Source organism: Mya arenaria, chromosome 5 (genome assembly GCF_026914265.1).
Source record: "Mya arenaria isolate MELC-2E11 chromosome 5, ASM2691426v1".
In the NCBI taxonomy this organism is placed as follows: Eukaryota; Metazoa; Mollusca; class Bivalvia; order Myida; family Myidae; genus Mya; species Mya arenaria.
This window is the reverse complement of record NC_069126.1, coordinates 36,121,307-36,399,345: the sequence shown is the minus strand read 5'-3', so window position 1 is coordinate 36,399,345 and position 278,039 is coordinate 36,121,307. Positions and strand designations below refer to the sequence as shown.

Below are 278,039 nucleotides of genomic sequence, written 5' to 3'. Positions count from 1 at the left end.
AAAAAAGTTTTTTTTCTGTAACGAATCTCAGGACAATTTATATTTAATAAAAAAATAATACCAAAATGTAAATGAAAATCGAATTCTACTAAGTATACATGCCTAGTAATCGTTTTTAATGGAAAAATACGAAAAAAACTGCGAAAAATAAATTAAATGTAAACTATGTTGTACTAGTTAGTTTCAATGCATTGTACACATCGATACAAAGTTTATGTCAGATTTCGACAAAATATTTTGGCTATTTCATCACACGATGTATGTATTTAAGAATCCTCGTAATTCGTAATGTATTCGCCATACAATTAAAGGCATGACGATTATTTACGATTTATCTACGAAAGAACGATAACATCTCTCCTTAGGTGGTGCTAAAACACGGTATCCGGTATTGCCCGGTACCCGGCGGTATCACTTTTCGATGCCAGATTATGTTGGTACCGGGCTAGGTGATATCGGGATATAATCAGATCATAAATCACATGGCCCGGTGATTATTGCCTATTGAAAGTATGGTTATCGGATGACGTTCGCTGGTTTTGTAGGCTTATTTGTTTTACTTTTGGCAAATATTGTACCTCGGAGTAGGATTTGCTATTGGTCCCATTTTGTAACTGTTTTGTTTACGTATTCTAGTGATAAAGTTATAACTTTTATTGCGAAGTGCAAAGTAATTCAAACAGCTGATTTACGTCAACCTTCGAATGGCTTTTTACAAAATATTCATGTTTTTAAATTATTCACATTTATGGCAAACACTGATCCCAAACTGTCTACTAAATATACGATATCATTGTCAATCATGTTGAAAGCTTGTAATTCAACAGCAATATCCATCAAAATGAAATTTGTACTTAAACCTCAAAGAGATGGCACATAGTCCATATTTTTGTCTTAATTCCAAATTCTTGAAACTCGAAACTTGTTTATTTGCTTAAACGCCTATTTCTACACATAAATACATATTCAATGGCGTTGTACAAAAATGAATTAGAAGATAATAAAAGCAATACAGACACAAGCATTAAATTACCAGTAATCAATGAACAAATCATGAATATTTGCACACAGTTCATTACATACATAGTTAAATGCATAGTATATAAATGATGTTATTTTTGTACAACATTTATATACATAGTGGGTGTTCACCAACGTATAAACAGACAACAGCACATCAATATATTGGAAAATAGGTATTCGTTTATACAAAATAGTTCAACATGGCAGTTTTGTTTTTTCTTTTAATATGTTCATTGAAATTTAGTGTGGCATCTAGAAAAGCGCCAAAATATCTGATATAATTCTGCAGTTCGATGTTATCACCGCATATTTCAATTTCTTTGGTGTTACACTTTTTCAACTGCGGGCCACTTCCAAACATGATAAATTCTGTTTTGGATGCATTCATTTCTAGTTTGTTAGTGTTCATCCAGTCGTTTATGACATTTAAAAGCACAAACTTGCAGTTCTTGAATTGGAGTGTCTTCTGCCATTGTTGTTGGTTGGAAACGTACGTTCGCTGTATGGTAGTCTGCAAACCCAAACAAGGAAATGGACGGGGGCACAATGTCAAATATAGTCCCAGCATAGGTCAAATATAGCCAAGCCATACAACTTCCTTGTGGGACACTACATGTAAGATGGCGATGCGATGAAGATATTTGATTCATCTTCACGCGACAACCACGTGGCCGCAAGTACGAATCCACCCATTCCAGAGCTGACCCACAAATACCATACTGATTGGTCAATACGTCGACGAGGATGTCGTGGTCGACCGTGTCGAAAGCCCACTAAGGTCTAAAGCTATTAGGGCCGTAACCTCCTGATGTCTCATCCTATCAAGCACATCATTCACAAGCCGGAGTAAAGCGGACTCGCACGAGTGAAACTGTCTATAAGCAGATTGGTTCATTAGAAGGGGGTTATGCTCATCCATATGCTGATTTAGTCTATAAAATACCGCTTTTTCAATTAATTTGGACACAAATGACAAATTGTTAACAGGGCGATAATTGGAAAATTTATGCTCAATACTTTTTCAAAAGGTGGCTGACAATTGCCTTTTCCCATTTTGCTGGAAACTTGTCTTGTCGACATAAACGGATGTTGCTCTACTTAATTGTAAACCATTCATGTTCTTAAATTAATTAGACAAATGGAAACGCCGGAATAACAGTTTATTACACCGAATTATATTTATACCGGGATCTTCGTCACAGTATATACACGAACCAAGTTACTGAAGCTGAAATTTGTAGCCCTCTGATTCCTCCTGGTCATTGTTTAGGAATTTATTACAAACAATTATTTAAACTTTTTACCATTATAAAGCTGCCTCTGAAGGTTATGGTAACTTTCAGTGTCAAAAGGAAGAAATATACATTTTGTCCCCCTAATGCTACAAGAATATGGATGGTATCTTTAATGCACCCAAAAAAATATGATGTATATACACTGGTCTCCATAAACCCTTTGACATATATACCTGTCCCCTTAATACCTGCAACATACTTACAAATTACTAAGGTGACCACAAATTACGTTTATTTTTATTTTATTAAATTTAGACGCCTAAAGCTTGAACACATAATAAATGATGATTTCAGTACCTATATATATATATATATATATATATATATATATATATATATATATATATATATATATATATATATATATATATTTCGGTTGCATTGTCGTAACAATAACCAACCTTCTCACCACAGCAAACAAAACCGAACAGACTAGAATTGATGCCACAATTTAGACAATCTGAAAACGAGTTCTTTTTATCATGAATGCATTTACAAGTGTTTCTATAGTAATTATATAACTAATCAAAGATTCATAGCTCTGCGTCTTTACGTCAAAATATCAAGCACCACGGTTGAGACATACATTACGTTTATGACGTCAACAATATTAAACTGCAACAATGTATAAGCTTATGTTAATTTCTTTTAAATAGTGCATTTGTTTTTAAAGATCAAATCAGAAAATTAACAGATAGCAGTATCTAGGTACTACGGATTCGTAACACTGGTAACAACAATAGTTGGTAACAAAATGCATATCAATACTATTTACAAATTAGTCTCTTCATTATCAATAGTATATACATTCTGACGTTCGTCATCTGCTACAGCACATTCATTGTTTCCCCGGTCAATGTTGCTTTCGTCTTGCTCGTTCGCCATCAGCTGTACAATTCCTCGACAAATTGTTTCTACGTCGGGCTTGGGTATTGCGTCTTGATTACTCCACGTAACACGCGTGGTGGCAAGGAAATGCTTTCTCATCACCGTTGGCATCAATGATGGTTCTACTTCCTCTAGGAAAATGAGTATCACAGGCCTATGTTCGTGGATAGCGGTAAGCACTTCAGTTTTACACCAGGCTTTTTTACAGAAGGATTTGGAAACACAGGCCACAAAGACCGAGCAAGTCTCGATACACGTGACAATTCCCTCAATCACATGGATGCCAGGCTGAAAGTCGAGGTCTCCAGTAGCAATACACCTTTTATTAGTTTTAAGAATCTTCTGTAGAGAAGTGTTCAAGGACGGATATATAACATTTGAAACAAAATCCTCATTTTCACTGCAATATGATAGAAATATCGGAGTTTGTTTATCATCTTTGTTCTCATTTCGTTTAGCAATATAGAGTGCAAGTTTTCTTTCTCGTTTTCTTGCACGCTGCCGTCTACACATAATTAAGACAAAGATGCATAACATGATGACAACTATTGCTGACGATGCCAAACTTACACCAATGATCATTGTGAGTTTACATTCAAACTCTGCCTTTGCCAAAGCATTTTCGCCAATTATCACGGAAGTCTGAGATTCGCTTTCAATGCAATCAAAAGTTTGAGGTTGTATGAAATTTGAAAAGCCTGGATCAAGTATCCATTTCATGAATTCTTTAGTTTCACAAGAGCATACGAAAGGATTTCCATCAAACTTTATTGTAAATTCTTCACGAAACGTTAAAACTGACTCTCGTAAATTGTATATCTTGGATATCACACTGTCTTCAATGTAATGAATTTCATTAAAACTGATGTCCAATACTTTCAATATTGTAAGATGAGAAAATTGAAAACTTAAAGTAGAAAGCTTATTGTGTGATAAATCTATATATTCCAAATTAGTATTTGTACTAAATATTTCCACAGGAAGTTTAAATAAAAGATTATTTGAAATATTAATTCTGTACGCATTTGAAGAGCCCTTAAAAATATATTTGAATTTTATACTTTCCATCAGATATAGTCTGTTGTTTGAAATATCAAAATCCTTCACGTGCTTTAAAATTGACACTGCAGTAAATGACATGTTTATAGATTTAATTCTATTTTGTGAAATATCCAGAACTTGCAAGGGTATAGCACCAGTATTATCTACTGTCATGGTAACCATTGGCCGTGTGATGTTTAGATCTGGATAGCTCCAACCCAGCTCTGCTCTACTTCCGAAATTAAAGAGATATGGCACAGATTCTAGTTCGCCCAGCACAATTTTCCTGGCCCACAAATGTGTGAGATTTAGTTGAGGCGTCTGCGATTCACCAATTTCTCCAGGAATTAGTAAATCCCAGTCCTTCGCTGCGTTAGGGAAGAATGCGTTGTTGACATTAAGTTTTTTAAGATATTTGAATGACGTGCCATTAGGTTTGGAATAGAAAGCCGTCAAAAAATTAGAAAAGAGGTTGCCACTGTCTTCGATATTAAGACTTTGAAGAAACGGCAAGGCGTCGTGGAAAACGTCATCATCCAATACACTGCTTACTTTACTCAAGTCTAGCTCCTCAATTTGGCTGTTGTGGAAGCAGTCGAAAAACTCGCGTCCAAACGTTCTTACATCTTTTGTCCGGGCGGATATCTTTGATAAGTTAAGTCTCTTTAAATTTGTCATGTTGTTTCCCAGTAATGCTGCTGTGAAATTTGTGAACACTAAACCAACGTTCCCAGCGAAGTCAAGAACCTTAAGCTTCGTCAGTTTATGAAACGCCCCTTTATGAAGTCCGATAAAGTTTTTACTTGTCACTGATAGTCCAACTAAATTGTACAAATGGTCGGAAAATGTTGAGGGCAGTACAAACGATGGTCGAGTTTCAACATTTAAAGAGCTACCCCCACTGCTGGCAACATCGGGCTTAAGTACGAGGTGTTCTACCTTTCTCCACGACTCATGTTGAAATATACCTTTCTGAAGGTAAACGCTTAAATCCAGGTTAAAGATCTTAACAGTAGTAACTCCAATCTGAACCTTATTTGGCATGCTGTCTTCGCAGCACATGGAATCATTTTTTTGCCAACACTTTCCAGCACACACAATTGTTATCAGACACCCGACCAATGAAATTGTTAAGATCATTTTAAAACCGGTTTGTCGCTCAAATATTCTAACAAACCCTAAGGTCACATGTTTGAAACATCCATGGTAGGAATCTCAACGACAGGACTGATGAAGCATCTTTTAAACCCAGTAAGTACGATTTAATCCAAATGTACATTAGCGCCAGTTCATGCGATTTTGTGTCTTGTTGACAACATGGTCTGTTAGGCATCGATACATAAACTCGAAGACAAATATTTCGTTTATGCGTGTGTGCTTTTAAATAATGTCCTTTTAAACAGATTAAATTAGATATTTGAAGTAGTAATAATTTATTTCGTGTGAAGTTTCAAGTGTTATTGTCATCACGGCACATAATCATGGAGGGCGGTCAACATTATTCATCACCAGAAATGATTCATATGCACGAATTGATATGCACTGCCATGCAACCTATTAAAATGCGGACATGTTAAAGAATATATCACCGAAATAACATTTTCTAAATGATGACAAACGCATTAACATTTCGTTTTGCGTTGCATTAGTTTTTATTGGCTGTTGGCGGCAATCGGTAAGAGTCACATGAATATTATGTGCCTTGTTACATCTAAATTTAAAACTTTTTTCGATTATTTACATACATGGTGGTGGTGATCAATGCCGTTCCAATATTTGCCATATATGGCGATGTTCTGGGAGCTTTTATAACTAGGCGGCTAGTATAAAAGCCGCTTGTACACGTGCATTCTTATTCGGGGATATACCGGGCATTACACAAAAGAAAACTGGTCGCCCTGTCTCACACCATTTTAGATTTTGTACGTGTCTATACATGTTTGAATGTCTATAATGTTGAAAGTTGAACATAAACGGTTTTGTGTCGTTCTGAAAGTTGGAGAAGATGACCTTGTAGTACTGAGTGAATGTGGCGGTTTCATGAACATTTACATCAATTGCTTTTGCGATGATTTTGTTGTTGTTGTTGTTATTGTCGTTGTTGTTGTTGTTGTCGTTGTTGTTGTTGATGATGTTGGTGGTGGTGGTGGTGGTGGTGGTGGTGGCGATGTTTTTGTTTATTACTCTCAATACCATGTATAAGTGCATGGACACAATTCGCCATATTAAGTAATCAATTTTTGATGTTATGTTTAAAAATAATAAAACCATTGAGAGTAATATTGTATTCAACACGATTAAAATATACTTGCCCGGTATAAACAAGGCATATACAGTCGTTGTTTTATTTTTATAAGGTGAGTAAATAAAGATTTTATCTCAAACAACAACAACAACAACAGCAACAGATCTACAGAGGTTATTTCAAATAAGAGATGTAAAAATTACAGAGATTGCACAGAATAAAGAATAAGGTCAAAAGTTAGACTTACTTTCCACGGAACGCAACAAAGAAAAAGAAACCAGCAACAAACTTTAACCAAAAAACAACAACATCTACTAACTGTTTTACAATAGAAATTTCAATTAAGTAATGTGATAGTTTAGATACCTTGAATAAAGATTAATATCCTACTGTTTAAAAACATTTTTCAATGATGTTCAGTTATTATGTTACTTATTAAGTGGAATTCGCAAACCATAACTAGTTAACCTGTTAGTGTTGTATTGCTAAAAAGGGTAATAGGTGGCATGTCTGGGCACTTTCAGGCCTGTTTTTCGTCTTGTGATATTTATCTTACCAAAAAAAGTATACGAATATTAACTAGATAGCTAGATAATTATCGCGAAAATTAAGTGGCTAACACGATACAGTTCGTGAACGTTATCAGGTTATGTTACGGCAGTAATATTTCACCATACACATTCTCATTCGACGTTTATACATAGCATAGTTAATGTATTGTGTTTGCATGGGTTAATGAGGTAGCAGCCTGGAAAAATTTAATGTGTAGTACTGATAAAAATACATTGATAAAGCTAGCACTCTTTGCAAAAATAATAATGCTGAATTTTATTTGAATCATATTCCTTAATTTTATTCTAAAAAACTTTTCATGATATGCTGATATGTTGTTTTGTTTGTTTTTTGCTGTTCATCTTCATATTTTTATTTTTCTTGCTGTTTTATGTATTGATACATGTTTTGTTACCTCTCATGCCCATGTTGGCCAAGAGTATGAATAAAACTTGGAATATGTGTGGTTGGGTGACGGCAGGCAGGGAATGACTAAACACTCCAACAGCAACATCTATGCACTTAACTGTACAATAACCCAACACTACAAGTACTTGTTGTGGACATCAAATTAATCATATAACACTTATATTTTCCGATTGTTTATCAAGTTCTATAGCCAGATTAATTATAAATTAAATCTTATCATTGTTTTCTTTGCTATCATAAACATGTTTACGAAATATATGATCATGACTTAATGCATGCATTTATCTTTGTACATTATGCATCTCAAGATTTGTTTGTATTGTTGTATATATAGTACATGTATATGATAATTTACATTTACTTTGGATGGAAATAAAGAGTATATAATTATATATATATATATATATATATATATATATATATATATATATATATATATAATTGAAGGTATAATACAAACGGCCACTGGTCCAGTAACCAAATCTGAGGTTAAATGAACGTCATTTAGATGAACATTACTAAATCAACACTCTAGTCAATTAGTTAGGACACTTGTACCAGAGTCTTCTCAGAAAAAGGCAAATTATTTCCTAAAATAAGAAATTGATGATATCTCTTGGTATTTCGAAAGGAGTAGGTGGGTATGCATTAACCTTTACTTGGGTTATGTGACCTTAACAATTACATTGTTATCCATGCAAGTGTGGTTTTGGCCTCAAAGTGTTCAGCCCTGTCAGTTTGGCCTCAGTGTTCAGAACTGTGGGTTTGGCCTCAAAGTGGTTAGACCTATGGTTTTGACCTCCAAGTGGTATGCCCTGTGGGTTTGGCCTCAAAGTGATCTCAAAGTGGTCAGACCTGTGGGTTTGACCTCAAAGTGGTAAGACCTTTGGGTTTGGCATCAAAGTGGTCAGAACTGTGGGTTTGACCTCAAAGTGGAAAGACCTGTGGGTTTGGCCTCAAAGTGGTAAGATCTGTGGGTTTGACCTCAAAGTGGTAAGACCTGTGGGTTTGGCCTCAAAGTGGTCAGACCTGTGGGTTTGACCTCAAAGTGGAAAGACCTGTGGGTTTGGCCTCAAAGTGGTCAGACCTGTGGGTTTGACCTCAAAGTGGTAAGACCTGTGGGTTTGGCCTCAAAGTGGTAAGACCTGTGGGTTTGGCCTCAAAGTGGTTAGACCTGTGGGTTTGACCTCAAAGTGGTAAGACCTGTGGGTTTGACCTCAAAGTGGTAAGACCTGTGGGTTTGGCCTCAAAGTGGTAAGACCTGTGGGTATGGCCTCAAAGTGGAAAGACCTGTGGGTTGACTTCAAAGTGGTTATACCTGTGGGTTTGGCATCAAAGTGGCAAGACCTGTGGGTTTGACCTCAAAGTGGTAAGACCTGTGGGTTTGACCTCAAAGTGGTAAGACCTGTGGGTTTGGCCTCAAAGTGGTAAGACCTGTGGGTTTGACCTCAAAGTGGTAAAACCTTTGTGTTGGCCTCAAAGTGGTAAGACCTGTGGGTTTGACCTCAAAGTGGTAAAACCTTTGTGTTGGCCTCAAAGTGGTAAGACCTGTGGGTTTGACCTCAAAGTGGTAAAACCTTTGTGTTGGCCTCAAAGTGGTTAGACCTGTGGGTTGGCCTTAAAGTGGTAAGACCTGTGGATTTGGCCTTAAAGTGGTAAGACCTGTGGGTTTTGGCCTCGAAGTGGTAGGGTCTGTGGGTTTGGCCTCATCACATTGTTGCCGCTTCCTTTTTATGATTCGGCACTCAGAAATGAGGCGACCAGTTATCTTTCAATAATGATAAGTGGCTTGAGATAAGGTTTTTTTTACCAAATGGTTTCACCAAATGAGATTTGTCTAGGTTCATTTGATTGACTTAGCTCGCCAAATAAATGTCCAGATGTATGTTAGAATTGCTTACGCTGAATGATTTATTATGACACGTTTTGGTTCAAGGGTTAGCAAACGGCCAGCCAAACAAATTCTTTCGAAGCCTGAACTTGCTTCTCATCCAAACTTGACAAAACATATGAATGGATGCCGCGTTGGAACTTTTCAACAAACATAAGCTGTCGGAGCTTTTCAAAGCATATGTAAATTTTCTTAGACACATGTCTCTCTCCACGTTCTTTTTCCACATGTCTTTCTTCACGTTCTTTTTCCACATGTTCGTTTTTCACATGTCTTCCTTCACGTTCGTTTTCCACATGCCTTCCTTCACGTTCCTTTTCCACATGTCTTTCACGTTCTTTTTCCACATGTCTTCATATACGTTCGTTTTCCGCCTGTCTCTCTTCACGTTCCTTTTCCACATGTCTCTCTTCACGTTCCTTTTCCACATGTTTTTTTTTCACGCTCCTTTTCCACATGTCTTCCTTTGCGTTCTTCTACCACATGTCTTCCTTCACGCTCCTTTTCCACGTGTCTCTCTTCACGTTCTTTTCCAACATGTCTTCCTTCACGTTCTTTTTCCACGTGTCTCTCTTCACGTTCATTTTCCACATGTCTTCCTTCACTTTCATTTTCCACATGTCTTCCCTCACGTTCATTTTCCGCCTGTCTCTCTTCACGTTCATTTTCCACATGTCTTCCTTCACTTTCATTTTCCACATGTCTTCCCTCACGTTCATTTTCCGCCTGTCTCTCTTCACGTTCGTTTTCCGCCTGTCTCACTTCACGTTCTTTTCCCACATGTCTTCCTTTACGTTCTTTTTCCACGTGTCTCTCTTCACGTTCATTTTCCACATGTCTTCCTTCACTTTCATTTTCCACATGTCTTCCCTCACGTTCGTTTTCCGCCTGTCTCCCTTCACGTTCCTTTTCCACATGTCTCTCTTCACGTTCCTTTTCCACATGTCTTCCTTCACGTTCGTTTTCCGCCTGTCTCCCTTCACGTTCCTTTTCCACATGTCTCTCTTCACGTTCCTTTTCCACATGTCTTTCTTCTCGTTCGTCTTCCAGTCTCTCTTCACGTTCCTTTTCCACAAGTCTCTTTTCACGTTCCTTTTCCACATATCTTCCTCCTCGTTCGTCTTCCACATGTCTCTCTTCACGTTCCTTTTCCACATGTCTTCCTTCACGTTTCTTTTCCACATGTCTTCCTTCTCGTTCGTCTTCCACATGTCTCTCTTCACGTTCCTTTTCCACATGTCTTTCTTCACGTTCCTTTTTCACATATCTTATTTCACGTTCTTTTTCCATTAGTCTCTCTTCACGTTCCTTTCCATTAGTCTCTCTTCACGTTCGTTTTTACATGTCCACATTAACGTTCTTTTTCACATATCTTGCTTCACGTCCTGTTTCCACAAGTCTCTCTTTACGTTCTTTTTCTTATGTCCCCATTTACGTTCTTTTCCACATGTCTGTATTCACGTTCTTTTCCACATGAGTTTATTTACAACAATTTCCACATGTCTTCCTTCACGTTCTTTTTCCACAGGTCTTCATTCACGTTTCTTTTCCACAAGTCTCTCTTCACATTATTTTTCCACATGTCTTAATTCACGTTCTTTTCCACATGTCTTCATTCACGTTCTTTTCCACATGTCTCTTTTCACGTTCTTTTTCCACAAGTATCTCTTCACGTTCCTTTTCCACAAGTCTCTCTTCACGTTCTTTTTCCACATGTCTTAATTCACGTTCTTTTCCACATGTCTTCCTTCACGTTCTTTTCCACATGTCTCTTTTCACGTTCTTTTTCCACAAGTCGCTCTTCACGTTGTTTTTTCACATGTCTTTTTGCACGTTCTTTTCCCACAAGTCTCTCTTCACGTCCTTTTTCACATGTCTCTCTTCACTTTCTTTTTCCACAAGTCTCTCTTCACGTTCTTTTTCCACATGTCTTTTTTCACGTTCTTTTTCCACAAGTCTCTCTTCACGTTGTTTTTTCACATGTCTTTTTGCACGTTCTTTTCCCACAAGTCTCTCTTCACGTCCTTTTTCACATGTCTCTCTTCACTTTCTTTTTCCACAAGTCTCTCTTCACGTTCTTTTTCCACATGTCTTTTTTCACGTTCTTTTTCCACAAGTCTCTCTTCACGTTCTTTTTCCACATGTCTCTTTTCACGTTCTTTTTCCACAAGTCTCTTTTCGCGTTCTTTTTCCACATGTCTTTTTGCACGTTCTTTTCCCACAAGTCTCTCTTCACGTTCTTTTTCCACATGTCGATTTCACCATCTTTTTCCATAATTACCTCTTCACGTTCTTTTTTCACATGTCTCTTTCACAATCTTTTTCCACAAGTCTCTATTCACGTTCTTTCCCACAAGTCTCTCTTCACGGTTTTTTTCACATGTCTCTCTTCACTTTTCGTTTCCATCACAGACTCTGTATAATGTTTTGCGATCTTACTATGAAACAAACACTAACCCTCTATATATTCTAAACTTTTAAATATGTGCACATTGTGTCATGCAAATATGTATGTTCAATGATTGGCGTGCGTATTGTAAATCGCTTGTTTATGTTTCGTCTTCGGTGTATATGTGATGTAACTGCACCCACTACCCAAGTTATTCAAATTATTTGCGAGTGCATAACGTGGGTAGTGGGTGATTTAACTGATTTGTAGCATGTTGCCAAGGTCAATTTTTAAAAATTTGCGAGCGTTTAAGTGCATATTGTTGTAATTCATCCGCACGATACTTATAGCACAGTTAAGCTCCGCCTACTCATGTTACCGTTCCGATATGCCAGTGAAGACGAAAACAAAGACAATAAACACACATGATATATAGGTCTCAAAATGCGCATGAACTTACACCAGGTGAACATAAAGGTGGTTAAACTAATATGTTTTACCAAAATCGGCAAAAACAGCGTTAGAATTCTTTTTATAGAAAAATATAACACTCAAATTAAAAACTTAATGATTTGTTCTTTAAAATGATTACATCAAAGGTGCTTGTCACATTGCTTGGATACAGTTTTTTATAAAAAATAAAAAAAAAAATAATTTTAATTATTATTTATTTTGGTCAAAATAGTGAATATATGTCATTTAAAAAAATATTCCACAATTTTTCATGAAAGAAAATTAGTATTATATATAAATAAATATAAGGTAAACATGTGCAAAAAATCATCAATTCCAAACGGACCTAATCAATAGAGCATAGTTCCTAAAATAACTGAGATAATCTAATAATTTTTACTTTTCTGATAAGGTAAGATTCCCATCTACAAGAAAAATATAACTTTTATGCTAGTAAGATTGACCTTTACGGCATATTCCAACAAAATGCACCGACCAGAAACTGAAATTCGCCATTACGTTTTTTTTGTTGCAGTATTTCTACTCCTCCTAAAAGTATGGAGATGGCTAAGGCTGTTTTTTGCCATTTGATATTTCCGTAAAACATTTTGCCTAACAGACATAACAAAGAATATTTAAAGTATATATTTGGATGTCCAATTTACGAATAAAGTTCTTAATTTTTAACAATTTTCTTATCCTTTAACACAATTGTAAATCAAAATAAACCATTCAGATGAAATTGTGGCTGAGGTCCCCATTCATCTGTGCTCAAGAAACGCTGTAATAATTAGGGCTTATAAATATATCTTGCTTTGTAGCGTGTTTACTTTTATTTGGTAGAAATAAAAAAAAAAAAACTGTAAAAAGATCGAAATAAAAAGAATCACAATGTCTTTGTTAATTTGACAACAGAAATGGGACAAAAAAGGTTACGCCCCGACTGTTTCGTTCAAAGGGCTCCTTTTGTTTGACCAGGTCCCGTTATGGTCTACTTTAACATCTGGTCACGTGCACAGGACATAATCTTATAATCGATTTTGTTACATTTGACCAAGGGCTAAACATACTTACACGCAATATATTCATTTATGAAGGATTTATGTTGTCCGTCTGTTGGCATTCAAGAAAGTGTTTGCATTTCGGATATACTAGAATTTGGACAGGATGAACGAGAAGGTACATGCCTGGCTGGAGGCAGTTGATCTGCACACTTCCGGTGAGTTCCAGGCCGCCCTCAACACATACGCAGCCGGCGGGGAACAGTGCGCACGGACGCTCTATAACATGGCGTGTGCACACATCCGGTTGTTTCAGTACGAACAGGCAATTCAGGTAGATACAGAATCAATCAGTAATGTGTTTATTTAAGTATTAGATAAAATTTCAAACCAAAGCATATAAGATCAGTGTATGATATACTAGCGCATGTATGGGGCTGGTGCAAACGGAGCTCGCCCCATCAACTTGTCCAAGTCAACTTTTTAATAGCAATATTAGAGAAACAATATGCATAGAATACACAAGAATGCACCAGTTGAGACTATGATTGGGAAGTTTCCTTTTACCAACCCGTCTTCCCCCCTTACCACATGTAAATCCTATTTATAAATATATTGGTACCGGGGCGAAGAGATGCTAGTCCCCCTTTTTGCACCCTTTAACTTCAAATCCTTGTTACGCCTCTGTTTTAAACGATCGAAACGAAATTCTTCATTATTGAATGACTGAAGGGGTTAAGTGAGCGAGCCCTTCTTTGTCTTAAATACATTGATTAATCTGTTTTATACACTACAACCTATAAGGTAAAAGAGCGCGGGATGCAGGCCTCGAATCTACGTCCAATGAGAACTCGCCAACAACGTACTCCATTACCTAAGTTCCGGCTACCATGACACACAACACTTTTTAGTAATAGTATTAATCTTTTCCAATGTTTTATTAAATCCGAGGCATGTATGGCATTTAAGTTGTTTAAAGCATTTTCTGGAGAGTACACAAAGGTACTTGGTGTTTTCAGTGTCTGGCAGAGGCTGTCGACAAGGACAACAATCTGGCGATAGCTTTCTTCCAAAGGGGAACACTGCAGTATAAGCTGGGCAGGTAAGGCAACAGTAGAGCTGATTCTAAAGATTATTCATATCTACGGTAAAATTCACGCAGTTAAAAGGCGCGCCTATGGTATGGTACTCGGGTTAAAATACATGTTTGATTTATGTTCCTTGATAATCTGGAAAAACAATCAGAGGTGTGTGGTGCCCGTTTCAGGTAGTCATGCTTTTTTCACTCCTAACTAAGAGAATGATGTTATTGTTTTTAAATCGGTTAAATACGTATTAAACATAAGATTTGGCTGTCGTCTAAGCACAGTAGTAAGCGCTCTTGATTCAGACCTAGGCGACCCAGGTTCATTCCCGGCCTGGGCGCATGTGAGTGTATTTTATGGTAACCAAGCCCGACAAGTGGGTTTCGTCCTGGTACCCCGGTTTCCCCCACAACACAAGACCACGCTGTAAGATTGTGCCATCAAGAGTGATTAATATAATGTTGTTGAAACTCGTTTTACAATCCTTGTAAAATAAGTGTGTTTAAACTAAACATTAGATTAATTAAGCCGAGTTTTTACGGAAATGTTGCAGGTATTCCGAGTCCCTGTGCGACTGGGAGCGGGCACTGGGGCTGCTCCGGGGCAACAGCCTCATTAACTACACCCCATTAGGTATGGTCTGCAGGCTACATATTTCACAGGTGAGTAGGGATTTTGTTCGGTTCCTTGAGCCCTGTATGCTTAAAGCTGCACTCTCACAGATTTACCGTTTTTACAACTTTTATTTTTTTTGTCTTGGAATTAGCACTTATTTTGCATAACTATCTGCAAACCAGTGACAAAAGATCAGGTCGCAGATTTTCATATTCCCGTTCGAAAATTAATGTTTGAATGCTAGAAGCGTTACTTTTAAACTTCAATATAAAAATATGCTCTCTATTTTTGTCAGCAGTCTTATATGACTGGTTTCCACGCATTTTCGCATAAATTGGCTCGTTCCAAGACAAAAAATAAAAAAGTTGTCAAATCGTTGAATCTGTGAGAGTGCAGCTTTAACATGACAAGGAGAAGCAAGTTTGAATCCCGATCGTATAGCTTTTTGACATACACGCGATAGCAAACAAAAGCCACTATACCTGCTAATTAAAGATGGCAATCTTCATTAGTGATACTCCTCAACTGAATATATATATGAACTAATGTTGTTTAAAAAATATAAGAAAGTTAATTGCCTTTATAGTTTTTAAACCTTGAATATTAATGAGGTGTGCGTGGCTTGCTGCCATTTTGTTTTAAATAGTACATTCTAGCTCAAATAAAAATGGTATTTTTAAGGGATTGTTATCACAGGGAAAGCAATTGCTTAAACAGAAATGTTAATACACATGATTTGTCAGTTTTTAAATTTCAAAATATTTGACGATGTATATAGAAAGCCAAATTGAAATTACAGAATATGGCATATCGTTTCTTTAGCATAAATCACACTTTTAGGCGTATTTCCACCAAATGAGTTTTTACCACAGAAGTTTCGTTTATTTCATGAAAAATGACAGATTCATCCCAACCCGCGAAAGGTTGCGGAAACGAGGTTTGTAAACCGACGTTCCGCAGAACACACTGCGCGAGGGTAAGAGTGACCCTATCGTACATAAGCTGCCATGGGAGATGGGTTTTTTTTCTCCCACCTCAGTTAAACAAAATATAGTAAAAGTGAATTTTTCGCTGGAACTCTTTTGTGCGAAGTGAAAAAAGTAGTTCCATATGGGTACTTTTTTGTCTTTGCCTGGGCAAATATTTGGATCTACTTGTGGGGAAAAAATGTTTTGCATTCATGTACAAAATAGTATATTATCAAAACACATATTAATATTATTATCTTTCCAAAACACAGGAGTTTGAACAAAACAAAGCTTCAATGTATCTAAATGTAAAATTACCTCCCTTTCAATAACAAAACAATATCATCCGTGAATGTCAGCTCAATGAAACTTTCCATACGATATCTGTTGACCAATTTTGTTTTTGTTATTCAGATATATTTGAAAATTGTTACGTTTAAACACAAAGGAAGCTAATGAATTTATCATGCCATTTGTATTGATTATATGAGTCTGTTAAAATCTCAAAAACAAAGATGTTTCGATTAACAAGCACCTTCAACTAAGGAATCAATTGCAAAACTTCCATACGTATAAAGAGATGTTCATCATCCGTCTACTCAATTTGTAAACATGCTGTTCTTTTTTTTTTTAAATCAGTTCTAATTTGGTAGTGAAATTTATTCAAATTCTGTTATGCTCAAAATGATGTTTGGTTAAGTTGGCTATCATTTTTAAGTTACCATATCTCCTCTGATTTAAATGATATTATCATGACATTTCGGCAAAAATGTTGCACAGAAACTACTAATGTAAACAAGAATGATTGCACGATTTTGTGTTGGCTAATAAAGATGAATTTAATTTATGCATATCAACTAGAAAGGCTATGACTCGCAACCACATCTAAATTGCCGCCTCCTTCATTAGATATTAACATTGCCATACCCCGCCAATTTCTTACTTCCTTAATTAATAAATTTCAGATAGTAAATTAACATTTTCATTTTAAAGGTTATAACTAATGTTGCCATCTGCTTTAAAATAAGTAATAGAAAGGAGATATATGAAAAATCGTAATGATTACGAAGGACTCGAGCCTTTCATAGTCACTAAGAGTTAAATAAATAACTGACTAAGATTATTATATTCCATCAGGGCCGTTTCAATAAGGGGTTTTTAAAGCCTTAAAGCTGCACTCTCACAGATTTACCGTTTTTACAACTTTTATTTTTTTTGTCTTGAAATGAGCAATTTTTTGCGCAAATATCTGCAAACCAGTGATAAAAGACTGGCTGACAAAGGTCAGATCGCAGAGTTTCATATTTCCGTTCCAAAATTAATGTTTTAAGGCTAAAACCGTTACTAACGGTTTAAGAAAAGTGCATTAAACATCAGTTTTGAACTTAAATATAAAAATCTGCAATCTAGTGTTTTGCCAGCAGTCTTATATCTTGTTTACATGAATTTCCGCATAAATTGGCTCGTTCCAAGGCAAAAAATAAAAAGTCAAAATGGTAAATCTGTGAGAGTGCAGCTTTCAACCTGTATTAACGCAAAAACGGCGACGCATTGATATTTTTTTTATTTCCTCAATTGTGTTTATTTGATACTACATGTAGCTAATAAACGCAAATATCTAGAAAAAAAAAATGACACCTTCAAGATAATTTCAATGTACTGTACGTTTAAAATCGACTGAGTTCCTTTTTGAAATGGCCCCATGGCGGAGGGTGGGGAGGGGCAAATTATGACGCCATGCCTGTGTAGTTGTGAACCTACAATTCAGTAAGCCGTTAGGCGAGTACATTGTTTGGAAAAGTAGGTTATAGTCGCAACTCATGATCAGTTGGAACTTGGCGTTGGACTGGGCCCCTATTCACTAACACCCTACGTCATGTATGTCTGAGATTGAGACCTAGTCTCAGAAAAGCTTAAGGTGCAAAGATGATAAAAAGTTTTTATGTGTTGCAAATAATCGGTTCTACAATCAGTTTGTCAAAATTAGTCATATCATAGATATTTTGAAACATTTCAGAATTCAGTTTTCTGAGCCTTAGTTTGAACCTCAGACTTAATTCTAGTTACATCATACCAGCATGCAATAAAAAACACGATTCAATTATTTTTATCGCACACAATTTTTTTAGATACTGTACAACCTGGGGCTTGCGATGTTCCGCCACACGGACGGGGAGGAGGCGGAGACCATGAGCTACTTCCAGGATGCCCTTCATGACGTCACCGATGGCCATAGGAACCAGATCAAGTCTGCTATATTGGCACTAAAGGTTCATTAAATCAAGAGACTTGTAAATGTTGAATTTTGCAGGACCATAAAACCTATTATTGTTGTTGTTGTTGTTGTTGTTGTTTTGAAATCTAAACATACTGCAAAAAGAAATCAGTTGAAGCACTTTTGCGTTTCGAAGCCAAAAAGTGGCGGTATTTCCATTTATGGCATTTCTTTCGTCATTGTAGTTGTCGATGTCGTCGTTGGGTGGCTGGTTTGCTCAATATTTCGGACACATGTGTACGCCTGTTTACAATGGCTTTTAATACATGATTGTGTTTTAAAAATATTAAGCAAATAGGTCCGTTATTCTCCTCGATTAATTAAACTGAGCCCAACAGACAAGAAAATGCACCAGCTCGTGTTGTTGTTGTATATGTGAAGAAATGTTTCAACTTCCAATTGCTAAGATTGAATACGATAATACTTAGATCATGCTTAGGTTGTATGATGCACATAATTATAATATAGGATTTTAATGTATACTTTGTGTAACCATTTCAGGCGGGTAAGATGTCGGAGCTAGAGCTGATGACCATCTGCCCGGACCGCGTCTTCCGGCCTCCGAAGCACGTAACCTCGAACTTGGAGAAGCGTGTTAAGACGCTGTTTAATTCTTCTACCACAATTTTTGCCGAGGACGAAAACAGCCCATCTAGTAACATGGATAGAACAGTGAGTCTAGACTTATTTGTATATTCGGCTTAATAAAACGGTTTAAAATTACGTTTTACGTAAGAGTTTATTAACTTTCAAATGGTTTCCAAATGACAAAAAATGTAAACCAAGATTTGGATTCGTCAATTTAACAATGATTGTATTTAAAACATATTTTTTTAACTTTTGCTCATGAAATGTCGTCGTCGATCAACAACGTTGGCTAAAACTCACACACGCTATGAAAACACTTTAACCCAGGTTCGTTATCTCGGCATATATTATTACTGAGTTATGTCCCTTGATATTCAAACACGTCGTGCCAAAACCTAACCTTTCGCCGTAAATAAGTATTACTTAAAACCACGTGTTAACAGTGACAATATACACAAGGGTAACTTGCCCGTTACTCCGGCTTTAAGCTGACTGTACGTCTTTTGGCATCCATTTCGATAAGAACAGGACTGGTATTCAATATTTGTCTCAATTGGATCTAAGAATGATGTAGCTAATAGGATTGCTTGTTATAAGTACGATCAACGGAGTAAATGAAGTCAATGATGCATGATCCTAAGGTTAACTTAAGTTGCATATTTAATACCACCCTATGAATATAGAATTGCAGCTAGGGTCTTCGGGAGTGCTATTCAGTAGTACAACATTAAAGACAACAAATCTTAATTTCATATGCGCTTTTCGTAAAACAAGTTAACCACTAGTAAATGAGAGAGAAAATTCAAGCCCCGCCTCTAGAAAGTTCACGTACTCTTTACAGATAAATTTTGGAGGCACATTTTCTATGCAAATGACCTTTATCAAAACAGCCTCACAGCTAGGCAAAACACAAATATAGCAACGGGGGATGGGTGCCATTGCATATAATTTATTCATATCTAGTACAGCTCTCGAGAGCTTACAGCTTAAACAAATACCCCCGTCATCAATTCGCATTATTATTTAAGCAATTAATCGTGGGTTAAAATTCTCCTTGTTAACAGTTTCAGTAATATGATTTGGTTATGTGACACATTCATAGTTTTATGAAGTGAAAGCATACCGGACGGTCTTTGTTTTAGGTACAAAGATTGAGGGAGCAAAGCAGAAGTCCAGACCGGAAATTAAACTTCTCGAGGTCACGTTCTCTAAACGAGGCTGAGATGCGCCGGAAGTTGCAAAAGCTTCAAGAAATGGGGCAGGACAATTTTAAATGTCGTCTGAAATCCATGAGCCACTCGTGTGGAAACCTTGCGAATGAAGAAGATACGGTTCGGAAGATAAAAAAGAACGCTAGTTCCAGAAAGTCGTTCAAGCATATCAGAAATTTGACACGAATGAATAAAACTCGAAGTGACTCGACGTTTACTCGCAGCAGATCTTTAAAAAGCAATTGGAAAGCTACAAAATCATGGGGAGGTTTGGAAAAGGCAAGCAGGGGAGCAAACACGGTCCAGGAAGTTGACAAGTTAATACCAGAAACTGAGGAAAATATAAGTTTTTACAGAACACCCTGCAGGGCAACTAATGCAGACTCGCTCAAAGAAACAGACAGTGTCCATAGTGTTAAATCAATCTTAAGTAAATCTTCCGGCATGTTCTCAAAACAACGGAACCAAAGAGATGATTTAAGTATAAAGAGTTTGTCATTAAGTACTCTAGCCTTAGGCATCACCCCACACAAATCTCTCAAACGAGATAGAAGATCTACCGGTGATCTAAATCTATCGGTATTACCCCTAGAACCAAAACAGATACCAGAAAGGTCTTCATTTACAAAGACATTGAAATCGACATTGATATCGAAGAAGCAAGATCAACATTCCAAGCATGATTTCCCCCAACTAATGATGCAAGGATTTGAGTCTGTAAATACTTCTGCCATGATAGTTCCTTTGCAAGATGAAGATAACGAATCATCTAATGGTTCAAACAAAATCAAAGAGTCAAACCAATCCGTTGAACAGAGACCCGGAGAAAACAACAACTATGTCGATAAAAGTAGTGCAAGTCTTGGTAAAGTGTGCGGAGACCGGACCACAGTTGTGAAATACGCGCTCTCAGAATATCTTGATGTTGGAACAGCCGTTGTTACTCCCATTGTTGACCCAAATGCTCCGAATAAAGCAACTGGAAAGCCAACGAAAGGCAGGAACCGAAAACACAAGCACCAGTATCCAGTAAGAGCCTTACAAGCTGTTATGGACAATCATCACAAACCGAAGAGTAAGAAAAAGCGAAAAGCCCCGCAACCGCCTCGACTTGCGGACAGCCTGAAAGGTACTTGCGATTTCTTTACAGCATTTGTAAAAGCGGACTTTGATGCGCCTAATGCTGGACGCAAAGCAACTTCTGAGAACGAAGTCTATGAAACATTTACTGACAACACATGTGAAGAAGAAATAGATACAGCAACGAAATACAGTCATGAAGATTTTAATGGGGATGAAATAAGGCTAAAAAGTAACTGTAGTATCAAAAACAAAGTAGACCTTAGCGACAAAGATGAGTTCGGTGAAATAAAACAAAAGAGGGATAGTTGTCATCACCTGCCTGAGACTGATTCTTTTCCAATAGAACGAAATAATGGAACGGTAGCATTTCTCAAATTACCGCCACCCTGTCGCTCGCCTCCGCAACTACCGAAGCATTTTGTGGACTCTGTACAAATGAATAAAAGCTTTGGTGACAACAATGATAATGATCCAAAGGAAAATGATAACTTTGTTGATGAAACGGACAACGCTGGAACGGAAAGACAAGACAAGATACCTATGAAAGATGCTTACAAGAACGTTAAGATTGACAAAGAAGTAAAGAAGAAAGACAAGAAGAACACAAAGGGCAGTAACCGAAGGAACCCCCCTTCCTACCCACCGCCCCCTCTAGTATTGACACAAATGTTAGGACAAGCTCTGAACATTGTCTCTGTTGCTGTTGACTGTCATGATGTTGCCCAGATTGCTTTGAAAAAAGTAAAACAAAGTGCGGACAGTCTTCCAGACACTGAAACAGCAGACACTAGAACAGTAGACACTGGAACAGAGCATTTTGATTACGACATTGAAACTTACGAGGACGAACATGGTTATATGAACGTTCCCTCGTCGTTCAGAACAGAAGACACGAGAATAGAAGCACATGCAAGTTTACGTACAGGTAAAACTGATTATCTTGGATTTGAAATTCATCAAGATGCGAGCAAGGAAGACACGGATCCGAACAATAACACACGTGACAATGCCGTTCCACAATATACACGGAGGTTTCATATACCACAAGGTTTGATTGATATTTAAGGCGTATGCGTTTGTATGCACAGTGTATGGATAAATGGAGACTTGTTAAATGCAATTTTGATAAACAGTGGCACATGCATTACTCTTTAGTGTGATTTGTGTAGTTTTACTGACGTTTGTTTCAGTATCTCGACAACGATTGCTCAAGTCTCCTCTCCTGTGTGTTCATATTGTAAGATAATTTCACAAGGGCATTATTTTCATTAGACCGTTTTCGATTACAAAGAAGTTATTTATGCATTATTCAAGTTTACATATTTATTGTAGTAATGTTATTTCCAAGGGCATTAACAAGTATTTATCGTGTTCAATGTAATTAGTTCCAATAAAACAAATCGAAAAGAATGTATGTTTTTCTTGCTCAAATATTTATTATGCTTTTATCGTTGGGGAAAAAAATTCTGCCAGCAGAATATATGTGGGGTTTTTTAAATAATTTAACAATACATGGAAACTGAAAACTACCGGAACAATACTAGAAATCTACAAAATGCTGGCCATGTTTTTTTTATTCGATTCAGTTTATAAAAAGGGCATAAACGATTCGTCTAACACACGTGTAGTTTAAAGGTTGCATGCCACTAAAAGATGCAAATATTAGTTTCAAATTAAGAGTGTTCATTTACATATATCTTGGATATGAACAATTTTAACTCCTTATAATTCATCTAAAATGCTCCAGTATGATAGAAAAAGTTTTTATTCTGACAATAAAGCTGAAGAAAAGATAATGATTTCTGATTATAGCTTATAAACAATATTTTTCTAGTTTTACGCTGCTGAATGTCGGCGCATGTTTTTAGTGCGCGTTGATCTTATTATTATCAAGTCTAACTTGTCTTTCAATAATCATGGCAGTCGGCTACATAAAACATAAAAGGGTTTAGTTCTTACTGCGTGAAATAATAATTTAACAATTTGCAAATGTATATTCAAAAGTAGTGTGTAGCTTTATCTAGCGTATGACGTCATATACGTCTTTAAGGACACGTGTCTGACTTTATGCCGCAGCGCTTGAGGTTGTCATCCCACTTTTGCATCTTGGGACAGGGTCGGTTGCCATACATGCTCCACCACACGCACGTGATGTACACGTCACATCTGTTACAAGACTGGTAGTCCCCGTTCGCAAGACCCTTGCATGAGCTGATGCACTTCCCGCCTGGAATATTAACATGGATGTAAAATACCCGTCTCTTCGGTCTCATTAGCGGGTTGGTCGTGAAAAGGGGTGGTCGCATATAGGGAGTTTACTGTAATAGCTTTAACAAATTTTCTGAGTTGTTTGCTAAATACAAAGTCATTGAGCACCGCTTGTCAGTTGTGGTATGTTTTGATGGTGTTTAAAAAAAGATTCGCATTGACCTTATATTTTACCTCACTGAACCAAACGAAAACAATAGGGGCATATTCGGTTCGCTCTTGTTTTGACTTATTATACCATTTAAAAGCATAAATTGTTTCAATATAGTTTAAATTCAAAAGGTTACACTTAACTTACAATCTTTTCAGCAATTTCAAACGGTTTCTGAAATACTGCCTCAGACCTTTGACCTGCTGATCCAAAAGCAGCCGTTATGGGTCATTGACTAATCAAGTGCATACTACCAAGTTCCATGGTCTTAGGTCAACCCCTTTTTTTGATTTGATATGCGGAAGATTTTCGAATCAACATTGGCTGCGAAATTGACCTTTTACAACAGACACCAGAAGAATCATCTTATTAAGGAAAATCTATCGGTGAATTTCCATTGTCCTAAGACAAACCGACCTCATATTATCGCGCCCTGACCGACATTAAAAGTGGCATTGACTAGGAAACTTGATATGATGGAGTTAAACACCATTTGTTCAATATGTATCCCATAGAAATAGTGATTATCTCAGAAAAAATGAACGTTCTTTGAAAGTGACATAACTTCATAGACAATCCAGACGCGAGCTAAATTACTAACCTGTCTTTTGCAGACTGGACGCTGTGGTCGAGGGTGTGACTACATCTACAAATGAATGAAACACGTCAAACATATGTTTTGAGTTATTTTTGGTTAAAGTTAACATTTTCTTTTACGGCTCACAAAATGCTTCCAAAATATTACTATACGTGACACTCTTATTCAAAATCAATTCATACACATGTATAACAAACATAAACGTGATAAACCTTTAAATACTTCCTAAATAATGCATATATGGAAAATATCAATTACTGATAACAAGATTGTTAATCGCGATCTAGTATCGTTTCATAAGATAGAAATACCGTGTTTTTACACATTTCTTTCAAATTAAATACGGTATCCTTCTTTGATTTTAATATTTTTTCATACTTTTTGTATATTAGAACAACAGAATTAATTTTGGTAAATCTAATCTGGGAGCAAGAGTGCATCTTTAATTATTTAATTAAGAGTAACTTATAATCAGACATAAAGAAACTGACCGATTGTGGGTGGAATTCCTTAAATCCATTACTTTAAATTTAATTGATATCGTTGTTTTCACTAAAAATTTGCTATAGCAGCAACATTGACAGTAAATAGCAGAATCCTGCTGAATATGTCATATTTTGACTGATTCAAGCCATACTCACTGGCAGTAGTTATGGGGGCCTTTGTTGTCTGTGCTTTTGTTGTCATCATTTTAGGTGTCGTTGTGGTGGTGGTAGTGCTTGTAGTAGTCGTAGGCGTCGTTGTTGTGCTGGTCGTTGTTGGTGTCGTTGTTGTGGTTGGCGTCGTTGTTGGTGCTGGCGTAGTGGTGGTGGTAGTCGGCTGTGTTGTCATCATTGCGGCGACAGATCCTGCAAATGAAGTCTCGACATTTTAATTTATATAGATTGCACTTTTCACACACATTGTATGTATACTCGGTGCTTGTCATCAGCATATAATGCATAAGTACAGTGCGATACGTTGACTTTTCCGGTTAGCGCAGTGGTTAGCGCCCTTGTTCTCACCAAGTCGACCCGGGTTCGATTGTGCCGAACAAGCAGGTTTTCTCTGGATACTCCGATTTAGAAAAAAAACCACAAGACCTCTGTCTCGCGCAACATCGTGCCAACGATAGTCACTGAGTGTAAGTTATAATAACTTTCTTCACAATCGTTGTAAAATGTGTAATGTTTAAACGTATTAAGCGCGAAAAACATATATTTGTACAAATTACGTATTTGGAATCAGATACATTTGTTCTACTCTAAGAATGGAACCGATTACTTATTGTAAACCCCCGCGAGGCTCTTTACCAAGAGGACATCCGACGAGCCCGACCCTGAGGGCGATGTCTTTATTCCACCCCAGGGGCTGGACCCGTATACATTTGGCAATCGCCGGGCAGTGGAACATATTCCTCACCGTAGACTTGTCGTCACTGTTTCCCGTAAAAAACTGGAAACGCAAAAATGACATGATGTGTACATTAATGAGGCTGAAACCCCTAGTTTTGGTTTCCGTCATTTACGGGCTTTTAAACAAAATTCTGGACCCAGGATGTTGAAACGCATACAATTTAGCATGCTGGATCGCTTAACATTACAGTCAAAACTCAAGCGTCGAAGTCGTTGGGACATGGGGTAAAATTTCGAGATAACGAAAAATCGATAAAAACGACATACTACAATGTTCCAAATATCCCAATATTCGACATAACCGGTATATCGAAATAAGAACGTTGGTAAAGCAATGTCACGGACCTATAAACCAGGTCCGTGGCAATGTGAAATTACCTGATAATTATACTTATTGTTTGATGGTGTACGAATACATCCTCGACGTATTTTGTTAGCATGTCCTTTTGTTTCAACAAAAAAAACCCATATCAACTGCAATAAAACTGACATTGAATCCATCGGCGGTGTGAGAGCTTTGTGCAGGCCAACTGTGCGTGACCGGTACTTGCCCTCCAATTGCTCCTCCTCCCAGCGCTGCGTCCCAGATAAAACACCTACCAAATCAGTGACTTTGAAGCCCCCAACGGTGTGCCATAGTTTTCTTTTTCCATTGTACATGAAACGTATCTTGCCCTCGCTCCCTCAACCCCCTCCCCTCGGCCCTGCGTCCCATACCGAAACACCTTCCATATCAGTGACATTTAAGCCCCCGACGGTGTGCCAATGCTTAACCGACCTCACTGTACAGGACCCGATACTTGCCCTCCCTGCCCTCTCCCGGCCCTGCGTCCCAGACTGAAACACCTAGCGTAGCAGTGACATTGAAGCCCCCGACGGTGTGCCTATGCTTACCGACCGCACTGTACAGGACCCGATACTTGCCCTCCCTGTCCCCTCCCGGCCCTGCGTCCCAGACCGAAACACCTACCATATCAGTGACATTGAAGCCCCCGACGGTGTGCCAATGCTTACAGTCCGCACTGTACAGAACCCGGTATTTGTCCACCCATTGTCCCTCACCATCCCGACCCTGCGTCTCCAGCCCCCGAATTAACGCCGGCTCCTTCAGCTGGATCTGGAGAAATATATGCTTGTTGGCGACGAGGTATATTTTATGAATATCAAAATGAAATAACGGAGTCAGTACATATATTGTTTTCATTCCAATTAAATCTTAAAATAATGTTTGCCTCCCCATCTGGTATTAGACTACCTTTTCTGGAAACATTTTAGAAATTAGCAAGTCATAAACATTGTCATTGTCCGTGTGTCACGGTGTACTAATTTCCATTTCATTCAAACAAAAAACGTGACAATGTGGAAAATAAGGGAATTAATGATACTTTTCTAAAGCTACTAACTTGAAGCCACTGGTTTAAATTGCTTTTCTCTGGGATCCAGGCCCCCATCTGTGTGATTCCATGAGCGTCCTTGACCTGCGTTGCGTTGATGACCCCGCGACCTGCACCGTAATTGGTTGTTTTGTCACTGACATCATTAACGCTCGATGACGTCATCGAATCCAATACAGCTGGTATTAAATTTTCTTCACATTGCGCTAGTAAGAAAAGAAAAGAAAAATGTTTATGGGTTAGAACAGCTCTTGATAAGGCGTTTTACATATTGTGAGCACGAGCTATTGACTTTGACACATCCGCGTCGACTTTGACACACCCGCGTCGACTTTGACAGGCATATCCGTGTCGACTTTGACAGACATATCCGCGTCGACTATGACATATCCGCGTGGACTTTGACAGGCATATCCGCGTCTACCTTAGCACATCTCTTGGGGGACATTTTTAAAATACGCCAGCGCATGTTTCTGAGACGGACAGCGATGAACATTTTGGTACAATCAATTTTTACTCCGTTTAGCATCTCTTTGCCACATGTGGCTGGGATGTTTAAAAACATAGATATTTTGTTCAAATATCAGCGTTGTCTTTCACCATCACTGACCGAAATTGAACCAATGACATTATCTTAAAAAAACACACAAATATTGCTTTGCCAGAATTTTGGAATAAGTTTTCCGAAAGATATGGAGGATGTGCCAGACGCGACGGGATGTTAGTTTAAACTTATCAATTGTACAACGTTCGTGAAAAAAAGTTATTACAACATTAACATTAATGCCTGATGTCACGCGAGACTGTAGTCTTGTGTTGTGGGGTAAATTCGAATACCCGGACAAAACCCACATTTCCAAGAACAATTTCTCTGCTTCAGGGGTGGGACTAAGACAACAGTGTTTACAGTTTGTCCGAATACCATGGGAGTTCATATTTAGATTCCTATAAATGTTATAAATATTTTGCCAAAATTGTGTCCGAATCCCCGGGGAGTTCATATCTAGATTCCTATAAATGTTATGAATAGTTTGCCAAAAGTTTGCGCAAATCCCCGGATAGATCATATTTAGATTCCTCTAAATGTTATAAATATTTTGCCAAAATTGTGTCCGAATCCCCTGGGAGTTCATATTTAGATTCCTATAAATGTTATAAATATTTTGCCAAAAGTTTGCGCAAATCCCCGGATAGATCATATTTAGATTCCTCTAAATGTTATAAATATTTTGCCAAAATTGTGTCCGAATCCCCTGGGAGTTCATATTTAGATTCCTATAAATGTTATAAATATTTTGCCAAAAGTTTGCCCGAATCCCCTGGGAGTTCATATTTAGATTTCTATATATCTTGTATATAGTTTTCTCAAAACATTAAACAAAATAGTATACTACCAGGATCTACAATTGATTGTTTAAAACACAACCTTTCGCTCGTCAAACGCCATATTTAAAATATAATATCTTAAATAACCCCTAGGGAGATCTTTGTCTTTAAAGAAAAAGTTTGTGTTAAAAAAAATGGCATAGTTCTTATAATAGTTTCTATTCTGTTTTTGGCAACATTTGTTTTCATTTATTTTAGAATTCAAATTAAATTGAGTTATTATATATATATATATATACATATTTTTAAGGACAAACTCAAACAGCAATCGCCAGGTACTCATTTGAAAACGGAAGTGTGTTAATAGGTTCAAGTCTCAAGTCATTTAATTTTCAAAGCGTTTTTTCGGCTAAATAAGACATTCTCTATCATATTTAGTAGAAAAGTGTCAACAGCTTGTGTTTCATCATTTCTACAATCATCATATTGGATGACAGACCCCATAAAACCCTTTAAAGTAGTTTTTGTTATGTTTAAAAGTCTGATAGTGGATATACTTTTTACGTTGCTAAGACAACTACCAGTAATTAAAGGATTTTGTCAACAGACAGCTTCTTATCGTGATTTGTGTCAAAGTCAATGCTTTTGTTGAAAAAATAAACTTTGAAGTGTCTAATGTAGTGTTGACATGACATAGGAAAATTTTGAAATACAGCCTTAAACACGGGATCAAACAACACGATCGGTAACTCAAATATTTACAAACAAATTAGCGCAAAAATCTTCCGACCGATAAAATAAGAAGGGTTATCTTTAGATGCTCAATATGGCTAAACCCTTTAGACTGCATGTATTTGCATAACGTATTGAGATTAAATTAAATAATATACGAATATATATTTCGAATAGGTGCCAACACTCTTTAAGTCAAGAATAATTAAGCCAGAGTTATGGGAGTTGCGTCGCATAGACATGTGCACACTATCTTTGCAAGCACCTAAACATATGCTCAATTGTTCATGGAGGTTGTCCGGTTTGCGTAGTGGTTAGCGCACTGTCTTCCCACCAAGGCGATCTGGGTTTGTTTCCCGCCCTGAGCGCATGTGAGTTTGGTTAGTGGTTACCAAGCCGGGCAAGTGGGCCTTCTCCGGGTACTCCGGTTTCCCGAACAACACAAGACCACACTCTCGCGCAACATCGTGCCAACGAGAGTGACTTAGTATAAGTTGCAATAACTTGTTTCCCAATCGTTGTAAAATTAAATAAGTCTAAACTAATTGTTCATGATAAAACCTTTGACTGTGTTTAAGCTTTGGTCAACATGAGCATTTTTTGTATAACATCGCCGACGCCGAGTATACGCGCATCAAGTAAGCAAAAGGCTTAAGAAACGTTATTCAAAATGTATGGCAAAATGCAACGCAACAATGTTGATGTATGTTTTGGTGCAAAAAAATATTTTAATCTCAAAACAAAAGGATGGGAAAACGCCAGCAGACATAGACAATTTTTATTTGCCCTATTTACTGCATTTTCACCGTCCCACCTTTTAGCGGAATTGATATCTGAACTGACGTCACAAGCGTCGAACGAATCATTAATCGAATCCCTGCAATGGCTGTAGGAACATTATTCCGAAAACATTAATGCCAGACGAAAACTCTTCCACAGCATATGTTGTTGTTTCAACACAACTTTTGCTATATCATTGGTTTAGCGAATCATGACACTTTGTACATACTTCAATAAATTTGCTTTAAATGTATAGATGAAATTTTATTAATGTAGCAGCCGATATCCCATGAATTTGCCTTGTAAGATGAAATCCAATACAGTATCAAATCTTTTTCCTCAAAATGACGTTAAATGCTGGCTCCACAGGAAATCTCCTACGCCTCTTTCACTGGCCGTTGTTCACGTTATAAATATTGCATACTGTTATTTAAAATTAGTTGGTTGTCCAGTTAGCGCAGTGGTTAGCGCACTCGCACCTCACATAAGGCGACCCGGTTTCGATTCCAGTCTTGGGCGTATGTGAGTTTGGTTGGTGGCCACCAAGCCGGACAAGGTCGCCGGGTTCTCCGGTTCCTCACACCATACCACACTTTCGCGTAAAATCGTGCCAACGAGAGTGATCAATATAATATTGTAATAACTTGTATGACAATATGTTTAACGTGAGTTCTTTTAAATTAATACTAGGCGCGGTTAATATTTATAACGAAATGAAAACCTCGAAATTTTAATTTGAAACACGGATGAGCTAAGCAGAAAAAAAAATACTCGTAACTAACATGGCTTGTTAATTTAATATATACAGTTACCTTTATTTGTTAAATAAAAATACACCCGTATTACCATTAGATTATTTTAGATATTATTATAATAACAAAAGCGCCGACAAACCGAAAAAAGGCATAACCCATGAATTCTTAAAGCACGAGTAATGGGCCTTGCAGATACACTTGTGGCCATTGATTCTAGCAACATGTGTGCTAAGTATCGTGTGGTGTTGTTGTTGAGTTTATAATGATCTGCCCGCGCCCTATAATGGCTGCATTACGGCTGGACCCCATCACAACCTAATTGTGACTTATACAACTTTTAGAAGCCAAAGAGGAGTTTTACTCCCACCAGTTGATGGGATATTCGACAAAGGAATACTTTTTTAACCCGAAATGCCGCGAGACCTACGATGAATGAAATCTAGAGTGGTCCCACGGCTTACAAGTGTCATGTGAATACCGACTTATGAATGGCCGAGGTGTAAGTTTGTTTTTGTACTACGCTGGCAACACTAAGACGAAATTGACAATGCTAAATATTTGTCGAAATGTTCAATTTTTCACTTGTAAGTGTTATTCTTTTATGTCACAAAATAATAACTTACCATATGAAAGTTGAACGTGAACCCCAGCTATAAGTGCTGTAAACATAAACAAAAAACAAAGTCAGTTTTAAAACATTCACATATTCATAATTTTAAATTGTGTATTTTATTTGATCCTTACTAATAAAATGAATAAATAAAGTCAGTTAAGAATTCATAATTTTAAATTGTTTATTTTATCGTATCCTTACTAAAAAATAAAGTCGGTTAATTATTCACATGTTCATAATTTTATTTTATTGTATCCTTACTAAATACTATTTTTGTCTTTATGTATTATCGGTCAGTATATTTATCTGCATAATTCCAAGTAAGTACTCACACAATATTGCAACGTTGAGTATATAGTCCATCTTGTAAAACATTCCAAATATTCTTTTAAATAAAAAGTGAAGTGCCGGCTTTAAACTGTCCGCTTTTCTTCAACGTCTTTCTTTTAACTGTTCTCCAATTGAATAAAGACTGAGTGCACACCAATTAAGTCTTGTATTTTCCCGGCAAAATACAGATCACCTTTCCGCCACGGAAATAGTCCGCCAGTGTTTTAATACCGTCACTATTTACATTAAAGCCACACATCCGCCATGGCGTCGAGGTGAATTTGTCACATGGAGGGCAACCTAACTTTCCCTGTCCAATAATACAGGAGTTAATCAAATGGCGAGGTAGACTCCTTTGACGAAAGTCTCCGTGCTATAATATATACAAACAATTGGCTTAAGGTTTCACTTGAATAGATAAAAGATGCTTTCGCTGATGAGTTCTTATGGGATGTTAAGCTTCTTTATGGTTTTGATAGGCGTATATTACGCAAAACATACCAACCAGAGGTACAAACAAACAGTGGTTATATAATATCAAAGACTATTTTTGAGGTCCAGCATGAGAACTGTTATAAGGATTAATGTTTGTCTTGCCGTGTTTGAGACTAGAATGATACATCTGTCTTTTCTGGAAATGAAATGCGCCAATTCCTGAACATACTTTACTGTTACCCGACTGCTCAATGCTCGAGGTTTAAATTCAAAATTGAACATCAAAAATATGCTATCAACTAATATTTCATTGGCAATCTTATGCTCAATGCCTGAGAATTAAACCCATCATGCATACCTAGTCAATGCTTTACTTGCAACCGAATGCTAAATACCCGAGGGCATATGTAGTCAATGCCTTAACTGAATGAAGTGAAGGTTTTCTGGCAATCTGGCGCTCATTATTCGAGAATGAAACCCAACATGCATATAAAGTCAATGCGTAACATGCATATACTATTTTATTGGCAATTTATTGCTCAATGCCCGTCGACTAAACTTATCATGCATACCTAGTCAATGTGTTACATGCTCATAAATATTACTTGCAACCGAATGTTCAATGCCCGAGGTATAAACCCACTATGTCTATGTAGTCAATGCTTTACATGCACATACTATTTTATTGGCATCAAATTCTCATTGCCCGAGGATTAAACTCATCATGCACATGTAGTCAATGTTTTAAACAAATATAACTTGCAATCGAATGCTCAATGCCCGAGGATTAAACTCACCATGCACATAGGTCAATGCTTCAACGGTACATACTATTTTATTGGCATCGAATGCTCAATGCCTGAGGATTAAACTCATCATACATATGTTGTCAATGTTTCAATTGCACAAACTATTGTATTGGCAATCGAATGCTCAATGCCCGAGGATTAAACTCATCATGCACATGTAGTCAATGTTTTACATAAATATAACTTGCAATCGAGTGCTCAATGCCCGAGGATTAAACTCACCATGCACATCTAGTCAACGCTTCAACGGTACATACTATTTTATTGGTAATAGAATGCTCATTGCCTTAGGATTAAACTAATCATACATATGTAGTCAATGTTTTACATGCACATAAATATTACTTGTAATCGAACGCTCATTGCCCGAGGATAAACTCACCATGCATATGTAGTCAATGTTTTACATGCTCATAAATATTACTTGCAATCGAATGCTCAAATGCTCGAGGATAACACTCACCTAGAATATGCTGTCAATGTTTCAACTGCACAAACTATTTTATTGGCAATCGATTGCTCATTGCCCGAGGATTTACCTCATCATGCATATGGGTCAATGTTTCAACTGCAAAAACTTTTTTATTGGCAATCGAATGCTCAATGCCCAAGGACTAAACTCATTATGCATATGGGTCAATGTTTCAACTGCACAAACTATTTTATTGGCAATCGAATGCTCAATGCCCGAGGATTAAACACACCATGCAATAACAATTTTTATAAATTGTTGTGTTTTATTGAGTCGGCGTGTACATGATGTATATTGAAATAATTGTTATGCTAATTAAACATAATTTGTATAGACTAATTATATTCAAAACGTTCTTGTATAGGAATGTACATGTATAAGTGCGTGTATACCTTCTCTAAATAAATATATTATTATTATTATTATTATTATTATTATTATTATTATTATTATTATTAGTATTGGAAATCGAATGCTCATTGTCCGAGGATTAAACTCATCATGCATATGTTGTCAAATTTTTAACTGCACAAACTATTTTATTGACAATCGAATGCTGAATGCCCGAGGATTAAACACACCATGCATATGTTGTCAATGTTTCAACTGCATAAAGTATTGTATTGGCAATCGAATGCTCATTGCCCGAGGATTAAACTCATCATGCATATATGGTCAATGTTTCAACTGCACAAACTATTTTATTGGCAATCGAATGCTCAATGCCCGAGGATTAAACACACCATGCATATGTTGTCAATGTTTCAACTGCATAAAGTATTGTATTGGCAATCGAATGCTCATCGCCCGAGGATTAAACTCATCATGCATATATGGTCAATGTTTCAACTGCGCAAACTATTTTATTTGCAATCGAATGCTCAATGCCCGAGGATTAAACACACCATGCATATGTTGTCAATGTTTCAACTGCACAAAGTATTGTATTGGCAATCGAATGCTCATTGCCCGAGGATTAAACTCATCATGCATATATGGTCAATGTTTCAACAGCAAAAACTATTTTATTGGCAATCGAATGCTCAATGCCCGAGAATTAAACTCACCCATGAATCGAATGCTCAATGCCCGAGGATTAAACTCATTATGCATATGTAGGCACTGCTTTAACTGCACATAGTTTTTTACTGGTGCTCAAGGATTAAACCCTTCATGCATATGTTATCAGCCCTTTAACTGCACAATTTTTTTTTCTGGCGACCGAACGTCCAATGCCCGAGGAAGGAATTAACTCATCTTATATTTGTGTAGCCTTGATGAGAAGTGCAAAAACCAGAATACCTTTTCTTTTGAGTAAAATACAATGTTTTTCCTGGGTTTTGCACTGGGAATTAAAATGTTTCCTGAAAAAGGAAATACCTTGTTTTTTCTTAGGGACTTTAAACATTATTTCTTCTTTGATGATTCAAACTCAATACATTTTCTTGTAAAACACCATGTTTGTCTGCGAATTCAAGTACAGTGTATTTTCTGCTGATTTAAGCACCACAATATTTCATGAGGATTATCTTTCTAAGAGATCCAATTACTGGGTCTTTACTGATGAATACAATGTATTTCTTCGGCATTAAAACATGTCTTTGATGGAGTCCTTCATTCAATGTTTTTACTTCGGCATTAAAACCATGTCTTTGATGGAGTCCTTCATTCAATGTATCTCTTCGGCATTAAAAACATGTCTTTGATGGAATCCTTCATTCAAAGTATTTCTTCGGCATTAAAAACAAGTCCTTGATGGAGTCCTTCATTCAATATATTTCTTCGGCATTAAAAACATGTCTTTGATGGATCCGGGTCCTTCATCAAATGTATATCTAAGGCGGTATTTAAACATGTCTTTGTTGGGGTCCTTCATTCAATGTATTTCTTAGGGATTAAAAAACAGGTATTTGATGGGGTCCTTCACGCAGGGTATTTTTGGCGATTAAAACACCATGTCCTTAATGGGCTCCTTCATGCAAAGTATTTATAGGGAATTAAAACACCATGTCTTTGATGGGATGTTTCTTGAAATGAATACATTGGGGATTAAACCATTATGTCTTTGATGGGGTTCTTCACGCAATATATTTATAGGGGATTAGATCGCCCTGTCTTTGATGGGATATTTCTTGCAATGTATATCTTGGGGATTAAAACACCATGTCTTTGATGGTGCCCTTCACGCAATGTATTTCCTAGGGATTAAAACACTATGTTTCGATGGGATCCTTCATGCAATGTATTTCTTGAGAATTAAAACTCCATGTCTTTGATGGGGTGTTCTACGCAATGTATTTCTTGGGAATTAAAGCAACATGTCTTTGATTGGGTGTTTCACGCAATGTACTTCTTGGGGATTAAAACTCCATGACTTTGATGGAGTGGTTCATGCAATGTAATAATTGCGGATTAAAACACCATGTCTTTGACGGAGTGTTCCATGCAATGTAATAATTGCGGATTAAAACACCATGTCTTTGACGGGGTGTTCCATGCAATGTAATAATTGCGGATTAAAACACCATGTCTTTGACGGGGTGTTTCATGCAATGTATTTATTGAGGATTAAAACACCATGTCTTTGACGGGGTGTTCCATGCAATGTAATAATTGCGGATTAAAACACCATGTCTTTGACGGGGTGTTTCATGCAATGTATTTATTGAGGATTAAAACAACATGTTTTTGACAGGGTTTTTCATGCAATGGATTAATTGCGGATTAAAACACCATGTTTTTGACGGGGTGTTTTATGCAATTCATTTATTGAGGATTAAAACACCATGTCTTTGACGGGGTGTTTCATGCAAAACATAAATTTGGATTAAAATACGATGTTGTGGTTGGGTATCTACATTCTTTCATTCGGGTTGAATTGCGGAGTTTCAACAACATAGAACTGGCCCGATGTTTTCCCTTGGTTCGGCCCTGTACAATATCATATCAATAACTGTCGCACCCATGCCTGTATTTGAGTACCCACTTCGATGGGTTTGGACTACACCTTGTATGACGCAACTCAATATGAAATATTGTTTTCATGAGAAATTCCTCAAATGCATTTGTCGAAGATAGGGAGTAGTTGTACTTAAACCACAACTGATTGATAATGGTGACGTGTTGCTTGATTAATGGAAAACTAGTGAGCACATTCATTGATATGAAATGAACATAATCTACAATGATACTACCCAACGACCACCGACGGCATACGCTTTGAAAAGTAAACTTTTATAAATTAATAAATTAGACTTCTTCATCCAAACTTTTAGTCGATAGAGGAGACACCACTGCCGATCTCGACAAATAGCAACTTTTCGAAAAACAATTAACTAAAAAAACATTTTTTTAAACTCATCCCTATCTTGACAACATATCCGCACAGTTATATCAAAATAAGGCAAACTGTTTCTTCATTTGCACAATGTCAAATAGACTAAAAAAGCAGACATAGGGTCGGACATGGAAAATTTAAATGTTGCGTTTAATGTAATAAACCTATTCTTTTGCAAGACTCCGTTGGAAGACTAATTAGATTAATTCGGCCATTTTCTTTATATATATTTGAAAGTATGACAGAAATTTTCTAATATTTCTGTTCAAATAAGTATCTCACCTTTTGTAACTCAACCCAACAAAAATACTCAATTTAAACACTTTAAAAAAGGTTGCTTACGGGAAATATCTGAGAAAGAATAGAAGATTGTCCCACCAGATGATTGTACTGTGCTTAATAAAAAAGCCTAGTACTTATATGTCAAGTTCGGATCGTGCAGTGGAACGTTATTTGATAGTTTTGAAGAAAATATTATTTCAGCATCATTATGTTCGTCACCACCGATGATGATGATGATGATGATGATTGTCGGGTTGTTGATATTGTTGTTATCGTTGTTGTTGGTGGTGGTGTAGTTTGTGTTTTTAAATCATACCCTTGTCATGACTACTTTGAGCAGTGTGTCAATATCAAAGGAGTTTTGGTACCAAAATTCGTTGGGTGTTGCGAGATTGGGTAATCACTACCAAAACTCGTCGTAACTGAACTACGGCGTAACCAGACAATTTTATTAGTCGTGTCGTGTCTGATTTCAGGTCAGACCCAGCATAGGCTATTAAAATGGAGCCGAGTAGCAAAGGCAGCTGTAGGGGCAATCTCCGACATTCGAGCTTCTGTGAGAGAGTCCATTTAAAGGGGCATACTATGACTTGATGCAGTTTTAATGCATGATTATGTTTAACTCATTTGTCTTTATTGATGAAAACAAAAAGAAGCATATGATATGTGGACAGTTAAAACAATACTAGCCTTTATATAAAGTGTTGCTGTTGTTGGGTTTTTTTCAACTAATAGCTACGTGGCCAAACCTTCCACAGTTAAAAAATCGCCTTAAGATATGTTTTTTTAATTGCTCCGTGACCACAAAATCCTCAGTTAAAAGGGAGTCAAAGTATTGCTAATATTGTTTTATCTGTAGAGAAATCAAGGTGTTTTTTTTTCAATTAATAGCTACGTGGCTAAAATTTTACAGTTAAAAGAGCGCCTTTAGATATATTTTCTTTTAAATAATAGCTAAGGGACCACAAAATCCAGTTAAAAGAGCGCCAAAAAATCGCTAATAGTTTTTTTGGTCTGTACACAAATCAAGTTTTTGTTTTTATCATTTAAGTCAAATGAGTTTAACATGATGATGCATTAAAATAAAGAAGAACTTTTTTGGCATCAACCTTTATCGTGCGCCTTTAAGGAAAACTGAATTCTCGTGCTGATTAGATCCGAGGAAATGGCATTTCTTCTGTTTGTATTTTAATCTTGGCACAGGATGAGATCCAAAAGACGTAATACATAAGTATACTTTTAAGGTGGGTCATAACTGTTTTAATTATACCTAATTAGTGCGCTTCCTATAAAGCGTACCTTGTGTATTAAAAAAGTGTAACTTTAAGTAGGTTTATGTAATCCTTTCCTGTATTCTCAAGATATGTAATGTTTGATTTGACTTAAGACCACGACGGGTCAGTTTTTTAAAAGGCATCTTAAAACTTCAAAGGCTTTTGGGCAATGGGGGCCACAGTTACTTGGTATTTGGACTGCATTTTTGGCCAGTCGAGCGATTGGTCCCTATGGTGATCTCTTGGACTGAGAATCATAAAAAATGTGTTTTAGTAATCTACGATACACATAATAAACAAATAATCAACTTTTTGTCGTTTATTTTTACATATTAAATATTTTACAATTTCATACAATCTTAATCATTCATTAAGATTGTATGAAATTGTAAAAATGCAGTCCAAATACCAAGTAACTGTGATGGGGGCAACACTATTTTACAAGACCTTTATGGTGTCAGTGCATTGTAACTAACGTAGTAATATTTTCACACCAACTTCCATTCCTTCCATGAACGGCCTTTTGGCAATTACGAATATGAAACAATTATCCTCTTAGTATGTGTTTGATATATATTGCCAGTCAAAAATAAAATAACGACGATAACATGGTGTTTTTGTTGACTGCCAGTATACTTTCAAAGCAGGCGTTTAAGTTGCTCTTTCGAAATTTAAAGACGAAACTCCCAAAATGACCAACACAAACATTTATTTTCAGTAGGAATATTCATTTCTATTTCAAAATAAAAAAATATATTTTCGTATTTTTGACGTATATTTCATTATCACGGAATCATATTTCGCCATAACGGCATGATTATTTCTTACAAACGGTATAATATTCCGTTGCAACGAAATACAAATAAATATATCTATATGATTATTTACTTGTCTAATACCGTTATTATAAATGTTTCATATCTCGAAATGTTTCATAACAAGGGAAATAAGTTTAATCCGTTATGACGAAATAATATTCCGTTTTAACGAAATCCTTTTACTCGAGTAAATAAAATAATATCTCGTTATGACGAAATAAAAATAAGTATTTCTTCCGAAAATAAATGTGAGTTTTTGTCGTTTTTGTAAAGTTGTTGTTGGTAGATAACGTACATAGTATTGTAGGCCATTGGCGGAATAGTCAAGTCAGTTGCCAGAGGCCCCATCCATTGCCGTAAACGGCCTGGTTTCAAATTTATGAAAACTACTAAGAAAACTATCAGAAAACAATGATTCTATTGATAGTAAATATAAGTTTGTAGTGGCAATAATAATTGATGGGCAATCAACTGGATTTTCCTTATAGATTAATCGGACAAACAGACGGACTTATTTATCTGATATGTCTTGTTTTGTTAGTGTTGCTATTTTTAAAGAAGTGAAATATGTATGTAGTTTGTAACTTTTTCAAACAACCAACGAGCATTTTTTGTCAAATTGTAAACAAAACAACAAACACAAACAATATTCGAACAATCGATAACGGTCCGATCATCGCCGATCGTTGACTTTCGGCCCGCAGCGAAGATTAATCGACTACGGCCGATATCCGGCCCACCATTAAGTGAAAGGGGTCAGTCTTCACTAACGTCCTCCGTCTCAATTAAAGATCCAGTTTTAGAAATGTGATATTTTTACTAACAAAAAAGCCATTGATATCATCCAGTTTGGTAAGGGTTATTATATACTAATTAAACTTGTTAAAAAAGAGATAAAACAACTCAGGATTTGAAGGTTTCAGTCTTTGGTCATAGCCTTAGTGCATATGAACCTTAGGCCCGTGTTTCTTTCACGTATTGAGTCTGAGTCTTGCGACTTAAGACTCGGAGAAACAAAAATCTAAAATGTCATATATAAGCTACTATTTAGTATGTTTTTTCACAGAAAATATTTAAATAATTGTTATACATGGCATTTGCAACAAAAATAACCATTTTTTCTATCATTGCGGTTATTTTAACATCTGAACGATCAAATAAAAATTAACATTTTTAAGTCTTTAATCTCAAACTCCATCTCAAAACGTAAGTGAGTTAATTCATGCCAAAACATCGTTTGAATTGCATAAAAGACGTAACGGCCGTCTTCCACGCGCGAAGATCACGAAACGAGTTTAAACCCGTGCCCATTAAAACTCGCCATATATACGTACAACAAATGAAAAAGTCATCCATTACCGGTGTTTTTGTAAATATTGGACCCGGTTTTGCCATGTTTCTGCATTAAAAGCATGTTTGTTGTACACTCCAAATTGAATTCGCATTTTCAAATTCTGAACTAAGTTCTAGCCTTAAATAATTGTACAAAAGCAGGAAATGATGAAGACAAAGTTTGAAATCACTCCATTCCGTGCTTATAATGAAATTAAAGCTGAGAGATTAGGCTGGGACACTTAAGCTTTCAACAGTCTTAAGAATCACATAGTTGGTGAAGATGTTTAATTTGATTGTTTTGACGTAACAGACGGTAAATATTTAGTTACTTTCACGCATTTTTCAACTTCACAAAGTTACAACATTATACCATTTACCTTACTAAACACAACTGCGATAACCAGCGTGGCTACCCCGACCACCAAGGAACGCATTGGATATTAAACAACCATTTGGCGGCTGCGCCCCTCGTAAGAAAATTATCAAACAAATAGCCGTATCATAATGTTGACAATATTTCGGATGAGGTCATGATTTCTGTCATGAAACAGGATGAGATCATTTTATAAATTATATGTTGATTTGTTCGAACATAGCAAAGGCGTAAATCAGACCTGCTGCATGTTTTGACGGGCTGTCCTTTGATTCACAAGGTCATTATTCACTCGAAGATGTAAAAACGCGCTTAATCAATTGAGAATTTATTGCATACGGATGATATGGAATTCGCATTCAATAGTTTGCACAAATTCCGGCCATCCTGTCGTTGTGCATGTTGACGCTAAAATATTTTAATCGCGAATGAACACAATAGCTATACGCATGTATCTATCGGATGAAAGCATTCGTCTATCGCATGGCAATGAAGCTACACAGTTTGTGGAAACTTTCCGCATTCATGATGCAAATGAACTCATATAGCGTTTTCGGTACATTTTCCATCAAAGGGGTCATTTACATTTGAATGGCATCTAATCCAAGGTCAATCATTTCAATTATGGCAACTATGACTTTGACCCTTTGTACACAGTCATTTTAATCCTATTAGACACATGTACACGTAGGAGACAGATCAGTATTAGTCTACAATTGGAACATAGGTCGGAAAACATCTGGCTGTTTTCAGAAAGCACTGTGACCTTGACCTACAAATTCTTCAATAGCCTAAATTGGGTCATAAAGTATTAAATCAGCAAGGGCAAAAGAAAAAAAGTAGCTTCCACAGTGTTAACTCTTTGTTCTAATATTTACCTGGACATATTTTTGACCTGACGTTATCCATTTTTCTAGATCTTATTAAAAACTAACAAACATTCTGCAAAAAAGTCGTGAAAATTTGATAAAAATGTGGCCACAAATGTTAACAAGGAAAATATGAAGTTGACCTACTGACCTATTTTTGACTAGAATTGCCAATATAATAACCTAGAATTATTGTGGACAAGTTTTTAAACTAAGATACCCTTGAAGAAACTGTTGCCACTAGAATGATAACAAGGGTTTTTAACCTTTGACATGACCTACTTTTTGACCAGGCATGAGCCATAATAAATTAAGCCCAAGATTTCAGCATGGCATCAATTCGGCCCAATTTAACAGGATAGATTTCGGATATAAATTTCCGACTTCTATATTTGTGAACAAGTTTTCCCTTTAAACTGAGACAGTAATCTGACCCAAAATTTGACCTTATTTCAAGTTCATGAAGTCATGACGGCAAATTAAGCCTCTTTAACCTTTAAATGGTCATACTTATTCTTTAAAGTGAGTGTAAACTATGTTTAAAAGTATATAAAGGTCACTTGATAAAGAATCTTTATCAAGTGACCTTTATATACTTTTAAACATAGTTTACACTCACTTTACCTAAAACACATCAAACGAAATATTTTCACTATGTAACTTTTACACCAGCCTCAAAATATGGCTCTAGATTGTTAAGTTCGCACACTATTTGAAATAGTGACCCACTTTTGTTTACCCAACATGAACCATAATCAAACTTTACCTACATGTAGGACTTATAAACATTCAAATTCAGATAAAAATTGATGAAAATTGGGTCAAAAATGTGACTGCTAGGATGTTGACATGTAGAAAGAAGTTGGACAATTTACTTTGTGAGCGAAAAATCAGGGCTAATGTTATTCTTCATGCCTAACAATCACACTGCCATGTTATTCCTTTATTTTATTTTTTCTTAAAACTTGACCAGCCATGATATAATGAAATAACAGTACTAAAATAAATAACATACACATGTACATGCACCAAAATTTATTTACAAAACCTGTCTAATCATGTCATATTTTCAATTTCTTGTAACACAAATTCGTTTGAAGACCTTAAAAAAATGTCAAAACAAGCTCCAAAATCTAAAGTCAATTACTACCTGTAGGTATGCAATACATTGTCAACATGGGATTGGTAAACTGAAACAAAGCTCTCGATATTCAATTTTTGTTTTGATCTTCCCATTTCTCACGATAAACAAAGCAATCCATATTTCACATTCTGGATAACATTCATCTTTCTCAAAGTCTTTGATAATGAGTGGTTTATGTTCATAGCACTTGAAAATAGCATAGACATGCCAAACACAATAATATTCAAAAAAATATACAAGAGTTGACTAATCAATTAGTCATGCAAAGACAATATAGACCACTTTATTGAGCCCTTAAGACCCGGGCCTATTTGCGCCCAATGAGGCCACCGACACACTGCCTGGATGTGGAGCTGAAGTACCCAGTGGGGCACAGCTCGGACCTCACAGTGCGCCCAAGGTCACAGACAAGGTACTGGGCGGAGACTGAGACCCCAGGGTATGGGTTGGGCCCGTCTGGGAGCCCCTTGCAGCTAGTGAACCGCTGCTCACAGGGTGTACAATTGGGCACTGACAGGGTACATTGATTCTTCATGTATTCACCTGAAACATACAAAGTATGCATGCAACAATTGAAGAATACATAGATTAAACACAGCCATGATTCTAGCAATAAAGATTTAACAGAAGTGATCATACAATATAGTTTCCTCAAAATAGTCCTGGTTTGCCCATAATTTATGACTCAGTTTACATGTAATACCATTTTTGTTTAATAGTTAATAACAATTGTTCAGCTCTTAAAAGTTGTTCCATTGGTTGGTTGGTTAACTAGACCATCATCTAGTATTATTTAAAAGGTGATGAGCAAGCACTGCCGAGGTAATGCAAATGCTGAGCTGCTTGTCTGTGTGATGTTATAAGAACAAGCTGATGCAAATGCTTATATGTTGTTGCTTTTTTACCCAAATCTAACACCTATTAAAACCAAAGTTACAGGCTTCACTTCACATGGGCATTTTCTCTGGCAACATATTTACCACATTTAATTCGAATAACTTCATTGTTTTAGAGTTATTGGCAACATTATGAAAAACAAACTGTCCATGACAATTCGATTTCCTTTTAAAAACAGACAAGCTACAGATGGTATCACTTTTAAAATTCACTCAAAACTTATCACAACTAAAGTTTCAGTACTCACAAGGAGAAACCGGCTCCACCCTCTGTCCACACTGTACAAGCGTGTAGGATTTACAAGAGTTGTCAATCGTGGAGAACAGCTGTGGGTAGCCACATTCACCCAGGGTGTTCTGGTAACCATTGGTTACGGAGCCACATTGGTAGTACTGGGCACAGTTGGAAACACTTGGGATCAGCTCACCCGGGTTCTTCTGGCAGTAAGCTCCTATCACATCTGGATGTGGGTAAAGAGAAGGATAAATTATGTAATGTTAAAGAAGTGTGAAACACAAGTACACTTACTGAGCACATCAGCTGTAAATAGCAGAACAAGATTTTACAGGGACAATCATCTTCACCAAGTTTCTAATTTTGGGACAAAATTTTGGCCTCTAGAATTTAACAAGGTTTTACTCTGATATGCCTAGTGACCTTGTTGTTTACATTGTTTTTGATTGCACATGTAATGACCCAGTATCAAAAGTTATCTTGATTTAATGGGAGGAAAACATTCTGAGTAAGTTTCATTGAATTTGGACCAAAATTTTGGCCCCTCGGGTTTTTACAATACATTTATTTGAACTGATCTGGGTATATGATTTTTTTTAAGCTATTTTCCTCCTTTCGAAAGCATTTGACAAGTATTGAACTTGACCTTGATTGTAGCAGACAAAAATTCTGAAAAAAATCATTGAACTTGGACCAATATTGTGTCCTCTTCAGTCTTTATTCTTTCCTTCATTGACCTATAGTGACTTAATCAATCTTGACAAAATTGATAAAGACAAACATTCAGATTAAGTTTCATTAACTTTGGCCAAAATTAAGGCTTCAAAGGATTTAACAGCATTTTCCTTTGTTTCAACATGGTGCCTTAGTTTTTCACTCGAAACAATTATCAAATTTGAACTTATCTGCTAAAGCAGTTTAATATCCCTGTAATATTACTTCTACCTTACCAGGATCTGCTGGGTAGGAGCACCTCCTCCTGACTGGGTCCAATATCTTATCAATAATACATATCCCCGTCTCAATCAGTCTGTTCTGATCACACACAATGTAGTAACCAGTCAGCTCACGCCCGGGGTATGGGTTGAGCCCATCCGGCTTGCCCACACAGTTCGGGCCTGCAGCTCGTGTAGTGTGGGTGATGGGAGGATGTGTTGTGGGGGCTTGGGTTATAGGGTTCCCGCCCATACACCGTAGACAGTCAATGCCGATACACTGGTACAGCTTGTAGTCACCTGAATTACACAAGATATGTCCTTGTAGCCACCGGAATTATACAAAGATATGTGTACAATGAAAGGCATTATGCTTATATCATATGTGTACAATGAAAGTCATTATGCTTATATCATATGTGTACAATGAAAGTCATTATGCTTATACCATATGTGTACAATGAAAGACATTATGCTTATACCATATGTGTACAATGAAAGACATTATGCTTATACCATATGTGTACAATGAAAGACATTATGCTTATACCATATGTGTACAATGAAAGTCATTATGCTTATACGATATGTGTACAATGAAAGTCATTATGCTTATACGATATGTGTACAATGAAAGTCATTATGCTTATACCATATGTGAACAATGAAAGTCATTATGCTTATACCATATGTGTACAATGAAAAGACATTATGCTTATACCATATGTGTACAATGAAAGACATTATGCTTATACCATATGTATACAATGAAGGCATTCAAATTTAATCATGTGTGTACTCTGAAAGTCATTTAAAGTCTTTCAAATGTGTACTATTTAAGTGTTTTGATTATAGAATATATTATTTATGTACAATGAAAGTCATTTTGATTATAGCATATGTGAACACTTAAAGTCATTTTGATCATAGCATATGTGAACACTGAAAGTCATTTTGATTATAGCATATGTGAACACTGAAAGTTATTTTGATCATAGCATATGTGAACACTAAAAGTCATTTTGATTATAGCATATGTGAACACTGAAAGTCATTTTGATCATAGCATATGTGAACACTGAAAGTCATTTTGATCATAGCATATGTGTACAATGAAAGTCATTTTGATTATAGCATATGTGAACACTGAAAGTCATTTTGATCATAGCATATGTGAACACTGAAAGTCATTTTGATTATAGCATATGTGAACACTGAAAGGCATTTTGATCATATGTGAACACTGAAAGTCATTTTGATTATAGCATATGTGAACACTGAAAGTCATTTTGATCATAGCATATGTGAACACTGAAAGGCATTTTGATTATAGCATATGTGAACACTGAAAGTCATTTTGATTATAGCATATGTGAACACTGAAAGTCATTTTGATTATAGCATATGTGAACACTGAAAGTCATTTTGATCATAGCATATGTGTACAATGAAAGTCATTTACTCAATAAATATTTAAGCCAGAGTTACATGCCTTGCTAAACATTTATCTTGGAAGTTTTCTTGAGTTATGGCCAAGGCTGAAGTCTTTGCACTATGATAAATGTCTATCCTGCCAAACACACTGGTTTGAGGATAGGTGAGTTAGGGCCTTTATGATACTCTTGGTACAAAAAATCATATTCTTAATACTCTGACACATAAATCCAAACTAGTTATGATTAACCATGCAAATAAATTGAGCTCCAACCCTCAGTTCTCCTGAACGTGTAATATGTGTAGGCGCGTAGCTAGGGCCAATTTTTGATTACGCAGAATGATGCCTTGGGGGTAGGTGTGGGAGGGGGTATTTCAAATTTGGGGTTTTGGGTACAACAAAAACAGCTACACGCCTGATGTGTCAATCAATTTACATGTTTTGTCAATAGTTATGCATTTCTAGCCCTGATTTATATGTGAGGTATATAAAACATGATTTTATGTTTTTCCAAGAGAACCATGAAGGCCCTAAATCGCTCACCTATCCTTAAACCACTGTATTGCCAACTACACCAAGGCTATCATAATACCTTGAGTTTCTCTTAGATAAACAGGTAAGTTTAAAACTTAAGTCACTGATGACTATATGGATGTTTGCATAGCCAAACAAACGAGTCATGATCCTAATATAAACTATATAAATCGGGATCACTTCACAGAGATCTGGGACTGCAAAGCTTAGTGGCGACCAATTTCGAATTTATAACAGCGATATCACAAATTAATAACGATCCATCATTCCTTAATTGCAGACTAATGACTTTTACACGAGGTCACGAAAAGGTATCACAATTGCGTCAAAAGTCTTCAAGTAAAAGTACCCAAACCTGTTTGTACATAGAAACAAGTGCCCAGTGTTTATTTAGGCATTATAAGTCAACATATTTATCTAATCTTTACATTAATAAAGAATCATAATTATTAAATTGAAACAAATTGGCCACCTACCCATTCTCTTTACACACATTAAAAGTTTACGATCATAAATTCCTTAAATAATTGCCTTTAAAACGTTCAGTGATTGTCTTTGGTTGAAAGGTTACAACAGAGTTATTTAAACTTGACGATGATTACAAGATTACAACTAACATCAAACCCTTGCTCAGTTGTTGTTGTTTTTTTCCATAGATTTTATTAAAGGGACTAGACACCAGCTGATACAATTGCAAGAATGAAAATTGTCAAAAACTTACATTAAATTGATAACATTGTGTACACATTGAATCTCACTAACTGATGTATCACCTCCTGAGATAATGACCTGCGTCTTGCATCCAACATGTAGCCTTTATGTACCTTTATGTGCCATGTAATTTCAAAATCCCTCCTTGCATGACAAAGTTACAGACACAACAATCTATACTCTATGTACATATACCAAGCATTCCATAAGGATTAACTGGTAAATGTAGCCTTGACCTGCAGGGTAGGGACGTGGATCTTGTGCGCAAAATGTCGAATTTATGTGTGGAACATCTGTGCCACTTTATTTTAAAATTCTACCAAAATGTGACCAACTACACTGTATGTGCATATATGGAGCATTCCATAATGAATAAGTGTGACCTTGAACTTAAGGCAGGGACATTGGTCATCTTTATGTGCTAATCATATGTGCCAGATTATTTCAAAATACGCCCTTGCATAACAGAGTTACAGCCTGGACACAGGTAGTGAAGCGGGTCTTGTGTGCAACACATAAACTTTGAAATGTTATTTCAAAATCCCCCTTTGCCTGACAAAGTTAAAGTGCAGACACAATCTATTCTCTATGTGCATAGATACAGCTTTCCATACTAATTTATCTCTAAGTGTGACCTTGACCTGTGGAGTAGGGAAGTTAGTATTGCACATGACAACATGGCATTTGTGTTCATCACATCTGTGAAAGGTTATTACAAAATCACACTATACATGACAAAGTTACAGCCAAGACATGAAAAACACAGACAGAGGTATGCACGGACAAACAGTACCATTATAATATGCCCACCTCTTGTGACATCAAAACCCTATAAAATGGCCCCTCTACCTGCCTGTTTAAGATCTCCTTAATAAATTTTGAAAAGTCTGAACACAACTAACTCCTTGACAAAAATCATTAAGTGTAAACTTAATATTTTTCTCATATATATTCTAATGAACACAATTATAATACTTGATCAGGATAGACAAGATTTGCAATAATAAGTTTTGTATCAAAAGTTAATTTCATCTAACATTGAAAGTTTGGAATGGGTCTGGCTTAATATTGGCATTTCTAGTAAGACGTTTTCTGTTTTTATTACACTGAGAGTGGGGTTGTGGTCTGGTCCCACAGCTGACGTAGGCTTGATTCCTGCACATTGTCCATGTGGCGTCAAACACCTGAGGGTACGGACACTCCATGAGGTACGCCCCCAGGGGTGTGGTGTACGTGCTGCACTGGTAGTACCGATGACAGTTGGTAGGGTCGGGGATCACGTTTCGTGGATGGGACGGGCAGTAACTCAGCGGATTACCTTTGTTGAAATAGATTATCATTGGTGATAAAAATAGAACAGCACAAAAAAGATTTGATCAAACAATAAACATTTGAACATGACATTATTTGGTTTGATGAAAGAAAATACTAATAAAAAGCATGCATAAATAATGATGATGATGATGAATACATGAGACAAAAACTTTTCAGTGGCAAAAAGAGACAATGGCAACATAAAATAAGTCACTTTGCTGAAAATATTCAGCAAACATTCAATCTTCAATTAAATATAGATCTCTTTATTAATCTTAAAAGTCGCTCGGCTATCCAATTATCAAAGCCAGAGCAATAGGCTATAATATGCACATAGTCTCTGGCAACATGACATGTACCAAGTTTCATAATTATACATGGAATATCTTAAGTTATTGCAATGGTTAAGTTTGAGCAAGATGTGCAAGATGATGACACCAAGGTTAAAGAAAAGATGAACTTAAAAGCATCATTGTTCTAAGAAAAGAAACACTTTATTACTGGGATCCACTGTGGTAGCCAGGGTGGTTGTGGTGGTGGTGGGTGTGATACAGCTGCCCCGGTAGCGGTCAAACACACCACTCGGACACTGGCCAATGAATGTGGTGCGCCCGGTGTCACATGTGATGTAGCTGGCTGTCCCTTCCCGCCCAGGGAAGGGGTGGTTCCCGTCAGACACCCCAACACATGAAGGCTTCCTTTGGGGACAGGGTAAGCAGGACATGGAGCCAATGTGACACTCATTCTGGGTATAGTCGCCTGCAAGAGATGATCAATGTTTCCCTAAGTTTCCCCTATTGATAACAGATACGAGAATAAATTTTCTTAGTTCAAATCAATTTACTACAGGCTGCAGTGTTCAGGCTGCAGTGTTCGGAATTTTCACTGGTATCATCATTACACAGGGAAAGTATATTTTTTTTTTACATGACATTAATCGTAAAGGGCAGTAACTATCTCAGTTATTATGAATGTGACACAGAAATTGTCTCCCTTAACTGAGTAATGTAATCCAAACATAAACAATACATTTTTTTAAAGGTGTAAAGACAGACTTTTATAAGCATGAATTCAAACTTAAAATATGAACACAGCTTTATTCTCTCATAAAATTTAACTTGCATCTTAAAGCTGCACTCTCACAGATAAACCATTTTTACAACTTTTTATTTTTTGTCTTAGAAAGAGCAAGTTTTTGCTTTACTTAAATATAAAAATCTGTGATCTAATTTTTTGTCAGCAGTCTTATATAACTGGTTTCCATGTATTTTCACAAAAAATGGCCCGTTCATAAACCAAAAAATTAAAAAAGTTGTCAAAACTTTCAATCTGTGAGAATGCAGCTTTAAAATAACTATGCATTTGAAATAATAAAATGTAAAATTTATTAAAATCTTTGAAACAAAACTTACAAGGAGCCTTGTACTCTGTCCTTCCGTTACATGAGACTGTCTTGAAGTTTTCACAATGGTGTGTGATGTCAGAGAATTCCTGCGGATACTGGCACTCAAACAAGTATGGCGGGAACAGACGCGTACAGTTGTAGTACTGGCCACAATGGGCAGGATTTCCTACCACTTGACCTCGGTGGATGTCACAAACACCTGTTGGGATTTTAAAACTCTTCTTCAGGTTCGATTGACATGGATCATACGGAGAGGATAATGTGTTATAACAATGTTCAGGTGAACAGGCACATACAGTAGTAATTCTGTCCACAGCGGGTGGTTTCCTACCACTTGACCAAAGTGGATGTCATGTACACCTGGTTATGTGGGGATTATGTGTTCTAACAATGTACAGGTACAACAAAAAAATAACATAAAACAAAAAATACGTGGAATTTTTATTTTATGCCAAAAATCCTACCTTGCGGCTGTGTTGGCCTAGGAGTGGTCGTCCTGGGCTGGGTGGTAAGTATAGGACTACGAGTGGTCAGTGCTGGTTTACCCGCACACAGGAGTGAACCTGGGGTACACAGCTGGGAGGAGAGGGTGCGGCTTGTGTCACACTGCACAAGGTATTGCTCATGATTGTAGAGGTTAGCGACAACCTGTTGTCCGTCTGGAAGGCTCTTGCAACTGGGAAGTCGGTTCGGGCAGGGGATGCAACTCGCCTCTGAAGGGTCACAGCGATTCTTAAAATATTCACCTGTAATACATCAATGGAAAACCATGAAATCAATGTGAGGCGTATGTCAAGTTCAAAACTTCTTGGTAATAATTGAGCATTTACATGGACAAGAATATGTGTTCCTTAATAAAGATGCCCTTTTTTTGTTTTTATTCAATATTGTTTTTGAACATGAGTCAAAGCTCATTTCTTGAAAGCAATCACCATAATAGCTACATTAGTTTGTATGTAAAATCTCCATTAAAGTTTTTATTAAATAAAAGCATAAAAAACTCCTAACATAGTCATTTATATACTTACACGGAGCCTGAGGTTCAAAGTGCCCCCTGCAGGAGACACTCTTGAAATTTTCACATTTCATGGTGGCTGCCGAAAACAGATCCGGGTATGGACACTCCTATAATATACATTTTATACTTATGTTGTTAGTTAATATGTTTGTGCTGTAGCTCTATCATTTCTTAAAGTTCATCCCTTCAAGCAAGCCAATCAGAGCCAAGTATTTCATGCACTCTATCTTGGTTATTGGTGTATGTGACTGAGTCAATTCATATATGGGAGCATGACATTATACTTAAGGATCTATTTAACTGACTTTCATAATAAGTCTGACTATAAGTCAGTTGTAGTTGATGTAATTTAATCCATGGGAGCGACTATACTTACAGCCTATATAGAGTAGATCCAGGTATGGAAACTCCTGTAATTATCCTCCATTCTTATATTTAAAGATATCATTTGAATCTTGAAACTCTTACTCTTCATGGTGAAATAGATAATACCAAAAGGACCCCTAAGGTTGAGCTCATTCAAAGTATGATGTGTTTTTTTCTTAATTTTTTATACCTATAAAACTTAACTAGTTTCAAAAGATACAAAGTCATTCGACATGTACTTGTAGGCTATAATTATGTAGTTAAGTCCCTTTTGATAAATACTGACAAGCAATATGTAGTTATCTCCCTTTTGTTATAACCGACATGCTAAATGTAGTTATGTCCCTTAGTAATGGAATGACATGCTTTCTGTATTTATGTCCCTTCTAATATAGAGATTTGATAAACACATGTCCAAGAAGAAGAACTTGACATTAACAGTTCTGGCAAATAAACTATTCTTAATTAAATAACTCTAGTTTTTACTAAGTTACTTCAGCAAATGGTTGTGAGGAAAGCTATTATGCTAAGGCTAATATGAACAACACTCAAGTTTGCTTCCTCGGTAGGAAACATAACCATTGTTTATTGGAGACAACAAGATATTGGGTGCGTTAACTGTGCTTTATGACAAAATCACATGTACAAAACACTCCTTCATATTGTCTCCTGGATGATAACTTCCTGCCTTGCTAAGACCCGGCCATTGTAAAGAAAATCTGCATCTAAAACAAACTGTGAAAATGAGGTGGTTTTTCAAAGACAAGAATTAACTTATTAAGTTCTTTTTCTGATTGTTACTTTTTTCTAGGAAAATGGTGTAAATGATATTCACTGACCTGAACATACTCAATGTCGAAGGGGTAGACACTCTGTCTGGTAATGCCATTGATGGAGCAGTCATAGTACCACGCACAGTTTGTGGGGTGGGGTAGAACAGCTTTGGGGTTACGCTGGCAGTAGGGGCCAATGTTACCTTGAATAAAAAAGCATTTGAAATAATCAATCAAACATATAACCTGTCACTGTACAGTTGTAGTGCCAAACATTCAAAATAGGGGTTCAGTAGAACAACCTTTGTGTTATGCTGGCAGTAGGGGTAAATCAAACTAGGAAAAATGGACAATTGAAATAATGTTTTGTTTCAGGCTGATGGCCAGGTTGTTGAACTGGGCACAGCGACTGTTTGGTAGGGGAGTGGGGAAGAAAAACCTGGGAGTTACAATGTCAGTAGAGGCCCAATATTCCCTGGAAAAGCAAGAAAGCTACATACGGTATTTGTGAAGCATTGGATGTAACTCCTAACATATTAAAGATGGAGTGTTGAGACCTACACTTAAAGATACTACACTTTGTCAGTGCATTCCTATCAATATAAGCACAGCTTATTAGCTATGACCCTTTTTCAAGATTTTTTGGCGTGCAAATGCTGCTGAAGACGACTCGAATACTTCAACAATACATGAAAAGCATGCAAGCTACATGCTGCTTATCTCTTACCAGAGTTAATTTCGGTGACACAAATCTTCACGCCTGGGTCAAAAAATCCCTGCTGGCACTTTTTGACGTCCATTGTCCGGTTCAGGAGACAGTTGACATATCTGGGTGTGTATTCCTGACCCGGGATGCCCACATTTCCGTCAGGGAGCCCCACACAGCTGGGCAGGCGTGATGGGCATGCTACACAGGAGGGATCACCTGACTGGCACTTGTTCTGTTCATATTCACCTGATGTGGGATCAAAAGATTATACAGTAGATGCATTGTGATACGTTATAGTTAGATGGCATGAAGTAAATTTGTATCATTAAGAATAGGCGGAGTTCGCTTAGAGAACGAGTTAATAACGATTGTTAATACAAAACCTCCTACAGGGAGTGTGTATTGGATGAGTGGCTGAAGGCAGACCTTTAAACACCCTCGAAAGTCATAATTCTTTATAATTAAGCCTAGTTCATAATGATTGCCTATACTCAATTTCATTGGCTGAAATTGTAGGTTGTACTCGAAGATTATCAAAATAGGAAGATATTCACCAAAGAACTGAAGTGAGTCCAATTTAACACATGCTATTCAAAGACAAACTATATTTCCTGCTGTAAGGTAAGGGTTAGTCATTATTTTACTTTTATCAGGATGACACTACAATAATTAATCAAAACATTGTTTGATGAATACGAATTTAACATGACCTACATGGTGCCTGAGGTTCCGGTCTCTTGTCACAGTTGACCTTGGTAAAGGTCTCACACCGTTGTGTGATTGTGGAGAATAGGTCTGGGTAATGACACTCCTGTCTGATGTACTTGCTTGCAGCTGGAACTGGGATACCAATTCTGCGATACAACAAGGTTTAGTGGTTCAACACCTTGGCAATGAAAGGTACATGTATATAAACTAAAGGTGCGCAAATTTGTGACAGCTTCACGGTACTACAAGTGGTGGAAACTAGTTCCGGGTAGTGATATTGCCGTTTAACGTATTTGCTAACAGCAGGAACTGGGATACCAATTCTGCAATACAACAAAGTTCAGTCGTTCATGACCTTGGCAGTGACAGGCGCCCAGCTTTGTGAAGGTTTTACATTACTTTGAAATAGTGGAGACTAGGTTCAGGGTAGTGATATTGCCGTCTGGCGTATTTGCTAGCAGCAGAAACTGGGATACCAATTCTGCAATACAACAAAGCTAAGGCATTTATGACCCTGGTAGTGACAGGCACCCAGCTTTGTGAAGTTTTCACACCATTTTAAAATTTGCTAGCAGCAGGAACTGGGATAAAATTCTGAAATACAACAACATTTAGTGGTTCATAACGTTGGCAGTGAAAGATATATGACCTACAGACGCCCGACTGAAGGTTCAGGGTAGTGATACTGCAGTCTAACGTCAGCAGTGGAAACTGGGATACCAATCCTGAAAAACACTGGATAAAAGTGCTTAATGGTCCATGACCAACACTGCTGTGTAGAGGATAGGTCTGCATAGTGACACTTTTGTCTTATGTACTTGCATGCAGCAGGAACTCCAATACCAGGTCTGAAACGGAAAGGTTTAGTGGACCATGACCTACTTGCTGAAGATCTCACACCTCTGTGATGTCCTTGAGAGTTGTGACACTGTTGTCTGCAGTGATTGCTTGCAACAAATTCTAAAACATTACTAGAGGTTAAGTGTTACATGACCTACATGGCACCCAACTTGGTATAAATATCAAACCTCTGTGTAGTGTTCAAGAACATGCTAAGTGTTAATTACTTTTAAAACTTGTATCACAGGAGTTGTGTGTCTGCCCCTGCCCCCTCTACACTTGTAGCCATAACCCTTTACTTCTTTTATTTGTAACAAGCTTTGGGAATTTCCGACACCCAACACCTACTACACCATTTCTTATATTGGAAAACATTCCTATAAAGTTTCATAAATCTCTGTTCAGTGCTTATTTAGGATTAGATTCATAGCTATTTTGAACGCAGTTTTTCAGTTGATGACAAATAATTCAGTCCTACTGTGTGAAATCCATAACATCCCATGCTAAACAATATCATTAAAATTGAATATGAAAATGAAAATGCATACATAAAAAAAATGGCAAATACTAGACTACAAAATGCGTCAGAGGCATAGCTAGGCCAATTTGAGGTTAACTCCAGCTGCTATGAAGGTCAAGGACATTTCTGCCTCAAATTTTTTGCCGGTGTTCCTACCACAATGTTTGTCTGTATCACTAGGTTTGTCCATGGCAGTTGCAAACTCACCTGAATGTGGACACAGCACAGTCGTAGAACTGGGCACAGTTGTCAGTGTTGGCCACCTTTGCTGTAGGGTGCTGTTTGCAGTAGTCATCAAGGTTACCTAGGCAACAGAAAGAGTCAGTAATTGGAGGATATTTTTGTAAATAAACATAAATGAAGAAATGTTTGACAAATGGTGATATAAGGAGGATTCTATATGTTTTTATACATGTGTGCACATGGGTGTGTGGTGATTATTTGGGCCCTTGCCCTGTGCTTCTAAACAGGGCTTATATTTGAACTTTTGACTATTGGGCTTGTCCCCGTAGTTTTCATTGCATTATTGTCACTGCGCTCAATAGTGTATAAATCATAAAAAATAATGCTGTAATTCAAACACTATGAAGTTTTAATAGGATTTCACAAGTTCTTTAATTTGCAGAAAATGTGTGAAATCATGGCTTAGTCTAATATTGTTATTTAAGTTATGATATCCTTTAGTTTTGTCTGATATACAAGTACCATGACACTTATATTCAAACAATTGCAAAATATTATGGTTGACATACCATCGGAAATAATTATGCAATCATATAAATATTGTCTATGTGGTTTTTATCATCATTTGAAATTTCATTGATAAAACTCCCTTGAGTCACCCATCTTTGAAGATAACATTTCTGATAGTTACAAACACTTACCTGAATATTTAAAGCTGAACTCTCACAGATTGAACGTTTTCACAACATTTTAATTTTTCATCTTGGAACGAGTGAATTTTTGTGAAAATGCATGCAAACCAGTTATATAAGACTGCTGACAAAAAAATAGAACACAAATTTTTATATTTAAGTTCAAAAAATGATGTTTTATGCATTTTTCTAAACCGTTAGTAACGGTTTAAGCCACAAAACTAATTCGAACGGAGATATGAAAATCTACAATCTTATTTTTTGTCAGCAGTCTTTTATCATTGGTTTGCAGATATTTACGCAAGAATTTGCTTTTTCCAAGACAAAAAATAAAAAAGTTGTCAAAACGTTCAATCTGTGAAAGTGCAGCTTTAAAATGCATCAGCAGATGAAATGCTACTTTCTAATAATGTAGGTACTTTTTTATACTAGTAACATTGTTGACATACCACTAGAGATATCGTTGCTACACCGCCGTGTGTTAGGGTTGAAGTAACTGCCCTGACAGCGATCCGTCCCAAGGGTGCGGTTCTTGAAGCAGTGCACATACTCCTCCGTCCAGAACCGCCCAGGCACAGGGTTGTTTCCATCAGGGAGCCCAATACAGCTGGGTAGCCTCTCTGGGCATGGTTTGCAGGTGGCATCGTTGCCCGTGCACTGGTTTTGGAGATACTGGCCTGAAAATATATATCAGGAAAAGTAACATATGGTTGTGCAATATTGGTTTCATTGCCATAGTTTCAAAAATAACATATAGCGAATAATTGTTTGTTTCAGTGTAAGATCGTAATATATTTCACCAAGTTAGCACCAAAAGATATATTACACAAGTGGCATAAATATATTGCTATCTTACAATAAAACAAACAATTTTTCTTTCTACTATATGCCTAAAATTGGATTAAAAGGTCATTTAATTACACTATTTTAGAAAAACCTGCAATTTTGTACGCGCATGTAAAGTCATTTCTAAAAAGGACATCGTTGAAATTGTGTGCCAGCCCTGTGCGTGCTAACGTCTGATATGGAACTGAGAGGAGGCTTAAATTTCAAAACAGTGAAAAATATCAATTTGATATTTTCACTGTTTGAAACAGTGAATTATCAATTTTATTTTAAACCACCGGAGAGCATATATTAAATATATCTACCTATCAACTTCAGAAATCCTATTTCAGTAGTTTCCAACATAATTTTTGAAACAATGGGCCGATTGTTCAGAACTTTGTTTAAGTTAACAACATGATTAACAACATTGTTGTTAACTTTTGAATATCAAACAGTTGATGATGTGCTTACATTTCAGCATTGTTGTCTTTAACAACGTTCTGAACAATAGACCTATTAAGTTGGTATTAGATTATTATCTTTTTTGAACACTCTGTTCAAATTTTATATGTTAAGAACCATGTCAAGGTTTTATCAAATTAATGATTGAATTGATCTCAATTGGATCATTTATTTATCATTGCTTAAAATATCTCACAAAAGTTAATATATCAAGCCAAAAAAGACATGCCAGGATTCATAATAGTTTTTTTAATACATTTTGTGGGCTACGTGCAAGACAGTTGTACATTTAAATGTAATCAATATTGAAATTGAGGGTTGTTACATGTTATCTTCCTTTAAGCCCATGACTTGTTCTTATAAACCAATAAAATTTTTATCAAATGCTGGAAAACCATACAGGCCGGAGTAATGTTGAAAGGACCCACCCTATTTGCCATGAAAACCACACAGGCGGCATAAACGTTGAAGGACCCATCTATTTGCCATGCCTACCCCCCTCTCCAATTTTTAAAAAAAAAAAATCCATTTTTTTTTTTCAAAACCAAAATGATAAGAACATGATCTATAATCTCAAAATCCTACATATCAACCAAAATTTCCAAAAAATTCCCAATATATTCTATTATAAATTATCATAACTGATTATAATCTGGTCCTAGGGTGGGTCTTGTCAATGTAACTGCCATCTGTGGAGAAGCAGAGAAATGCTATTCCATTTTCACTGTTTGAGATGTAGTTTACAATAAACCTACTACATTGATCGGCAAATAATTAGAACATTAAAAATAAAACAACCAATGCAAACCAAAATTTAGACAAGTGAACTTAAAAATATCAAGTGGGCCAGAAAAGTAAATCGGAATCAAAATAAACCTTGACACTGTTTATTTGCTTGATATATTGCCAAACTGCCACTGCTCAAAAAACACTCATTGAAAAGGTTTAATAAACTGGTTGAAAAACATACCTACGTGAAGCTATTGAAATTGTTTTCCTTCTGAATAAAACGTCCTAGTTGGTTTGAATAAAGATTGAAATTCATTCCAATAAATAAATGAGGCACATATTTTGACTGAACATTCAGATTACTGATTGGTTCAATTATAAACTGGATAAGAAGTGTTATTTTCCTGTAGAGCAAATGCTACCAATAATAAAAGTGCAAAAGAGTGGATTTTTTTGCTAACAGACATAAAGCCGATAACAGGATAAGAGACACACATGTAATTCCAATACTGTTCAGGACTGGAGATAAATATTTGTGATACAGCAAACCACTACTGGTACGCACTAAGCTGGAGTTTGCACTGAGCTAGATTTTGAAATAACTAAGGTGAACTGACACACAATCGATGGGTTTCAAAATACTGACTATGCTATATTTCTGACATAAAAATTTCCATTCACAGTGTTTGACTGAGATCAGCCGGGATTTTGTTATACAGCTATTACGTAAATTATAAAGGGTGTTTTGACAGATCAGTCGGGATATTGTTACACAGATATCACGTAAAGAAGAGTGTTTACAAACATATAGAACCCTCGTGATTCACATCGTGAGCATACTTGAGTCAAGGTAAGGCTATTTAATTACATTTCTTTTTTATTAATTATCTTCTTTATACATTCTTTTTTTAAATATTCTACCCATAAAACATAAAACGAAATTATTGCGGAAAAATCATTGTGTTATTATATTTTAGATCAATAAATTGAATGTCTGCATACATCTCTAACTGAAGCTTATATAGCACTGAATGAAATTTCTCATTTCTCATAGTCACTATAAACACAATTTGAAGTGCAATTAAGTATTTACTTGAAAAATATAATTGCCAGACATTCATGATTTGGACAAGCTTTTAAACATGTTGTATACTGTATATCTGAACATTATAAATTAACAATATTTAAAGTTTTAAGTTTAATCAGGTAAGTGGCTTAAAAGGGTGGCTATTTTGTAAACTTGTCGAATTAGTTATGATTAAAATGACTCATTGAAATTGTACCCTGTAAACTAAAAAGTTAAGTGGTAAATGCAATGTGACCGCAACCACCTCTCTATCTGATGGTGAACTTTAGGTGACATTGAATCTGAATCTGAAAACTTTTTATATGTGTGTATTGAAATGTCTTTTGTTTTTGCTTTCATGCCTTTTTTATTTATCTTTTTCTACTTTGAAAGAATTTTTTGCAATTTGGAACTGCGTGTTGGGATGTGTGATTGAAATGTCTTTTGTTTTTGCTTTCATGCCTTTTTTATTTATCTTTTTCTACTTTGAAAGAATTTTTTGCAATTTGGAACTGCGTGTTGGGATGTGTGATTGAAATGTCTTTTGTTTTTGCTTTCATGCCTTTTTTATTTATCTTTTTCTACTTTGAAAGAATTTTTTGCAATTTGGAACTGCGGGTTGGAACCCTAAGAAGCACGTTATAGTCAAGGTTGATGTTAAATAGCATTTAAATGATAGCTCCAGTATGAAGACAATAAACTTGGTACTTATTAAAATAATATGAAAACAATTGCAATTGTATACAATTAAACCATTATGAAAACCATCAAAGGAGCAAATGTTTTGAGTATTTCTTCCGGTATTGTAAGATAAGAATCACCAGATCTTATAATCATTGTTTCCTATGGTTTAAAACAAGAATATTTTACATAAATATTTAAGAAATTGCATTGCTGCATCTTTCCTACATAATATTTGGCCTCCTTGACATCGAAGATATGCAAAAGAAAAGGTATGACTTGTTTTCTTCACTTTCTTTATATTATCATGCAAATAAAATAAATAGGCACATTTATATTTTCAGTAGAAACACCATCCTTCCTTCAATGTTGGGACATTCAAACCTCTACCTCCAACACATTGATACGCTAAAATGGATGAGCCACGTGGTAGAAGTTCCAGCGAGAGTCATGTCGAGTCCCGACACACTTGGGGGCCCCCTGCAGGCTACCAATCACTATCACGTGATCGGGCCGGGAGTACAAGAAATGCCAGACTGATATCCCAACGGTCTGCCCCGCATCTGGATGGTTACTTCAACGACCTCGATTCGATGTGCTCAGTCCACGATTACGAACCTCTCACATGGTTCTGCGGTAACCATGGACAACTGCTGTGTGGAAAATGCTTCCCCCAACATGAGTACGATTTCATCATTTTGCAACATTGTAGTGAAGTGAATATGTAACAAATGGCTTATCAGTAGTTATTTCTACATGTTTACAATTTATTTTAAAAAACACACAACTTTAACACAACTTTTACATAATCTCTGCTTTATTTATGCTTTATAATTAATTAATTTAAATATTTATGCAGTGGGTTCATATAAAAACATTTTTGTTTCAAATCTTGTGATGTTCCATTAAAAATCCTGTTATAAAGCTTAACAATGTCTTATTTTGTACAAAAAATAAAGTAACATAAGCCATAATGAACAACAAAGTCTTCTAATAAAAGTATGTGCAATTCAGTACCAGTACTGATGTTTCAACTTAAATTTCAGGTCATGTCATTTGATGAAAAAATTGGACAATGCCTCAAAGGGGATCAAAGAGAATTGCTCCTTTCGCAGTCTTCCACTAGATGTACACCAAATGCTGATGGAACTGGACAATGTAAAACGTCTCAAGTTGGAGAATCATGCCAGTCTCCATAAACTTTACGACCTTCATTTGCAATCCATTGCAAGAATGAGAGCCGAGATCATTGGCATCCTTGACGCAATGGAAGAAAACACCAGGCACGAACTTAAAGCTAATTTAGATATCCTAGATGGTGACATTGAAAGAGATATCCATCAAGCGGAACTAATGCAGCAAGATCTCAAAAGTTTCATAGAAAAAATTGATTCCAAGTACAATGAACAAGAAGCAGAAATTTTCGTAACCTACAGGCAATGTTTGAAGAAGATTGAAGAGGCAGAAAAACTTATTCAGCCTCACTCTGAGGAATACACGATAACGTTTGATTTTAATACAAAGATCAAGGAAAAATTGATAGAGTACAAAAAACTGGGATTTGTGCACAGGTCCCCAGACCTGCACCCTGATCTACCAATGGAAGGGGTTGATCTTTCGTACAAAAAATATGGGCGGAAAGATTTCTCCATCCGAGTTCAGACTGATAAGCGAGAGTGTCATATAACTGATATGTGCCAACTCGCTAATGGTTATGTGGTGCTTCTCGATGATGATAATGATAACCTCAAGTTTGTAAACAGTGATTACCGAGTTGTGGGTGTGTGTCCGCTCAAATACCCGCGGGGAGTGTGCAATGTGAAAGAAAATCGTCTCGCCGTTTCTGTGAGCCATATTGACCGAAAAAGCGACATTCAGTTTATAAAAGTGTACAAAACTGTTGGTTCCGACACAACAGAGAGAGCTAAATGTAAGCTTGGGAAAAAGATAAGCCTTCAACACTACTGTGGTATGATCGTTCACAGGAACAATCATCTCTTTATTGGAGATGGTAACAACGTTTATATGTATGACATGAGTGGTGAATTCCTGGAAACGATCTATGAGTATGACTCTGGATTCACAAAATACACGTTTGCAGTCGACCGCGAGGGAAGCCGGATTTATATACCTGACAATGACAATGATCGATTGATCACGATTGACAACAGAGGAAACCTTACAAGCATGTTTCAAGATGAAAATCTCAAGGACACGACCTGCGTGTGCTCTGCTTTTAATGGAACTGTGTTTGTGTGCGGAGAATCGGCTGCAAAGGTCATTCAAATTGACAATGAGGGAAAACAAAGGATCTCGCTGACAGAGGTTAAGATGCAGTCTCCGTTGAAGGCCATGTGGTTCAACAGCGAGAGAAACGAGCTCATTCTTGGAAGCTCCAATGATCATATCACTGTACTATTGATGAAATAGATAAACTGCTTATGCATCAGTCAATTGTAACCAGGGCCCCCACAGGTCTCCGCCCTGCGGGGACAAACTGCTGATAAAATCCCCGCCAAATGCCCCCACACACAGGGGACATCCTAGCTTGGGCACATTCCCCGCTATTTTTCACGCGAAAACAAAACCACCGCATTCACTCGGCACTGCGGGGCCATTTGGAAGGTAAAAACATGGCCCATTTCCCCCGCTATCAAACTACATGGGGAGGGGGGCAGTGGTTACAATTGACTGGTGCATTAGATTCAAGATATTTTTTTCAATTTGGTAACTATCTCAATACATTACAAGCAGGTATTTATCATCAAGTATGTACACAAAATTTAAAATTATAGCATGTAATGTAAGATTCCTTGTTAAGTTACAGTTTGGTTTAAAACCATAAAACAGAACATTATTTGACCATTAAATACCATTGATGCAGGGTATAAAATAGGGTGTTTCATTTAAATGGATCAAAGTTCATATATTGTTAGTGATTTCATTGTGCTATGAAGTGGACTCAGTCTTTTTTAACATCTTTATCAAGGAAAGTTTAGTTCATACATTGTACATGTGTGTCTGAAGTGATTTTATTGTGTGATGAAGTGGACTCAGTCATTTTCAAAGTCTTTTTTAAGAAAAGATATATTTAGATCCTAGATGCACAATAAAATTATGGCCTTGGTTGATATATTGATTGATCACGTTAATAATATGCAATTTTATTTCTGCTGATTACAGACTACAACTTCCACTAAAAGGTTTTGCATTTGACAAATAAAGGCAAAATTTAAAGACAAGACAAATAAACCCATGATATGATTCTAAGTTCTGTGATTTTACTCCTAATGTTGTTATTGTTTTAAATGTTTAACCTCCACTTAATTTTGTTATACCTTAGCTTTTGAAAATAATTTAAAAGCCATTCATAAGTGTTTATTTTGTTTTTTACATGTCTTTCATTGTTACTAATACCAATTTGATATATGTCATAAAAGGGTAACATGGTAATAAACACAGCATTCAGTATTTAGCGCAATTATTTCTACCATGTACATTTACTAACAAAACAGAGGTCTGGGGGCATGATTATGAACAGCCTCCAGTGGCAGATCCAGCATTTTGCTTTGTTAGTTTAAAGTGTTGGCAGGGTTTTGGGGGGACTCACCCAAGAATTTCTTTTACAATTTCAAGTCCAAAATGGTGCACTTTGAGCATAATTTATGACTTTTTTTCCCTTATAATGATATAACAAGTAGACTTAAAATTTGGACGAATTTAGTAGGAGTGCACGCTGGGAGGAATTGATAGACGATTCTGTGTAATTAAATAAAAGTGCTTTTCTGAGTATTGACATGTTCATAATCATGGCAACTAGCCCCAATTTTTCCGAACATCTGTAGTCTGATCTTATGATAATCAAAATAAACCGTTTTTTTTATTTTATAAAATCAAGTTTGACATTTGGCTTAATAAAATAAAGAATATAAGCTTGTTACACTTAAGAAATTGGGTCCAGTAAGTATTGCATTAACTAGAACACACAATCATAATGATAAACGGAACTTTAAATCTATAATTATTTTATTTAAGTTTAAATTCCATTTGTCTACTTTTGCGCCAGCTGTTCGCTTAAGTGCTTATTGCCAAGTTATAAAAAACCTTCATGTTGTTTTTTGTTTGTCAGAAGTTCCTTGTTTATTCATGATAACAGTCTGTGCCATGGTACAGCATATATATTACCATCGATAATATTGTTATAACAGTTTACATTTACTGTTTATCTTTCTTATTTTACTTTTGTGCTGTCTGCTAACATACAATCCTGGTCCATTATATTTCTACTCTTGTGCAAATTGCTGACGTAAAATGCTGACTGCTAACATACAACCCTGTGGCATTATTTCTATACTATTTTGCTGACTGCTGACATAAAATGCTGGTGCATTATTTTTCTTCTCTTGTGCAAACTGCTGACAAAAAATGCTGACTGTTGACATAAAACCCTGGTGCATTATTTTTCTACTTTTGTGCTGAATGCTGACATAAAATGCTGACTGCTTTACATAAAATTTGGTCCATTCTTTTTCTATTAGTGTACTGAATGATGACATAAAATCTTGGTCCATTCTTTTTCTTCCGAAGTGCTGATGCTTACATAAAACCTGTGTTGTTATTTTTCCAAAATTACGGTATATGTATTAGCATCTATAATATTGTTTGTCTTTGTGCTGACTGCTAAAATAAAATCCTGGTCAATTATTTTCCAAAATAGGTTTATAGATTGAATATTTTTTTCATGTTTGTTATTCAAAAGCAATAAAATGTGATAAATATATAAGTTTTTACTATTTCTACAGATAAACCACAAAGGCAGGGCAAATCTAAAAACAAGAGCACTGGAGAGTGAACTACAATGCTTGCCTGTTATTGTTTTTTTTGTCTTCAAAAGAAAAAGGAGCCTCACTCAGCAGTCATTAAGGGCAGAGTTACGGACCTTACTGTACATGTATATATTGCCTCTGGCAACATGTGCTCATCAGTTACTCTCTGCGAAAAATATTACCTGCCATTCATTAAAGTTGTATTGTAATCAAACATGCAAAAACAGTAACTGACAGATGTCTTTATTTGAACAGGAATTTGTAATTCGAAAGACTAAAATCATTGGGTTTTCAAAAGTGTTACTTTTACTTGATGATAAAAGAAAGTATTTTTTGTTTCATTTTTAAATATTTATGAAACTAGAGTTCCGCCGCAGAGCGAATGCCATTGCCTGTCAGGTGTAGTTTTTTCAGTCGAACAAGGGACATACATATTGTGTGTTTGTTTTATTTTAAAGATGCACGCTTACTCCCAAATCAGTCTTACCACAATTAATAGAATTGTTTAAATATACCAAAAAGGATGAATAAATGTCAAAAACAATGCTTCTTATGAAGGATACGGAGTTTAATTTGAAAGAAAGGTATTTCTACCTTATGAGACGATAGTAAATTACAGTAAATTTTTTAGCATTCACCAATCATTTAATATTTTTGCGTTTTCAGCGATTAAATACACGGTTACAATCTTGTTATCAGTAATTTGTATTTTCCATAAATGAATTATTTAGTAAGTAGTTAAAGGTGTATCTCTCAAAATTTATGTTTGCTATACATGTGTATGTATTGATTTTGAATAAGAGTGTCACTTTAATGTCAACAAAACTCATTGAAAAAAATATAGGTGTTTGGGGTATCTATTTAAGGCAATGGCTGAAGAATACTTCAAAATTGCGTATTTGCATATTCTTTCATGAATTGCTGAGGTGATCTAAGGACTTTGATATTTTTCATGTTTGGCAAAATAAAATCACAGCATATTATCTCTGGCAACATGTATAAATTCAAATATCTTGAATGATTTTTGAGGTTTGTCAAAGGTATAAGTTTTTGCAAAACGAAAGAAATGATGCCAAGATGACAATACCTCAACTTTTTTTCATTGAAAAAAACAGAACAGCTAAACATGAATTCTTATTAGAACTTATATCTCTAGTGACGATTTACGATCCGTATGAGCAGTTTACCCATTTTACACATGAATCTTAAGTTGATGTCTGTCCCTATAAAACATGTCCCATTAAAGCTACATGATCACATATGAGAAAATGACAAAAATTATAAACAAAACAAGAGCTGTCACAGTATGTGACAAATGCCCCCGAATGTGACATTGACCTACGAACAAGGTCAGTACATGAAAAGTTGATCTTGCCTTTATGTGTCAAATACATATGGCAAGTTATTTTAAATTTCCTCTGAAAATACCACCCATACTTGACAACCTACACTGTTATGTCCTTATATTCAGAATTCCCTTGTGAATTAACACTTAGTGTATCTTTCACCTTAGAGGTAGGGACATGGGTCTTGCACAGGACACGTCGTCTTCGTATGTGGAACACATGTAGCAAGTTATTTTAAAATCTGTCCATACAAGGGAAAGTTACAGCCCGGACACTACAACCTATACCCTATGTCCTTGTATGCAGCACTCCATTGTGAATAAACACTAAGTGTGACCTTGACCTTTGAGGTAGGGACACGAGTCTTGCACGCGACACGTTGTCTTGGTATGTGGAACACATGTGGCAAGTTATTTTAAAATCTGTCCATACAAGGGAAAGTTACAGCCCGGACATGACAACCTATACTCTATGTCCTTATATGCAGCACTCCATTGTGAATAAACAGCACTCCATTGTGAATAAACACTAAGTGTGACCTTGACCTTTAAGGTAGGGACACGGTTCTTGCACGCGACACGTCGTCTTGGTATGTGGAACACATGTGGCAAGTTATTTTAAAATCTGTCCATACAAGGGAAAGTAACAGCCCGGACACGACAACCTATACTCTATGTCCTTATATGCAGCACTCCATTGTGAATAAACACTAAGTGTGACCTTGACCTTTAAGGTAGGGACACGGTTCTTGCACGCGACATGTCGTCTTGGTATGTGGAACACATGTGGCAAGTTATTTTAAAATCTGTCCATACAAGGGAAAGTTACAGCCCGGACACGACAACCTATACTCTATGTCCTTATATGCAGCACTCCATTGTAAATAAACACTAAGTGTGACCTTGACCTTTGAGGTAGGGACACAGGTCTTACACGCGACACGTCGTCTTGGTATTTGGAACACATGTGGCAAGTTATTTTAAAATCTGTCCATACAAGAGAAAGTTACAGCCCGGACACGACAACCTATACTCTATGTCCTTATATGCAGCACTCCATTGTGAATAAACACTAAGTGTGACCTTGACCTTTGAGGTAGGGACACGGGTTTTGCACGCGACACGTCGTCTTGGTATGTGGAACACATTTGGCAAGTTATTTTAAAATCTGTCCATACAAGGGAAAGTTACAGCCCGGACACGACAACCTATACTCTATGTCCTTATATGCAGCACTCCATTGTGAATTAACACTAAGTGTGACCTTGACCTTTGAGGTAGGGACACGGGTCTTGCACGCGACACGTCGTCTTGGTATGTGGTACACATGTGGCAAGTTATTTTAAAATCTGTCCATACAAGAGAAAGTTACAGCCTGGACACGACAACCTATACTCTATGTCCTTATTTGCAGCACTCCATTGTGAATAAACACTAAGTGTGACCTTGACCTTTGAGGTAGGGTCACGAGTCTTGCACGCCACATGTCGTCTTGGTATGTGGAACACATGTGGCAAGTTATTTTAAAATCTGTCCATACAAGGGAAAGTTACAGAGCAGGACGGACAGACGGACGGACGGACGGACGGACGGACGGACGGACGGACGGACGGACGGACGGACGGACGGACGGTGCGATTTTAATATGCCCACCTTCAGGGGCATAAAAATATAAACAAAGTTAATATTTTCTATTTAGTTTTGTAGTAGACCTTAAAACAAAACTACTGATATGTAAATGTTTTCTATATCAGGTAAGTTTACCTTATTTTAACCATCAACATGGTTAAAATCGTTCATTGTCAAATGGTTTTACATGTCAGTTCACACATGAGTACTCGTCTTTTTCCAGTATATAATTTGTAAAAATGCCCCACCAAAAAACTGATGGAATAGTAACAAGAATGGCTGACTAAAGCTAAGAGCAAACTAAAAGCTATGGATCGAGATTGGTTCACATCCCAGACCAAAAGATTGATGGACATCATCAGTGAAAAATATAATTGGTTTAGAAATGGTTCAAAAATTTTGGTTACCTAAGAATGAATATGCAAATCAGAAATTCCACTAGAACAACTAGCATTGCAGTAGTCATGTGACTAATGTTTACGATCGTATCATCTCATTATGGTACAAAGACATTATGATCAAGTTGAAAGTTTTTGCTTTGTTGGATTCCTTAAACCAAGCATGGAATGGAACATATTTGCCTGAATTGTTTCTGAATTGTATGCCAGGGATGTGATTGACCAGCCAGCTGAAGGGTTGAAACTATTTTGGTGTTGGGTTTGGGCGGTGCTTGAGAGGGTGAAACACCCTGCCACAGAAGCAAAACTGTTTTTTTAGAAGCCCTTTTCAGGGCTCTCCTGTCTTCAAATTTGAAGCAAACAAGAGAGTGGATACTTTTTAAAGAACAATATTAATACAGTAACAACTAAAAGTAACCAGTTATCTATATCTTTTAAAAAATTCCTGGAGCCATTACAGATGTGGAAATCTGTGAATCTGCGGACAAATCACATCCCTGTATAATGCTGATTTGTGACAATCACCTTTAAATGACTTTTTTTGCAAAATTTAGAGTACTAGTTACAAAGAGGAAGCCATACACATTAAAAAACATACAAAAACCATTCCATTATACATGTAAAGGGTTTCAATGTGATTTTTCTTCATTCAAAACCTAAATAACAAATACAATTAGGGCAAGCCATAAATACAAGTGATTGTCAGTATTTTAGCGTTACAACTCCTTTAAGTATAATTGTAGTTAATATGTTTGCACCTATAAAGGGGGGCAAAGTTCTACACCAGTCACACGATGCAATATCTGAGTGCAAGGGCAAGGTGAGAATTAAAGTCAACACACAGCCAAAGAGTGAACTGATAAGATACCAAGGCTGTCCCATAATGCAGGCCACATTCAAAGCCCAACTCAAAGGCTTATCAAAAATGCAATGCAAAACATGTAAATATAGGCTCATAGCCTGCCTACTGGAAGAAAACAACATAATAAACTTATTTCGAAATATCTTTCTGTGCACTGTGCAAAATGTCAATGTCACCAAGAAGCGTAGCTAGGCCCATTATAATGCTATACATCTGCTACTGAATAAAAAGGGGCCTTAGTAACCCATTTTCCCCTTCCATTTTTACCCAAATTTAGCAATTAAGGGGATAAACTTCTCACACCTTTGCAATTGATATAATACATGTAATGAATTGTTAGCTATGTCCATGGCATCTGAGCCTTATATGACCTAGTTTTTAATATATAAATATATATGTTTCTACCCTATTCCAGTTTAGCTGGGCTGAAAATCTCCTACTCCAGAAATCCCCAGATGAGATGCACCTAACTTTAAGGGCTCTGTTTAGGAAATGTAATTTCCTCTTATTCTTCTACAGTAGAACACTGCTACTTCAAACACCGATAAACAGAATTAATTGGTATTTCAAACTTTTTTTTGGTCCCGATTTTTTTCCTTCTTTATTCAATGTAAAAATTAATGCTTAAATGGAAGTTCACTATTTCGAATAAATCGATTTTTCGAACTAAATAATCGGTCCCAAATACGTTTTTCACGTGTATTTATCAATCTTTATTTCGAATACGAAACTGTGCACAAAAAATAATCGATGTAATTTTCGAATCCGCTAGCAGACGACTCATGCTCCCCGCTTTGTTGTGTTTTCACACCTACGCTGACATTGGCGTGACAGACCAATTAACGTTATAATAAGGTGAAATTATCGCGGTTTAAGGAATGCCTTGGGTTAATGGTCACCAATACGTCACCAAGAAACAACTCAACAGAAACAACGCAGTGCAGCAGGACATTACAGCGTTCTTCAAGAAAGACTGAATAGTGATTATTTTAAGTGTTCCGGTGTCCTCTTATATACTATGTGCTATTTTGTGCTATATAGTGCTAATGTGCTACATTTTTTACAATTTGTGCTCTAATTTGTGCTATTATATGTTTCTGTTATATATAAATGTTACTATAATATTATTATTTGTGTAAATAAAACAATAAAAAATATATGTTTCGGAATTTTATTAAACATCGCTTTACATAGTGTAAAATACAATGGTATATTGCACCCATTTGAAATTTCACAACACAAATATTTTGTGACGCCGGTAGAGTAGAATTCGGATGCGCCAGATTTTGGAGACAATCGTTTGTGGAACTTTGGATTATTTCTCTCAATGTTTATTTCGAATAATCGTTATTTTGAAGTATTTAGCTGGGTCCCGACGACTTCGAAATAGCGGTGTTCTACTGTATATCTTAACCAAAAATCCATTAAAAACACTACTTACATGGTGCCATAACCTCATGCCTGTCATCACACTGCACGGTCTGGAAGTCTAGACACCGTCGATACTGGGTGGAGTACAGCTTGGGGTAGTCACATTCCTGTAACATAATACACAATACATATCAATGTTCTTAACGAAAAAGCATGAAATCATCATTGCTGCCATTCATACATAAGCACTTACTTAATGGTGTTTTCATTTTTTATAGGTTTTTGAACAAAATGTAATGTAACGTATAGCATTAATTAAATACTTTGTTCAAGTGATGGGAATTAAACACACGATTGCAAATGGATAGGCCACTCAAAAGTGGCGCTGTGGAAGCCAGCTCAATAACAAGACAGAATAAGTGCAACTATATGTATGGAATAATCAGTAAACAAGAACTAAGATGCAGACCCTCTTGATAATGTTTAGCTAGAACTGTCTCCATAGCCTAGTGCTTAAGGCGTCTGCCTACGAAGTGAAAGGTTGTGGTTTCAATCCCTGGCCGCGTCATACCGAAAGACGTTAAAAGTTGGTTCAAGTAGCTCCCTTGCCTGGCGCTTGGCATTTAAAGGGTAGGGCTTGGAAAAGTGGTGTACTCAGTACTGGTTTAACCCAGGAAAGTTGTAACCCGTGTATCAGTGCTTTACACCCAGCATGTAAAAGAACCAAGGGGTCTCTTCGAAAAAGAGCTAGGGTATCGCACCCGGACTTCCTTGTATCCCACCAATGTCTCTTCCGCATGGTCCCTTCAGTAAAAAACAAAGGACCCCGTTGGAAATAAGTGCTTGCACTTTCCCGGGTTATCCTTGACCGCAAGGTCTAAAGAAATACAGAGGTCAAAATCAAAATACCACTGACAGTTGGCAAAACAACAGTGGGCAAAACTTATATATGAATATGCTGATGATCTTGGAACAGTCTTAGTACAGGGCAATATTATTATTGTGGAGGGTTAGAGGCTGCAGGGATGGGCTTACCTCTGCTGTAAAGGTTGAAGTGGGCTGTGCGCCCATGATCCTAGAGCCATCTTAGGAAAGGGCACAACTATTATTTAAGGATTATGGCCTTACCTCTAGCTGTGCAGGTAGGAGGGGGCTGAGTGTGCCAATGATCTTGGAGCAGTTATAGTACAGGGCACAACTCCTACTGTCAGGAATGAGCTGGGTACTGTCTTGTCTGCACTGGTCAGCTATACTCACTGGACACAAGAAAACAAACGGTCACATTCACACTGATACAGCCATCACTCTTATTCCAAAGTTTCATATTCACCACCATGCCAACAAAAGCTACTTACGCAATAAAGGGGGAGTAGAAATAAACACTGTTTAATTGTTAAGTGCCAACTGTACATTGTCAATTTTAATTTTTACTGCATAAGTAAGATGATGACAAATTCATAGGGATACTTATTCTCCAAACTTGTATCTGCAATAATAGTTAAACAGTTTTAGGTGAACTTGCCAAAAGGCTCAAGAAATATTGGAATTTTAAAGCATTAGTCACCATAATATGACATAACTTGGGGCTCAGCTCAAGAGCAGGAAGCATCTTTATATAAAAATGGAATGAGTTATGTCTGTCTGGTGCTGAGGAATTGAGTTTATTTCATGAGGTCTTATTTTTTGCAATTCATTGGATTAAGCCTATTTTCCATATGCAAACATTGATAAATTGATAATTCCATTGGTTTTAAGTAAGCATCAATAAGACCCTTGTCTATTATTTTCTTTAATGTTTTTTCAATAAATCAATAACTCACTTGGTCCAGGCGCGTTCTGCTGCATACACTGTTTCTTATTTGGATCAAAAACTCCGGAGTTACAGTTGGCAGTGCCCAAGGTGCGATTGAGGTGGCAGTTGACATAGTCCGGGCTCCATGTCCGTCCCTCAATGGGGTTGGGTCCATCTGGGAGCCCCACACAGCTGGGCAGGCGCTGGGGGCAGGGCACACACTGTGGATCCTGGGCAGAGCACTGGTTCCTCGCATACTCACCTGAGGGGGAGGGGAATAATAGTACATAAAGCAGTGTATTAAAATGGTAAATAATTTAACTGATGTTTGCATATACTTAGCAAGTTATATGCATTAAGAAAATATTCTTTGGGTAAAAATGCTTCACTGAATATTGGCTTGCTATTTAAAGGCAGTCAAGTATGATTCTTTCTATAAACCTAGTGAAATACTAAGAAGTAATATACTTCATGTACTGTGCATTTGATAACATACCTAGTGCTCAAGTTCAATGAAAATTGCAAAATAAAGAGAGAAATAAAAACTCATTATATAAAGTTAAACTCCATTATGGAATACCCATTATTATTTTAAGAAACTGTATTCACTTGTACCAAATACATATAAAAAATAGATATTTTGATTTTAGCCAGAAACTGAACAACACTTCTTTTATTTCTTTACAGGGTGGAATATGGCGAATATTTTATATGAGATTTTTGTACTTTTGTTCTACTTTGTACATTTCCATTGCATGTATTTTTTAAAATATTTTTCAAAATGAAGTTTACTGCCTTTAAATTATTTGTAAAAAGAACAGACTGTATATAGCCCCAGGAGATTATGTTGTTCTATCTTATACTTCTTTGTCTCATTGATTTATGCATTTGATATCTGCCACAGACAGTTTTCTAAGAAAGCCCCATTATCGCCGAAATACATCAAATATCACTATGAATATTAACATACCAGAATTATCCTTGATCACTGACTGATTGATTCTACAAAATGCTACTTACAAGGAGCCTGGGGCACAGGTCTCTGGTCTGTTGGTACAGTAGGGAAACCTTGGCACTTCGAATTCCCCGCATGAAACAGATCGGGGTATGTACACTCCTGCAGGTACGGGGGACCAACGGTTGGGGACGGTTGGGAACAGTCGTAATACTGAGCTGCATTGTAGGCGTGGGGGATCACAGCCTGGGGGTGAGTCTTACAGTAGTCTGGAACTTCAGCTGGATGAGAGAGTGAGCTTGATTAAGCCACATCAAACTGATGGCACCTATTTTATAGTAACATGACGTCAAATGGTGACATAAAGAGCCCGTTGAAAGACCCTTTGACACAGACAAGTTTTTTGAAAATCCTATTATAACGCATGGTAAAGATACAGCCCTGATGAGGTTCAGTCCAGATTCTCTTTTTTTTTAAAAACAACAAGTTCTTGCTCACCTCAAGCGGACAAAAAGCAAACACTCCTACATTAAACATAAAAAATATATATGCAAGTGTCCAAAAATGCATTACTGTCATGAAGTCATGTTGCATCTAAAGAGGCAACTACTGGTACATGTTATTACATATCTCTGAAAACTTCTGGAAAACTGAAATAGTTATATAAAATGAACAATTTCTAAGGTTCATGTACTTCCTTTAACTTACATTTCAAAAAGAGATTGAAGTATTATCAATTTCATTAAATATCTATTTTATAAAAAACTGGTTTTGCCAAAATGGAATTATTTATTTCTTATTTAGTTATTTTTTATTTTTATTCCGAAATATTAACAATAAAAAATTATTTGGCGTGGCCTTAAATTTATGGCAGTTCACATGTGATACAAATATTTAAGAATGGGTAATAGGATAATCATTATAGAAACAAAAAAACAACATGTGCTTCATTCCATTAAATAACTAGAGCTATCACTGAAGGTGATTAATACCCCCGAATGCCGCCTCTCATTATGATTTATCATTGTATGAAGTTTTATGAAATTCCATCTTGTAGTTTTCAAGTTACTGTGCGGACAAAAGTTTGACAAAAAAAAACACAGAAAAAGGCAATAACTCTGTAATTTGCAAAAATAGTGTAATGATTCATGTACACTGAACTCCTTCTCATTGTGCTGTAACATTATATAAAGTTTTATTACATTCCATCCGGTAGTTTTCAAGTTGTGCTTCGGACAAGAAAAAGTAACAAAGGGCAGTAACTCTGTAATTAGCTGAAATAGAATTGCGGTTCCTGTACACTGCACTCCCTCTCATTATGATCTATCACTGTATGAAGTTTTATTAAATTCCATACAATAGTTTTCAAGTTATGCTTTGGACAAGAAAAAAGTAACAAAGGGCAGTAACTCTGTAATTGGCTGAAAAAGAATTGCAGTTCCTGTACACTGCACTCCCTCTCATTATGATCTATCACTGTATGAAGTTTTATTAAATTCCATACAATAGTTTTCAAGTTATGCTTCGGACAAGAAAAAAGTAACAAAGGGCAGTAACTCTGTAATTGGCTGAAATAGAATTGCGGTTCCTGTACACTGCACTCCCTCTCATTATGATCTATCACTGTATGAAGTTTTATTAAATTCCATACAATTGTTTTCAAGTTATGCTTCGGACAAGAAAAAAGTAACAAAGGGCAGTAACTCTGTAATTGGCTGAAATAGAGTTATGGTTCTTGTGCACTGCACATTGTGCTTTAACATTGTATTAAGTTTTAATAAATTCCATCTAGTAGTTTGCAAGTTAATGTCTTGAAAAAAACATGACAGCAAAAAAAAACAAATAAAGGGCAATAACTCAGTAATTAGCTAAAGTATAGTTATGGTTCTTGAACACTGCACTTCCACTAATTGTGCTTTACCATTGTATGAAGTTCCAATCAATTCCTTCCAGTACTTTTCTGTTATACTCCGGACAAAAAAAGTAACAAAGGGCAATAACTCAGTAATAGGCAAGAATAGAGTTATGGTTATTGTACACTGCACTTCCTCTCATTATGCTCTACCATTGTATGAAGATAAATCCAATTCCATCCAGGAGTTTTTAAGTTATGCTCCGGACAAGGTAAATTGCAACAGACTGACCGACGGACCGACCGACCACAGGGTGACTCCAATATACCCCCTTCAAACTTTGTTTGTCGGGGGTATAATTATGATAGGTTATACTCTACTAGAACTAGTAATCAATGACAAAAAATGTAACATGTTATGATTATGACTGGGGCAACACTGGCATTGTAATAATTCTGTTTGAATTTTTGTGTTTGTTTTTTTTAACTGTAAGATAACAGCTACTAAGTGGATAATTGTTTGATTTGTTATATATTTCTCTGGTTGAACACCAAAGGAAATATTTTATAAGTGGTGTAATTTTATGCCTAAAATGGAAATAAAATGACATTTAGTTGTGAAAGGCACGTTATATTGTATGCAAACATAACATCATTTCAGAAATGACATAATTGAAATTGTGTCTGAACCCTGTGCGCACTGACATTTGGTTTGAAAGTATGAGCAGGCTAAATTGTCAAAACTGTATAAAATATCAAAATGTTATGTCACTGTTTGAAACAGTGAGATATCATTTTTTTTCACTGATAATTCTCTATAATTCAACTGAAAGGATATAATAAAACACTACTAACAAGGATCTAGGTATGGCGAGCATTTCCTGGTGATGGGATCAAATATCATCGGGGTGGTGCAGTGGGCAGTGATGAGGGTCCTGTTCTTGAGGCAATATACATAATCAGCCGTCCATTGCTTGCCAGGGTACGGCACATAGCTGTCTGGCTGTCCTCGGCAGTCAGCGTGTGTCTCCTGGCACGGACGACAGTTGAAGGTCACACACTGGTTCTGGTTGTACTCACCTGAAAGGGCAGTAACTCAATTTATTTCTTTATTCCAGTTACTCAGCATATCTTTTTTCATTCACATTATTTCGCATAATGGTTTTCCACCCTGGTTGCTCAACGTATATATTTTTATTCTATAATAGCTCTGTATATTCAATTCATTCAAGATACTCAGAATCATTGTTTTCATTCCAGGTGCTCATCAAAACATTGTTAATTTCAGTTATGTGCACAATACTTGTCATTGGGCAAATGTTCTTAATTATTACATTTTAAAATAGGATTATCGACAAAGAAATTTCATTGGAGCCTTATCAAGTGTGCTGGAATTATGATCATGGAACTTGTGCAACTAACAGTGGGAACGTTTACACAGTTTTCATTAGAAAAAAAAACAATGTCAGTGTGATGTGCCTGTGGGAATTAATTTTGGCAATGTGAAGTACTCACAAGGTGCCTGAGGTTCGAGCCTTTTATCACAGTCCACAGTTGTAAAATTCCCACACGCCCCAGTTGCCACGGAGAAGAGGTCTGGGTACCTGCACTCCTTCCTGTAGCCCGCCCCGAGACCCGCCCGGGCACTGCAGTCATAGTAGCTCGCACAGTTTGTCGGGTCGGGCAGTACCGCTGTTGGGTTCGCCTGACATACCTGGGTTATTTGACCTGAAAATAGAGATTATTATATTGTTTACATTGACCTTCAATCAATGATTTTAACATAGAAATAATAACATAGTAGATCCCTGAAATAACAAAAAAAAACTTTTAACCAAAAATCAACATCAATGCTTATTTGTGATGTATCTTATTAACATATGCATGTTCAAAAATACTTTTCTTGTAAACATTACACTGCGAAAACTCTTTTAAAGAAGAAAACAAAACTGTTAACAGATTTGAAAACCAACACTCACTTGGATCTACATTCTCAACACATTGTTTCTTGAACGGGTTAAAGAAACCCTGTCGGCAGTGCTGTACGGCAATGGTCCGGTTCTTCTGGCACTGTATATACATGTCTGTCCACATGTGGCCCGGTGCCCCATTGATCCCATCTGGCAGCCCCTTACAGGATGGGAACCGCTGGGAGCAGGGGACACAAGCGAGGTCGGCAGTCTTACACTGGTTTTGGGTGTACTCACCTGCAGAAAATTGGCAAGTTTATCTTTAGTTATATAATTTATAATTTGTTAGATTAGTTTGACAGTAAAGCCAGCTTTAGGCTGGTTTGAGTCATCCTTGTGTCAGCTTCCTGGGAAGGAACCTGGGCCTGTATCAATAAGATATAAAATTAGGTACATGTAAAGATAAGTGCAGAATCTAAATGATAAGTGACCTTACAATATATTTTTATTGAAGCACAGTGCAGTTTACCGCCAAAACGATGCTATGTCTGAAAATTTATGATATATTTTAAGCTTTGCAATCTAAAACAGGGCCAAGTACAGTCCAATTTAAGAAGTCAAAAAAAAATCTGGTGGGGCTAGAACCCACAACATCACAAAGATTGCTTGATAAAGATTGTTATGACAATTGTTTACATAATAATGCCTGGACCAGAGGATGTTTGTGCCATTTAGTTTAAACTGTATTTATTTTACAATGATTGTAAAGAAGGTTATATTGACTGATGCTATAGCACTCTTGATGGCAGGATGTTGTGCGAGAGTGTGGTCTCGTGTGGTGGAGAAGAACAGAGAACCCGGAGAAAACCCACTTATCTAGCTTGGTGACCACCAACCAAACTCATACATGTATGTGCCCAGGCTGGGAATCGCAATTGGCTCGCTTTGGTGAGAAGCGAGTGTGCTGACCACTGTGCAAACCGGACAATTAAGGTATTTAATGTTCAAATAAGCCTGTCATTTCATTGAGCCATTCGCAAAAATGTTAAATTTGAAAGCGTATTGCTTGCTGACTGCTAATATCTGTATGTCATATAAATGACTGAAATATAAAGATGAAATTATCGCAGTTTTTATTTTGTTCATCATGTCAATTGAAATCAGACATGACACAACCTATTTTGCATTTTTTCAATGCAAGAAGCTTGTAAGGAATATTTTTTACATATATTTGTTTTATTTATAGAACCCTTTTAAACGATACCACAAAAATATGCATCACCAGGCAATCTAAAATTACTTAATTGTACCTTAAGCATTTGTAAGGCAACACTAACTTCAAACAACAATAATTTTTGTTAGATATATAAAGGTAAAATAATACCATTAAATGCTATACTCTTGAAATAAAATCTGCAGACTGTAACAGCTTCCCTCCATTAAAAAACAAATATATATATATATATATATATAAACATGGATCCTCACAAGGGCTCTGTGGTTCAGGCCTGGTGCCACACTGTACATCCTGGAAGTTGTCACAGGAGCTTGTTTTGTCCGAGAACAGTAGTGGATAGATACACTCCTGAGTGTAGCCTGTGTCCGGGTGGCTACAGTTGTAGTACTTTCCACAGTTCGAGGGGTCCGGGAGCACCGCAGAGGGGTTGGAGCGACAGTACTGCGGTATGTCAACTGAAACATTTTAAGATAGAAAATAATTGTTCTTGTATCATAAATGACAGTGTTATAATGAAATACTGTCATAATAATTATATTTTTGAAATATGACAAAATTTTAAGGAAATTCTGCAGAAAAAGTTTAAATAAGAAATATTGAAAATAACAAAATTGCATTATTCATATAACATAATCCTCAAATCTGAAAATTTAACTTGAAATACATTACACATTTCTTGTCTTAAAGCAGAAACAGAGAAACAACCACTTACCAGGCTGGACACTAGACTGACACATCTTCCTGGCGGGGTCAAACACTCCAGAGGGGCACCTATGTATGGCGAAGGTGCGCCCAGTCTGGCAGGTCATGTATTCGGGTGCCCAGGTGGACCCCGGGAGCGGGTTGTTCCCATCAGGCAGCCCCACACAGCTGGGCAGGCGGGATGGGCATGGGGTGCATGTGAGGTTACCCGCGTGGCACAGGTTCTGGAAATACTCACCTGAAAAAAGGGAATATGATTCTCCTTTTATGCACTGACATCATAATGTAGCTTCCCCATTTATCATGTCATTGAAGTTTAAATGCATTTCCCCCATCATAACTTTGCAGTTTGCCAAAAAATATGGTACATGCATTTTACAAAAACTCATGCACAGAAAACAATAACCTATGTCAAGTAAAGAAAAAAGTATTGGTTTTGATGGTTTGGTATAAAAAGCATTTCAATTCAAACAGAATAAACAAATAACAGAAGTTCTGTCTGTTTTCCACTGAACCCAATACAGTAACATGGTTAAGAGAAGTTCACATAATTATTATCATTATCAAATTATTTAAATGTTTTAGTTATTTTTAAAAAGACACACATTCACTAACCAACTACATTATTTATAGGTATTATATATGGTATCATACATGTAATAGTTATGCTTTTTAAACTGTCAAGAAATTCCCGTTAAATTCAACTTAACTCACTCAACTCAACTCAATTAAATGTAAATAATTATCTCTGGTCCAGAATGTAACATGAAAACAAACTTACCAAAAATAACATCAGTTTCACCTTGATTTCTTGACTTCATATATTTTATCCATTTTCAATCGCAGTAATAAAATGTGAGAGATATTTGACTTTTCTTACCAATACTCTTATATATTTATCTAACTAAAGAAATCCAAATGTCACTCACAAGGAGCTTTGGGCTCCGCCTTGTTGGTACACTGCACGTCCCGGAAGCTCTTACATGTTAGGCTGGCCTCATCAAACAGCTGTGGGTATGGGCACTCGACCAGGTAGTGCCCAAACTGGGTGCTCACCTTGGTGCAGTCAAAATACTGGGCGCAGTTTGTTGGGTGGGCGACAATGGCGGTCGGGTTGGAGAAACACAGATCGTTGATGTGATCTGTGTAAAAATTAGCTTATAAAGTCATACAAATTGTGCTGAACAATCCTGTTTGTAAACACTTATTCATTCAGTGTTTAGAGATTATTAAATAAGTTTTCATATTTAACTAGACAAAGGCAATTCTAGTCCAAGCTTCATACACCCAACTTTGCTTATAAGGCTCTTTGAAGCTCATCAAAATCAAGGCCAAAATGATATTGCTGGTAATGCTAATATATAAATTTTTGGTATTATCATCATAAGCTAATAAGAAATTGGGGCCTGTTTTTTAGAGAACAAAATAAACTCATCACTTACTGGGTCCTACATTATTACTACAGCTGTGTATGTTTGGATCGAATACCCCCGTTCGGCACCGCTTAACCTCCACAGTTCTGTTGCTCTGGCAACTGATGTAGTTGAGCGACCACAGCATGCCGGGGATGGCATTATCTCCGTTAGGCAGGTTTCGGCAATCCGGCAAGCGGAGGTTACAAGGTACACAGTTAGCATCTACACTGCTGCATTTGTTGTGGTCGTACTCACCTGAAAGGGAAATTATGAAATATTCATATAATTTGGCAAGATGTTCACATTAATGATGAGAAATTGAAGGAACTTTACAATTATTATATTCAAAATAAAATCCAATGATAACAGTGTTGATTTTAATCACGTTAAAGGTTGTTATCTTATTGATGACGAAACTAAAAGCAACTATCCGGTACATGTTAGTTCTACCTTACAGAGTTCGTTATAAAACTTCTGTGAATAATTGATAAGAGATGTGAACCAAGTATTTTCAAAAGATTTATAGAAATACGGAAGGACCATTATCTTAAAGTGACTCGCTCATGTTTTAGGACCAAAAATTAGTTTTCCTGGTAAGGAATCTGAAAACACTTATTTATCATTATTTTACTCTATGATATTGAAATTTCAGAAAAATGTATTTTGGTTTTAGTGGAACCAACACCAGTAAAGTCAAGAAAAGAGTAGAAAATGGCAAAGCAGATTTCACGTCCACCGGGACTTTGACAAATATGATGGATATGTTGAAATACTGAGGATACATTGATAACATCATGATAGTGTCAATCAACCAATCATGCAACACCACAGCTGTAATTAATTTTCAACTGCATTACTAATGCCATTGAAAATTGTGGTCATCAAAAACGGGTAGCAAATATCATCATTTGATGAAGGGTTCCAGCTTTTTGTATTTTTGTTCTAACACACCTTATGATTTGCCACACTTTATTTCATAATTAAAAAAAGTGCATTTACAAACCATGTGCGAGTCACTTTAATAGCATGTGTAGTCATGGAATTCAAAACAATCTACCATGCTTCTTTTTCAGTGTCTCTCATTTAAAAATTAAAAGGTTAAAAATGATTTAAAAGCCATATATATACGGTATGCCACTAACAAGGTGCCACAGGCTCCATCCGATTCTGGCAATCGACAAGACTGAAGGCGACACATCTCCCGCTGGGTGGAGAGAACAGGTCTGGGTACTGACACTGCTGGTGCACTTGTGCACTAAATGCCCCACACTGATAGTAGCGGGAACAATCTGACGGGTCAGCAAGAACTGCTGTTGGGTGGGCGCGGCAATAGTCCTGAATCTCCGCTAGGAAAAAAAGGATCGTTTACATGTTATTCAAGTCAATTATAGAGTGTTTAGTTCAAAGGTTTCATGATCAATCAATTATTTATGCAGGGGCAACTTAATCAGCGAGCCCCTGGTGTATATAGTTATAATATTATAAGTAAGTAGTTAGTAGTTGACCCGAAATCAGATATAAGGGGCAAAGGAAACCATATCGGGTGAGAGCTAAAATTGAATATATCAAGTCTACAACCTGTTTCATTTATTCATTGGAATCAGAAAATAGACACCATTTTGGTACGATATAAATTTGTTGATCCAATATGGAAAAATATGGGGTCACCGCGTTACCAGTCCTGGACTAATGGTGTTGCTTCATTTATGTTGGAGGCGTGAAATAATACAATACCCTTGGCAAGAAACGTCAGGTCAAGGATGATCCATGCAATAAACTTCGTAAGAATAGGGAATGTTTCAATAAAAGATATTAGTTTTAACTTCAATTATCTTAAATCTGTATAACCGTTACAAATGGCAATTCATTATTTTTCTTTATCGCCTCAACTTCATGGTCATTTTCAATGTTGGCTAAAGTTCAATTCAAACAAATTGTGGCAAAATAATGAAACTTTGGTACTAAGATTATTTCAATTTATGACTAAAATCAACAAGAATCTTTAATGAATCTGGTATTAAAAGCAAAACCACATAATTTTTTAAAGAAATAGACAACAGAACATTTTCGTATCCAACGAAATCTTAAATAATGCCATGTTTTTGTCAACATAATTTTCAGACTTAAAGTGATGTTTGGTAATATTCTACACAGTCACTTACGGTTTGTAAGGTCTTTCACATCAATGCAGCGTTTTGTATTTGGATTAAATAGCTGAGAGCCTAAGCACCTCTCCACGGATATGGTCCGGTTCCTATTGCAGACAACATATTGTTGTTGCCATAGCAACCCCGGGAAAGGCTGGTTCCCGTCCTGGAGCCCATTACAAGATGGCTGCCGCTGGGTACATGGGATACAGTTGATCTGGCCTACTGGGCATTGATGGGTGGCATAGTCACCTGGAAAAGATTTTTTTTTTGAAAATTTACAAAATAATATTGGACAAGAATAAACTGTCACTGATTTATTTTTTTTAATACTGTTATAGTTATAACCCCTATGTTAATTTCTCCAGCAAAATTTAATGATTTTTTTTATGAAAGGTATGCCGTTCACACGATATTGCTTAGTACACAAATACTTTCGGAACGAGTGTACCCTTGGTCAAATTTACTCAAACCATTAATCTCAAGAGGCAGAAAGTAACTTTACAAAAAATAACATACAAGTTACCATTTCATTTATTCATTGTAAACACTTACAGGGAGAGACAGGTTCAAATCTGGCCCCACAAGTGACCTTGTCAAACTGCTGGCAGGTCAAGGTCGTGGGGTCAAACAGCTGGGGATAGGGGCACTCTCGAAGCAGGTTACCCCCGAATGCAGAGGCCGAGCAGTCATAATATTTGGCACAGTTGGTTGGATGGGGACGAACCATGGTTGGATGGGCCTTGCAGAAACTGTCTATGTCCACTGAATACAAATTGTTAAATATCGGATAAGTGAAAAATAGACTTGTCAGAGTAAACATGTTTACAGGAACTTCTGCTTAATACTGCTATTTTCCTGAGGTCCTTTTCGCATGATTTTCTTTTACATATGTTAGAAAGGCTGAAGAAAATCAATCTTTTATAACATGTATGATTATGATCATAAGGAACACTTGTACTTTAATTGCATTTCCTATAAAGCATAAGGAAAACAAAATGGATGCCACGCTTATCTGTTTGTTTTTCTTCAGTAAAATGATTAAAGTAAGAGGTCTGGGCTTTACAACAAATGTTCACATTGTCTTTGACAGCATATGTATTAAGTTTCATATCAAAATAGTTGATGTTTTGTTTTATTAATGATATGCAAGGTTATAATTATTGCATGACAATGCTGAAGACAACACATAGGCAATCACAATAACTTGACCTTTTGTCTTTGAAATGGTTCATTGTTGATAATAATATATATATATATATATTCATCAGGACACAAATCATCAATCCAAACTGATCCCACTTACCTGAGTTTATATTCTGTGTACACCTGTGTTCCTGGGGGCTGAAGAACGACCCCTGGGGGCACTGTTGAGTGCTCATGGTCCTGTTTTTCCTACACTGCACATAGCCTGACCCCCAGGCCTGACCCCCTAGAGGCTGGTAGCCATCCTGGATCCCCACACAGCTGGGCAGCCTAGCCACACAAGGGGTACAGCTTGGGTCACTGGGCGGGCATAGGTTCTGGTTGTATTGACCTGCATCACAATTATATTTATAAAAGTTATATTTGTAACATTCTTGACATTACTATACAATGGGTAGAGCCAAAGGGACGATTTGATCAATGAAAGTATGCAAATATATTGTAAGATCGTGAAATTCAGTAAAGTATTAAGAGTCAGTGACAGAAATCGAATTATAATTTTCATTTATTATTTCAAATAAACCTTTAGATATAACATTTCCAGCCTAACAATTTGTTTAAAAATATATTTCAATGACTAAGAATAAACGAGTTGAACCATCTAACATACAATATGTTCATTGATAGGATGGCCCATAAGTCACTAGAATAGTTTCTACAGTAGCAAAGACACATATTAAATATTATTAATGAATGTGTACCAAAGAATTGGGTTTCGATTCTACAATTACATTGATAAAGTACAAATAAAATAATAATCTCAATTTCTTATTCTCATAGCATATGCACTAAACATGTTTAACATATTCTTAACTATTAAACATTTTTATTTCAAAATTTTAAGAGCACAAAAAAACATAAGACAGATTTGAAGAAGCCAAAATACAATGAAAACTTACATGGAGCCTGGGGTTCGGGCCTGGAGTCACAGTCCACTTGCTCGAATGGTTCACACTTGAAAGACGACCTTGAGAATAGGTCGGGGTATGTACACTCGTCCACAGAAGCCACATTCCCAACCACCCTGCTGCAGGTGTAGTACTGGGCACAGTTGTCCACCCGGGGAACTATCGCCTGGGGGTTGGCATGGCAATATGGCACGATGTCAACTGGGATCCAAGATGTTACATGTTATGATGATAGTGAAAATGTATGTGATTTCTGATTTTGAAATAAAAAACAAACAGATATTGTGCGGGGGACCTGTTCAATGCAATGTTCATCTGTAAAAATTAAATACAAAAAAAATAAAATTGTTAGTAAATTCAAGGTAACATTTTTATATCAAACATTGTCAAATTATTAAATACAGGTGTATATAAATATACTATGGATAATTGAATTTAGTATTGAACGATTTCGCACATAGCAGTATCTTATCTTATGGAAACTTTGCAACAAATGGTATCAATTTACCTGGGTTGACGTCTGTCCCACAGGCCCTTGTATTGGGGTTGAAGTATCCCTTGCTGCACCTCTCTGTCAGCACTGTCCTGTTCTTTCTGCACGTGACATAGTCTGGTTTCCATGTGAGGCCCACCAAAGGATTGGGCCCATCTGGGAGGCCCTGACAGGAGGGCTGCCTCTGGGAACAGGGGACACACTGAGGGTCCTGGGCAAAGCACTGGTTCCTCAGGTACTCACCTGAAACCCAAAAGCATGGGGATTTTCTAGGGCCCAATGATTAGGTCTTCAATGTTTAGCATCTTGCTTAATTCAAAATCAATAACAATAATATATATAATATGATAAAATCATTTATGATGATTGATAAGTACTGCCCTAGCATAAAATTATACATACAAGGTGAGGTTGGCTCATGTCTGGCCAGGCAGTCCACTGTGTCAAACGGCACACACGATCGTAGGGCGGGGGAGTACAGGTCCGGGTATGTACACTCTTCCACATAGGGGCCCAGGGGGGATTGGGGGTTGCTACAATTGAAGTAGCGGGCACAGTTCTGGGGGTCGGTCACAAAGTCCCCGGGATGGGCCTTGCAGTAATCCACAATGTTGGCTGGAAGTATATAACGTCGTGAAGACAAGTCATGAAACAAATTAGGAATAAAATTTAACAAGTTAGATGGCTAATTTAAATTTCCTTATTAATTAAATTCCTCTATTTTCATAACTGAAATTAGTTCTTCTTTTAACCAATCATTACAAATTTAATGATTCTTCTCAGCACTAGTTCCCTGGAGTGAACGCCAACACATCTCCAGTCCAACAAGGAACATTACTCAACACTTCTTAAAGCCAGAGCCATTTGCCCATTGTCTCAAACAACATTAGTACCAAGTTTTATTTGAATATAATGATACAGCCAAGTTTAAAGAATTCACATTCTGACGATGACACCAAGGCTATTTTAGCATCGCAAGTTTTTTTCTACAAAAAACAGACAAGCTAAAATAATGTTAATGTTTGACTGGCAGCTAACATTTTAAGCACCCAAAACAACTATTTTCCAAAAGCTTAACTGTTTAACATCACTGAGGACTATTTTACATCTTACATCATTTTACATCAATTGCTTCCACTAGAGATTATATGAAGGCTGTTCTGGAGGTTCATGGATTTTAACATAAAAAGAACAAATGTCATTGAAAACGTTTGTTAATTTGTACAAATATTTTTTTTTCTTTTATGGTTGAGATATTTTTTACTTGAGTCAGTAGAAATATATGTGTCGTCATGGATACCGAAAATCGAAATGTAGCATTTGAAAAAATATATCAATTTTTTAACCTCAATGTAGATTGCATTGAACTAAATCTTTATCATTTTACAAATATTTTTACAATATATATCTGTTCCTTTAACCCTCGTATTATTGGTAAATGTTCAACGCACTGTTATCAATCTGGTTAACACAGGCTTTGAGCTGGGGATGGAAGAATCCCTGACTGCACTTCTCCACGGAAACGGTCCTGTTTTTATTGCATGTAATGTAGTCTGCAAGCCATGTGCGCCCTGGGTAGGGCTGGGGACCGTCTGGAAGCCCGTCACAGGTGGGAAGGCGGGTTGTGCATGGCACACAGCCAACCATCTGGGGTGTACACAGGTTCTTCAGATAGTCACCTATGGAGAGGAGGAAAGGCAATGGTAACGATTAATTCAAATACATTTTTGTTATGATTTTAAGCAAAGAATATTACAACTGTTGCTGTTGGTTTAAACACACCAAGTTAAAAATATGACTCAATTTGGAAAATTTTGAGTGACCTTTTCTACTTATAGCATTGTAATGTGGTAAGGAAACAAAACTGAAGTTCACAAAATGCTATGACCAATTTTGATCCATATAACCGATGCCAAAACATACCAGTAAACTTTTCCCCAAATTAAAAAAAGTAAGTCCAATTTCCATTTAAGGAACAAACCTTAGCACAGTCTTTACATTTTTCAATTTAGAATTCTTGTTAATTTTTCCAAAAGAAAAGACTTTGTCAAAAGTTACACATTTTTTCATATCAGAAAGGCCATGGTCGCCTTCCGAAAATAGTGGGGAAAAAACCCTGCACTTACAGGGGGCCATAGGTTCATTCCTAGCTCCACAGGTGACACTATCAAACTGTACACATGTGAGAGTCTGAATGGAGAACAGTTTGGGGTAGTCACACTCCATAAGGAAGGGTCCTAGCGGGCTTGCTGGCTGGGAGCAGTCATAATACTGGGCACAGTTGTCCGGGTGCTCTTTGATAGCCTGACCATTGTGCTGGCAAAATGACTGGACAGCATCTATGGAGGAAAATGGAGAAATTAACTATTACCATTTAATACTATTTAAAAACAACCGATAATTTCAACTATGATAATAGCTATGGCTTAAAAATGGGTCATCACGATAGAGTTTAGAGAAACAAACTATTCAAACAGGGTTGCAAATAAATATGATTATTGGTGTTTTTGGTGTTTGTATTTGTGTATATGATGTCAATATGTTTGTGTCTATAGCTCATTGTCATTTGGGCCCTTGCCCAGAGTTTATTTTTGAATTTTCGACTACTGGGCCCCATATTTTTCATTGTATTATTCTATAACAATCAAATTTAACCAGACAATTAGGATGTTTGGAGAAGCTAGTGTTTTCTGAGATAAACAGCAAAATGGTATATTAATGTATACTTATCAGACTAGTATTCACAACAATCAACTCAAAAGTGAGAAACAGAGTACAAGGTACTTACTTTTGTCAATCTTTGAGACACAGGATGACTGGTATGGTTCAAACACTGCTCCAGTGGGACAAGTGTTGAGTGCCACCGTCCTGTTTTTGAGACACTCTATGTAAAACTTGGTCCATTCCCTGCCGGTAAAAGCGTGGGCCCCGTCCGTGGTCCCAACACAGCTCGGCAGCCTTTGGGGGCATGGGGAACACATCAGATCCCCAGGGGAACACTTGTTCTGGTCATACTCACCTGTACAATTTATGTTCTTTTCTTTTATAACTTTGAAAAGCATAAACTGTTTGTTTTGTTTTTGTTATAAAAAATGCAGGAGAGAGTATGTAGACTATATAGATTTCTTTGTTAATTACTTACAATTTTCACTATATATATTCGTGAATATGTACCCTGATTTTTAACTTCCAAATTAAAGTTTTTTTATTTTTCAAACATATTTATATAGTAAAATAACTAGAACGTCAAAGAATGAACTCAAACGCTCTTCCAGCTTGAGTTTTTTCTTAGTCAAACTAGGGGTATAATTTGAAATAAGTATTATGTGCCTATTGTCTCTGGCAACATGTGTACCATCTTTGGATACATTGGAAGATTTTTAAATTATGGCAAAGGTAAAGGTTTTTACCATACAGCAGACAAGCTTAATCAGTCTACAACAAAATCCACTTACAAGGTGCCTGAGGTTCCATCCTGGTGTCACAATCCACAGTGGTGAAAGTGCTACATGTGAGAGTGTCGGCCGCAAACAGGTCAGGGTACGTGCACTCCTGTATGGGGATGGCGCTGGGCGTCACCAGGGAACAGTTCACATACTGGGCGCAGTTGTCCGGGTATGGGATAACAGCGCTTGGGTGTCTATCACAAAAAGGGGCTATGCCATCTGGAAAAAAGAAATGCCTTAAATAAGAATTGAACATATAATTATTGGGTTTCTTTTATTTTTTTAGAATAAATATCCTTCAAATCCTTAATTAAAATTATCTATGTTTCAACATAGATAAACAAAGACAATATTTCTACTTTGTAAAATATTGAGTTTGTTTTATTCTTAAACATCATAATCCCCCACCTACCATTTTATCTAATAGCTTTCATATTTCTTTGAGGACTTAATGCAAAATTCAGATGCAATGTTATTGATATCTAAGATGATTACAAATTGGCTTCCTTATTTGGTTGTAGATTGTAATACATGTACCTACTTTTACCAACATCAGTTGTACATTTCTTCAGTGTCGGATGGAAGAAGCCAGTCTGACATTTCTCCTGCCCCACTGTTCTATTTTTATAACACTTGAGGTAGTCTGGTCCCCAGAGTCTGCTGGGTACTGGTTGGTTCCCGTCCTGCAGGCCCACACATGATGGGAGCCGGACATCACAGCCGATACAGTTCATGGCTGTAGGGCTACATTGGTTCTGCTTGTATTGACCTGCAAATGAATTTGAAACAATCAGCCTAAATGTATTTGATGTTTTCCTTGGCAATGCTTTCATTAAGTTCAAAGCTAAAATAAACAAAGATATATGTACTTCATGCATTTTAGATTTATGTTAAATATATTTCAAACATTAGTTCAACACAAAGCATTTCAACATGCAACTTACCAGTCATGAATGTACTATGTAAATCAAGCCACAGATCTTTGGGTCAAAATCAGACTCCTTGATTTATTAAGTACAAATTGTACTAAAAATTTCAATAAATATATTGAATAAAATTCAATAACTCATTTTCGCCGAAAGATTAAATTTGTACCAAAAATTCCAACCTTCAACACATTAATCTTGACTATACCACTTAAACAAAGACAAGCCAAGGTCTATGTAAATCTAAACATGTCTTAACACACATTCTTTATACTGAACCTAAAAGCAGACAAAGATTTACGTACATGGGGCCATGGGCTCAGGTCTGGAGGTACAGTCCACATGCTCAAAGTCGTGGCACATCTTGGTCACATCATCAAACAGGTCTGGGTAACGGCACTCCTGGGTGTAGCCCGACTGGGGCTGGGAGCAGTTGTAGAACACTGCACAATTGTCTGGGTTGGTCACTACCGCCCCTGGGTGGGCCTTGCAGTAGTCTGGGACATCCACTGGAACAGAGGAGTGTTTGATTGAATAGTATTATTTGTTACACTGTTAGTACCTGATGGTTTATTGGATAATTGTAAACACTCTCAGTGGTTTCATACCATGCGCAAACTTTTTTCATTGGCTTCAGCTTCAGACGTACTAGCGAAACGCTTAAGAGACGCCAGTTTGCAATGACTCATCCAAAGCATCGTACGGCTACACTAAACTGATTGTTTGGGATAAACTGATAATAACTTAGTAAACATAAGTTAGCTCCCTTATAGAAATGTCACCCAAACACCAAAAGAAAGTGTCCAATCATCAAAAGAAAATATGAAGAGGGGATTTTGTTTGGTTGCCATTTTGTTTTTGTTATCTGTTGGGTATTAAATAACAAAGTGTGTATAGATGACACACACACTACACATGGTAAATCTAGACTGATCGGAATGAGTAATTAATGTACATTCGATATTCTTAAATACATGTTTATACATGAAATGTACAATATAAAACATTGAGTTCAAGTTCGCGGCAGACAAAAACAAAATTCTAAACTCAAATTACTTGAGGTCGTGACAAAAGCTACCAAGATTATTTTCCTGCCACAAAACATTTACAAATGAAATCACTTTAAAGCAAAATGCAAACATTTAATAAATATTTGCCAATTTCCTCAGATGACCATATATTTGAAAATAAGAGAATATATATTGCTATCTTGACTTTTTCTTTAAAACTGACAGTTCGAGGGGTGAATGTTAAAAGGTTCTAAGTCACATTAAATAAAACAGATGATAGAACATTTTCCCTTTCAACCCTTGAATTGATTGTCGATTTTCATACTTATAAATTTTCTAAAGAAACTCAGCATTAGTTTTGGTATAAAATATGATTTTACCTGGGTCGACAGTATTCTTGCACATCCGCAATCTTGGGTGAAAAAAGCCGCCATTCTGGCAATTCCTTGTTGTCATGGTTCGATTCATGAAGCACTCAATGTATTGCGAGCCCCACAGGTGGGTGGAGTCTGCCTGAGTCCCGTCTGGGAGCCCCACACAGCTGGGGAGGCGGTCCGGACAAGGGGCACAACTCTGATTGGTCTTTGCGCACAGGTTCTGCTCATACTGGCCTAGGAAGAAATATTTGCCCATAGGAATAGTGAAATGAAATCATAATTGTGATGCTGGTCAAAAATCATAAATCATTGAGAGGGAATTGCAACATTTGCACAAATAACAAGCAAAATAAGAATGTCCATGTTCCACAAATTCATTCCAAGAGTAGTTATCTATCCCATTTTTATTCATTATTTCTGTGGCATTTCAGACAAAATTCATAAAAATCTTGCTTTAAAATAATTTCATATTTAAATTTAAAGCTTTACTAAGTAGATTAAAGGTTAAGGGCCCAAGAAGCACTTAACAAGGAACTAATATTAATTTCTAGAGTAAGTCTCCCATTTCCCTTACTGTGGCATGTGGAAATAAATTTCATACAATTGTCTGATATAGTTTATAACAAGCATACTATAAGATTCTTATAGATATCAACTTCATTAAGATAAGTAAGTGCTTATTCATGTATTTAAACCCCATAAGGCATACTTTACTTACATGGCGCCTGTGGCTCGGGCCTGGAGTCACATAGTGTATTCCTGAATGGACCACAAGTCATTGTGAACCGGGAGAAGAGGTTGGGGTATGAACACTCCCCGATGTATGGCCCCAGCGGTGACTGGGGGTCAGAGCAGTTGAAGTACTGGCCACAGTTGTCTTCCGCAGGTAAAATAGCTGTTGGGTTTTTCTTACAAAAATCCTTCAAATCACCTGGTAAAAAGATAATAGAAACTTAATCTAAAAGGTTTAACATAGTAATTTATTTATACTGCAAGTCTTATGGAATATGACACTTTTTTGGAGATTTTTTTTTTGGAGGAATTCATTGTTAATGATTCACACAATAGGATAAAAATTATGGTGTGTATACATTTGATTTAGCAATTACTTACTCAGAGTTTTCTTATGTTAAAAGCATCACCTAAATATTCATTCTTTACATCTTTTAATCTAACCTCTATTTAGTGAATCTGTGCAAGTCCTGGTCATCGGATGAAAATACTTGGTACTACACTGGCCCACATTCTCTGTCCTGTTCTTGTGACAGACGACGTAATTCTGGCTCCACTCCTTCCCAGCGACTGGGTTTTTCCCATCAGGAAGCCCCAAACATGAGGGCAGTCTGTCGGGACACGGCACACACGCTGGATCACTCCCGTCACAGCGATTCTGCAGGTAGTCACCTGGAAGCAGGGATAAAATGGTGATTGAGGATTGTTGAAAATCGATTGTTTACTAACAAAATCAGCCAAAATCAATAATGAATTTCAAAAGTTTGTTATTGCTAGAAGTTAAATCTCATTAAACAAGAACTTTAATTGAAATTTGTATGACCAAATCTCATTGGTGAGTTTTACCAAATTCAAGTGTTTTAACCCACTATGAACTGGCAGTATGACTCTCCTGATGATCTTGATGACAACTTAGTGTTATATTCAAATCAAAGAAGATATATCTGATTGGCCGTATGTTGTTTTCTATAATTCATGAATATCAGGCACCAACAATTTTTTTTATGCATATATATTCAGTTTTGATGATATAATCAATAATGGATCAAATAACCAAATTTACTTATGATCATCGTTTTATTTTGGGCACGATTTTCAATCCTGACCCTTAACATAGTGCTGAAACCTATGTGTTATTAATTTCTAAAAACCTTCTTGAATCCTCACATTAAACTTGCATACATTGACACTTATGGTAAACTTCACAATACCCACTGTATCACATATCTTAAACACTAGTACTGACTTACCCTGTTATTAACAGTGCGTTTTTGCAAGTTACTATCATATCTATTGTAAGACCAAATTTCAAACAAATTGCAGGTGCACAATTTCAAATGCTCAGACCAACATTCCTATGAAGTTTCATGAGTGTAGGTGCAATACTTTTGGAGGTACATGCCACAAAGAAACAATGCTTACTATAGTTGATCTTCCCTTTATTCTGATATCAATATTTAGCTTAGCCATCGACGTTGATGCCAATTGTGGCCATATTTATTTTTTCATTTTTCAAATTGATGTTACGCACATGCATAAGTGCGTAACGCTGGCTACGCCCCTGGCGACATAGCCCCTAGATATATCTATCTAGGGTATAACAATTTCTAAAATATTAAAGTACTTTAACAAATGGTTACATACAAGGTGCCTGAGGTTCCTGTCTATTTCCACAAGGCACAGTTTCAAACGGGGCACATCTCAATGTCACAGTGGAGAACAGGTCAGGGTAGTCACATTCATGTATGTAGTTCCCATATCTGCAATAATACATCTAAATATACACACAGAACACTTACATAAATCAATCAAATATGGCACTGTCTTAAATAGGGCGCAATTTAAGGTGTTTCAGCAGAAACAGATAGTACCTCATAGCTCCAGATACACTGCCCTTCTAAACAAGAATACCCTGAAGTGTTGGCCGGAGCTGTTGTCTCATAGGGCTTCATCAAAAGTGGGATGAGTCGGCAGTATGAAGCTTTATTACCTTTGATGTGGTAAAATTTATGCCCCCCCCCCCGCTTGAGCGTGAGCGTTCCTGGAGTGTAAGTCAGAGCAGTTGTAGTACTGGAGACAGTTGATATTATGGAACTTCATCGAAGAACATGGGCTGGCTCTGCATGCCAAATCTATGTCACCTACAATATGGTATAATTTATGATTCCAACCCCCAGCCAGCCCCACACCCTGGCATACCTTGAGTGTAGGTTGGAGCAGTTGTAGTACTGGGCACAGTTCGTCTCATGGGGCTTCACAGACCTCGGGTTGGCTCGGCAGTATGAATCTATGTCACCTTCAATATGTCATAATTCATGGTAATTCATGGTATCAATTATATCATACCTTTTACATATTGCTTGGAAGCTCAAAATACACTTCTCATTCTACTTCTCACTTTTTCATATCATCAAAACTTTTAATTTTCACATATTGAATGCATATTAATGCAGTTGTTTGAATGTATCCCAGGCTATTTTTAGTAAATAAATATTCATAAAATTATGACAAAAACCTATATCATTTAATATTTTAATGCACTGGAAAATGAATTTCATAATTATAAAAAAAGCAGCACACCTGAGGTGATTTTGGTGACACATGCCAGTTTATCGGGATTGAACACAGACCCGGTGGGGCAGTGCTCGATCTTCATGGTTCGGTTCTTGTAGCAGTGCACGTACATGTCGGTCCACCGGTGTGTGACAGCGGGCTCATCCCCGTCCGGCAGCGCTACACATGACGGGAGACGACTCGGACAGGGCTCGCAATTAGGGTCCATCAGTGGGCACATGTTTGCATCATACTCACCTGACGAGAACATTGACTCAGTATCAAATACACATACATACTGAATTTCCTTACAGTCACTGTAAAATTACAGGTCAGAAAATACGCATGTACTGGTAGTTTATGAAGCTAGTTTTCTGAGGTTATTAAAACTTGTACAAATAAACATCAGTTATATGCTGGTATTAAGTATGTGAATAACAATAATTGTATTCAATAAAGATTTTTTCCAAGACATTTAACACCAGGAACATCAGGGTCTTTGATAGGATAAAATAACTTTATCAATGGGCTGTTATGCCATCTAAATTCAGATACAGTTTCTTTTACAAGTTTCAATTTTTTAATGGAAATACCAGCTATTTATAAGATCGTTGCTATTAAAAACAATTTAAAGCATGAGATGAACACAACGCAAAGTTTATCAAAAAAATACTAACAAGGTGCCTGTGGCTCCAGTCTGTTATGACACTGTACAGTTGTGAAATCCTGGCAAGTCAGGGAGAAAGTTGAGAACAGGTCTGGGTACGTGCACTCCTGAACCACGCCCTGGCCACGTAATGTAGCTGCACAGTTGTAGTATTTGCTGCAGTCGCTCCACATTGGCAACATGTCCCGCGGGTTGGCTTGACAGTAGGCGTTTGCGTCAGCTGTAGGATAGGGACCCAAAGATGAACAGGGCGTTTTTAAGTTACTTATTGAAATGGAGTTCAGGGAATGGTCGCGTAAATTCTAATTTAGTTATTTGTCTTCTTTTTCAAAGTAGGGTAAATCTGAATTCATAAATGACAAATATGTCAGCTGCTACAGAAAAGTAAGGTCATAAGTAAGCGAAGAATCTCGTCAACTGAAAAACTTCAAAAATTATAAAACTTATATTCACTTTTATTAACATCCTCCATGCAAGTTTTCAAAATGGGATGAAAGTAGCCCTTGGTACATTTCTTTGTGGGAATCACCGTCCTGTTCTTGTTGCAGGTGACGTAGTCTGGTTTCCACATGCGGGAAGGAAAAGACTGGTCCCCATCTGGCAGCCCCACACAGCTGGGGTAGGTTGAGTCACAGGGGACACAGTAGGGGTCTGCAGGGCCACACATGGTCATGTACTGGTGATACTCACCTGGGAATGTAGATAAAGTTTAGATATACATTCTAAAAATACTTTTTAAAACATTCCATCTTTTATAATGTCCTAATTAAGCAGCTCACTTTATACTATTAGTTTATACTTATTTACCAGCTTGGTTTTCAAGACAGCTATAATATAATATGAGTCATAATGTAGTTTCTTCTGTAAAAACCATTCCATTGTAAGAAGCCATCATAAATTTCTCTGGTTGGATTTATAATGTCTCTGGCAACATGATGACATACAAATATCAACATCTAATATATGTTTTTAAAACTATAAGAAGAAAGGGGATGCAGCATTCGTACTTGCACTTTGTTGGTTACCAACACTCTATGAATTCTTTACTATCATTGCACACTTTCGTTATATTGACTGCTTTATTTGCTGGGTGTAGTTTTTTTCCACTTTTAAGGGAATGGTGTCTGGCTCTTTGATAGAGGAAAAATAGTGTTGTTTTGGCAAAAAAGGGAACAATTTCAACATGGTCACGTAATGTTCAACTCATTTTCAACCGTTTTAATCAACAAACCTATCAACATATTCATGAAAGGCACTTTATTTCTACAAGTGCTGAATGTTTAGAAGTCAATCTTAATTTTAAAAAAAAAATCAGGGGTAGGGGAAATTTTTTACTTTTTCATGAGGGGAAAGGGCCAAAAAAATCACTGTAATGATTGTAATGTACAAGTATTATTACTACATCAGTTATCTCTTTTACATTTAACCAAGTAATATAACAATAGGAGACCACTGCTTTGGTCAATTTGTAGTTTTGCTAACCTGTAAAAAAATATTGACTAATGCCGCTAATAAAACAACATATATACCAAAACAGAAGTCTATAATTGTATATATATTATATATAATTTGTGATAAGGAAGAACATTTAAGTTGTTTGCAAATAGCATTCACTATATTCACAAACTTGAATGCAATCAATAATATTCCATTATGGTTTTTCAATATGAAATTTGAATGTAAACAGAGGGGGTCCTTATTGAGCTGCATATTTTGAAAGACCATGTCTCTTACCAAAGAAGACAAATTGGAATTCAACTGAAAAGAAAAAACAACACTTTGGTTGAGATATTTTTCTAAAAGCCTGCCAAGGTTCTTTCATACATTGATTTTGTATGAAGCAAATGAGAGCCTAACTTCACCTGGTTACTTGTCAGCAGTTGTTCGTCAGAAAATGTCAAAACAACCCGTTGGATTATTCAAACATGTGCTTATATTTATTGACAAAATATTATCCTTTTATGGCTTAATCTAATTGTTGAGTGACCACCAGTGTTAATTAAGCAGACGTTCTGATTACATTTAACCAAAAGAGAAAAAAAAACAATACAAAATTAAATTGATGTCAATTGATGTCTGTTACTTTTATAACTTGAAGATCAAAGAAGCAAGATGGACACTGAGGCCTGGGAATTCTCTTGCATGGTCGTTCTTCCGATTCTAATCCTACATTTTTTAACATTCCTCTTCCAACAGTATCATCAAGAAAACTTCTCGCAAAATGTATTGGCTTATGCCTCATTGGATTACGAACCACAGATACCAGAATGTAAGGCAACAGTATCAAATGTGGCCACACAAACACTCGAAGACGATTGTTGGTCATCAAAGAAACAACAATGCAAGACAACCATATCAAATATGGCTACGCAAACACTCGAAGACGATATTTTGCCTTCAAGTTCTGAAGAAGACAATTACTGTGACATTTGTGACAATACACAAGAGGCAAATACATACTGCTCACAATGTAAGCAATACTTATGCATACAGTGTTTTAAAATGCATAAAAAGATAAGTTTAACCAAAGACCATGAGTTTATAAATTGTGAAGATGTGACAGAGAAAATGTTGAAAAGCAGGCATTTAGCTTTACTATCAACTATTCATCTTCCCTACGATTATTTACTTGGAAATAAACTTATCGGATTCAGCAACACAGAAAACAATACTGTTACCAGATTTGTAGCATTGCATACCTATATTTTGTCCAAACTTTTCCTTCACATATCTGTAGGCATAATGGATAGTCAAGATGGTAAGTTTGTGTCATCTAATGACATTACATTTAAAAACCTTGAAGTATTTGACAGTACAGATACATCACAGAAGCTGTTTTATTTTGTAACTGGGAAAGAGTTAACATACTTTACATTTCGTCTCTACAAAAGCGTTTGCACAATGGAGAGAGACATGAAAACAGCATCAGTTGTTTTTAAGACACCGGGATATTGTTATGGATTAACCAAGTTCGACAATGGTTTAGCCCTTGTACATGAACAGGATGGAAGTTTTGAAACTCCGAAATGGCAAATCCATGTTTACACTTTTGAAGGTGTACTGAAGCAGCAGATTTTGTACGACAAAAACAGGTGCCCACTGTTCGAGCAGCCTGAATACCTTACTTCAAACACGGAAGAAAACATTCTGTATGCTACAGACACGAAGAAGAATCTCTTGTACGCTTTTGACACCAAGGGAACCGTCCTTTTCATATTTCAATCAAAGGCTATGGTTGAACCAAGAGGAGTATCCACCGACTACGAGGGAAATATTTACATTGCCTGCCATGGTCGAATTATTCAGCTTCAAGAAAGTGGAGTCAAATACAGAACCATTCTTTACATGAAAAAAGAAGGAAAAGGCAATACTACAAAGACTGTAGAGGATGTCTATTTTGACAGAGAAAACACCAAACTTGCTGTTATTGAGGACCATTCGAATGGCAGTGTTTTTAGGTTTTTAAGTGACTGAACCCACTTGTGATGGTACCATAATTTGTTATGTTCAAAAGTTGATTCATTAGCTGACATGTTAAACAGATTATTTTTATTAATCGGTATTCTTTTATAACAGTAAATAAAATATTACTATTTATGCTATGAAACACATGTTTAAATCTTTATTGCAGTGTACCATGTTAACATTTAATTTGGAAAAAAACACATTGCATTTCTAATCAGGTTAATGAAAATTGAATTCTATTCTATTAGTATAACCTAAATATTTTATTAACATTAACAAGATACACATGACATTGAATAAATTGATGTCATTTGCCTACCATAGCTCAAAAAGCTGTCACAATCGCATGACTGGATTGGGCCTTGTCGGCTAGCTAGCCATTATCGGAGCACAAGAGATTCCAAAAATATATATGTCCCCCCCCCCCTTAAGTCAGCAAATAAGTCATTATGCATTAAATGTATGTGGGGTAAATTAAGGGTATGATCAACATCCCTACAGTTTGATGATAGTCAGTATAGTTATTGACAAGTTCTGTATGACGGTCTAGTAGTTGATGTGTTATAGTTTATAAGCGAAAATGACATTCTGGAATTACTAAACTGTCGAAAATTTTGTTACATAGTTAGAGCACAAGTATGATATAATCCAGTGACTTATATCCGTTGATCTAAAAATCAATAGAGATCTGCAGGTCATGAAAAGCCTCTCAACCAAGTTTGCGGACCTTAGGTCTAAGTGTTTTCTTTATAATGAATAGACAAGGTTTTTATGTTCAAAAATCAATAGGGGTCATCTGCATCATTACCAATATCCCTAAGTTTTAGGACCATAGGCCAAACTATACACTTGTTATCAATCAGACAAGGTTTTGTATATGGCCCGACCAACCGATGGACTGACATCTGCAATGCAATATACCAACGCTTCTTCAAAGAGGGGCATAATTATAAGAACTTTTAATTAAGTTTGTTGCTCATTTCAGAAGTTTAGCATTGGAATTGATAAAACCAGTTATTGATTCTAGCATAAACAATTGTATATTCATCAGAAATTGTACTATACATTATAGCATATGTGTGGAATATGTGTAGAATAAATGTCTGAAAGGCTAAAAAATCGCTTCCATAGCAATATTTATGATTTCTATTTTACAAGGAATAATATCAGATATATATATTGTACTCACAAGGTGCCATAGGCTCAGGTCTCTGTCCACAGTTGACATTCTCAAAGTTGCCACATGTCAGGGTGATGTTATCAAACAGCTGGGGGTAGGGGCACTCCATCACTGGGTCTGCAGCCTGACCACCCATATATGCCGTACAGTTTATGTATTCCGCACAGCTACTTGGTAGGGCGATCACAGAATTAGGGTGGGCCTTGCAATACGGATTGGCATAGGCTGTAACACAAGAAAATTGACTCTCAATATGTCTAGACCATTCTTTTGAGGTTCTAAGCAGTGCTAGCTGCCAAAGCTAGCATGCAAAAACTGCCTCATAGTTTGGCTTGCCATAAGCTGGATTTTTTTTTTAAATTATAACAAACGTCTTCGGTTGACAAAGTCTATATAACTAAAACAAAACAGTATTTGTCATGTGATCAATCAACAACAAAAATGAATGCTTACGTTTTGTAACAGTGTCTTGGCACATCTTAGTGGCAGGGTTGAAATATCCTGTCTGACATTTTTTTACTTCCATCGTCCTCTCCTTGTTGCAGACGACATAATCGGCCGACCACAATCTCGTAGGGATGGCTTGCTGCCCATCTGGGATGGTCACACAGCTTGGAAGTCGCTCGGGACATGGTTGGCATGTCGGGTCTGACTGGTTACACAGATTCTGATTATATTCACCTGCAAATGAAATGCGAACACCTTCATAATGAAATAAATAGATAAACCTGTGTATAATAATTCTAAAGTCAAACTCTTTGCCATAATTTGTGTAGTATACAATTTCTTATAAGACGATACACCTTTTCCCAGTATACATAACCTTAATTATTAAACCCAATAAATATATCCCCTAAAATGCGGTATCCTAAATTTTTAGTCCGAAAAAATGGCTGCTCTGCTAATTTCAAACCTTGATTTATTCCAGCACCAAATGGTGCACTAGTAATTTGCTCCATATGACAATGAAAAAATCCCTTGACAGTTATCTTACATGCCTTATTAAAAAAAGAACAAAACACACTACCCCTACCGACCCAAATAATTTTGTCATAAAAGCAGCATAAAACCATTTTTAATTAGGCCTTATAAATATAAATGACAGTTTTAATACTTATTGGTATGACTCTGTTTTGCCTTTTGAAATCAAGTGAAGGGCCAAGAATTAACAGTAAGCTAAATTAACTATCTAGTATTATAAAATGCAATCTCAAACTCCCATTTCACTTACACGGAGCCTTGGGTTCATGCCTGGTGTGACATGTGACCGTGTCAAAGGCCTGACACGAGTGTGTCACCTCAGAGAACAGGTCCGGGTATTTACACTCCATCAGGTGATGACCGAGGCTCGTGTTCTGGGCGGAACAGTTGAAATACGTTGCACAGTTGATCGGGTCCACCATCACAGCCGTCGGGTACGCCTTGCAATAGCTGTCCATCTTGTCTGAAATGTTTCATGATCATGTCAGCACCTAGCTTTGTCTAGATTGTGATTTTGATAGGTACTTCTAAGCATTTTACAAAGAAACATAACAAATTTTGTAAAAACAAATCATCATAGACTAAAGTTCTAAGAATTAAATTCCTTGCCCAAAATAATAAGTGTTTTTCAAAATATTGTGTGTTTTTTTTAGTTTCGGTACAGTTTTTAAATGTATTTACAAGCACGTAAGTAGCAATTCATGATCGCTACATAATTAATCCAAACATAGATTCATATGAGACAAAATACTCAATATATATTTTATATAAGTGACACAAGCCTTTACTGTGCTGGGTAACATATAGAAACCATAAAACATAACAAATTGTATACAGCACTTACCTCTTGGTATATCTGACACACAGGCCTGCTGTGTGGGGTCAAAGATGGTTCCCTGGACGCACTTAGTCACGGAAACCGTCCGATTTTTGTAGCACTCCACATAATCAGCCAGCCAAAGGCGGGTGGGGAAAGGCTGTGCGCCGTCCCGTAGACCCACACAACTGGGTAACCGAACCAGGCACTTCTCACATGTTGAGTTACCAGCCGGGCATAAGTTTTGATCATACTCACCTGAGCATAAGTGAAATGTTAAACCATTTTTACATTGGCAAGAGAAGAATACAGCAGAATATGTGACATTTTCAAAGTAATGAAGTCTATATAATGCTTGAATATATGCCCATAACTAATTAATTGACATAAAAAAACTCACAGTGGAATAACACTTTTATCATTGCTTCAAAAGTAATAAGTTTTGCTAAATTTGTTCACACCTAGGCCAGTATTCAAAACTGGTCTTATCCTTATCCTCAGAAATGCCTTAGTGATTCCTTTTAGCTTATTGGTCAGCTAAATAAACAGACCAATCAAAACATGTAGATTCTAATCGTAAACTTAAGATCAATCTAAGTTGGTTGTTGAATACCACCCCAGTCTTAATCCATGAAGTCAGTGTACACAACTACTCACAAGGAGCCTGAGGTTCTGGTCTGGTGTCACAAGTCACGGTGGTGAAACGCTGGCATGACCTTGTCACAGTGGAGTACAGGTCCGGGTATGTGCATTCACTCACTGGGTTAGTAGGGTTAGTGCTGAGCACCCGTGCACAGTCAATAAACTGGGCACAGTTATTCCCCATAGGAACTATGTGCGTTGGGTTTGCCTGACAGTATGGCTTGGCATCAACTAAAATTTGGCGAACAAAAAAGAAATGAAAGAATATGTCTTAAAACATAAATTAAACATCAAATAAATATCATTTTAAATATCAAACATACCAATATTGTCAAACTAGTGTGTAATAGATATGATGTAATGAAACATATCTGTATATAGTACAAATTTGCACGAAATATTATGATTATCGTATATGCTCAATTATTGTTTATTCATGCAATCATCATTTTTTTTATGTTTAAAATGTTGACATGTTACCGGTATTTATAAATGTTACCAGGGGATGCCCAAGACCCCTGGTTAAATGTGTGTAAGGGGAATTAAAAGATGTCTCAAAAGAAAAAACATTTATTTTATTCAACAACAAGCTGAAGTCATATGAGTCAAAGGAGTGACCTGCCAAAGCTTCACTTCAAGGGTAGACCTTTGACAGCATTTAGTAAAAAATGTAAAGGTTGAGAAAATTTCTGAGGTATTTTTAAATGCTCAAATGAATTTGAGCATGATATGCATTGTTCTAAGAACAAAAACCTTAAATAAAACAAGTATTTACTACATTTGAACATTTACAGTGTTAAAACAAACTTATAAAAAAAACATTTAAAAAATGCTATATGTCATCACCATGACACGATAAAAATGTTACCTTTATCCAAGTCCTTGGTACATATTTCTTTTACAGGGTGAAAGAAACCATTGGCACACTTGTCTGTCGGTATCTGGGTCCTGTTTTTGTAGCATGTGATGTGGTCAGCCTTCCACTCCCTGCCTACAAATACGTGAACCCCGTCTGGCAACGTGACGCAAGATGGCAGACGTGACGTGCAAGGAACACAACCAGGGTCCTGCGGCTTGCACTGATTGGACGTATATTCACCTGCAAGAGTTACACATCCCTTAATAAACTTTTCTTTGTTTACCTATCTGGCATAGCCATAGTTCAACTGAAATACACACCATTCAGGCATTGAGGCCATAAATAAGCTGATTTGCAGCCAGTTGCATGAAACTGGATATCAATACATTCTTCAGTCTGGTCAAAGCTGGCCAAAATGCTTATTAATTTGTGCATATTTATCCAATTGTTACTATTATCCAATTTAATCATTTAACTCTTTCCATCAAAGATACACCTTCTTACTCCTCTATTTATAGCAGTAGGCGAGTGATTCTCGGACAGCAGTAGTTCTAAGACGTTCACGATTTTTGCCTCATTTTGGTAGTTATATTTTAAATGCCAGGCCCCAATTTCTCGAAACTTCTTAAGTTGCTTATAAAAGGATTAAGCTAATCTCACTATTTTTGTTATTCTATAAAATGTGTTATATTTACTTCTTCAAGAATTTTTAGAAATTATGTAGGAATAATCTGTATGATTATCAGAATAAACCATTTTTCATTTATCAGAATTCATTTTTAGTATGTATTTTGGAAATAAGCGACTTGAGCCTTTTAAGCTTAAGAAGTTTCGAGAAATTGGGGCCTGGGTATTATCAATCAGTTGCTTGAAACATCTCAAAAATGTACCAACACTTTTCATCAAGAAAGGATTATAAAAAGCCTAATTCCAAAAGTTTCCAGCCAGTTGTTTACAACATCACATCTAACTTCAGCTCGGAATCACAATTGCAATGTGTATGTGCTAAAAGCACACCATAAAAAACAGGCAACAGTCAAGTAAGACGATTTTTTCAGTATACTACCTTTTTTGTTCAGACAACATTATACATTGTAAGGAAATATTCATTTTTAGTGGAACGTTTACATTCCAAAGGTGTTAAATAAAAAGATACCCTGGTACAACTCATGTCATAAAAAAATCTAAAAAAATTTGAGGTTAAAATATTTCACTTTTAAACATAATCAATAAAACAATCTGCGAGCCAGAACTACTATTGACCAACGAAAATTTGAACGCCTCATTCGTAGCGTAGAGTTGATTTATTTTATTTCTCTTTATTTTACATATTCCACTTTTCAACAGAAGAAGAACTGATTTTTTATAAAAAAAAAATAATTCAGATTTCTTCAAACATCAAGGGAATATTATAAAATAAAGTTATCAAGATAAAACATTAAAAAGTGTCCAAGAACTACTCGCCTACTGGTAACCTCATAGATATGGCTCTTTAACCTAAAGTCATACAACAAGGGGATTAACTGGCTGAAAAGATTCCATAATCAAAACTTGATATCTAAAAAAAATGTTCAATAAGATATGAGTTAAAACACCATTGCATTGCAAATGTTCCTTTTAAGTCAACAATGTACGTATGTCAGTAGCATGTGCTTTGAAAAGAGAAATACAAAATTACTTACATGGGGCCATCGGCTCATGTCTCTTGTCACATGTCACAGACTCAAACTTCTCACATTGCAGGGATACGGTGGAGAACAGGTCAGGGTATCTGCACTCTTTCACTGGGTCCAGCGTGGCACCGGACAAGAGTGTGGTACAGTTGATGAACTGCGCACAATTGTCAGCCAAAGGCAAAACAGCAGAAGGGTTTGCGTGACAAAAGTCTGGGGCATCCGCTACAACAGACATGGAGCAGTTATTTAAGGAAAATTAATATCGATTTTACACCACCATGATAAACAAGTAATATAAGCCAAGAATATACAGCAACAACAAGAGTGTAGTGGAGCGAACGCCAAATGCTTATCTGATATTTATTGGTAAAAAAGGGGGAATAACTGGACAATTCTTGAAGTCTAAATTATTAGCTTTTCCTTACATTTGCATATTCTCACTGGCAACATCTGTACCAAATTTCATTTGAACGTCTCAAATTATTTTTAAGTTATGGCCATGTTTAAGTTCTTGTACATCACCAACAATGACGCCAAGGCCAAAGACGAGTCCAACGCTCTCACAATATCATGACTTAGACAAGATAGGCAGGTTAAGTTTTAACATTTATAATACCATGAAAACTACAGGGACAAGCCCAGTAGCCGAACAATTAATGCTGACCTTCCTTAAAGGCACATGGTAGAAGTCCAACAAACACTTAATCCATATCCATGTGACATTGCAAGGTTATCAGAACAGAACAGAACAGAACAGATTTTATTTCAACTTATGCATAAAGCATCTCGTTACAGTATTCGTACAAAGAAAAGACAAATGTCATAATATGTGTTCAACGTGTATAAGATGGTACTTTTAGATAATAGAGTAAACAATAAACTGTAGATATCATATTGTTATATGGAGAATGTTAACAATGTATCAATAAGCTAAATTATAATAATATAATAGTTATCAGAAGTTTTAAACAGAAATGTTATAATTAATAGTTTAACCAACATAAACTGTTGCTACGGTACTGAATTAAAAAAATATTATTAAAATATTATTGTACAGAAATCACTTTTACAAACCCTGATGAGTTCTTGTTATTTTGCACACAGTACAATGCAGAGTCAAAATTTATTGAAGATTTTCTTATACCTAATGATTCATAACAATCAGTTACCATTTCAGATTAACACTGAAAATACTTCAGATAACAATGGCAATCTGGAAATCAATAAAAACAAGAGCTGTCACAGTATGTGACGAATGCCTCCGAATGTGACATTGACCTATGAACAAGGTCAGTAAATGAAAAGTTGATCTTGCCTTTACGTGTCAAATACATATGGCAAGTTATTTTAATTGCCTCTAAACATAAAAAATACCACCCATAATTGACAACCTACACTGTTATGTCCTTATAAGCAGCATTCCATTGTGAATAAACACTAAGTGTGACCTTGACCTTAGAGGTAGGGACATGGGTCTTGCACGTGACATGACGTCTTGGTATGTCGGACACATGTGGCAAGTCATTTTAAAATCTGTCCATACAAGAGAAAGTTACAGCCCGGACATGACAACCTATACTCTATGTCCTTATATATGCAGCATTCCATTGTGAATAAACACCTAAGTGTAACCTTGACCTTAGAGGTAGGGACACGGGTCTTGCACACGACACATTGTCTTGGTATGTGGAACACATGTGGCAAGGTATTTTTAAATCTGTCCATACAAGGGAAAGTTATAGCCCGGACACGACAACCTATACTCTATGTCCTTATATGCATCACTCCATTGTGAATAAACACTAAGTGTGACCTTGACCTTAGAGGTAGGGACACGGGTCTTGCACACGACACATCGTCTTGGTATGTGGAACACATGTGGCAAGTTATTTTAAAATCTGTCCATACAAGGGAAAGTTACAGCCCGGACACGACAACTTATACTCTATGTCCTTATATGCATCACTCCATTGTGAATAAACACTTAGTGTGACCTTGACCTTAGAGGTAGGGACACGGGTCTTGCACATGACACGTCGTCTTGGTATGTAGGACACATGTGGCAAGGTATTTTAAAATCTGTCCATACAAGAGAAAGTTACAGCCCGGACACGACAACCTATTCTCTATGTCCTTATATGCAGCACTCCATTGTGAATAAACACTAAGTGTGACCTTGACCTTAGAGGTAGGGACACGGGTCTTGCACGCGACACGTCATCTTGGTATGTGGAACACATGAGGCAAGTTATTTTAAAATCTGTCCATACAAGGGAAAGTTACAGCCTGGACACGAGTTATTGAGCCGGACACACAGACGGACGGACAGTGCGATTTTAATATGCCCACCTTCAGGGGCATAAAAATGGGAGCTACAAGGACCCAGTAGCCTACAATTTAACCAAGATATTTTTTAAAGACAAAAGTTTCATAGTCAAACAAATAAAGTTTACTGGGGGTTTAAATCAGTTTGTTAGCAAACAACTTCAGGCTTGTCCTCCCATTTGTTCCAATCCACTTACTTTTGTTCACATCCTCGGTACACATCATCAAGATAGGATGAAAGTACCCCTTGGTGCAATTCTTGGTTGGAATCACTGTTCTGTTCTTGTAACATTCTACATAGTCTGGTTTCCACATCCGGGAGGGAAAAGACTGGTTCCCATCTGCCTTGCCGACACAACTGGGGAGTCGACTAGGACAAGGGACACAATTGGGGTCTGACACACTGCAATTATTTTGCTTATATTCACCTGTAACACAAAACAAAAACTGTACATGGTATACGGAAAGAGAATTCCCACTTCATCACTCAATAATAATACAATTAAAAACGAGAGGCCCTGTTTTGAAGCACAAACTTTACGGAATAGCAGACACGAAACGAGAGACACACAACATCACAAAACAACATAGAAAGACTTAACATGGATGAAAATCTCTTAATAAATAAATGTTGGGGTCTCTGCCTCAGCGGGAGTTCACTAGGGTTGATATCAAACAAAACATTTCTTTGTCTACATATGACAATGTCAATAGATGGAAAAAACATGTCTTGTTTGAAAAACGTACAAGCTAAATATCACTTACAGGGTGCCTGTGGCTCAGGTCTCAGTCCACACTGAACAGTTGCAAAATCCTGACACTTCATAGTGGTCGTGGAGAACAGGTCTGGATATTTACACTCAGATACGGGGTCTGAGGATGCACCCCCTGCCACCAAAGCAGAGCAGTTGACATACTGGGCGCAGCTGTCTGGCCATGGAAATATGGCGCTGGGATTGGCCTGGCAGTATGGACTGGCATCAGCTAAATTATATTGAAAGTTTTGAGTAAACTAGTAGTGATTTTCAGGAAAATTATAAAACTGCCAAGTGATCTGAAAGAGTGACAAAGTTGAAACATTAAATTCTGCAAAAAAATTGCCAATGTAACTACTGGTAACTTTATTTGATTTGAAATACCTATGTGCATTTTAGCTCAAACAAATATATATCAATATATATAACATATCTTATCATTGTAATCATTCTGAACATTACTTTTAAAAACGCAAATTGGACAGCACATGCAAAATCAAAAGCTGCACAGAGTCGTCCCCATTGTTCGTCAGTTTAGTTTTCATTCGAACAATGGGAATAACTAAACATTTGTTAAGGTAGAGTTATGGGACTTGCTATAAATGTGCATATTGTCTCTGGCCAAATTTCATTTGAATATCTTAAACAGTTTTTGGGTTATGGTTATTTTGCTGAAGAAACACAATACCACTGTCGACAATGAGACAAAAAATATACCAATACAATTTTTTATTTGAAACAAAGATGAGCTTAAAATGTGTACTTGAAGACAAGCTTACGTTTTGCAACTTGCTCAGTGCACTGTTTGGTGACAGGATGAAAGTACCCCTTGGTACATTTCTTTGTGGGAATCACTGTCCTGTTTTTGTTGCAGGTGATATAGTCTGGTTTCCACATGTGGGAGGGGAAAGACTGGTTCCCATCAGCTTTGCTAACGCAACTGGGCAACAGGTTAGGACAGTTACAGGTTGAGTTGCCAGGGGAACACTTGTTTTGGTCATAGTCACCTGGATTGCACAAACAAAAATCATTTTTTGCAATTTCTTTATTCATTATGGCAATTGGGATAAAAAAATATTAAGAAAACTATATGATTTTTAATTTTTGTAGTTATGGGAGGCAAATAAATTATTAATTAAGACCTTTAGTAGTTCAAAGTTTGTCTTGCATGTTTTGTTTTATTCTTGACAATGAAGCATTTTTTGCTTTTGTTTTCCATTTCATGTAGTAAAACTTTAATTTCATACAAAACAATTAAATCAAAGATGCATACATGGGGCCATTGGTTCGTGTCTCTTGTCACAGTTGACTGTATCGAACTGTTCACAGGCCTTGGTTGTCATAGAGAAGAGGTCAGGATAGGTGCACTCAACAATGTGGTTGCCTAGCAACGTATTCTGGGCAGAACAGTTGATGTATTTCTGGCAATTCTGGGAATCAGGGTAGACCATCTTAGGATTGGCAGTACATACATCCTTGATTTCTGCTAGAAAAGAGAAAATGAAATCTCATCAAGTATAGTTAGCAAAAAAAACATACATGCAATTGTTATAATCAATGGTGTCTTCATATCCGTGGCCTCTTTGACGCTCAAAGGCACCTTGACCTTGACATTTGACCTACTGACCTCAAAATCAATTGAGATCAATGGCCTTGACCAAGGTGTATACTCAGTTTGAAGACTCTACAAGTCATTTAAAACGAAAGGCAACAATGAATATTGCTGTTACGAGAAAGACTTACAAGGCTGGACGACATCAGTACAGTTCTTTTGTACAGGGTGATAGTAGAGCCCATCCTTGCACTTGTGTTGACCAAGGGTCCTGTTGGTGTCACACTCCACATACAGAGGCCCCCAGAGTTTACCCGGCCATGACTGCTGACCGTCTGGCTGACTTCGGCAGTCAGCATGGTTGTCTGGACATACGCAAGTAGAGTTACCCGCTGGACATTTGTTTTGGTCGTACTGGCCTGAAACCAATGATACATATATATTACATATCTTAAATTGCAACAATTTCCCTTAAAACTGTTTTTTTTTAGCTTGTGCAGCTTCAAGAAATGTCCAGGCACTAATAGAATATTCATGACAAATTTTGATAAAAATATAATCATATTATTGGTCAACTAATCATTTGATTGACCATTGGTGACTGGTCAGTTTGATATTGCCAGTTGTGCGTTATTGTATAAAACCAAGGATTTTCTTGATTCCTAAAGATATAATTTAGCTGCACCTTGTGTGTCTTTTTTATCAACAAATTTATCATACAAGTATGGCATTTATCTCAAATAAATTGTACAAATGGTAAGTAAGACAACTCAATTAAATTTGCTAGTAAATCTACAACTAAGTGACACTAATGATTTTTTTCACAGTATATTGTCTTTTGTTCAAAACAAATTGTATGAATGGAAACCTACAACCTAGTGACACTTATGAAATTATTGATATCACAATAGTTGGTATTTTTTCCAAAAAAAATAATATGAATGGAAACATAAGACAAAAACTCATTTAAATTGGCAAGTGAATCTTTCAATTAGTTTTGTGACACTAACGTAACATCATTATAACGTAATTCATGATATAATATTTTATTGCATGTTTATTGTAAAGATGACCCCTGTGAACCTACAAGGAGCTTGTGGCTCCATCCTGGGTGGACAGGAAACCGACGTGAAGTTCCCACACTTCCCTGTCGTGGTTGAAAACAGGTCCGGGTAGGTGCACTCGGCAACAAAGTCATTCAAAGTGTGGCCTTTCTTGGAACAGTCGTAATACTTGGCACAGCTACTAGGCTCTGCCAGAAGTTCCGTGGGGTGTTGTCGGCAATAGAAACCCAATGTGCCTAAAAATAGCCATGTGTATGGGAGAATAATTAACAGCAAAGTAAGATTCTATAAAACAAATTAGGTGATTAACAAAGGTGGAAATTTGCTTTTAAAACTATACAGTAACAAAGTAAACATAATGTGGACAGACAAATAGACTCCATTAATGACTTTGTTAATTACAATGTTGACACATATTTTTTTATCAATGCCAAATGACACATTTTTATCAACTTTTAAAAACATGATCAATTGAAAATTTAAACAAATCTGACTACCGGTATTTGAAAAATCGAAGAAATGAACAATATTGATAAGCGAATGTGCTATTAAAAAGTTAAGTTTATATAGTGCTGCAAATTCACAATATATCATGTCTTATTTTAAGGCTTCTTTGTGCTATCAGGTTCTAAATGTATATGTATACCATGAGCTTTTCTTCTTATAATGCTGATGAATTAGATATTTATGCTATGAATTGACATGATGATTTTATAATATAATATGTTATTTATTCTTATCTAGAATGAATATCAGAGCAATAAATAAATGTTAGTAAACATTCATTCTGTATTATATTATGTCAATATTGCGTTAATTTTTTGTGTGAAAATCCTCTGGTCTTATATCAAAATCCCCAGGAATTCAGACCTTAAACCAATGGAAAGTCTCTCAGAAATATGGCAAGTATGAAATGGACGGACACTAAATTTAACAATACTTGAAGAGGTCACTTACCTGGATTGTGTGGTGTGCACTTATGCAGCTGGGGGTTAAAGAAGCCGATAGCGCACTTTCCCTGGCCCATGGTGCGGTTTTTCTTGCAATCCTTGTACTCTGGGGCAAATACTGACTGTGGCTGTTTTCCGTCGTCAACACCGACACACGTCGGCCAGCGGTCCCGACATGGTGGGCAGTTTGGGTCAGAACCATTACACTTGTTCTGAATGTAGTCACCTGTAATGTTGTATAAAATTTTCCGTTAGTAAATTTTTGAAAACAATTTGACTGGGAGTCAATTTTTTGTATTCAATACATGAAAATAATGTTTAGGTTTTTTTTTTTCTAAATTCATAACATTTATTACAATTTCTATCTGACAACAGAATTTTGGTGGGCACATACTTTTAACCAAACCATTTAAGCAATCTATCAATTTCATTTTTAAAGATCATCTTAATTACATCACCCAGTTAAAAAAAATGTGATTCACAAACACACATACATGGGTCCATAGGCTCCATTCTCCGCCCACACTGGACATGTTCAAAGTCATCACACTGCATCGTGACATTGTTAAAGAGGTCAGGATATGGGCACTCGAACAGATGGGGCTGACCCAAGGGGCTGGTTCGACTGCAGTCAATGTACTGGGCACAATTTACGGGATTTGGGGCTATCCCTCTGCTGTTCTTAGAGCAAAAGGAATTGACATCCACTGGAAATGTTGTAATTGATGTTAATTCAGTAGTATTCTCAGTGAAATGGGTTTTAAGAAAATTTCCATAATTTCAGTTTCTGTAAAAAATATATTGTAAATATCTCGCTATTATACTATAATGAATGACACAACCTATGAGCCAGCATACTATCAATTTATAATTTTGTAATTTGACCCGAATGGGAGCTGAGCTCCAACAGGTAAATTAATTGTCAAAGTTTGTTTGTCAGAGGATTATAAAACCATGTGCTATTACTTATTGACAAAATATAATTCTTTTATTGGTCATTTTACTGGTTGAATGACAACCAGTGTTGTGTAAATTGAATGTAAAATAATAAAAGATGATGTTATCCTAATATCTGTAGCAACCATTTTCAATGTGAATCAAAATCATTTATAAATTATCCATAAGAACATGTTTTACAGGGGCAAGGCTGTCCACTGTAGCAGGATTTTGTTTCTTGGTCATTGCCCGTGCAGTTTATCCCCCCAAACTTTGGCTTCGGGGCATCACATAGTCTCACCCTCGTCAGTACGCCATCACCACATGTAACAGAGCAAGATGAACTCCAGGTGCCCCAGTTTCCCCACTGACCATCAACTAGAAATTTATACATGCAATTATTAGAACTTCTTAAACATATATTTAATATTTTGGGATAGGTTAAGTACTTCAGTAATAGGCCAATTTGTTAAAAAAATGAAATAAATATTCTTTTATCACATATCCAAACTTATCTATATTTTTATATATGTACAATGGTTGTGTGCATTTCACGTTTTCTTAGGCAATTATTTGGTTTAACTAGCATTTATTTTGATAATATAATGATTTCAAAACACATATAGTAGGCAGATAATTACAAATTTATCAAGAGGCAATTATTTAACAAGCATTTCAAAAATTCATCCCTAATTTCAGTAAGCCACTTACTTATTATTATTTATTGATATTGATAATGGCGTACATGTCATATCCAATGGCGGAAGGAAAAATCCCCCAGATTTGTAAAAGAAGAAGATGGGGACAAGCTTTTTATTAAACAATTAATAAGAAATCCTAGTGAATATAATATGCTTTAAAAAGAATATACGAAAAGACTTCACTGACGTCTAAACCATAAGATTTACTTTTTACAGGATTTGCCACATTAAAATCATAGCAAATCCTTCAACGTACAATTATTAGGGAATGAAGAACTAAGTGAACCACTTTAAGTGAACCACTTGGACAGACAAAGTGAACCATCCATATGGTTATATGGTGAATATTGTCTGAATGTTATTTTAGATTTCAGAGTTTATTTTCTTGATTATAAGTGATTTAAAGGCAATATGAATACATTGTTAATCATATCAAAGTGTTAAAGTATTAGTATTTTGAACAATTAAAATAAAATTTGTTTGCTATGTATTGTTTTATGTTTTTTTGGAATGGTCTAGTGTGGTTAATCAAGTGCTTAAGATGCTTTATTTATTTGTTATCATTATGTGCTTTGTATCATGTGCTTTTTATTAATATCAATTATTTGTGCTGCATTGTGTTGTTGATTTATTGATAATAATAAATATATCATCATATCTATGCATGTCTTGTTTTTATGTTACTGTACTCAGCAGTTTCTCAAAAGTTCTTATTTAAAATCACTACTTTCTTATTTGTCATGATATTTTAAAAGTCCTAGGTTTTCATGATTGTTCAAGTTCAAACTGCTAAATAAACCATCTTTGCAGTGTAGTAATAGTGTGAAGAATTGCATTTAAACAGTGATAATATGTGGTTCACTAGTTCCTGAAATGGTACACTTTGAAAGTGATTCACTTAGTCCTGCATCTATTATTTGGACTACATGTACATGTATGCCTACATCTAAAGACTCAATTTGACCGGTCACAAAAGCAATACTGGTAATTTGTTGTTTATATCAATGGGCGAAGGTTTTCAGTTAATCAATTTCATAATCCAATCATATGTTTTTATCTTTTAAAATTATAGAATATTATCAGTGATCAACTAAGTGTTTGATTTACAACCCAGTCAACTGCCACGACGACTTACTTGGTGTAGTCTTCACACAGTCTTCGTCAATTCTTCCATCCCCGTCATCGTCTTATAAGGGAAAACATACAGTGTAGTAAACAATTTATAGTTCATGAATGTTGCCGGACACTGCAGTGACTACAGTCTACGATAGAATTAACAATGTAATGATAAGCATTCGAAATTAAAAACCTTTAAAACAAATGGCGAAATTATGTAAAAGGGACGTAACTTGTTTGCATTTTAGGTCAGAGCGGACTAGTGATCTTTTAGGATTTCATCTTACAAGTAGCGTTTGATTTAAATTTATATAACATACATTTAAGGCATTCCTTTGGAAATTAAGCTTTATATCATGATTACAAGACTGTTTCGTGTTCTGATGAGTACAACAACAGCAATTTGTAGTCAAAAGTGAACGTTATTGTGAATAGTAAGTATACTTGAGCATATTTATTAACTATAACAGGGAAAAATAGTTGTCATTGTGCAAAATAAAAAAGGGCACTTTAAGCACATATGTTATTATTGGTATTATTGTTTATGTTCCTCTTTTTTGGCTCTTATTTATTCAGTGTTTCATTGTTTTTCATCACTGTAACCCTTATTTATAAGAGTACAAAAAGATATCTGTCAAACTGTTCATTCCATAGTTCGTCGCTTATTATCTTAATGTCACATGTATCTTCAATCTAGTGGAATATGGTATTTTTTTCTAAAACTGTAATCGTAGAAAAAAATAAGCTCTATTTCTTGGCGATATCAAAAGTTTAGTTTTATGATAATGATATCCACAACATTTTTTCATTGAAAATTGAATTTTTAAGCTGATTTTCTATAATAGTGTAAAAATGTCTGGCATTTTTAGGAATAAGGCGACGAATTGTATAGTAATGAATGATTCTTATTTTTGTGGTGCACCAGGACTTCAAACATGTGTAAATCACATGTATCATCAATAAAAATATTTTATTTAAAAAAAACACGCAGCAAAATGTAACTTTTGAGGCAAAAACAACAATTTAAAATACCTTTTCTTTTATTGTCGAGCGTACAGAGCTCCTCGTCAATTTTATTGTCGCAGTCATTATCAATCCCATCACCTGGGACACTCGGCGTCGGCTTGCAATTCTGTTTAGAAAATCATAATTTTTGACACCAAAATTATAAAGGTAATCTTTCCCAAACATTTTAACAAAAACAATATAAGTCAAGTCATCCGTTCCAAACAATGTAAATAATATCATTTTCAAACAGTTTTGTCCCAATAGTTTTTATTTTTTTTAATAAATACCAGTAAATTCTTTGAAAGGCAAACTATTACCACTGATGATACTTGTAGACAATATGTAGGGGTTGGCCGAGATGCGTCGGAAGACAATAATATTAACTCGATTCAAAGGGAAAATGGATCTCCAATACATTTACTTACATTGTACCATGTTCAACATTTTCTAAGCGGAGTACAATATCATAGCTACTTACTGGATTATAAATAATAGCTGTGCGCATCCCCGTTGGAAACCCGTACGACTCGTGATATGCATGTCCATAAAGGTAGCCACCAAACGTGGACAAAGGGTCGCTGTGTCGTACTGTATGAGGACCATGAGGCAACGTAACATACGAGCCAACCAAGTTGCTCCCAGGTATGTCCACCCATTGCGTCTGTGGAAATGGCTTCCCGTCCAGAAGCAAACCGCTTATGTCGGACTTCTTGGCAACGATCATGAACTCGTTTTGATACCGATAAATGGAGTTGTTTCCATACTCCGGGTGAGAGTATTCTGGCATAGTGAATGTATAATCTGATCCGAACTGTTCGTAAGGAGGAATGATCATCATAGACGGGTCAGCGGGTTCAGTCGAATTCTGCTGGCTCTTTACAAACTGTGCCATCATTATAGGCTTGGAGGAAGTGATGTGACTGTATTGGGTTGATGGAATCTCGAAGACTGCTCTCTCCCCTGCGTTTAAATGAATCGGTGACTTACCTGGAACCGTTACCACAGTGTTGTCCTCCTTTGCCACTACTCGAAATACATCTCCAACTGTTCGTCCAGGAATAGGCGCAGTTACAAACTCCTTGCCCCATCTGTCCGAGGGAACAAGCTGCTCTACCAAGTGGTCAGAAAAGCTGCCCTTACCAATGTTTGTTTTTATGTTTCCACTAAATGCAGCGACAGGATGAGAAGCTTCAATATGCGTACCTATAAAATTTGAAATCAGGATTGCATAGTCTTTCTCGAACATAACATGTAACTTCTAATGATTAATTAGGTTTTATGTATAATAGTGTGTGTATACCACGTGATAAATTACGTCATGTATGCTACGACAAAAGTAACTTTTCTTTTACTACACCATTTTAAGTTTTTAACTGAAACAAAGGGCAGATTATGCCGCTTAAAGAGCACCGCCTTCGTTTTATTAACGAAGATTGATAAGGTGATTAGTTTCATCAAACACTTCGACAAACCTGTTTCCAAGATAATGTTTTGACAGTTCTCCGTCCGACGGCCGTATTGTGAAAAGGTTTGTCGAAGTGTTTTAAGAAACTAAACTCTCAATCAAACTCTGGTAAAGGACCGAAGGCGGGGCTCCATAAGCGGCGTTGACTTCGCTATGAGTCATTAAAAATGGTGAAGAAATAGTGAAGTTATCTTTGTTTAAAGTCTTCATTCAAGACAAAATATTGCCTTCCGACGTAGCATTTATGACGCAATTTATCACGTGGTATACGCACACACTGTATAATCCGGTATATTTTTTTCACATCAGACTTTTCTTATACAATATACATGATGATGCAACGTAACAAAAAAAATCCTTTCTCGGTAGTAATTCTTGTGATATAATGATTGTTGTAGTGGTTCATTGTTTTAAAATGTGTTTAATATTGCTTTTACTTCTCATAATTTATATGATTGGACGTATGTTTTTTTAACAGTAAGACAGAAATATGAAAAAAATAATAGGTATATACCTGTCAAGTCACCATCACTTTGAATCTGTAACGTTTGGAATTTGTTCAAGTTCACTGAAATGGTGTCCCCTGCATGATATGTCTTTCCCTGAAATGTTACATCGGTAGGTCCATTTCCGGACGGCAGGGTTATCTTCACATTTGTTCCATCTTCCGTTGAAGCAAGACCGACCTCAGCTTTGATAGTTGGTGGACTATGTACAATAGCGTAATAGTCTGTCCCCAAAGCATCAACGGGCAGGCCCAAATATCCATCATTCGACAGGGTTTCTTTATTTGCACCATAGCATGCCACTTCTTTGTTGGCGGTCACTAGAATGGCTTTATTGTCTACACCACTTCCAGTCATTCTTAAATCCGATGCAATAATCACTTTCTGAACTTGTCCCTCAACTACAGAAAACGTGGTGTCTACTTTCGGACTGCTCCACAATGGCGATGTAACATGGACGGACACTGGTGTCTTCTCCTGCGTTGTGCAGTAAAGTTCCAAGTTAAACACCTGCGTACCTAGTCTCAAGTTCTCCATAAACATCAGAATGAACTCTGTTCCTCTGTTGTCTGGTGGAGTTGCCTGTGCTGCACTTGCTACTGAAATTATGACAATATATCTTTGCCAAAACCAAACGAGGGAAACTTCGAATTACTTCATATGTATAATACCATTGGTGCTCGTTGTCTGTTTTTCATTTAAGCTACAGCAAAAATGTAGTTGGTCTATGACTACTGGACCATTCCCTACTATGCATAATTTTTTTATATAATAATTTTGTCTTCATGTATTTCTATCGTTTTAATATGATTTGTCTTGATCGCTCATCTGAATGTTGTTTAAACATCGATTGGTTAACTAATTGTTGCATTTGTTTTAAACGATGTCACGGCATTTTTGTTTAATCTTTGTCTGGTGACCTTGATATCGAGAAGTGGGTGCAAACAGTTTCTAAGTGGCATTAATATATAAGAAGATAAAACTTTCATCCCACAATGTGGTCTTACTGCCATTGATATGTTAAGAATTTTGGCTTATTTGAAGAGTATTTTATAATTTCATATTTATATACACATGTGATATAAAATTGATGGGTCTTGTGTCGTTATATTCAGATTTACTTACCGTGGTAGGAAACCATCGTTCCTAGAATAATAATTAGGAAATCCATCCTTGAAATTAACAGTTTTTTATGATTGCACATGAAGTATATCTATCGTAACGTAATTTTCGATTAAAACTAGTAAAACATTTCTAATTTTCTTAATGTCGCCGGTGCTTTGATCAAAATAAGTCCACGGTGGTCCTATAAAGATTATATGACAAAGCAGCTACGGTGCTATTAAAGATCGCCAATTACTTTTTGCGAACACATAATGTCAAAACTCCTTTGCTATATTTCCATTTAAAACCACGTCCAAGTCAGAATTTTCGTCAAATGCATGCATCCCATTATATGGTGCATTACTTATGCAAGATATTAAGTAATTTATTTAATAAATGCCAAGCAATGTCATTGTACACAGGTGGGTTTTGACCAAAATAAACACGACTCAAGAAGGTTTGAAATGCTTCCTATATCACTAATATATGGAAACAGAGTTGCTCGAAAGGAATTTAAGATAACTTTTCTTTGCGTGTCTTGTTTGTCGTTGCGCTTTCAAAACTATGGATTTATTGATAACATGTATCGAACTGATTAATTCGCCACTTTAATAAATTGTTTTATCTGAAGTAATGACCTAATTCATTTTTATTTACCTAACCTTATATGAAAGGAGCGAAATACGGAACAGTTTATATGATGTAAATGCATGACGTGAGTTTAATGTGAAGGTCCCTAAATGCGTAATGCATTCAGGAAAAAAACAGAAAGGGAATATAACTAAGAGCGCACATGTTTTTCAGAAAATGCCAATATAATAATACGAATAAAACATATTAAAAATTCAAAAAACAACAAAAACAAACATCATTTCAATTGTTCAGCCATGTTGAAAACATATGCTATTACATGTCTCAACAATGACAAGTTTCGGATGACTGAGATACTTTTTCCGTGGGTATTTGTTAGAAGAGATCATTCAGGTTTATCATTCTAAATAATAACTTATGTAGGAAACATTTTTTTTCGCTTGTTATTAAACAAAATTGAAAAAAAATACTCATAATTTTTTATTTCGCAAGCTCACCCCAATTGATTTTCAGCCAAAATCCGTGCAACAAAAATATTAATTTGTCGTAGCCTACGTTTGCTGTCAGCTCCAAACATGGCGTTTACAGAAAGCAAGGCAACTGCTGTGATCAATAAACTTATTGTCATGTTTACATTAAAATAGTTTCAATATTCCATGGACAAGCTCAGGAGCAAAAATCAAATACCCCCCCCCCCCCCCCTTAAAAAAATACATCTGTACGATCCGAATCAAATTAAATTTCAGGGACAAATCCAAGAACAACAAAGGGCCTGGTCTGGTTTTATGACCACATGACCAAGTGGACAGCAGTGTTTCTTTTCTTTTTGAATGTTTTGGTAATAAATGTATTGGGTTTAAATGTTTCACTAAAAGTCAACAAGTCTAGCTTCCATTAATCTTCCGTCACTGATAATACATAGTTCAGCGAGGTCACGAATGTGTACTCTTCTATTAAACTTTACCGGGTAGTAGGTTCAGTGTTTTGATTAATCACTAGTACAGTTGTACTTTTGTGATTTGCTAAGGTTGAATCTTTAGTTATGGGGAATTGTGTATATAAATTGGTTAAAATGTGATTTTGGTTGGTGGTCACAAGCCGGACAAGTTGGGTTTCTTCTGGTTCTCCGTTACGCTCCACAACACAATATCACACGCTCCACAACACAATATCACACGCTCCACAACACAATATCACACGCTCGTGCAAAATCGTGCCAGCGAGAGTGACTTAGCTTAAGGGTTATAGGTTATATATATAACTTTCTTCACAAAGCGTTGTAAATCAAATAACGTCCAATCTAAATTCCTTATTGGTCTCTATCATTCGTTGAATGTCAGTGAGCATAAATTTAAAGTGTAAACTGTTAAAACTGTTATCACATCGATTCTATAGCATAACGACAAAGGATGGTGTACACGCACTTTTTTGATATGCCTCCGGTGATTTAAAGTTATTTCTGCAAACAGTAAAAAAACCAATTTGATATATTTCACTGTTTTGAAATTTTACACCGCTTGCACTTCCAAATCAAACGCTAGAGCGCACGGGGCTGTGGTACAATTTCAACGACTTCATTTGTGAAATGGCTCGTTTTTATGTGAAAAAAACAAACAATTATTAAATTTAATTTATACCCATTTCATGCATTTAATAAACAGTCAAATTGTTTGTGAGCATCAACCAAAAAATATTTTACTCGTTGTTACACAGGCTTTGATACTCACTCGATGAAATTTATTGCGATCTTGCACGAAAACAAACACTCGTGCTCTATATATTTTTTTAATTAAATGACAGGACTCGATGCCTCTCTCTGATCGTAAACATTTTGAACTTAAATTGAGTAGTTGCATCTGACCTACATTACCGGAAGTGTGTTTATTATGCGCAAAGATGGTGCTTTCCATTGCGCATGCTCAGTGATGAGCCATTTTGGAAATGTCGGAATCGCAGAATTTTGACAACATTGGCATTTTTCTTGTACCATGGCCTTCCCTTTGCAATTATAATTCCTTTAAAACACAAACATGAACCAGAGAAGCCCAATACAGCCATACCTTAGTAATTCATTGGCTGTACGCCAAGAAATCCAACGATTTGAAAGTGTTCACCCAAGTATCTATGCGATTTACGATCTGATTGATGCTATTCCAGATCCACTTATTCAACAACAGATCCGGGAACATGTTGTTTGTATTGAAGGTATATTAACAAATGATGCATATTGTTATGTTGATGAAAGTACAATGCATGACATGCTAATGTGACCTTTCGTTATGTTGATTTTTGTAAAATTTAGGAAGTGGGTGGGGTAGCTTTTACTTTTAGGGAGTGTCGTTGCATTATAGACGTCAACGTAGATCTTCATCTGGTAGGAGAAAATCATGACTGCTACTGTTTTTTCCTTAAACTGTTTTAAGTGTACATAAGTCAAAGATCATATGATATAATTGTCCACTATTATCACCAATTACCTTACTCATAACTTCGGCCTTAAACTAGTCCATGTAAATAGCCGCTTCAGAGTCTGACGATTTTTGTGTTGGCGACTCTACGCGTCCATATCCCACTTGTTGTATTCCTAGCCAAGAATGACATATACCAGCGCTGAGTATATTGAGCGGAAAGATAACGGGTACCTGCTAGATAGTTAAAAAATGGTGATGCTTTGTCGACAGATCGATCTATATTTGTGTTTCAATAAACACTTATGTGTAATAAGAGAAAGGTATTGGCTAAAAATAATTTATGTTTAACTTTTGTGTTTTTATTTAACAATATGGTGTTAAATATTGTGGAGTTACAGTTGAAGAATATATTTTACATTGGTATGGATCAGTCGACTTGTGGTGTTTAGGGAACAAAATGAATATCCAAATGTTAAAAAAGTTCCCTATACGCGCATTATTGTGGCTAGTATTAAACATAATTGCTTAAAGTTTCCTTGCAATCTGTGCGTACTTGTTGACATATCAACAATATGTTGCTGAAGTTTGTATGCTCATCATTTTCTTAATGCTACTGCAGGGATAATTCTATGTAAGATTTTCAATGAGAGAATTGCTCCCATTTGTCCAAAATTGGTGAGAGAATTTTAATTTCAGTGAGATTTTTATAATACATGGATAACGCAGTGAAAAAACAATGCATAACAATAACTTTATTCATAAATATCAATACGGTATATTTACAAATTTACAATATATATAGATATATAGATATGATATATACATTTGTTTGACTAGAAGAAAACACTTGTTAACAGTTCCGACATCATGAACATTCATACTCATCATACTTGAGCAAAAAATAGGATTTAGCCATTTTAGCTGATAGGTGCATTGACTTTTTTGGGGGGAGATGAAGGCTTTCCATTTTTGTTTTCATCTGAAGCTGGTATTTTATTTTCGTCCAGAGACTTTTTTCAAGGAATGCAAACAACGTTTTCTGATTTGACATTTTGACGCTTCCGATATTGTAGACGCCTTTAAAATACAGTGGTAACCCGTGTAAACAAAACTATTCCGGGTCGCAAAAACGCTTGGAAACAAGTGCGTGGACGATATCGATTAAAACATTCGATAACACGAATGTGTTCAATGTAGGGGAGGCAATTCGTCCGTAATTCAATTAATATAAACAATAAGCCATCAGCGATTACGATGCTTTATTTTGTAAAACAACAAAAGGGAAAAGACACAAAATACACAAACTGCGATCAAGCGCGAGAATATCTCGCATTTATATGATTTGGATGCGATTTGAGCGATTTTTATGCGAGAAATCGCGGAAATCGCTTAGGCCAGAGTTTTTATATCTTTAGATTTACGGGAGCGCCGTACCTAAATATTGCAAAACCCAAATAAAAATAAAATTCATTTTCGTAGTTCTATTTTTATTTTTTCCGACGAACGTTGCTCCAAGGTTAAGAAAAAAATAAAATTAGTGTTCTATAACCCATATCTCAGAATCAACTGGTGTACCAATTGTCATTCATTATCGGTCTTTTTACTGCACAAACCACGTAAACCAGTCGGAAATACGCGGGGAAACAGAACAGGTACCCGTTACCATAACAACGTCCTGTCAAAAGTGAAAGTAGTTTTTGTCATACCCCTTATTTCTCACAATTTCTGCAGCTATATAGAAATGTTTTACTACAAAAACGTTCCGATGTTTATGTTTCATTATTTAAATCAAACCGTGGTGAACTTAGAGCGTGTTTATTGTGATTTTTTTGTAGATTCAGTATGTTGTTCGCGTTTCGTGGAATGATTGCGAAACTTCCGGTCAAAATAAGGAGACAGAAATTCGTGGGTTGTATTGTCTATTAAAAGTCGTTGGAGCACGTCGTATATTAACAAGGATGAATTGGATTACAGCGCAAAAATGTATAGCTTCTGACAAACACAAACTGCAAAATGATATCGTGTTCATCATAGTCAAAATGGATATTTTTGTCTGAATTTGACTCTGGGGAGCATTGAACACACTGCTTCACGATCACATATTTGAAGAGAAAAACACAAGGTATCGTGATATTCGTAGTTGTTAATTAGTTTAATAATGATTTAGAATTTAAATCGTTATAGAATACTGAAAATGATGTAATAATAACATAGTGTGTGTTTCCGATAAAACAGAAAAAATCTGAACATAAGATATCTGGCAGTCAGTGCAAGAAGTCAAACTTATTCGTTGCTTATTGCCAACGGGCATAGCTGGAATTAGAAGGATATTTTTCAGGACTGATTCTAAAATCAGTTCTTAGACCTGGTTTTTTGAAACATATAACACTTGTAAAATTTATCTTAATTCTCCCGAATTTTCTTTGGTGAAGTACATAAATGTAGATTTTGACTGTCTGTGTATCCGTAAGCCCTGTCAAACTTTCAAGTGAAGAGGCTTCTACTTTTTTTGGTTATATTTTCTATATAAAAACCACATCACGGTAAATTGTCACGGTGCTATTTCGTTAAAGACAGAAAAACACATTTGACCTCCTTATTATACCGTGTCTGAAACTGTGTTCAATGTTTGATTACTTTACAATGGAAAGGATATGCTTATATTGTGGGCAAAAGGTTAGAATTGGCAATTTAAACTTCTTTATTACACTGAAATGTTTCATAAAATCCATGGGTTGATAATATATGCACCTCATATGCATAGATGCATTCGAACAAATATATACAATTAATTTCAATGAGCGCTTGAACTCACAGTGTTGAGGTCAATATTTTCAGTCAATAAAAAGATCTTTTAATTATGCTTTTGAAACTTTATGGTGATCTATCACCCTTTTTTCAGCCTATGAAATAGCTGACACAAGTAAGGTGTGTTTTGTCTTCATGATATAAGAAGATTTAAAAAATAAAAAAATCGGAGAAAAATCCGTTTTATTTTTATTTATTTCTCCTTTGGGACATTTTATGCATTTTATTTTTATTTTTATTTCCTCCTCCTTACCCAACTTTTTGAAAAATCTCCCGTAAATCTAAAGATAAAAAAACTCTGGCCTTACTAGAATTATCCCTGCTACTGTCGCTGAAATTCACATTGCAGCAATGATATTGACTGATCCACATCATTCTTCTAACCACTTTGAGATTTTTAGCACCCCTGGCATTGTTACTGCTTGAACGGGCCAACAAGCCTTCTTGTGGCGAGGTTAATTACCGACTTGCATTTATTGCTCAGATATGCCTTAATCCCAGCAGCTACCACCCTTAATCAAAACAGTTATCAATATTGACAATACACAGCTTAGGCTTTTGTGAAAGTTGACTGATAGTAAGAAGGCGACCCGTGTCGGCCATATAATCGCGTTGTTAGTTGCTATTGTAATGGTTGGCTGGTCCCCAGAAGGCGTGTCGAATAGCATAGTCATCTATAGACTGTCACTGAGAAATATTTTCATATCTTTTGTGTCAAAAAAGTTATTTAGAAATTGTCGTGATTTTCTTGTTTGTTCACATTTGTTTTGACCTGTGATGAGCCATGTGAGAACCCTGTTGAAGTCACATGACATTGCAACTGAGTATCAGAAATCTAGATGCGAATTAAAGATGAAGATTGGATTGTAATTTCACATGAATAACATATCATTCTGAATTCAAGAATATCAACAGGTGTTGTGTCTCAGCCACAACTATTTCGTCATTTATGATATTTCAATCAAACTTTACATAATTGTAGAGCACCTGGGAATGTATACCGCTCGTAAAATTTGTGCTCTTATCTTCAAAGGTCAATTTCACACTGAGGTAATGTTGCACTATGAGATGATACGGTTCTTTTGCTCTGACTACTTTTACTTGATATCTGGCAGTGTTGTCTTAATTTTGCATTTGCAGGTCACTTAGACAAGGACAAATAGATGGCATTTGTTATGATCCTGTAACCGCTGTCATTTTTTAGTGCAAAAAGAAAATAAATTTTGGTAGTCATTGCTTTCCTTGTCTTTTACACTCAACCTTATTTTTCCTATCATCATGCTTGTCTGTGTGTTGTTGTTGCTCTGGTGAAGGCCATTGAATTCCATTCTTCGTCATAACTGGGTTGACCGAAGCCCGGGACAAGTAAATACTGTTTCGGACAAGTCAAAATTCTCAGGTGGTTGTCCGAATGGGCAAGTGCATTTTTCTGATATTTAAATCCCTCAGTTTTTATAATTTCTTCAGCAACAATTCACAAATCCTGAATGAACTTCTTAATATTGACTTTCGTATATTTATGCATGAATTGGTGACGTCACAGCATTCTGCGTGTTCGGCATTTGTAAAATTCAATTAAAAAGCGTCTGCCCGACACTTGGACACTTACTAATTAAATGCTTCTCTCCTTTTTGTTTTTGTTTTGGTTACAAAATGATGAATTTAAAGTATTTGATGACTTTGAGCTGACTGAAGAACAATTTGCTGTTATACTTAAGGTAATAAATGAAAACTACAAATTGATTTTTGTTGGATTTTTCAAAAATGTTTGGGGGCAAGTGGTTTTCTTCAATTACTTGCCCGAAAGGACAGGTGCTGAAAAAAATTAAGGCAAAGACTGGAATTGCACATTGCACATGTATGTTTGTAAAAATGCATTAAATTTTAAAAGAAGGCCATAAAAACAAGAATCACATTTTATAAGGCAAATTTTACTGTGTTGGTCCCTGGCACATGATGTGAATTAAAGGATACCTTAGGCACTTTTCGACAGATATAATAGCCTTGAAAACTTAAAAAACAAGAATGCTAATACATAAATTTTTTGTTAAATTGTTTCTTATTCATAAAATGATATCTTTCTGTTTTTAATGAATTACAGAAAAATAAGCAGCTTTTGCAGCATCTAAAATGCATGGGAAACAGTTGCACGTTTATTTCTTTTTTCTTTATTTTTAAAAGGAGAACTGTTTAATGTATTTTTTTAACCATTGACAATGTATAGAATAGTTTTCTAATTGTCTAACTTTTTGATTGCTTTGCCATTTATTAAATAGAACAAAGTAAAAATACAGGCAATAGGCAAGCTGAAGATTTTTGTTTACTTAGAGCAAAACATTAAAGTGAATCTGAAAGTAAAAGTGAGAAAAAAATGTCATTGCACAGTAACTGGTTCTTATTGGAATTTGAGAAGGATGCACTTGTTTACAGAACAAATGATACTAAAATAACATTCAGATTTGCCGTTAAACTCAAACAATCTGTAAAAACAAATATATGTGTTCATCATGGTCAGAACATATGTTCCTACATTTTGTAATTTTGACTCTGGGGATTTTATTACCACTATGCAATTTTTGAAAGAGAAGAAGACAACAATGTGATCCATAACATTTTTATTGATCGTATTTGTTTTTGCTTATCATTAATTGGTTATTTGTTAATGCCATAACATCCATAAAATGTCACTGAATGAAAAAAGCACAAGCCCATTGGCGGGTAAAATGCTCTCCTGGCTTGCTCATATTCTGGAATTTATATCACGGCTTGTTAAAGGTTTGTATGCCAATCTATGCTGAATAGTGTAGGAGTTGGGCTTATTCAAAGAATAATTTCTATGACTTTCAATGTTTTAAAAAATCGTGTTTCAAACTTTGAATTTCATCCTTGGGGATTCATTATGTTGAAACAATATTGAGATGTATAAGACATTCTATGTTGTCTAAACAATGCAAAGGATAAGAAATGAGTAGCCTGACTCCTTTATTTTTAGAGCAAATCGGTATTTCAAAAAAATATTTGAAAACTGGTTACCTCATAAGTCTGGTGGTCAATTGCGTGTCCATCACTCTGCCTGTTTACTACGGATATAGAAGTCTATGAATGATATTTTATGAGCATTCTATGACCTCGGTTATGTTGTTATTCTCATATTAAAAAATATGTGCCCAAAATGATATAATATCATATTTTAGATACAAACTATGAGCTGTATGTCTCTAGATGAAAAGTATTTTTTTCCTTCTTTAATTTGCTGGGGACCAACTTTCGCAATTTTGTATATTTGTATGCATATTTATGCACAATATGCCCATTATCAAGACCGCTTGTTGTTAAAAACCTCTATTATCCTCTATATTTATATACCAATATTAATATAAATATACTTAAATTAGAGATTAACCATTATTTCCATTTTCGCTTTTCCACTATGGTTGTTCAGTATGATCGATCATTTTCTTGATGATTACATGTACTGGTAGCATATATTATTTGCCAATTAATTTGAGGTGCTTCTTAATGGAAGATTTATATTTAGCAAGAGAATCGTGTCCTTTCTTGATGCCTAATCCATACTTGCTTCCTGTAATGACAATGGGAGGTTATTTCCCTTTTGATGAGGGAGTGGTCTCTCTTGACCCTTTTTACACCATTGTCATTATTCTCTGTAATGACAATGGAGAGAAAAAAGAAAGGTTATATTCAAACTCATAATATGGGAGTTGTCTCCCTTGACCCTTCCTACACCACTATCCTCTATTATGAAATTTGAGAAAAAAAGGAAGGCCATTATATCCTGTTATGGCCATTGTCCCGTTGGCCCTTCCTACACTATTGCCATTATCCTCTATAATGGCAATTGAGAAAATCGAAAAGCTGTCAGACTCTTGTTATGGGAGTTGTCTCCCTTGGCACCTCGTACACTATTGCCATTATCCTAAAATAGAAGGCCATTTAACTCATAATATTGGAAGACCTCTATAATGGCAATTGAGAAAACGAAAAGCAATCAAACTGTTATGGGAGCCTTCATTCATCATTATCCTCTATAATGGCAATTGAGAAAAACGAAAAGCAATCAAACTGTTATGGGAGCCTTCATACGCCATTATCCTCTATAATGGCAATTGAGAAAAACAAAAAGCAATCAAACTGTTATGGGAGCCTTCATACGCCATTATCCTCTATAATGTCAATTGAGAAAAACAAAAAGCAATTAAATGGTTATGGGAGCCTTCATTCATCATTATCCTCTATAATGGCAATTGAGAAAAACGAAAAGCAATCAAACTGTTATGGGAGCCTTCATTCATCATTATCCTCTGTAATGGCAATTGAGAAAAAACGAAAAGCAATCAAACTGTTATGGGAGCCTTCATTCATCATTATACTCTATAATGGCAATTGAGAAAAACGAAAAGCAATCAAACTGTTATGGGAGCCTTCATTCATCATTATCCTCTATAATGGCAATTGAGAAAAACGAAAAGCAATCAAACTGTTATGGGAGCCTTCATTCATCATTATCCTCTATAATGGCAATTGAGAAAAAGCGAAAAGCAATCAAACTGTTATGGGAGCCTTCATACGCCATTATCCTCTATAATGGCAATTGAGAAAAACAAAAAGCAATCAGACTGTTATGGGAGCCTTCATTCATCATTATCCTCTATAATGGCAATTGAGAAAAAAACGAAAAGCAATCAAACTGTTATGGGAGCCTTCATTCATCATTATCCTATATAATGGCAATTGAGAAAAAAACGAAAAGCAATCAAACTGTTATGGGAGCCTTCATACGCCATTATCCTCTATAATGGCAATTGAGAAAAACAAAAAGCAATCAAACTGTTATGGGAGCCTTCATTCATCATTATCCTCTATAATGTCAATTGAGAAAAACGAAAAGCAATCAAACTGTTATGGGAGCCTTCATACGCCATTATCCTCTATAGTGGCAATTGAGAAAAACAAAAAGCAATCAAACTGTTATGTGACCCTTCATACGCCATTATCCTCTATAGTGCCAATTGAGAAAATTGAAAAACTGTCAAACTCCTGTTGTTAGAGTTGTCTCCCTTGACCCTTCCCACCCTATTGCCATTATTTTCCTGTATAATGACAATTGAGGAAAAAGAAATTCCATTTAACTGCTATTATTGAAGTGTCTCTATGGACCCTCTCCCTTCAACCTTCCTACACCATCAGCATTTATAATTATCAGTTTAATTGTGTGTTAATTTGTAGTAATGGAATTAATGCAGTAAAGTGGTTCTGGAATTCAAGGATGAATCAAGTTTGTTTTCAAATGAGATAATCCACGTGCCCATTGAAGAATAAAAGAGACATAAACACTGGGTGATTGTGTATAATAAATTAGAAAAAAATAGACTATTATTCAAGTGGTGTCTGTAATATGGAATCTGAATTGCAGTTAATTGTTGAAATATTGCTTTCTTGAAATGATCTGTCTCAATGGTATTTAGAAATACGAAATATATATACAACCTTGAATGTGATAAAAAAAAAATTAATTGCGAAAGATGTTGCCTGAAAATATGAGAGATGTATTAAATGTACATGTACATATGAAGTTAATAACCATGTACAAATCAAATAATGTGGTTTTGATTTAGGCATTAGGACACAGGAGTGCAGGATTTGGATGAAATTTGTGGAAAAGGATAAAAAAAATCAGGAAGGATTGTGATCCCTTCACATCTAAGGTTAAGTTTCGATGAACATTCCAGAAATTTTGCCGAAGTGCTTGGCATCAAATTTGTTTAGCAAGCTCTGCTTTTTAAAAGCGAGAATTTGTCCAAAAAGCCATTTACAGTGTGCATGGTTATTGGGCTAGTGCTAAGTTCAATCTCTGGAATAAAACAATGGATCAACTTGTAATTTTGTAGTTGAACTTTTACCATGCCCTTGTTCCAAGATGATCAATTTCTACAGTCAAGAAAAGATAAGGAAAAAAGTAGGTTTTCTCTTAGCCAATTGGCGAGACTATGGAATAATTTAAAGATACAATGCCGTGGAATTATCTGAAACAACGACAGAAGATATAAGTGCTGTCAGCCTGCTTTCCTTTAAAGCCGTTCTTTTGTTTCTTTAAACACTTATTGTCGAATTATTGACTAATTTACATCCTTTTATGAGAGTGAAACTAGACTTGTAGATTGAATATTTTGTATTGCATTGTGGAGACTTGTGATGCGTCTGGTATCAGTGATCTAGCATCGGTAATGCTTTCTATTGTATCAAGGGCAAACGATTGACAGACAGCCAGTGTTAGAAAAGAAATCTGACTCCGGCCAGACAGTTCTATTATCAGACGATATTACTGATATTAGCTTTTATGTAGCCTTCAAAGCCATAAAATGACAAAAGTTAATTAAAAATAGTTTGTGTTTTCTTGTTTGAGGGCAAAATTTGCAAAATATACCAGTTTTGTTGAATGTGGTTAGTTTGATACTGGTATTTCATAATATTGACAAAAGTGGTGGAATATACATGAACCATATCAATGATGATCAGCAAACTATGTGGCATGTACATGGACTTGATACTGACCTCAGGTAGGAATTAAACCAAGTACAGTATTAGTGTTGTCTGAAGATGTTCTCTCCGTCTGGTGCATTGTAATCTATATTACGCGTATGTAATATTCATGTTTTAAGTCTGCATTGTATTTAACTTATCTAGTTGCTTCTTACTAGCTTTTCAACGGTAACCAAAGTGTACGATAATTGTCATAAAAGGGGTTTCAGTAACTCGAAAATGGTTGTAAATTGACAATACACACATGTGTAGGAAGGCCAATCACTCTTTCTTAAGTAATTTTATAGTGATGCCCCTTGGCCAATGTCACAAAATGTATGAACCCTAGCATCTGCATGTAGTGTTTTTGCTGGGCAATGTTTGCACGGCGGAACTCAATGCTGCCTTCTGGACTGCCGGAAATGGTGCCCTGAGCCTTGACATTTTTATTGTTTATTGGATAAAGACATACTTGTTATTGAAGATTTAATGACATCCGCGAAAATCATTTGTTTTCTTGGTATTGTGGAAATACTGTTCATTTCTATAATTTGCATTGTAACATGTTTTATGGGCTGGAGGCCTTTTATTGAATAATAAACTTTCATTCGTCAGGAATCGCCAGCATGACTTGTGATGCTCTTTTTGAAGACCGCCAAAGCAAATGAAATAAAATTTAACATTTGACAAGAAAAATGATTTTATGTCAAACACATTTTTCCGAGAAAAAAAGGATTCTCTGATTCTCCGCATACAGCTTTGGTGAGAATTGTCTGGTTTTTCTGCAGAAATGTTACAGATTTTAAACCTTGTTAGGCACAGATTTGTAAGCTTCTCTCCCAGAAGGGACAAGTATTGAACTGATGGTTACGTGAGGTGGTAACAGACAAAAAATTACTGCTGTCCCAGTGTTACATAAGTATTGTTATTGCTGAAACACCATTTTTTCTGTTTGAAGTGTTTTAGAAGCAGGCTATGAAATAGTATTTAATGCATTGCATAATTTGCGCAACAAGTTTCCTTTTAATTGTGTAAAAAGCAGAAAATGAAATAGAATATTGTTACTATCACAGGACCGTTTCTTGGTTGGAGAGGAAGGGACTAGGTAGTCTCCAACTGCTAAAAGGTTAATATCTCAACCGTGAGGGTATTTTGTAGCAAATAAGTTGTACAAATTTCTAAAGGATGTCAAGAATTGCTGCGTCAAATTTAATAAAGAACCCCAAATCATGTTTTAGTTTATTGCTTCAAATAGACCAATCAGAGCCAAGCATTTCATGCACTTTATTTTGGTTGTTGGTGTATTTGTGTTGATAAATTCGTATTCATATATTTGGCCATGATGTCATATATACTTTATGATCTGCTTACTTGTATTGGACCAATAAACTATGCAGCAGTTATGGCTCCTGTATTTCAAATGAACTCATTTGCTGTGGCTTCCTTGAAATATACTTGTGTTGTATGTAATACATGAACACATAATGACCTATAAGTAGACAAATGGCCATAAAGAAGACCCGTTAAGTGTCACTTGGTTTAAGAGCAATGTCTCACTAAGAAGTCATTTGGATTTTGCAATGAAAAATTTAACAGTGACATTGATATACGAAAAAACTCCTTCGTTTCTTTTCTGGTTCACCCCATGGTAAGTGTTTGAAGTAGCAAGGTTGGTGGTAAAATGAGCTACATGTAAGTGTGTGCCTCTCACCCAAGCACTTCTGGGTTGGAATGCCACCAGGAGAACTTTCTTATGACATCTCGTCTCAATATTGATGATATGAGTTCTGATTTCTACCCATGAAGATACTTGGGTATTACCAGTGCCAGACTTTGGATAATGCTGCAAGATTTGCTTCCCTTGAAAGGTGAAGATATAGTTCAGATTAAGTATTTGGAGCTTTTAATTTTAGTCTGCTGGTTAGCTTTCTGCTAGTCATATGCAATAAAAAGTTGTTAGAAATATTTTGAAATAAATATATTTTTCATTACATGGGTTTGAAAACAATATGAAATTAACCCTTCTAAGGGCCTTAGTACCTCATTCAGGCCCTGAGGTCCTCCCACTATGAGTTTAAAATTTCAGGAATGAGACTTTTGGACTGTTATCATCCCTGATAACAAATGAAAGTTATTGTTTATTTTCTGACTTCTTAACTAATTTTGCAGCCCAGTGCCGACTTAATTGTTTGGAAGATTACAAATAAATGCTTACTTTCTTAGTGTTTGGCACAAAATGCCTCTACTCTAGCCAGCGTGTATGCACAAGCTTCGTAGTTTTCCCCACTTAATAAAACCAAAATAACGACTAAATGGGAATTTGGTTTTGTTGGAAGTTTTTTAAATGATTGCATATGTCTGGTAATCGTCAGGACTCAAACCCATTTACATATTAATTTTTATTAATATGATTCCTACTGGTGATCTCATTAGTGGAGGAATGAGGAATGAGTGTAGACACTAGATGATATTTAACTAATAAGGCAAAAGGATGCCATTTTTCGATTCTCACCGTCGTTTTTTTTCCCATTATAATGTTTGTTTTTTTCTAACCGCCTGGGGACAATATTATTTAAATGAAAAATGATTATCTTAAAGATTCTGACCTGAAAATGAACTGAATGATTGTGTGTAAAAGTGGTTTAATTATGTTTGCATCTGAAATCCATTAACAGAAATAAACATCTAAAAAACTGCACCTTTGGGGTAGGTGGAGGGGGCAAACATGATAGGACATAGAGGACACTAGATACAACATGATGTGGTTGTATAAAAGTGAGAGAAAAAAACACCCCATCTTATCCAGAGCCTAAAACTGGTAATGGCTGATAAGGTTTCTAAAAAAAAAGAACAAAGTAACGGGATAGGGTTTGGTTAAGGAAGAAAATGTAACAAGTGTTTGGTAGGTAAAAAATCCAGGTATTGCACTATGTTTTTAGGCAATCTAAAATTCCCGTGTGATTTGGGATGATTACTTTCAGATAGAGTGAAGTTGAAATTTTGATGTCTTCTTCAGGGTTCTTGAGTTGAATGGCTTCAGGCTGATGCGAAATTGAAAATAATGAGTTTTACTAACTTTTTGTGATATTAAGAATCCTTGTTTTAGAATCGGTCTTCAGTTTGGAATTTCATTTTGATTTTGTGTGTTAGTGCAACAGGATTTTTGCAAGAAAATTATTTGTAGAAGTAAACAAGAATTGAAAGAATTCATAAGTAATTTTCTAATGTTATGGATAGATATCTCGGTGCAATTGTATTGCAGTGAAAATCTGAGAATTTTTCGTACAATTTTTGATTAAAACATTACAATAAATGCGTCTCAATTATTGCCATGTTTCTGGTTGTAAGCCTTCAAGGGTCTGGTTGATTTAAGCCAGCAGTGGCCAGTAGGGCATCAAAGGAAACAATTTCGTGGATTAGTTTCTGGAAATATAAACACTGAATAAAACTTAATTGGGTGGTGTTGAACATTTTTAGACCATTTTTCACTTAATAAATGTGATTTATGCAAAGATATTCTAACATGAAAATAATGACATGAATTGTTGAATGAGTGTTTTGAATCCTAGCTGAATACCAATTGAAAGAAACAACTCAAGTGTGTTATAAATAGCAGTGTTTTTTTTAAACCAATTTGAATTAGGCCAAGGCCTTTATGATTTGGAAGAATGTGTCATTTTACCTTAGATTGGGAATTCCAAATTTGCATAAAAATGAACAAGATTTCAAAAAATGAACAGAAAAGATAAAAAAAAATGTGATCATGTTTATTTCTTGAAGAATACAAGTATTCTTCCATACAGAAATCGTACCTCGGGTATTTTTTGATGAAAATATTATTTGGGGAAAAGTATCTGTTTAGCAACGGGAATGGTACCAAATGTTAGTTCTAAAATGGTCAGTAAAAAACACATTGAAGAGTCTTAGGATGAATCAATTGCTAAATGTCTTTTCATTTAACCTTTCATAGACTAAGAGACTGCACCCTGTTGACTTATTGATTCTAGAAATGAGTCAGTTTTTCCGATGGCCTTGTTTCATGTTTTGTTTTGGTCAGGTGAACTTTTTCAAAGACTGAAGGTATTGAGGTTATGGCGTTTTATTAGTCATGTTACTCATGTTACAATAATGTTAACTTTGAATGGCTGGTTCATTATTAATTATTGACCACCTAGAGCTCTCCAGCCTGACTAATTCCAAGTTCTAGAAAAATTATATTTACCTTGGAAAAAAAGTTTGATGGTAATTTGCTAAAATAAGCAAAGTGGAGCTGAACATTAAATATTTATCTGTTATTACTGACAGAGGTGAGGCTGTCAGCTTACTGAAAGATGAAATGCCATGCTCTATTTTGTTAATGATAACAACTTAGGAAAGTTGCTCTTTTTTCCCCAAAACAACTGCAGGTGCTGTTGCTCTGATTTTGTTAACTTTAAACAAATGCAAGGCCCACAACTGCTGTTGTTTCTGCTATTGGACTGAATGGATTTGGTGTTGGCATAAATTTGAAAATTTCCTATTCATGAATGTAGTGGTGCTGAAATTCCGTTAGAAGTTGTATTGATTCAATATTGATTAATGATGCTCTCTTGATGCCAAATCATTGAATGCCATTAACCTAGAAATGCTAATTTCATTTCATTAATTAAGTATAATGATATGTGCTAACATTCCTTAATGTCATTTTTTTAATGTAGGGTATGCAAAAGACACCTTAAAGGGGTTGTTGGCACTTATTCTACAAAAAGACACATTTAACATTAAAAGGATCCTTTACTTTAAATAATTGGAAGATACATTATTCTGTGGTAATTACACATTTAATTTTATTTGCAAAGAAATGAAAGTGTGCCGTATCATGGAAACCACCTTAGAGTGACAGACAATTATCTTGATTTTTGTCGATTAATGTTGTGGAATGAGAAAAAATTATTGGTGGTCATTATCAGCGATGTTTTGTTGGGATCATAAGATAACAGGTGCAGTTATTGATTGAACATGTCCACAACCAACAAACTCTATGTGGAATCAAGTGCTTTGAAGAAGTCCTTGAAAACATTACTGGTATATCGGGTACATTACTGTTAAATCGGGAACATTTAACTGTTAAATTGGGAACATAACTGTTAAATCAGGAACATAATGGTTGAATCGGGAACATTACTGGAACATTATTGTTAGATCAGGAGCATTACTGTTAAATTGATATTATAACTGTTAAATGAAAAACATTACAGGGACATTACTTTTAAATCGGCAGCAGAGCTATTATAGTAGGAACATTGCTATTAAATCGGGAGTCTGTTAAATCGGAAACTATCTGTTAAATCGAGAACATTAATCTTGTTCCTGGTTTTCTGTTGGTTATTGAACAAAAAAGTAAAACAAGTTGAACGGCACAAATTGTGAAGAGAAATATGATGGGAATTACAGTTGCAAATATTAATTTAGTGCACGAGCGTTGTGCCAGTTATGATACTGGATAAATTGGAAGTTATTTTCTGCATCTGAATAATGATTTGAGTGATTGCATGACATAGGAAGGTGATAACAATGGGCTTCTTAAATTTTCACAATCATGAAAGTCATTAACAGTTCGGGGTATTTCCCAACCGACTGAAATGAAAACAAGATGCTCAAGTGTGACATTTCGTTGGTATTAAATTTCGTATAAATATTCTACAGGTGAAAGAATATGGTAAATATTTCACGGAGTTTAAAATATTACATGCAATTTTGAGCTGTGAGTGCATTTTGTAAAGTTAAAAATGACGCCGTTAAAAATGTTCACTACGCTGAAAAGGATGTCGTTGCCGTATCGGAGGTCAAAAAGTGACAGTCAATACTTTGGTGGCAAACGATCAAGTAAGTTTTGAAAACTAGAGTAATTCGTCTGATCCAGTTAATCGGCTAATCCAGTTTGTCTTGCTTTTTCTTGAGGTTTAGATTAGTTATGTCATTAAAAGAGTGTAAACATGTAAATTGAATTCTGTCTCCTTGCCATTAACAATATTAGGACTGTCTAGACTGTAATAGCCTGGAATAAAAGATTTTTTTCTGGAAATTAGAACTAGTCTACATATTGTTCCACCATTAATTATTAATTACACCATTAAGAAACATTTCCTTTTTTGCTTTCTTAATATTGAAATATTAGTTGAATTATGTCCATACATGCCATATCCCCCGCCATGGGGGGGAAAATCCCCCAGAATTTCGATCCATCCCCCGGTCTCCTAGCGGGAGATAAAAATCCCCCAGAATTTTTTTTTTTTTTAGATGTTTTACATCAGGCAATAATGACAAAGTGAAACCACAGTATGTGAGTGAAACTGAATTTAAAGAAACAACTCCGCAAGGGCGAAATGACTGTTTAAAAAAGGTTTGATAAATGCCAATTTAAGGAAATCTTAACAACAAGTGATCAATTAATTTGAAGTAATAATCAAAGGCAAAGAAATATTACTATTTGGGAAAAGGAAGAAATTAATAATTTTCATTCAATTTTCTTAGTGTCTGAATGTCTTTATAGCTGATAGTATTAAGCAGAATTTTTTAAAAGACTTTGGAGGAAGTTAAATTTAATTTACAGTGTATCATAAGAATATGATTAAAATCATGACATAAAATAATTATGTATAATGAAAAAGTTCGAGGTTAACATAGCAAAATATATGTGAATACATTTTTTCTTACTTGCGTCTAAAAATCTTTGAAATTTCGCCAACTTAAATTTGCTAAAAAATCCCCCTGAATACTACCAAAATCCCTCTGAATTTACAGCCTTTCAGAACAAATCCCACAGAATGGTCTTCAGAAAATATGGCATGTATGTATGTCCCTTGGTTACATAAGATGTATAATCTTACATTTGCTTGAAGTCAGTTCTTGTATATAATATACATTTAACATTGTTTTGCTACAGCTCAGACATTTCTTTTTTTGTAAACATCAAAGATAATGTTCAAAGTTAAATAAAGATTACCCAAGGACGTCTCTGAATTTTTACTTTTTAAAGACTGGTTGTTAAAATTATTTTTTTAGATAAAAGGTCCAAGTTTTTTTATACCATTTTTTAAGTTTGTTTTTGTAGAAAGCTTTTAGCTTATTTTAATTACTCTTGAGGCGGCTTCTTTGGGCAAACCCAACATTACTGATTGTCCATATGTGAAAGGCCACAAGAACTGTCTCTGACCGCTGATCGTAATCTGGACATCTTGGCAGAAAGGCTGACATTCAGTGTAGTGGTATAGGTGTCCAGCCCTCAATCAACAGGTTGTGGATTCAACATGCATCAAACATACTCAAAGCCTATGAAATGTTCACAAGTACTGGTTTTAATCCAGAAAATGTACACACAGAAAATCAGCTTTTATATGTCAAAATTGAGCTGACAATAAAGTTTTTTTGTAAGGGTTGTAGTTACTTTCTCAGCATTATTTTCTGCTGGAAGTGCCTATTTTCCTGGATAATTCATTGATGGATGGTGATGCTCTAGGCTTTGGGTCAGTTTCACATTAATTGGAGCAAATTAGCATAAATGAGAGGATGGTTTTTAGAGGTAGATGGTCCTGGAGGATAGTGATATGAATTCTTTAATTGCAAAAGCATGTTGAGTTATTTCCTCATCCTGTATTGATCTGCCATGTCCTAGATTCATAGGAAGTAGTTAATTATAGCCAATACTTTAAGAAAAGATTAGAATTAATCATATTGATGCACAGCACATCCTAGAAATAAATATCATGATGCAGAATTAATGCCACAAAAAAAAAAAATAGACAGAAAAATTTATTCAGATGTTTAAACGTCTTTTGGTTTGGCTTTAGAAAGAAGCTTAGGTGTTGTCTTAGCCTTGGTGCTTTTGTTGTAGATTTTAGGGCTTTTGTGTCATCGTTGTGTAAAACATTAACACTGGCCAAACTCAGAAACATTCAAAATATTCAAATGAAACTTAGTTTGCATGTTGCCAGAGACAATGCACAGATATAAAGACCCATGACTTTGGCTTCCATCAAATTGTTGAGTTACTCCCCTTTTTAGACTGTAAAATAACAAACGAGCTTTGGCATTTGTTTGGCGGTGCTCTGGTTTACATATCATGGTAAATGGAGACTTAGATGAAACCTCATTTATGAAATGTCAGGGGCCTATTGATTTCTCCCGCCTGTATTGTGCAATATCTGCAGATTGTCTGGCTTCTGTGGGGAGGTAATCCAATATAGAACAAATCTCCCTGATCACTCCCTATATAAGGATAATGAATATTATACCAGGAACTGTTTTTCTTGTAAAACTTGGTAAGCTAGCCTTTGTATCAAATGCAACGACTGAAATGAAAGCTGAACCTTTTTCTTGCAGTTAATGTTTTACTGTATAAATTAACACATTAAAACATGTAATTCAAGTAGGTCTTCTGATCTGTGCTGAAGGCAAGAGATGATAGTGAGTAAAAGTATCTTGTAATAACATGGGTGAAAATTTGCAACTTTCACCCATGTAATAAGTATCTTGTAATAAGTAGTGTGTAATAAATAGCCTGTGATAATTAGTATGTGATAAGTATCTTGTAATAAGTAGTGTGTAACAAGTAGCCTGTGATAATAAGTAATACGTAGTGTGTAACAAGTAGCCTGTGATAATAAGTAATAAGTAGTGTGTAACAAGTAGTGTGTAACAAGTAGCCTATGATAATGAGTAATAAGTAGTGTGTAACAAGTAGCCTATGATAATGAGTAATAAGTAGTGTGTAACAAGTAGTGTGTAACAAGTAGCCTATGATAATGAGTAATAAGTAGTGTGTAACAAGTAGCCTATGATAATGAGTAATAAGTAGTGTGTAACAAGTAGTGTGTAACAAGTAGCCTGTGATAATGAGTAATAAGTAGTGTGTAACAAGTAGCCTGTGATAATTAGTGTGTAATAAGTATCTTGTAATAAGTAGTGTGTAACAAGTAGTGTGTAACAAGTAGCCTGTGATAATGAGTAATAAGTAGTGTGTAATAAGTAGTGTGTAACAAGTAGCCTGTGATAATTAGTGTGTTATAAGTATCTTGTAATAAGTAGTGTGTAACAAGTAGCCTGTGATAATTAGTGTGTAATAAGTGTATTGTAATAAGTAGTGTGTAAAAGTAGCCTGTGATAATTAGTGTGTAATAAGTATTTTGTAATAAGTAGTGTGTAACAAGTAGCCTGTGATAATTAGTGTGTTATAAGTATTTTGTAATAAGTAGTGTGTAACAAGTAGCCTGTGATAATGAGTAATAAGTAGTGTGTAACAAGTAGCCTGTGATAATTAGTGTGTAATAAGTATCTTGTAATAAGTAGTGTGTAACAAGTAGTGTGTAACAAGTAGCCTGTAATATATATTAGTGTCTTGTAAAAATTTGTGTGTAATTAGTAGCCTGTAATAATTAGTGTGTAATAAGTATCTTGTAATAAGTAGTGTGTAACAAGTAGCCTGTGATAATTAGTGTGTTATAAGTATCTTGTAATAAGTAGTGTGTAATAAGTAGCCTGTGATAATTAGTGTGTTATAAGTATCTTGTAATAAGTAGTGTGTAATAAGTAGCCTGTGATAATTAGTGTGTTATAAGTATCTTGTAATAAGTAGTGTGTAATAAGTAGTGTGTAATAAGTATCTTGTAATATCTATCTTACTTATAAGACCCCTGAAGTTATCTGCATTCAACACAAATTTGTGCAAGTGACAGTGGAATTATTTCATATTGTTTATTTCTTATGTTCATTTACAACATCTTTGTTTGCTGGTTATGAGCTGTTGTAAGGCAAATATAGATTAACATTCTAGGAACAAAATATTAAGAGCAGTTAACAGTTTGACTCTGCTTTTATTAGCCTTTTTATCTACACTTTCCAAAGATTACAAAGCAGGACCTGAACTCTTTGCAATTTGCTCATCATCAAGGGGTAGCCAATCTTTATGATGGATCATGGTTGAACAAGGCTTAAAGAAACATTTAAATCCCATGTAATGATGAAAAGATAGGAAAAGTTTTTGAATGAAATACACTTGTTTTGACCTTGTTTTAATTTACAAGAAACACTTTGTTAGAAGCAATTTCTCAATGAACATGTAAAGGATAGTGTCTCCATGTATTCAGTGTTTCAAGTTTCTTTTATTGTTCAGAAATACCACTTGAAGCAATTATCGACCTAATTGAATTTATGATATTCTAATAATTCATATATCCAGAAGACACTCCCAAGTAATTGACCCTATATACTTGTATATAAATTCAGATTCAGTTGTCCTTCAGTAATTACAGAGTTATAATACTTGATAGTTTGGAAGTCACTCTTTTGCATGTGAATGTTGATTTTAGTGATTTACAATGATTTTAGTAATTTCACGACATAGAAAGATGATTATATTCAAGCTTTCTAAATCTCAAAATAATGAAAGTCATTAAAAGTTGCGGATATTTTCCAAGTGACTTATCAAAAATTTGGTGCACAAGTGTATCATTTTTTTTTGGTTTTAAATTACATATGAATAATTCTACAGTTGAAACATATATAGTACATATTATACAGAGTGAGAAAATTAATTTAACATGAATTTTGAGATGTGAGTTCATTTTTAAAAGTGAAAATGATGCATTTAAAAATGTTTGCTTCGATGAAGAGGATGTCATTTCCGTATGGGAGGGTAAAAGTTGACAGTCAGTGTTCACTTGCTTGTCTAAGGTTCTTTCTCCATTTTCATTGGTTTAAATATTATGAGTTTTCAAATAACCGCGGCTCTGCATAATGTCAGTTGCCTGATCGATTCAACATTCTGAATGAAAATGAATCAGTGTAATCATTGTCAAATAAACTCACATATTTGTATATTTTCAGATTCCTTTGTCAACAGTCAAGAGTGGACTTTGAGTCGGTCCGTCCCTGACCTAAAACTGGTGAGTCTAAACGATTAAAAGAAACATTTTTAAAGTTCAGAAAATCCCTTTGTTCAACAATATTGCTGGTAGAACTTTGGTGTTGACTTTTATTTTTGGTATTGGCAACAACTGTGAAGCAGTAAATTGGTTATCCCTTCCATAACCTGTACCCCATTTAATCATTTTCATGACTTTCAAGGGCTTAAAGAAGTCATGGGCCGTATGCTGTACACAGGAACAGTATTCAAATAAAACATAGTCATAACAGTTAAATGTTAACAGAAAATAATTTTTCACTTTTTTCTTGCAACCTTCCATCATACTTTATCCTCCTGTAAGAACATTTTACCATGTTGAATATTTGACCATGTTGTCCTCGTTACAGGGTATCCTGGGCCATGTACAGAGTGGGAAGTCGGCCCTCGTCCACCGATACCTGACAGGGTCATACATGCAGGAGGAGTCACCCGAAGGTAAGAAACGCTGTCTCCACAACATAGAGACGCAGTTGTAAATTTAATTGTCATTGATGCTTTTCATAGAAAAAATGAAAGTATTGTCTTAGTAACAACAATTAACAATTATAACCCTTATTGCATAGACGTTCAAACTGTCACAACAGCAATTGATTGCTTCAACTTAAATAATCATGTGAGGGTATCAAAACATACATACACATGTGCAACATAAATAATTACATATCATAAAAACATGTGATATTGTAAAATCCCGACAGGAACAGTGAGAATTACTTTTATTCAGGTTATGTTATAATTATTCATAAGTATTAAATTAAAGATGTTCAGGTGTCACTTTTTACGTATATTGAAAATAACACAGTACCATACTTGTGATATTACCAGGAGTCATTTTGTAATAGATACAGATTAAGAATTTATAGGTATACTTTGGAACAAAAGTATTGGTGTCAGCATCGTCTGCATCTTATGTCTGAATCTTGGTCAATGTATATGTCAGAGCGACTCTTGTATGGTCGACCTTTTCATTGACAGAGTAGTCAAGGCCTTGTCATAGCCTTGCTGTTGGTATGTTTTAGTTGTAATTCAAGAACATATTGAAAAAAGTAGAAGAGTTTTTTTTATACAATCAGAATGGAATATCCCAAAGGAAATAAATGACAGGCCAGCTTTTGCATAATTCTTCATTTGCCATGACACTAGACCACTGTAAGATCTTTAGCTCGACTTTTTTTCGAAGAAAAAGGTCAAGGCAGTGTTTGACACTAAGACTTTAAGAGAAGGAGTCCACCGGACTCCTTAATTCCAAAATCAAGGAGTCCGGCATAAAAATAAGGAGTCCAGGATAATTAGAACATTTATTCAAATTTATTGACTCAATGCTCCACCTAGCCCTAAATAACAGGTTGGGACACCCGCTGCCCTTTTCTAGTACCCGGTTGCCATTTTACTACACCCTGCTGTGCCCTTTTGTTTGCCAGTCAATGTCCAGAAATGAATTATAAATGTACATACTTTTGACTCTAACTTAAAGTTAACAGCTGAGGTAACAAACTCTAAGTACCGTATTGAAAGAAGTAACATCACATTACATAAAAAGTTGAGTACTGGCCCTTGCAAGTGTCCCATAAAGGCTAATTTAATTCACATCAAAATTGTCATTTGGCTGGAGCACTGATGACTATTTATACAATGATTTCACAGAGCCTTTGGTATTTCATTTCTGAAAGGCAAACTAGAGATTTGTATTCTGAGAGCACATTTAAGTTATATTTTATTTGTTTTATTCAAATAACATGAACATGACTGAAACTATTTATCTTATAGATTCTAATATGACTTGAAAAAATTGCCATGAACTGACGATCTAGCATATAGAACCTTGGCCTCTTGTGAAGCGGCTGTGGAGCCATCAGATATAAGGGAATTGAACGGGGGCATTATCAAATACTGAATTTTGTTTAACTGGAACATTCATCTGCGCAATCAGTGCAATGAGACACTGACATGCCTTATATGTTGTGTCAATGCTAACAGACTTTGCAATATAAGCTTGGTACATGGTGACATAGTCTGTGTAGGACTGTCTTTATTTCTGAATAATGTTCAGCATCCATAAACAGAATGCACTACCTGTCAAAGATAGCTTTGTTCAGCTGAATTAACAAGCAGTCAGCTGGTGATTAACTTAATTATTTTTCCCTTTTTTGCATTTTCTTAGCTTATAATATTATCATGGCCCTTAAAAGAGTTTTGATGGCTTTCAATCGCACGTTAGAGCGCACAGTGACAAAGCTCCCTACAGTCAGGTACTCATACAGATGTCAGTTCAAACATCAGCCAAGACAATTGTTTTAACCATGCTTGCTGAATTTCCTTTCTCTATAAATTACAAACTCTTTATGATTTTTTTTTTTTTTCAGTTCTTTTATTTTCGCTGCCGGTGGCGAAATCCATTTTACCCTTGACATAAACATTGTTTACATCTAAAATCAACGAGAAATATTTTTGGTAAACACCATTTGGCGGGTTTTATCGATTTAGTTACAATATTACAAACTTTAAAAGATACATGAATACCAGTCTATGACGTCACTTACTACTTTTAAGAGCGTCTAAATGATAACGATTTGACGAGTCGCAAAATAAACATACGAGCTTTTGGATACTTTTAACCTTCGGATACGATTTGTGTACAATTGGATTTTGAAATGAAGGAGTCCGACGGACTGCCTAGACGGAAAATCCGGTAGTCCGAGCCGAATTTTAGGAGTCTCGGACTACCGGACTCCCGTTTGTGTCGAACGCTGCAAGGTATTGTGATAAATGTCTTCCAACGACACTGTCATCAAGTGCAGAAACTTAAAACTGTACCAATTACTCAATTACTGTTATAAACCAAGATATTCTAATGAAAGTTGGGACAAATGTTTTCTTGAGACAATACACACATGTAAAACAAGGCCCATAACTCTGGCTTGAATAATTGTTGAGTTATGCCCCTTGTTTCATTGCAGAAATAAAAAGAGGAGCATTGGCATTCAATATGTGGTGCTCTTGTTTTACATTTGCCATGAAACAAAACAAAGGATGTAAGATTGTTTGCCATTTTGGCCTCAATTTGACCGCCATTATACAGAACTGAAGAATGCAACTTCTATCTCAGGTGGTCGATTTAAGAAGGAGGTCATAATAGATGGTCAGAGTTATCTTCTCCTGATCCGAGACGAGGGGGGAATACCAGAGATGCAGGTATATTAGATGATGCAGATGTAATATTTGGATCATTTTAAGTTTGTCTGTTGTCTGTAGCTTTGTTACCATTGATGTTTATTTTTGGCTGTTCTCAGAGTGATGATGTGAAACATTGTACACGTTATAACATTTACAATGGGCATATTTGAAGCAAGTTCCATTACCATAGCTCCAGTACATGATGACTTATGCCTCTTTAAGGCATCTGAACATGATGTTCTTGACTAAACTAGAATTGATGCTGAACAACCCTAAACCACCCTGATATAAATATTCATATTTGATCAGAGTTTCATTTTGACCGAAAATTGGCCCCATTTTTAAATCCCCAAAGTTTTTTTCCCCACTATTTGTTACTAAAATTTCACAACTTGAAACTAAAACAAAAGTTTTTTTAAACATTTTACACGTGGTACAGATATATTTAAGTACACTGTAATTCTCTTTAAATTTGAAATCCATCATCTTAGGTGGTTTTGCTTTGTTTTGTTTTTTTGAAATATGTAAAGGTAAATTCACACAATTCTAATGGCTTAATGTAAGTGAAAAAAAACTGCTGTTTAACCAATGGAGAGATTGATTAGGCATAACCAATGTATGTGGACTAAGATTCAATGTATTCTGTATGTGGACTAAGATTCAATGTATTCTTTTGTTAAACAAATTAGGTTATATCAAGAGCAACTTTATCTGATATAGCATGATGTCAGTTGAGGCCACGTTTTCATGGATGCATTATCAGCTTCTGTAGCTCATTTTTGTAGGCATGACGGAAAAAATGCTCCAGGCAGACGCTGCAATGTTGATATTTGTGTCCACTTTCCAGTTCATTAAGTCGGCAAATGCTGTGATGTTCACATTTCAGCTCACGCAGTGGGAAGACACTTGATGTTTGTTTTTACATTTCTTTTCACACAGTAGACACATGCTGTGATATGTGTGTTCACATTCAGTTCACCCAATTAGTTGATGCTGTCATATTTGTGTTTAAAGTAAATTTAATCGAGTGAACAGACACTTTGATATTTGCATTTAAATTTCAGTTCACACAGTGGGTAGATGCCGTGATATTTGTGTTCAGCCTGGAGAATGAGGTCAGTTTCCAGTCCGTGTACCAGTACTACCTGAAAATGACCCACTTCAGAAATACTGCTGAAATCCCCCTTATACTCGTCGGTACCCAAGGTAAGCAATTTTCTCCTTCTTAGGGTCAAAAGAAATATATGTTTTTTCAAGGCAAAATTAAATCATCGTTGGGTTAGCAGAAATACCCCTTTGCAGGGATTATAAAAGAACCTTTGCAGGGATTACAAAAGTCCTCATTCTGTTAGTATATAATAAAAATTGTCCTTTTGTCACCAGGGCCTAGTTCCACAAAATGAACTTAACACATCAAGGGTTTGATTCCCCTTGTAGATGTTTGAATCTCTTCCCCAGAAGTTTGATATCTTGTAGGGATTCCATTGGTTCGACTATTCCCAGGGTTTGAAAGAACTTAAGCTGTATTAACAAGCAAGGATTTTGTTTTTATTGTATTGCTAATATTATTGTTAAACCATGTTAGGATATAGTGGCTCCAGAGACTTTATTTGAATTATTTACCTGATTAAAACAAGTTATGTGGTTGCGTTTGGTTGTTACTTTATTTGTTGTTAGTATTGACTCAAACTTGCCTTAAATCTATCATGGCGGCCATATTGAGGGCAAAAGTCCGGAGAAAAAAGGGCCTCTCTGCGGCAGGGTGCTTCACCTCCTTTGACCCCCTTTGGGGGCCTAAAACGCCCCCCTAACCAATCTCTGAAATGGTTTCAGCCCTTCAGCTGCCAGATCAATCACATCCCAGAATGTTGTTACCAAGAAACTCATTTCTTTTATTTTGCTATCATGTTTCTGTAATAAACCAGGAACAATTACATTACATACAGTGCACTTTGTGGGGAGAAAAACTCCTGTACTCTATACGGAAAACAGTGTCATCAATTATAGCAGTAAGAGATCAGGTGTTAAAAGCTAATGGGTTTTTATTCAAGAAATAAGTGAATTCTTTATTTCAGCAGATGTAACAAAACTAAGTCTTAGTAATGTACAGCGCTGATATGAATTTATGAAATCGTACCTTGTGTTTAAATTCTGTGTGCATGTTCTACGATCATATAACTCGGTCAACATTTTATTATCATGATACACTTGAGTAAATTTGTTTGATTAGGGTTGTTTTGGGCATTTAAATTCATTGATTTATCTAAATGAGTCTTAGCCTCAGTGGAAGTAAGCTATTTTTATTAGGTCTTGAAATTATCTAACGGCAAGTGGAATTCCCCATTATCGCAACTGAAATCTATCTGATAAGGAAGGGAGATAACCGCTGAAGTGTAGTAGAAACTTGAGATAAGAGTTAGCTGGCCTGCTGTGAAGTGTTGGTGCTTCTCTAGTAAATGTTTCCGCAGGTTTTTGTATTTACAGCTGTGTGGAGACGAGATAATAGCTAAGGATGGAATTGAAATTGCATGCAGTTTAATAAACCATCAAACATGCATTAACTTTTTCTGCGTTTTCAAATTTATAGTTATGTTCAGAGACGGTGGTCGAATAAGCACAAGTCTCGATGTGTCTTTGAGCAGGGCTTTTTGAAATGCTGTTATGCCAAACACTTGTATAAGGATTTGGGCTTGTTTATCCAAGTAGAATAATTCAGGCTTGTTTCAGGATATGGGCTTCTTCAACCAAGTATGAGGATTTCAGGCTTGTTAATCCAAAAAACATAACAGATGCATCGTGTATCCATTTGCAACAAGTATGATCATTGTCATTTCTTTTGATGGTCCTTTTCTGTTTTGGTAGCTGTCATGGGGTCTGTTTAAATAAACATCTTGGTTCGTCTTACTCATGAATTAAAATGATCTTAATATCATATTTTGATCTCTTTATATAAAAATATGAAGTGACCTTCTGCCAACATTGAAAATGAGCACAAAGTGGAGGAAATTAAAAAAAATCTGTTTGTATCTGTTCAGGATGTTTATGCAGATAGTAGTTTAATTAACTTCGGACTAAGATCCTTTAATGAAAATGGTCCTCTGGTTTATAAGGAAGTTTTTTCATCTTTCTTAAACACTTTTTATGGTAAACAAAGCGCACTATCAGTGGATGCCCAAAACAGATTTAAGAGCTGGTTGATAACATCTGGAGCCATAGTTGACTGTGTTGCTCACTGTCTGGGATGGTAAAATTATTCTTTCATATTATTTTATGCAAAATAATTCCCTTATAAAAATACTGCAAAAATTGGAGACAAAGGTGGATTTCACAAATTTAATATTTCTTTAATAAGACTTTAATTGTGCATCAGAGGTATTCAAGGCAAATGCAGGTATGTGATCATTAATTTTGTCAGGGATGTGATTTGTCAGCTTATTTCTCTTGATATTTTGGCTATAGGGATCAAAAAAATAAATAATATTTATAAAAAAAAAAAAAAAAAAATACTCTCGAAAAAAGTTAGCTGGTTGATTTTGGTTGTTAGTTATTTGTTGTTAGTATTGACACACCAGTTTGCTTCAAATTTGAAGTCAGTAGACTCGTCATAAAGGCTTCTACAAATCCAGTTTTGCTTCGATGTCATGGTGCCTCACCCCTTTTGACCCCCAATGGGGGCCTAAAGCGCCCCCTGAATCCAATGCTGGACTGGTTTCAGTCATACAGCTGCCAGGTCAATCATATCTCTGTTTTGTCTTATAACTTAAAATGTTCAGGCTTGTTTGGCAAGCTAATAATAAATATGTTTATAATAATGTAAAAAATAATAATATTTTGCCAAACCCTGACCGATACTGCCAATTTTGTTTGGAGAGCTTTCTCGGAAAAACTCAGATATTCATCTTGAAACTCTGACATAATTATGAAACTGCAGTTATATCTGATGAAAGCTTGAATAAAAACATGCAGATTTCTCCGGGACCTGCTTCCAGATGATAGATTTTGCAGAATGCTGTTCTCTGTCTGGGTGTTTTTCAATCTTGCTGAAATTTTAGGGTTTCGGCTGGAAAAATTCAAGTGCTAGCATAAATAAAATTGAAATGAAGTCTGAATGCATTTGGGTGTTGCCATTTTGTTGCAAAAAGACATCATATTTCAATGCATTTGGGTATTGCAATTTTGTTGCAAATAGACAACAGTGGTCGAAATTAACACAGGCCCGCAAGCCCTGTACTGGTAAAATGTCTTCAAGGCTTGCACAAATTTTAATTTCATATACCAGGGCTTGTGCAAAAATTTGATGTCAAGCAATAGTATAAGAATTTGGGCTTCTTCATCCTTAAGTCTAATTTCAACGACTCAGACAATATTGCTTTAATGCCAATGGGTGTTGCAATTTTATTGAAAAGACATCATAATAATATAAAAATGTCTTGAATTCTGAGCGTTTTCATTTTCCATGTAATAAAAGCTTACTTTAGTGACGATAGGAATGCTATCAGTTCAATACCTCTTGTGGAAATTGTGGCCACACAATAAATAAAACATTTGCTTGGCATTTCCCCACCAACATGTTTAAGGTGTGGGTAGGTAGGTTTTGTATTTAGCTCTACTGGCACAAGGCCAGAAGAGCTTTCAAATGGCGCATTGTCCGTGCTTCCATAAACAATAGCTTGTGAATGTGACAGTGTTCAGTTTTGATTGTATCTGAATCAAACTTTAAGAGTAGTAAGATATCCTTTATAGCTAGGTTCCCTTTGAAAACCACAGATTAGATCCGCCAATGTATGATGGGATTATGGCCCTTGAAATGCAAAATATTTTTCTAAGGGAGACAACTTTATACAGGGAGTTATGTATACTTGTAGTAATTTGTTCCCCTTGCCCTTAGTGAAACATGGTTCACTGAGTATTGTGCTTTGAACGTGAGCTCGATGAATTACCAAAAAGGCATGCCAGTAGAGCAAAAGCCCTCATGGGCCTCTTGTTCATATTATTGCCTAAAGAAAACTAAGAAAAATATCACCACGGGACAGGTAAAAAGCCAACTGTCTGGTCTCAGGTATTTTTTGAGTTGTTGAGAAACACCAAACAAACTTTTAATTAATCGTGGCCTAAGGTTGCAGTTTAGAAATGGATAAACTAAATATTGTTTTACTCAGGTACAAACATTATCTTCTTAAGTTACCCCGGAATGCTGACTCACCCAGTTTATTTCTAATTAATCTTGTGTATAAATGTGTTTTCTGAAAAATGATTGAAATCTCCAAAAAGTTGATAGCAAATGGTTACCGATTTATCTGTTTCCTAAACACATTTTATGATTTGAACTTGTGATAAAAAGCTGCACATGTTATGAAATATGATTTTATTAGCCTGAATTTCCTCATTTTATGTTTTCAAATATTTCTGTGTTAATGCTTTCAAGTTGTCTGTAATTTTGCTCATTACCAGAAGAGGCTGAGTTTTTGTATGGAATGTGAAGTTTTTTCCTTTGGATCTTAATTAAAACAGGTAACAGTTTTGTAGGTTATAATTAAAAAGTATTAGAAGAGGAAAATTAAAGTTATTAATGAAATTAAAAAGTTCAGATGTCATGTAAAAATGTTATAAAAAAATCTGTGTAAAAACTGGAGCAATTCAATGTTAAATGTGAAACAAAGGTACTGTTTCTGGCAGCTCGTGGTTTTTGAACTTTAGTAACGCAATTTAAAGTCCTGGGTTCCTCCAGGCTTTGCAGCATTAGTATAAAACTTGTGTGCACTGTTGTAGACTTTGCTTTACCCAGATTCATGAATTGCAATCAGCTGTTAAGCAGGAGCCAATTGTAATCGGCTGTGACAGATTAGGGTAAAAAAAATGCTGCTGTTTTAATCTGGTTCTATTGTTCCCTGGCACATTGTGATGGATCAGGTTTCAAATATTTGTTCACCCTTTTTGTTGTTGTTTTTAGGTATTTGTCATAGCCTTGGCGTCGTTGTTGTTGTTGGCATGCAAACCCTAATAAGCCTTGGCCATGACTCAAATATCATTCAAATGAAATATGGTACACTTGGACAAATTGCAGGAGACTATACACACGTAAATTTGTACTGCAAGGCCCATTACTCTTGCTTTGATTATTACATAGTTATGCCCCTTTTTATACTGAAAAACAACAGGCGAGCATTGGAGTGCGCTTCGCGGCACTCTTGTTCTAAGTTTTGGTTTTGTAATACTAGACCTTCAGACTTGCTCCTTGTGTTTGCAGTTTTGTTTGATTCCGATTTAAATGTAGTTTATCATGACAAATTAAGCCCCAAATCTATGGACCATTTTATAGTAGACATTTTGAGTTGGCTGGGAATGTGGAAAGTGCAAAAACTTTCACCAATATTGTTAATTGAGAGAAAGTTTTCACATAAAAGGCTAAATGTACCATTTCTGAAATTGCCATTTAGGGCTATTTACTGACCTGTTGAAATACTTTATTAAGTGTTGAATTGTAAGTTTATAAAACCAGTTCAAGATGCCGACAATGCAATAAAACCTTCCCTTATGTCCAGTTTGTAGTGTTTCTGACAGTGGTCAACCTGTGGCTATTATACTTTCATCTTTCAATGAAATAGTTCATATTATTCACCCATTTTTTCTGGCACATCTATTTTCAAGGTTTTAAAAAAAATGATGTTGCCAAATATCTGGTTAATGTATTGTGTTGAAATGTTGAGATAATGTAGTTTACATGATAATGAATGAGTCAGGAAGCTAGAAATGTAGTCATTATTGTAACATAAAAACCTCTTGTTTTAAAATCTTCATATTTCTTTGGAGGAAAAAATAAATGAACAAACATGTGCAAAAAATCTTCAAAATATCTTCCTGCTAATTTTCTACATGTTAAAGCTGCACTCTCACAGATTAACCGTTTCGAGTACTTTTTTTATTTTATAACTTGGAATGAGCCAATTTTTGCGTAAGTATCTGAAAACTAGTGATTTAAGACTGCTCACAAAAGATCAGTTCCAATTTTTAACATTTATGTTCGAAAATTAATGATTTATGGAGCTAAAAGCGTTACTAACGCTTTAAGAAAAATGCATAAAACATTTTTTTACAAAAGTATGAAAACCTGCGATCTGATTTTTTTGTCATCAGTCTAATATAACTGGTGTCCATGCATTTTCGCAAAAATGGGATCGTTCCAAAATAAAAAAATAAAAAAAATAAAAAAGTTCTTACAACATTTAATCTTTGAGAGTGCAGCTTTAACTTCTGTATTGGCTGGAATGCCAGTGTGTGGCCATGAGTTAGGAGTAAATTGTCTGAATCCGGGCATGGATTATTGGTAGAGCCAGGGAGGACAAACAACAGTCCATCTGGAGGCAACTGACCAGTGGCCTAACACATGGTAGAGGCATCTCTCAATTGAGTCTGGATTAGATTAATCTTCAGTTTTAGAAAGAAAAAATCATGTGGAATGAAGTTTTAGAAAGGATATAAATTGATGATTTATGATATTTTATGAAATGGGGATTTAAGTTTGGCTTTGTGATTAATACACGTTTTCTATCGAAGTGCAAAGAAAGGATTTGAAATTTTGTATATTTGAACCATTATTGGTTATCATGAACGAATCAATTTTAATAAAGGATGAGCTGTTTTAAATCAGAAGTGACAGAGTAAACATTGATGTATGTGTGTTGAACAGTGTTTTGTTGACAAAAAAAGGATCCAGGCCCCTTAAAGCTTCCTGATAAGGTTTACTTTTGGGCAGGAAATGAAGTAAGATTGAGCTAATATAAAAGGTTACAATAGGTCAAGTATTGGGATTTATCAGGAGTTTCCATGTTTTGTGGTCTGCAGGTGAGTTATGGAATACTTTACAGATTTGTGGAAAAAAAATGATATTGTAAATGGGGAAAAAGTTATGTAGTAAATGGAAAAACTAAGTTGTATAGTGAATGAGAAAAAAGTTACGTAGTGAATGGGAAAACTAAGTTGTATAGTGAATGAGAAAAAAGTTACATAGTGAATGGGAAAAAATTATATAGTGAATGCGGAATAGAAGTTAAATATTGTATGGAATTCTGTTTAAACTTCTGTTAACATTTCATTTTAAATATATTAAAAAATCTGCAGATATTTTCACATGGATATTTTTGAATCTGAGTGAATTCAAATGAAATTCATTATTAAATGAAAGGATTACTTAATTCCATTAGGCTGGGATGATAAATAACAATGTAGCTGTTACTGTTTAATAATCAGTCAAAGATGGGGGTTGTTTTTGTCCATCATCTTAGACTGATGCTACCACTTATGTTTACAACATTATAAGCATGCATTATTACAGAACCTTCAATATGTGTAAATGTGGTTATAATTGTGTATATTTTATTGAGTATTCTTGACAGTTGTGTTTTCTAATGTCAAGAACAATGCTAACATACGGTTGAAGTCTAAAAGCCAAAAAATCATTGAATACTTCATGTTATGAGAGAAGTTACCACATATTTATCTATTGCCAAGAAATCTGAGAGAGGGTACTTGTGGTTTAATGTCCCAGACCCCACAGGGAAAAGGGAGCTCTGAAGATCCCTAAATGATAAAGCAGTTACCGGCATACTTCACATGCATCCAGGCCCTCTAGTCTTTGTGTTGATAGTGGGTGGATGATGTTTAATAACTTTATTTTTTCCGATTCTGTGAATTGAGAGGTTGTTTATAAAGAGGAGAGATTTATTTTGAAAGTTTGTTCATGTGTTTGGAATTTCATAATTGACTTGACTTGATAATGGTAAAAATTTTAGTTTTTGTGTAAAAAAATAGATTGCCTAAGAAAATCTGCGAAAATCTGCAAAATTCTTAATCATAAAACTTTACTTGAAAGCTGTGACTTATATGGAGTCTTCAAACAAAGTGAAGCTGCTTGCCCTGTGTGAGTATATTGAAGTATGTGCCTCATAATGCATTGTTTTGCAAGCTTGTTTTTTTTCCAAAGATAGAAGTTAAGGTATTGTGATATCCTTGGTGTTGTTTTTGGCGCTGTCTGCGTCATCATTGTGCAAAAGCTGTGCATAACCTTGTTCATAACTAAAAATAATAATAAAAAATAAGTCTTCAAATAACATTTGATATGATCTTCAAGAAACATGCACATGTTTATCATGGCTAATAACTTTAATTATTTTTTAGTTATCCCCCTTTTTAAAAAAGCAACAACAACAAAAAACAGACGAGCATTTGAGTTGGCTCTGCGGAGCTCTTGTTTTAAGCATGGATATGTCATGCTCTTTTCAGATGAAAAAATATATAAAAAAACAGATAAGCATTGGAGTCGCTCTGCGGAGCTCTTGTTTTGTGCATGTATATGTCATGGTCTTTTCAGAGGAAAAAAAAAAATTGTAGCTTATCTTCTAAAGCTTTCGTTTTCCTTATATATCTGGGAAACTATCCCATTGATTTCCTAAGACAATATAATTAAGGAAAATGATGGTATCCAAGAAAATGTAATTCCCCTCTGTATTGCTACGATAACAATATTTGGCCTAGCTTACGGCCTGGTGACATTCTGATCCCTAGTGGACTTGATTGGAATTATGAGTTGACATTCGGACTACGTCAGATATTGTAGGAATTTGGGTTGACATGGTTTCAATGGAATTATATGGAAATTAAGATCACGTTTTATCAGGTTGTATTAGTGCACGTGCTGTGATGTTCAAAAGTATAAATTTTCTGAAATTTATTTCGATAAATGACTGTTATGTCATGTAACCGATGCTATAAAGCTTATTTCATCCATGAAAAATGGAATTAAAATTATTAAGGTTTTCCTTTGGAATTTTCAGCAGGGGTCCTTTGACCCGCATGTTTGACAAATTTGCGGTCCCTGGTAATTTTATGGGGTCCCAATATGACTAATGTTTATTTTTTATAAAACCAGGGAATGCAGATTCAGATGGAAATCTCTGTCCTGGGTGCATAGCCTGAAAATTGCATATGGTACTCAGATTTTCCATGCTACTTGATAACCGCTCATTATTTAATTAATTTTGGCACTGTTAAATGTCATAAACTCACGGACCATTTCTTTTTTCTACTTTCAGATGCTATAAGCGAGAGTAACCCTCGTGTGATAGACGATACAAGAGCGCGAAAACTGGCCAACGACTTAAAGCGGTGTTCATACTACGAAACTTGTGCCACCTACGGCCTCAACGTAGAGAGAGTCTTTCAAGATGGTAAGAAAGTGTACATTTTTAGTATGCTTGTTTAAATAAACAAAAAACAAAAATTTCCATAGCACTTGTTTCATTGTCTCCATAGTTCTGATCATTTTAAGTGTTGTGCAGTATTTTAATAGCCCTGAATCAGAAACTGTTTTAGCCCTTGCTTAGAAACTGTAACAGCCCTGCCTCAGGAACTGTCACAGCTGTGGGTCAGAAACTATAACAGTCCCGACTAAGAAGCCATATCAGCCCTGGCTCAGAAACTAGCAGCCCTGACCCAGAAATGTTAACAGCTCTGACTCAGAAACTAACTGCTCTGACTCAGAAACTAACAGCCCTGACTCAGAAACTGTTACAGCCATGGGTCAGAAACTGTAACAGCCCTGACTCTGAAACTGTAATAGCACTGGCTCAGAATATAACAGCCCTGGCTCAGAAACTAAAAGCCCTTGCTCAGAAACTGTAACAGCCCTGACTCGGAAACTAACAGCTCTGGCTCAGAAACTGTAACAGTCCTGGCTCAGAAACTGTAAGAGCCTTGACTCAGAAACTGGAACAGCCCTTACTCAGTAACTGTAACAGCCCTGACTTTGAAACTGTAACAGCCCTGGCTCAGAAACTAACAGCCCTGACTCAGAAACTAACAGCCCTGACTCAGAAACTGTAAGAGATGTAAAAATATTGGTATGAAACTTATCAAACTGTTCACACTGATAATAAACATGCCATGTGTAGCCAATTCCATCAGTTTGTCTGAAAGATTCCCAACCTGTGAAAAAAATGAGTTGGAATTTTCTTACAACTGCTGCTGCTGTCAAAATTCAATTAGGCCACGAAGGGATACAAGACTAATATTTTCCTCTATGTGTTTAATGCTATTTGTTTTAAGAATTTCGTCTTCATTTGAAGTATTATGAGAAATTAAAGTCAGACAGATGTTATCGAATTGAGATTTTGTGAGCTAGGATTGCGCTGACTGGCTGTTAAAACTGCATGTTGAAATGTAAGTGATGGAGGTGTCTTATCAGACAAGCCACTGCAGACAAGATGTCAATGAGCAATCGTATAATGATAATGTTTATTTTAGGGTATAAATGTGTAAATACATCATGACTGGACCTTTTACAACATTGTATGGATGGATGGATGATGATTTAATCATTCAGTACAATTATAAAGGTTTTATTGAAAAGTAAAAAATAGAAAAGAAGATTTTTGAAGTAATTTTTTTTTTTGATGTCTTTAGATAGTGCCAGAACACACCAATAACAGTTTCAAAACCTTTAAATGATCACAACAATAAAGGGGATAGCATGCACCTTCCCCAAAATTTGTTTCATCTGATTATTTTTCTGGGGGAAGCCCTGCTATATTTTGGCAATCACGATTGCCGTTCATCATCATTGCTTTATAAAGATGAACTCCCTTTCTATTTCAGCGTGTTCTAGAATAGTGCAGTTTCGTTACCCCAGTATGCCTTCAGCCCTGCCAAACGTGCCAAGTACCCCTAACCACTCCCAGCGCCCCTTCTACGCTTCACAATCATCCAAACCGTACGACACCCACAGCAATAGTAGCCAGTCAACGTCCAGTAGCGGGACGCTCATTACGAGGCATGAGCCTGGAACCATTGCTACGGTAACGATTCTCCTCGCCACAGTGATCTTGGTGGGATCACAGTCAAAATATTACAAAGTTTTCAATAAGTGTTTATCTTAGGCCTAAAAAAATATGTTTGGTTAGGGTTACCCGACCCTAAAACAAAAAAGGCGTCGATCCTAAAGTTTTTTAAAACACCATTCTTCAATGATCACAATAATGTTCTAACATAAAGCCTAACAAAAAAATAGAGTGAAATAAATAAAAACCTACCTTCCCTACCTGTTTTTGCAAAGGATGTAACTCTAACCCAACCATTTTTGGCTATTCTGTAATCAACACCAGAAATACTGTGCATTTCTGTACAGAGTATATTTTATATTGTAAAAAGAAAGGCTTCTCATATCATTTTAAAACTAATATCACTGTTTGTTTGAGCATCATGCCTGGGTACTTTTTATCGTCTGTAGACTTAACTTCATGAAGAAATATTGTTTTTATTGCTGTATGTAAACTATTATCATAATTAAGATTCAAGTTTTATTGGTAATGTAGGCAATGCCTAAGCCTTTGGCCCCAAACATTAAATAAAAAATGAGAAGATCACAAATTACTTATATGGACTAATATACACACACATTTTTGTAAAATACATACATACTTAACATTGTCAGTATTCAATACACAACAAAATCTGGGTAAGAGTGGGTGTCTGCTTCTCACCCAAGAGGTTGTGGCTTCGATCCCCTTTGTGGCTTCAATCCCCATCAGTAGTTCTTTCTCATGGCCTCTGAAAAAGAACACCAGTACTGGTTTATAACCACATAAGAGATTCGATGTTGATCCATATCAGCTCCAGCTGTTTTCACAATCAAACGAAAATAATAAGGCCAGAGTTTTTATATCTTTAGATTTACGGGAGCGCCGTACCTAAATATTGCAAAACCCAAATAAAAATAAAATTCATTTTCGTAGTTTTATTTTTATTTTTTCCGACGAACGTTGCTCCAATGTTAAGAAGAAAATAAAATTAGTGTTCTATAACCCATATCCCAGAACCAACTGGTGTACCAATTGTCATTAATTATAGGTCTTTTTACTGCACAAACCACGTAAACCAGTCGGAAATACGCGGGGAAACAGAACAGGTACCCGTTACCATAACAACGGCCTGTCAAAAGTGAAAGTAGTTTTTGTCATACCCCTTATTTCTCGCAATTTCTGCAGCTATATAGAAATGTTTTACAACAAAAACGTTCCGATGTTTATGTTTCATTAGTTAAATCAAACCATGGAGAACTTAAAGCGTGTTTATTGTGATTTTTTATATAAATTCAGTATGTTGTTCGCGTTTCGTGGAATGATTGCGAAACTTCCGGTCAAAATAAGGAGACAGAAATTCTTGGGTTGTTTTGTCTATTAAAAGTCGTTGGCGCACGTCGTATATTAACAAGGATGAATTGGATTACAGTGCAAAAATGTATAGCTTCTGACAAACACAAACTGCAAAATGATATCGTGTTCATCATAGTCAAAATGGATATTTTTGTCTGAATTTGACTCTGGGGAGCATTGAACACACTACTTCACGATCACATATTTGAAGAGAAAAACACAAGGTATCGTGATATTCGTAGTTGTTAATTAGTTTAATAATGATTTAGAATTTAAATCGTTATAGAGTACTGAAAATGATGTAATAATAACATAGTGTGTGTTTCCGATAAAACAAAAAATCTGTCAGAACATAAGATATCTGGCAGTCAGTGCAAGAAGTCAAACATATCTGTTGCTTATTGCCAACGGGCATAGCTGGAATTAGAAGGATATTTTTCAGGACTGATTCTAAAATCAGTTCTTAGACCTGGTTTTTTGAAACATATAACACTTGTCAAATTTATCTTAATGCTCCCGAATTTTCTTTGGTGAAGTACATAAATGTAGCTTTTGACTGTCTGTGTATCCGTAAGCCCTGTCAAACTTTGAAGTGAAGAAGAATTTCCATCAGGGCGTCGACTTTTTTTGGTTATTTTTTCTATATCAAAACCACATCACGGTAAATTGTCACGGTACTATTTCGTTAAAAACACATTTGACCTCCTTATTATACCGTGTCTGAAACTTTGTTCAATGTTTGATTACTTCACAATGGAAAGGATATGCTTATACTGTGGGCAAAAGGTTAGAAATGGCCATTTAAACTTCTTTATTACACTGACATGTTTCATAAAATCCATGGGTTGATAATATATGCACCTCATATGCATAGATGCATTCGAACAGATATATACAATTAATTTCAATGAGCGCTTGAACTCCACAGTGTTGAGGTCAATATTTTCAGTCATTAAAAGGATCTTATAATTATGCTTTTGAAACTTTATGGTGATCTATCACCCTTTTTTCAGCCTATGAAATAGCTGACACAAGTAAGGTGTGTTTTGTCTTCATGATATAAGAAGATTTAAAAAAATAAAAAAAATCGGAGAAAAATCCGTTTTATTTTTATTTATTTCTCCTTCGGGACATTTTATGCATTTTATTTTTATTTTTATTTCCTCCTCCTTACCCAACTTTTTGAAAAATCTCCCGTAAATCTAAAGATAAAAAAACTCTGGCCTAAGTATGAACTAAACCCTTTTACACAGGTACCGCCCACACCTAAAGATATGGGAAAGGAGAAGGAATCTCGAGATAAATCCGACAAGAAGAAGGACAAACACAAACAGAAGGATCAGCAGCAGCTGCCTCTAGATGATGAGGTATGTGTGACCCCTGACCCCTGGTTTCTTAGGTCCAAGGTCAAATGTCATCAAATTTTATTTGCCTAGCATCCTTATGAGTTCAAGATCAAGGTCATTTGACGCTGGTTTCTTGGTAACATTTCTAGCTCAAGGTCAAATGTAGTTCAGGTGTTTGTTGCTTGGTTCAATTCTGAGGTCAAGGTCAAACATAATTTGACCTTGATGCCTTCAAATTTTATAACGCTTTGTGCGTAATGTTTTGCCGTTTATTAATAGAATTTACTTATACCCTTCATTGTGTTTTAACATTTCGAGTTGAAGATAAAAAGTAATTTGACTTAGTGTTGAAGGCTTTGCGCAGAAATCTGGTCATGATTGAAACATTGTGATTATTTGCTTTTGCTTTGAGGCTTATGTCTGGAATCAAATGATAAGAATTATGTTTTCGCCTCTCAATATTTTAGTTTTTGCCTCACTAGCTTTATATCAGAATGCCAGCTCTTAAATTTATTTTCATTTTCATATATTTTTTCATATTTAACGTTTTTTCAAAGAATATGAAATTTATTAAAAAAAAAAAATAACTTTTAGTTGATATTTTTATGGAAAACCTTATTTCTGTGGCAGTTCATTTTTTCTTTTAATATTTTCTGTTAGGGGTCATTATGTGCTGCAGTCTTTTAAACATGGTTTTTAGATGGACATTCCTATAGATTATGCATTATTTATTAAACCAACATTAAAACTTAGATATTTAACTGATTTCATTTGAGCCTGTTATAAGCTAGCTCAGTTCAAAGTTGGTGACATAAAAGTGAGAATTTTATTATTTTTGACATTCCCTGGATAACTTTTCTTGGATGGTAAACAAAACTATTTTTCCCAAAAGTTGCTATCAATTTTGTCTATCTTTGATAAGAGCCAATCATTCTTAGCATAAAGTAAAATGTTTCAGGAATAATTAGTTTTAGATAATAAATACTGTCTTCAACAAAAAACATCAACATGTCTTACACATGTATATTCTATGAAAGTTAATATAAAAGACTGCAGTAATTATGATAACACAACTTGTTTTTCGTTCGTTTATTTCTTACTGTATATATATATAAACTAAGATCAGGTTGAGTATTGTGGTTTCTTTTGAATTTGCATCAGTGTTTTCAAATGCTATCTTTTTTGCATCACAAGGTATATATATATGTTTATATTGTTTTATGAAAGGCTGCTAAGATTCAAATATGCCAGAAGAAAAATGATAAAATATATGTTAGATATCCTTTATATGTGTGATAATGTATTATGAGATTGAAAACTAGAATTTATAGCTTTTGTCTTTTTTTATGCAACTCAAGCTAATTTGATAAAGTCTATCATATTTCATAAAGTATCAAATTCATGTTAATTATGGTTTTAATTTTAAAGTTAATTATCTTGTTTGTAAAATTTAAGTAATAATTTCCAATAAAGGCGTGACAAATGTTTTGCTTTTAACATGTTCTAATAATTATAAACATGCTGACTTGTGAATATTTTAAAGGTACTTAACAATTCCCCTGTGTATAAAAAAGGGATCTAATAATCTGCTATAACACATGTATAAAGTTGGTGTTTTCTTTATTTATACTATTTTCGTTATTTTGTGTTTTATTTCATGCATGTTGCATGTGCTTTTTGGTTTTCATTTTTAGGACGACGTAGATAGTTACCCACAATCCACCCCTCTCTCGTCGCGTAAAAGTAGTAAGAAACAGTCGAACGTCGTCCAGAAGTCTAACTCATTTAGTGTAAGTGGAGTTTGCAAAGTTTGCAACGTTTGTACAAGATTATTTGACATGCATATTCTTGCTTGCTGATCACAGAGTTACATGTTATGTGAGCTGTCAAAAATCACATTTCCAAGCTTTGTGTATTGTTAAAGTTTTATTTTGAAAAGTTTGTTAGCCTTACTTGTTAGTAAAAACAGAATGTGAGAAAAAGCTCAATTTGATTTGGTTAGGCTGCAAAATACTATAAAAACAGCCAATTTTTTGTTTCATTCAAATATGTTTTTTACCAATAGCAAATTAAACAATGTTAGATGCAAGGGTGTAATAATACATAAATGAATCAAGTTGTTAGCTACGCGATTAAAAAATTAAAACAATTGCCTCCGCCGCTAGTCCCCTATAATGAGGCCTCAAAAAGTAAGTTGCAGATTAATTGCAAATATTTGGTTCCTTTGATGTGTGTAATCCATCGGCAAGTCATGCAATAGTCATGACCATTTGATGCTTCATCAACCTGAAATACAAAGTTCATCTGCAAAAAGTAGTCCTTCAATTTCGCATTAGTGGCTTCCCTTAAGTTTAGCAATCCATCACTCCTGGTGGGGCTGGGTTAGCCTTTCCCATAGTGCTTTCATGGTGGACTGAATCATTGACGCACCTGTTCCCAAAATCATTGCATACTCATCATACACAATATCTCCAATATCTATGTATATTGCAATTAAATAGCAATCCATTAATTTTACAATATTTGGCAGTGAATTACTAGTTTACTAACTTTGAATAATATCTTGGAGTCGTTTCAATTAAGATCTCAGTCGATTTATATCGTAAATTGGAATGATCTCAGTGGTATATTTTCATTATTCGTCTATATAATTGTGCAAACTAAGCTTTAAGCTGTGATAAAAATGAACACAAAGTTTATATCTTTTTATTTACTTTTTGATATTTGTGAAATTTATACAGAGTAAGGATTATTGTTAAGTTTTTACTGAAGATCCTTTTAATGAAACGACCCACAGAACAATAACTATGCTGTTCACAGTAATTTGATATTCAGAAATTAATAAGAAAATGATCAAGTTTAATAAATGAACTTACACAATCAGATATGATAAATCGCAATTATTTAAAAATCAATCATGGTGTGTGTATTCATATACAACATTGTCTGTGAAAATGAGTGTTTTAGAGGCACTCAAATTATTGTTAGAATAAAATAAAATTCATAAGCAATTGGATAATAAAATAAAAATAATCTGTTATATTAAATTCGAGATAAAATCGAAATAGCAATAATTGCCTGCTTTTTAAGGCATAGTGTTCTGCAAAAATGAACTCAACTTTTTTACTCTTTTTTGCAGACGTTGTAACATATTATGTATATTCACTAATACATATACTTACTTTCCATATTTAAATGTATCCTCGAACATATATCATTCATAATTATGGTGTTGGAACAGAATTTCATAAAAACTGACCATTACATAAAAATGGTCTTTTTTTGTAAACTCAATACCACTTTAAATATAGTTTGACAAGTACAATGCTTTCAAAGATTTAAACTTTCAAAAAGATTTCATTATTGGATCGTAAAATATTTTAAATGTTTTATGTTTTAAACTGATTGGAATCTTGCACTGTCACCATATCAAGGTATCTGCACAAAAAGGTAGTAATTGTGCTTAAAAATAGAAGAGTTAAATCAGTTTTGAGCTGAGCCCTTGATTAAAAACCTTATGCAATTTGTAATTCAATTTTATTCTATATAATGGGTTAACCAATATTCATACCTCCATGTAAGCGTCGGAAGGACAAAGTCGTTAGCCCAGCCAACCAGAAATTTCTGAAACTGAAGCGATGTGGCAAGAATTTCTTCACCAAGTCGATTGGCTCGAGGATCAAGTCCCCCATGCAGTTTTGGCTTACTCACACCCTCGGGCAAATGCACGAGTTTAAACTACTTACTTACACACAGCACGATGATACACAGCAAGCTGTTGGTGTGAAGGTGTGAATTGTCAATTTATTATTATGGCGTCTGTTTTTTATTAAAGACAAAAAAGGTCTTGTCATTGCCTTGGTGTCAAGGTCAACATTCATTGCCTTGGTGTCAAGGTCAACTTTCATTGTCTTGGTGTCAAGGTCAACATTTATTGCCTTGGTGTCAATGTGAACTTTCATTGCCTTGGTGTCAATGTCAACATTGCCTTGGTGTCAAGGTCAACATTCATTGCCTTGGTGTCAAGGTCAACATTCATTGCCTTGGTGTCAATGTCAACTTTCATTGCCTTGGTGTCAAGGTCAACATTGCCTTGGTGTCAAGGTCAACATTCATTGCCTTGGTATCAAGGTCAACATTCAATGCCTTGGTGTCAAGGTCAACATTGCCTTGGTGTCAAGGTCAACTTTCATTGTCTTGGTGTCAAGGTCAACTTTCATTGTCTTGGTGTCAATGTCAACATTCATTGCCTTGGTATCAAGGTCAACATTTAATGCCTTGGTGTCAAGGTCAACATTCATTGCCTTGGTGTCAAGATCAACATTATTGTTATGAAAAGAACTTAAACCTTGAGTATAAATAGAAAAATGTTAAAGATATGCACATGAAAATAGTACACATGTTACAAGTGAGAACACGCACACATATATAGAGACCCATAGCTGTGGCTTTTGATATTTGTACTGTTATGTTCCTTGATGGACTGAGAACAAACAGAAGATGGTTGGCATAAGCTGGTTTTGCTCTCGTTTATAATTTATACTCAATTCAGATAATAATTTCATCTTCAGTTCCAATGACAATTTTAAGTTGATCTATCATTGTTCACTCAGTTAAGCCAATAAAAAAATTAATTTGATACCCCTTTCTTTTAAATTCACCACAAAATAGAATGCATTATTACACCTTTGCTGAGAGTTTAAAAATATAAAATAACTCCATTTCAAACGTATAAGCTACTTTCTTTTTATGTGCTGTAAAAATTTAAATGTTTTCTTTTTTTATACTTTCAAAAAACAAAAAGACACTTTCAAAAAACAAAAACACTCCTGAATTCAATGTACAAGATTCTTTCCTTTTATGTACTGTAAAAAGTTGAACGCTTTCTGTTTTAATCTTAAAACACACAACTCCTGTATTAAATGTACAATCTACTTTCCTTTTATGATTTCTGTTTAATGCTTTTAATCTGATTTGAAACTCACATGGCAGATCATAATTGGAAACGTTTATCCCTTGGGTTAAATAAAATGTCTGCCATATACTTAAGTTTGATGTTATATTGATTTTGTTTGCGTAGTTTGTTGTGATGCATATTTGAAATTTGTAGCATGAAAGATGTATTATTTATTTTACCTAATTTGTCATTATATTTCTGTTGCTATGGCTACTGCATGTTCTTTTGTTTGGTTTTAACTCGACAGGGAGCGGCAACGATCCGACAATACACACAGTCCCAGACAACGCCTGTTCTAAGTCGGAAAAACTCAAAGTTTTTGAAATCATCTTTTCTTAGTGTAAGTTTCCAGTGTGAAAAAGGAAATAACACTGTGAATTGCAAACTCATTATGTTGCCATGGTAACAATTATCAAAGTTGAGTCAATCATTCATTTTATCTAAAAAATAAAACATAAATAAATTTTATTTTGCTATATTTTTATGAAAAAAACAACAACATCAAAAACAACATCAACTTAATTTATCTTGTTCAATTGAAAAAAAGCATGGTTGCCATGGAAACAGTTGTTGTTTCTTTACTGGGAAGATAATTTGTACACTATAGAGAGATGTCTATAATATATGTACGCTTTTGATATCATTTGCTTCAGGTCCTATAACCCTAACATGGCTGTTGAGCTTAGAAAAATAAGAGTCAACTAACAGACTTTAGCCATTCTGAATAACATGAAAATGGCTCTTTATAATTATGTGATTGGCTGATAAAATTAATCTAACTAACTTTTTTAATAATGAAAAAAACAAACATCTTTTGAAGTCTTGTTCATTTGTTTTGTAATTTTTCACTTTTTCCAATGAATTAAGAAATGCTTTTAAAATCATATTGTTACATTTGCCTTTTGAGCTCACCTGAGCACGAAGTGCTAAAGGTTGAGCTGTTGTGATAAGTGACTGTCCGTCGATTGTCATCGTCTGTTGTCAGTTATCTGTCATCAACATTTTCATTCAAACAACAACCTTCCATAACCACAAGGCCAATTGCAACCAAATTTCACATGAATGTTCCTGGGGTAGTCCTCTTCCATATTCCTTAAAATAAAATGCATCCATGTAGAACTCTGGTTACCATGGCAACCAAAAGGAAAAGCTTCTCAAAAACCATTGGCCAGATTTCAAAATAATTCCACAGAAATGTTCCTATAGGAGTCCTTTATCAAATTCCTTCAAGCCATGTTGGTTTGTTTAAAACTGCAGACAGGGGGAGGGGCTAGTTTCAGTACATGGAAGATGTGAAGATGTTGAAAATCTCCTCCTCAGAAACAGCTGGCCAGATTTCAAAATTATACCGTCCCTTTAGAAAATAATTGCACTGAGATGATTGTCTGCAAACCCAGGTGAGCATAAAAAGCCATCTTGGCCCTCTTGTTATACAATTCATCGTTTAAACTGCAACAGCACATGTTTTTACGCAATCATTTTCATGAACACCCAATCATATAGTGTCATCATAGAATGTAAATCTCCTGTACAATCTCCTTCTATATGGCAGGATTGCATGAACTATTCTATCGAAGAAAATTCTAAGAAATTTGGATGTTTTAATAAGTAAAAGTTTCGGGTTTGAAAAAGAGTAAGTGCAGTGTAGCACTGGTTATGGATATTATAATCATGAAACTGGCAACACAACAGCAGCGTACACCAGTCACACAATTCTTCGAATCGGGCTGGATACAAAATTGTACCACTGATTTGATTGTTGCACATCGCCACTTGCTGGTCATCCTCACCCACGCCAATTTACATCCATGGGAGGGAGGAGGGGCGATAAAACAAATGGTTGGGCAATATTTAGATTGTAACGGGGCTCAGACTGATGTACGCCGCTGTAGCAGATGAAGTCTCTCCAATGTCACCAACCCATGTATCATGTAATACATGTCATTATACATTGTAACCGACATTATTACGTACCATTTGTACAGTCATTGCTACCAAACACTGAGAATTTAGAATGTATGATTTAGAATGTATAACTTGTATAACTCTTTGTCTGTTTTGCATGATTTGTTCTAATTTTTCATTAATTTTAGAATGTGATGCACGGAAAAAGCATGAATGCCAGTTATTTTTGCAATGTATTTTATTAGTTAGTAATAATTGTATAATATGTATCGAACAATTGCTAGAAATATTGTAGACTGTTAACATTTTAATGACACTCAAATATTAGTAAATGCTAATAACTAAAATGATACTCTGTATTTGTTTTAGACTTAGTCTTGTATGAAGTGAGTGCACAATATTAGCATGTCGTAGAATGTTTTTATATGAAAACAAAAAAATATTTTATTAATTTTGTAACTTAGAATATGAATTACATGAATGTGCTAAATTTGTATAAACCTGTATGTGCATGTTGTGTGTTTAACAAAGAATTGACAAAATAACTCTTTTTTCAGGGTACACTGGTATGTCCAGTAAAACCATGCAAATCCAGTGCTTTTTAAACTTTAAATCTCAAGACGTTATGCTATTTCGACTTGTAGGACAAAATGGAGCGGTATATGATGGAATTACAGGTCCATGAAAACGTTCCTGTTACACCCAACTTGAGCAACCGATCTTCTCGGGTATGCTCAGATACGTTACCATGGTAACACAATGTCACAATGTCTCAGTTTTATTTGGCTTTAAAATTATTAACCCTTTTTTAAGATTCTATATTTCAGCCAAGAATTGGCTTTCAATAATGTATTTCAATGTAAAAGTTGTATCAAAAAATGCAAATTTGATAAAATCTAAGAATTATTTTTTTTTGATAAATCTTTCTTCTCGTAACAAAGAGACATTTTGGAGCGATGTTGCGATGGTAACAGAATGAGCCATTAAAGAGCATGACAGCCAGTTGATACCACAGTTACTCGTTACTATGTTACGAGCGTGTACTCACATCTAGGTTAGACCACCACGCTGTCTTGACAGGGCGTAGGTTTATACTGTACTATAGGGCGTGGTTCTCATTCTCACGTGCATTGTAGACCTACATGTAGCTCTAGACTCGTGCCTTGTTTGTGTTACCTAGTTCTGCTCCTTTGAAATGTTCCAAAATGGTTTGATCAATTTACATTCTCAGTGTTATAATACTGTTCTGGAATATGTTATAAAAAATTTGCATTGTTCTTGTTTGTCTTTGCCATTTATTTTTTATAAAGCCTGCGACGAATGGCAGACACATATGGATAACTTTGTCTTACATGGAAACAAATGATAATCCTCTATTTTTTTGTAAAAAGTGCATTTTACAAACCATGAGTAAGACCCTTTAACAATTGATTTTCAATCAATAATTGAATGGTGTAGTGTGAGCCGACTTGGTATGCTTATTGGTCAATCCCAGTAGATGACCGCTATTCATTTTTTGGGTTCAGTAGATGACCCCTATTGATTTTAGGGTCAATAGGTCAAATGTCAAGGTGATCCTTACCTAGAAAAAATATGAGAACTACCAACAGGCAACACAACTGATTGAAGGAATTCGAGTTTACAAAAAGGCTCTAAAATTTCCTGTAAATTCTTAAGCATGACTGTGCAATATGTTTGTATGCTAAAAGTAGTACCATAGATATTGTTATGTAACACCAGTTTGTATTTTTATAAATCAAGAGTTACAGTTATACTGATTGTTGCGTTCAGTGTTTGAAATTATATCGTCCTATGTGGATGTAATCAATCTTGTTGTGGAAAAGCTGTGGAAACAATTCATTGGTTGTAACCTGTGATATAAAAAATAAGAACACAAAACAAGGCTCCATTCATATCATTTGCTCTGTAATTGTATCTGTGTATAAGTGTCTCTGTGTATATATGTGGAAAATACATAGTTAAAATATATGTTTGTATGTGGATCTTTATCTAACAACTATCTTAAATGACCCATTTTATGAACCATATTTTCATTAGATAATTTAAAAAAAAAAGACTTGTTTTACAGTATTTACTTCAGATAACATTACTTAGATCATGAGCATTAAAACATAGATAATATATTAATATTTAAATGTGATTAAGTGCAATGCTTACAATAATCAAGATTCAAAAGAATTGAGAAATAAAGACTTTGAATGGCTTATCAGCATGTTAAGCATGTTTGAAAATAAGATAAAGTTTGTTTTCATATCATGGGTCTAAGGACGCAATATGTATTAGGACACAATATATATATGTTATATTATCATACCTGTATAAAATGTTCTATGATAACTTTACAAAATGTATCTTATAACCTCGAATGTGTGCAAAATACTGTTGTAAAGTTTTATGTTATTTACTTTATATTATTTAACAGTCCCTTTCTGTTATTTATTCATTTTGGTTTTCTGTATCTTAATTTTCCACCACATTCTTTGGATTTTCAGTTTCATTCACCTATCATTACCTGCTTTTTATTAATTAATTAATAATCATCATATAATAATAATCAATATATAATTAATTTTCTGCATTGTTTCAAAACAAACAAAAAAGTCTGATGATAGTTTGCTTATTGTGTTGCGTTTCAAATAGTTTTGCCAAGTCTTGCTAAATTCTGTTCTAATGTATGTATTGCTGAACTGTTTTAGTAAGATTTTTCTCAGTTTCTATTTCTACAATTTCAATAAAAATTGATTTTTTTTCCATATTTGGTATGAAGAATCTGATATTATATTTTTATCCATATATTGGCAAAATATCATAATTTAATTTCCAAAATTCAGTGCAGGTATGATGGGTGTGTAACTTGTGCACGGTATTCTGAACGTTATAATGTGTTGGGTTTTTATATTGGACATAAATTGAGAGACCCTTTAAAAATTGTTAACTCATTGACAATGCATCTCAATTTAACTGAAAACAATTTTGTTTTCTTCAAAGCAAGACTAAATGAATAAAATTTCAGTGATTCTTAGTTCCGAATTCCGTGCACTTGTTTATATTATTATTGTGTATATAGTATGTTGAATGTGCTGCATACTCCAGCTCCGTCCATATTTACCATAGCGTGTGATACTACATGTGTATTGTACTGTGTGTGACACATATTCTCGTAGCTTTACTAACCACCACGCCCCTCATTCCATTGCAGGACAAACCAGACCCTAAAGACCTCCCAACCCCCACTAGCACCCCGACTCAGAGCCGTAAAAACAGACGACGATCAAATCTATTCAATGTGAGATAAGTTCTTACGTTTCTAACCTTCACCTTATTCGCTTTCGGGACTTAAGTTTGACCTTTTTTTTAAAGCCGTTGTGTATGTTTTGTTGGTCTTAGTTTATTATTTTGGGTTCGTTGAAGAAAAACGCTTAATAGTACTACTGTAGGTTTTGTATGTGAAGTGAAACACTAATTTAACTGTTTTATGGGGGGGGAAAATGTGTATCAACTATATGTTATTTACACTGTTTGAGTAAAAATTATTTATACACACGTCTTTTGGTCCAATATCAGATCTTTAATGCCATAGGTTATGTAAACGGTGCCAAAATCTATAATTTATATATAAATGGTGACAAAATTTATAATTTATACAACTATTCGATGGCAAGGAAAATGTTGAGGTAATGATATGAAATTTGATGAGAAGCCGAAAGTCCCAGTGCCATGGAGGGGATTAGGAAGTTAAGAGTTAAAACTAATCACTATTATAATTGCATGCAGACTAGGAGACTCATTATAAATGGAAACATCCTTCATGGAATTAAGGGCCCATGTTACCAACAAGCATAGTATAATCATGTTAATCTTGAATATATTTTCCAAATTTGTTGATATTGACTGGTTAGTTTAATGTAGAAAGATTTATGGATTTTAAATGAAAATGACTTTTTTTCAGTTATAATTTTTTTTGCTAAATTTCATTTAAATATAACTGTTTTGGTGTTAAGGGGACAACTCTCTATAAGCATATTCGTTTTTATTGGCAAGATGGGCCCATAGATGCGATTAATCGATGCAGTGTTGTATTGTATTGTATAAAATTCTAAACAGTCATTTTATGATTATATTCTGTTCTTTCACCATTTTGTTCATATCATATCTTGCATTATTTTCATTTTCCGCTTTAAAGGGACATGTTCACAAGTTTTATGGTGCCAATGATTCTTTTTTAGAAATAGAGCATTTTTTGTCATATTTATTTTTAATCCTGTTTAAAAAGACTGGAAAGTCTTCTAGTTTTACCTGCGACATACTGGCTGGCGGGCGATTTCAGGTGGGGTCAAGTTAGTGGTTCGCTCATTAATTTTAGAAGCCTTTGTCCAATCATCACCAAAATTGGTCAGAATGTGTATTGGTACTAAATCTGGGACAAGTTCAGTAACAACTCATATTGCTATCATTTCTTGAGAGTTATTGCCCTTGAATTATAGAAATTACCTAATACCAGTCTTGTCCAATCTTGTCCAATCATCACAAAATTTGGTTAGAATTAGTATGGGCATTACATCTCTGACAAATTAGATAAACAGCACTTTCGCTAGAGTCCTTCAAGAGTTTTCACCCTTTAAATGTAGAAATTACCTGAAATTGGTATTTTCTCATCAATTCATTTAGAAGCTTTAGTCCAATCAACACCAAATTTGGTCAGAATGTGTTTTGGAATAATATCTTGGACAATTTCTTTTTAACCAGCCATATCGAGTCACTCAATAGTACCGGTAATAGTTAAATAAGTTCCCTAAAATCGGTCTTGTCTGAGTAATAGTTAAATAAGTTCCCTACAATCGGTCTTGTCCGAGTAATAGTTAAATAAGTTCCCTAAAATCGGTCTTGTCTGAGTAATAGTTAAATAAGTTCCCTAAAATCGGTCTTGTCCGAGTAATAGTTAAATAAGTTCCCTAAAATCGGTCTTGTCCGAATAATGTACAACCACTTATCCCTTATTAACTTGATGTCCTTTAATTAGGGGGGCGTATTTTGTGACTTTTGGCACTCTTGTTTTCAATAATTATTAACAATAGAGCACTTATTTGAACTTTCAGGATATTTTATGATTGAAGCAAGCAGTCTGTTCACATTACACATTTATTATTTTTGATGGCTGACCCCATAAAACAAGAACTAGTCCCTTTAATTGATTTTAAGCTTTGATTTAGCTTTATGATATATGCATTTTTCAAGCATTATTTGAATTTAATACATTGACTTTTCATTTGGTAAATTATAATGGATATGAATGTTTCTCTTTAAAGCCGACAAGATACCATACTCAGCCTATACATTTGAATGTGTTCTCACATAAAGTAAGAAATACACACGAGGCCAAAGTTTACTTTTGTTTCAGACATATTTGACAGCAAAAAATGTAGATGAAACAAGCCTAACAACATGTCTTCAGGAAATGTATTTAAATATAATGATAAAACTGAATATTGAAACAATGTTGTGTGTTGGTTAATTACACTGTTAGTTTTTGAGTGTTCTTTAAGAATAAATTCTATGCAACGGAACACAACAAGACAGCTGTTTTAGAAATGCGATTGATTATGCACCAGTCAATTGTAACCAAGGCCCCTCCTCCCAGGTGTGGGGAATAGCGGGGACTTTGACTTTCGGTCCAGCCAAGCCCGGGTAAATTTCCCGCCCTGCTAAGACCAACTGGGGGGGGGGAGGGGGCTGTGGTTACAATTGACTGGTGCATTAAGGTAGAAAAATTGCATCTAAAATGAACTGTTTAACCACAATCATGGACTCTTAAGGTGGGGCTTAACCTTTCCTGCTAGTTTTCTATTGGTTAACGTAATTCTATTTTTAGCCAAAAGGGCTTTTAAAAGTCAGGTCATTGCTAATCTGGAATAGCGCTCTGCATTTGAAATTTACCACCGACTTTTAGTCAGCTGTTTATTATTATTCCAAGCACAGAAAACACACTAGTATAAGCGTAGTGAATATTGCAAATAACCAGCATTAAACTATTCAAAACAGCAAATACTTGTTTGGTAATCAATGTGAAAATATGTCTGAAACATAGACTGAGCCTGTTTAGTGTTTCAAGTTCAATAAATAATAGTTTAATTATGTCTTTCTTATTAGCTTTTCTGCTGTGTTTCATTCAAGTTTTTCCATTCTTGCCTTTTTCCTTGCATAAATTTATTAAAAACGATTTGAGACAAGACATGAATCCTAATAAAATCTTTATGCTTGTTGATTATACTTATAGAAATAATCTTCTTTATTAACAGTCTTGTAGCATGTAATCAGATAGTAAAACAACTAAACTAATTTTAAACAAAGCACTAACCCAGTAATTAGTATTTCTACAGCAAGATTGTTTCTGTTTCTATAAGAATATTCAACTTCCAATTTACAAAACAGCATTGGCTATATAAAATATGGTGAATGGAGCCTAGTTTATGATTTTTGGCTTATCTGTAAAGGAAGTTGAGGTATTGTGATAGACTTTATAGGCATTATAACTTGTCGACGTCGTTGGTTTGTAAAAACTTTGACCTAGGCCATAACTCAAGAATCATTCAAGATATTCAAATGAAAATCATATACAGCAAGGCGCATAACTCCGACTTTAATATTTGTTGAGTTATGCCCCTTATTACACTGAAAAACAACAGGTGAGCAATGGTGCTTGTTCCGCGGCCCTTTTGTTACTATTTCTTTATAGCCAGAATCTGTTTATCATGGTGGCAAGGTTTTGCAAAATACGTTGTTTTTATTTGTGATATTTTTGGCATTGGGTTATATTATCCATTTGTTGGTTGTAAGCTATTTGGCTACTAATTTTACACAGCAGTTTGCCTCTTAGTTTAGAATTATATTGCAACACTTAGATTGTAATACTTAAATAAATGTGATTTTTAAAAATGTTTAAAATGTTTTTAGAATATAATAAAATTAAGGTCATAGCAATTGTGCAATTAAAGATTTGGGTATCAAGCCCAAAACTTTATATTTACTTTTGCCAATATTATGGTTTTGAAAATTATTAAAATCCCATTGTACGAAGATTTAGTCTGTCAAACATCTTACTAGTCTCGATTTTTTTCTGTCTTGATATGATTTCAACCAATAACATATTAAATAATTTTTTGTATAAATACAAACATGCTCATAGCAGCGCTTGCTGTAACGCTTTAGAAAGATATAAAGGTAACATTTGATATGATGCCTAAAACAGATTACTTATTTCATAATTTCCTAGCACTTCATTCGACAAAATATTAGATTGAATCAAATTCCATGTGCACTTAATTGCCAAGGGTTATCCTTTGTGTAGTTAATCTCTACATTGGTGTAAGAGTTGTGAAAACTGATATGAGGGTGAGTCGGCCTCATATCAATTTTTGGTACGTTAGCACCAATGTCACTTGGGGGTTGATGACTTTCAGCCGAAGAACAAGGACAAAGATAAAGACAAGGACAAGGGCCAGACAGAGGAGAAGACACTAGATGGAGAGAAAGTCGGGTGTGGACGAGTCATACCCATCAAACAGGTATGAGGGAAGAGTTCTATGGGGTGGGGCAGCATGATTGAGGTGCCGGGGTTATAAAGACAAGGACAAGGGCTAGACAGGCTAGACAGAGGAGAAGAGAAAGGAAGGAGAGAAAGTGGGGTGTGGAAGAGTCATACCCATCAAACAGGTATGAGGGAAGAGTTCTATGGGGTGGGGCAGCATGATTGAGTGACTGACGTTATAAAGACAAGGACAAGGGCCAGACAGAGAAGAGAGATGGAGATGTGGACGAGCCATACCCATCAAACAGGTACAAGGGAAGAGTTCTATGGAGTGGGGCAGCATGTTGAAGGGGCCAGTCAGTATAAAGGCAAGGATAAAGGAAAGAGGAGAACAAAAAAGATGTAAACAAAATGGGGTGATGGGTCTGACCATCAAACAGGTAAACATGAGTGGCTAGGTGTCATAGACAAAGAAATGGGCCAGTAACAAGGTGAGTAACTCCCAGTAAACAGGTACGGGAAGAGGTCCAAGGGGTAGGAGGAGTGAGTGGGTGGGGGTAGAGAGTCAAGGACAAGGGGAGTTAGTCAGAGGAAAAGAATGGGGATGAGGAGTTTGATAGGACCAGGTCATACCTCAGAAAGAGGGGATATGCAGAAGGGTGGACAGGCTGCTTGGATATTAGTAATTTCGTAGGATATATATAACTAGATTGATATTCGTTGTTAAATATATGATTAAACATATTTTCACACAAGACATTTATTGATATTCAGCAATAAATCTATCAGCAGTACACCTTTGTTAAGTGAAATTTAGCAATTAACCTGTGTAAAGGGATATGCAGCAATAAACCTGTCTAAAGTGAAATTCAGTTGTAAACATGCTTTTTATTGTTTTTTTCTCCCTCTTAAAGACAGGTCTTGTCTGGGGACAAAGTATATAAGGATCCACACGGTTCTATTCCAGGGCTACCTGTACAAGAAGAGCCATGGTCTAAATAAGGACTGGAAGAAGAAGTATGTCACATTACTGGACGACGGCAGACTCACATACCATCCCAGTCTACATGTGAGTAGTCATGGTGATTCATAAATCAGGGCCTTATAACAGCATTTAAAAGTTATGTATGGTAGCAATTTTAAACTCTACTGGCATTTTAGGGTTTGTGCGTTGTCTGTCGTCCGTGCGTTCATAAACAATTGCTTGTGAATGCAATACAGTGTGTTAAACTTATAAAGTAGTTAGATATCCATGAGAGCTCAGTTCCTTTTTTAAACCAGCCAAATCTGCCCATGCATGACTGGATTATGGCCCTTGAAATGCTATAGCCCTAGCAAAAGTATACTCTAAGGGAGACAACTTCTGCAATGAGTTATGTATCATTTAAGTATTGAAGTCATGCCAGTAGAACATAGACATTCGTGGGCTGCTTGTTTAGAATTATTTCACTGTATAAAGCTTGTTTATAGCTAAAATTAAACTTAATTATAACACCCCCTGTTAGGGCTGTAACGAGTACCCGAGTAATCGCGAGTCAAAGCAAAATATTCGACACAAATACTAGTGCTGAGATCACTGGATCGCGATTTAAGTGCAAAATTTAATATAAGAACAAAACCAAATGATTTAATTCAATTCCAGCAAATATTGTGGTTGTTTTAAAAAAAATATAATGCATTGTTTATCAGAAATGTCCGAAATACGTTACACTGACGCAACCGGAAGTTAATTCATACAGACCTAGCATTCAATTCAGTGTACGGTGTTCGAATAGAATGCTTCTTGTCAATGTTTTAAGGAAATATAATGTTTTAAAAAGAATACATATATAGAAATAAGAAATAAAAAGTCAAAGGGCATTATAGAAATTATAAAAAAAAAAGATTTACAATAATAAAATAAAATGCGAAACTTATGTACAGCTATCATTTATTTTCGTCTGCAATTCAATGTCAACATGGCATCCCCGTCAACAAAAACATAAAATCCATATAGAAATGACCCAGCATCCTATTCTTCTAAAATCTGGAAATATTTCGGGTTTGAATTAAAGGATGACAAAAAATGAAAACTAAACAAAAATGAAGTGTTTGTTATACTTTTATAATTAATTTACTTTCAAAATATATATTGCTTTATAACCAAGTTAATTGTGAATTGATTCGTGGATCGCATGTCAAAGATAGCGATTCGAATCGGATCGCCTTCTGCCCGGCGATACACAGCCCTACCCCCTGTTCAGAAGTAATGCTCTTTAAGATACGTAACATAAAAGTAAATATTGCTATTTTGGGTCATACTCAATGAGCATCAATCCAAATTATTGCTGTATCGCCATCCGCCATAAACAATGTTATTTCCTCTCTGTTTAGCTGTACCTGGAACATGCTCATTGTAAAGTAGTGTTAACGTTACAGTCAAGGTCATATCAAGGGGCCAAGGTCAAAAAGTACCAAAACCACATGTTTAAGTCAATGTGTTCAAATGTATCAAAGGAAATCACCCTTGGTAACATGACAGTCAAGGTCGCTGGAATATGACATTGGGGTTCAAGGTCAGCCAGAACCAAGCCTGCATGGTATTGTTCAGATGTTATAAATGTATGCTATTTTTTACCTAGGACTATATGGAAGACGTCCGTTGTAAAGAGATCCCTCTTGGTAATGTGACCGTAAAGGTACCTGGTATGCGACCTCGAGGTTCAAGGTCAACCAGCTCCACCCAGGACCCCACCAACAATGGCAATATGGCCATGGAGATGAACAATCTCTCTATAGGAGGTATGATTTACTGAGAATTATCCTCATTTTCAAGCAATTTGCTACATTTATAACATGTCAGTTTTTCGAAGAATAAGATGAGATATTGTCATAGCCTTGTTTCTTTCCTCACCGTCTTGCAAAAACTCACCTTGGCCATTTCTCCAAACCAGTTGAAATATTCAAATAAAACATGGAGAGGCAGTACTGCCAGAGACATTACTGACAATTTAAGCAAGGCCAATAACTCTGGCTTTAATAATTGTGAAGTTATGGCATTTGTTTGACTGGGAGAAAAGAACAGACAAGCATTGGTGTTTCCTCTGTAGCACTCTTGTTGTATGAAATATTATGTGAGAAAAGAGTTTTTGTGCAAAAAATCTTTGAAAAGATCAATTTATATGTTTATGGTTTGATTATCAATTTACTGTTCAGTGGTGTCTAACCAGTGTTTTGTATTATTGAAGTGATTAACATTGTTTGAGAATGCCTCCTTAGTTACAATTTGGACATTTATTTTGTTACATATAACAATATTTGATTGAGTAGAATAAGTTACCGTAACTATAACATTTAGTAATGGTTAAAGATTGTTAGTATGTGCTTAAAACAAAATAAATAGTTTGAAACTTTGATACAACGCAGTGGCATAACCATTCATTTTTTGTTAATACGTATACTTAATTAAGTTTTTAGTGGTCTATATTATATTGAGTATACTATCCACTAACTGGGCCAGCCACTTTTAATATCAACCGCTTCATCTGATTAAAATCAATAATGACTGACTGCTGATTTACAAAAAAGAAGAAGAAATACTGCCTTCTCATTGGACAAAATATAACCACTATATGACCACTAAATATGTAGCATGAAACATTCGATGCATTTGTTGTTCTGTCTTTTTGCTACTGATCTTTTACTTCTGCTGTTTAAATAAATGTAGTTCTAATAGTTGTTTATTTAACATTTGCTGTCTTAATTGTATTTATTTCTGAAACATTTCCATTATGGATGGCATGTGTTTGATAGTCTCTGTGAAATCATTGAATACCATTGCACAATCGATGATAATATCCACTTTTGAAAGCTATAGTTCCTAAATGTATCAGCATATAGAATATTAGAATATTGAGAGCTGAAATGCTTTTACTTAAGCAATGATGGCATGGTAACCAATTTAAAAGAATAAGTGCTGCATATTTAAGGCCCTGGGGACAGTGCTTATGGGAGACTTGATATAATGCTAGAACTCAGATGTTGTTGGGAAACATGTTTATTCACCAACTGTATATCAGGCTTTGAAAAGAAAAAAGTGTATTTGAACAATAATAATTACAGAGTGGTTAATGACAAGATCGAGGTGTGCATATTTCCAAAACCATTGTCTTCAATTGACATGTTTGGCATACAGACGCTTATTTAAGGAAGTCAGAATGAATGACAATTGGAGATTGGTTAATGGCACTATGTACTTGTACCTATTTGAAGAACCATAACTCTTTGATCAATAAGTCCAGAAGTTACCTCCCTTAGAAATTAATTATGCTTTGATAGATGGAAAATTAGTTCTGGTATAATGTTAAAGAAAGTATGTTGACATTACTTTTGCTTAGAACAGATGGCAGGTGTTTTCCCTAGGATTTACAGCTAGAGGTTTTAAGACCCTTATGCTTGACAAATTGGGGGTCTCTGTTACTTCTTTGGGGTCCAAGTTAAGGGTTTGTGCTCAATGAACGTTTATGGGGGATCGAAGGGGGGTACAGTAAGGTCAAAATGGGAGTCCCTGGTTTAGAATAAAGTTTTCTGTGCTCAGGAAATCCTTGAGATGGCAATGTCAAATTGTACATGGTACATGAACTTAAATCTTCATTGAAATTAAAATTGAGAAATAATAAGCAAATTTGTACAAATTTTGAGATTTAACATGAAATTAGGACGTAAAGATAATTGTGTTTCAAACAGTAAATGATTTCACAGAGTTCAATGCTGTATCTGTGACTTGTGCCTTGTGATGTAACTCTATACTTGTTTGCGACTTGCAGGCAAATCCAAGGAGGGCTCAGTAGATGATAGAACCAATCTAGATGATGCATTTGTAATACCTAACTCACTAACTCCAGGTGCGTTGTCTTTAAGCATTTTACTTTGTGTAAGTTTGTAGAATGGTTACTAGGTTTTTTCTGCTCAGATGCAAAGACTTCTTAAAGCTGCGTTGAATCATTCAAAGTAAAAAACAACAACATCAAACATCCTAGAAGCTGTTTCATACTTAGAAGATATTTTCAACAGTAGATCTGCTCTGTTACAAAACTCTTCTAGGTCAGAGGGTAAACAGTAGCTGATATGAGTCTGGTTTCAACAGCCTCCAGTGTTTATGTCCATGGTGGGATCATCATCATTATCATCATCACCATCATCATCATCATCATCATCATCATCATCATCATCATCATCATCATCATCTTCATCATCATCATCTTCATCATCATCATCGTCGTTGTTCAAAAACTTAAACCTTGGCCATAGCTAATAAAATGTTTAAGATAAACAAATGAAACTTGGTATCTATTAATGAAGCCAGAATCTATATGCACATGAATGGAAAGGCCTATGAATCGATATTTGTCTAGTTATGCCTGAAATTGTGCATATGAACAAATGAATAGTTGTGCGTACACTGGAGTGCTCATATGAGGTTTGGAGTTACCTGCAATGAAGGAAATGTTTATGGTTATCAAAACAATACTAGCATGTACTTTACTCATTTATAAGCTTGTATGTCTTACGAAGAAAGTTAAAGTCTAGGTATTGTTATACCCTTGGTGTCTATTTGTGTCAACGTTGTTGTGGAAAAACTGCACATTTTCCATAACTCTAAACTTGTTTTAAAATATTTCAATGAAATTTGGTCCACATGTTGCTAGAGCATATTGTATGCAGGTGTACAGTCTGGCTCATATCATATAAATGACGAATGCCCCTTTTTCTTCTGAAAAACCATGACAGACAATCAAGTTCGCTCTGCAGCGCATTTGTTAAAGCATTTGGAAGAAAAACTGGCTTTGTGGAATGTGTTCATAATGAAAATAACCTTCCTTGTGGTACGGCATGTTAATGTATATGGCCTATATGTTTCTGAGATTGACAATATTTGTTGTGTAATGTTTGCATTCAACAGCTGTGTGACATAAGCATGAATTTGCGTCCCTTTTGACAAAATGAGTTTGCAATTAACCATCGTAGTTATAACATCTGATTGTCTTATATTAGTAATCTTATTAATGTTTCTAATTTTTTCTTATTTTAATAACAATATTCGCCAGACCTTGATTTTGCTCTGTATTTTTTCATCATCTGATACCTGCGTGTTCATTTACATCCAGACTTCATACTGTCAGGTGGGACATTTTTGACTTGCAAATTTTTGTTTTACTGCAAGCAAATTGTTGCGAAGATAATGGTTCAGAACTTTTGATGTTTTAATATTTTATCCTCTATAGCTCAGTCTGAAGTGCTCTTTTCTGTGGCCGGTGAATAATCTTTGGTCATAGGTTCGATTCTTGCTGAAGCTCAAATCTTTTGTTTATTTCATTTATATAAACAAGAGATGTTTGCCAAACATTATGCCCCCCTGAGCGCCATGTTGTCAGGATTATTTGAACAATTGAACGAAATATGCATGGACCTCCAAATCAAGTTTGAGGGCCATGGGTTAAGGCAGTGTCAAGTTATCACACAGACAACCTTCTGTGTTAACCCTTTAGCGCATGTATACGAGATAGGCCGACATAGCTCATTACCAGATGTATACGCATTTGGCCGACCGTATCCATTACTGGATGTAAACGCATGGCCCGCATATTTCAATAGGGTCATTTCAATATTTCAATTTTGCATCTTTCTTTTTGTAAACAATATCCCGGATGTTTATAAAATTAAAGTTTAACCTTTTGTGTATTGATTTTCCCTTGAAAATATCGTCTGCTAAATTGAGAAGGTGTTTATACTCCCAATCGCAGGTGTGATATCCCATTGTGACGTAATTAGACCACGAGCTAAGTACTGTATGGAATTTCCACCAAATTCATTGATGCGTAAATCATTAAATATATTACGTCAGTTCATTTTACCATTGAAATCAATTGAGATTATATTTACTTAAAGGTAATATTTTGTTTACAAACAAAAGAAACAATTAGTAAATGAGAAAATGATGGGTAAATTTTCTGTGAAGCTTATATAATGTCCATCATAGTTGTGGCTGTAAAATAGGTCATGTGCAAGCGTTTTGTTTGATCTAGATCTTTTTATTCATACCGGAAAATCATTTATCGGCTTTCTTTTTTTGTAAACAATTTTATGAGGGGGTAATAAAGTTAAACAGACACCTTGGACTGGATCTCTCAGCTGGATGACACCGGATATTCCTGACATATTTCTGTGTACTAATACACAAGAACATAAATTGTCCGCTTTTTAATCCAGATGGGTCTTTTTTATGATAGGGGTAATAAAAATTAGATCGATCCCAGCATTTTATTACCCTTTGATTTAATGCAATTATGACATTTCAAAGAAATGTTACAAATCCATCTTGAAAATACATTCACAGCTGAAATAAAATAATTTAATATTTCATCATTGACACCATTTATTAGATAATTTAATTATCTATAAAAAATGAATTCACATAAAAAAGATTTGGACACAATTATTTGGAGTAACATTGATTTTAAGGTCATACTGCTGTATTCATTTTCTCATTTTCAAATATCCAGAAAAGTACCTATGCAGATAAGGACTGCTTATCAGTAAGATGGCTATTGACTGGGAGGTGTAATCTGGCCACTTGTCTATGTGCTAAAGGGTTAAAGGTCACTGTGACCTTGACCTTTGACCCGATGACCCCTTAATTAAAAGGGGTCATCTACAGATCAGGCCCAACCCCCTAGTCAAGTTTGAGGGCCATGGGTGCAGGCATTGTCGAGTTATCACTCAAACAACATTTTCGCATTCAAGGTCACTGTGACCTTGACCTTTGACCTGATGACCCCTAAAATCAATAGGGGTCATCTACTGGTCAGGGCCAGCCTCCATGTCAAGTTTGATGACCATAGGTCTAGGCATTGTTGATTAATCACTTGGACAAGCTTTAAAATCCTTTTACCATTTAAGGTCACTGTGACCTTGACCTTTGACCGAATGGCCCTTAAAATCAATAGGTATCTTCTACTTGTCATGCCCTATATTCATGTGAAGTTTGAAGACTATGTGTCAAGGAATTGTTGAGTTATCACTCGGACAAGCTTTGGTCTACCCACAGTCCGACCGACATACCAACCGACCGACATGTGCAAAGCAATATACCCCTCTTCTTCGAAGGGGAGCATAAAAACCATTCAAAGGAAACTTTGTCAGTCAAAAATCCCACAGTACTGGTGTAGTGCTAACAAAATGTTAAGTGCACATGTTGGGATTGGTGTTGTCATTCTGTACCTGCTCTAGATCTTTTAAATGAAAAATACCCTTTTTTTCAGGTATTCCAAATGGAGATTTGAACAAGTTACAAGTAAATAATAACTCAAATATAGGCTCAAAAATAGAAACTCCGAATGTGAAGAAGCGACATCGGAGAGCGAAAAGTGGCGGAATCAAGGACTCCGGCCAGGGTGATGGTAAGTTTCTGTTTCCTTATTTAATTATTTTTAAACACAATTAAATAGTAAATACCAAAAATCTCTGAGTCAGGATTTTTTTTGTGTTTGTCTTTTCATGATATTATATTTGATGTGTTTATTAAGTATCCTTTCATGTAATTGCTGATATATCTTCATATACAATTTACAATGCCTGACATTAAATGGCCATATTCTGCCTCTTGTCAAAAAATTTCTTCGAAAATGAAATATTTATAAACCAAACTTTGCTAAATCAAAGCATAAAAAGTTGATATATACTTTGATCCGCAAACATAGTGAAATCCTAAGAGGAAAAAATGAGCCTTTTAATAATGTTTATAATTGCCCTGCTCACAGATGATGACTGTGAGTTTGTGATCGTGTCGCTGTACAACAAACAGTGGCATTTTGAGGCCAACTCGAGTGAAGTGAGTACCGGTGCCCGTGTACATTGCTGGTTTGGCATGCTGTTGTGTGGTGTAGTTTTATCCCTCAGCAACTATCAGGTCAAGATTACAAAGCTAACATCATTGTTATTGGAAGACTGTTAGATTTTTATCTTTAAACATATTAATAAATTCTTTAAAGTCATTATTTTCTTCAAGAACATTTTCAAAGTTGTTGAGTGATGAAACTACCTATGGATAAGGCGTTACAAAAAATGTTTGTTTCCGGTTTCCAAACAACTCTTTTTTTTATTGCCACCGTACACATTTGATTTGACTGTTTAAAAGTAAAAAGGAAATCTTTTGGGTAGCATAAATGTACTGTTTTCTTAGAGCACTGGAGTTAACATTGACCCAGACAAAATGGTGACAATTTTAAGTGTGAAAATAACGAGAAAAATCCCATCATATTATATTCGACAGTGTATTCGGAAACGAACATTGATTATGTTTTGCCTTAATTGTCAGCACGCCTCTTGAGAAGAAAAATGCACGCCATTCTGCTTGAAAGTCCGCATGGAAATTTTATCATTGCACACGCCTGCCAGATCATGGCTGTTTGTAAGTGCCATGTAGCCTTTTGGAGGTTCTGGGCCTGTCAGGCTGTAGATGATTCATTGAAGAAATTGCGAAGACCATGAGCCAGCAAAGACTAAAGATAGTGACCAGCCTGGCAACTGGACTTTAAAGCATGTACATAATCATGAACTATGGAAAGAAACGATCTATTGGTGATTTAATACATAAGGTTGCACATAAATAAGTGAACATTTTTACCCTTCATGGTAAGGGTTAATACATTTTGCAATCATGGAATATCCTTTTGATCATTACGTCAACTTGTGACTAGACATGCAAATCAGAGTTGGCACAAAAAATGGTATGTTATATGTGCCAATTAGCCACGATATAGATACCAAATTCCATCACTCTGGCTGAAATCACTGCCAAGTTATGTCCTGTGTTCAACTGAGAGATACCTTTCAGCAGCATTACTTTATGTTAACGGCATTAAAGTCCAGTTCCCATGCCATACCATCTACTCTCTCAGCATCTTTGCAGGAAGAAAGTGAGTCTTAAAATCAGGTTGATACACAACACCGGCCAGACAAATTTCGAGCATGCGACAGTTGGATATGTGCATGTAGATGTTGTACTGTATGGCTTGTTTCTCTGTTGTATTCAGACCAGGAAGGGTATGAATTCCACATTGTCTCCCTCTTCAATAAACAGTGGCAGTTTGAGGCATGCAGTATTGATGTAAGTGCTAGCTTTGCAGCAATGTTTAGGGGATAGTTTTTGAATTTCCATGCAAGTTCCAAACTAATTTCACTTATCGCAGAAAGCAAGATTTTCACAAGTGCCAATATTATTTTCTGCGATCACTAGGCGAACATATTTTGATTTTAGACCAAAATTTAACTTTTTTGTTTTTCTTTTATGCTAAAACTTAAGAAAAATGTCAGTTTAAGATAATTGCTGTTAATTGGAAAATCATGTTAAAAACATATAGTTATGATGTCATTTTGGTGATGTCATTTCAAAACAAATAACTCCTGCTTATTCCCTGATATGCTGCTTTTATAACTATTAATATGCTGAAACCAAAATCTATTAAGAGCATTAAAAATAACATTATGCTTTGCTGTAAAGCATAAAGGAAAGCCTTTTAAGTCGTGCTTGAATGCGTTGTTTGCATAGAATTGTGGATTGCTTGATTGCTGTTTTAAGATGGTATTGGAGTTTTTGCATTTTTCCAGATAAAAAGCGACAAAAAATGAGCACGGTCACTTTTATTTGATATTTGTAGATGCATTTTATTTAAACAGTTGAAGTATTTTTAATATCTAGGTACCTTTTAATAATTGTAAAAGTTTTTATATAATTTAAGTGATTTTACCATTTTCATACATAATATATTATCATATAAGTATTGACTGGTTTGTTATTATTAACTTGACTGGTTCCTCACTGTTTACCTCTGACTGGTTTAGTTAAATATTGACTGGTAATTGTAAGCCTGACTGGTTCCTCACTTTTTAAACTCTGACTGGTTTAGTTATTTATTGACTGGATTTCTCCCCTGTGTAGGAGCGTGATGAGTGGGTGACATCGATAGAGCAGCAGATCCTGGCCAGTCTCCAGGGTAACGAGAGTAGCGGGAAGAAGCAGTCGACCACCGACCCTGCAGGAATACTCGCCATCCGTAACACACGTGGGAATAACCTCTGTGCAGACTGCGCTACTCCAGGTATCTGAAGGAACTTAACGATTCTTGTTTACTGTGCAGTCACCATAAATGAATATTTGATAGTGAGACCAAATGTTTTTAGATTCTGTTCATACAATCTTTGATTTCTAGATAATCCAAGTGAACAAGAAACACAATCATAAAAAACCCCATCTTACATGCTACCGCCACTATGGTTTTATTCCCTTATAACCAATCATGAGACATTAAAAAACATTTATTTCTTAGTTTATGAAGATGTTAACACAATTTACTTTACACTGTGTAGCATTTGACAAATTTTATAGGCGTCGCATTTGACAAATTTTATAGGAGACACATTTGACAAATTTTATAGGAGATACTTTTGACAAATTTTATAGGCGTAGCATTTGACAAATTTTATAGGCGTAGCATTTGACAAATTTTATAGGTGTAGCATTTGACAAATTTTATAGGCGTAGCATTTGACAAATTTCATAGGCGTCACATTTGACAAATTTCATAGGCGTAGCATTTGACAAATTTTATAGGCGTAGCATTTGACAAATTTTATAGGCGTAGCATTTGACAAATTTTATAGGAGATACTTTTGACAAATTTTATAGGCGTAGCATTTGACAAATTTTATAGGCGTAGCATTTGACAAATTTTATAGGCGTAGCATTTGGCAAATTTTATAGGAGATACTTTTGACAAATTTTATAGGAGATACTTTTGACAAATTTCATAGGCGTCACATTTGATAAATTTCATAGGAGTCACATTTGATAAATTTCATAGGAGTCACATTTGATAAATTTCATAGGAGTCACATTTGATAAATTTCATAGGAGTCACATTTGATAAATTTCATAGGAGTCACATTTGATAAATTTCATAGGTACTACTTGCGACTAATTTTATAGCTGCCGTTCCACATTTGACAAATTTAATAGACACCATAGTGTTATATAGTAATTCTATGAATATTGATCTCATTTTGTATTCTTGAATCAAATTCATGTATTTTCTGTACTTTCTAGCACCGGAGTGGGCGAGTCTAAATTTGGGGACCCTCATCTGTATAGAATGCTCAGGAATCCATAGAAATCTAGGAACACATATATCCCGAGTCAGGTCGCTAGGCCTGGACGAGTGGCCGTAAGTATATGGATCAAGAATAATAATGTTCAGGATTAATTCCAGGATCTTAATCTAAATTGAGGGCTTTTAATTCCAGATTGCTGTTTTTTGATAGCGAATTGCATTATAAGTAGAAAGAAGTGCCTTGGAATGAATATAAAAGGCTTTGAGAACTATTTCTACAGTGGTCTAAGCCCCTTAACCCTGCTTTCCTCGTAACCAAAGTAAATAATAAGGATAAAATGCCATGCAATTACCATGGAGAAACCATTATGTCTTTCTAGGTTACTGATTTGAGGAATCTAGACAACTTGCCAAACCCAGCCTGTTTATCACTGTTAAACCTGACTTGGGACAGTGTTTTACATGTTGTAACATTAAATATTTATTACTGTTAAATGTATTTTCATACCATTGTTTATTCCATATTCCGTGTTTGTTTTCTAGGTTAGACCTGATTCATGTGATGACGTCTGTAGGCAACAACCTAGCCAATACGGTGTGGGAGTTTAACTGTAAAGGCCGGGTAAAACCCTCAACCGCTACTCCGAGGTAAGTGTAGGGCTTATATTGGTTTAAACATATTTATTTCATGAAAATATACAAGTGACAAAATATATTACATTCTTAATATTTAAGAATTTGATAAAAAGCTAAAAGCTTATAAAGATGATTTTCTTAGGGCTTATATTAATGTAGGGCTAAGCAGTATTTGTGTAGGGCTAGGCACTCCTTTGTGCAGGGCTTAACATGCCTTACTGCTTAGCGTTCTTTAGTGTATGTTCAACCATCCTTAGTAAAGGGCTAGGCACTCCAAGGTGCAAGGACCGGCACTATTAACACTCCTAAGTGTAGGGTTAAGTACTCCTTTGTGCAGGGCTCAGCTCTTCATAGTGTAGGGCTCCGCACTAGGATGAGCACTCCTTAGTGAAGCGATAAGCAATGTATGTTCTTGATGTATAATTTTATTTTATTTTACTTCTAATCTCTATTTCATCAGGTTCAATACAATTTTTTTTTTACTAATGTAGTATAATTTTCATGATAGAACTTTTAACTATCATGTTGTATTAGTATTGATACTGTTTAAGTATTGATGATATATGAGTACTGATGATAGATTAGTATTGATAATATATTAATATTGATGATAGATTAGTATTGATGATATATTAGTATTGATACTGTATTAGTATTGATGATAGATTAGTATTGATGATATATTAATATTGATGATATATTAGTATTGATGTTATATTAGTATTGATGATAAATGATGTATAAGTATTGATGTTATATTAGTGTTGATGATAAATGATGTATAAGTATTGATGTTATATTAGTATTGATGATAAATGATGTATAAGTATTGATGCTATATTAGTATTGATGATAAATGATGTATAAGTATTGATGTTATATTAGTATTGATGATAAATGATGTATAAGTATTGATGTTATATTAGTATTGATGATAAATGATGTATAAGTATTGGTGTTATATTTGTTTGCAGGGAGGAGAAGGAGAAGTGGATTAGAGCAAAATACGAAGCAAAAGAGTTTTTACCTCCACCACCTTATATTGATATTCCCCTTAACCAGGTAGGACCACATGCTTGGATGGAATAGTTACTTGGGAATGGGAAGAAGGAAGTGTATTGTTGGTTTCAAAGTATTTTAAAAGGGCTTAAATATTACATTTTTAGATATAAAACAGTAGAATCTATATTTATTTAAACCACAGGGCTCATGTGGTAATCCAGGAAACCTCCAAGGATTTTGAGTTCTGAATAATGTCTATTAATGGATGCCCCATTACACAAGGACATGAGGAATTTGATCAGTCTTATCTCCAATTTCCATAGATTAAGTATTTTAGATGTTTTTATTATAACTCTATTTTTTTTAAAGACAGGATGCTTAGGAAATTGTATAATATACTAGTCTAAATCACTCACATAATTGTATTTTCATGCCCTTGAGCACGAGGACAGCGCTTTTTGTTTCAATAAAATTTATATATGTATTTCACAATTATTATTATCCAATTCCAGCAATTAATAGATGCTCTTGTACGGGAGGACATCAGAAACATAGTGCTGATACTGGGTCACGCCGTGGCCGAGGATATTACCGCCCCGTACAGCAAAGATGACGGACGTACGGCCCTCCATATAGCAGCCGCTCTTGGCAATGTGGTGTTTGTGCAACTACTGTTATGGGTAGGTGAACCTATTCAATTTTACTAGTTTTAACCTGATACCTTGTCATGTTGTTGTAATCATAAAATCAGGCAAGTGGAGTATGTTCAGGCGACGTCAATCATTTGATGGACTGTAGTATATGTAGATATGTTTAAGAAGCAATTACAATGGCTGTATTGATTTTGAGTTTAATTTGTGGAAAAAAAAGTTTAAGAAGTCCATATCATAGCCTTGGCCATAACTCAAAAACTGGTAAAAGATATTCAAATAAAAAATATTGCCAAAGACAAAAGGCACATATATAAATATACAGCAAGGTCAACAACTCTGGGTTTAAGACTCTTTGAGTGATGCCCTTTTTTTGTCTGATAAAACAACAGACAAACATTGGGTATAGCCCCTTTGTTTATATTTGACCTGAAATACGTGTTCAGTCTGTATCAAGATGGTCAGATTTTTTGAGGTAAAATATTAATATGCTGTGAAAACTGTCCTTGGACACATTTGAAAAAGAACACATTCCTCATGAGATTTTACAAATGTATCTGTTTAATTTATTTATCATTTAAGTTACAACTTGCAATTTGTGACATACCTTTCAGCAAAATGCCAATGTGCGAGTCGTTGACCACGAGGGAAGGAATGCTCTGTGGTACGCTAAAAGTTCCGGGTCCCAAGAATGTGTGGAACTTCTTGTGAACAGCGGCTGCCCAGAAAACCCCACATTACCACGGAGACGGGGGAGCGCCCACCAGGGGGGTGGGGGCGGAGGGGGTGGGGGGAAAAATGACGTCCTCGAAAAATTGCAAGCCAGTGTAATTTAGCAATACAAGTGCTGAAGAGTGATATTCCATTATAGGGAGTATTATCTGGAAAATAGGACATAAATAAAGTGTGGAACCATTTATTATATTCGCCATTTTGTGATCCAGAACTGTTGTGAAATTACTACCATATTTGTATTTATTTCTGGTTCCGCTTGCCCTGTTTTCGCATATTTCGAAACTTGCCATGTCAGCGGTCATTCATAAATTAGTGTTGTACGCTTTTGTCAAGGAAGAACGTAAGAAGTAAGCTACGGAAACAAGTAAACTCAAGCAGATATATAGCCATTAAGTATTAAAATAAACAGAAATAGTTTGGGAAGCAGCAAACTTTAAAAAGCATACAGTCATTGTTGTGAAGACCGCAATGTTTCTGCTTTCAACTGCAGTTCCGGTTAGTGAATTCATGGTTGTGTCCCTTAGGTGTATAATAAGTGCAGCGTGCTATGGAAAAAAGAGGAGAAATTGAACTTGCAATGAAGTGCGGGATGTGTAAATACCAGTGGGTTTTAATTGAGATATGTATGTCAGGGTACATGTGCGTCATACGCCTGGCATTACAGTTAAAATGTGCAATAAAAGACAATTTTTTTTAAAATTGATAATTGCTTGGACTATAATGGTGTGAAGTCCATATATCAGCCTCTAATGTTAGGTAGCTAGGGTTTATACAATAGTCAACCTTTTGTAGATATTTCCGAGTAGAATGGATTTTATAAAAGTTACCCGGAGTGACAGTAATCTGTAACAGTTGCTTTGTGTAAATTTTTAACATTTTTAGGCAAGAAAATGGCACATACACAGTTTAAGTTTCATAAAATCAAGGATTAAATTTGTTTTTTGTTTTTTTTATAAAAAAAACAATTATTTAAGATAAGATCATTGGATGGAATGAAGTATATTTCTTTTTACCATAGGCTGAAAACTCAACTACTGATTATATAGTATAAATTATCAGTATTACTAGAGTAGCTATTTTCAATGGCAGCCTTTGTAGACTTGAATGCATCATAGACTAAATACACTATGAATTGCCTCATAAAAGCGTATTTTACAACACTATATGACCGGAGAATAAATCATTTTTAAATAAATTTCGATATTAGCTAATTGTGCTTTGGTAAGAGACAAAAAAAATCTTCAAATTTTTATGGTGGTAAATTGAATGATTTGACCCCAAGTTAAGGTTTGAAAAAAAATCAAATCTTTTATTACCGGGTACTTGTTATACCCAATATTGATTTTCTTTCCAATTATATTGTAAAAAGTGTATTTCATAAAATTTAATATCTTAATATTTATCTTTTCAATAATAATTTCTGTCTCAGTGTACAATTATATATTATTTATTCATAATGGCATATTTCAATTTCTTGATTCTGTATTATTTGTTAGTTTTGAACCGATACAAATATTTTCACATAATTGAAAAAAAATAAACACAAAACGTTTTTAAGGGAGAAGTTATTAAATTTTCATTCATGATCAGTTTCATATTAATAATTGATATTAGAATCATATTCAAAAGGAATCGTTTACATAATCCAGAATTTGTGCAATTTTTTTCACTGTCATTGATAGTCTTCTTTTCATTACTCAACGTGATCATCAAATATTTCCTTGCAAGTGCTGTATTTAAAACGCAACAAAGAAATACTTGAACCTTGTTTGAATATCTGCATAGGCCAGTAGTGATCATCAAATATTTCCTTGCAAGTGCTGTATTTAAAACGCAACAAAGAAATACTTGAACCTTGTTTGAATATCTGCATAGGCCAGTAGTGTTCTATTCCTTAGATATGCAGTAAAGAATTCTCATACATTTATATTATATCAGCATAGTAGCAGTAGACCTTTCTGCGGAGACTGTTTTACAAATTTTCAAAAATTACTACAAAAGCTATCCATTTCTGGGTAGTTCCGACCATGGCTTCATTGTTTGAACCTGTAGCTGAACTATTGAGGCGAAACCGCCGAGTAATGTTTGGCAACAGAAGGTATCTGCAAAAAGGACTATTACATTAAATTTTGTAGCAAACCGCTTACCGCTATTTCGGCACGTGTTCTCATTTGAGCTATACTCAAATAAAGATATTCCATGCTTATTTTCTAGACGTTTCGAATCTCAATTGTCATTTCTATCGATTTTGCTTTTCCTTGGCAGAATATTTACAATATGAAACAAGATTTTAAGTATTAGATAAAACAATTTTCCATTTAAATTTTGATATTATAAGGTTTTACTTGAAAATGTAACATGGTAAAAAAAGAAAACTGATAAATTTGTTTGAATACGATTTTAAGAATACACAAATATTCATTATTCATTTGTCTTTAGAAAGTTAATATTTTTACTATAAGATAAAATATCTAAGAATATATGATATAATTTCATTGATCATTTCTGTAATATATATATCAGCTAAAAGCACCATTTATGGTTATTTATGAAGTGTATGATTAGGTAAGATTTCTGTTTGTGTTTGTAGGTGTTATCTCAGTATATGTCGAATATTGTTATATGTATAATTATGAAATGCAAACTAAATTAAAGGAAAAATACTTCAAAGTTGTTCATTTTGTTTTTCCAATAATATTTCCGTAGCTAAACAAATGGTTACACAAGACCAGGCAAGGGTAGATCTGGGGTGCGTTTCTTAAGCAGCGTGCTATTCCAGAACACCACAGAAGAGCCTGATTTGTGTTTTAAATAGAAAACAAGAGGCCCAAAAGGGCCTATGCTCTACTGGCATGGCTTTTGTGGTCATATCAATCCAGAGCATGTATGTATGGGTAAAAGGCAACAGACATATAGTTTATGTTTTGTGTTTGGGTTACCTGAAAACGTAGCACGTTCAACATCTGAGCCCAGAAAGTATTGTAAGCAGATTAGTTGCATGAACTATTTTAATATGTGCCAAGTAAAAGTCATCTGACAAAAAAAAAATGCTTTCAAAACTGTACTCATAGTAAAATTTTCTGTAGTTTTAAAAGTTAAAAAAAGTGGTCAAAAGGTCAAAGTCAAGGGCATCCTAGGACAACATTGATCAATTTGAACAAACATTCACAATCAATTGTGCTGAGATGGATGCACGAACACACAAAAAGATTTTCAAACCTTTCCAGATTTATGTTTACCAAACCTGTGAACCCTGGGTGTGGCCAGTAATGACACCAGGTGCATAACTTAAACATTCACAATCAATTTTGTTAAGATGAATGCGCAAACTACAGAACTTAAAGCTAAAAAATGGCCTTTGGGCTTTCAACAAGAACAAGGCAGAGTAATTCACAAAATCAACTGCAGAAGCAAAAAGCAAATTGTCTCTCAAAATCCTAGACTTGCAAATTGTCTCCCTTAACTCTAGACTTGAATTAACATATACATGTAAACTTGGCTAAAAATAGAATTCGCTCATGCAGACCTGGCTAAAAATAGAAAGCATTTCTTTAAAACTTTCATGGCCCATAATCTAGGCATTCATGGGCAGATCTTGCTGGTTTTCGAAAGGAACCAAGTTCTAAGGATATCTAGATACTGTACAAGTTTCATCGAGATATAATCAAAACTGAAGACTGTATCGTGTTCACAACCAATTGTTTACACAATAGCATTTTTTTATACTATCAAGGGCCATAATCTAGGCATGCATGGGCGGATCTGGCTGGTTTTCGAAAGGAACTGAGCTCTAATGGATATCTAGATACTGTACAAGTTTCATCGAGATACAATCAAAACTGAAGACTGTATCGTGTTCACAAGCAATTGTTTACAGACGCACGACCGCACGGATGCACATACTACGTACACATTACCATCGCATAAGCTCTTCTGGCCTTTGGCCAGTAGAGCTAAAAACCAATAGAAAAAGACCGGGAAAGGTCTACCTATGACTCGAAAAAGTCCTAAGGTCATTTACAGTTTACTGTCTATAAAACAACCCGAATCAAATTTGTGGTCTCTGCGAGGCAGCAAAATTCTAGTTAAGAAACATAATATACCCGGTAGGTATCTCTTTTATTGTAACGATGCATCCCTAGATGTTGATGTGCTTACTATAAAAGCAATGCGAGGAGATTTTACTTCTTTGTCAGAAATACCCGTGTGTGGTTACAACACATCTAATGGAAATTATCTGTATCAAGGGTTGCTACTCCAGGGGTGAAAGTGCAAAAGGTTCTATCTGCTTCTTTATTTAATGTCACTTAGAACCTTTTCGCATTCACCCCTCGAACTCTGAACTGACTATAGTAACTATCTGGTTATAGTGTAAATCTCGTCTGACAGACATTCTGTAGCTCATAGACCTACTTCTCAGGCAGTATGTGTTGTTCTGGGGACAACCATGGTCTAGTCACTGTGATGGCTTTGATCTTTGACTTGAATATCAAGCCACACTTAGAAGATAACCCGAGTCTTCCAAGCATTCAACACAGTTTCTTAAAGATTATATTGTGAAGGAACAATCCAACAATCAGGACATCTCTCTCGATTTTTTTTAGATTTTATTGAGTACAGATCAGCATTAAGATACAAGCTAGATGTAATTTAAAGATAACTATAGATAGGCGTACAATATCTTTGAAATTACAGAAACAATATCTTCATAGGCTGACCACTTATCTCCAAAGTATCCTCCAAGCATGGGTAATGTGTTATAAAATAGCTCACAATAACTACCATTGAGTTCAACTACAGAAATGTTTAATTAGAATGCATGCATCCAAAAATCCTTAAAAATATTGCAAATATTTCTAAACAAAGAACAGTTTTAACAAATAAAAAAAAAAAAAAAAAATACTCATTTTTGTAGACATTAAACTTCATTCATAGGCTATAAGATTATAACATTTAACGGAAAGAATACAATCTTTTTAAAAGGACCCGTTCACATTTATAGGGTTAGACATGGGAAACATTTATTCGTGTGAAATGTAAATAAAATTCTTGTTACAGTGAAAAAACATCATCACCAGTTCAAACAAGAGCTCAATTGTTAACCAATATTGAACAATGTGTGTCGAATAAAGTGCTCTATTTTGCCAAAAAACTAAATTTTGGTAAGTAATTATTGAAAATCGAATGGTTTAAAGTTCGGATTTATAAAACTCTGCTAAAATGTTTATCTGCTAGTTGGTGTTTGATGGTTGTTAATAAAAGAAAGTAAAATAAATCAATTATAACTTAGTTGAAAAAGACTGTCGCCAACATTTAACCTGTGAACGAGCCCCTTTAAATTAACCCAATTAATGTTTTGTACTTATATCTAAACATTTTATGAAATCAAACTTGTGTCCTTAAATTGTAAAACTTAAAAAAGTTTACAACCTTAAAACTATGAAAGTTAAAAAAAATCTGTTAAACAAGAGTTATCCATTTCAATGTAAAGTAATTACAAGTATAAAACAAATCATATGTATACCTGCTAGATTCATAAAATAAATAAGTACACATGAACAATGGCAAGTCACGCTACATTGTATGTAAAATCTCTAAAATGATGATAATGGTGACACAAAATAATAATACAAAAAACAACATCTTGAACAAATGTAAAATTCCAAGTACAAATTTGTATAAGAAAATCGTTATGCCGGCATATGAGAATGATTAATAAAATTAGCTACACAGTACAGCTGTACAACTAAATCGACTGAAACAAACCCTAAACAATCAAAATAAAAATAAATCCAGGCAATAATAAACAGAAACAATCTTAACAGGTTATTTAAAAAGCCCAGTTGAAATTGTCTTACAAACACATTTCCATTCATGAACATGATTTCTATCAAGAGCTTGATCAATGATTATTGGTAGTTTTAAATTTAAAATTATTTTTCAAGTAGATAATTTCATCAGACAACTTGCTATAGTACACCACAAAATCATGTTTCTTTTATTCTTTTTTTGGTTGTTTTAAACAAGTCACTCATTTAGCATACAAAAAATCAAAAACCTGTGAAAGTGAAAAACAATAAATTTAATAATCAAATTTATATCAATACTTGAAACAGTTTGCATTCAACCCTTTTGTGATAATCAACATTTAAAACTCTACATGTTTGTATAATTAAATATGGTAAAAAAAAAATTCCGAACAAATATTATTGAAATAGCAACATCACAACATTGACTCTGAATGCGCTGACAATATGATAGCAATGGTAATCATAGAAATATATTAAACCAGTGTCAATGTATCATTTACGCAACCATAACACAGCTATCATTCAAGAAACCACCCATTCATACATCGTAACACATACTAGCGGAATAAAGTATCTGTGCTTGCAAAATCTTATCAATTATTTTTTTTTTTATCCAAGAGCTTTATCAAAAACAAACTTAGATCTAACTTAATTTAAGATGAGAAACCAACTTAAATTAAGCTTAGATTTAAGATTGGAATCCAAGTGTTTTGATTGGACTGTAAAAATAACTGGCCAATGGAGTGAATGGAATCACTGAGGCCTGTCTAGGGACAAGTTAAGTGTGATATTGAATACAGCGTGTGAAATATAAACTTTTCAACATGGCATAATTCTGAAAAAGTCACATGCTATGGGAAAGTCAGGGAAGCCCCCCCTGTTTATCTGTATTGCTTTGATATCTTCAATATTTGAGGTGAACCACATGTTATCATCAAAAGTCTGTTGATTGTATATAAAAAGAAATATTTTATCATGAACAGATAATTTTTCACGCTTCTTGTAAAATAACTTTAGGATAACTTCCCCTTGCAAACAAAATGAATGGAGATATGGCAACATACACATGATTACAACAACATGAGCATGACCATGGTAACATAATCATGTTAACAGCAACATGTTTACAATCATACATTGTGCATTCAATCATACAACTTATGCTTATTTTTGTGTATATAAATAGAAAAACAACGGGGCCATAAGCACAGTCTGCAGGGATATTATAACACTTAAACTACTACTAAAGCATGAACTTTGATTGGTGTAAAATGTCACCTGATACAACTACAATTTATCTACACAAGGTATATGTATTTGACAATGCAACTTCAGAGAAGTTAAATACTTAAGGTATATGGCATGTTCTGACGAATATTTTCTAAAGACTGACAGCGATATTTTGCAACAATAATTTTAGCAACTTTTTAAACGACACTAATTTCTAGATATGTTGATGAAGCATGTTTCTCATGTATACTATATTATAGAAGACAACTAACAGGGCATATTGACCTTCCTACGAGAGCTGTTACCAAAACATCACTAAGTATACATAGTCGTAATAACATGTACAACACTGACTCTGTACAATTGATATAGAAAGCCATTAAAGAGTCTTGCAAAAATGTAAATTATTTATTAGGGTAATTCTCTCATAATTTAGGTATAATAAAACGATTTAAAATAGAAACCTTTAGAGGGTTCAGATTTTTGTCGAAACACTTCAGACTAGCTCTGTGGCTAAATATAGGTATCATTTATAATCTTTAATTATCATTTTGAAAATATCATTTGAAATAAGCCAAAAGTTGGGTACTCTATTTTTACATTTTGTTAATTATTCAACTGTCAAATTATATATATATATATATATATATATATATATATATATATATGAACACCCTTGGAATATAAATAAACTTGAATGTAATGGTGAAATTATAACAGCAATCAACTTATAGTTTTCAGGACCCTCAATATAATAGGGGATAGGGGTTGCATCCCTTTGACAGAGTTATTTCAAATAAATTGGGGGATTTGAAAATAAGTATTTTTGACTACAATACCCATAATTTTACTGGTTCACTATTGATCAAAATAATTCCAAATTATGACACATACATCTATTTATGACTCATTGTATAAATTTTAAAGAGGGTGGTGGGATGGTTGGTAGACTGCATCCCATATTCGGGCAAAAAGAGTAGATTAAGGGCCCTGTTGTAACTAAAAGATGTGCTAGATTTGTAGCCTTTTGATCACTGAGACATTAATATCATCTAAATGTCCATAAAACAAAGCGATGACAAGCATGTTATATGGCAAATTCTACTGAGGTCAAAAATAATCATAAATGGGTGAGTATAAAAGTAAATAAATAAGATTGTGATTCCCTAACTTCATGTACTATAATGTGACATGAAAAATGTACATGTATAATTATTTTGTCTGTAATACATAAAACTGTGTGTTAATAAAATGTAACAAAGATGTATGCTTATGAAATACACTAACAATAAACTGGGGGAATATTACATCCGATGTTATCAATGTTTGTCCAAGGAATATCTTTTTTTTATAATACTTTAAAGACCTCAAGCTAACATTGACTTTAATTCTTGTGAAATTAAAAGATGGTATACAATTTATGACGGTCTTGAAAAAATGATTAAATTGTGATGAAACTTAACAAACAGTTCACTTTTTAAAATGTGAGACCTAATACATAGGCATGAATTGAGACCTTATATATGCAGACGTTGACAAAGATGGCTTCAAAAATGAAATGAAAAGTACAATTATGCCAAAAACTAAGCTGACATCAATGCCTACAATAATGACGAGGGTGACATCTAATGGCTGGGGTAGCAAATGTCCAAGTAGAGCCCATGAGAGTGACCATATGGACTGGCAGAATGATGATAGGTAATGGTTATCCAATCTGGCCCATTTTCACTTACGTCCCAAGTCTGAGTCTTGGATTCGAAATTAAAAAGCGCTATGCATATGGTGAAAATTGCTGTATTTGTTACAGTGCAAATTTTTGACTATTTTTTATTCAAAAGAATTATTTCTTTTTTAATTTTTATCTTTTAAAAAAAAAAAGATTTACTTAAGTTGAGTCTCATACTCTAACTAAACTCGTAAGTAAAATATGGGCCCTAAAGTCGGAAAATTAGGCGGATGAGGAAACCCTTGATGGAGATGTTGAGTAGGTGGGCGGGCGACCCTTTTTGGTGAATGTGACTGGGGTTACATGTGACTATGCATGGCTGTGTCATTGGCTGTCATCTATCCCTGCAGACTGGCTTCCGTCCTGAGAGGAAGTCACACTCTCGGAGCGCGAGTGCGTCGAGCTACGTGACCTCTGTTTCTCCCCAGAATTGGCTCCAGTGTCCGTACGGGCTCGTGCGCTTTCCTTGAACTTTAACTTCTGTGTTTCTATCTGAAATACACAAACATGGAAAACCTATGGTTAAAAGAGTTATACAATATTTCTCATGTTTTCTAAAGGATAAATTATGTCCCTTGAAACATGTATGAGTTAGACCCAATAAAACATACCATCAGAGCATCATTTTCTTTGAAATTCTAATTAACATATAAAATATGTCCCTTATAAGAATTATCAATTTCATATACAAATAAAATCCATTGAAACATTAAAATTCATGGAGCATATCACACAACATATTGATGAATTATGTCCCTTGAATCCTTATAAATGAATTATTTCCCTTGAGTTAATTATAAAAGATTATGCAACAGAAGTAATTTATTGGTAAGACAGTAAAATGTAGGTTCATGCTCAATAAGCATGTCTGTTATTTTATTTAAAGTGTTCAAAACATTGGACTATTTCTGTTATATTATTGTGATATTGTATATATATATTGTATATAAGTGATCAAATAAAATTGGAAACAACAACACTTTCATTTCTCTAGCAGACTTCATAAGATAAGATTTATAAGATCCAGAATCCTGAGACAATTAGAGACATTTGAAATCAGGTTATGATTCTTATCAAGTGATATCAAGATATTCCACAAAACACCTTGGCAAATTATGCTATGCTAACAACATACTTCACCAGTCAAAAATATGTGATGAATGATTAGCTGCTAATAGTGTTGTTAATATCTTCCCAGGCCTAGTTCTAGTCATTATGGTTATTGGTATAGCAACGCCTGCTTCATATATGTAGTGTTTATGCCCATGTCTCTGCCATGGGACTGCCGGACAGGTTCTGATTTTATCATTTAGAAAGCCTCTGATAAAAACAACAGAAGTTCCATTAAGTCACAAATTGGTTTCATTAGTGGTTTATTTAGTGGTTTGCGTCTAAAACAATAGAGACATTTGCGCCAAACACTAAGAAAAAATTTATTTCTTTTTGCTTTACTAAGCAATTAAGTTGGCAAACCGTGATGCAACTCTTACTAATTTTCTTTTGAAGGCATCAAAGTCATTATGTCTACAACTTCTCAAGTTGGTTATAGCTGGGGATAGATACTTTGGCATTTAACAATCATTTAAAAGATACAACAGATTGTATCAATCCTCATGATTCGAACCAAGGCTTATCAAATGAAAAAAAAAACACTTGGAAATATCTTGGAATGTTGGTTCACAAATTTGCTGACTCATATCATTCTGTTTGGATAACTCAAAGTCTGGATTTCACTGACACAGAGATTTATTTTCGCTAATTGGGCTGTTGCATCTCTTTGTGTTTCTTTTTTTAATACTTACAACAAAACAAAAATTAGCAATGATTCCTTGAGAGCTACAATCTGTCTTTGCATTTACCAACATCAAAAGACCCTTCATTTTGTTCCCCATACCATTTATCTTCTTCAAGACAGAAACAGTTAATGTATATTCAAAAGATATATCTCAACCTCGATCACATTCCAAATAACTTTTTTTGAAATGAAATCAAAACTCATTTAAAGAGACATTATCAGTTTTGGCTTAGACTGCTATTCTTTAAGCCAAGTTACAAATTTTTATTAAAATCTTTGCCACTGAACTATTGACCATGTAGAATCATTAAGTACATTAGGCCAATATCAATCAATTGCTAGATTTTCATCCATTTTTAGCTCTACTGGCCAAAGGCCAGAAGAGCTTATGCGATGGTAATGTGTACGTAGTATGTGCATCTGTGCGGTCGTGCGTTCGTGCGTCTGTAAACAATTGCTTGTGAACACGATACAGTCTTCAGTTTTGATTGTATCTCGATGAAACTTGTACAGTATCTAGATATCCATTAGAGCTCGGTTCCTTTCGAAAACCAGCCATATCCGCCCATGCATGCCTAGATTATGGCCCTTGATAGTATAAAAAAATGCTATTGTGTATACTATTGGTTGTGAACACGATACAGTCTTCAGTTTTGATTGTATCTCGATGAAACTTGTACAGTAACTAGATATCCATTAGAGCTTGGTTCCTTTCGAAAACTAGCAAGATCCGCCCATGAATGCCTAGATTATGGGCCATGAAAGTTTTAAAGAAATGCTTTCTATTTTTAGCCAGGTCTGCATGAGTGAATTCTATTTTTAGCCAAGTTTACATGTATATGTAAATTCAAGTCTAGAGTTAAGGGAGACAATTTGCAAGTCTAGGATTTTGAGAGACAATTTGCTTTTTGCTTCTGCAGTTGATTTTGTGAATTACTCAGCCTTGTTCTTGTTGAAAGCCCAAAGGCCATTTTTTAGCTTTAAGTTCTGTAATTTGCGCATTCATCTTTACAAAATTGGTTGTGAATGTTTAAGTTATGCACCTGGTGTCATTACTGGCCACACCCAAGGTTCACAGGTTTGGTAAACATAAATCTGGAAAGGTTTGAAAATCTTTTTGTGTGTTCGTGCATCCATCTCAGCACAATTGATTGTGAATGTTTGTTCAAATTGATCAATGTTGTCCTTGGATGCCCTTGACTTTGACCTTTTGACCAACTTTTTTTAACTTTTAAAATTACATAAATTTTTACTATGAGTACAGTTTTGAAAGCATTTTTTTTTTTTTTTGTCAGATGACTTTTACTTGGCACATATTAAAATAGTTCATGCAACTTATCTGCTTACAATACTTTCTGGGCTCAGATGTTGAACGTGCTACGTTTTCAGGTAACCCAAACACAAAACATAAACTATATGTCTGTTGCCTTTTACCCATACATACATGCTCTGGATTGATATGACCACAAAAGCCATGCCAGTAGAGCATAGGCCCTTTTGGGCCTCTTGTTTTTTTTAAATGGGGGCGGGGGTGGGGTTGGGTAACATTTTATTTTTTCTTAGATGACTGTTTCACCAACAAATATGTCTTCATGCTCTTTCTTATTGCATTAGGGAAAATAAACATGTGTTACGAACACCATCGTAACAAGTCTGCTTTTTTTTTACATCAACACAGTTTGGTATGAATAAATGCTATTCCTGGACAGTACCAAACTTATTCGCAAATACAGACCCCAATTTAACACTTTTATTTGAGTAAATAAAATTTAAAGGGTGGCAGAAAAAAGGGGGTGGGCGGGGATGAAATCTAGCATTTAATTTAAAGCCCCCTTACACAGCATAATGTATAAATTAATCATCGCCCTAAAACAAGCATAGCAGAAACAGTTTAATTGCTATGCACATAAACTAACTCTCATTTCACTCTCCTATCAATTTTGGTTATCACAGAACTATACATGTATCACCTTTTACAGAAGTAATAGATTTAAAATGATTTAAAAGAAATAGTAAAGAACAAGAAATGCCGCACCTGTTAGCCCTTTCTATCATCAGCGAGATGGGAAAAACATCAAACTTGATAAACCAAACCCCCCAAAGACTGACCCCAGGAGTGGGAGCCACTACCCCACACCTACTTCAGCACAGTTGCCCTGGGATTGTGGAGATAAAACAGATATAGGCTAGGATCCATCCAAACATCAGCCCAATACTTGACAGACTTCAATGTTCAAGGGCTCAGTCTTAATCAGCTGTCGTAAAGTATTGAGCACCTCCTTTTTCATGGGGATTATCTTAAGTAAGTAGGGCCAAAAGGGTATCATACTGTTCAGAGATATTGTTTACCTATTTGGAGATAAAAACTTCATCCAACCAAGTTGTAAGTAGATAATAAATTGATATTTGAATTACATCCTTTGTCTATACAAGTGACTCTTATTCAAATCACCTTGACAGTCTTTTCAAGTTGTTTCCAGAATAGAGACCAGTACTAGTGTCAATTTTGAGAGGTGGCGTAGAAACCAGTACTGGTCTCAATTTTGTGAGGTGGCCGAGAAACCAGTGCTGGTTTCACTTTTGAGTGGCTACAAAAGAGTACCCCTATTTGGGATGGAATTCACATTGTCTGCGGTGACACCGATGCCACAACTATCACCTATTCAACTTTGATAAATTTACAATCAATCATGCACTTCGACCAATAGAGTCCATAGATTTCACTGTGAAAAAAGCAGACGAGAAGAGTCACAGTGAGATTGAAGGTCTGGGTAGAAATTCATAGCTTTGTTCACAAAGATTCCTTGGTTTTTAAAAAAACATAAACCGTATTGGGTGCTCCATGTTTAGAAAATCTCTTCTCTTGTACTAAGCTACATCATCTGCCATTTTCATATTATCAGAAGAGAATCAAACCAAGTACCTCCAGCACCCAAAAGAAAATTACTAATCAGGGCCAGTTATCATGCACATAAAATATGCAATAATTTATATTATACCGTCTATTGTAGGAGTTTGGTGGATAACAACGGACTTTATATTATAGCCGAAACTGCACATTTACTACAAACAATGTTATCATGTGTTTTATTTACTGAAAGTGCATTTCTTCATCCCAGTGCAAGCCATGTTTGTCTTGTGCCATGTTTACTCCTAGTCTTGCACATTACATCGAGCCATGGAGATGTCCTTATCTTGAACTATCAGTGGTGACAATGCTTTTGTACCAAATTTTAAAATACATCGAGTTTACAGATTGTTTTGGTCTGATCTCATGATAAAAGATCTATCATGTATCGATCAGAACCCTATCATTTACAGGCTACCTTTAAATTGACGCAATGCTATAAATTACAACAAACAATGCCTTTTAAATATTACATATTCAATGGATGACAATTAGTCCAGGCGTTTCAGTTCAAATAATTAAATGACTCGGGAGTTTTGTAATTTTTGCCCCATTTCTCACACCAAAAAAAGAAGTCTGAGGTTGTTCCAATTAAATGCATCATGTTAGAGAAATATGCACACAATAAATATGTAAGAAGACCCTTTCGTATCTTACAACAAGGGATATTCTTTTACCGTAGTTAAAATTGATCATTGCATTAATGCGTGATAAGTTTGTGATCAATTATCTTAGTATGAAGTAAACATTGCAAAAATATTCGACAGTCCTTAGCATGTAACAATTTATCATAAAGACATAGTAAGCTCTAAATACTATGTATGAACATGTAAATGTATTATTACATATTTAGTACAAGGTCTAATTTCTACATTCAAAGCTAGTTCTTCAACTCTTGTTCCCCAAAAGTCCAGAAATAACAGCAGTGATGTTGTAAGACGTTAAGGGTTGACTTACATATCGTCAGGGTACTGTTGCTGGTGACGACTGTGAAAAATCTGAGGTAGAACTATAGTTTCTGAGATCAGCTGTCATACTTAGGTAGCCTTTCTGCTCAGGGTATTTCACATCATATTTCCCGTACTGGATTTTCCGTTTCTTTCCAAGGTTTGCTGGCCGATGGTGAACATTAGATAGAGTGTCTATTTTGGGCAAAACACCATCTTTAAAGTCTAACGACTGACTCTGGATCTTTACATTACTAGCTTTTGGCAGGTATCCCACATTTTCTAACGAGTTCACCTTTGGTATTTTCGACCAGTGTAAATGAGCTTTCTGTATTCTTACATCACCGCCACGAGGTTTATATTCGACATTAGTCAATGACTGTACTTTTGGCATCGACCGCCACTGTAGCTTTTCATTAACAATGTGAACATCGCCGCCTGACGGCGAATACATTCTGTTCTCAAGGGAATTAACTCTTGGCTTTGCGTCCCAGTTCAGGTTCTGTTTTGGTATATGAACATGGCCGCCCCCTGGCTGGTATCGGAGATTGTCAGCGTCAACTCTAGGAGTGGCCCTCCAGTGTAGAGGCTCATTTATTATTTCGACATGTCCCTTGTGGGGCTCGTAACCATGATTATCATCATCGACTCTCCGTTCAGCCTTGATTTTCAATGGCTGGTTAATTATCTTTCTTGTTGAGGGTGGTGGATGGTAGCGCATATTTTCCTTTGAGTTTACTTTGGACTTCTCTGTCCAATTGAGCTTCTGAGAGTAAACCTTGACACCTCCTCCCTGTGGCTGAAATTTTACATTCTCTAAACTCTTTAACTTTGGTTCGGCTTTCCAACGGAGTTTCTCACTGTGTATTTTGACCCCTCTCTGTCGAGGAGTGTAGTCCACATTTTCCAAACTGTCCACTTTTGCCCTCTTCTCCCAGTAAGGTTGCTGGTCATGGATTCGTACATGGCTTTCCTTCGGTTGATAGTCTCTGTTTTCGAGTGAGCCAACCTTCGGCTCAGCTTTGATTCTCTCCTTCTCAACAATCAAGTAAGCACCTTTTTCATCAAACTCCACATTTTTCAAGCCATCAGTGGGTACATTGTTTGGCAACTTTATCCTCTTTGTCATATCTCGAACCTCAGGGGTCTCAGCCCGAAGTTTTTTCAGATGTTCCTTGTCGATGGATCCGACCTTTGGGGAGGCTTTCCAGTGTACGGGCTGGGTTGGGATGACCGTGGCCCCACCCCCTGGCATATGATTCACATTATCTAATGATTGAACCTTGGCCGATGCCTCCCAACCCATATCAATTGGCGGAACATACAACCAGTCAGCCATTTTGAACTTCTCTACCTGTTGTCAAGCTTCTATTCCAATCAGATCAGCCTAGATCAGCCAAAGGCTTACAAGCATTTTTTTTTTCAAAGTTTTACAAACACAGTCTTTGGCTAGACAGCTTAACCATAAATAAACATTTTGTAACACAATTCCCATAAAAATGAACAAACAGTGCAGCATTATATGACCAACATTTATAAACTTAGAATTTGAATGTCACCAAGCACATATTCATTCCAGTATCAAGCTGTTCCTTCAAGAACAAATCACCACCAGGACACATGTGTAACCAAGATCTTTTACAAAACCAATCGACCGGAATGATATATTACACTGTCATAAATTCATTTCTTCATTTGAAATCGTTTAAATAACATAACGAAATAGAATACTAGCTTATCGAATTGGATAGCTAAATTACAAAACGGCATTATAGCATATACAAAACGGCATTATGACATGAAGAATTATCTGTTCTGTGCCCATAATAGCTGAATGCTATTTAATTCAATGTTCTTTTGTTAAGGATCACTGAAAAAGTAAATGAAACAAATCTTTGGAAATTCATGAAGCGGAGTTGATTTCCATTGTCTTCTTACATTCTTCTTCAATAAGTAAAATTTACTTTTTTAAGGAAGGCACAGGAATTTAAAATCCACTTAAAGCTGCACTCTCACAGATTTATCTTTTGTCTTCGAACAAGGCAATTTCCGCATCAATGTCTAGAAACCAGTGATATAAGACTGCTGGCAAAAGATCATTTTTAGAACATCACCTTATAAGACATTTCACTTTCATTATATTTTAAATTATCATTCTGAAATGGCACATTGTGGTACATGAGTGGACTTAATCAGGGAGGGGAAGATAGAGATCTCCAGGTTGGGTAAAATACGGAAAAACAGGTCAACCATGAAAGAAAAGTGGTTCTTTGCGCTCTGAACTACTATCACACAAAATCATACTGAATTTTTCTATTCCAACAACCACTCACTAAAATATAACATAATCATTTCAAAAGTAAGTATTTACAAAACGCAAACACCTCCACAAACTCAAACAGTTCTTCATCATACTGTGAATACAGAACTATAATGGGAGCCATTCCATTTAAACAGGAGGCGGTTATTAAATCTAAAATGCTATTCAGAATTTAAATCTATGCACCATTTTTTGATGAAAAAGTTTGAATTAAATCATATTGACAAAGTACAGCTGTCCGCTTGGCATTCATTGGTTTTTATGGTTTCTGATATAGATATCTTTTTTGAAATGCTAAGACGGCATAAATATCAATTACAACATGACGAATGCTTGAAGAGGATTACCAACATCAATAGTAAAGTACATCTTTAAAATGTTACATAAATTTGGCATGTTTGTTTAGATCTACAAACACATGATACACCTTGGAAACCAGACAGAACAGATACATTACCACTACACCAAGGGTCATAGAAGTGTGAACATACCAGTTTTAGGCAAGCATCATGATAGCAAAATCTTTTCATTTCACAAATATCCCGTTCAAGATCTTCCTTCAGAGTTTCCATAATTTAGTCGTTGTTAAACTCTTTAACCAACTGCTTGTATACGCTAACTGCTTTGTTTGGTGCATTAAGTATAAGAAGTGTTTGTAAATATGCATTCATCCAATTGAACAAGGTCATGCCCAACAGATGACCACTTTAATTTGACAAAAATATATTAACAAACATTAACCTGCTTAGTGTTCAAAATTTTATTTTGTCTACTGACCCAGCAACTGTCTAAATCAGCCAATCTTCTGGATTAAAATTAATTACAACTAACTGCAGATTTACCAAAATAAATGTCCAGTTTATTTGAAAAACACTCCCATCCCAGTGGACAAAATGTCATTTATAACACTAGAAAAAAGTAAGTCCAACACAAACTGCATTAAGGACCAACAATGAAGAATATTTATAAGGTGAAGACAACAGGAACATAAAACAATGCCCTGCACTTGGAAAGACTTAAGTAGAATTCATTATTGAAGACATAAACTTTGTCCAGGGATAAATGACTGGTGGTGTACAATTTTTCCAGGATTTTGAAGAATTTTAAATGCAAGTATGCAACTATGCATGATCATTGTTAAATGATCCATGATTCACAATATTGCAAAACGAAAACAATTTAATACTGTTGCACTTAGTACTATTGGAAATACTTACATTTAAAACTAAGGTCAAGGAACGGTTTGAGCTGAATTTCTAGATATTGCTCTACTTTGGTTTCTCGATGTTCGTCCAAGCTCGAATTGTGGCCACATGACCTCGTCTTTGCCCCAATTCATTTTCGGAGGCCCCGTTAGATGTCCTGGCTTGTAATGAGCATTGTCCATGGAACCAATCCGTGGCGACACAGTTCTGCTGTACGCAGGTGTTGGACTCGTTGAGATTGAGACATTTCCGCCCCCTGGTTTATGATGAGCATTTATCAGAGATCCGACGCGAGGTGTCCCATTCCAGCTAGGCCTATCACTGAATATTGGTACATTTCCTCCTCCAGGCTGGTGGTCAGCCAATGCAAGGGAACCGACTTTCGGGGCAGCTTGCCAGCGTGTAGGTCTGTTAATGATCTCCACATTACCTCCAGTTGGTTTGTGATGGGCATTTTCAAGCGATCCAACTTTTGGTCCGGCCTCCCAGCGAGTCGGCAGACTGCTTATTGTCACCCGTCCGCCCTGGGGTACGTGATTTTTGTTATCAAGGGATCCCACTTTCGGTTTTGCATCCCACTGAAGTTTCGTGTCAAAAATGGGAACATTGCCACCACCGGGAACAAAGTCTCTATTATCCAATGAGCCAATCTTTGGAGGAGCATTATAATGTACTGGTTCGTTGATAATTCTTTTTGTTGGTTGTCGTGGAACATGATGAGCGTTTTCAAGGGAACCAATTTTGGGGTTTGCCTCCCAGAGAAGTTTTTGAGTGGGAACATGTACATCCCCGCCTCCCGGACGGTGATCTCTGTTTTCTAACGATCCAATTTTGGGCTCAGCATGCCATTTCAGTTTCTCCTTCACAATTGTCACATTCCCTCCGCCTGGTTCATGCTTTGCATTTTCAAGAGAGCCAACTTTTGAACCAACCAACCACTCCGGTTTTCTATTCTCAATGTGCACATTTCCGCCACCAGGCTTATGGTCAATATTCTGTAGGGATCCAACTTTCGACTCAGCTTTTATTCTCTCATTGTGCACTTTTATATACGGTCTTCCTTGATCGTCATACTCGACATTTTTGAAATTCTTATAGAAGTCATTTCTGTATGGCAAAAGTCTTACTTTATATTCACCAGTGTTTCCGCCGTAAAGACTGCGAGGCCGTGCTAGTTCCATGTGCCGTTTATCGATGGAGCCAACCTTCGCCTCCTTGGTCCAGTGTAACCTTTCCTGAGGAATAATTTTATTACCTCCCCCTGGCTTGTGGTTGACATTATCAAGGGAGTGAACCTTTGGCCCACTTTCCCAACCAAAATCAAAGCCCTTTGGAAGATCAGAATTCTGATATTTGGACGGCATTTTGGTTAATTAATGGTCATATACCACAAGATTGAAATTTCAGTCCTTCAATTTTTTCTTTTCCTTTTTCTATTTTTAATATCAAAATCAAACCTTGCATTAAATAAGATCCATATCACTTGCACAGCATACTCAAGAATTCATAAACTTGCATTACGATTCCAAATCTAAGTCCTCACCTTTGTAACTGACACATCTCAGAATATTTGTTTAAGACAGTTGTCTTTTATTAACACAAACATAGCAATAATACCTGCCTATTCTACCAATGTTTGTGTTCCACTATATTCTTTTGTATATATATATATAATGTCAAATGCCGCTTACTGCTTAACGTATCCAGCAGGCTACAAAGTATGTAAGTCCTTTATTCACCACTATTTGTTTTAATAGTCAATGCAAATACATTTAAAAATGATCCAAATAATCCCATTGAAAAACCAATCATTATTGTACTAAGCTGTACACTGTAGTATTTTCACCTGTTTTAAATAAATAACACCCATAATATACACTTTCTTCTTTCTTTTTTATGTTCATACACTCAGTATATCTCTAGGGAATCTCGTCACAAAAATGTACTCGAACAATTCCGTTATAATGTTTATTTTTCAAACATGAATCTCGAACAATCAATAAGCTTTCATATAGCTTATTGTTCGGGTGAGAACGAATATAACAATAAATTGCAATCGGTACTCTTCACTTCATGGTCAAATCAGATTTCACTTTCAATTGTCACCTAATCTTCTTAAGACATTACTCTCTACTAAACAGTTTCTGACAGAATTATGAACACCTATAATTTTATGACCGTAGATAATATTAACAAAACAAGCATGGTTTAAAGTCAGATAAACCTTAATAATTGCTTCTGATATTATGATCAGCAACGCAATTAATCAATCAATCACTGACGTCCAATAAAAAGCGGAATGCACTCTTCAGTTTTGATCCATAGAAACTCAACAAACAGCATCAAGAGACGCAGATATCAAGTCCGCTGGATTAAACACACATTCACAAGATAGTGCTTCTTTCATACATCTAAAGTTATCATAAATTATCATCAATCGAGTAAAAAGCAAACTTCTTCAATTATAAGATCAATAAAATGATTTTAAGTTTGTAAATCAATGCAGTTCAATGAGCAGCATTCATATTATATATATAACCCCGCAATAAAGTTTTTAACCAGATAAATCAAAACTCATTTAAATTCCACCTCCAGGAAAGAAAAAAAGTAGTTCTTTCGAGTTTGATAAGCCACTGATCTTTCTCAGCAGACCGTTATCACACCTGCTCTTAGAAGCTTTTCAGAAGACACAGATATACAATGTTGTCTTGAAATTTCTTAGAAATTGATGTTCCAGAAGTCATTTTTTTCATTGTTTATGAAGTTATCTCATAATTAATTTGTTGAAATGGAAATTAAAAATTGCAAAATGAAATTTTGTCTGAGATCTTCCAAATATGTCAAATAAATACAATGGGTGAAAATAAAAGTCATTTAAAGAGCTGTAACTATGGACGAATCATATTTCCACTTGGAGCGGGGAGCTAGATTAAGGGGAGCTAGTTTACGCAGGCATTGATCACAATGATTAGTTTTCAATAGGCTAAACGAAACATGCTGTCCGATAGTATACAGCGACCAAAATCTATTATCAAATATCATTCCTCGTATGACTATGTTATCTATTTAAATGGCTTTAAACAATAAAAGAATTGTGATTGGTGATATTTAAAGTTTGAATAGTATTTAGAAATCTTTCATTTTCTTTGAGACTTTTAAATAACTTAAATGACTTAATTTTTCAGAATCATTTACACAAGAACACATGTCGGTGATAAAGATGTTATACAACTGTGAATCTGATCATTTATTTCGATTCAACATAAGTCTTTTGTTGCATACAACTGAAAAAGACTAAGCAAATAAACGAGATAAGTGGTATCAAATTAAATGAAAGTTTGGAATTATAAGGACACTTGAAACTGTCTAGTAAAATGTAATTCAAATCTGCCAAGCTTGATCAATACCATAAGAATATATTGACAGCTTTAAACTTTAAATATACAGTCAAGCATGTACATACTTTAAAAACAGAAGACAATACAAGTAAAGCTAAATGCGAAATTTGATCGAGAAATAATGAGGCATAGCATTCCAAGTTAAAAGAAAGTCATCAAAAGACAGACCGTTGTAACTGTTCAGATTTTTATGTTGAGATAATGCATTAATGCCCTAATTTACTAACCCTGACAGTCATATATGGTTCTGTAGGTACTCGCCGGCTCTGTGCCAATCATACACCGTTGCTAAGGATCGGACAAGTGGCCGATATCTGACATACTTTCCCTGGGACAAACTCACAAGAACAGGATTCAACTAGTTTCATTCAAACTTTAAGAAAGCTCTTTAGTTTTACATTAATGTATCATAATTAATAAGTACATTTTATCTCATTAAGCTTTTGATCTGATGTATTTGGAAATGCGTTTGTTATATTTTATAAGCCAAGCTTAAATTTTCATATTATATTTATGACTGTTTATTTAAGACTTTTTTTAATTCATTTCTGCATTTCCTCAGTAATTATAATTATTTAAATACACATTGCAGGGTTCTCAATAAGTATCAGTTTAATCGTCTCCAATAGTAAAGTAACCTACCAGCTACTACTAAGGTATTATTCTACTTAAAATGAACTTATTTTTTCAAATTTGAACTGGCCCAAAATCAATTAATTTTGAACCGTCCATTTCAGCCATAAGCTGGTTCTTATTGAGAACACTGATTTATACATATATATATATATATTCTTTTTTTACAAAACCTTTCAAATAAATTAAAAAGGGAGACAACATACTTTTTATGTTTTACAAACTACTGACAAAGTTTTCTCCACTTTGTATAATCTTGTGAACTAGGATGTCCATTAAATATATTCACCCGCTTTAAATGTTTTCTCCTTCCATTTCCTTTCAAACTTTATACCTGGGTGATTTTAAACTCACTTTGACAAATATTTAAATTGACATAAAATTTGAGGAAGATTTAAATTGCCATTAAATGGTAACCTTTTCATCTAGCTATTGGCTGACTTGTTTATTCAGTGCCATTTATAACATTTCCTTCATATAAAAAACACACACACATGGAGGTTTAATTCAAAATTATCTTGAAATTCTACTGCATAACTCAGCCTCAGTTTCCTTTGATTTTCATTAATCTTGAATTTTAATGCCATTAATTTCTATTAATAAGTATAGAGTGCAATATTCGGAAAAAGTATCATCTTTTTAAACAATAAACTATCAATGAAACCTGTCTCAAACATCCAACATAGAATCAATTAAACTCCAGCGAAATCACTAATAAAACTCCGAAAACAAACACAGTAGTGTGAAGACAGAGACCCATTTACTTCTTTATACCTAAAACATTATTCAATTATCAGCATTAGCATCATAATCAGTAGCAGCAGTGATTAGGTCATGAGGTTATAGTCTACATTGTAGGTATATCATCGTCATCAATTCCAGATGACCAGCAAATTATATGCTCTCCATAGTACAGTGCCATTTTGGCTGAATTAGACTAATGAGCCAATAAAATGTTATTCAATACTTTGCCAAACATTATGACCAATTTTCGTAAGGATCCAAGAAGATATGCAGCTTCTGTTGCATAAATAAAGTTTTATTACCTATATGAGTTTGTGACCTATATTCTTATCCCGACGAGCCATATTCATCACACAAGATTTCATCAACACTTAGTCATTTTGACCAGGATTCGTACTGTTTAAATGAAGAAAGCCTTTCTATGATTGGACCTAATGGCATAGTCTTTTTATCAATGATATACCAGAGTCATTCTTAAAGACAATCTTTCTGATCGGGTTTCACAAAGGTTTTATGAAAATAGCAGCAAATACAAGATTTGACCTATTGAACTAGTTTTAAAGCAGAGATGACCCATGTTTAGACTTCATTTTGATCAAGTTTCACAAAGATTGAAAATAGCAGCCTATAAAGATTTGACACAGTGACCCATATTGACCCATATTTGAATTTCTCAAAACAATCATTTTGGCCAGTTTTCACAAGCATGCATCATCTAAAATTGCAGCCTATAGAGTGTGAACAAACCAATTGTTGATGATGGAGGACAGTCAACCCATCTACCCTTACCCTAGCCCTCAGGACTAGGTTAGCTAAATATATGTAGAAACATCATTCAAACATCGATGTGAAAGATTTGACCCATATTGTCTTTTTATTTTTATTATGAAAAATAAATTATTGAATTATTCAATAAAAAAATATGCAAATATTTGTAAAGGTAATAAATACAGTTGGCACTATTCCGCTAAATCATTTAGACAAATTAATGAGATATGAAAAATAAACACAATTGTGTTAAATGTTAATTTTCACCAATCTACACAGTGTATGGGTAACTGCTGGCATTGCTGAATGTCTGTCTGTCCACTTCATCATAATCATCACCAAACAAGCTTTTATAGTCATAATTAAACTTCCATTTACTGTCAATCTTGGACTTCCCTTTCCATTTCTTTGGTACATCAATAATCTGCACATTGCCTCCCCTGGGCGTGTGTTCCACGTTAGATAATGAGTCAACTCTCGATGCCACAGCTTTGCCCCAGTCTTGTTTGAAATTCGGAACTTTGAACTTTTTCGTCCTTGGAATATGATGAGCGTTGTCAAGGGAACCAACTTTTGGTTCAGTTTTCCATTTGAGTTTATCACTGAATATTTGAACATTACTGCTCTTTGGTAGATGGGTAATATTGTCTAAAGAACCAATTTTTGATTCCTTCTTCCACTTGATGGACTTTTGGGGTATGGAAATATCCCCTCCACCTGGTGAATAACTGACATTGTCTAATGACCCCACCTGGGACTTAGCATCCAAGTACCTCTGTTTACGCAAGACAACATTTCCCCCTGGCGTGTAATGTATGGTCGTAAACGACTCAGAATCTGCACTCGCACCATATCGCGGTGATATGCTGGGAAGTTTCAGGCCAGGCGCTCCCTCAGACCTAGTTGTTGGGGGTGGTAATGATCCAATTTTCGCCTCTGCTTCCCATTTCAGCTTGAAACTTGGCACTTTGTGAGTCCCGCCCCCAGGGACATGGTCGGCATAATCCATGGAACCGACCCTAGATGCTACATGAGAGTACCTCTCCTTCATTGGTGGCAAGTACGGCTCTTGAAACCCCCTGTTCACAGATCTTCCAATATAACTGCCTTTCGTTGACCAGCTCCATGGAGCTTTTTTCTTTGTCCATGATTTATCAGGCCCAAAAAGATCTTTCTGATATCCTCGTTTCACGGTTGACGAGTCTGTAAACTGGGTATAGACTGGTCGCTGTTCAATGACCACATAGCGGCCATTTTTTCTCTGGACAGTTACATTTGTCCACCGACCATGAGCAAAACTTCTGTTAGGAACGTGCACGACAGTTGGAGAAGGGGGCTTAAAATCTACAAAGTTTCGTCCCTTACGTATCTTCAACGGTTCATTAAACCTGTGCTGTTGTGAAGGCTGATCACTCATGTCAATGCTTGTCTCATCCAGAACTGGCGACAGACGGCCACTCTCTCGAGAACGATGCGTAAACTGGCCCATCTGGCTTGACATTGCAGTTTTCCGAGGGGATGAATATTCCTCCCATTGCTCCGAATAAGCAGGAGAACTCCTTGAAATGTCGCCATCACTGATAGGACTTATATCTCGCGGTTTCTTGACGTTCACAGCCAAAGCCTTATCAATAGCTGTGGAGGTAGACTGATTCAGAGTTTCTCCTGTTTCACTAGACTGGTTCAGTTTATCAGATTCCAGAGAGGAGTTAACATTGAGAGACTGAAAGTTAAAGTTCACATCTTCTGTCTTTTTACCACCTTTCTTCTCATCCTGTTTGTGATCTACTAGCGAGATCGGAGACAATGATGGCTGCGAGCTTGTTCTGCTCATGATGCTGGAGTTTCGTTCGTGTATTTACCAAGAAGATGATATTTAATCCTATGACGTAGTCTATAAAGATTTGTGTAGATCATCAAACACTGAAGCTACAAATAAATTGTCTTGTTCATGCTTCCTTTTTTATAAACAAGAAGTTTACCATGACATCAGGAGTTTTTTTAACCTCATTATTTAGTGATCAGAATGCTTTCTTGAAGATGAAAAGATTGTAGATGTTATAAAGTCAACCACTTGTCTGTTGAAATCACATTCCCGTCAATACCAACGAAGCACATATCTACATGCATGCCCAAATTTCAACTAGCAGTTAGCTTCTGGATTAGGATCTCTTGAATACGATCAAAGAATGCAGATTACATAAAGTTTTTATCAAACAGTAATCTAATTACAGTCCAGCATAGTAAGAATCAGTGTAACATGCACTTTACATCCATATGAGGTCAGCCAATCAACTTCCAAACGACATTGGCCAATCAGTCATAACAAAACCTGCATGTCGCTTATGTCAAAAAAAGCTAACCTGCCATTTTCACAGATTAAAAACCCGGTCTGATTAGAATTTCATTACCAATAATGAGTTATTGATCTCCAATCATTTGAAACATTATAAGCCTATCAAATTCCAACACAGGGGCCCGCCATTTGGAGCAGGCGGAAAATAATTAGGAAGAAACAAGACGTCAATACCGAAGTTTACACAGTGTATCTTTACTCCCGATGTTGCAATTGAAAGTTAAATAGCAACGTTACAAAATTAAAGTTTCATTTGTTTACATATGTCTATCAGTTCCAATATAGAGACAGTGCTCTGAAAATAGGTCTTATCTCTAAATTAATACTCTCGCTGAATGAGAATGAATTTGTGTGGGGTTAAATTTTCTACGGAATGAATTAACTTAAATATTAATGAGTACATTACCTAATTTTTACTCTTAGTTCATTCACAAGATATGAGTAAAATTAGTTTACATTGAAATGAGCATTTGCACTTCTGTTTATTCAATATCAACATTATTTATGCTACTGATTACCACAGAACAGTTAAAGGCTTGCCAGAATTTCAATTGAATTATTTTAAATTTTAGTTTAAACATGTGAAAAGGCTATTCCGCTTCTAGACTGCAATAAAAACAGGCTATTTAATCTCTCTTTTCGTTCAACCCATTGTAGAAACGAACGCCTTCCAACACTTAGCCATATAATTTTAAGTTTTTCCTATACAAGTAAATGAAATCTAATATATTTGATTTAGACACAACTGTTTATAATAGAAAAAAATGAATCTGAAAATACTGTCAAATCATGCTGAAATCATTTTTTCATCTTCTTCAAACATTGTAAATAAACAACACACAAGATGTTTAAGAAAGGGTTTATTTTTTATCTTTTTGGCATTAGAGAATATATTTGGGTGAAGTTTGACAATTTAACCTTCAATCTTAAATTTTGGTTTCGGCAATCAAATCTGACTTTAAATCTTGTTGCTCGTCAGAATTTGTGTATAGATCACAAAAAAGGTGCTATCAAATGTAGGCAAACAATTACTTCATGTATAAGCCCCAAAGAAAATGTTCAGAAAACAAAACAATAAAGTTTAATTAGTATATAAATATGATACATGTTTTTATGACCTATCTTCTAAATCTTTTTGTTTCAAATTGAAAGTGAACAATCTTAGAAATTTAATCTGAGTTAAAAATAAATATAACAACTTTTAAAACTTATTGTAGAAAGTAAATCTATTGAAAAACTTCAAATCAGTGCCAGATATTAAATACCAAGCTATTGTCTTTAACCATTGAAACTAATTTGTTAAAGACCACTGCCAAGATATTTTTAATTTTTGCCAACTAATCTCGAACAGATTAACCTAAAAAAAATTGATCTGACCTTAATCCAAGGGACATAACAATTTTTTTAAAACTGGTCTAAATGTTCAGAGTGATCAGCTCTTCAGTGACAAAACCTTTTCATATGTACACAAATCATTAGCTTTATTTTGATTTAATCATTCAAGTCAGATGAGCGAAACATTATAAGGCATTAAAATATATATAAAAAAATGCATCAACCTATTTGTGCCTGTTTAATACCTTTTTTTTCCTGTTTCTGCTGCATTGAAAGAGATATTGGAGCAAGCAGGCCGAATCAAAATACATTTCTTACATTTCAGTTTAAAAACAGGAGATTATGTCCACTTTTATGTTACTGCACTGGAAAGTACATCGAACTAGTTAGTTGAATAATTTCAAATTGTTTATGGTAATCACGTTAACCTGTGATCTTGACTGACCTTTTTGTCCCCGCCCCCAGGGGTGTGTTTGACCTTGTCCATGGAGCCGACCTTGGGTTTCGCTTTCTCTGTGAAGTCAACCTTCTCATCTAAAATCTGAAATACAGAAAGAAAGGTGAAGGTCATCAACTGACTTTAACAGGGAGCAGGCTTTTTTGGTTGTAGAATGTTTTATATGAAGTTTTGATTGATGCTTTGAGTAAAACATGCATTTAGCATGATTGTGTAGAGATGGGATCAGAGGAAGATTATGTTTTTGATTGTCTCATTTTCATGATACGACTAAATATCTTTTGTGACTGAAGGTTTCAATAAGCCTGCAATAAAGAACCATTTATTAAACAATACGTGACCTTACAACTTTTACATGTACAATGATGCCAGTAATGTAAAACATGTCCGTAAGAGCACAGCTGCATTAAGTGTGATGCACTTTCAGGTTGGTCATTGCAATTTTGCTCCAGTTCACCAACATTGAGAGCACATAATAAAACAAACTGCTTTCATTAAATGACTAAAAATTGAAATATGCAATGTGTCAAAATTTTCTTATTTGTGGAAAAAGTAAAGAACAGTAACTGTGATAATACACTCATTATCCATCCCCACCAGGGCAAATAAAGGAGTTATAGGACTTGCTGCATGAATGTGCATAACCATCAAAATGTTTCAAGCCATGACTATCTCAGTTTTTTGTATGATGATGATAATGATGATGATGATGATGATGATGATGATGATGATGATGATGATGATGATGATGATGATGATGATGATAAATGATAATGATGATGATGATGATAATGATGATGAAGATGATGATGATGAATGATAATGATGATGATGACAACGATGATGATGATGATGATGAGAGCAAATACACAGAAATGACAAACTGCGTCTACTTTTTCTTCAAATGAAACAAATCCAAAACAAAATGGATGACTTGAGATGCCTGCAAACTCAACAAAAAGTTCACACTGTCTTTAAACATTGCAGAAAGTGTGCAGGTCACGCTAGGTGTGGCTCTTACTTGGACATTACCTCCCGCAGGTTGGTGGTGAATGTTCTGCAGGGACCGAACCCTAGCGAGGGCATGACACCTCATTGGGGCATGCAGTACCTAGAATTAACAGACTAGCTCCCTGATTTTGATTGTTTTAGTGCCTTTAGTGAATCGTTAGAAGACACAATAAATCCTGTCGTTACAGTCAGGACCTTTAAATATTTCCGCTTGCTGATTTCAAAGCAGGCATGAATCATCTGGACTCTCCAGGTCAAGTCTCGACATGTTTCAAATGGTTACATAAAACTAATTTTCATAATGATCAACGAGAGTGGGAATTTTGGCTACATTATGGTTGGGAAATCTCCAAATACTGAAACAACTTTAGAAACAATTGTAAAATTTCAAGTGATTTATATAAGATATAAAAAAAGGCTGGTGAAAATGTAGAGTAGAAAAATTGGGAAGCAAGAACATAATCTTTCTAAGAAGTAAATTTCAAAGTATTGAAAACCATACCAACAATTCATCTAGACAAGAAATATTATGGAACATTTCCGTCTGTTACTATTTTACGCCCAATCTTGCACCAAAATCACTTAAAAGACTATCCTGATAGTTCAAATCAGGAGCTGAACTATCCAGGCTGACTACAAAGTGTAAAATGCGGCAACAGGAGGTATCCATATAAAGGACTACAGAATCACTACAATATTTTCACAAAACTAACACTCTAAGTACTGACTAGTTCTAAGTAACGGGAAAGAAAACAGTAATGAAGGGTAAAAGAATGAAAGAAATTGATAAATGACCACCAAACGATACAAACAGTATATGTTGAGACATGAAATAGAACTATAATGATACAAACAGTATATGTTGAGATATGGAATTCAACTTAAGATACAAACATATATGCTTAGACATGAAATGGAACTATCGATACAAACAGAATATAGAACTAGAAATGGAACTACAGTCGAACCCCGTTGGCTCGAACTTGCTTGGCTCGAATTCCTCGTTGGCTCGAACTGGATGTAAAGAACCGATTTCTTTATTCTGAAGGCGAGTTTGGCTCGAATTTTTTTCGAGGCTTGACGTATTTTTATCGGTCCCTGGGAGTTTGAGCCAAAGGGGTCAACTGTATCATAAATATACATATCATAGACTGGAATACAACAACACTGACAACCAGTCATACTTTGACATTTCCCCCGCCGGGAACATGTTCGGCATTTACTAGAGATTCAACCTTCGGCGTTGCCCTCCACTCCAACTTTTCATCCCGAATCTTGCCAAGTTGCATAAAAACAGTTCCACAGTGTAAATGCATGATAATTTTAGCAGTAATACATGAGCCCATACATTTAAAAAAAAAATAATAAAGAAAAATAAATTTAGCCTAGCATTTCAATGATTGTATTGAAGGCAACATCATCGACACCCATGCTATATTATATTGACTATTCTACAGAAAATACCAAGGGAAAATAGGCTAGCGAACCATTGTAATGCATGAATATTCATTCATATAACTTCTCAGCTATTTCCATATTGCCTGAGGTGTGTCCGATGCACCCAATTAAATGTCCAGATTAAACCTTGTTAATAATTCTTGAGTATGATGTCCCTGTAGTCAATATGCCAAGGCGTTATACGTTATTAATACACTGGTAACCGACAATGTGTATGCAAATGCTCATCTGAAATTACCTTCATTAATAGACCAGACAAGTACAATATTATTATTCTTTATTTATAATATTCAGGGGGAATAACTTAAGTTTTGTTTCTTATGGGTTCATCATTGTACTCCTACACCCAATTTATACCCAATTTATACCCAATAAAAGGCAATTTATACCCAATTTTAAAGCAAGATTCTTGTATTTAGATGAAATCGAAAATAAAAGGAATGTTAGTGATCTTGAAAATAGAAAGACTTAATTATTGCTTTCAAAAATATTTACCCTCACATCCCCTCCCCCGGGCTTGTGTTTGACCTTGTCCATCGACCCGACCTTTGGTTTTGCTGATTCCTTGAACTCGAGCTTTTGTGTCTCAATCTGAAGGAAAAGTTTAAAATTATTAAACATTTACAACTATACTTTAAAACCATGAGCTTTGTTGGATAAGGTGTTTTATTGGTATTGACAGCTATTTTTCGTAAGACTGTGTCCCTGTAGCTTTTTGTATAATTAAGAAACAAGAGTAGTATATATTAAGAATATTGTTATACTCATTACCTATGAAACAAAAATTAAATCCCTGAAAGATGTTAACAGTGACAGCAGTGAGTATATGAAATATCTCAGTGACAGCTATATCTCAGTTACAACTTCAGCTCATAAACAGCTAAAGTTCAATAACAGTTCTATTATCTCAATAACAACTCTATCTTGGTGACAGCTAGATCTCAGGTTCAACTTCATTTCAATTACAGCTATATATCAGTTACAGCTTTTATCTCATTTACAACTATATCTCAGTGACAGTTATATTTAAGAGACATCTATATCTCAGTGACAACTGTAACTTAGTTACCTCTGTATCTTAATAACAATTGTATCTCAATTTCAACTTTCTCTCATTAACAGCTATATCTCAATGACAGCTTTATCTCAATTACAACTGTATCTCAATATCTCAGTAACAACTTTATCTCAGTAATAATTGTATTTCAGTTTCAACTTCATCTCAGTAACAGCTATATTTCAATTACAACTGTATCTCGGTATTGCAATATCTCAGTAACAGCTTTATCTCAGTTAAAGCTTTTTGACTGTGACAACTTAATATCAGTTACAGCTATAATTCAAACAAGAGGGCCATGACAGCCCTAAAACGCTCACCTAAGCAAAGGGCCACAACTCTGTGATAAAGGATTAATAAAAATGTTTCAATTCAAACATATGTTTACTGATGACGATGCCTTGTTTTATATTTGTAAAGGGTCATGCAATGAAGCTACCTGTAAAGTTTCATTGAATTTGGCCTGGTAGTTTCAGAGATTTTTTTAAAGCAAAACAGGAAGTTGGCCAGATTGTTGTTGTTGTTGATCAATCGTGACACCTTCATGGGTGAAAGTTGGAAATCTTGAGAATCCTGAAAATTTAGCTGGGGGCCTGGGGGCCGCCTCGGCCCCTGGTTGGTCCAGGGCAAAGCCCTTGTAGGGGGCCCAGGGAGGCGAAGCCCCCCAGAAGCTCCTGGGAATTAGTGATTTTGAGTGCTTGTTCAGCGCTTTTCCAGGATTATATGATTGCCAAAGAAACTGACTTATTATCATGCAGAAAATGCATGATTTTCTGTAAACAGCTCTTGTTCAAGTCCTTAGTGTTGTAGGCTGGGGGTAGAAACTTCATTTTCAATATTTTTTGCAACAATCTTTTATCACAAGAATAATGTTGTTGTTTTTTGAAACAATCAACTAACCGCCAAAAGACCAGCTATTTTATTGGACTACAGCCTACAGTGAGCCAATCAGAATTGTCGTATTATATTGTAATTCACTGCTACCTAGGCGTTTAAAAAGCGTCTGCAATGTCTTGATGATCGCGAACATTCCCGATTGGAAACAATTGGCTTTCCCGTTCGGAACTTATAGGCGGAAACGGTCGAACCCAGCTAGTCTATTTAAGGCTGTAGCCGAACACGCTCCCGGCTATCTTCGTAAAAACCGTAAGCGAGCACCTTGCAATGACGAATCGTTACTAAAAAAAAATCGCAAAACAGATCGAGTCACTGAAATTTACTTTCATTTTCTTTTCAACAATTTGAAAGTCAAAGTCAGGGTTGAGGTAGGCCTATACCCCCTACCCCCCTCTGAAATCTCAACGGATTTACACGATTTTGAAAAGTGATCCCTGAGGACATCGAAAATCCGGAACTTCCGGAGCAGTCCGGAAAACTTTCACCCATGCACCTTGTTGTATTTTTGTAGAAGGTTACCAAGAAAGCTTTCTGTAAAGTTTCATTGAATTTCGACTGGAGTTTTAGAGGAGATGCTTTTTTAAAGCAAAACAGGAAGTTGGCCATTTTTTTGTTGTTGTTGTTGTTTGATCGTGACCCCTTGTTGTATTTTTGTAGAAGGTCACATAAGGAAGTTTCCTGTAAAGCTTCATTGAATTTTGATTGGTAGTTTCAGAGGAGATGTTTTTTAAAGCAAAACAGGAAGTCAGCCATTTTGTTGCTGCTGTTGTTGATTAATCGTGACCCCTTGTTGTATTTTTGTAGAAGGTCACCCAAGGAAGCTTCCTGTAAAGTTTCATTGAATTTGGAGCGGTAGTTTCAGAAGAGATATTTTTTAAAGCAAACCAGGAAGTCAGCCATTTTTTTGTTGTTGCTGTTGTTGTTGGATCAATCGTGACCCCTTGTTGTTTTTTTGTAGAGTGTCTGGCTAGGAAGCTTCCTGTAAAGTTTCATTGAATTTGGACCGGTAGTTTCAGAGGAGATGTTTTTTAAAGCAAAACTGGAAATCGGATATTTTGTTGTTGTTGTTGTTGTTAATCAATCATGACCCTTGTTGTATTTTTGAAGAGGGACACCCAAGGAAGCTTCCTGTGAAGTTTCATTGAATTTAGCCAGGTAGTTTCAGAGGAGATGGGTTTTTTAAGCAATTGTTGACGGACAGATGGATGAATGACCGACAAAGACCGATCACAATAGCTCACTCTGAGCACTGAGTGCTCTGGTGAGCTAAATATGAAACAAAATGTGTAAAAATAGCATTTCATCAATATCGGACAATCCCTAGTTAGTAACAGTCCCAAACCTTTTTATCTCCGCCTCCTGGTTTGTGTTTCAGGTTCGCTGTCGACCCGACCTTTGCCTGGGCCTTGACCTCAACCTTCTGGTCCAAAATCTAAAACAGGGGAAACAACTCATTTAATATAGGGACATTAACTATTATGACTTAAAGACATGTTTGTGATCTTTGTTTGATCTTGTGTGTGTCTGTTTCCTACAATAAAAAGGATCATTAACAGAATGCCAGAAATATCATGCATTGCTCATGCCATAATAAAAACATCGCAAAACCAATAAGAATGAAGTTTTAAATGATGAAACAAATGACTTAATTCGATTTACAAGAATGTTTCAATGCATCGTTCCGTAATTATACTAAAAGGCAAAATGATTTTAATAACCTTTATTAATTTTTACAATTTAAGGAAAGCAAAGTTTGTAAAAACCCAACCACCTTCACACACACAGTGCATTGTGCTGGCACACAACGAAATGAAAATATGAGTTGTCTTAAGTGAAGCTTATTTGCTTCACTAAACATTATTAATTTTGATTGTTATTACCAATGACAACATCTAATGCACTAATCTACATATTTCAATATCCTACAACTAACATGTATGACATTTAACAATGAAAGTATTTTTTATTTTCCGTAAGTTATACTGTATTTATGTAAAAATGAGCCAAGGCCCTTTAACCCCACCCCACCAAACCACACACACGCACATGCACGCACACGCACACAAACACACACACTGAAACACACTAGTGAGTATATACTTTAATCCTGCCCCCCACCAGGGCTGTAATGGACATTAGTCAGTGATCCGATTCTTGGGGTGGCTGACCATAATAAATGCTTCATCTCTACCTAAAAGCAGGAACTTGAAGAGTTTGCCAAAAGACTTAAGGATGACAAGAGAGTAATGCCTTTGTTGCCTTCATTAAGTGATTTTACCTTTAGTTTATTCTGAATTGTTTAAGCTCGACTCATGCTCCAGTCTGTCCTAGGTAGAAACCAGTGCTGATATCCATATGGAGAGGCTATGAGAAGTAAGGTGGGTATCAAACCCATAAAGCCTTGGATGAGAGGCGAACATATACACCATGAGATCTCTCCCACCATCAAGATTCAAAATGTTTTAAATTTTTTTCAGAGTGTAACACCAATTTTTCTACCACAATACCAATCTTCATATTGTTCTATAAGAATACAGAAACCAGTAAAAATCACACACTTACTATATTTGGCTTAAATTAGGATTTATAAATAACAAAGAAGAAATGAAACTAAAAGTGATTGAACAATGAACACCAAAGAAGAACCGAATAAGACAATACTTGGAACTTTTATGTCACAAATCCACAGAAAATATTTCCCTACTTTAACGTTACCACCGCCAGGGGAGTGAGTCGCGTTGTTAAGGGAACCAACTCGAGACTTTGCGGACCACGACAATCTCTGTGACATCACCTGGCAAAAACAGCAAACCAAACCATGAAAGCAAAGCTGCATTATACAAAGTTAATGGCAAAGAAATGTTAACCATTATGAAAATGGGGAAGCATCGATTAAATGTCACACCTGCTCGAAGTACACATGATACATCAGAGGTGTTGCCATTATATTGAGGTATGCGTGTTCCAGTGGAGCTGGATTGTTCATATAACATTATGCTAAAGTGTATGAAAATGACCTAAAACTGACAATACCTACCGCTAATTTCGTAAAAATGCATGCACACTTACACCACTGGAAGACGCACACCTTCATTTCACAGTAGCACCATTTGTGCTGAAGGTGATCGTTAAGCAGGTGTGAATATTGTTTAAAAATGCTTTGCAATTATTTAAGCATAAGGATTTAAGCAAAACAATAGATACAACATGTTGCTGAAATTATGCTTAATATTGCTTTTGAAACGAAAACCATTTAACTAAAATGGCTTAAATTATAAAAAAAAAACTTTTCAAAAGGTATGGTTTCTTATTTTGCACATGCATAAGCTGTACACATGCAAGATATTAGTAAGAAAGCAAACAAATTATTTTCAAACAACATACAATGGTACAAATTTCATTTATTCAATACTACTGGTACACAGAATAAATATGTTAAAGCATATAAACATATTGAAAGCTTCAATCTATACACTTTATACATATTTTACAGTAGCCACTCATATATAACACAAATCACACAGTGCAATGGTTCACCATATTTGGATCATCATCGATAACTGTTTCCACGCAATATTCATAGCCCTGCATAACTTCTGGGTCAGGCCAGTCAGCATTTTCCATTTCATTCAAATCATGAATGTCACTCTCCATTTCAGTGACAACATCTCTGGTGTCACTTCCCAGTAACTGATCTTTCAACACTTTCAGAACAACATCAGACTCATCCAGTTTCTCATTTGCATTATCACCACGATAACCAGCAGAATCACCAACACATGTATCTTTGTCAAGCCATTCCATTTCTTTCTTGAGGAAAGCATCAAATAGTTCATCAAGCTTTGAGCTAAACTCAGAAAATCCTTCAATGGTTTTACTTATTTCATTCCCACTTTCACTACTTCCATTTCCATTTAATTCAAAGCTGTCATCACCATGACCATTTGTCTTGGTATTAGTTCCATGGCAATGAGCATCTGTGTAGTTTCTCTTTTCGATTTGTGGGTCAACATCCTCAATTTCATCCTCATCCATATCTGTTGGCAATGATGACCTGCTTAAGAACATGCTTTTGCTTCTATTATTTCCCCTTAATTGAAAACCCCCATTTTCTTTTGGTATTTCATTTTCCCAATTTGCCTTGCCAGAAAAACTTGTCGAATATCCTAATCGTCTTGTATCCCGATCAAACCTGAGTCTAGCTGGTTTTACAGAAATCCTCAATGATCCTGGCCTTGAGCCATTTTCGCTACCTCTGTATCTCTGCAGCGATTTGAGAAAGTTGTTCTCCTTATCCGATATGCTGGACAGTACAGTCCTTAGTTCTTCAACCATACTGATTTTCTTTTCAACATCATCTACTGTAATTCCATTTGACAGCTGTCTTTTAAAGGAACCACTCAAATGTCTTGTTTTGTTCGGTTTTGCATAAATCACCTCTTCTTTCTTTTTTGGAAAGTTCCTCACACTTTCAAGCAGGTCCTGTCTAGTTTCTTTCATAGGACTTGTCTGCTGTAGTGTATGTTTAGCAGATTTAACATGAAGTATTTGTTCACTTGTATCACCTTTTTTGTCCCCATGGCAATTTTCTTCTTCTGATGGTCGTGTTGCTTTTCTAATAACAGTATATCCAAATTTGTCATGTTCAAGTGTGAAAGAATCTTCTTCATTCTTCTTAGATCTCATAGTTTCTCTTTCTTCACACACTTTTTCAGTTTTAGGTGCAGCTACATCTCTATCATCACAATGCTCTGCCTTTCTGAACACTTCTGGACTATCTGTTTTGTCAGGTAAGTATTTGTATTTGGTCATTGGACTACACATATTTTCAGCACCTTGTTGCCTAGCTGGATTTATCTTTATTTCTACCACACTTGTATGCCTTTCGTCGAGGCTTGTATTGTCACTGTCTGTTTCTTCTACTGATGGAACTTCATCATACACATAGGCATCGTTTATAATCCCTGCATCTGGTTGCACACCGTCCTTATCTCCACTGCAAAGCTGTTCCTTCATTAGCCTTTCTTCATTTCTGTACAATTCACCCTCATAAGGATATGGATAACAATTTCCTTTGTCAAATCGATTAGTGTCTCCAGGATATTTATATTTACCGGACATATCAAAGTAATCACTAAATCTCCCTTTCTCTCTTTTCTCCATCCTATTCTGTGATGACATGGCCATCATATCTGTATCTGAATCCTGTCTATTACTCTTTGCTCTATTATACCCGTGATATTCATCAACAACAGCTTCCTTTCGTCTGTTGTTATCACTCCCGTGTGCTGAAATGACAGTAACGCCGCCTTCATCCACGAATGCCATGTTGACTTCACCAAGCGACCCGCTGCAACTCTCACTTGTACCATCTGTTTCAGTATCAACATCCGGATTGTCAACATCCATACCATCAGCTTCTTCCATTTCTAGGTCATCTAGTAGCACTTTAGTTTCTTCATTCTTTGCTCTACAAATCTCAGGTTTTCCATTTACATTAATAACAACACTCTCCTTCTCATCCTTTGCTCTTTTCCTTCCACTACCTTTAGTGTCATCAACAGTTGCTTGTCCTTCATTTGTGACCCATTTCCAACCTTTTTTAACTCTTGCCGAATCCAGATGTGTATTGTTTGGTTTACTTTGTTTAACCCTGTCACCATTTTTCTGTAATGTCAAACCATAATAACCAAAGTATTTCATCATCTGATCATTTTCCTTATCTTCCTTAGGTACGTGAACATAGCCTTTTCTATTTCTCTTCTTTCTTTTGAAAGAGCTTGACCTTTTTCTTTTCACAACATTGCCAGAGCAAAGCATATTTGACTCACCCTGTTTTTCTTCTGATTTGTCTTTGCTAGCAAACATTCCCTTCACTTTACCAATCAAACCCACTTCTGGCTTTACTTGAGTTTCCCTTTTTTCATACACTGGTATGATCTGATTAAAGGTTTTCAGAGGGAAATTGTTGTATGGTTTTGATTCATGTAATTCAAAAAGTTCTGGTTTCCTTTCTTTCCCTTTCGCGCGTGCAGTATTTTCAACATCTGGTTTCGTATCAGATATCTCACTTTTATAAGTGTGTTGAGCAGCATTTGGTTTACCCATTTCAGTATTACTCTCATCTGCAAAGGTCACTGAATGTCTTTTATTCTTAGCTTTTATATCAGAATCAGCATCATTTCTCTCAAATGGTGGAACAGACAAACTAAGCCCTGGAGTTGAAATATTAAAGTCACTTTTCCACTGTCTGTCGGAATATCTCAAATGTTTTGGTGGCAATGTTGAAGACTGACCAACATTGTAGCTGTAAGTGGAAATGTTGTTCAACATGTCATCAAGTGCTTCCAGTAATTCCATCTCTTCCTTATCCAGTTGGTTAACATCATCATGCAGTGATTTATCATCTAATTTGGATGCTTTACCTTCATCTTCATTTGCATGAATCTGATCCTTGTCATCAATTGTTTCTGGATCATTTTCATCTGACCCTTGTGACAGATTGTCATAATCTGGACAGGCATCTTCATCATCATCATCATCATCAGAGCCATCTATTACATTATCTGGACTATTCATACATTCTTCTTCATCAGAACTTGGTTCTAATACACTTATTACCACAGCCCCACTGCCTCTTTTCTTGGAACTTCTCACATTTAAATCCAGGGAAGCTGGAATCTCATTGAGATATTGTTGACTTGCTAGCAAATACTTTGGCCTACTTTCTAGGCCACCAACATTAACTGCCTGCAAAGATTTGGACAGATACTTTTGTGTTGCCAAATTGGTGGCTGGCTGACGGTCACATTCAAGAGAAATATCTGACAGATCTACTGGAAATGAATGAAGCTGTGAGGAGGACACTGGTTCAATATCTATTTCCACTTCTTGTAAATGACCATCTTTTTTCTTTATGTAATCAGGAGCATGCCCATCTTCCTGAAAGAGGTTTTAATTTCTTAGCATTTAAACAATGTATGACATTGAAATTATTATTTCTGTAGGATTTCTACATACTAACAAAGCATTAAATTGCCACACAGTAAATATTTTCACGCAAATTTATCAAGGATAATTTTAGCATGCTTTTATGGATATTGGACATAGGCTAAACATGCACTAAACTAAAAGCTTCGGAAAACTTGTGCTTTTACTTACTTAGTAATGTTTATAAAGCTGCTTACCTTGAACTATGGTCAAACCAAAAAATTGTTTTCTTCCGTCTTCTTGTAAGTAACAGTCTTACTCTTCGCATAGATTTTTATTATTTTTTTACATCAAAAATCATCAAAACTTTTATCATTGGCATATGAAGCTTTATGGTGTAAGTTTAGCTAAATGATTAGAAATCAGGTCAAACTAAAAACTTTTTGTGAATGATTTTATTTGTTTGTGTGAATGCAAGCAAATAACACATATGATCACTATTTAACTCGGCGACTTCACAAATATTTGTTCTAAAACAAAAAGAAATTGTAAAACTGCTAACCCTGCATCTGCAGAGAGAAAAACATGTATATATAAACAAATATTATACGCACAAACCAAAATTAGCAAATGGATATTTGCTATAACTTGCAAAATATATGACAACGTAAGCAAGCATACTTTAACATTTCCACCTCCTGGTGAGTGACTGGCGTTCTTCATGCTGCCGACACGCGACTCAGTCTTCCATGCCAACTTCTGAGATTCTATCTGTGATGGGAAAAAAGAAAAACCAAGAGAGCTGTTAAACCGGTTTTGTCCTAATATTCAAAGGAATATCTGAAGAAAATAATAGAGTACAGATTGCCATTTAATGAATGCATAAATGTGTCATTTGATAAGTTGATGTTTACTTTGAAATAATCTACAATCTGATGAACAGAGATTTTTAAATGGTATAATCTTCTACACAAAGTTCATAGTAAAAACTGACAATTTTCTTTTAGTTTACATACATATTTTGAATATGTGTCATGAAAAATGATTTCCTGCAAAGTTATTCAGATATAGTTAGCATTTTAGTTATTACTAACTTTCCTTATGATTTAGCAATTCTCATCTGATAATGTTCTCGCATTTTAATAGTCTGCACTTAACATAAAATAACTGAAATAATTTGCTAATTTATCATTTTAAATTCTATTTTACTCTAAAATGTTTTTTTTTCTAAAAAAAAACATGCTTAAAACTTCAGAATCTTAAACTGAAAAATAAATCATTTCTGATAGCATTTCTTAAGCAACATAACCTTTACGACTTAGATATCTTACTGGAACGGGGTCCAGTACATCAATAATTCACACAAGCAATATTAAATGATATAGGACCCTTTATGGGCAATAGAAATGTATAGAAACTTAATTTTGCTTATGTTAAAAATGGCCAGTAAATATTAACCGGCTCACTCGTAATAATTCCACAATCCACCACCGACACTCGTATAATAGTTTGCATGCAGTAAAATATGAAGCGGCATTACTAGTCACACTTATATATTGTATAAACTCACACTTCAAATAATCTTGACACATGTACACATTAAGAATAATCTAACCACAAACTAAGAAGGAAAAGTAATACTATTTTATTATTTGTAATGTAAAGATGAATCAATAGGCCTTTTTGCGGATACCAGATTTTAGCCAGATTTTATACCCATTCCCTACAATGACTATCAATTCCTGGATAGTTAGATTCAAGATTTCATTGCTTTGAATCAGGAGCTGAACCATCTAGGCAAAATTAGGCAGTGTTAACTATCTCAACAGGTATCTGCAGAAAGAACCAGCATTATGGAATAGCATTATATCAAATTTTAAAACGTACAAACTTACTGAAAATGTCCATTATTAAAACAATCATTTTGTCAAACAAAATCAATGTGTCTTAATCAAATGAAACATATCTCTAAAACTTTATTAAGCAAGAAACTTGATAAACTACTAAACTGATGTATATATATATAGTCAGATAAAATATGGATTTGATACAATCAATAAAAAAAGGAAAATTTCTTTGGGTTAAATTTTCTTTCCAATACTTTTTCAGCCAGCTTGAATACAAAACGTATTCATGGGGACCCTAGCTGTTATTTATATGTACCTTCTTGTCTCCTCCTGCAGGCTTGTGGTGGATTTTATCCTTGGAGCCAACTTTGCTGCTAACGTTCGTAAAGTCAACCTTTGCATCTAATACTTTAACCTAGCAATAGACAAGATCACGTTTGGCCAAAAATATAGCAAATACCTCAATATATCATCATCATTGCTCAGAATTGTATTTTGTATTTTTACATCATCATCAGCATCATCATCATCATCATCATTGCTCAAAACAGTATTTTTACCTAATCACTGTCATTGCTCAAAATTGTATTTTTAAATTGTTACAAATGTTAAATCTTAAAAGTTGAGCAATCATTCCATGTTGTAGCTCTAAAGCTCTGTTGAGCTGCGACTTGTTATAACGTCATGTCTTATATCCGTTTTGCGCCCTGATTAGGAAAGCTTGAAGTCATTTAACAAATACATGTAACAATTATTCGCTTTTCTTTAACACCAATTTCATCTCACAATTACTCTTTGTTTACTGCTAATAATCTGTTGCAGAAGATTTTACTTTTCATCATAAAGAAAAAGTATTTAAAATGTAAAAAAAGAGGTTTATTTTATTTTAACGTGTGTTCATGCTGTATAAACGTAGAAAGGCATGCTTGCAAAGTCCCAAGAATCGCTCTATTATGAGCCCGATTAATGGATTGGCTTTTTTGCCCTTCTACCTTCATTAAGCATGAACACAGATACAAAATGTGCAATCAATCCTTAATAAAACACTTACATTGCCACCACCCGGAACATGTTTGGTATTAGCTAAGGAGCCAATCTTGGATTGCACAAATTTTGTGTTGGGGGATGGTTTAGGGGATAAAGGTGACTCTGAAAGACAAATAAAATGGTCAAAATCAGTGTGACATTTTCGAATAATAGGAGTTAAACTCTCAACAAATGGCAACAAGTAAGACAGACGATGAATGCAACTTTGAAATTAATAGGCAAAACATAGAGTTTTTATAACTTTAGTGTTTCAGGTTTTTATATTCTTATTTAAAAAAATACTTATCAGGGTCAATCTTTGAATTCATGTTTGAACAACCTTTTGATGTGCGTCCCTGCCTCAGAACCAAAATGTATATAGCATTAATTGTTTGCATGGGGTTTTGGGATTACTCCCCCTAGAAAATCTACAAGATTTCTTGTCTGAAATTGTAATTGTGCATTTTGAGTGTCGCTTAAATGCTTAATCTTCTAGTGCTAAGTAGATATACATTTAAACTTTAAAGATGAAAGTTGACCTGCTCACTGTAGATGAAGATTTTTTAAAGCCTAAGCTCACATTCAATAACATATATTCATAAAATGTACCTTTACGTGTTGGCCTGGGACTCATAGCTGACCGAGGACGAGTGGTATCGGTGCGCGGTTTAATCTCCTTGGTATTAACAACCTTCTGGGAGAACACCTGCACATTGCCTCCGCCCGGCTTGTACTGCATGTTGTTTGAGTCCACTCCATACTTCCTCGGTATCCCTGAGCTCTGGAATGGACAATATCAACAGGTGAGCATCCGGAATGGACAATTTTGTTTGTGTAAGTATTCATGTAATTATGTGTTCACTGGTCAAACTGACACTGTGTAGCTGTGCTGATTGTGTAATGCAATTAAGATAACAGAGCAGTTTGTGTAACCCGTTCGATCCACCAGCCAAGTTTGGTAACATTTGCGAGGGTCTGGTAAAAAAAATGTTGAATTTACTAAATATAAAGAACATAAGATTTTGTAAATAAGTTCTTGAGCTGTTAAAACTTTCAAGTGTTTGGTACTGTTTGACAGAGAACATGTCTTCCTTTCCAAACTTTTCTATGATATAAAAATACAATGTTTCTAAATTTTTCTTTAAATCAATTAATTGATTGGTTGATTTACACAGACATTTTTTTATGCTCAAACACAAAATGAGGGCTTAGCCCAAGACTGCTACAACGCCTTCTATTTCTTTTTGGAGTTACAACCATTTTGCACTAAGCCTGTGAAAATCATACAAAATTAAACAGTATGACACTGACAAGTGACAGACACTTGGGCTACATCGATAGCTAGACTTTTTCTATGACAAGCAGACAAGTTAAAAAGGCAGACATCTCTGTGAAACACCACTTCTCCTTCATAACATGGAATTGAAGGATTCCCCAACAGATCAGGATCTAATCTGAGCCAGATGCATCCTTCCAAACCTGATGACAGTTAACATCATTGAACCTATGGCAGCAGACACATCATTCTTGAGGAAACTTAGTTGGAAAAACCAAGGCTATATTTTATTTAATAAAATGTCTGCATGCTTTACCAAACCTGGAAACTAGCTATTATTAGACTAATGCCATAATGGATAAATGCCGTAATGGATTTGTTTTGACACCTCAGCTGGTGCCAAAATCATTAATAGAACCCAGTAGACAGTTCAGAGCATGCAAAGTCACAAATCTGCATTGCAGAAATTGTATAACTTGGTTTGCAAATTGAACAAAACCATTCTTAAGCTAGCTAAGTCGTCTTCTCTTTTACTTCATTCTCTCCATTTTGGAGGATTTATAATTATTTTCTTAAACAAGAGCATGTAAGATGGACCTCCAATGCTCATGTGTTGCAGGGTCCCCCTGCCAATCAAACAAGGGATATAACTCTTTAATTGTGAAAGGCTAGAGTTATGGGCCATACTGTGCATGTGCATATTGTCTAGAGATGGCTTATTTGAAAATCTTGAACATTCGTTCTTATTGCCAATATTATATCTTTTGTGCTAAATGACAATGCCATTGACTCGAAGGCTTAAAAAATACTGTGACTTGTTTTCATTGAAAAACAGAATGAGCTATATATTTAAATACAACAAATCCTATAGCGAATAAATGTTAATTATGTTTGTTTTAAGATAATGTACTTTTGTACATTATTACATCAAGCAATCTATACATGATTACCGTTTTTCTCAGCATTACAGACATTCGTCGTTAAATCCAAAATAAGTTTCAAGTCACAAAAGGAAATATTCCAACAAATTCTAAACTTAAAATGTTAAACTTTATAAGTGGAACATTTAAGTTTCAAACTACTGGTACTTAAAGGTTTATCATAACCCTTCAACTCAACGAGAACACTTGAGAACAAGATACACCACCAGCTTATCTTGTCCTTGTGAAGAGGTTACATAACACTAATATTTATATGGTTAAATGCGGACATATTCGTCATTGTGTACCAATATAAGGTAAAAGCCTGATGTAGTCTTTCAAGGTGATGCTTAGAAACAGAATGGCCCTGATTCATCTTCACTTAGAAGATAAATAAACTTTGTAAATTGCTGCGACATTGCTTAATAAACATTCACTTATATACAAGGGTTAATCAAGAATTACGTGGACTTTTTTAATAATTTGAATATTGTTTCACATAGAACATAGAAAACTCACATACAATACATATAACATATCTGGTATAATTCCTGAAATTTTTAGAACAATATATCTATTTTTTGCTGAATTACAATGCATTAATGACATATGGTTAAACCCGACCGGCGCAGTCCAATGACTTTAGTGACGTTGCGTTCATAAAAGCGTCACATTTTTTCGAAGTATTTCCCACCAACACTGACACACTTTTCATGGCGCGTAATCCTCTGCGTATAAACAATCGAATACCACTCTTTAGCAAACGTGGGTATTGCAATATGCATATTAAATTACAGTTGATGGAATGAATGAAAACGATGTAATCTAAGCTGACTCTTGATTTCTGGGAATACCGGCGCAATCCATTGGCGAAAGATCTGGCTGTTATGGCGGATGCCCGACCGTCTCCAAGTCCAACAATCGAGGGACCCATCTCGCACAAACCTTACGTATGCCTATATATTGCCGTTAAAATCCTTTGCACACTTCCGTACCCCGCCCCGACGACCCTTGTCACATCACGGACTGTCAAACGCCGACCCCCTTCGATGGTGTTCTTCACCGACGTCACTAACCTCAAGCCCCTTGTCTTCTTCCGTCCTCTTCCCTTATTGTCTTCTAAGGAATCTCGCCCTTCTCTAAAACGTTGATGCCAGTTGAATGCTAATGAACGGCACACAGGTTGCTTCAATTTCGCCTCGGCCATCATTTTCACAGTCTGTGTCGGTGTTTTCCCCAATCCAATGCAAAACTTTATCACTGCTCGCGCTTTTACAAAGTTTGATTACGCAATGTTGTATCCCAGACTGTACGTTTAATCAACTCAGGAAACAACGACTTAAAAACGGAAATGACATCAAAAATTTGAACAGTATATTAGTATGACATCAGCGTAATATATGACGTAATTTGGCAGAATTTCGTATATAAACGTGGAAGAAAAGTGTGTCGTGAAAGATACATAAAATGTTTATAAACGTAGATTTTAGACGGTGCGCCAACCGTGCGTTCCTGTTATTTTAAAACCCATATTTTTTCAAAACTCATTAAATTCACAGATCTAAAATTCATATCATCTGTGCAGAACACTTTGAAAAAGATATTCATGAATTTTTAAATGATTTAGATGATAAATATAGAATATATGCAAGAAGTCCAAGTAATTCTGGATCACCCCTCGTACATCTTATAATTGTAGTTTTAACAATTTCTATGATATCTGTACAGCTTTTCTTCAGAAAATTCAATCATATGCCAATAAAAAATCTAGAATCTATATTTTTGTTGTAGTTTTCTCAATTGCTCTGCATCATTCAGCTTCAGTTCTTTTAACTTCATGTCAACTAAACTGCCCGGTATGATTACTGTACTTTTGACCTACATCGTTTAATTATTTTGTTCTGTGTATACTCAGTGTATATTCGATATATATATTGTATTTTTTACTTGTGTATCATGTATGTTTGCTCTTCATGCATTGGGAAGAAAATAAGAGTCTATCTTACAATATAAAGTGTCTAGATGATACCATTGCAAGAAAAAAAGAAAATTTTCAAATATTTACATAAATTTGATATCGTTGTTTACAAAGCATTGAATCTTACTTATTGATGTATCAAATCGCTTACTACACATGAATCTTTTGCAGTTTTTGCCGATGTTACAAATTCCAAATTTACTGTGGTTGTCTACCACGTAAATACTAGTAAATTTTGAAATAGCATCGGTATATATATCTGTACTAATTACTTCATTTTCACATGCTAAATATACACACTTTAAAATGGGAAACCATAATGCGCTGTTTTTTGAACGGGTAAATTCAGCTGAAACAGTGACAAAATATTCTTCTGATCATGTAAAATGATGTACAATCAGCCTCATAGTAGCTTGTATTGACAATTCTAAACTTGTTTTGAGGAAATACTATATTTGCCGATTTTGGGACCATCTGGTGTCTAGTCCCTTTAAAGAATAGTTATATAAAAATGACATAAAAGATGATACGATATTCAGAGAAAATCATAACTTTCTGTGCGTTATACCAGCCCTACTCTTTTTGTATCACAGTTGATTGCATCCTAATACCATTCTTCAATTACCAGCCTCTCAAGCGTTCATTTCTAATAAATAAATATCTCCTTTCCAGCCTCTGATGGAGGATCAACCAAAGACACAATCAATAGAAGACATAAATCGCATGTCTGATGGGGAACCTGAGGTGTCATTATCCAAAGCCATACTCTGTAAATAATATTATTTTGGCGTGCACTGTTTTAACATTATTTACAGTAGATATTAGCAAGATTTGATTTATAAGACACAAAGGCCCGAATATATATTAAAGGGCCTGTACTCTGTATGATAAAATAGCGAAAAAAAGAAGAAAATTGTCGAAAACTGACATAAACTTGGCATGAACTGAAGTACCACATTAAAGTTTACAATTTATTCAAGTTTAGCAGTCATTTAGTATTTTTTTCATTAAAAAAGATTACTGGGTATGTCTACCAGGTAGAATTCATTTCTTATGCGTGATTGGCTAGTCGGTGTTATCACATGATATTACCGAGGTAGGCGTATAGCTAAATTATGTCACCCATTTAAAGTAAGCTGTCATAGCTCAGTGAATACGACGCTGAATTGCAATTTTGGCGACACGGGTTTGAACCCAAGCTCCAACACAATTTTTTTTTTACATTTTGGTACTTTTTTTATAATTATGATATCAAAGCATAACACATTCTATTAAATAATTGTCCTGAGATTTGTTACAGAAAAAAACTTTTTTTGGTGCCAATCTGGTGTACAGTCCCTTTAAGGTTTCAGGCAGACAACATGAATAATTATAAGATCTTAAAATCTCTTAACCGATTGGTTATTTTGTATGAGAAGCCCCCCCCCCATGCCCCGACCACCACCCCCAAAATTTTTCAGAAATGAAACTTAAAACTCAACTTCGTTTTTTTTTTTATATCATATTATCACATATAATATATGTATTGATAACTGTCCTATATTTATTATCAAAATATGAAAAAATATTAGTTACCACATATTCCTCATGTTTCTTATTAAACAATCCTTTACATAATCCAGAAAAGCAATGTGACTCATCCTCATTTTGCTGACTACAAACTCGACACATAGGTCGCACACCACTGTAATAATACTTGTCTCTAACCATGTGACACGCAGGACATGGTTTTCTCTGCCGTCTTTTTCGACAACACACTAACATTGTGAATAAGCTTATTTCTGATTTGTTTAACTATTCAATTTATAATATTAATTTATATTTAACATCAAAGATGATCTAAAACGATTTAGATTATCCACAAAAAAATTAAAATATTCATTTTCATATCCAACTTCAGCAACAAATTACAGAAGAATTCAATCATTTTTAATACAACGAAGGATTTCACAAGTTTTTTGTTTTATTTTATCGACTTTAATCCATAATTTTCATTCGCATCTAAGGCCAGAAACATCTTAGCCTTGTGAAAAGAACAAAGTTTAACCAAAAATGGACCGCATCATAAAATCTCTAGAAAGAAGCTGTAAATGTGCAATTAGTAATACAATATGTGCTAAATTTCTAACACTTTGAAACACTCATTAATTTGAAATAAACATTAAAGATTAAATCAGAAAGGCGGGTCAGATGTTTACCACTATGTAACAATAGCAACAGTATTATAAAATAGTTCGGCTCTAAATTTTTATTTGACCCCATGGTTCAAACAAGGGACTTTTCATTTTTATTGAAAATTAGCAGGCAATTGGCTGACTTGCCACATTAACTTTGGTTTACGAACAATCAAAGCATTAATGCAACAATGCATTAATAATCTAGATGTGAACAATTAGCCCTCTGATTATTTTTCTATGTGATGACTAGGCTTCGTTGCGAGGGGTTTAAATACCAGAAAGTACCTAGCCACATTAAAATATGAAAGGTTTTGGGACCTTCTGGAATTAACAACACATTATGACTATTTGACACTGTGACACTCGCACTTACGATAATTAGAATAATGGAGAATTATGCCTCCGAAAGGTTTCAGGAATTGGCAAATATTATGGTCATGACATAATCAGTCAAACACTGAACATTCTCATTTAGATATCTGATCAAACTGCGCTGATAACTGATAACTGATAACCCTTGTCCCATGCATATGTGACATCGATGATTATAACACCATGGCTATGGCAAAAATATTTTTGACAGATTCTCGAAATTCATGCTCAATACTTATACTGGAAGTCAATGTGAATATCAAAATTTGATTTTTAGACCATTCACATAAAGTTGCTATTATCATCATTATTGTTGTTGTTATTGTTGCCTTGTCATCATCATCATCATCATCATCATCATCATCAATATTATAATTATTATTAGTAGTAGTAGTAGTAATAGTATTGATTATTATGATTATTATGATTATATTATTATTATTATTATTATTATTATTATCAACTTAATAGTTATCATTATTATAATCTTGATAACTAAAGCAGAATCAGTTCTTGTACCTTTACAGGTGATTTTCCAGCCTTGTCGTCCTCTACGCCGCTGTCGGAGGACGCATCTGAAAGCACAGCAAACACAGCTTGTCAGTTAAGAAAAATAAGAAATAAAAAAAAATCTAGCAATAAGTAAGATACATGTATAGTAAGTCAAATTATTATGGGAAAACCAACTTTTAAGTTGAAAAGCTTGTTATCATTAATCTAGCAAAACCATCTTCTAAACTTGATGACATCACAAAAGAACATCTTAAGATTACAATAAAGTTACAGTATTATACATGTATGTATGGACTGTTCATGGCATGAATATATTTTAATGAAAGGTTGGTTTAAGGTGGTGGTGAATTGAGAAATATTCTGTATTATATGGCAAAGGCGTTATGTTTGTGAAATAAATCATAACAAACAAAATCATATTTCCCAGCACAGGATTTTTGGCCCAAATTTTGTTTGTTACAAAAATCAGTTATTGACACAGTGTTTTTGTCTCACCTTTTTTAAAATGGGGCCACTGGCCATAGAATATGAAAATAGCAACAAAATGCCTAAAATTGTGAATTTACAAAAGTCTATTTAAACCAAAGAAACAAAGCAAAGGCACTTTAATATACAGAATTTCAAGAGATTAAAGGTGCATTTGAACACAACTGTTCTAATTGACTTTATAAAATTTTAAAAATTGGAATGCAAATTTTGAGTCCAATTTTTGTCAAAAAAAGGTATACTTTTTGGGATTGTGAATCAGGCCGGATTTCAGCCTCATTTTCAGTCAAAAAGAAACATTGTGACGCATTTTTATTATGTTCAATTTATTCTAATTGCAACAGTATGTGTTTTTGGCAAATCAGAGCTTTCGACTTTGGGCCAAAACTTCCATCATGATGCAACACAAATAACGAAAGCAGGAAAATCATGCTTGCAAACTGAATAATGCTGATGTCTAATGGCGATGACTCAATACAAAACAAATCATGGTACACTCACAGTCTGCATGCAGAAATGAATATAACATAATAACAAGCATAGAATAATTCTCTCATGGTCTCCGAGAGCTCATTTTCATGTCTAAAATTATTAGCCATAGTCTGACGATACAGTTTTATTCTCTATCGTTATATTGATATGATTGTAAAATCGAAACACAAATTGTATAGAAGAGAAAAGTGAGGATACAAAGTTGAAGTCAGTACCTTTGAGGAGGTTTCAATAAAGACCTGAGAGTCAATCTAAGTTGTAAAATGAACTTATCTCAGTGTTATTTTCGTTGATTTGCCTTATTTCTGTATTGAACTTGCAAATGAATATAAAGTTGAGGAAATAATATTACGACAGATCCCCAGGGGCCCTTCAAATAAGATAACTCAGTCGAAAACATAAGCCGCTAAAGTGTGCTTGGGGACACAAGTAAATTAAAGCTACCAGCAGAATCTTTATGATAAAAGTTATAACAATATTTTTATTGAAACACATTACCGTATGCTCAAAATAGGGATACGCCTTGAAATTTACAATTTTAATTGTTAAGATATTTATTCTAGCATTTGGTGAAATGTGTTTCCTGAATTTTTTATAATTCTGAGATCAATAGTACCTTCCTACTGTATATAATCAAAAAAACTAATCCTATGTACTTGTCAGCATGCACAGTACACAGTCTGATAACAGGACACAATTACCGTGGGATCATATAAAAAGTTTTCACTTTCAGCTGCTGTAAGTAAGTTGACAAAAGTTTGATATTTTAAAGTAAGTAAGTTGACAAAAGTTTGATATTTTAATGCAACTCGAACCTAACTACGCAATATTTATTGCAGTGTGAAGTCGGGCAGGCTACTGACGGAGTTATCGATGATTGCATAATTTCATACAATAAAGTTTGCAACAATTTGCTTGCAGATTGAATACCATCCTTCTTATCAATTGTCCCAGACGGACAGTACACAATGCGGATCAAAATCTAAATCAAGTACCCAGGGAATCAGACTATGATCCTATGTAGACTTTTATTTTCTTAACTTAATTATCAACAGGATGTTATCGAGATCAAACAAAATATCAAAAAAACAAAGAAAATTAAAATAACCAGACAAGCCGGATGCAAAACAAGGAATACAAGCCATGTTTATAAGATCAGACTCATAATAAGAATACAATATGTAATAATTTATATATTTCTGCGCAGAATATTATTTACCAACATACTAAAATTGTTTCTAAGGGATCAGGCGAAAATTAGACTTATAGTTCTACGATATATCACTCCTCACTTTTTGAAATGAGACGTGTTATAGACAGATTTAGTAAAATGCACATTTTTTCTTATAATTTGAATCTGTGTTTTTAGAAAAACAGCCTTATCCCAGCCTGTATAATAAAAATAAAATATACATACAATATCAAACAACCGAAAAAATAAGAACTATTGATATGAATCAAAATAAATGGTACATGTATGTCAAAATAATCAATTGCACATTTATATAACAAGCAGCAACTGAATACATGAACTTTCAATCAAAATTGCAAGATGCACAATGCAGCATGCTAAGTTTATAAACATAAACATGAAATATATTGTGGTACAAACTGAAAACAAGCCTCATGATGCTAGAAAATGTTAACCTCTATGTGAAGTGCGCGCAGGTGCTGTTTTAGGTCTTAATTTTTGTGGAGATGGTGGTGGAATATCAGCCTGTTTACCAATCATGGTCGGTTTGGCCCGCGGAAGTGGAGGAATTACCACATTATCATTCCAGGGAGGTAACTCCAAGGGCCTTTTCATTTTTGGTTTTGGCATTTTTGATCTACGAGGTGTACCCCCCTCAGTCTCTGATCTAGAATCTAGTGATTCTGTTTCTGACCACCCCGGTTGTGAGCTTTGGGACCTCAAGTCCTCTATTTGGTATCCCTCTGCCTGATCTGCCTGGGAATATTCTGAAGGAGAGCTGATCAAATCTGTATCCTGGTCCCCCTGGTTGTCTGGCTCTATCCTCGGAGGGGATACTGATCTTTCTGGTGACACTGACCTTCTCCTTCGCTCTGGAGACATCAGCTGTATTTTATTGTCAGAATCTACCCTGGGCGACACAGATCTATCAGGGGACCTTGACCTTCTCCGACGATCTGGGCTCATATCTGGGTGCCAGTTTTCAGGCACAGGTTCATCAGATCCATAGGCCCCTGCACTATCGAATGTCTCTTCAGCTGTATCACCTTGACCTCCAACATTATCACTATATTCATCACTTGGAACATAATCATTTTCTATATATTCATCATTATAGTTTGAGCTAGACTGATCATCAACATCAATTTGTGGCACATTTTGAGAAGTTTGTTGGAAATGACCTTGACCTCCAATTTCAGCATTTGCCCCATCTCCAAAGTCAACGAGATTATTCTCCTCATCGCCATAGTATTCATGCTGTCCAGTTATGGAGGATTCTCCGTATTCATTCTGATATCCAAGTATCTCGCCATCACTCATATTCCTACTGTATAAATTCCTAGCCTGACCTTGACCTTGGTTCATAAACTGACCTTCACTCTCTGGCATGAAACCAGGGTCAGGCAAACCTTGATCAAATGACACTTGTTTGTCAGTCTGTCCATTCATACCGCAGTCCATTAAATCCAGGCCATTTTGATGATCTGTCTCCATTGATTTCACTGATGACAGTGGATCAAATTCACTTCCCTCAAATTCTGCGAAATAAAACAATTTATAATCACCACAACCACAATTATCATACATAAATTCTTAAATATATACACTACGATATCTTGAACAACTACCGGTAGCTGCAATGCATTTAAATAAGATGAACACAGCTATGAAATAACAATTCACATCACTTAGCCTGTCAGAATATACTGAAAACAAGACAACTAATGCTGCAGTTTACTGTCAACCCACCTAATCAGCATTAACTGTAACCTAAGCAGTCTGGCGGATGATTCAATTACCTCCACATCAATATCTTGTCCATAGCATCATGTTCATTCTTTCTGATAACTCAATTAATTTATTAGATTACCACAGATTACCAATGGTTTGGTACATATTGGTCAGGCCGGTTTTCTAAGAAGTTTGGGATTGTCAATTTGGTTTGAAGTATGGGGATTTTGTATTGCTTTTTTTAAAAGCATTAAAATTCCAGTATATACATGTCATGAATTTTGTCATTGGAATAACTATAAACACCCTGAACTTATACCCCCAGAATGACAGTTTATCTTAAGAAGTTTATACTCATTTATTTAAGCTCATTTGTGAAGCAAATTGTAAGCTGTTATGAATCACTCTTGATACAGATTCCTGAGTAGAATTCAGTACTCATCTGTCCTTTTTGAGGGGCTTAGAGAATGTACTCCTGATTGGACTCAAGCCCACTACCTCTTGGGTGAGAGGCAGACACCTATATCGCTAGATAACTCTTGCCCTGGTTGGGATCAAACCCACTACCTCTTGGGTGAGAGGCAGACACCTATATCGCTAGATAACTCTTGCCCTGGTTGGGATCAAACCCACTACCTCTTGGGTGAGAGGCAGACACCTATACCACTAGACAACTCTTACCCTGGTAGGGATCAAACCCACTACCTCTTGGGTGAGAGGCAGACACCTATACCACTAGACAACTCTTACCCTGGTAGGGACCAAACCCACTACCTCTTGGGTGAGAGGCAGACACCTATACCACTAGACAACTCTTACCCTGGTTGGGATCAAACCCACTACCTCTTGGGTGAGAGGCAGACACCTATACCACTAGACAACTCTTCCCTGGTAGGGACCAAACTCACTACCTCTTGGGTGAGAGGCAGACACCTACATGTATATCGCTAAATAACTCTTGCCCTGGTTGGGATCAACTCTCTTGGTTGAGGGAATGGGCACTAGACAAATAACACTTGTCCTGAACAGGTTGTTACTATAACTCTGAGAAAATCCCTCAGATACAACACAAATATTCATCATCATTGTGAGTCTGCCAAACATCCTCGTTTCCCTCAAGGTAAGTTTGTTGTTATTTCTGAAAACAATTGGTATTTATATGTAAGACCAGATTTGATAATAAGATACTGTATGTTTCGGAAAATAAATCCATTTGTTTGTTTTTGCCAACTGAAACTTTCTTTAGTTTTTATACCAGTACTATAGTGAAACAAATTGAGCAGATAGGAATGTATGCCTTCCCATAAATATTATTTCCAATCAAGGTTTTACAAATATTACAGCAATACTTAAATCTCTTAACAATAAATATAAAAATACGGCTTGGTTTTTTGGGGGGAATGAATGAACTTTGTTGAATGATGTAGAAAATAAATCATGCTACAACTAATTTTTATTCGACCATGAAAATTTATTGCTCAGCTTTTTGGAGGGCAATTTAATTAAATGACAACATCCGATCTGACAAGAAAAATGGACTACTTAAGTAGCTTGATTTCAGGGTTAAGTGAGGACTTGAATATGTAAAGATAAATTGTGATGTAATGTGACTGAATACAATACAAGATTAAGAGTATCATAGAAATCAAAACAAACTCACTTCCCTATGATTTCGTCCACAACTATAAAGATCCTGGGGCTTGATTCAATACAGATCTTATTTGATATTAGTCCTAAATAGAATTATTATTTTATTATCTTTAATAGTGTTATATTTTCTTTATTTTGCTGCTGCTTTTTGTGTACAAACTTAACATCAGACAGTAGTAAAAATCAGTCAACGAAATTAGTCTTTTGGATGAACAAGCCTGAATTCATATGTATACTGCTGCTCGGCATTACATTTTTTAACAAGCCCTGCTGTATTAAACCCACAATTTTAACAAGCCCGGAGAGCATTTTACCAGTGCAGGGCTTGTGGGATTGTGCTTAGGGCTATTCCAGTTAAACATATGTCCCACCCCAGGACGGCAAAATAAAGAAATTCTGTAGGGGGTAGGTCTTTTTCTTAATTTGCTACTGTAGGGGGTGGTGATAAGTCCAATTTCGCTTCTATAGGGGGGCGTCATTTTCTTTTTTGCTTCTGACCGTATCTGCTCATTTATATTCACTGCCCGATGGTGAAATACCGTTTTTTTTTATCCATATAACATATTTTACCGAACGTCGTGTACAGAATTGGTTTGGATACAAATTTTCGCGATATTACGAGTCGGTTTCGCGGTACCGGAAATCAGAAGAAGTTGCGTCCCTTGACAACAAGATGGCGGAGGCGCCAGAATTTGTAAAGTCGTGGTCGAAGACCAACCTACAAAATTGGCTAGAAACCAATAGTTGCGCCGCATGTGTGGATACGTTTCGTGGTAAGTATACCAAATTGCAGTGTTCGACACTAACGGGGTCCCGGGATCCCGAGGACACCAGTTTTTCAGGAGGGACACCTGAACTTCGAAGTCCGGTATTCCGTCGGGACACTTAAATTTCTGACTGATAAACGCTAAATATCAATAAATAAGTAGCATTTAATTAATTTATTACCTAAATTCGGGCTCCCTAAATTTCTTGACAGCACATGTCAAAACAATATTATTAATTATCATTATCGGACTCATCAAAGCGAAAGTATAGCTGACTATTTGACTATAGTTACGTCATGAATCTATAAATAAACAGGTCATTTCACAGGCGCATGCAGGTTAACGCTTCCGTTTTGTTGTTTACATTTTAAACAAGGTCAGAGCTGACAGAGATTTATTATCGGTAAAATACTTATGTGGAATTGTTTTGCTTATGTGTCAGAACCGCCCAAAAAGATGCCAACTCTGATGATACCTTTTATATAATATGATGCGACCTTTGAGTATTTACAGTAACATTTACGACACAAAAGAACTGCATCCTACATTCAGCATTCTTTGTTAATTGGCATTTCAACTTATCAATATTCTTTGTTAATTTTAAAGACATATATTTTATGCCTTGATAAAAAATAATAGAAATAAAATTTGCAGGGTTTTATTCATTAATTCAATAAATTTATAAAATTTTATGACTTTTTGGCGCGAAAATTAACATGTATACACAATTTTTGGTCGTCTGCTCTTCCAGTATGCACTACGACTGTTGGGCAGTCTGATTGGTTTATCAACAGCTCTACTAAATATTGATTGGAGTTTTCACAAGCCAGATGTAATATTCCTACAGTTTCTTAATGAAAAGCACCGACATTTGACAAGACCCTGAACCATGATGTATTTTATGCGTATTTTCCAAAAATCTAAAAATAGTAACAACATCAAGTTTTTGTTTACATTGTATCCATCTCTGTTTTTGACTGAAAACAAAAGGGACTTAGACATTCTCCCGCTTTTGAACCCAATCTACCAACTTAGAGACCAAAATATACCTCACTGCCATTCAGTGCTACTAACCTGTCATTACATGCTGCTGAAAACATGTATAATAATTATGGTGGTTTATACTTGCATTACAAATTGAAAAGTAAAAGGATGTTGAATTTAATATTAAAACAGGCTCAACAATGAAAAAATGTAAAAAGTGGAAGGGACTCCTAATTTCAGGAAGGGACACCTGATTTCAAATGTTGGTGTCCCTTCGGGATCCCTTGGAAAAATGGTTAGTGCCGACCCCCTGAAATTGACAACAGTTGTCTAGAATTTTATTAGAAATCATAATTTGTACGTATTGTGTAAATGTTATAAATCCGAATGTTTCGTCCCCTTAACATTTCAACCACAAGGTATTTTTAGGTTGTATATAATTACATGGGTGAAAGTTTCAGCCTCATGTGGCTTAATATGCACTTATAGCAACATATGAAGAAACAAGAGAACCGTGGTGTGTAGGTTATAGTCCATATAATGGAAAATAACCAAATTTATTAATGGAAAATAACAAAATTTATTACAAGCAAAGCCCAGTAATAAGTTTTGTTATTTTCCATTACATGAGCTGTAACCGACTTATAGTTCACCCTAGTTTCTAAGCCAATCATCGAACAAGGCCGTATACAGCGTGCCCATTGGCTGCTCGAAGTTCATTTGGCGCGCGCCATGTCTGTTGACCTAGTTATAATAATTAACTTATTGGGTGCAGATGTGATCTTATATGAAACCTATTCAAGCAAAGATTTGAAAATCTCTGGGTGATGATTGGCTTAGAAACTAGGGTGAGCTATAAGGTCCTATATAGCTCACCTGATCAAAGAGTTACAAAAGAGTAATTGCAAATAATCTTTGCATATATATAGAGGTATAAAAAAAAAAAACTTCTCAAGGGGGTCCGAATTTGCTCAGAAAATATTCTAAAGGGGGTTCTTTTCTCATCAAATAAACTTCTGAAGGGGGATGGTCCATTTTGAAAGTGCCTTCCTGGGGTGGGACATATGTTTTACTGGAATAGCCCTTATTTGCGACCACTGAAAAATTCACACGTTACAGAAATAAAAACCATCAAGGTGCTTTATAATTTGTGACGTTTATACAGATTTACGATTTTTTAAATTATGACTAGAATCCTTTATTGAAACTGGCCTCTGAGCTGCATACATCAGGTCCTTGGTTTGACCCCCAGCATGTCCATACACTGGCTTAACACAAAACTACCAAGCAAAAAGTGATATCATCATTATACACTTTCAATATTCCTGGACCCCCCACCCACCTACAATAAATACTCCAGAAAATGCAATGTTCTTTATCCTGAAGAATAAAGTATGTATCTTAAACATTAATGTTCCCAATGCTTAGAAATTTACATGAGGATCAGTAATTTCTGCTAATTTAAATTCCAATGAGTCAGACACATGTCCTTGAAGAAAACATACCCCAATGAACAGCTGTTTCTCATTATATTTCTGTCAAAGATTTCCAGATAATTAAAACTATAAAAATGTTTTGACAGCATTGAACTTGTTGAAGATACAGTATAAAAAAATATAACAGTTTTTTTAGAAACAACTGGCAAAATACAGAATACAATAATGAAACACTGAAATGATACAATTATACACTTACTCACAGTCCATGTTAAAGAACGATTTCAGACAAAGATGACTTTAAGATAGTACTTTAAGCTCTTTTACTCTACAGAGATGATCTTTAGTTTCTTACTGGTAAGTTCTCAATAAGAACTTAAGACACTAAAGATCATCTCTGTACAGTAAAAGAGTTATAAGGCCAGGTTCTGAAGTCACTAATGTCTCGAGTCTGAGTTTGGGACTGAGGCTGAGAAAACTAAATTCTTCAATTTTTCAAAAAATTGATTGTAAAATAAAATAATTATTTGTTACATGCACATAAAACATTTTTACTATCTTTAAATGCTGCAGTAATAGCTTTTTTACAACATCAATTGGTTTTCTGAGTCTGAGTCTTAAACTTAGATTCTATACGTAAGTGAATATGGCTCTGGGGAGGTGCTATATCATGAATCCAAGCAGTTCATACCTAGAGCAGTTCTACTGTTGGAAATCTCTCCTAGGTATTGAAATGCTCCCCACATTCTTCATAACTCAGGCTCAGAAAAAATTGATTCTTCAATAATTCAAAAAATCTATAATATAACTCATTTTGACAAAAGAGGTGTGCCTGTTTGTAGAACAAGTTAATTGTTACAGGCACAGTAATGTTTATCCTATTTGCGACTGTAGTTGCATTTTAACAACAAAATTAAAATTGTGCATTTCTCAGTCTGAAACTCAGACTCAAAATGTTAAGTGAACAGTCATAAATTAGGCCCAGAACAATTGTTAGTATCTTGGGCATGTGTCCACATGCAGAGAGACACCATGGTAGAACGGATCAGATCGACCTAGTGTGGCCTTAAAGATAACCAAGAATGATACAATGCCCAGAGTTTGACCCAAGTGTATCATCTCACATAATCCTCATAATCCAACTGTCCACAACAGTCATTACAGTAAGGCAAGTTTATCCATATTACCATAAAATGACAGAAAATTGGAATCATTTTAAGAGTCAAACATACGTCACATCAAAACTTGAAAACATTGAATGGCAATGTTAATGGACTATATAACATACAAGCCATTAAAGACTCAAACCATTAAATATGTCATGAATTCAGCCATTAAAGACTCAAACCATTAAATATGTCATGAATTAAGCCATTAAAGACTCAAATCAATCACTTTGTCATGAATTCAGCCATAAAAGACTCGAATCAATCAATATGTCAAGAATTCAGCCATGAAAGACTCAATTTTTTCAATATGTCATGAATTCAGCCATTAAAGACTCATATTCAATATGTCATGAATTCAGCCATGAAAGACTTGATCAATCAATAAATCATGATTTCAGCCACAAAAGATGCAAACCCAATAAATATGTATTGAATTCATACATTTTAAGGGCTCAAATCAATCCATAATTCATAATTTTTGAATCCTTCAGAATAAAAAAAATCAATTTTCAAAATTTAGTAAAAAAAGCTTTATGATAAAATATTGAAATTCAATAACCATGATGTAACAATAATAATTGACCATCTAATTAACAAATATTGTACAGTTTTTCAGATACTTTATAAATGATTGATAGGCCAGAAATCAATTCTCATTATCCCCAATTTGCCTGTGCAGTAGCACATATCCCTGAATGAATGCGATCACCTGCTGAATGATATCGCTGAATAAACAACACCATTATTCAAATTCAACACAAAATTGTTGAATGAATTAAGATATAATGGGACACTATCATTCATTATCATTTATTATCGCTTCACAAGAATGTTGCAAGTTGTTTTAGCAGTTCAATGCACTGTATGGTCAGCCACTTCAAACAACAAAATCTGAATGAATCCTTAAATATCTGATTTCGACATTACATCAAAGTAAACGTATTGAAGCTTTTTTACATAAATAGAGATGTTTTTTATTCTCAGATTATAATCTGAATCTGTAAGAAGAGAAATATGTAACAAAATACCTCAGGCAATTTGTTTGAATAAAATAAACTTTTGAGAACATAAATTATGCAATTTTAACATCAATCCTATGAAGTACTTAAACTCTAAATAAAGATTAAACTCATAAAATGTTATCCGGTTTCTTAATTTAGTCATATAATTAAAATGAAAATTATTTATTTGATAACATTTCTGTACAAGTTTGCATGGTTAAAAAAGCCACTTTCTATTTTATGCTCATTGGCTGAAAGAAAATTTGTACATTAACCACATACATACATTCAGAAATTATTTCAATCCTTGGTTACCCTTTTTAAAGATAGTAATAAATTAAATGTTTTATTTAAATTTTCTTAAAAACAAAGTTTCTCATGTATACACATTAATTCCCTGTACCTTGAATATTCATACTCTGCAGCTTCTCCGTGGTTGGGTCGGCCATTTTCACACTCGTATGTCACACTTTGCGAAATGTGACATTAAACGTTTCCACTAGTAATAAAATGCTCACACTTCCAAAAATCCGGCTTTATTCATCTCATCTGCAACTTAACAATCCTGGCAATCAAGTATTCCATCTGTCACGCTTGATTCTGATCTCTCGCTAACTGTTGCACCGGTTTCTTACTTCATCCTGAAAATTGCAGAGAAAAAAAATCTACTAGCACTTCAAACATGTGCACAGTGTATATTTGTTACAAAATAAATTCATTATACCACAACACTCAGGGAGCAGTTCAAGCTTATCTTACTCTGCCTCCAATATTGGCACAGTTTAAAGATTCTGTCATCGCCTCCAAGCAATTGTATGAGGGCAATGATAACATCATCTGTAACAAGCTACTTGTACATAACTTTAATGTCGGTAGAAGGTGTAAATCAGAAGTTCATACACATAGTTTACATTACCAGACCATAAATCTCATATTATGAATGAACTTTCTACAAACTATTGCTTTTATCATCAGTTTTATGTATGATATGCCTGAAGATAAAATACGCACACAACCTTGAGTATGCATAATGAATAAAGTTCATTCAAAATTCTGTATGTCAATGCTTTATATTTTATAACAGTTTAAGACATCCAACATATAAAAAGAGTCATGTGCATTGTCATATTTAACGCTTACAAAGTTTCATTTTGGCATTTTAAAACTATCTTGGCCAAGGTTAAATTCAAAACCATGCCATCACCAAGGGCTTTGACAATTACCTAGACAAAATTTACAAGTTAAAAATGTTAGCGCCGATTTTGGACCCCAAGGCTTTGACAGCATCTTATAATTTTGATCAAAGTATTCCGGTGAGTCGATCCAAATATTGGGTCGTGATGTCACGCTTCATGATCTAGTTACCCAAGTTTCGACTCAAAACCATGTATGAGTAAACTGTAAACTGGTCATAGTTTATGTAGTAGAAATAAATCACTCCTTTGGAAAAAACTTGTTTAATTTGTAATACAGGAACAGTAACCTTCAGTTGTACCATGTATGAGTGTGTTTTCCTTGTTTCATCTGTACATTAACTCCCATATCAGTAATCTTAATCGTGAGCTTAATCTTTCAAAACCTTGCCGATAAATAACCATGATATTCACGTATATTTTACACTAGTTATTGAGCGTTTTCTTTGTTTCATGTATACAGTAACTCACATATCAGTGTAGGCAAAGCAAAACCGTTCAATAACTATCATGAAGATAAATTACAATGCTACTCACACTAGTTATTGAACGTTATCCTTAACAACATGAAACAAAACAGTTAAATCCTCCACTGCTTCTTTTTAATATGATTCAATGTATCATGTTCATAATAGAATAACATTTAATGTTGCAATCTGATGTTTGATATACATGATGAATAAAAGATGTTTAAACTACCTACAACTCTCATGATTGAAATTATACATTTGCACAAAGAGCTCATGATTTCAAAAACTCAGGCTGTGAGTGCAGTAACTACCGTATTACTTATTTATCTCAAAAACCCTACAATTTTTTTATATAAAAATTATCATTTCAGATATGAGGTTAAATACAAGTTGTACAAAAAGTAATACCCCGATATATATCAAGAATTCTAAACAAACCCATCATTCATCATAAATCTGCTGAACAAACCCGTTCCTATATATCCAATTCCCCTGAAATCTAGAAATGTTGTCGGAAAAAAGATGCATACATAACAAGAAGCTACAATATTCCAGAAATTTCTATTATTTCACAGTTGCTTGGCAGGCAAATTTCACGATCAATATACATCGGAATAATGCAGACATTTATTTCCAAGCAGACACAATGTTTCTTAAAAGTTATGTAGAGTATGTACATTACATGGAGAGGAAATAATGTTCCAAAATATCGCCAGTGACATTAAGTATTTTTCTGCAATAACTTTGCCCCTAAAACCCTAAGATAAGTGCCAATCCTCAGTCTGAATCATTCATCATTTAAAAGAGCTCTTTAATAAGATTATGATAATGCAAGCCTCCAAATTCAACTATCTGTCTTAAAACAACGCCAACGCTCTATTTGTTTGTATTTCAGTCAAACAAGGCGCTTAACATGATAATAATAAAAGCCACAGCTATGGGCTTGCTATGTGCACATTGTTCTTTTGAAATATCTTCATTTTTTTTTAGCTTAATATACGGTTTTTTTCCGCCCTTTTTGGGGCCAAAATTTGGCTTCATTCCCCTTATATAGTTCAAACTCCCCCCCACACCCCGCCAGGTAATAAAATCCTATTAAAAAAAATATATTTTGGGGGGAAGGGGAGCATTGACTCCTACACATTTTGCAAATGCAGCAATAAAGTGCCATTCATGAAAATCTCAAAGGTTTGTTGAATAAAAGGTTTGAAAATAAGTCTAACATAAAAAAACACTAATATAATAATGGCCAAGGTTTCAGTAAGATGATGCACAACTGCCACCTCCAATGTTGCCACTAACAACAGCGACACCAAGGCTAAGACAATAACTTATAGCTTGAATTTTTTCTTAAAAAAAACATACAAACTAAAAAAAAACTGCAAGAATTTATAAGAAACTTTGTACTTACAAAATTCACAATCAATTCCCAAACACGAAATGACAACAAACCAAGGTAAGTGCAGCAAAAATATTGACAAGTGATGTTACACAGTTTATTAATTATTTACTACTCATGTCTGGTGTCAATAAAACCCCAGGGGAAACAAATAATGAAATGAACGTGGAAAATTCAAGCCCAGGGGCTGTCGTAAAGTTATGATATCAATATTGCACGTGCAGACATTACACATTCTCCCATCATGCAGGTAACAGTTAAATCGGCAGTAATTGCTACAGTTTTTGCATGAAGATACATTTGTGTTGCGCTGAGCCTTCGTCATGATTTCATGACTAGATGGTAAGCAGATGTCTTGAACAGGAACTTTATCATTCTGATTTGTCATCGTATACAGTTTGTTAGTACGGGTTTTTTGTTTTTAGCAATGGTTAAAGATTGTTAGTATATGTATTAACATACTTACAAATATAAATGGTTTGATGCGACCCAGTTGCATAACCAATTGATTTGTGTAACACTAACAATCTTAAAGTTTTTAAGTGGTCTACATTTTATTGTGTAAACTACCAACTTATTGGGCCAGCCACTGTTCAAATCTACCACTTCACATGATTGCTGATTAACTGATATAAATGTATTGGAAAACTTGAGAAATACTGCCCTCTCATTAGACAAAATACCATGTTGACCACTAAATACTTTAAATGACAGTTGAATAAAAAGTGACAAAATTCAGTTCACACTTGACTCATCATTCAAATTAACAAAAATCATAATAAACAATTATTACAGTACAGTGCTCGAGCCAGCATTTTGGAATGGACAAGGTTGTTACTTTTGTATCACAGGCTCTTTGTAACGGATTGGTGACTAGTAAGGATGGGGGAGGGGGTTACTTCCTCTTGCAAGAGGGGTTTGGGGGATCTTCCGCAAGAAAAATAGAAATATTGAAAAGTACGAAAGCTTCTAAATTCCATTTATTTGCTCAATTTTGTTTAACATTTCGGAACAAAAGCAGATGCTAGACTCATCATTCAATTGAACCTAAATCCTCAAAAACAATGAAAACAATATTATTATATACTCATCATCCACCTTTGTTCTGAAATATTAAACCAATTGAACAAATAAATAGAAATTCAGAGATTTTCTTTTATTTTCAATTTGCTGCACCATCATCATTATCATCATCATATCATCATCATCATCATCATCATCATCATCATCATCATCATCATCATCATCATCATCATCATCAGAAGTAGCAGCAGGAGCAGCAGAAACAGCCATAGAAGCCTTATCTTCAGATTAAGATATTTAAGAGAATCAATAAACAAACATGTCACAGCCTCTGTTGTTATCAGCAATCCTTGACCATAATCAGAATCAACACAATAAACCCATCATCACCATCATCATCATCATCATCATTAGTGGCAGCAACAGCAACTCAGCAGCATTTCCAATGCACACAGCCCTGAAATAGCTTGCTACATTAACACTCAATTATTTTGCATCATGAACAGGTGTTCAAACACTGGCATATTGACCACCAACATCATATCAATGACTCAGGAACATTAATCCAAACCAAATAAATGACCCTGAATAAAGTAAACAAACCATCAATTCACTCATTTCCTGGCAATTTTCTGTTTATGAATCAATACTATTTCAGGATAGGAAAGTCCTCATCAGCTGTCCTCCTTACACATTAATGTACATTCCTACATATTCTATCCTCAGATTGCTTGTACAGAAGTAGAAATGATGAGTCTATTCCGTACACAAGGGAAGAACATGAAATAGTAGAATTAGTCTTCTGTTTTAATTTCTCAGGTTCCAATAGAACTTGTCCATAATGAAAATTACATTCATAATTCAAAACAAGAATTCCTATGGCCTTTGCTATTCTTGCCCCTTCCCCCTAAAAAAACAACAAAAAACAAACTCTGCAAGTGACTTTTGCTTGTCAATATGGTATTAAAATTATACATAAATACACCTGAATGTGCCATTTTAGAGTATAATTAGCCCAAATTCCCTAAGGTGAAAGCCCTTAGCTGCCCTCAACAATACCACAATTGGAGCCCGTTTTTTCACCCTAAGTTGCACCAACTCAAACTTCAAATCTTAATTCAGCCTGTAACCTAACAACATGGTTGCTTGATCATATAAAATAAAGAATAACAACAAGTAACATATTGCATATTAAAAACAAAACATTTAACTTGTAATTAATAAAACTCAGGTCAAAAACACAGACTTATCCTAACCATATACTTCACAAACAAACACTGAAATATAACATTAAAGGTGACAGGCTCGGACAAACAAAAACAAACATACCTTCTCACTGTCTCAAAAATGATATCAAAAGTCAACCTCCAATATATGTGACAGTTAGGTGTAATTTCATCTAATCTGACAGCACTGACGAGTGAAAATGACGAGTAATGCAGTGATGTCAGTCTACTAAGTATTTACAAATAGTCATATCATATTATAGGTATACTTTTTGGAGTACGATCATTGTCACACTTAATCATAAGCATGACAAACTCTTACATGCTCTGTCTGTTTTCAAAGGCCACACAAAATAATTTAAAATCATATCAAACTCTTATATGCTCTGTCTGTTTTCAAAGGCCACCATAAAATAAATTAAATAGTCATATTTTATACATAAAAAAAACCCTGTGGAGTGTTGTGATATATTTTACTTCTTAACCCAAGATCAATTTCAAGTTAAGATCATTATCAAGTGTGAAAGGTGGAAATGTTACGGACAATCCCGCTCTTGTACTTAATGATTTCACTCAAAACAAAAGAATTCTTAATCATTCATTGTGTCACTTGACACTTACATTTCAATAATACCTTCCCTTTATCAACCCTGATTGACACATGATAAAAATTAACCTTAAAACAAAACAATTAAAATAAATAACAATATTTCAAGTATTACTATTTCTTATATAGAGGTACATGCAACTTATTTGGTAAATTTTGGTGCAAAATCAATTTTCATTTCACTGAGGCCTGAAGAAAAGATACATTTGGTTAGGGTTACCTGACCCTACCTACAAAATAGGTGTTGACCAAACTGTTTTTATAGTCAGTTGGTAAAAACAATAAAAAAACCTTTTTTTTTAGTGTGTTGTAATATGTAGTTTAAAACCTTTAAGGCTATATACAGATTACTTTAACACCATTCTCCAATGATGAAAATAGCGTTCTTATAAAAAGCCTTATAAAAAACAAGAGGCCCAAAAGGGCCTATGCTCTACTGGCATGACTTTTGTGGTCATATCAATCCACAGCATGTATGTATGGGTAAAAGGCAACAGACATATAGTTTATGTTTTGTGTTTGGGCTACCTGAAAACGTAGGACGTTCAACATCTGAGCCCAGAAAGTATTGTAAGCAGATTAGTTGCATGAACTATTTTAATATGTGCCAAGTAAAAGTCATCTGACAAAAAAAATGCTTTCAAAACTGTACTCATAGTAAAAATTTATGTAGTTTTAAAAGTTAAAAAAAAGTTGGTCAAAAGGTCAAAGTCAAGGGCATCCTAGGACAACATTGATCAATTTGAACAAACATTCACAATCAATTGTGCTGAGATGGATGCATAACACACAAAGATTTTCAAAGCTTTCCAGATTTATGTTTACCAAACCTGTGAACCTTGGGTGTGGCCAGTAATGACACCAGGTGCATAACTTAAACATTTACAGCCAATTTTGTTAAGATGAATGCACAAACTACAGAACTTAAAGCTAAAAAATGGCCTTTGGGCTTTCAACAAGAACAAGGCAGAGTAATTCACAAAATCAACTGCAGAAGCAAAAAGCAAATTGTCTCTCAAAATCCTAGACTTGAAAATTGTCTCCCTTAACTCTAGACTTGAATTTACATGTACATGTAAACTTGGCGAAAGGAACCGAGCTCTAATGGATATCTAGATACTGTACAAGTTTCATCGAGATACAATCAAAACTGAAGACAGTATCATGTTCACAAGCAATTGTTTACAGACGCACGGACGCACGACCGTACGGACGCACATTCTACGTACACATTACCATCGCTAAAAATTACGTAAAAAAAGCCTACCTACCCTACCTGTTATTAAAAAAGGATGTAACCCTAACCAAACCAATTTTTGGGGGTCTAATCACTATTTCTTACATAGACGTACATGTGACTTTTCAGTTATTTGGTAAATTTTGGTGCAAAATCGCTATTCGTTTCACTGGGTGTAAACTCAAACAAAAAATTTTCTGTAATGCCATAAAAACATAAATTTCTTTGATTATAGTTGATAGATGAAATCAATTTTGTAAAAATTTATGGTGACTTAAGGAAAAAGTCAATCTATTTGGTGATCATTTTAATTTGAAAATCTCTGGTAAACATAAAGTTGTGACATCATCATATTGTGACATCATTTCAAACATTTTCATCATGGCACAGTGAACGTTACGTTACTTTAATAATAATGCAACATTGGAATGAACAGCTGTAAAAAGTGACCACAGAAAAAACTAAATATTTCCAAAAAAATCATAAAAATAAAACAACAATTCAGACAGCTACTAATGAATGCCAACTGGTATTTATAACAGGTGAGAATATTTTGTCTGGGCGAATTAGACCTACTTGTTATACAAGGAGCCAGATTTCCAAACAAATTTGCTCCAATTATCAAGAAAGTCTTACATTCCTCAATAACAAATGTGTTGCAAATCAACATTTTTTCCCTGATAGCATGAGCTTCATAAACTTGTACCAAAAATGAAAAAAAAAACAGAAAGATAAAAAATTAAGAAAAGAAAAATGCTATTGTGAATAAAAATGCTATTGTGAATGCCTTTCCAAAACACTTATATAAAATTGCTTAAAATAACTAGCCACTAAATAAAAAAGTTTGGATTTATTTCATCACACTAGAGTTTTCTTCAAATGTAACAACACCATTATCAGCATCAGCATCATATCCATCAGTACCATCTTCATAATATTCAGTGGCAAGTATTCAAACAGAGCTACAGCTCAAGTAGTAGTTGGCTCATTATCATCGTTGTCATCCTCATCACAGTAAATGGTCATCTATGCTGTAGTTGCAATAAACAACATCCTTATCACCAACAGCAACATGTTAGCACCATGATAACAAAAATAAAGGTACAACAGGAAAAAAAAATGCCACACCTCAAGCATTTTCAACAGTTGACCCAGTTGACCCCTCAAGCATGTTTAACAGTTCACACAATTGACCCCTAAAGCATTTTCAACAGTTGACCGCTCAAGCATGTTTAACAGTTGACCCAGTTGACTCCTCAAGCATGTTTAACAGTTGACACATTTGACCCCTCAAGCATGTTAAACAAATGATACAGTTGACTCCTCAAGCATGATTAACAGTTGACACATTTGACCCCTCAAGCATGTTTAACAGTTGACCCAGTTGACCCCTCAAGCATGTTTAACAGTTGATCAAGTTGACACCTCAAACCTGTTTAACAGTTGACCAAGTTGACCCCTCAAGCATGTTTAACAGTTGACACATTTGACCCCTCTAGCATGTTTAAAAAGTGACCATGTTGACACCTCAGGCATGTTTAACAGTTGACCAAGTTGACACCTCAAGCATGTTTAACAGTTGACTCAGTTGACCCCTCAAGCATGTTTAACAGTTGACACACTTGACCCCTCAAGCATGTTTAACAGTTGACCAAGTTGACACCTCAAGCATGTTTAACAGTTGACTCAGTTGACCCCTCAAGCATTTTTAACAGTTGACACATTTGACCTCTCAAGCATGTTAAACAGTTGACACATTTGACCCCTCTAGCATGTTTAACTTTTGATCCCTCACTCATGTTTTACAGTTGACCCAGTTAACCCTTCAAGCATGTTTAACAGTTGACTCATCAAGTGTGTTTAACAGTTAACCCCTCAAGCATGTTTAACAGTTGACACATTTGAACCCTCAAGCATGTTTAACAGTTAAACCAGTTGACCCCTCAAGCGTGTTTAACAGTTGATCCAGTTAACCCCTCAAGCATGTTTAACAGTTGACCCCTCAAGCATGTTTAACAGTTGACCTAGTTGATCTCTCAAGCATGTTAACAATTGACCAAGATAAATTTTCTATTTAGATATTTTCAGACAAACTGATGAAACATGTAAAACACAATTGTCGTATGTGTACTTTCATTGTGAATAAGTGTACCAAGTTTCATGTCAACTATCTACAACAGCCAACATTAAAGCTATAGTATATACACACCACCTGGCACCAAGAACAACAATACCAATTCCACTAACAACGACAAAGACACAAAGGCTATGAGTACCTAGATTATGTTTCTTTGAAAAACTGACAAGCTGTTGAATGACAAAAACATCTATTGGAAAAGATAAATCATATCCAAAAGTTCAACTATTTACTGATATCACCAGAAGATGGCCAGTAACACTTTATTCCGGCCCAAATTTCTCTTGGTTCAAATTGATGTATTGCCGCACTCCATTTTGTCTGACAGGTCTAATCATCAACCTAATGCACGAGGATGGTTTCTGAAGCTTTATTAGTCAGATAAATTACAGGCTTCCAACCCACTGCAGGTTCCAAGTCTTCAATATATATGTGGAATGAAGCAGAATATAATTTATAGTACATGATAGTTTATCAGATTTTGTGATATTCCTTCTCCAAAAAAAAATGGATTTCATTAGCATCAATTTCTTTAAAACAAATCATTCCTGCAAAACAAGCCTTATCTTTTCATATTTTTCTCGATTCAGTTCACAAGCAATTTTCAATGATACTTGCCTCGTAAAAAAACAACCACATAATTTCTTAACAGATTTAAAACACAACACAATGTAACATGACTGAATTGACAATTTTACCTATGTATCCATACATTGTCAGAATTATTCCTTGTTTTACACAAACACTCTAGCATAAGTTTACACACTTAAAAACCATTAAACCAAGATAATGAGATTTTCAGTGAGTTATTTGAGAAAGCTGTATATTCCTGGATAATTTTCCCATCCAGACCCATGAGTCAGTAAGCTGGATGTTCACTGGAACAAGAGTTACACACATAATACTTTTTATCGGCAAAGGGACCAGGCTGGTATTGGTTTTTCCATTTCCAGTACCTCTTGTAGCAGTTCCCAGAGACTTGGCTGGATCTCCATCTAAATCCCAGACAATCTTGCATTGAACAAACCAGATCAATACACCAGGCCAATAACAGATATCATTTCCAATCAAGGTCATAAAAAACACGACTGATGCTATAAGTACAAAACACACTATCCTGGCTTTAAGTAAAGCTGGAAGGATCCTGGCAGAAAACAGGTAAAGAGTAGTGAGCAATACAATAACCAGTGTTTTTCCACTTAAGAGGGCATAATGGCGGGGCCCTTTGATAGAGGAAAAGTAGGGTAGTTTTTGCAAAAATGGGAAAAATACTAACATGATTGATATAATGTTCAACTTGTTTTTAAACCTTTTATTCAACAAACCTATTCACATATTCATCAATGGCACTTTATTGCTGTATTTGCTAACTGTTAAAGCTGCACTCTCATAGATTGAACGTTTTGACAACTTTTTATTTTTTGTCTTGGAACGAGCCAATCTTTGCGGAAAACCATGGACACCAGTTATATACGACTGCTGACAAAAAATGAGATCGCAGATTTTTATATTTAAGTTCAAAAATGGATGTTTAATGCATTTTTCTTATACCGTTAGTAACGGTTTAAGCCATAAAACATTAAATTTCGAACAGAAATATGAAAATCTACAATCTGATTTTTTTTCAGCAATCTTATATCATTGGTTTGCAGATATTTACGCAAAAATTTGCTCATTCCAAGACAAAAAAAAAAGTTGTAAAAATGGCAAATCTGTGAGAGTGCAGCTTTAAGAGGTCAACGCTCCTTAAAAAACATTAACGAGGATTTTTCTACCTGGGTAAGGGTTTTTTTCAGGAGGGGAATGGGGCTGAAGTTGTCAGCCCCAAAACGGGGAAAAAAAACAACCCATAACTTATTTTGAACAATTTCAGATCAATAGAGCTGACCAATAATAGAAAAAAACGCTTCCAATCAAGGTCCTCAAAAACATGTGTCTGATGCTATTAATAAAACACAACATAAGCAAACCTGGTGCTTTTTGTCAAGATCGGCAAGATTAAGGGTGAGGAATGGTCTGAAAACAACAAACTCTGAACATTTTTTTGTGAACTAGGAACAGATATGGCACATACAGCAATTACAAGGCAGATATCTTTAGCTTAGAGGTGTTTTATGGATGAGACATAATGAATAATACTCATGTCACAACTGTTTATTGAATCAAAGGAATGATCAGACTTGCAAGCTTCCTCGGCAGATATCTCCCACCTCCCCCCATCAAATTGTTGCAATACAAGTTTTAGGCCAGAGTTTTTAATTTGTATATTTTTGGGAGCACCATGTCATCATTTCCAAATATCTATTAAATAACAATTAAATAAGAAAAGACATAGTTTATTTTAGTTATAATTCATTTTTCCGATGAAAAAACAAAAAAGTGGTGCGTAACAAACGTACAACAACGAAAAAACATACATGGCCGCCCCTAAAGCTTCACCACTTTGCTCCCCACTACTGATGTTAATCATCAAATTGTATGTTGTATTCTAAAACGCTGCATTGTATAATCGACACCCTAGCCAATTGACCCTTGCGATACAAAATATTAATTTATTCTGCAATGTCTTTTTCCCCATTCAGTCAAAAATAAAACAATAGACATTTGTCAAACATTATACCCCTTGAATGCTGCTTTTTCAAAAACATGTGGAGATGGAAAGTGAAGGCAAACATATAAACCTTTAAACTGCAGTACGATTTCATAAAAAAGACTGCCTTCCTTGACCTTGACCCCAAAATAATAGGGTTCTGCTACTGGTCAAGGGCAACCTACCACTGAAGATTCATGGTCATACATAAAAAGACTGTTATTGGGCGGACAATTTTTTTTATAAGAATGTTGACATTGACCGTGACCTGTTACACAAAAACAATACTGGTCATATACTTGTCGAAGGGCAACCTAAATCAAAGGTTATATTGTCATAACAGTCGAACAATTCTGGAGTTATTACTAAGACAAGACATGGCCTACCAACTGACAGAAAGCGGGCGTTCTAAAAGTTTATAATTGACCATCCTGAAAAATAGCAGGGGTTCTGATAAAAATATTAAAGAACAAATTTGTCCCATATCTTGGTCAGGCGACGTAACCACATTCTTACATTTCAAATATTACAACCCATTAACAAGAAATACACACATGGAGAAGCATCTTCAGGGTAAAGAAATACACACATGAAGGGTTGTCCCCAGGATAAAGGAGTACACACATGGAGATTTGTTTTCAAATTTATTTATTTTTAACAACTGATAATAAAAAAGGTTGGGTTGGCGCTTATTTCTTAGGTAGGGTCCGGTTACCCAAACCAAATGTTGTTTTTAGGTCCCATAATGTCTAGGGTCATTTTCCCAAAATGGACCTGCCATGAAGGTCTCCATAAATTCTTCCTACATACATTGTACTAAGATTGGTCACAATATAGTTCAACCCAAACTAAAGTTCCAGCCATTTTTCTTGGTCATAAAAAAACACCAATGATGCTATTAGTACAAAACACACTAACCTGGCTTTTAGTCAAGCTGGAAGGATACTGGAAGAAAACAGGTGAAGTGTAGAGAGCAATACAATAACCAGTGTTTTTTCCACGTGGAAGGGAGTGATGGCGGGGGCCCTATGATTTTACATCAATAATGCAGACCAATAATAGAAAAAAACGCTTCTAATCATGGTCCTCAAAAACACATGTCTGATGCTATAAATAAAACATAAAACACACAAATCTAGTGCTTTTTGTCAAGATCGGCAATATTAAGGGTGAGGAAAGGTTTGAAAACAAGATTTGTGTGTGAACTAGGAACAGATATGGCACATAGAGCAATTACATGGCAGAAATTATTTTTGCACAGGGGTGTTTTATGGATGAGACATAATGAACAATACTTTTGTCACAACTGTTTATTGAATCAAAGGAATGGTCAGACCTGCAAGTTCCCCCCCCCCCGGCAGATTGGTGGAAATATAGTAATTACTTCAACCCAAACTTAAGTTCAAGCCATTTTTCTATGTTTAGAAACAATGACCTTGACCCTGGGCGCCGCAATCTCAGGAAAGGTCTTCATGAACTCTTCCATACATACCAAGTTTGGTCATTATATGTCAACCCTAACTAAAGATATTCAGCTTCAACCGTTTTCAACTTTAAGCAACAGTGACCTTGACCTTCAGGGTCCAAAACGCAATCCCATGAAAAAACTCCATAAACTTTTGCTAGATACCAGGTTTTATCAAAATATGTCACACCAAACTTAAGATTTTAAGTTTTAACATTTTTTCTATTTAAAGGTGTTCCTTTAAACTAGACCCAAGGGCCCCAAAACGATATCCCATGAAAGGTCTCCATATACACTTTCTATATACCAATTTGGACACAATATGCCAACCCAAATCAAAATATTGTCGATGATGATGATGATAAACATAAGCAAATCTTTTAGCTTGGGTCAATTTCATCCTCTCATTTATTATATGTTCTCTTAAATTAATTAAATCTCAAGTTAAACATTATAAACCGACAAATAATGACCACGCTAATCATGGCCACAGGTTATTGACCCGCCCTGCTCAAAGGCAATATTTATAAGCTTCTACTTAGCTTAGGGAACTTACTGTAGGGGAATGTTTTAATCAGCAAATGAGAAAAAAACTTAATCCAGAAAAATCCACATATTACTGCTAAACATTATCGCCCATGATTAAAATCGGAGAGATTTGTAGCGTTACAGGGATACATAAGAAAAGTCAAAATATTGTTGGGAATCAACAGAAAAAATACTATCGATAATCGGTTTATAAAACCCATCAAAGATCGATTGTTAATAGATTTTATCATTATTAAATTATTTTTGGTCATCATATATAAGGCATATAGATACATATAGATACAGTACATCACATTAAGCACCATTGTTCCCTTACAATATTGTTAGTACATTTCTTTGTATAAATTACATAATTTATTTAGAGTGAAACTATCCTTTAGTGATTACAAGTTACTATTATAGAACATAAAACCACAGGCTTTAATTTTTGTCTTACATTTTGCATTATATAAATGTGTATAATAAAGACAAAGAAAGATATCAATTTCTTTTTAATAACCTGATATTGTAACAAGTACACTCCACGCGGAACTTTCCTCGGTCACTATGAGGGTTTTTTAATTTATCGCGGACATCCGCCGAGTACGTAACCTCTTTCCTCGCTAAAATCTGCCGAGTTTCGCCGAGTTGCTCGTTTTCCGCTGAGGGTCTTATTGCCAGTATCACCGGTGATCGCGTTGTTTTATTGGCCTCAAAGCGGAACTCCGAGGTGTATGCTTTGCTACTACATTGCTACTATTGAAAATAAATAATTACATTTGCAGTTATTTCGTTGATAAAATTTTTCTGGTAAAGAAAGAAAGAATACAATAAAACAATACATCTTTATCTCGTCCGGTTATTAATTTACCTTTCAACTAATATTCATTAATTGCCTGTTGATATCCAGACATTTTAGATATAACACCACGTGTTGTTTGTTTACCATAATACGTCATAAAGCTTAAAAATTGTGTTGTTGAGAACTAAATTGGATTGGAGTAATGCAGGTGTTGAGTACCATGTTAGTGTGAATATTTTTCCTGTCACTATTTCTTTTGTGACACATATCAGTTGTTTTTCCGCATTTCAGATAATATTTAAATTGCATTGTTAATTATGACGTTAAAGAAGTATGAAGGTAACTCATGTTTTGTTGTTTAAAAAATCGCCAATTTAATCTACAACTGTATGAAGATATTGTCATAATCTATTTCCTACTCTAAATGAATATAATTCAGCTTTCAATTGAACTATTTTATGAAAGGTACGGTGTTTGTATGAATATTGTGCTTAAAAAATAATGAAACCATAACTTCTTAGTTAATAATTAGAAATTATTAGTATGAAATGCAATCTAGTATTTTTGACAATGTGGAAGTCACGTGATATGCAAATTTCGTAGTGACGTATTGTGCGCTAAATTTAGACTATTTTTGGTATTTTTTTTATCAAACTGCAGGTTCAAATGTGAAACAGAATGTTTACATTACTTTAAGTAACTGGGACTGTTGGAAGTCAAATGAGTAGAATATAATTAGAACTGGGTCAAAAATGGACATCGACATATATTGCATTTTTGCGCCGTCAAAGGATTACCAGTCGTATTATGTGCAAGTAAGTCTGAAAAATATTGAAACAACACAATCAAAGAACAGTATTCAAATAAATTACACAAAATCAGATACATGTACAGTAGGAGATTCTTATCGGTTTCCTCAGAGTTTCGCGGTGTTTTCACTTTGGAGTAACGCGGCGATTGTAATACGGTCCACTGATCAGCCTCGGAGAGTGAACGAGGGAAAACGCCAAGGAAAGCGGATTATGATAAATTGGATGTCGTGTCCACATTAACGAAAATCTGCCGAGGAAAACGGAAAGTGGTAGTTCCGCATGGAGTGTACTGTACAACAAGCAGTTGAATATTCTTTATGTTTTGCAAGAACATTTTCTTCCAGAAAACTGAGAAAACTAAACGGTGACATGTATGTTCTAAAAATCACTTTTAAACCATAAACATGCGAAGTTGAGAACAAATCATTTAGCAGTTAACTTTCAATGACAATTTGTAATAAGGTACGGTAGTGACTTACTGACTTGATAAGAATATGACTAGATTGCTTCACATAGTAACACCTAAACATTTGAAAATTAACTAGCAATGGCTAGCATTAACCAAAAACAAAACATATTTTTATGACAGACTTTATACTGGTATTCGGTAGCAGTTACGTCTGTTTTTTTATAATTGATAGTTCAAATTTCACTATCGATTGTTGCCGACTTAGGCCTCTGATCAATTGTCGATTATAATCAATCATCGGCACAACACTTTGTCAAAATCATAAAAACATATCCCTGAACGCTTATTAGATTGTAGCAGAAATCCGATTAAAAATGTACACACTATCGGCAAATATTTGCCATTGCACAGGTCTTTTTGACTAATTCTACTGCTATTATGAGCACCTGAAATTATCCCGATGGTATCATCATATTTTTATCGGATTCCTGCTTCAATTTGGAATAACCAGTAAGATGGTTGTGTCATTTCGATGTAAAAATTATTATTCTTTGTGCAGAATGCAGTGATTAATAATGCTTAGGATTGGTATATTAGCTATAAAATTAATGTCTGAACTGGACGTTTACCGATTTCATGATGAAGTGGGGAAAGTTTCTTCTCTTGACAATTATATAACCCTATTAGATTTTTTAGATTTTATAGAATGTGGAAACATTGTCGACAAATCATGATTAATTAATACAGTAGTAGTATTGTGTCCCATGACGTGATAAGCAGACCATAAAACGTTGTATTTTTTCATTTTCAGGATCAAGACTGATTTTACCCAGCTGAGGCCACAGGCAGTATTTAAAGTAAGCCAGGAAGCTGTTGGGATCTGCATCATACTTTCAAGTATCTCCGGTTTTGATCAGTCGGGTATATATTGAACAATTTTGTCATTATTATTCACCATCGATGCATAATATTACTATATATTCTTTCGCCCAGTGTTAAATGGTAGAGAGGTGTAGAATTACAGGGTTACATAAGAAATGTTAAACTAAAAAAGTCTCCCTGATCGCTCATTATAGTAAGTGTGATGGGGCATAGGGTAGTCCAAATAAACAGCCGCTTTAGAGTCTTTTACGAGTTTTTATTTGGCAACTCTACGCGTCCATATCCCACTTGTTGTTTTCCTAGCCAAGAATGACAGATCCCAGCGCTTAGTATATTGAGCGGAAAATAACGGGCACCTGCTAGATGGTTTTAAAATGGCGATGCTTTATTTACAGAAGTCAATCTAAATTTAAAAACTAATGTGTTATAAGTAACAGTTGAAGAATATACATTGATATGAAATAGTCGACTTGTGGCGTTTAGGGAACAAAATGAATATCCAAATGTTAAAAAAGTTCCCTAAACGCAAATTATTGTGGCTAGGGTAAAGGGTGGTCTAAAATAATAGACGTGTTATACGGGATTCTTCCAATCCCTAACGTCTAAACAGGAATGTGCAAAAAACGGGGGTGTTTTAAAAATATTGAAATTGTTTTATGTGAAGTATTTTATGGTTGAAATTGATCATAAAGAGTTATATTCATACTTTACCATGTAAGTGAAATGTTATTTTGCACTAAACAAGCATTTAATTCATTAAAACAAGTTGTTTACCTTTCCAATAAAACGAAAGTTGACTGACACAGACAACAATTATGCGAAGGGGAACAACTCGATACAATCGTAATAGCTCGGCCTCCTCCGACAAAGCTTCGTGATAGACCTCGTTATACAATCGTAACAACTCGGCCATGGCCGAAATGTTCCGAGCGATTTAAAACTGTGCCCTAAAGCCTTGCAGGTGCCCTTCATGTATATATCGTTATGTTTTGACAGAATGAAATGAAGAAAAGTTGTCAAACTCATAATTACAAGTTGGATATTTATTTTTTTGTGTATGGAACTAATATAATATAACATTATCTGGTAATATTTCTTGTTTTTATGATATTTTATAGACGCAATATGCTTTAACCCGTAATCCTGGTCGGAACAACTACCCACTTTTGATACTAAACAATTTGTACGTGAAGGATTTGCCATATCAAAAATCTAAAAAAATCTGTCAACGTACAATTATTTGGACTAGGGTAAAGGGGAAATGGAATGTGGGTCTCACTCGTTGAGAGTATTGTACCTGCCCCTGTAGACCAGTGGTTTTCATGTTAAAAAGCAAATAATTTGCAAACACATGGGAGTTATTGTTTTAAACGCAGGTATTAAATAGTTGCAGTTTTCTGTCTGATGAACGAATGATCTCGATTACGAATGTTGTTTACATTTCGTGTTTAACCAAACTTACATCATATTCTGGAATGACACTGTAAAAACTCTTGTGGATACCAGCAAATACTCATTTCGCTGAAATACTTGACCATGCCAAACTACCAACACTATTGTTTAATAGAGAAATGCAGAATATACGCTTCTTTAATCATAAAATTCGACTTCCGCCATCTTACGCGGAAAAATACGTCATCGGTTGCATGATACCATATTGTATTTATAAATTCCATGATCAAAATTACTCGGTTACTTCCCCTACACGAGCGATGTCAAATGTAGGTTTGGATATTATTATGTTCTTAAGGTTGAATTTATCATTTCTAGTAAGATTATATAGGGTGAAGAGGGCTTTTACTAAAATACGGGCCATACAACCGTATTTAGTTTAGTTTAATCATATCTTATTGTTCTTTTGTAAACAGAATTATTTTGCATACAATTTACACATACACTTACAATCAAACGTATACGTATTCATCAATGCTATATATACAAGTGTATGTTAAAGTAATCAAAAACATACACCATCATGTAGTTCCCTTTATAATCAAATATAATTTCGCATTTTATTGAACTTTGATTTGTTTTACACAGTGCGTGTACGGCGAGAAAAGAAAATCGGTTATAGGTATACTGGTATAAAGTATTGGTCCACTTTTTGCAACTACATATTCTGTTCTATTCGAAAAGAACATTAGATAAAATATATTTAAAACAGATTAAAACATGAAAGGTGAACATTACCAGTACGGTGGTTCAGTCCGAGTTAGTTTTAGCCGGTAAAATGGCTTGCCAAAAATGTACTTGAAACTAAACGGACTAAATCTAAGGATGACCACTTACTGTCAATGTCACTTTTGTGATGTTTAAAACGTTATGCGACTAAAGATAGTTACACATCATCTCAATATCTCACATTTCGCTAGATTAACTACCGTATTTTGGGCAGAAATGTTGACTTTGCAGCGCATAACTTGAGTACAGGTGCGTAGGAATTCAACACGGCTATTACTAAAAACGCGGTACCTTCACGTCTTCAACTGTTTTATGTATTTCTGTATTTATATTCATTGCATTGGTAATATTAGAATTATATTTTCATTTCCATAATAAACCATATTCTTTCAAAAGTACGGACGATAATTGCCTGTCGTTCATCTGCAGTATACAACCTTTTCACGAAAAGTTTAAAACGGATTAAACTTTAATAACTATTTTTTTATATGATATTCATTGCATTGCATTTAAATAATATGCAAGAAATATATAGTGAACGGTATGTACAGTGTTAAGGCGGCCTAGATTTTAGACATAGCCATTAAAAACGTTGTGAGGTTTTTGCTTACGATTTTATTAGAAAGAAACATACACTAAAGAATAATAGGTAAAAAGGATTTTTTTTTAAAGTTTACAGACTTCACATTCATAAATACATTCATAACAAAACCAGTGTGGAGTGTTCGCGAAATCGAAAGATAAAACAAGTAGATATCGTCATTTCATTGGTGTTCACTTCAGTAGGTAACCAGAGAAGGTGGAAAATTCGTCGCCATAAATGGTTGGATTATTGCCCCTGAGGTTTCTTACAGACACTGTTTCGCCCCTCCTCACCCGTATGATGACGGTTTGGCTGAACTGCTCCCATTCGGCGTTGGCATGGAACCCAGCCATAAGTCTGCCTTCGTGAACAATGGCGAAATGGACTGTGATACCCTCGCCTTGATGGAGCAGGCTCGAAGTAAACACGTACACCCCGGTTCGTGGGGCACAGAAAATGCCATTGTGCGCACGGTAGCCATAACCTTCGTTCAGTAAGACTTTCTCAAACTTGACAGCCTGTTTATAACCAAGTCTCTGGTTATTGGTTTTAACTGCTGTGAATGCGACGGAACCAGAACGTTCAGCTAAAAGAAAGAATAACAATTAACAAATTAAGCCCTTTGGCCTCCTTTGTGTTTCATAGGTGTGGTCAAAATCGTATAAAAAACTGCTTGATAATGAAACGTACATGCTTAGGGATGAAAGCGAGAATGTTCTATCTTCTTCTTTATTTAATGTCACTTAGAACCTTTTCGCATTAACCTCTCGATACGAAACCTATATTGAAATCGGAGGACAACCCTAGTTGTTTATAGTATAAGTATGTGCTATTAACTACAACACTTTGCGCAGCTTTTTAAAAGTTAAAGTGTGTGAAATTGGCGCGTAGCCCGTAAGTCGTAGATCAACCGTACATTAATATGGTCGTAGATCGTATCCCGACCCTATACAAAACATTAAGATTTAACTTAGTTCAACCAATTCTTAATGCATTGTATTTGTTCGAGCTACAATCTACAGCCAAGGAAAATCAGTTCTTAATGTATTTTAGATGGTCCAGCTACAATCAACGACCCAGCTAACTCTGTCCTTAGTGTATTTAAGATGATCAAGCTGCAATCAACGACCCAGCTAACTCTGTCATTAATGTATTTAAGATGGTCCAGTTACAATCAACGACCCAGCTAACTCTGTCATTAATGTATTTAAGGTTGACCAGCTGCAATCAACGACCCAGCTAACTCTGTCCTTAATGTATTTAAGGTGGCCCAGCTACAATCAACGATTCAGCTAACTCTGTCATTAATGTAGTTAAGATGGTCCAGCCACAATCAACGATTCAGCTAACTCTGTCATTAATGTATTTAAGGTGGCCCAGTTACAATCAACGACCCAGCTAACTCTGTCCTTAATGTATTTAAGGTGGTCCAGCTACAATCAACGTTTCAGCTAACTCTGTCCTTAATGTATTTAAGATGGTCCAGCTACAATCAACGATCCAGCTAACTCTGTCATTAATGTATTAAAGATGGCCCAGTTACAATCAACGACGCAGCTAACTCAGTCATTAATGTATTTATTATTTAAGATGGTCCAGCTAGAATCAACGATCCAGCTAACTCTGTCCTTAATGTATTTAAGATGGTCCAGCTACAATCAACGATCCAGCTAACTCTGTCCTTAATGTATTTAAGATGTTCCAGCTACAATCAACGATCCAGCTAACTCTGTCATTAATGTATTTAAGATGTTCCAGCTACAATCAACGACCCAGCTAACTCTGTCCTTAATGTATTTAAGATGTTCCAGCTACAATCAACGACCCAGCTAACTCTGTCCTTAATGTATTTAAGGTGATCCAGCTACAATCAACGACCCAGCTAACTCTGTCCTTAATGCATTTAAGATGTTCCAGCTACAATCAACGACCGCACCAACTCTGTCCTTAGTTTAAGGTGGTCCAGCTACAATCAACGACCCAGCTAACTCTGTCCTTAATGTATTTAAGATGTTCCAGCTACAATCAACGACCCAGCTAACTCTGTCCTTAATGTATTTAAGGTGGCCCAGTTACAATCAACGACCCAGCTAACTCTGTCCTTAATGTATTTAAGGTGGTCCAGCTACAATCAACGACCCAGCTAACTCTGTCCTTAATGTATTTAAGATGTTCCAGCTACAATCAACGACCGCACCAACTCTGTCCTTAGTTTAAGATGGTCCAGCTACAATCAACGACCCAGCTAACTCTGTCCTTAATGTATTTAAGATGTTCCAGCTACAATCAACGACCCAGCTAACTCTGTTCTTAATGTATTTAAGATGTTCCAGCTACAATCAACGACCGCACCAACTCTGTCCTTAGTTTAAGATGGTCCAGCTCTAATCAACGACCCAGCTAACTCTGTCCTTAATGTATTTAAGATGTTCCAGCTACAATCAACGACCCAGCTAACTCTGTCCTTAATGTATTTAAGATGGTCCAGCTACAATCAACGACCCAGCTAACTCTGTCCTTAATGTATTTAAGATGTTCCAGCTACAATCAACGACCCAGCTAACTCTGTCCTTAATGTATTTAAGATGTTCCAGCTACAATCAACGATCGCACCAACTCTGTTCTTAGTTTAAGATGGTCCAGCTAGAATCAAAGGTCCAGCTAACTCAGTTTTTAAATTATTTTAGATGGTCCAGCGACACAGCTAACACAGTTTTAAATTTATTTAAGAAGCTCCAGCTACAATCAACGACCCAGCTAACTCAGTTTTTTTATTTATCTTAGATGCTCCAGCTACAATCTACGACCCAGCTAAATCAGTTCTTTGTGTAATTTGGTACTGCTACTATCAACGACCTATCCTTTATTTATTTAAGATGGTCCAGTTTCAATCTACGACTCAGCTTAATGTACTTTAGATGGTCGATCGACGAGCAAAGCGCTAACTTCGCACACCTACGTGACGTGTTTGGGCCCTGATTAGATTTCAAAGCGCTTTTCATGTACTTTAAATTAATTGAGTTTAAATAAAAGTATAAGTCTTATTCAGCAAAGATAAAAAACAACATGTATAGTACGTATGAACGCAAAGATAACGCGTTACCGTAGCCATACATGTGTCAAAATATAAGATACTTTCGTCAGTAAAACAATTAATTACACACAATGCACTCTTAAACAAACAGGGGAACATCGTTTTGTATTGTTCTTTCTCATTTTTATTCCGTTTAAATAATTGACAATAACTTACATGTTTCATTCCATATACCGCTGTCCTGAAAAAGGTAATATTGAATGTACATGTGTGTAACTATATATATGTTATCTATTTTACTATGTTAGCTGTGATTATTTGTTCTATATGTTCTTAGTGTTTGAGCACTTGATATTTTGTAAATATATTTTGTATTTTCTCACATATTTAATATTCAAACTACTCAACGCTAGGATATAGTAAAGCCTTTAGCCATAATGAAATACGCATAATATTAATAACTTTCTTTATTAGTCAATGCATATTGTACGCGAGGTAATGGACAATATTACTTGTACGCATGGTGATAGTACAGGTCAAGGACGTTGGACGAATTGGGATATAATTATTTTTATTTTCCAATCGTAGACTCTCATTTTCAACACGTGACCGGACACTATAATTCCGTATCGGGACGCTCGCGCGTACAAAAAAATCGTGTATCTTTCCCGTATTGTACGGTTCGTATGTCTCATGTTAAACCTACTATAATGACCGAAACGCGTGAAAAGCATTCGGAACTCCTCGGACATTTTTATCGAAAACAACCTCGGATGTACATGTATGCCGGTACATGAGTAGAAGTAGTTCGTAAAATTTTGAATTATAACATTAATTAAATGTAGTGTTTGAGCTTGAATTTGTTGATTTAAGTTTAAATTAATTTCCAGTGATTGAAGTGAGTTATTGCAAAATAATTCAGATCCCAGAGAGATGAGTCAATAAGTTAAACTGCTAAATTAAATTACTACGCGATCTACTTGCAGCGAACTTAAAAAGGCCCGATTTCTGACATTGTAAACCGTCCATATACATCCGAGGTTGTTTTCGATAAAAATGGTCGAGGAGTTGAAGAATGGCGTGAAAAGATTCCAAATGAAGTTCGAGCTCGACAGACGCTCTAGAGTTAGAGTGACATAAATCATCTTGGATTTCCATGATAAATTCACGTTTGTGTACAAAATTCGTCAAAATGTTGTCTTTATCACATATCAACGCCTTTATAATCTAAATATTTGTAATAAGGAAGGTATGGAAAAATAAGTTATTTAACAATGTACTGTACAATACGGTATATATTTGGACTCGAACGCGGCTAGGACAACCATATTAGACTCGCTTAACAGCTCGTCCAATATGGGTTGTGTACTCGTCCTAAATATATCTCCGAAATGTACAGAACAATGTTAGATAACCTATAAATATTAAAATTATAAATGATATAACTATATCCCCAAACAAAGTTTAGCATCTCTTAATTACTGATACTGCAAATTATGGTCACAAGCAACCTCGCATACAGCCACTAAGCAAACCACTTTCCTATAAGCATATACAATCTAACAAAGATGTAACGATTGAATATTGCAAAATGCAAACTCTGAAATCATAGAAGTAAACAATGAAAACGTGATAACTAGTACCCGAGTCATCAATTTGTCGTCCCCTGCAGCTGTGCCTCCCAGATGGCAGAAGTAGGAAGCCACCAAAAACAAAAGACATCTCAGTGGTACCATCTTGGAACTCGGTGGTGTCATCGACAGAGTGTAGTCAGAGACGGCGTTCAACGACAACAGTAACGATCTCGTTAAATTTCTAGTTTATATAGATACAATGAGTCATGTAGTATTTGCCAGACACTTGAGAAATAAGGTGGAGCTAAAACAATATATTTTGAGGGCACACATATAAACATTTCGGTTGTGATGAGTTGTAGGCCAACCATTTCGTGCGCTTTCATTCAACTTTTTTCTAGAAATATGTGCATATTTTGTGGTGATGGTCTGCCTGTCAGTCGGTTGAACAAGCACTTCCGGACAATAACTCAAGCATGGTAAGGTACATGAAACGTGTACTGGTAGGATGTACTTGACAAGTCGAACTCCTCATATGGTTAAGATAAATTTCGAGTACATGTCATTGTCATTGGTTGAAAACTATAGCGTTGGTGGGATACTACATTTGGGACATTTCAAATTGCCGACGGTCGATGTTTTCTCTGAGTAAGCTTACAAAGAGTGGAGCAACAAATGTCGTTTCGTTTTAGGAAACCATATTAAATGGAACATACAAGTGGTCCAGTGTGTTCAACCGTCATTTCTTCCGTCTTCTTATCAACGTATATTATCTTAAATCTTATTAATATTTTAAATGCCTAATTAAAATTTTAACTTTATCTCGCTTGAAATTAGTAATATCTTGTGCCAATCACTGAATTAGCTTCGATAGTATCGCTTCAGGCAGCATCAGTAATACAAATTTGTAAAAGGTCCGGTTTAGGTAGGAGTTATATCAGAATGGACATCTCCCCAAGACTTTCAGAGTCCGGCTTTGCTAATGTACACTTAAGATTGACATATATATTGCGCGTAATGATACATTGTGCAGGGAGATAGACACTGGTGAGGACACAGTCAAAAACTGAGATGGTTTATTGACTGCCAGCGATTACATTGCATGTTAAACGTTCTTCACAGAACTACAGTTATTTATCATTCAATATATTTAAAGAACAGCAACATTTGATGCCAAAACTTTGCCCACTATTTAGTATGACTCAGAATTATATTAGTGTATATTAGCGGTTCTTAATTAATGAAGTACATGAAATTAATAAGACTGTAAACTTGAACTTGAACAGACGTGGACATAAAGGTGTTTCATAAAAAAATGTAAACCTACTACATCAAAAACTATCCAAGATAATTGTAAAAAAACTCCTAAAGTGTTTGGATTTGGTTCTTCATTAAGTACAGAAAAGTGTATTCGATCTCAGTGCCGCCTTTGATACTGTGAACCATGACATTCTCCTTGATGTGCTAAACAAGCAGTATGGTGTTTGTGGTCAGCACTGGACTGGGTCACCTCCTATTTACGACCTAGGAGTTGCCGTGTTTGTGTGAACTCAACCCTGTCCTCAACACGTCAGCTATATTGTAGCGTTCCACAAGGCAGCTGTTTAGGACCGTGACTCTACCTAACTTATGCTGGGACACTGTTTGATGTTATTCCAATATCTATTTCACTCTATGGCTTTGCAACTGGCCACACTGCGAACAAACGTTTTAAACCTACATCTGCAATAGCTGAAACTCAAGCAATTCAGGAACTAGAAAGGTGTGCTGTTACAATTACAATTGGAAGAATGGAACTAAACTTAAAATCAATACTTCAAAAACTGAGTTTATTATGTTCGAAAGTAGGCCATAGCTTCATTAATGTAACACAAAAATAATTTGCATAGCAGGAGATGAAGTCAAATTAGGAAGTTGTATCAGATATCTTGGGGCATTTCTTGACGAAACATTAAATTTCAAAGAGCACGTAAAGCGAAAAAGTCGAACTGCCATCTTACATTATTTCAGAATCAAAAGTATTCGAAAATATCCCACCAAAGAAGCTGCAGAAACTCTTGTGTTGTCACTAGTCATTTCTCATCTTGACTATTGTAATGTAATCCTCCACGGAATCGCACAGAGTGAGATTAGCAAATTGAAGCGTATTCAAAATATGTGTGCCAAACTAGGTCTGAATCGCAAGAATTTTAACAGCTCCAAACAAGCTCTTTGTGACCTGTATTGGGTACCAATCAAAGCCACAATTTCATTCAAAATGTTAACCTTCATGTACAACTGCTCTGTTGGTAATTCTCCTGACTACCTTACAGAGACTCTAACAAAACAGACCCCAACACGGAAATAACGGTCGTCCCATCCTGTTAGCGGGTGATATGTTGTGCCATTTAATAAGAGGAGAACTTTCAGAGAAAGAAGTTTTTCTACTGTAGGACCAAATTGTGGAATGAGTTGCCTCTTAGTATTAGAAAATCAGAGACTGTAGAAACTTTTAAGAAGAAACTGAAAACACATTACTTTCGAGACTTTTATGCAATATTTTAGAGACTGTAGTGACTGTGATAGTAACGAAAGTGTATTAAACAGGGGGTCCAACGTGTTTTGTGTTTGCCGAACTTTAAGTGAGAGAATTGTGTGAAGCGGAATAAAATGACGGTGTTCGAAGATATTTGGGTGTTTTGGGAGGATATTTTCACCTGGTAAGTAAGTGTTATCACTTTTCTCGCAATAATACACATACCCGGAGGCCACACGTGTAAGCTTTTTTCAGTTTTTAAACCTATCTTTCTAGAAGCATTAACAAAAAGTTATTGAATGTATAAGCTGAGCGATTAGTTGTTTACAAAATGAAAATAGAGTATTTCGTGACTTGAAACTATGTTTTTTATTCAAAGTGCACCTTTCTTGTACATATGTTAGCTATTTTTCGTTGAATATTTGCATATTTTTTTATTGTTTTCGACGGTAAGTGCACTTACATGGGCACTATACGGCCGATTGTTCTATGTTTAAACACCTTTTATGTTGGGCGAGGAAGTATTATGCAGTTTTTGTGTGATGCAGAATCAGAATAAGCGTGCGTTAATAGAAGTGTAATTTAGACACGGGCTGTAAGACATGTTATTATTTATAACAAAATGTCAACTGAATAGTTCACAAAGACGGTTTTGGTTGAGGATTGCTTGACTTAAATCCATTTAACATGTAGACACTTGATGCGCAGGAAGGTTGACACTTTTAGGTTTTGGACAGTATTGTTCACAAATTTATTAAAGTGTTCCACATGGTTGTATTTCATTAGAACCACAATCATACATATTTGTCTTCCAGTGTTATCCATTGCGACGAACAAACACAGACGTTTGTTTGCTGCTTCTTTGGTTGAGTGAATAGAATCACATTCCTTTTAAGAATGTCCTGACACAAGGAACTTTTAAATAAGGATTTGAGTTGTGGTACTTCTGAAAGTGTGTACAGAAAGGATAATGTAACATACTAGTTTCGGTCTTGCCTGATAGGTGTCAGAGATATACACAATCTCTTGCACATTACTTTTTTAAACAAATTGACATAGTGTTTTTCACGAGACATGAAGCTATCTCGGAAAAGCCTTGTTTGCACTGGGTCTCATACCGAATGTGACAAAAGACTTGTTTATCTCGCAACTTGGCTAAATTGTAGCAACATAGTTTTCTACAGTAGTATAGCTCACTGACCAATGAACATGGAGTTGTAAGCACTGCCTGCAAGTCAAACGTTTCAATATAAACATTACTGCCAGCGTTTGCTTTCTCTTTGTTCTTTTCTTCTCTTGCCTTTATATTATTCAATGTTGGTTTAAACAATATGTATTGTATATAAGTACATTTAGCAAAGACATAAATTACATACATGATAATAAAGGATTGAGGAGATAGCTTAGAGCTAATATTTATATCTCTCTCCTCTAACTGATGTTCTTCATATTCCTTGGTCAAGTTTTCATTAATAGTAACAGCTGCTTGCTTTCTTTTATATAATTCAGACAAAGAATTGGTCATGTTTTGGCTTGTAGGAAAAAAAGATTGTAAGATTTTTTTTTTAACTTTTCAATTTCACTGGTGAACTGCTCTGTACCGGACACTTGATCTATGGTTTTGTTTGAACATTGTTCATTGTTTTTCAACGTAAACGAACACAGGTTAATTTGTACTTATTTCTGATACATAATTAGTTATAAATTCATTTTCTCTTTCTCTTATTGCACTGAAAAAGCAGTTTCCATTCCCACAGACATTAACTCTCTTACCTTCATTGCTGGAAAGCAAGTCATGATATGTGTGACCGTCTTACTATTGTTTGCACTGTATGTAACTTTATACTCGTAAGCTTGGCTCTTTCCAAGAGGCTTGGGTCACTTATTGTCTGTTTGTGTCTCTTATTTTTTTAAATCGTTAAACGGTTTATTGGTTTTTGATGGTCCCTGTCTTTCCCGCTTCTCTTTTAGTCTTCATTTGCTTGATCTTGATATGTTTCGGAATTTTCTTTCACGCTTTTTCTCGCTGAAACCTCTGTTTTCCGTTTATTTTTCCCTAATACAGTATCATTTTCTAATACAGTGGAACTCCTTGCTCGGTTTGTAGGTTTCATCATGAAAGATGTCATTGTAACCCTTTTCACTTGGATCTATTAATTTTAAGTTGACCTTTATCCTCAGTCCTTGACGCCTTTGTATATCTGCTAATAAGAATCATCTTCAGAGTCGGAACTCTGTATAGAAGGCTCGCCATGAATAGTATCTGCATATACATGTATTGAAATGTGTAATACCACTTTGATCAGCAATTGGTGTCGCATAGTAGATATTCTCATCTGTCCATGCAATGCCATCTTTCTGAAACATGATATAACTACCTTACTAAATTTATAGAAATTTTTAAGATATATATTACGCTAAATACACATTCCATAGTACATGTCGCAATGCAAAATTAGAACAGACAGTTATTTCTAAAATACCACAATTTAACAGAATATTAATATATTCAGTTATATTTAACGCACCCAAATAAAAGTTATAACTATTATTACTATTTTGCTTTGCAGTTTACGAAAACATTACTTATATTTGTTTTTGTATCCATACCTCCCTGCTAAATCTTCTGTCTTTATGAACAAATAACAACTTCTCGAATGCGTATGTGGTGTAATCCTATGTCACAGAAAGTGACAATACCCTATCGGACACTTGTGTTACTTGATATCACAGTTATCAGTAGTTAATTTGTAGAAAGTTATCAGTACATAAAGGTATCATCTGTTATATTGTAAAATGTTAACATTTTAGTCTAAATAATTTATGCAAAAAAACAACCATATGCCACTTGGTCACTTATTACACACTTTGCAAACTTATTTAGTTAAACTAATTTTATGCAAGAAGGTACCACAAGTCATATGGCTCCCTTTAGCTTCGCAATATGTATCACATGCTTTCGAATCGTTTCCAGCATTAAGAAACCACATGCCATAAGGCTCCTTTTTGCGTAAAAAATATATCAAATAAGTAAAATTATTTTAATGAAGAAAGGTACCAGGTGTCGTATAGCACCTTCTTGCATACACCAGATGGCGTATGGTACTTATATCCACCAATCAAAAGCACCAATTTCACTTGGTACTAAACTGCACGAATCTATATATCTGTCAATATTCAATATTCAGGGGAGATTTTTAGATAAGGTAGCAAATAGTTATTTCTAACTACACTTAGTGAAAATATAATTTTGAACAAAATGTTGTTCGGTACCTTTTTGCACCAATGGGACGATGTACGAGAAAGTAATCTAAGTAATTATAATAATTCAAATAGTATTTATTATCAGAAATG

General features: G+C 35.3%; 8 protein-coding genes across 35 annotated transcripts; 2 read left to right on the top strand and 6 right to left on the bottom strand.

Annotated features, from left to right (window-relative positions):
• Positions 1-9,717: 9,717 nt before the first annotated feature.
• LOC128235651 (trichohyalin-like) lies at positions 9,718-12,127 on the bottom strand. The gene is made up of 5 exons (XM_052950456.1): positions 12,124-12,127; positions 11,372-11,603; positions 10,959-11,081; positions 9,929-10,688; positions 9,718-9,840 (listed from the first exon to the last, which is right to left on the bottom strand). Exons 1-5 carry the CDS (start codon positions 12,125-12,127, stop codon positions 9,718-9,720), a joined length of 1,242 nt encoding a protein of 413 aa, XP_052806416.1.
• A 10,317-nt stretch (positions 12,128-22,444) lies between these two features.
• On the bottom strand, positions 22,445-31,639 carry LOC128236259 (discoidin, CUB and LCCL domain-containing protein 2-like). Its single transcript, XM_052951144.1, has 8 exons — positions 31,376-31,639; positions 31,054-31,089; positions 26,847-27,043; positions 26,414-26,560; positions 25,342-25,483; positions 24,691-24,897; positions 24,053-24,097; positions 22,445-23,259 (listed from the first exon to the last, which is right to left on the bottom strand). The coding sequence occupies exons 1-8, from the start codon at positions 31,416-31,418 to the stop codon at positions 23,078-23,080; spliced, it is 999 nt and encodes a 332-aa protein (XP_052807104.1). The 5' UTR covers positions 31,419-31,639; the 3' UTR covers positions 22,445-23,077.
• A 10,758-nt stretch (positions 31,640-42,397) lies between these two features.
• On the bottom strand, positions 42,398-117,542 carry LOC128236263 (uncharacterized). The gene is made up of 66 exons (XM_052951148.1): positions 117,444-117,542; positions 116,327-116,917; positions 114,826-115,550; positions 114,372-114,471; positions 113,359-113,409; positions 111,724-111,900; positions 111,081-111,293; positions 110,594-110,812; positions 109,660-109,872; positions 108,764-108,991; positions 108,294-108,506; positions 107,800-108,027; positions 107,031-107,249; positions 106,463-106,693; positions 103,947-104,162; positions 102,274-102,504; positions 101,421-101,636; positions 100,791-101,021; positions 100,197-100,409; positions 99,419-99,646; positions 98,975-99,190; positions 94,774-95,010; positions 94,331-94,540; positions 93,681-93,911; positions 93,300-93,396; positions 92,745-92,860; positions 91,545-91,772; positions 91,087-91,299; positions 90,372-90,602; positions 89,287-89,490; positions 88,597-88,824; positions 88,065-88,274; positions 87,398-87,628; positions 86,736-86,948; positions 86,061-86,288; positions 85,012-85,224; positions 84,625-84,852; positions 84,108-84,317; positions 83,309-83,539; positions 82,558-82,767; positions 82,018-82,254; positions 80,998-81,201; positions 79,883-80,110; positions 79,370-79,582; positions 78,451-78,678; positions 77,990-78,193; positions 76,571-76,798; positions 76,107-76,319; positions 75,447-75,671; positions 72,805-73,020; positions 71,813-72,046; positions 71,121-71,248; positions 70,063-70,159; positions 56,245-56,472; positions 55,128-55,224; positions 53,567-53,706; positions 52,871-53,098; positions 52,210-52,346; positions 51,015-51,111; positions 50,451-50,732; positions 49,994-50,185; positions 49,083-49,340; positions 48,373-48,585; positions 44,603-44,887; positions 43,666-43,878; positions 42,398-43,064 (listed from the first exon to the last, which is right to left on the bottom strand). Exons 1-66 carry the CDS (start codon positions 117,520-117,522, stop codon positions 42,829-42,831), a joined length of 14,268 nt encoding a protein of 4,755 aa, XP_052807108.1. The 5' UTR covers positions 117,523-117,542; the 3' UTR covers positions 42,398-42,828.
• LOC128236254 (uncharacterized) lies at positions 58,088-63,447 on the top strand. 2 transcript variants are annotated; one of them, XM_052951138.1, is made up of 3 exons: positions 58,088-58,664; positions 59,909-60,243; positions 60,608-63,447. In XM_052951138.1, exons 2-3 carry the CDS (start codon positions 59,975-59,977, stop codon positions 61,989-61,991), a joined length of 1,653 nt encoding a protein of 550 aa, XP_052807098.1. In that variant the 5' UTR covers positions 58,088-58,664; positions 59,909-59,974; the 3' UTR covers positions 61,992-63,447. The 2 variants fall into 2 exon arrangements, with proteins under 2 accessions (XP_052807098.1, XP_052807097.1); XM_052951137.1 differs by having other exon boundaries at positions 58,089-58,664; positions 59,906-60,243.
• A 2,371-nt stretch (positions 117,543-119,913) lies between the features above and the next one.
• LOC128236034 (centaurin-gamma-1A-like) lies at positions 119,914-190,680 on the top strand. Of its 19 annotated transcripts, none has more exons than XM_052950838.1 (24): positions 119,914-120,218; positions 140,636-140,694; positions 141,062-141,149; positions 143,821-143,906; positions 144,953-145,094; positions 153,977-154,111; positions 155,538-155,737; positions 158,347-158,460; positions 160,134-160,229; positions 165,946-166,029; positions 168,522-168,608; positions 170,629-170,679; positions 172,780-172,884; positions 173,815-173,916; positions 175,469-175,628; positions 177,653-177,730; positions 181,148-181,285; positions 182,921-182,994; positions 183,826-183,985; positions 184,990-185,107; positions 185,537-185,641; positions 186,604-186,691; positions 187,144-187,311; positions 187,896-190,680. In XM_052950838.1, exons 1-24 carry the CDS (start codon positions 120,044-120,046, stop codon positions 188,115-188,117), a joined length of 2,835 nt encoding a protein of 944 aa, XP_052806798.1. In that variant the 5' UTR covers positions 119,914-120,043; the 3' UTR covers positions 188,118-190,680. The 19 variants fall into 19 exon arrangements, with proteins under 19 accessions (XP_052806798.1, XP_052806796.1, XP_052806797.1 ...); XM_052950836.1 differs by lacking the exon at positions 165,946-166,029 and adding an exon at positions 163,644-163,736 and having other exon boundaries at positions 119,915-120,218; XM_052950837.1 differs by lacking the exons at positions 165,946-166,029; positions 182,921-182,994 and adding exons at positions 163,644-163,736; positions 181,646-181,716 and having other exon boundaries at positions 119,915-120,218.
• A 1,926-nt stretch (positions 190,681-192,606) lies between these two features.
• On the bottom strand, positions 192,607-266,429 carry LOC128233636 (microtubule-associated protein tau-like). Of its 9 annotated transcripts, none has more exons than XM_052947402.1 (13): positions 266,261-266,429; positions 248,422-248,659; positions 239,736-240,818; positions 237,117-237,172; positions 230,484-230,655; positions 229,900-229,997; positions 229,165-229,263; positions 227,683-227,772; positions 221,414-221,503; positions 218,613-218,708; positions 216,670-216,759; positions 215,637-215,732; positions 192,607-197,274 (listed from the first exon to the last, which is right to left on the bottom strand). In XM_052947402.1, exons 2-13 carry the CDS (start codon positions 248,465-248,467, stop codon positions 197,107-197,109), a joined length of 2,184 nt encoding a protein of 727 aa, XP_052803362.1. In that variant the 5' UTR covers positions 248,468-248,659; positions 266,261-266,429; the 3' UTR covers positions 192,607-197,106. The 9 variants fall into 9 exon arrangements, with proteins under 9 accessions (XP_052803362.1, XP_052803363.1, XP_052803364.1 ...); XM_052947403.1 differs by lacking the exon at positions 266,261-266,429 and adding an exon at positions 258,009-258,175; XM_052947404.1 differs by lacking the exon at positions 266,261-266,429 and adding an exon at positions 253,433-253,546.
• On the bottom strand, positions 211,605-213,885 carry LOC128233638 (uncharacterized). Its single transcript, XM_052947412.1, has one exon. The coding sequence runs from the start codon at positions 213,332-213,334 to the stop codon at positions 211,772-211,774; it is 1,563 nt and encodes a 520-aa protein (XP_052803372.1). The 5' UTR covers positions 213,335-213,885; the 3' UTR covers positions 211,605-211,771.
• A 1,142-nt stretch (positions 266,430-267,571) lies between the features above and the next one.
• On the bottom strand, positions 267,572-272,390 carry LOC128235277 (cerebellin-3-like). The gene is made up of 3 exons (XM_052950089.1): positions 272,240-272,390; positions 270,813-270,837; positions 267,572-268,148 (listed from the first exon to the last, which is right to left on the bottom strand). Exons 1-3 carry the CDS (start codon positions 272,351-272,353, stop codon positions 267,754-267,756), a joined length of 534 nt encoding a protein of 177 aa, XP_052806049.1. The 5' UTR covers positions 272,354-272,390; the 3' UTR covers positions 267,572-267,753.
• Positions 272,391-278,039: the final 5,649 nt, after the last annotated feature.

What these genes read in the sequence shown, in the direction of transcription:
- LOC128236254 (XM_052951138.1), top strand. Translation starts at nt 59,975, where the DNA reads ATGGATGAGCCACGTGGTAGAAGTTCCAGCGAGAGTCATGTCGAGTCC. An exon ending in AAATGCTTCCCCCAACATGA is followed by an intron (nt 60,244 to 60,607) that starts GTACGATTTCAT and finishes CTTAAATTTCAG; the next exon opens with GTCATGTCATTTGATGAAAA.
- LOC128236263 (XM_052951148.1), bottom strand. Translation starts at nt 117,522, where the DNA reads ATGTGCAATCATAAAAAACTGTTAATTTCAAGGATGGATTTCCTAATT. An exon ending in ACCTGAGCCACAGGCACCCT is followed by an intron (nt 106,694 to 107,030) that starts GTAAGTGATATT and finishes TTTGTGTTACAG; the next exon opens with GTGAATATAAGCAAAATAAT. An exon ending in CTTTGAACCTCAGGCTCCGT is followed by an intron (nt 50,733 to 51,014) that starts GTAAGTATATAA and finishes GATGTATTACAG; the next exon opens with GTGAATATTTTAAGAATCGC.
- LOC128236259 (XM_052951144.1), bottom strand. Translation starts at nt 31,418, where the DNA reads ATGTTTTACAAGATGGACTATATACTCAACGTTGCAATATTGT. An exon ending in ACTCAACGTTGCAATATTGT is followed by an intron (nt 31,090 to 31,375) that starts GTGAGTACTTAC and finishes TTATGTTTACAG; the next exon opens with CACTTATAGCTGGGGTTCAC. An exon ending in ATTTAAACCAGTGGCTTCAA is followed by an intron (nt 26,561 to 26,846) that starts GTTAGTAGCTTT and finishes ATATTTCTCCAG; the next exon opens with ATCCAGCTGAAGGAGCCGGC.
- LOC128235651 (XM_052950456.1), bottom strand. An exon ending in GAAGACATGTGGAAAAGAAC is followed by an intron (nt 10,689 to 10,958) that starts GTGAATTAAGAC and finishes ACGAACGTGAAG; the next exon opens with AGAGACTAATGGAAAGGAAC. An exon ending in ATGAACGTGAAGAGAGACAC is followed by an intron (nt 9,841 to 9,928) that starts GTGGAAAAAGAA and finishes GACATGTGGTAG; the next exon opens with AAGAACGCAAAGGAAGACAT.
- LOC128233636 (XM_052947402.1), bottom strand. Translation starts at nt 248,467, where the DNA reads ATGGCCGACCCAACCACGGAGAAGCTGCAGAGTATGAATATTCAAG. An exon ending in CTGGAAAATCACCTGTAAAG is followed by an intron (nt 230,656 to 237,116) that starts GTACAAGAACTG and finishes TGTCCATTCCAG; the next exon opens with AGCTCAGGGATACCGAGGAA. An exon ending in CAGGAGGCGGAGATAAAAAG is followed by an intron (nt 218,709 to 221,413) that starts GTTTGGGACTGT and finishes CTTTTCCTTCAG; the next exon opens with ATTGAGACACAAAAGCTCGA.
- LOC128235277 (XM_052950089.1), bottom strand. Translation starts at nt 272,353, where the DNA reads ATGACACCACCGAGTTCCAAGATGGTACCACTGAGATGTCTTTTGTTT. An exon ending in ACGACAAATTGATGACTCGG is followed by an intron (nt 270,838 to 272,239) that starts GTACTAGTTATC and finishes TACCTTTTTCAG; the next exon opens with GACAGCGGTATATGGAATGA. An exon ending in CGGTATATGGAATGAAACAT is followed by an intron (nt 268,149 to 270,812) that starts GTAAGTTATTGT and finishes TCTTTCTTTTAG; the next exon opens with CTGAACGTTCTGGTTCCGTC.
- LOC128236034 (XM_052950836.1), top strand. Translation starts at nt 120,044, where the DNA reads ATGAACCAGAGAAGCCCAATACAGCCATACCTTAGTAATTCATTGGCT. An exon ending in GGACTCCGGCCAGGGTGATG is followed by an intron (nt 181,286 to 182,920) that starts GTAAGTTTCTGT and finishes TGTTGTATTCAG; the next exon opens with ACCAGGAAGGGTATGAATTC. An exon ending in TTGAGGCATGCAGTATTGAT is followed by an intron (nt 182,995 to 183,825) that starts GTAAGTGCTAGC and finishes TCCCCTGTGTAG; the next exon opens with GAGCGTGATGAGTGGGTGAC.
- LOC128233638 (XM_052947412.1), bottom strand. Translation starts at nt 213,334, where the DNA reads ATGAGCAGAACAAGCTCGCAGCCATCATTGTCTCCGATCTCGCTAGTA.